Source organism: Coturnix japonica, chromosome 19, assembly GCF_054131305.1.
Source record: "Coturnix japonica strain WE chromosome 19, WE-NBRP24, whole genome shotgun sequence".
NCBI lineage: Eukaryota > Metazoa > Chordata > Aves > Galliformes > Phasianidae > Coturnix > Coturnix japonica.
The window spans coordinates 10,987,198-11,206,615 of NC_140681.1; the positions used below are offsets into that span (position 1 = coordinate 10,987,198).

At 55.6% G+C, this 219,418-nt stretch overlaps 22 protein-coding genes across 55 annotated transcripts; 7 read left to right on the forward strand and 15 right to left on the reverse strand.

Annotated features, from left to right (window-relative positions):
• Positions 1 to 2,860: 2,860 nt before the first annotated feature.
• On the reverse strand, positions 2,861 to 5,325 carry TCF15 (transcription factor 15). The gene is made up of 2 exons (XM_015882111.3): positions 4,743 to 5,325; positions 2,861 to 3,287 (listed from the first exon to the last, which is right to left on the reverse strand). Exons 1-2 carry the CDS (start codon positions 5,217 to 5,219, stop codon positions 3,213 to 3,215), a joined length of 552 nt encoding a protein of 183 aa, XP_015737597.1. The 5' UTR covers positions 5,220 to 5,325; the 3' UTR covers positions 2,861 to 3,212.
• Positions 5,326 to 9,055: 3,730 nt separating this feature from the next.
• SRXN1 (sulfiredoxin 1) lies at positions 9,056 to 10,535 on the reverse strand. The gene is made up of 2 exons (XM_015882001.3): positions 10,134 to 10,535; positions 9,056 to 9,858 (listed from the first exon to the last, which is right to left on the reverse strand). Exons 1-2 carry the CDS (start codon positions 10,395 to 10,397, stop codon positions 9,655 to 9,657), a joined length of 468 nt encoding a protein of 155 aa, XP_015737487.1. The 5' UTR covers positions 10,398 to 10,535; the 3' UTR covers positions 9,056 to 9,654.
• Positions 10,536 to 11,268: 733 nt separating this feature from the next.
• Positions 11,269 to 15,335, reverse strand: SCRT2 (scratch family transcriptional repressor 2). The gene is made up of 2 exons (XM_015881985.3): positions 15,025 to 15,335; positions 11,269 to 13,113 (listed from the first exon to the last, which is right to left on the reverse strand). The coding sequence occupies exons 1-2, from the start codon at positions 15,146 to 15,148 to the stop codon at positions 12,407 to 12,409; spliced, it is 831 nt and encodes a 276-aa protein (XP_015737471.2). The 5' UTR covers positions 15,149 to 15,335; the 3' UTR covers positions 11,269 to 12,406.
• Positions 15,336 to 18,776: 3,441 nt separating this feature from the next.
• On the reverse strand, positions 18,777 to 21,610 carry SLC52A3 (solute carrier family 52 member 3). Of its 3 annotated transcripts, none has more exons than XM_085520459.1 (5): positions 21,551 to 21,610; positions 21,087 to 21,238; positions 19,451 to 20,502; positions 19,113 to 19,236; positions 18,777 to 19,038 (listed from the first exon to the last, which is right to left on the reverse strand). In XM_085520459.1, exons 3-5 carry the CDS (start codon positions 20,476 to 20,478, stop codon positions 18,826 to 18,828), a joined length of 1,365 nt encoding a protein of 454 aa, XP_085376585.1. In that variant the 5' UTR covers positions 20,479 to 20,502; positions 21,087 to 21,238; positions 21,551 to 21,610; the 3' UTR covers positions 18,777 to 18,825. The 3 variants fall into 3 exon arrangements, with proteins under 3 accessions (XP_085376585.1, XP_085376586.1, XP_015737434.1); XM_085520460.1 differs by having other exon boundaries at positions 21,468 to 21,610; XM_015881948.2 differs by having other exon boundaries at positions 21,429 to 21,610.
• Positions 21,215 to 28,944, forward strand: FAM110A (family with sequence similarity 110 member A). Of its 5 annotated transcripts, none has more exons than XM_085520456.1 (2): positions 21,215 to 21,344; positions 27,231 to 28,944. In XM_085520456.1, the coding sequence occupies exon 2, from the start codon at positions 27,257 to 27,259 to the stop codon at positions 28,253 to 28,255; it is 999 nt and encodes a 332-aa protein (XP_085376582.1). In that variant the 5' UTR covers positions 21,215 to 21,344; positions 27,231 to 27,256; the 3' UTR covers positions 28,256 to 28,944. The 5 variants fall into 5 exon arrangements, with proteins under 5 accessions (XP_085376582.1, XP_032304451.2, XP_085376583.1 ...); XM_032448560.2 differs by lacking the exon at positions 21,215 to 21,344 and adding an exon at positions 25,284 to 25,528; XM_085520457.1 differs by lacking the exon at positions 21,215 to 21,344 and adding an exon at positions 25,409 to 25,550.
• Positions 28,945 to 30,527: 1,583 nt separating this feature from the next.
• On the reverse strand, positions 30,528 to 38,199 carry ANGPT4 (angiopoietin 4). Its single transcript, XM_015881940.3, has 9 exons — positions 37,601 to 38,199; positions 34,290 to 34,445; positions 33,986 to 34,107; positions 33,527 to 33,759; positions 33,286 to 33,401; positions 33,048 to 33,149; positions 32,810 to 32,976; positions 32,264 to 32,394; positions 30,528 to 32,189 (listed from the first exon to the last, which is right to left on the reverse strand). The coding sequence occupies exons 1-9, from the start codon at positions 37,892 to 37,894 to the stop codon at positions 32,029 to 32,031; spliced, it is 1,482 nt and encodes a 493-aa protein (XP_015737426.2). The 5' UTR covers positions 37,895 to 38,199; the 3' UTR covers positions 30,528 to 32,028.
• Positions 38,200 to 39,409: 1,210 nt separating this feature from the next.
• On the reverse strand, positions 39,410 to 45,310 carry RSPO4 (R-spondin 4). 2 transcript variants are annotated; one of them, XM_015881992.3, is made up of 5 exons: positions 44,861 to 45,310; positions 42,869 to 43,057; positions 42,503 to 42,646; positions 42,226 to 42,411; positions 39,410 to 40,006 (listed from the first exon to the last, which is right to left on the reverse strand). In XM_015881992.3, the coding sequence occupies exons 1-5, from the start codon at positions 44,937 to 44,939 to the stop codon at positions 39,933 to 39,935; spliced, it is 672 nt and encodes a 223-aa protein (XP_015737478.2). In that variant the 5' UTR covers positions 44,940 to 45,310; the 3' UTR covers positions 39,410 to 39,932. The 2 variants fall into 2 exon arrangements, with proteins under 2 accessions (XP_015737478.2, XP_015737479.1); XM_015881993.3 differs by lacking the exon at positions 42,226 to 42,411 and having other exon boundaries at positions 44,861 to 45,275.
• An 11,417-nt stretch (positions 45,311 to 56,727) lies between these two features.
• PSMF1 (proteasome inhibitor subunit 1) lies at positions 56,728 to 61,751 on the forward strand. 2 transcript variants are annotated; one of them, XM_015881986.3, is made up of 7 exons: positions 56,728 to 56,872; positions 57,352 to 57,504; positions 57,702 to 57,784; positions 58,044 to 58,229; positions 58,553 to 58,606; positions 60,241 to 60,399; positions 60,535 to 61,751. In XM_015881986.3, exons 1-7 carry the CDS (start codon positions 56,744 to 56,746, stop codon positions 60,584 to 60,586), a joined length of 816 nt encoding a protein of 271 aa, XP_015737472.1. In that variant the 5' UTR covers positions 56,728 to 56,743; the 3' UTR covers positions 60,587 to 61,751. The 2 variants fall into 2 exon arrangements, with proteins under 2 accessions (XP_015737472.1, XP_085376637.1); XM_085520511.1 differs by lacking the exons at positions 60,241 to 60,399; positions 60,535 to 61,751 and adding an exon at positions 58,993 to 59,215.
• Positions 61,752 to 63,599: 1,848 nt separating this feature from the next.
• TMEM74B (transmembrane protein 74B) lies at positions 63,600 to 65,920 on the reverse strand. Of its 2 annotated transcripts, none has more exons than XM_085520514.1 (2): positions 65,797 to 65,920; positions 63,600 to 65,305 (listed from the first exon to the last, which is right to left on the reverse strand). In XM_085520514.1, the coding sequence occupies exon 2, from the start codon at positions 65,291 to 65,293 to the stop codon at positions 64,805 to 64,807; it is 489 nt and encodes a 162-aa protein (XP_085376640.1). In that variant the 5' UTR covers positions 65,294 to 65,305; positions 65,797 to 65,920; the 3' UTR covers positions 63,600 to 64,804. The 2 variants fall into 2 exon arrangements, with proteins under 2 accessions (XP_085376640.1, XP_085376639.1); XM_085520513.1 differs by lacking the exon at positions 65,797 to 65,920 and adding an exon at positions 65,707 to 65,757.
• Positions 65,921 to 68,235: 2,315 nt separating this feature from the next.
• On the forward strand, positions 68,236 to 79,924 carry RAD21L1 (RAD21 cohesin complex component like 1). 6 transcript variants are annotated; one of them, XM_032448565.2, is made up of 13 exons: positions 68,236 to 68,520; positions 69,753 to 69,882; positions 71,082 to 71,181; positions 72,500 to 72,606; positions 72,975 to 73,160; positions 73,494 to 73,595; positions 74,204 to 74,317; positions 75,532 to 75,761; positions 76,632 to 76,734; positions 76,957 to 77,096; positions 77,400 to 77,489; positions 77,661 to 77,738; positions 78,908 to 79,924. In XM_032448565.2, exons 1-13 carry the CDS (start codon positions 68,377 to 68,379, stop codon positions 79,094 to 79,096), a joined length of 1,713 nt encoding a protein of 570 aa, XP_032304456.1. In that variant the 5' UTR covers positions 68,236 to 68,376; the 3' UTR covers positions 79,097 to 79,924. The 6 variants fall into 6 exon arrangements, 5 of the variants coding, with proteins under 5 accessions (XP_032304456.1, XP_085376616.1, XP_085376618.1 ...); XM_085520490.1 differs by having other exon boundaries at positions 77,403 to 77,489; XR_014936018.1 differs by lacking the exons at positions 76,957 to 77,096; positions 78,908 to 79,924 and having other exon boundaries at positions 77,661 to 77,679.
• An 807-nt stretch (positions 79,925 to 80,731) lies between these two features.
• Positions 80,732 to 92,065, forward strand: SNPH (syntaphilin). Of its 8 annotated transcripts, none has more exons than XM_085520499.1 (6): positions 80,732 to 80,894; positions 81,390 to 81,438; positions 86,644 to 86,721; positions 87,506 to 87,607; positions 88,635 to 88,784; positions 89,797 to 92,065. In XM_085520499.1, the coding sequence occupies exons 3-6, from the start codon at positions 86,678 to 86,680 to the stop codon at positions 90,899 to 90,901; spliced, it is 1,401 nt and encodes a 466-aa protein (XP_085376625.1). In that variant the 5' UTR covers positions 80,732 to 80,894; positions 81,390 to 81,438; positions 86,644 to 86,677; the 3' UTR covers positions 90,902 to 92,065. The 8 variants fall into 8 exon arrangements, with proteins under 8 accessions (XP_085376625.1, XP_085376626.1, XP_032304458.2 ...); XM_032448567.2 differs by having other exon boundaries at positions 80,806 to 80,894; positions 87,407 to 87,607; XM_015881935.3 differs by lacking the exon at positions 80,732 to 80,894 and adding an exon at positions 81,211 to 81,301 and having other exon boundaries at positions 87,407 to 87,607.
• On the reverse strand, positions 91,892 to 95,005 carry SDCBP2 (syndecan binding protein 2). The gene is made up of 9 exons (XM_015881981.3): positions 94,902 to 95,005; positions 94,240 to 94,301; positions 94,042 to 94,135; positions 93,768 to 93,880; positions 93,497 to 93,658; positions 93,062 to 93,237; positions 92,817 to 92,988; positions 92,520 to 92,611; positions 91,892 to 92,417 (listed from the first exon to the last, which is right to left on the reverse strand). Exons 2-9 carry the CDS (start codon positions 94,291 to 94,293, stop codon positions 92,363 to 92,365), a joined length of 918 nt encoding a protein of 305 aa, XP_015737467.2. The 5' UTR covers positions 94,294 to 94,301; positions 94,902 to 95,005; the 3' UTR covers positions 91,892 to 92,362.
• Positions 95,006 to 97,196: 2,191 nt separating this feature from the next.
• FKBP1A (FKBP prolyl isomerase 1A) lies at positions 97,197 to 105,055 on the reverse strand. Its single transcript, XM_015882002.2, has 5 exons — positions 104,957 to 105,055; positions 104,795 to 104,842; positions 99,403 to 99,515; positions 98,613 to 98,765; positions 97,197 to 98,231 (listed from the first exon to the last, which is right to left on the reverse strand). The coding sequence occupies exons 1-4, from the start codon at positions 104,991 to 104,993 to the stop codon at positions 98,637 to 98,639; spliced, it is 327 nt and encodes a 108-aa protein (XP_015737488.2). The 5' UTR covers positions 104,994 to 105,055; the 3' UTR covers positions 97,197 to 98,231; positions 98,613 to 98,636.
• A 6,530-nt stretch (positions 105,056 to 111,585) lies between these two features.
• NSFL1C (NSFL1 cofactor) lies at positions 111,586 to 117,353 on the reverse strand. Its single transcript, XM_015881962.3, has 9 exons — positions 117,239 to 117,353; positions 116,631 to 116,728; positions 116,009 to 116,083; positions 115,295 to 115,460; positions 114,851 to 114,943; positions 114,082 to 114,191; positions 113,684 to 113,821; positions 113,007 to 113,171; positions 111,586 to 112,015 (listed from the first exon to the last, which is right to left on the reverse strand). Exons 1-9 carry the CDS (start codon positions 117,338 to 117,340, stop codon positions 111,853 to 111,855), a joined length of 1,110 nt encoding a protein of 369 aa, XP_015737448.2. The 5' UTR covers positions 117,341 to 117,353; the 3' UTR covers positions 111,586 to 111,852.
• Positions 117,354 to 117,618: 265 nt separating this feature from the next.
• On the reverse strand, positions 117,619 to 120,149 carry LOC107323144 (tyrosine-protein phosphatase non-receptor type substrate 1-like). 2 transcript variants are annotated; one of them, XM_015881953.3, is made up of 6 exons: positions 120,011 to 120,149; positions 119,499 to 119,642; positions 118,813 to 119,163; positions 118,408 to 118,722; positions 117,996 to 118,325; positions 117,619 to 117,906 (listed from the first exon to the last, which is right to left on the reverse strand). In XM_015881953.3, exons 2-6 carry the CDS (start codon positions 119,563 to 119,565, stop codon positions 117,803 to 117,805), a joined length of 1,167 nt encoding a protein of 388 aa, XP_015737439.2. In that variant the 5' UTR covers positions 119,566 to 119,642; positions 120,011 to 120,149; the 3' UTR covers positions 117,619 to 117,802. The 2 variants fall into 2 exon arrangements, with proteins under 2 accessions (XP_015737439.2, XP_085376628.1); XM_085520502.1 differs by lacking the exons at positions 119,499 to 119,642; positions 120,011 to 120,149 and having other exon boundaries at positions 118,813 to 119,295.
• Positions 120,146 to 138,723, forward strand: LOC107323135 (tyrosine-protein phosphatase non-receptor type substrate 1-like). Of its 7 annotated transcripts, none has more exons than XM_085520486.1 (12): positions 120,146 to 120,257; positions 120,953 to 121,297; positions 121,427 to 121,622; positions 121,797 to 121,839; positions 131,000 to 131,078; positions 135,163 to 135,507; positions 135,598 to 135,912; positions 135,995 to 136,342; positions 136,547 to 136,642; positions 136,800 to 136,821; positions 136,920 to 136,962; positions 137,362 to 138,723. In XM_085520486.1, the coding sequence occupies exons 1-12, from the start codon at positions 120,182 to 120,184 to the stop codon at positions 137,638 to 137,640; spliced, it is 2,187 nt and encodes a 728-aa protein (XP_085376612.1). In that variant the 5' UTR covers positions 120,146 to 120,181; the 3' UTR covers positions 137,641 to 138,723. The 7 variants fall into 7 exon arrangements, with proteins under 7 accessions (XP_085376612.1, XP_085376613.1, XP_015737445.3 ...); XM_085520487.1 differs by having other exon boundaries at positions 121,800 to 121,839; XM_085520489.1 differs by lacking the exons at positions 120,146 to 120,257; positions 120,953 to 121,297; positions 121,427 to 121,622; positions 121,797 to 121,839 and adding an exon at positions 123,523 to 123,696.
• Positions 138,724 to 139,201: 478 nt separating this feature from the next.
• On the reverse strand, positions 139,202 to 143,009 carry PDYN (prodynorphin). The gene is made up of 3 exons (XM_015881991.3): positions 142,926 to 143,009; positions 140,640 to 140,781; positions 139,202 to 140,385 (listed from the first exon to the last, which is right to left on the reverse strand). Exons 2-3 carry the CDS (start codon positions 140,766 to 140,768, stop codon positions 139,819 to 139,821), a joined length of 696 nt encoding a protein of 231 aa, XP_015737477.2. The 5' UTR covers positions 140,769 to 140,781; positions 142,926 to 143,009; the 3' UTR covers positions 139,202 to 139,818.
• A 374-nt stretch (positions 143,010 to 143,383) lies between these two features.
• Positions 143,384 to 159,035, forward strand: STK35 (serine/threonine kinase 35). The gene is made up of 3 exons (XM_015881947.3): positions 143,384 to 146,303; positions 149,892 to 150,639; positions 156,149 to 159,035. The coding sequence occupies exons 1-2, from the start codon at positions 145,643 to 145,645 to the stop codon at positions 150,602 to 150,604; spliced, it is 1,374 nt and encodes a 457-aa protein (XP_015737433.2). The 5' UTR covers positions 143,384 to 145,642; the 3' UTR covers positions 150,605 to 150,639; positions 156,149 to 159,035.
• A 7,078-nt stretch (positions 159,036 to 166,113) lies between these two features.
• Positions 166,114 to 167,538, forward strand: FNDC11 (fibronectin type III domain containing 11). The gene is made up of 2 exons (XM_015881968.3): positions 166,114 to 166,208; positions 166,514 to 167,538. Exon 2 carries the CDS (start codon positions 166,528 to 166,530, stop codon positions 167,443 to 167,445), a length of 918 nt encoding a protein of 305 aa, XP_015737454.3. The 5' UTR covers positions 166,114 to 166,208; positions 166,514 to 166,527; the 3' UTR covers positions 167,446 to 167,538.
• Positions 167,539 to 167,819: 281 nt separating this feature from the next.
• Positions 167,820 to 189,055, reverse strand: HELZ2 (helicase with zinc finger 2). Of its 3 annotated transcripts, none has more exons than XM_015881893.3 (20): positions 188,919 to 189,055; positions 184,446 to 185,490; positions 184,186 to 184,369; positions 183,662 to 183,769; positions 182,774 to 183,297; positions 181,864 to 182,496; positions 180,176 to 180,959; positions 179,941 to 180,016; positions 175,297 to 178,807; positions 175,115 to 175,200; positions 174,596 to 174,727; positions 174,212 to 174,379; positions 173,949 to 174,090; positions 173,437 to 173,553; positions 172,813 to 173,005; positions 172,208 to 172,342; positions 171,757 to 171,975; positions 171,366 to 171,522; positions 170,845 to 171,012; positions 167,820 to 170,349 (listed from the first exon to the last, which is right to left on the reverse strand). In XM_015881893.3, exons 2-20 carry the CDS (start codon positions 185,435 to 185,437, stop codon positions 170,225 to 170,227), a joined length of 8,454 nt encoding a protein of 2,817 aa, XP_015737379.2. In that variant the 5' UTR covers positions 185,438 to 185,490; positions 188,919 to 189,055; the 3' UTR covers positions 167,820 to 170,224. The 3 variants fall into 3 exon arrangements, 2 of the variants coding, with proteins under 2 accessions (XP_015737379.2, XP_015737380.2); XM_015881894.3 differs by lacking the exon at positions 188,919 to 189,055 and adding an exon at positions 188,440 to 188,541; XR_014936009.1 differs by lacking the exons at positions 167,820 to 170,349; positions 170,845 to 171,012; positions 171,366 to 171,522 and having other exon boundaries at positions 171,897 to 171,975; positions 173,317 to 173,553.
• Positions 189,056 to 191,864: 2,809 nt separating this feature from the next.
• GMEB2 (glucocorticoid modulatory element binding protein 2) lies at positions 191,865 to 202,873 on the reverse strand. Of its 4 annotated transcripts, none has more exons than XM_015881928.3 (10): positions 202,735 to 202,873; positions 201,491 to 201,644; positions 200,117 to 200,214; positions 199,263 to 199,390; positions 198,201 to 198,304; positions 196,283 to 196,440; positions 194,970 to 195,041; positions 194,222 to 194,359; positions 193,592 to 193,714; positions 191,865 to 193,457 (listed from the first exon to the last, which is right to left on the reverse strand). In XM_015881928.3, the coding sequence occupies exons 2-10, from the start codon at positions 201,619 to 201,621 to the stop codon at positions 192,820 to 192,822; spliced, it is 1,590 nt and encodes a 529-aa protein (XP_015737414.1). In that variant the 5' UTR covers positions 201,622 to 201,644; positions 202,735 to 202,873; the 3' UTR covers positions 191,865 to 192,819. The 4 variants fall into 4 exon arrangements, with proteins under 4 accessions (XP_015737414.1, XP_085376623.1, XP_085376621.1 ...); XM_085520497.1 differs by having other exon boundaries at positions 199,263 to 199,385; positions 202,735 to 202,871; XM_085520495.1 differs by lacking the exon at positions 194,970 to 195,041.
• A 2,138-nt stretch (positions 202,874 to 205,011) lies between these two features.
• STMN3 (stathmin 3) lies at positions 205,012 to 216,734 on the reverse strand. The gene is made up of 5 exons (XM_015881997.3): positions 216,576 to 216,734; positions 210,036 to 210,131; positions 209,610 to 209,785; positions 208,970 to 209,161; positions 205,012 to 208,618 (listed from the first exon to the last, which is right to left on the reverse strand). Exons 1-5 carry the CDS (start codon positions 216,592 to 216,594, stop codon positions 208,559 to 208,561), a joined length of 543 nt encoding a protein of 180 aa, XP_015737483.1. The 5' UTR covers positions 216,595 to 216,734; the 3' UTR covers positions 205,012 to 208,558.
• Between the last annotated feature and the right edge of the window lie 2,684 nt (positions 216,735 to 219,418).

The window sequence follows — 219,418 nt, forward strand, 5'->3', positions numbered from 1 at the left end:
ATTGTTTGCAGAGGGAAGCTTCAGAGGGAGATTAACCTGGCGTTCACCCCACACACAGCTTCACACCCTGTCCCTGCTGGGGGGACCTGCACCCCAGGGAGCTCACGGTGCATGGAGGGTCATTGGACTAGTGGTTCCACAGGGGCTGCTGCATGAGGGCAAGGGAATTGGCTGCAGGAGCCCCGGGGTGTTGGATCAACACCTTTGACTCCTTCCTTCCCCAGGGAGCTGGCAGGGTGCTGGGGTCTGCAGAGGGGCAGAGGCTGCCCAGCACCCAGTCTAAGGCACAGAGTTGTGTGCATCTCATCTCATCTCATCCCACCCCATCCCAGTTTATATTGTGCCCATCTGTTCCTGCTCCTTCCCTGCTGTTCTGTACCCACCAACTCCTTGGGGCCGCTTCCCATTCGCCTCCATGTCCCATGGGTGCTGAGTCTTGGGCTGAGGTTGGTGCATCACACACGAGCAGTGACTGCAGTAACTGCAAAGGGATATTTACCATGGGCAGATGCCACTTAAGACACAGGAGCTTCACCTGGGCAGAGCCCAGGGAGCACCCACAGGTGCTGCCAAATTGCAGGGATGAGGAAAGCTGGATGATGGGTGCTGGGCCTGAACCCAGCTCTGCTTGCATGGCCACACACACACGGGCATCAGAGGTGGCTCAGTCCTGCTGCTCTATGCAAGCACTGCTCACCCACTGTGTGCTCTGCATTGGCCCCGGTGTGAGCCCCAAGCTGAGACCCCATGGACTGCAGCAGCTCTGTCCTGTCTGAGCCCCGCTGAGCTGTGGGTGCAGCCCCACTGCATTCCTACCCTTCTGGCCCAGCAAGGTTAAACTGCGGAGAGACTGAAATATTTGGGAGGGGAATGGAGAAGGAAAAAAAAAAAAAATAGATCTATAAAAAGAACGTTTAAAAACACAAGTTAGAGAAAAAAATACCAGGCGCGGAGTGCAGCTGCGGTTCTGGTTCCAGTTCCCAGGTGATGTCAGGCCTGGAGCGTCTCCAGCCCCGGCCCCTCGGAGACGGTCTTTGTGGGTTCAGCACTGAGTGTTTTTCCTTCCTGAGACTCGGGGACACCTTCCTGTCTCAGAGAAAGCAGCCAAAAGCCATTCCAAGGGTGTCCGCGCACAGGAAGGGGAGAGGATGGGAGGGGAGCTCGGGAGGCAGTGCGGCACGGCGCGGCACGGGGATGGCAGCATCCGCGGGTGACCGGCCATGGTGGTCCTATGGTGCACACCCTGCATGGAGCAGAGGGACGCCTGGATCCCAGCTCCTGTGCCTCTGAGTCAACATTTCCCCCTGGCAGTGTTGGGAGGGTTTGGAATGCACTGAGACTTAAGGGCTTGGCACTGGGACCCATAGGTTTTGGCACTGGGATAAGCTGGGACCCATGACCCTAGAAGTGGGACATGCTGAGATCTGCAGCTAAGCAGTGGGACATGGTGAGATGCCCATCTTCTGTACTGGGACATGCTTGGACCCATGGCCCCAGCATTAGGACACACTGGAGTGCACAGTTCCTGCATTGAGAGATACTGTGACACACTGGGACCCATGTTCCTGGCATTGGGACAGGTTGGGACCCATGGTCTCAGCACTAGGATGTACTAAGATGCACAGCTCCTGCACTGGGGCACACTGGGACCAATGATCCCAGCAGTGGAATGTGAGGGGACACATTGAGACTCGTTTCTCTGGCACTGGGACATGCTATGCTGCCCAGGTCCAGCACTGTGACCCACTGGGACTCCAAACTCAGTGTGGGGATGTGGGGGATGCTGCAGGACTGTGTCCCATCACCAGGACCACCAGCACTGCTGGGGCTGGGGCTGCACAGGGGTTTCCCAGCGGCTGCAGGAGGACAGTCCCTTTCATCTGCGGGTCAAGCTGTTTGTAGAGCAAAGCCCCCACCCCCAGCCCCTGCCCCCCGATAAACCCAGGGGCAGGGATTCTGTGTCTGGGGATGTTTGGAGAATCTCACGGCTGTTTATTGGGGTCTGGGACACATTAGACACGCTGAGAACAAACCTCTCCCACCCACCCCGGTCCCTGCCTGGGACTCGCTCTCACAGCTGCGCTGTGCTGTCAGCTCCATAAATCAAACCCGAGGGAAAGGGGGGCTGGGGGCCAGCATGGCCTGGCCACACGGGGGGCCAAGGGGTCCCACCATTGCCTCATCCCCAGGGTGGGTGAGAGGATGGCACCAGGACCTCGTGCTCCCCTCCTGCAATGGGCTCTCGCCCTGCAGAACCCCTGCAGGTTCAGCCCAGGGCCCTGAGGGGGGGCACACCAACAACCCCAGGCTGCTGCATCCACAGCTGTTTCAGCTCCATGGGATGCAGGAGCCCCTGGGAGCTGCGCGCCCCCAAGCCCGGCACCTTTCCCAGGCTCAGCTCCCTGCAGTAAGCAGGGGGGCCGGGCTGGGAACCCCCACGTCCCCGCCTGACCCTGCATCTTAAGTCCTATAAAGCATGGCCATGCATAGCGACAGTGGCAGCTGTGGTGGCAACAGTGGGAGTCACAGTGGTCACAGCATCCCAGGCCATGAAAAAGATGCAGAAACAGAGATGAACCCCAATGCACTGCATGAGCACCCAAATGTGTCCCATATGTCCCATACATCCCGTGTGTCCTATTGCATAGCTTGAAGCTCTCCTTAGCCCAGATTGTCTTGGGAGCACAGCTGCCTGCTTAGGGACACGGGGACATGTGTGCATGGGGTCTCACGCTCTTAGGGAGAGCAGGCAGTGTCGTGGTTGGGACCTGAGCATGGCACAGAGGCACAGGGACATTGGGACACGGCATGTTGAGGATCCCATGCCACGTGGTGGGAGCAGCAGGCAGGCACCCACCCATCAGAAAAATAAGGTTTATTTTCCAAGTGGCTGCACGTGCACCAACAGCGCCTGCGGGGCTGCGTCGCCATCCCCCCCCCGAGCTCATCGACGCCGGCCATGTGCGGGCTGCTCATCCCAGCCCACCCCACTGGACCATCCCAGGGGTGCGGGACCCCTCCTCCCAGCCCCAGTAGCGTCCTCTCGCCGCGGTGCTGGTGCCGGTGCTGGTGTCGGTGCGGTGCCAGCCCACGGCCCTGCTGTGCCCCATCGCCTGCGGCTGGCGGGCAGCTCCCTCCCTCCCGCTGCGGTCTCTGGGGCTGGCTGTGACAGGCTCTGCTGCTGTTCTCCTGCAGAAGCTGGTGGCCCCGGTTCATCTCCGTGCCACCCGCAGTGGGGTCACCCCCCTCACCTTCAGGCAGTTGCCCCCGAGGTCCCTGCGGCCGCCCTGTGGAGAGAGGAGGGGAGAGCTGCGGGGTGCTGGGTGTCCCAGTGGGAATGGCCTTGGGGACACAGGAGTGTGTGGCACCATCAGGGTGAGTGTGGAGGAACTGCACTTGAATGGCCTTTGGGGTGCCAAAGTGGCAAGGATGGTTCAGTGCTGCCCAGGAGGGATCAATGCATGTATTCATACATGGTGCTGCTGGGTTGGTAGCCTGGGTCTTCATGTCCATGTTACAGGGACACAGCCCCAGCATAGCCCTGACTAGGGACAAGGGGCTTGGACACAGACAATGCTCGGTGCAACCAGCCCAGCCCAACCCAGTATAACCCAGTGCATCCCATCAGAGCCCAGCTTGGCCCAGCATAGCCCAGTACAGCCCATTTCCAGCCAAGCCTAGTTCCTGCCCAGCCCATTTCCAGCCCATTTCCAGCCCAACCCAGCCCAGTACATTCAATTTCCAGCCCATTTCCAGCCCAGGACAGCCCACTTCCAGCTCAGCCCCAGAGCCAGAAGGTGCAGAGGGGCCCCAGCCCAGCTCTTATCCTTGCCCCCAAGGTCCCAGTGCCATGAGGGCTCCTGGCCATTGCAGGTCTCAGCTGGGATAGCTCTGTCAAGGACTGGGGCAGGGGGACACTCAGGAGGGGCTGGGAAGGGGTGCAGAGTTTGGCCAGTCAGCAGTGGGGTGGGGACAGAAGTGGGAAGAGCAATTAAAAATGGGGCAGCAGAAACCCAAAGAGACACTGAGGGCTGAAAAATGCTCCGCAGCCTCTGCTTGGATGGTGACAGTGATGGGTCTCAAAGGGATTGGGACAGGTCTGGCAGCCCCAGGGCTTGGCAACAGTAGGTGGTCACTGTTCCTATATCCTGATACAGGGGCACATCAGCATGGCTGGTGGGATGGGCCCAGCATGGAGACTGTGCCCCTCACCCACTCTAGGGTCACTCTGCAGCCTCCAGCCCTGTGCTACCACCAGTCCCCATCTGGCACCATGCTGCATGGGGCCATCCTCCTGCTGCTGCAACTGTGGGAGGCTCATGGGGCGTGGGAACGGGGTCATGGGGATGGGATGGCGATGGGATGGGGACAAGGGATGGGGACAAGGGATGGGGACAAGGGATGGGGACAAGGGATGGGGACAAGGGATGGGGACAAGGGATGGGATGGGGATGGGGCCAGCCTGCTTGCTCCGCGCTCCCTCTTGGCACAGCCACGTGCCCCAGCCCTGGGGTGACTGTAACCCCCCGAGACACCCAGCCTGGATGGACGTGGGGGAGCAGCCCGGCCCTCTGACGCCAGCAGGACTGTGGGCGTGCAGCTCCGAGCAGCATTTGGCCGGGAGCTGCCAAAGCCTCCAGCGGGGGCCAGAGCTGGAGCCCGTGTGGAGCAGCTCACAGGGACGAGCCGATCCTCCCCAACTCCCGATCCCAGGGATGTGCCGACCCTGCCCCCCAACTCACCCCTTTCCGCTGGTTGCTGAGGCAGAAGGTGCAGATGCTGCGAGGCTGTTTGCTGTCCAGATCGCCCTTGGCCCCGTAGATGGCACTGAAGCAGGGCTGCCCGTCCTCGCAGCCCTCGCCCAGCAGCAGCACGTTGGCCAGGTGCGAGATGTAGCTGGAGGCCAGGCGCAGCGTTTCGATCTTGGACAGCTTCCGATCCACGGGTTCGGTGGGGATGAGGGTCCGCAGGGCCGTGAAGGCGGTGTTGACGCTCTGGGTCCGATCCCTCTCTCTCGCATTGGCCGCCTGCCGCTGCTTCACCATCACCATGGGCCCCGTTTTCCTGGGCACCTTGCGCCGTGCCTCCGCTCCCTCGCAGCAGCCGTACGACTGGTCCGACGTGTCGCTCTCGCTGCGGTTCTCCTCGTCCTCCGACAGCATGCCGATGTCGGGGTAGAGCACGCGGGCAGCCATGGGACGTAGCATGGTGAAAGCCATGGCCGGAGCCCCCCGCCCCGCTGCGGGCAGCCCTCGGGCTGCGGGCAGCCTTTCCCCGCTAACACGCCGCTGCCGCTCCGCTCCTGCGTCCGAGCGGGGCTGGGACGGACGGCTGCGGGGGGAATCGTGATTTATACGGCCGGGGAGGGGCTGGTGTTGGAGCCCACCCCCAGCCGGCCCCCAGCTCGGGGCCAGGCAGGCGGCCAGCGGCCAGCCCCAGCCCGGCCGTGTAAATCACGATTCCCCCCGCAGCTGGCTGCTGGCCTGGCTGCGCTCCGATGCGTGGCCCCAAGCAAAGGGTGCCTTGTGGGTGCATGGTGACACGACCCGGTTGTGCCGCCTGTTGTACCAAACCGTGGCATGGACTGATGACCAGGCCATAGGGAGTGCCACAGCCCCCAGAGAGCTGCCACACGCAGTGTCCCCAGTATGTCCTCAGCCCTGTGTGGCTTCAGCCACCAGTAGGTCGCACTGAGTGGCATGAGGGGCGCAGGGAATGGGATGGGGCAGGGAGAGGGGTGGCACTTGGAGGGCTGGCACCACATTTATGCCATGGAGGGGAGAGCAGCGCTTGGCCGGGGGATGTGCTGCCTTGCTGGGGCAGGGGTGGACAGACTGAGCCCTGAAGCCCCTTGTGCACAGGGCTGGCACCCTGCGTGCTGCCACGGGGCAGGATGAGGATGTAAACATTGGTCCTGACACCACAACAAGGCGCTGCCAGGCTGCCAGCAGCGCTTCCTCTGCTGGAGGGAGGTGTGTGCCAGCAGTGGAAAATCCAAGTCCCTTCCTGCAGAGCTGAGCCCTGGAGCTGCAGAGCTGCAGTGTCCTGAGGGCTGCTGTCCCTGAGCAGTAGTGGTTGCCTCCCCGACCCTGTGCTCAGGGAGAACACAGGGGCAATGAGTACACAGTGCAATGGGGGCAAAAAGGGGATGTGCTGGGGGCTTGGAATGGTGTCTGTGGGCACAACGCACACACTGCACAACCCAGGGCAGGGCAGCTGGCTGGGCCCTGGGGCACAGATACATGGGATGGCACGTCACCATGTCCCTCCTGGGGCCATCCTCATGTGTAACAGGACCATGAGTCCCTCCAGGAGCAAAAGGCCCCCCTGCCCCTTGCTGCGGGGCCCTGACCCTGTTTGCCTTCACCATTTGTCCTCCTGTGCAGAGCCTGTAAATCACACTGCAGGGGGGTGAGGGCCGCGTCAGGGAACTGTGGGGTTGGAAGTGTGCAGCCTGTGGGGCTGGGGGCTGCTTTGGGCTTCTGAATATACACAAATACATTTCCCTTGTCAGCTCCATGTCCACAGCCCTTCACTGAACTGCGGACTGTGAGTCCCCCCAACCCCCAACTCTTTGGGACACAGACCAGAATTCATCTTCTGCAAATGGTCCCCTGAACAGCACAGCTGGAGACAGGCAGACCCTGGGCATGAGGTGCAAGGAGCAGGCAGGTGCCTGCAGCCAATGGAGCAGTGGATGGTCCTCAGGGGGACACGGCTTCCTGCAAAGGGGGCTGCTGCAGGGGGCTGCTGCAGGGGGGCAGGGGGAAGGCAGCCCCTGTGCACCCCGCTGGGTGCAAGCTGGGGCCCCCAGCCCCAGCACTGACAGGCAGCAAGACGGATGGCGAGGGCTGTGTACTCAGGTGCAGCCGCCACACATGGCCACCAGCTGACGGGGACAAGCGGGGGGAGCCCTGGGCTCCCAACACTGCTGGGCTGCATGGGGGTGCATGGTATGCCTGGGGGTACTGCCATACATGGGGTGCTGGTGTGCCTGCATGTGCATGTGTGTGTGCACATGTGCAGTGGGGGGCTGCGGGGAGCAGCGGATGCTGCTGAAGCACGGGGATGTGAAGCAGCTGCCTGGCTTTCCTGTGCTGCCCAGCCAGTGTGCAGGACAGAACGTGTACCCTCCATGCATGGCATGCTGTGTGCCACAGCTGAGAGCAGCCCAAAGAAGGTCTACAATGGGGGACTGGCAGCCCCCAGGGCTGGGTTTTCCCCCCGTGCGCTGGGAAATGCCCCCTGCCCTCCCACTCTGGAGAGCATTTATCTGAGAGGTGATACTTAAGTGTAAGAAAATAAACAGAGAGCAGATGGCACAGGGGGCCGGATCTGCTCCCTGCCACTCTGTGCTGCTACAGTCCTGCTGGGAAAACACCTCTTCTTGCGAGGCAAATGGATTCCAGATCCCATGGCTGTGCAGAGCATGTGGCTGCCAGGACAAAGAGCTGACCCTGCCTGGGGCTGGGCAAAGCAGTGCTAGCCTGACCTGACTCATCCTGTACCACCTCATGCCATTCCATGCCACATCGGCCTATCCCATTTCACTCCATCCCATCCCACTCCTCCTGCAAGCCAAGGGGATGCTGACTCTACTTGGGGAGACTTGTGCTATCATCAGCTGCCTCTGGTCTGTACCTGAGTGACTGGGGTGGGGACAGTGGGATGGGGATGCTGGGATGGGGCTGATGGCAGCAGTTCTGGCAGGTCCCTGTGCCGGTGGCTGTGCCCGGGGCATTGCGGGGTTCTCGGGCCCCTTACAGGGGCTATACCTGTGGGCCGGTCTGGAAGGCATTACACGGCTGTCGTGCGGGGAAGTCTGTCCCAGTTCCGGAGCTGAGACCCTCCCAGCCAGCCGAGACAGAGCGGGAGGGAGCCCACAAAGCGCCTTTGTTCCTGGCCTGGAACGAATGGATTGGAGGCAGCTGAGATCGGCTGTCAGCCGACGACACCGGAGACCCTGCAGGTCAGGCAGAGGGAAGGGAGACAGGTGGAGGGATGGATGGACGGATGGATGGACAGACTCAGGGATGGCTGGCTTTGGCAAGGCTCATCCCCATGCCAGTCGGGAGCTGGGAGCACTCCTGGCATGGCACTGACCTAATACTGAGTGTGTCCCCCCCCCCCATGAACACAGGGCGTGCAGAGCCCTGGAGAGATCCCCACGCTGGAGCTGAGCAAAACCCCCTCCCTGCTCCAGGGTCCCATTTCTATGTGCGGTGTGATCCGTGTTGCAGAAGGAGCTGCCACCTCCTCCCTCCCCCCGCACTCAATGGAGAGGAAACTTTTTAGCACGCCACAATTCTTCGCAGCAATTTACGGCCCATGAGGGAGCCGTGCAGCAGGGCTGCTCTCTCTGTGCACGCTTGCAGGGTTTCCTCTCGGCGGAGGCAGCTTTGATGCGACGCATGCAGCCCAGCAGTGCACACCCCCAGCCCCTGCCCGGGCAGCCCCCAGCCCAGCCAGCCCTTCCTGCGGAAACACAGTAGAGGCCAAGTGTGCCCCGAGCAGCCGGCAGCACCGTGCTGTGCAATGGGATGGCTGCAAACCCCTACGGAGCTGCCCGTGCCCTCCTCCCAGCTCCCAGCCCTGGCCCATTCCTGCCCTTGAAGGACAGGATCCAGCTGGCATGGATTGTGGCCAGCAGGCAGAGTGTCCGGACACGGTTCCTGTCCCAGTCCTGCTGCTGACTCACGATGCAATGGGGTGAGTCAGTGGCCTTTCCCCTCCCCGGTTCCTGCCTCTGAGGGATGCCGGATAGCTGTGGGATGCTCAGTGTGGTTTTTCCAGCTTGCACATGGGGTGAAGACGTGGCGTTTGCAGAGCTGACAGCATCGCAGCATGATGCAACTGCACTCAGAAGCAGAGTAGAAACAACCCCACAGCAGCATGGACTGACCCCACACTTGTCTCCATCTGAGCATCCAACTCCCAGCACAGTGCCTGTCTGCTGGCACAGCACTGGGTACCAGCACAGCATCCATCCCCATCCCACACGTCTCTGTGTCCATCTCACTGCTTCTCCCACACCCAGCACCAGCACACGGACCAGGGGGTTTGGTCACCTTTATTCCCAGAGCAGCAGTGGGTGTCCCCTGGAGACAACCCTATTGAGAAGGGGCTGTGGGATGCACCTGAGGATGGAGCAGGCAGCTCTGGGGCAGGCACAGCTCGGGGTGAGCCTGGAGTGGTTGGGGGAAGGTTGGGGTTGGTGTTTGCCTCGGTACAGGATCGTCCTGGTTTGTGTGTGTCCCAGTTCGGCGGTGCCCTGGTTCGGTGGTGCCTGGGTTTGGCTTTGTCTTGTCCCAGTTCCACATGCCCCAGCTCGACCCAATCCCTCCTGATTCTGAGATGCTCCGGCTCAGCTGTGCCCGGTTCGGTGCTGCACCGGTTCGCAGACGTCCCACTTTGGAGATATCCTGGTTCACAGTGTCCTGGTTCGAGATGTCCCGGTTCGGGCAGTTCCCGGTTCTCGGTTCGCGATGTCCCGGTCCGGTCCCTCCCCGCCCCGTTCCCGCGGCACACGGTCGCCACCTCCCGGCCGCGAGTGACACCCACCGGCACCGGGACCCCCCCCCAGCGACCCAACCCAACCGCAGCGCCGGGGACGAGCGAGGTGCCCAGGTCAGCCCTGGGCCGGGGGGGTCCGTCTCAGCGCAGTTCGGGCGTGGAGGAGCCCAGGTAGGTGCGGAGGTCGCTGATCGTGGACGGGATGATCTTGGCGGGGATGGTGTCCCGGTTCAGCTCCCGGTGCGCCGCGTAGCGGTGACACCCCCCGAAGGAGTAGAAGTAGTCCCCGCCCTGACTGCCCTTGATCCATAGCACGTCGATGGGGGGGACACGCTCGGGGTCCTCCTGGAGGGAGAGGGGGCGAAGGAGAGAAGGATGGAGAGAGACACGGTGCTGCGCGCTTCCTCGGCAGGGCCCCGGCACCCCCGAACCGGGGCGGCCCGACCCCCCGAACCTCCCGGTACCCCGGGTCCCTTCGGCACCCCCGAACCCTCCGCGCCTCATAGAACCCGGCATCCCCGACCCCACGCACTGCCGGCACCTGTGACCCCCCCGGCACCCCGGACCCCCCGATACATCCGTCTCCACACCCTCCCCCCCCTCCCTGCCCCCTCACCCACCTGCAGGGTCCGCACCAAACTCCGCACTTTTTCCGGCTCCAGCACGGAGGGGATGGGCCGGATGAGGACGCTGATGGGCACGTTGTGTACGGCGGCAATGTGCTGCGTGTGGATACTCCCGGTGTCACCGTTCCCCTCTTGCTCGGCCATGGCCACCTCCGCCACCTCCGGTCTCCTCTCCGCCGCTCCGCGCCCCGCACCGCCTCCCCCCGCCCCGCACAGCGCCGCTCCCCGCAGCGCCGCCCGCCCTCCGCCCGCCGCCATCGCCGCTCTTTGCAGCGTCACGGTGAAACCGCGGAAGGGGTTGGATCCGCGCCCCGGGGGCGGCGGTGCCGTCGGGGTTGGGGCGCTGAGCAGCCCGGGGTCTGTGCGCTGAGGGTCAGAGGGGGGTCATCGCATGGGGCTGCGTGGAATCGACACGGATAGAGCGGAGGGTGGGGGGGGGACACGCATGGGAGGAGGGAGAAGGAGGAGCCGGGGGGGGCTTTAGTCGTGGGTCTGTCTTCGTGGAGCTGTGGGATATCCCGGATGAGAAGGAACAGAGGTCACCGGGTCCGGCTCCCGGCTGGGGTGGATGTTCTGGGATATTTCTGGGTTATTTCTTGGAATCATTGTCCCCAGTGGTGGAGAGGTTCTGGGGAAGAGTTTGGGTCCCCCCCAACCCTAACCCTGTTCCGAGTCCCCCACACCCCGGCCCTGACTCCTGTACACCCCCAGCTGCACGGTTCTCTATCCCCAGTGCTGACCCTGGGTCGCGACCCACGCAGCGCTGGGTGACCCCTCCGCCCTTCACTGGTGACGGTGAGGATGAGGAAGGACAGCACAGCCCCATTGGTGGATTCGGGATACAACACCCAGTGATCCCAAATGGGAAAACCCCAGTATCCCCACCCCACTGCTGGGACTCTTTGCTTTGCTTTCAGCTCTGCTGCTGCTGCTCCCCCTGGTGCTTCTTGCAAGCGGGGTAAGGCTCTGCAAGTGGGATGCAGGGCCATTCCTGGGGTGCAGTGCTGCTATTGGGGTGCAGTGCTGCTATTGGGGTTTGTTTGCTGCCACTGCTGCCCTTTGAGGATGCACACTGAGCACCTGCTGCCCACCCATCACCATGTGCACAAACAGCCCGAGACACACCTGGTAGTGGCAGAAGTCCCTTTTATATCCCTGAATTGCATTACAAGTAATACTGCGGGCGGTCGGTTCTCCTCTTACCGCGGCCTGTCCAATACAAAACCTGGCAGAAAAAGAAAAGCGATCATGCACGGAAAAAATTATTGCTGTGGTTATCCTCTATGTACAGTATAACACACGGGGCAGCCCCGAGGCGCTGCAGCTCGGGTTGCCCACGGGGCTCAAAGCGACCCTGGGAGCCACGGGCACGACGGGAGGAAGACTGCGGTGGGAGGAAGACGGAGCAGGAAGACTGCAAAGAGAGAGCCGGGCTGAGCCCCTGCGTGCCGAGGCCCGAGGTAGGAGCGGCTCGCTGCGGGACGGGGGTTGCATAGAATCGCTGCTTCGTCCCAGTGCAGGGAGCAGAGCGGGACCTGGCGGTGTGGGGTTGTGTCTCTTGGGGGCTGTGTCCCCATCTGTGTCCCCGTGGCTGTGTCCCCGGCACGGCGATCCGCCTCCGATCTTGGCAAATAAATAGTGAAAAGCAGAAGGAATAAATAATATAAATAAGAGCATCAATTCAATAGACTCACCCGGGATCTGCAGCACCACTGACCCCCTTCCCGGGGTGTGCGAGGGGGGAGGGCAGAGGGGCCTGGGGTTGGGCCAGGGGGGAGAGGGGATGGGAGCAGCCCAATAGGGGCTGAGGGCTCGGGTCTGGGTTCTGCCCCAGGGGCTGTGCCCATGTGGGAGGGGGCAGCGGGGAGGGAGGGGTCCGTCAGTCCTGCCTGGCTCTTCGCCCCGTGGTGCTGTCCTTGTTACGGACCGGGTGAGTGTCTTTTCTCCCCGGCGGTTCCTGGGAGGAGAAGCAGCAGCTCTAAATAAATAATAGGAATAAATTAAATAAATAAGGGTGAGCATCAAGAGCTGGGGAAGGTCTGACCCGGGTGCAGGCGATGCTCCCGGGGCAGTCCCTGCAGAGAGACCTGCCTGGCTGCGGGGACTGCGTCCAGCCCTTCCTAGGGGCCGGGGGCTCCTTTGTATTTAGGGGTGTGGGAGATGTGGGAAGCATCCTCCAGCCCCATAGCGGCAGCTGGCATCAGGATGGGGAGGGGTGGAGGTGGTGGGGGGCTGCGGTGGGGGCAGGGGGAAGGGGGGCACGGGGACTAGTTCCCTATTGCACAGCTGTGTTCGGAGCCCTTGAAGCAGGCGGACTCGTAGTGCTTGTTGAGGTACGACTTGAGGGCGAAGGTCTTCTCGCACTGCTTGCACTTGTAGTGCTTGAAGGCGGAGTGGGTCTGCATGTGGGCGCGCAGGTTGGAGCGGTCGGCGAAGGCCTTCCCACAGTGAGAGCAGCCAAAGGGCTTCTCCCCGGTGTGCGAACGCATGTGGCCCTGCAGCAGCCAGGGCCGGCTGAAGGCTTTGCCGCAGACGTCGCACTTGTGCTTGAGGTTGTGGGTGAGGACGTGCATGGCCAAGGCGGGCATGGAGACGTACGCCTTGCCACAGGTCGGGCATTTCCTGGCCATCTTGCTGTCCAGGCTGCGGTGGGTCTGCTTGTGGCGGCTGAGGTTGGAGGAGGTGGCGTAGGTCTTGCCGCACTCAGGGCAGGAGTGGCGATGGCTGCCGCGGCGTTGGCTCTCCCCGCGTCGACGTGAGCGCCCGTCGGTGATGAAGAAGGCGTCCATGGAGTAGCTGTCCGTCACCGCCGCCTCCCCATTGAAGTAGCGGGCGGAGAAGGTGGACTGGGGGCTCTCGGGATCGCTGTACTCCTCTTGGCTGGGAGCGTAGGCCGGGTCTGGTGGTGCCGGCGGCAGCCCCTGCTTCTTGTCGGGGTTGTAGCCGGCGGGAGCCAGGCAGTGCTGCAGGTACCCTGTAGGGACGACACGTGGGTCATCCTCCTCTGGGTTGGGCTCTGCCCAGCACTGAGCTGAAAATACCCAGAGGTCACTGTCCTTGCACAAGGGATGAGCCTGCCCTGCGTTGTGGCCCAATGGGATGCAGAGGTGGTGGGCTCTGCTCCTATCCCTGCCTCCCTGTTTCTAGGAATGGGGTGAGAGGGCAGAGGTGAGCACAAAAGGGCTCGGAGAGGTGACCCCATCTCCCCCAGGATCGTGGCACTGGTGGCACTGGGGGCATTGGGCTCACACTGAGGACAGGGACCCATAGGCCCCAGTAGCGGAGTGGGCTCAGGGCCATGCTGGCAGCATCACTCTACGTGACACTGATGCAGATCTGCTCATGGCTTTGGGTAATTGACTCTTGACCTGCTCCAGAGCAATGCCATAAGTGTCTCCATCTCTCTGCTGCCAGCACACGATGGTCACTGCACTGCATGCTCCCAGCGCCTCCCAGCTGGGCCAGCAGCTCGGGGCACACAGTGGGACACGTGGCCGCCCAGGCTGCCCTACGCTGGTCCTGGCAGTCACCTGCTTTGTGCACAATGGCCCTTGCCAGCTGCTCCAGAAGACTCATCCCCGCTGCTGGTGGCGATGGTGAGGGCTGTTGGGGGGCTCATCACACTGCCACGCTCACTGACACTGATGCATGGCTGTGGGGCAGTACGCACACCGCACCCCACAAACAACCCCTAAATGCAGCCCCTCTCCCACCTTTGGGATCCCCTTATCTGGGCCACCTGGAGCGAGCTGCAGCTGTGGGGCCCCTACGCTTTGTTCCATCGAGGCTGGGGGGGTCCCTGCGTTGCTGTGGGGAGGGGTCTGTGAGGCTGGGGCATGGTGCAGCCCCCCCCGCTGCCCGCGCTGTGCTGACAGTGCGGTCGCACGGGCTGTGCAGAAAGCGCTCTGCTCAGCAATTTCTCACGCTGCCTCCAAGCATGCAGCAAGGTTATTTCCAGGAGAGCAGCGTCGGCAGCTTCTGCCCAGCTGCAGTGCATCCCTCCCCCATCAGCTGCTGCTCCCTGTGGGGTGGGGAGGAGAAAGGGACCCCCGGGTTTGCTTGGGCATTGCCCCCTGCCCGTGTGTTGTGCGGCAGAAATGAGGACACGCAGAGCAGCGTTGGCTGCATGGGGCTGGATCGGGCCCATCTCTGCACCCAGCACAACCTACGGCTCCAGGAGCAGCCGAACCGTGACCTGCGAAAAACGACCCCATCGCCGTCCCCTTCCATGGCACACACCCCCCCGCTCTCCCCGTCGGGGGTCTCTGCTGAGCACAGGTGACCCGCACAGAGCCCGGCCCGGTGTCACCCCGAAGCTCGGTGACCTGGGGGCCCCGCCACCCCCCTGCCCACCCTTCGTACCTCTCCCAGTGCCAGGGAGGGGGCTGCCCCCACCCCCCTCATTGTGCCCAGGGAGGTGACAGCAGCGCGCGGAGCTGTCGGAGGGGAGCGGGGCTGCGAACAATGAAAGCCGCAGGCACAGCGAGCAGCCCGGCCCCCCCACCCCCCCTCCCCGCTCCCGGCTGCTTCTTGCCCCCCAAAACTTGAGCTGGAAGGAGCCCTCCTCGCTGCCCCCAACCGCGGGGAGAGCGGGGTCCGCCGTGATTCCATCCCCTGCGCTACCGCTGTCACCGCGTCCCCAAGGACCAACTTCGCAGGGGTTGGCGGCGCTGGGGAGGGGGATGGGGGGGGGGGACCCACAAAGGCGAACAAGGACGGGACCCGCGGGACGCAGCGTTGGGAACCCCTCGTCGCCCTCTTCCTGCCCTCCCCGATCCCCCCGGCCTCGCTCCCGCAGTACCCCCGTACCCCCCGGCTGCCCCGTCGGGCGCACACAATGGGGTGTGGGGGGGGCTTTCCCCGGAGCCCCCCGCCCCGCACTCACCATCTCCGGCAGCGGGGCCGGGCAGCGCGTAGGGGGGCTCCAGGGGGGCGTAGGGGGGCGCGGGGGCCCCGGCGAGAGGGAACGCGTCCGCCTTCAGCTTCTTCACCAGGAAGGAGCGGGGCATGGCGGGGCCGGGCCGGAGCCTTCAGCACTGGACAGCTCCGGCACCGGCACCGCCACCGGCCCCGGTACCGGCACTGGCCCGGCCCGGGGCGGCCCCCGGCCCCGCGCTGCGCTCCGGGCCGGTGTTGCGGGCTGCGAGGAGCGGGGAGCGGAGTGCGAGGGGCGGGCGGCGGGGAGGAGGAGGAGAGGAGGCTGAGGAGGAGGAGGAGGAGAGGAGAAGGGGGAGGAGGAGGAGGAGGGGGAGGAAGGCAGGCGGCGAGGGGGAGGGGGTCGCTCCGCCCGGCCGCGCCCCGAGCCCCCCCTCCCCGAGCCCCCGGAGCCCCCCGGAGCGTCGTGGCAGTGTTGGGTCCTCGCTCCCTGCTTCCCTCTGTCCCACCCCCCAACCGCGGACAATGGGGACATGCGGGGACATGGGGCGGGGGGGGGGACGGGGGGGCTGGGGGTTGTGCTGCCTCCTGCTGCCTTTGTCTCCCTGCCGCCAGCCCCCGGGGCTGAGAATGACGGGGCGGGGGTCCAGGCGCTGTCGCTGTTCCTATTCTCTGTCCCGGTTCTCATCCCTTATCTCCATCCCTGTTTTTTCTTCCTAACCCCGTTCCATGTCCCTCTCCGTTGTCTTTATCTCTGTCTCCTGTCCCTTTCGGATGACCCCTTTATTTTTCTCTTGTTCCTTCCCTTGTTCTCCATCCCCATTCCTGCTCCCCGTTCCCAGCCCCTCTTCCCTGTCCCATCTGGCCCTTCCCCAGTCCCTTCCCGCTGCCCCTTTCCTCTGTCATCATCCCTCTTCCCTTGTCCCTTTCCCCACCTTCTGCCCTTTTCCCATGTCCCTATCCCTATCCCTGTCCCGGGGGAAGTCCCATGACCTTCGCAGCCCACAACAATAGCTGGGCTCGTGGCGGTGCATTGTTCCCTCCCGGAGCCCCCACTCCCCCTCCTCCCTTTCCTGCACTGAGCACGCGGCACAGCCGCTCATGCTGCTCCCCCCAGGCCCCCCCCCGGAACAAGATGAGGCCCTTCTTGCAGGCAGGCCGTGGTCCCAAGCTGGCTGTCCTTGCAGCTGGCAGGTGACAGTGGGGACCTGGCTGGAGTGTTTCTGCTGCCCATCACTGCTCCCACTGCACAGCCAGTGCCCTGCAAAATGAGCTGGGAGCTGCAGCAGGGAGCTCTGGAGCAAGCCCCTGTGCCAGCTGGAGGTGACAAAGGGCTTGTAGGGCACGGTGAGATGTGGGACCCAGCACAAAGAACCTGCTTCCTATGAGCCCCTGCCCTGCTACCAGCTTGAGAATCTCAGCCAGCCTTGCCTTGCTCTGCAGTGCCCTGGAAGCTGGTGCTCCCTCTGTTACACCGTGAGCATCCCACTCATCTGTGAGCAGCTTGGGAAAGGCCATGCTGTCCCTGAGCCCTGTGCTGCACTGAGGGCACTGCAGCACTCAGCCCTGAGCAACCCAAGGTCCACCACTGGTGTTCATTGTAGGGTCCTGATGGTGCCCTTTGGCTGGGCACACAGTGTCACACGCAGGGGACAAGAGCAGCACCCCATGGTGTCACCCTGATCCTATTGCTGCCTGTGGCACATGTGCTCCTTTATCTGTGCTGGGAGCATCTCTGCTCTGCGTTTGTGTGGGGCCAGCGAGCATACACTCACTGCTTTGTGTGGCATCCCATAACCAAGGGTATCCCATGTTCCACAGCACCCCACAGCCCAGGACATCCCCTAACCTGAGTTACCCCATGTTCTATAGCATCCCATAACCCAGGACACCCTATAGACTGGAGTACCCACAGCATCCTGTAGTCTAGGACACCCCATAGCCCCAGGCACCCCATGTCCCATCGCATCCCACAGCCCAGCTCATTCTATAGCCCTGGGTACCCATAGCCCACAGCATCCCATAGCTCTCATCCCAGGGGCACCCTACAGCCCACCCTACTCCTGTTCCCAGACTGGGGCTCTCCCCACAGCACTGGGGCTCACTCCCCCCGGCAGCACTCACTGGAGCCACGGCACAAACCCCATCTGGCCCTGCACCGCAGCCCTGACGTCAGTCCAAGTCCAAGGTCACCTCTCCCCAAGGTGCAGCCTTAGGGTCGGCCCCAGCATCTCCTCCATCCCTGGGCCTCCGGCTCCCAGCCCCGCGCTCCTTTATTTATTTATCTGTGTGTGTGTGATCACTTTTCTTGAAGGCACGTTTGCAGAACGGGCGATTACTTACGCCCTAGTTGGGCCGAGCTTGCCTGCCTGCCCGCTGCCCTGTGATTTTTTCTCTCTCCAGGCTGTGGTGTAATAAGGGAGGTAATTAAGTGTAAAAGACAGGGGGAGGGAGGGCTGGGAGAGGGGGAATAGGAACTGGCTCCTTTCAGAGGCAGGGGACTGAGATAATGTATGTTAATAACCTGCAATCAGTCCTGCGGAGCTGTGCTAATATTGCTGACTGCAGCACGGCTGGCCCCCCCCAAACCTGCCCCCACCACGGCGGGGAGGGGGAGAGCCAGAAGAAAGGCCCGGGCGTTCTCCCGGAGCGCAGTTGGGTGATGGCTGCATCCCCATCCCTGCCTTCCCGAGCAGCTGTATGGAAATAATTCCTGCTCGCTCGCAGGGCTCACAGCCGATTGTTCCCCAGTGCCGTGCTGGAGAGGGAGGGGTCGGTGGGGGCGTGCAATGCGAGGGTCTTTGGGGACCTGTGTGTCTGGGATGGGCAGGAGCATCCCTATGTGGGGTGTGGGGGATGGAGGGCTGCATCCCTTTGGCTCACAGTCTCATTGCATGGAACGTGGGATGCATCCTGCTCTTGGGATGGGACAGGCCCCCACGGTGCCCCCATATCCACCGCTGCCCCTCAGCGCCCAGCTCTGCCCCTCTCCCCACACTCCCCCTGCACACGGGGGATGCGTGGTGCTGAGCCCAGGCCGTGGGACCCGTGCGGGGCGGTGGGCGATTAGCAATTCCAGCCGCGTCCTTCCCGCAGGCGGCCGGGGCGCAGCCGGGGCCGGGGGCTGCTCGGCTCCGCGTCGTTAAGGCACAGCAGAGCGGGTCTGTCGCTGCTGCTCCCGAGGGGAGCAGATTGCCAGACAAAGAGCCGGGGACAAAGGCCCGGCTGCCTCGTGCCCCGGGGAAGGGGCGCAGGCGCGTGCAGCAACCAAGTGCTGCTCAGCCTGGGGGCTGACGCTTCCCCCCAGACCCCCCCGGACCCCCTGTTGGCACAGCCAAGGTGCAGCCGGGTACCAGGTGGCACAGTTCTGCCACCCCATGCCGTGTGACAGCCTTGTGCTGCTGTGCACGGGAGGGCTGTGGGCATGAGGCTGTGCTGCAGCTCTGTGCCCCCAACCACTCCCAGTACAGCCAGACTGAGTGGGGTGCAAGGCAGAAAACATTGTCAGAGCCCCATGTAGGGCTCCCTGGGAAGGTTACCCTCATCCCACTGGGCCTGCATACCCTTCTGCTGCTGGTTTTCCAGGGGGGACCTTTGTCTCCACACTCTGAAGATGGCTGCAGCCCCCCTTGTTCCTGGGCAGCCGTTGCTCTCCACTATGGCATGAGCACAGGAATGAGAACAGCAACGAGAGCATGAACCAGGGATGCTGTGGTGCAGCGGGACGAGGTGGAAAGCAGCAGGTCTGGGCACAGGCCAAAGTGCTGAGCAAACTCCTTCTATTTGTTTGAACGCAAGAGGAACACTGTGCTCATAGCGGGCACTGCAAGCTGCAGTAGTCGGCAGATTGGAAGAAGCCATAAATGTTGACGAGAGGGAACATGAGCAGGGCGCCCAGCAGGGATCCCAGCTGCTCCAGTGCCCCATACCACACCAGTGCACTGTGACTGCGGCTCCGCAGGATGACCCCGGCCATCACCTTCACGTAGGAGAGCGTTCCGGTGAAGAGCACCCAAGAGAGGATCTGGTGGCACAGGAGAGAGCGGTCAGTGGGGACCTTGAGACCCTTCCCGAGGGTTGAGGGACCCAAAGACTTACGATGATGGCGTCACCCCACTGGGAATGCTGTAGGAGGGGACATGGGCTCATCACTGCTATGGCCATGTTGTAGGCGCCGAAGCCTGTGCCTGCAAGGCTGAGGGCACCCAGTAGGGCCAGGGACCTGCAAGGGACAGGAAGGTGATACCAGGCAGCGCTGTCACCCCAGCACAGAGTGAGACACAGCCCCATGGTGTGGGCTGCCCAGTGAGCAGGCTCCACACTGGCCCCATTGCCCTTCCTGGGTGTCTCTGCTGCTAGAGCCTGAGGACACCCAGCTGCCTGGGACTCTCACCCAGCACCCCAAAATAGGGCTGTTTTAGGTCCCCCATACCTACCTGCTGGGCAGGACCATGGCCACGATGCAGGCGAGAGGGTTGGCCATGGAGCTGAGCGTGGCCGAGAGGTGATATGCGGTGTTGCCATACGGCAGGCAAGAGTAGGACTGCACAGATGGCAGGACCCCATTTGTCAGAGAGCTCACCCATGTGATAAGGAGGTAGATGAAGGCAAGCTTGGCCACAGAATAGGAGACCTTCTCCGGGTGGGTCTCCATGGGCCCCTTGGTGCTCTTTGGGCATGAGTAGCCTTCGCCTCGTGCCGTGCCACCGCCATCCTCAAGGATCTGGTCAAAGGAGTTCAGTATGATGGTGCTGGGACACAACTGCTGCTGTGAGAGCTCCCAGACCTTGGGCTGCCTGGTCAGGAAGAAGAAAGCCACCAAGCAGGCCACCATCATGGCAGCCATGAGGAGGAAGAAGATGAAGGTAGAGAAGCGTGCTGGGAGGTAGCGGGTCTCCATCTGGAAGACAGTGCCCTCCATGGTCTCGTTGTCGGAGGTGATGTTGACCACCTGGCTGACATTGGCACAGCTGGAGATGCCGGAGCCCTGGCCCAGGGCAATGAGAGCAGGGATCAACCCGCTGAGTCCTTCACCTATGAAGAAGGTGGTGAGGTATTGGGCCTGCAGCTGCATCATGAAGGGCAGGAAGGTGACAGAGGAAGTGCAGTCAACCAAGGACAAGAAGAAGGTGAGGATCAGGAATGCAGTGCTGTGAGTGGTCCCTGCGATGGGGGATGTGTAGTCCCAGAGGAAGGCCAGCAGCAAGCAGGCCACGATGCCCACAGACACAACCACATAGATCACGACCACCTCCTTCAACGAGCCAGGCCAGAAGCGGTGCATGAGGGTGACGAAGAGCGGCCCAATGTTGGCCATCTGGATGATGATGGTGATGTAGGAGGGCAGGTCCCACTGCTCCGGCAGCACACTCACCAGCAGTGGCAGCTCGACCCACAGCCCGTTGATGGCCACCCAGGAGCCCGTGCCAAAGACACAGGCGAGAAGGTGAGTGAGCAGCGCCATGGCTCAGGGCTGGCTGCCGCCGTGCTGTGGGGAGAAGCTTCATTCAGAGGTGGAGCTCTGTACCCCAAGCCCCCACAAATGCTGCTTATATCCCCTCTCCTACAGGCAGCCCCAGCTGCTTCTCCTGCAGCACCCAGGATGGGCAGAGTGGCATAGCCTAGCAAGCAGCATGAGGCCTTATGCCACCACAGGGACCCCTCAGTGCCCCACAGGGTGCCCTGCTCTGCCTGAGGCACCCACCCTGCTTGGGCACAGAGACTGGAACGGAGCAGTGTGCTAGAGCTGAGCAAGCTTAGCACGGCACTGCCTGTATGGCCTAACACAGCCATAGCATGGACTAGTACAGCCTGGCAGGACATGAAAAGGCCTAGCATAGCCTGGTACAGCATGGCATGGCTTAGTATGGTCTAGCATGGTCCAGCACAGCACAGCATAGCACAGCAGGGCACAGCACAGCAGGGCAAAGCATGGCCCAGTACAGCACAGCAGGGCACAGAATAGCTCAGCATGGCCCAGCATGGCTCGGCACAGCACAGCATGGCACAGCATGGCCCAGCCCAGCTCAGCATGGCCCAGCATGGCTTGGCACAGCCACTGTTGCCTCTCACCTGTGGGCTGTGATTCCTATGCAGCCTCTCTCCCGGTACCCTTGGTCTCTCCCTTCCCTCCGCATCCGCAGGCAGCTCCCAGCCGCTGTTGTCCTCCCGCTGACTGCAGCCCAGCTCCGGGCCGGTGGGGCAGGAAGGTCCCGCGGCTCCACCTGCGAACAAAGCCCGGCTCATACCTGCGGGCTGACTCAGCCCCGCACCGCCACTGCCCGCCCCGAGCACAGAGCAGGGGGGACCCGCACGGCCCCGCGGATGGGGGTAAGGGATAAACGGGGACGGGCTGCGGGGTGGGTGACCCGAGGAAGGCAGCGCTTATGGGGCCGGAGCCGGCCTTTATATGACCTCATGGCGGAGGGAGGTGTGCGGAGTGGTTGTTATTACGGAGCGGAAAGGGAGGAGGGAGGAAACAGGAACCGGGTCGGAGCCGGGCTGAGCGGCGGGGCAGCTCCCGGTCCGGAACTCACTGCGCTGAGCGGGGCGGACACGCGGTACCGCCGGACCGGGATACCGGGCCGTGACGTCACACGGACACGTGACCGCCCCCCCAAAAAACACCGGGGCGGGGGGAACCGGGAGGGGTCACGTGACCTCGTGCCGTGCCGCTGGGGGGTCCCGGCAGGTCCTTGTTGGGGGGTGGGGGGTATTTGTGTTATATGGAGCTGTTGGAGTGGGGTGGGATGAGATAGAGTCATAATGACAATAACAATGAACGGGCTGTGGGTTTTGGAGGGGGGGGGTTGGGGGGGGGTCTTCTTCCTAAGGGAATTCCCATATCATTGTGCATGGCTGGGGGGCAGAGTGACTGCAGCCATCCCATTGTGATCCCATTCCATAAGGAACAGCTGGAGGGGCTCGGGAACCCACCCCCCTCCCACCCCATTCCTGCCTCCCCTCCCCAACACACCCAGGAGCAGAGATACAGGGTCCTATAGTCCCCCCCACACCCCCCACCTCAGCCCCAGGTGCTGGCTGAGGGGCCTCAACACCCCAAACTCAGCCCTAGTGCACAAAGTCCCCCCCTCAACCCCCAGCCCAGCCCAGCCCAGCCCCTCCTGTCCCCACGTACCAGCAGGGTCAGCCCCAGCCTGCTGCTGCCTGGCTGCAATGCCAGGTGCTCTGTGCAGTGCTGTTGCTAAACCTGCACACCCTGTCTTGGCCGAGTGCCGGCATTTATTCCTGGCTGTGACACACGGACTTTGCCCTTGTCCTCAAAAGATCCGTGTGCCACCTATATCAGGCTGCACCTTGAGGGTGCAAATGTCAGCGTGCAGTGCTGTGTGGGATGGATGGCTGCAGGGCTGTGTGCCTTGGGAGCACTGAATGTGGCTGAGATGTGGCTGTTCCTGCAGGTGTGCATCGTGCACATACACTCCTCCAGCCCTGCTCAGCCAGCACAGGGTGCACGGTGAGATGTGACCAAGCACCCAACTGTGCCTTGAGCTGGTAGGTGTGATGCTGGGAGGGGCTGCAGGGGGCAGATCCAGCTGGGCCTTGTTGCAGCACAGCCTGGCGTGGTCTCATCCCAGCACCCAGTTTCCCCATCAGCAGCTCTTCCCCCAGCACCCACTGGGTGTCGCTGGGAGAGCGGGCTGCGATGTGCTGCCTCGTGCAATGCCCTGCCTGTCCCTTATTGCCCTGCCTGTGCCCTGCAGCCAGCCCATGCACCAGGAGCGGTGGTGTTTCTGCATCTGAGTGCCCTGTGTTGCTAGGAGGCACCGGGGGCTGATACAGCTGAGCCTCTTGCTCCCCATGGGGATGGGGGCAGCAAGGGGACAGCGGCTGTGCCTTGTTCATCCTGCAGCACAAAGGAGCCCGAATCCAGGACTAATTGGCTGTGGCACAGGGGCCGGGGGGCACAAAGGGTTGATGGGCACAGGACTGAGTGCTGCTGCACGCTTCTTGCCCCAGCCCAGCTGACACGTGCTGCCTGCCGTGCAGGGGGGGCTGCCCCCCACCCCGTGCTGCACCGCACGGCAGCTGAGCCCCGGCCCCTCTGCACCCCGGCAGATGCGAGCAAAGGCCCCAAGGCAGATGGCAACATTTGGTCAACGAGCGGTCCCGGGCCATGGGACTGTGCTGGGATCAGGCAGGAGAATGGCCCACCAGGAACCAGCCCCTCCCGTGTCCCCAAATGCAAGGCCATGTCCAGCATGGGTGAGGATGCAGCAGGGCCTCTTGGGTGGGGAGATGCAGGTGATGAGAGCGGGGCTCCATCCCTCATTCCGCAGGCCCTTCTCATGATGAGGATCACCAGTAAGGAGCACAACCCACCAGTGGGACCCCAGCTGTCCCACTGGAGGGGGCCCTGTTATGCAGGCTGGGGAGCCCAGCCAGAAAGTGGGGACCAACAGCGGGTCGCTGCCCATGGCCCCTTCCTCCCCTTCCATTCTCCTCCTCCTCACAGCTCCCCATCACCATTTGCATCCCATTTCCATGTGAATGGAGCAGGTCAAGTTGAAAGTTGAAAGCTGGCGAGGGGCGCCTGGGGAAGGGGCCTCTGCCAGAGGTGAGAGCCCAACAAAAGGGGCCGCATCCCCAGGGCACTGCGCTCGCATGGCTGCGGCCACGGCCCTGGCCCCAGCACAGCCGCCCTTCCACCATCTGCGGGTCCGAGTGCAGCCGCTGCTGCTCAGACAAAGCCCTCACACCCGGCACGTCCCCATCTGTTGGATCCCCTGCACCCGGGATCAGTGCAGCTCTGGCCCTGAGCAAGGCTGCTGTGTGCAAGGATGCGCATGGAGGGATATACATGGAGGGATGGGCATGGGCAGCATCCAAACAGTGGGCATGAGCTGAGGCTGTGCCCGTGAGAGCACCCCTCAATCATCCTTGTGGTCTCTAAGGAGCTCCCTGTGCCCCACAACAGCCATTCAGCATCAGGGAAACTGAGTCAGAGAGTGGGCAGTGGCTCTCCTGGGTCAGGGCAGAGGCATTTCCCAGCTCCAAATCTATCTGCAGCATTGTCTGGGTGAGTGGTGGTGACTGAAGCCTGGAATTAGTGCCCACCAAAACCAGCATGGTGGCAGGAGGAAGGTCTTATGGAAGCTGCCAGCACTGGGGAGGGCTGAGGTGAGCCAACACCTCTGGGCTGGACCTTGTGCCATAGAGCTGCAGCCCTGTGGTGCGATGCCAGGCACCCCCAGCCCTCCCCACCCAATACTTACAGGGAGCATTTGGCCTCCAAGCTGTTTTTCCTTTACACTTCCCTAGCTTCATTTCACTCCTGGGGGGTCCTGGAAGCTGCACGTGCAGGGATCCAGCCCTGAGCACCCGTGGGAGGTGAGCACAGAGCCAGCCCCAGAGCCCATCCACCCCGGGGTGCTGAACCGGGTGCTCAGGGCGTGCTCCTGCATTGGGCTGCCCTCCCCAAAACCATCCCTGGGTGCTCCCGGGGAGGGTGAGGCTGCAACGCCCTGATGAGCACAAGCAGTTGACGTGCCTGGGCAGCTCCAGCTGCACCCTGCACCGATCCCCTGCCATGGGGGTACACAGCCTGGCCACCCTCAGCGGGCAGATGCCCCGTGGTTCTGCATCACCGGGCAGTGTTTTTCCAGCTGTAGCCATCGTGTAGGTCCACCTCGTGCTGGAAGCATCGCCCAAGTGCAGGATGGCTCTGAGCTGGGGCTGTTTGTGTTCACCCAGCCCTGCTCCCCCACCAGCTCCTTGTCTCACTTCCAAGAACAGTTTGAAAAACGCGCTGTTATCCCTGAGCTCTGATTGTGTGGATTGTGTGTGCTGTATTTGCTCCTGCCCCAGGAGCTGGGCTGTGTGCGGGCTGCAGCCTCACTCAGTGACCTTGTTCTGCTCTGTCACCTCACCCTGTGCCATTGCTTGGGCTGCTTTATTTCAAGCACAGGAGCATTTTGGACTTTGGGACTGCAGGAACACTGAGGGCTGGCGGGTGTGCAATGGACCTGTCCCCTTGGGAAGGCTTTGAGAAGGCTCTGCTCCTTGTCCCAGTGAGGGCAGGGGATGGCCAAGGTTGATCTGGCACCCACAGTATGTGGTGCTCCAGCTGTACCACCACAGCTGTGCTTTTCCATCCCCACTGACAGAGCTGTGGGTACATCCACGCTGCCCGACCGGAGCTGCCGGCTGAGCTCAGACCCACAGCAGGACGTCACCGGCCACGGCCACGCATGGTGACGCAGCCACAATTAAAGTGCAGCCTGGTGTGGGGAAAAGCCCTGTGCCTGTGCACACACGTTGGCAAGGAGAGGTGTTTTCAATCCCATCTGAGTGCTGGGCTGCCTCGGAGGGCGTCTTCAACCAGCAATGACTCAGATGGAGCCGTGAGCCGCCCTGCTGTGCACAGACCTGCTCCAGCACCCTGAAACCAGCTGCACTGCAGGGAGCAGGGGAGGCAGAGGGCACGGGACGACCAGGACACTGTGGGACGAGCACAGGGAGCAGCGACGCAGCAGCTGAGCCAGGCCAGGGAGGTTCCTACAGCACAGGGCAGAGGTGGGTAGGTGGTGGAGGTGGGTGCTGGGTCACTGTGGCTGGGCATGGCATGTTGAGTGCCAGCTGCGGAGCCTGGGCTGCTGTGCTCCACTCGGGTCAGCTGATAATGCCACTTTGCTTTTGGGGCTGTGGGAGGACAGCTCAGAGTGGGTTGGGGCAGCCATGCCAGGCTGGCAGCTCTCCATCCATAGGAATGCAGAGCAGCAGGTTGTGCTGTCCTTGCTGACAGGGACAGGAGCCCCCCCCGAGCACTGCTGGCTACTAGGGGGCTCTGCACCCCGCATCCCTGTGCTCAGCAGATGCTCTCTATGGAAGCCTCCCCATGCATGGCAGTGGCTGCTGGCAGAGTGCTGAGCTCAGGTGCTGCACAACACTGGTAGATGCCCCCACACCACTGGAAAGCACCGATAACTGAGTGAGTCAGGCCCTCGTGTCCCCTCTCCATCAGGGCTGGGTGACGCAGGGCCTTGGGAGGCTGACGGTGATTTCCCACACTGGAGGCTGCAGCATTGCTCGCCCTTGAGCACCTTCCCTCCATGCTTCATTGCCCCTGAGCACAGGGCACAGATGATGTGATGGGGCCCTGCCTACCCCGTCCTTGCCTGGCGGGGACACCGGTGCCCTGCACTGCCCCGTTCCCAGCTCAGCGCCTGCAGCCGATGCCGTGTTGTGGGCTGTACCCAGGAAGTTGAGCAAGGAGGTGGGTGAATGGCCGCAGGTGGCGGCAGCTCACCGGGAGAGAGGAAGCGGGGCCGTGCCGTGCCCACCGGTGGGCTCCCTTGTGCCCTAAGCTGGGCACTGAGGGGCTGGGGGGGCTGCGCTGGGCAGCTGCTGTGATTCCAGTGCTGGAGCACCGCCTGGTCGGGTGAGTGGTACAGCCCCAAACTGGGGGAGACGGGGACCATGGGGGCTTCTCAGAGCAGCTCAGGAGGGGGTTGTTGGGTGGCAGCCCCCGGCTGCTGCTGGCAGTGGGGTCGGGGCCGCTTTGAGCCTCTCTGTGGGCGGGCTGCTGCCGTTGTGCGACCGTTGGGGCGGGCGGGTGCTTGCTGTGCTTGGCAGAGCCCCAAAGGAGCCGGGGTTCCTGGCTGCTGGAGAACGAGGGCTGAGGAAACACGGCTGGGATCCCCCAGGTGCTTTACGGTGGCCCACAGTGGGAGAGGGGTGTGCAGGAGTAATAGCGGCACCTCAAATGGCAGGGGACCATCGGGGCAGGCAGGCCAGCTGGATTCTCCTTTTTGCTCTGCGAAGGAAGAGGATGGGGGTGCACTGCAGGCGGGAGAGCACCATGGGGGCTGCAGGGAGCAGGGCCTGACATCCCAACGCATAGAGCTGGTGGGTGAGTGGGTCAGGCAGAGTGGGTCGGGCATCGCTGTGGGGCTGCAGCCCTTGGTGGGGCTCCCCTCACCCCAGTGTCGGGGTGCCGTCCCCGCGGCCCCATTGGCCGTGCTGCCGTTTGAAGCGGGCTTGCACCGCGGATTGGCCGCGTTTCGTTTCGGAGCCGCAGCCGGAGGCGTGGTCCCTGCCTTGAAATAGGAAGCCCGGAGCAGCCAGCTCAGACAGCGCGGCGCTGCACGCCCCGCTCGGCCCTTTGTCCGCCCGTCTGCGGGGACGGGGTGCGGGCAGGGGGTTGTCACCGCCGTCCCCTGCCACCGCCCCTCATTGCGGTCCCCTCCCCCGCAGCGCGTGGCCCCGCTGCCGCCCGCACGATGCCGGTCGAGGCGCTGCACGCCGGCGATGCCATGAAAGGGATGGCGGTGAGGACCCCGTTCACCTCGGCCATGCCCATCCGCATCCTCAACAAGGGACCCGAGTATTTCCGACGGCGAGCTGAACCGGCTGCCCGAAAACCCAGCGCCGTGGAGAGGTTGGAGGCCGACAAGGCCAAGTACGTGAAGAGCCAGCAGGTCGCCAGCACCAGGCAGGAGCCGGTGAAGCCTCCCCTGCTCAAGCAGCCGCTCTTCGTGCCGGGCGTGCGCCGCTCCATGCTCACCCCCAGCCGCAAGACGACGCCGGGACCGCGCTCAGCAGCGGGCAGGGCCAAGACATCGCTCAACCTGGAGATCCTCAACCACCTCATCAGCGGCTGCGACAGCCCCAAAGCAGAGAGTCCGCGGGGCGGGGAGCGGCACGGAGCAGCGGAGGTGCTGAGCTCCGGCAGTGTCGGCAAGGCGCCGGGGGGCTCCTCCGCACCCAGACCCCCCGGCACTGTGGCGGTGCGCAGGGTGGACGTGCGGCCCTGCGGGGCTCTGCCTCCCGCCGTGCCGGGAATACGGGTGTTGTCATCACCCTCCCCATGCACGACACCCGCAGCGCCAGCTCTGAGCTCACCCAACCGCCCCGAGAGCGCCCGTCGGCAAACCCTGCTGCACCGCTCCAAGTCCGACCTGAGCGACCGCTTCTCCAGGGCCACCGCCGACCTGGAGCGATTCTTCAACTACTGCGGGCTCGACCCCGAGGAGCTGCAGGACATGGGGGCCGAGCGTTTTGCCCGTGCCAGCTCTGACATCGTGTCCATCAAGTTTCACAGCGTCAGCACGGCCAGCTCGGAGGGCGGCCGCTCCCCCCGCAGCACGGCCACGCCGGAGGGTCGCCCTGCGGAGCGTATGCCCTACGGCATCTCGGTGGTGGAGCGCAACGCCCGTGTCATCAAGTGGCTGTATGGGCTGCGCCAGGCCCGAGAGACCCAGCAGGTCTCCAACGTGTAGCCAGACTGCTCGGCTGCGTGCGGTGCTGATGCCGGGTGGGGTGGAAGCACCATCCCGTGCCCCCCAGGAGGGCAGTGGGGCCATCCCGGGTCCCTGAACTGAGCCCGCTGTGCCTCACACCCCTTCCCCCCCTGCTGCAGCTGCAGAGCATGGATGCTGTGTGTCCTCCTGGCGAGCTCCTCGCTTCCTGATGGACTCAGCTCTGCAGGACCCCCACCAGCATCTCAGTACCCCTGAGCCCATAGGGGATGCAGTTCCACCTGGCAGCGTGCTGCTGGCCGGGCTGCAGGTGCATGGTACCTCCTTTGGGGTCCCAGCTCGGGGGTTTGCATTAGCACTGGGGTCTCCTCTCAGTGGCCAGGAGCTGAGGCTCTGTGTCCCTGCAGCTTGAGCAGAAGGGGACAATCCTGGTGGTCCCCATCAGAGTGCTGAGCATCTAAAGGGTTTGGGTGCTCTGCAGGGAGGATAAACCCGAGATCTCCTTGGAGAAGCTCAAGCCTGTGTCTGTGTGTGCGTGTGTTTGTATCCCCCTTTTTGTATGCCAGTGAGAAAACCCCGGGCACAACGTGCCCTCTTATTTATGAAGAAGGTTCTATCCATATCTTCCTACTGTTTTTCCTCATGTTTCAACTGTAAAAAACAAAAGCGACGGTAATGCAGTCAGTTTTATTAAATTTCAGTGCTTTGGATGCTCTGTGTGGTGTTGTCTTCGGATGTGGTGGGGAATGAGCCGGGGCAGGCCCCCAAGAACCTCTTCTCTGCCAAACTCAACAACATGATGAGCATTGCATCCCAATGGGTGTTGAAGAGCATAGGTGCTGTGCCATGTGGTTCCATGTGGTTCCATGCTGTGCCAGCGTGAGGCCTGGTAGATGCAGCAGGAAGAGAGTTTGCTCCTGGCAGGTCCCGGCAGGATTCCCCTCTGTACCTCCCCAGCACTGTGCCAAGCACGCTGCTGGGCTCTGCTCTGCGCCTGCTCCAGCAAAGCACCCCAAAGCTTGGCCGCATCCCGGGGCTGTGAGATGAGGAGGAGATAGCAGAGACCTCCCAGGCACTGGGGAGGTTTGAGGATGAAAGATAATGCAGGGAGTGCTTTGAAGATGAAAGCGCCGTGTGCTGCACTATCACAGCTGGGTGTTGGCTCCTGCAGCCCCCTGGTCCTTGCAAGGGGAAAAGCAAAGCACTCCATGATGCTGCTGCAAACTGTGATCACCTGGGCTGCTGGGGAAGGTGGCACCCAGGCTACTAATGCCTGCACCCAGTGCTCCCCCCATGGGGCACAGATCTGCTGTTTGCACCCCATCCCTGTTGTGCAGGACCCATTGGGCTTCAAGAAAGGAGCCAGGCAGGTCTGGGAGCCCCCACCCAAGGTTGGTGCAGGATGTGGTGGGGAGGATACAGGACAGCACCTGACGGTGAGTCAAGGAGGAAGCACACGCCCAGAGGATCCTGCAGTGACGGCACACAGGGAGCTGGTGACTCCCCAGGGAGCTGGACATGGGGCTCAGCCCTCAATGGTGTCCTGCATAGGGCTGCACAGCTGGGATGCGTGGTGGTTGCACACAGCATGCACAGCCAGCCAAGTCCTGCGTGCTCACATGGTGCACATTTGCTCAGGGGCACACGTATGCATACATGTTGGTGTGATGTGTGTGTGCAAGGACAGGAAGGACCACAATCTCAAAGCATTCATCCATCCCTGCACAAACCCCCAGCCCAGACATATTGAGAAGCCTTGTCCCCCCCCCCCAAGGGATGCCCCCATGTCTCTGTATCCCTGTTGGGGATAGGAAGGCAGCCCTGTCCCTGTGTTCCCTATCGCTTTCCCTGGCAGCTGCATCCCTGCCAGCTCCAGTTTCAGCACGGAACCACAGCTGAGCCCGCAGTTATTTATAGAGAGGAGGAATGACCACGGGAAGGTTTCCATTGCCTTTGTCCTGCATACTCCCATATCCCTCCTTCCATGTTTCTACGTGGCTCATCACAGCGCTGACCCTTAAAAGGTCATTTTCTCCCCCAGTCACTCATGAAAAGGGCCTGGGGAATCACATCCCACCACTTCACCCCCAGCCCTCCTCAATTACTGCATGGAGAAAGCAGGGAAATGACAGCCCCAGGGCCTGGGGGGCAGTGGGTGGGTGGGTGAGTGGGGGATGCAAAGGTTCAGAGCAGCACCAGGATGGCCATAACCACAGCACCTTGCAGGTGATCCCACCTTTAATGCTGTTCCCATTTTTCAGTTATTAAACACAGCCTGATGAGCACCTCGGAGGAAGTTGCCAGCTGCATCACATGTTTTAATCAGTGTTAATTAGCAAATGCCTTATGAATGGGGGGGAGGGGAAGGAGCAGGCCTGCAGGGTGTCTGAGGGATGGGTGCTGGGGCGGGGGGGGTGGCAGCTCATGGCCTGTGGTAGAGCTGCTGGGGATCCACTAGGGCACAATGTCATTCCTGTCCCCCATGGATGGGGATGCTGTGCGATGTCACCAGGCTGTGGAGGACCTCTAGTGGCAATAGGGTCAAGGGGGACAGGGATGGCCCACGATAAGATGGGAAGTGCTGTGGAGCTGGGTGTCACTGAGCCCTCATCCGTGCTCTGAGCTCAGTCGGGGCTCAGCGGGTCAGGATGGGGCTGCACCCCCTTAATGATGCAGATGTAACAAGGAGACTGATGAAAGGTCCTTTATGTGGAGATCATACATAGTGTGAACGTGGGGCTGAGGCAGCGCTGCTGCTTCCCCTGTAGTGAGCTCATAGCCACAGCTCCCATCCCCACCTCTGCCAGAGCACTTGGCAAAGGTGGGAGCTGTGCATGGGGTGACTCTCCTGTCGCTGTCCTGTAAGCAGAGACCCCCTGGTGTTCACTCTGCTTCTGTCCCAGCTGCTGCAATGTGAGGCCAGCAAGGGTCTGGGGGCATCATGCTGCTGTCAGGGCAGGGCTGGGTGCTGCCTGGTGCAGCTCTTGGCCAATAAATATCTCTTAGTACAAAAATAAGAGTTCTCATGCTGAGATCTGTGGGTGGGTGGTGGATATGGATGGGTGAGGGGGAATTCTGCCCCACCTTCTCCAGGCTGTCACCAAACGTGCCTCCAAGTCTGGATTCTCCAAGCCAATAAAACAAGTGGGCTGTCAGCCCTACCAGCACCTGCATCCCCAGCTCCAAGCTCCCTCCATCATCCTTGTGCCCCACCTCAGCCCACAGCCCCATAACCATGTACTGCCCCCATCTCCACCACCCCTGTGTGCTGCCACCCAACCCCAGAGCTATTGGCCATTGCACAGGGGCCAGGTGCCCCATGCCCCTGGTGGCACCTCTGTCCCCTCACGCTGTCCCTGTCCCATTGGGATGTGCACAACCAGTGGTCCCCTTGCATGGGGAGAGTGCATGCAGGAGGGGACAGCTGTGTCCCCCTTCATGGCCATGCAGGGAGGAGGGATGCCTTCTGCTCATCCTGCAGGAAAAGCAAAGCAATGGGGAATTTAGGGCAACTCTCTAAAATATATACAAAATGCAAAGTGTGGTCTGTCTGCCCCCGTGTGACTCGTGCAGGAGGTCTGGTGGTCCCAGATGCACAGCATGGAGCCCGGAGCCCTGCAGATGTGAGGGAAATAAGGAGAAACCAGGAGGGAATGGGATCCATGTGCTGCAGCTTGCAGGGATGGGGCTGGCTCAGAGTCAGTGCTGAGATCTGAGAGAAACAAGAGTGAGAATAAAACCATGGGGGAAAGCTCTGCAGGGGCTCCATCCTCCTGCTGCACCGCTCAGACTGGCTAAAAGCCTGCAGGCCGTATCAGCATGCGGGTGCCCTTCAGTGAGTAGCTGGGCCCTTGGAAGTAGTGCCAGCGGATGCCGTTCAGCTTGCGGACGTTGTGCCGTGCCGGGTAGTAGATGCCATTCAGGTTGGAGAGCCCGCAGGCGTCAAACCACCACCCTAAGGGAGGGAACAGGAGGGTGGCACCGGGGTGGGCACTGAGCAGGGATCCCAGCTCAAAGTTCGCTGCTCACCTCCTGACAGCATCTGGGCACACTTGCAGAGGCAGTTGTCATTGTCGGCGTCACGGGTGCTGAAGTTGGTGCCCTGCATGGCCAAGCTGCTCTGCTGCCCGGCTGTGCCGCTGTAGTCCTGCAGTGAGAGCCTGCAGCCACACGTGCCATCACTTCCCTTCTCATCGAGTGGGACTGCAGAGCCCAGTGCCCCCATCCTCCCACCCACAGCCTGGCTGACATCCCTGTGTGTGCACTGTCCCCACTGCATCTCCATGAGGACATTCCTGGGGACAAACTCAGTCACACGAGCACTGCGATGCAGCCCCGCGCCTCGCTGGGATGGGAAATCCTTCAGCCTTATTGCAGTTTCATGCATCTATTTGGGGAAGAGCCCAGGGAGGGGGGGAGCAGGCAGTGGAGCAACGACCCCATGGAGGAAATCTGGCAAGATCCCAGTGAAACACCCTTGGGAACTCTGCAGCTCCTCAGGCAGACAGCGGTGCCAGCCAACCTGGGGGCTCAGGGGCAGCAGTGCCCAGGGGCAGCTCAATGCTGCTCACTCACCTGTAGAGCTGCCTCTCACTGTCCAGCTGAAACCTCCCATAGTGGGCATAGACCTGGCTGCCCTCCCAGTCCCGCAGCTCCACGCGCAGCACGTAGGGTTCCCGGCTCGTCAGGAGGTGCACGGCTTCATTGCCCAGCCAGTGCTCCCCCGCCGCATCCCCAAAGCCCTGGGGGAGCCGAGGGAGGGTGGGTGTGGGTGGTGGGGGCAGGAACGCCCCATCCCCATCCCCATGCAGACCTGCTTGTACTCCCTCCAGCCCCGCTGGAAGCTGACGCTGCCGTTGGTGCGGAGCTGGATGACCGTCCAGCCACCACCATCTGTCTCCATGTCACAGAATGCCTGCAGTGGGGAACCCAGCAGCTCTGAGTGGGGTGACAAATCCCACCGACAGTGGGGTTGGATAAGGGGTGGCTGGGGACACCCCACTGCCGGGCCCAATGGTGCTACATGGGAGCCCTCTGTGGGCTGAGCTCACCTTCCTGGGCTCGCTCAGGTTGGTGATGTGCAGGGTGTACACCCCGCTGGCACGGCTGCCAGCCCGGAGCACCTCGGTGCAGTCCTGGAAGCGCTGCTCCTCACCGGGTAGCACGGCTGGGCAGAAGGGAGAGCAGCTGGAGGGTGCTCCAGTGACCCTGCATGTCCCCCAGCCCTGGGGATTTGCTGCGTCTCAGGGCACAGGGCTGAGTATCTCTTGGGATACAATGCTTTTAGCTCACCTCTCCCCTCTGCCACGAGGCGCACCAGGCTCTGCACCGACTCCAGGAGCTGCAGCTGCTGTCTCTGCAGCAGGCTGGCGTTGGCGTTGGCTGCCAGCAGAGATTTCTCCAGCTCCTCGATGGTGCCGCTCTGCCGGCTCACCAGGTGCTGCAGCCTCTCCTTCTCTGAACGGATCCCTGCCAGCTCCGCCTGGTGCTTTGCTTCCATATCCAGCACCCGCACCTCCAGGATGCTGCAAGGGGATGCACGGTGGGGATGGGCAGCCCCGGCCTGGCTGTAGTTCCCCATCGCCGCTGTGAGCTGCCCCTGTCTCCTACAGGTGGCACTTATGTGATGTGAGCGATTTGTGGGCACATTTCCCCACCCAAAGGGCTGTAACGAGATCTTGTCACCCACAGAGACCCCTGCTGAGCCCTGGAGGGGCTCCAGCTCTCCTGTAGAGCGGCCCCAGCCCCTACTTGTTCCTGCTCTGCAGCCGGTGGATCTCGTTTGTCTGCACCAGCAGCTGCTTCTCCAGCTTAGTGGTGGACAGGGAGTTCTCCAGCAGCTGCATCTCGATGCGGGACGTCTGGTTCAGCACCTGCGTGGGAACATTGGGAGCGTGGGGACACGCAGCAGGGCCCCTCCGTGTCCCCAGTGTCCCCATGAACCTGACTACATGAAACCAGGGAACCACCCCGCATCGTGCAGCACAGGAACTTCCCCACGCTGCAGTTGTGGTGGCAGTGGGGACACGGGGACACGCGTGCCATCCCTGCCCACCTGTGCCTCCACGTCGGTGAGTTTGCGGCTCTGCTCGGCGCTGCGGTTCAGCAGGGAGCTGCCGATCTCCAGCATGGTGGCCGTGTGGTTCTGCACCGCCGTCTGCCGCAGCCGCGCCACCTCCGGCTTCGTGCTGCTCTGGATGGAGCTCTCCAGCTGCAGACGGCAGCGAGGATGGGGTGGGATGGCTCAGCCAAGGAACTCATCCCATTCCCAGCCTCACTGCTGCCTCTTAGGCACCCTGAAGCTTATAGGGAGGACGAGACGTGCTGCCTGTGGCTGCAGTGCTGCGGGGGAGCCCCGGGCATCACCGCCAACATTCCTCATCCCACGTCCTCACTCTGCTCCACTCCCACATGTCTGGGCCAGGAGAACGGCTCACCCTGCTCCAAAGCAGCAAGGTGACACAATGGGAGCAGCCCGGGGCAGCATCTCTGGGTGTATGGAGGGGACACTGCTGCGGGGTGCACCGGGGTGGTTGCAAATTCGGGGTGTGGCATAGTGGCAAATCAGATCTGAATGGGTTGGGTGGGATTTATAGCCACGGGGATGCCTACAGTCCCCAAATAGGACTTTTCTCTTGCTGGGACCTGGCACAGGTGTGTTTGTTCATGGATCTATTGTTGAGCTGTGATTACTGACCAACCAGGGAGGCATTTGCATCAGCACCAGTACAGCTCAGCTGCTGGCCATGTTCCCAAGGCCACCAGCATCCCCCCACTGCTGCCCCATCCCGGCTTTCCCGGTGCTGGCTGCTGCCCTGCTGCAGGGAAGTAAGGAAGCAAGGAAGGGCTGGGAAGCAGCTGGCTGTGTGTATGGCTCCAAAGAGTCTTCCGCTTTCCCAGCCCGCGGGGAACAGGCACTTCCCAGTGGGTTTCTATTTCTGGCAGCTGCCATGAGGTTCCCATTCATCCCCTCTCTGGGGTGACAGCCTCAACGAGGGCTGTGGCCCTGGGGCCACTGTGCAGGGACTGCGGGGAGCGGAAGGGATGTGCTGCAGCCCACGCTGGGAACACAGCCCCATGGATCCCTCTGCCCCATGGATCCTGCTGCGCCCTCTCCAAGTGGATCTCGTGCTCTGCAAACCAAACTCCACCTCATAGTGCCATGTCTGGGAAGCACTTCTCCAGCTGAGCGATTGCTGGAGAGTTTCCTTTTAACCACGTCATTAATCTTGCTGCTTCTCAGGGCTCCGGAGGCCGTTTCTCCCTCCTGATTTTGCCTTTTTTTCTTCAAAATAAACATATCTCTGGGCGAAGGGCAGCACATACCCATGGAAAAGGTCGGGCTGGCACAGGCAGGGCTGAGCGTGGCCCCGGCTGCTCTCTGTGAGTGATGCTGGGGCCTCCTCTGGAGGTCCCTGCCCTTCCTGGGGGGAGCGTGAAAGCCTCCAGGCCCCGACCATGGCTCTGCTGAAGGCATCGATCTGGGAAGCAGCTGGGGCTGTGGGGAGCTACAGCATCCCTGGATAGTAGAGATCCATGTGGGGACTGCACAGCAGCAGAGAGCAATGAGGGGACCCTCCCCAAGAGGTTCACCTCCAGAGTCTTCCCAGAGCCTGCAGCCATGGGGCCATCCCCACAAGGAAGGGGCTGGGGGAGCAGGGCAGGGATGGGGCCACCAAAGCCAGGAAGGCGGCAGGTTCCCCATTGCTGGTCCCATCCCTCTTGCAGTGTTACACTGGGGGGATGCCGCTCCAGCAGCTCTCTGACCTCAGCTGAGCCCGGCTCTGGCCCTGCGTTGTTTCCTGGGCCAACAGTGAGAGCTGCCAACATTTGCAGCCTCCACAAGAATTTCTGCTCAGCAGCAAAACCCGGCAGTTGAGAGGCCCCTGGCCAGCAGCACAGCACAGCCCCCCCAATGTGCCCATGCTGGAGACCCATTGCAAACAGTCGGGAGGTCCCATTGCACCAGGCACTGGGGTCTCGATCCTTCCTGCACACAGGTTTTGTGCCCCACACCTTGTCACCCCCCAAAGTGGGGGCCAGAATGGTGACACTGAGAGGTGCTCAGTGCCCATATGCAGCACCACCATGCAGCCTCCCTTGGGCAAAGCCCCATTGTGTCACTGCCTGTCCCTCCTGGTGACAGCATGCCTGGCAATGTGGGGAGGGTGACCAGGCCCCCAGAGTTCTGCAAGCTGGAGGACAAGGGTCCCAAAGGGGCTGTGACATTCTCCTGGCCCTGGGCACAGCCAAAATCCTCTGCTCTATGGACAGACAGGGATTTGGGGTTGTTTACAACTCATCCTCAGGCCCGGTGCCTCCTTCGAGCCTAGTTTGTTTGTTCAGGCCTGGATCCCAACCAAAACAATCCTCCTTGTGCAGTTTCAGTTAAATTAGGAAAGCAAAGAAACTGGACACACACACAAAAAAAATAAAGACCCGACTGCGAGCTGCCTGCAGCAGTGGGGCCATGCTGTGGGGTGGGACGAACACCAGTCGTGCCCCTGCTTATGCTGTGCAGCCCCTCTGTGTGCAGCTGCCCAGATGGGCACACACAGCCAAGCTTTGCTCAGTGTATCCCTGGGGCTCAGCATCCTCCCAGCTTTTGAGGAATTTGTGCTGTGAGTCAGCTGAGGAGAGGACAAGGGGCAGCCCCTGTGCGGCCCTCATGTGCCCACTGCTGTCTCCATGCGGTGCTTGCAGTGCCACTCAGTTCAATGGGGTGACAGCTGGGGACAAGCTGTGGGGGCTGAGGTCCCTCTGTAGGGATGTGGCCCCTAAGGAGCTTTTCCCTGATGCACAGATGTGAGGTCAGGAGGTGTCGGGTGAGACCTCAGAAAAGGAAAGGCCGCTTCCTGCTTTGCCTTAGGGCTGGGAATGGGGGAGCGCAGCAAGGGATCCTCAGGGTGGGGACGCACAGGGTGCCCTCCTCCCTGCTTAGGTCTGAGGCTTAGGTCTGCCCCTATGGGGCTGGCAGACCATGAGCTGTGTTTCCCATACAGAGTCTCACCCAGTTCCAGGAACATAAGTGGGAACACAATGAACCCTGCCCTTCGGTCCCTCACCCCTGCTGCATGCAAAAGTCTTCCCAGCAGCTTCCCAGCAGCGCCTCATCCTGCCCTGCACAGGGAGAGCTGAGCACTGTAAGATGCCCATGACCACAGCACGGGCACAGGGACAAGGAGGGGACTGCTGTGGGGATGCAAAGGGACACGGCACAGTGAGCAGCAGCACCCACAGCGCCCACCCATCCCCACTGGGTGAAAGCAGCACCGGCTCATGCCCTGGAGGTGAGATTTGGGCAGCCTGGAGCACCAAACCCCCGCACTGAGCGCTTACAGGCATCACCCCCTCCCCATCTCCTACCTTCAGCAACCACTGAGTGCTGTTCTCCAGGATCCTCTCCAGGTGCTGCAGGCGCTGAGCAGCCCCTCGGGCAGCGTGTCCGCTACCGGACGGTGAATCCCGCTGCAGCGCGTTGACGGGACCGGGGGCGGCCAGAGGACACGGCGACGGCTCGGCCTCGGGCAGCACGAAGGTGTAGCTGCAGTGCCCGTGCTGCACGCGGTGCCAACGCCGACGGCTGCCCACGTCCATTGCCCGACGTTGGGATGCGGCCGTGCACAGCGCTGCCAACGCCACGAGCCTGAGCGCACTCATGGCGCGGGCACGGGGCGCACGCAGCCCCCCCCCGACCCCCGGTGCGCTCCCGGAGCGCTCAGAGCTGCGGGATCATCATCGCCTCCCGTCGCTCTCTGAGCCGCCTCCGGCCGCCCCGCAGCCTTTTATCGCCAGGCTGAGTCCCGCGGCAGCGCTGGAGAGGGAAGAAAAAAAACAACAAAAAACACACAGACCAAAAAAAGCAGAAAAAAAATCTGTTTAAAAACAATACTTTTATCAACCCTCCCCTCTGAACCCACCGCGGGGAGATCAAGTTTCACGCGTCATCTTTGCGTATCACACACACACAGCCCGGATACCCCCCATCCCTGCGCACCCCCAGCCCCATTGTACCCCCCGAGCCTCCCAGCAGCCCCAGATCCCACCCCCGGGGCCGCGCTCCCCCCGCCCACAGCTATTAATAACGATGGGGGAAGCGGAACGTTGCGTTTAACTGCCCGGCCGTGGGATGGGCCCGTGGGGACCGCGGGGACGCAGTGGAGCAGAGCGGGACCCGGCTGAGCCCCATATTGGGTTTGGGGAAGTGCCGCTGTGGGGTCGCTGGGGATGACCGGGGTTCACTCAGTGTTTCCCTGAGCTCAGTCCCGCATTAAGGATCTGTTGTGGTGGCTGAGCTGCGTGGAATGGTGACCTGTGGGCAGTGTGGGGTCCTGGTGGTTGGCACTGAGCCTTTGGAGCCAGGCTGCGTGATGGGCTGCTTGTAGGATGTCCACGACAGGGCTGGCAGCGGGGATAGTGTAGCATGGTGACAGGGCTGGCCATGGAGATCAGAATGATCATGGGGCAGGATAGCCATAGGAACAGGAATGGCCATGGGAACAGAGTGACTGTAGGGACAGGGCTGGCCTTGGGGACAGGGTGGTCATGGCAGAGTGGTGTTCCCCAGGCACAGAGATGCCCAAGAACCTCCTTGGGTTTTCTGCCAGGTTTCTTGGATCCTAATCCTAACAAAGATCCTGCATGCACCCCCTGGCTGCTGTCCCCACATCCCTGCAGTAGTACCTGGGGAAGGGACAGGCTCCCATTGGTGCAGTTGGCTGCTCTCTGCTCACTGCTCGCTCCTACTGCTGCCTCAAAAGAAATGGCAAAACCCACTGCTGTGAGCTGCAGGGACCGAAACTTAGAGTGACCCCAGCACCCCCTGACCCACGATTTCTATAGCAGTGCTTCACAGAAACTGCTTCCACAGTGCAGGAAAACAGAAAGGCTGTGGATGCCAGAGGCTTTAATAGTTTATTTGTCCATAAGCAAACAGAGGAACGATGCTCCCAGCCGGCTCGATGCTGACACCCAGTGCTCTCCTCCTGGAAGGGCCCCACAACCCCCATCTGTGCTGGGAGGAGGAGTGGGGTGGCCAAACTTCAAACAGTTGCAGAGATTCCCACGGCGAGAGCAGCAGTTGGAGCAAAGTGCATTGAAGTGCATTGCAAGAGGTGCTGCTGTGCTTCTCCACGTGTATCCCACATCCCTTGGATGGGGACAGGGATGGTGTTTCCCTGCTCATGTCTGGAGGGGGCTGTGGGGCTGCTCTCCAGGTGCAGGGGGCTGCTGTGATGTGGGGTGCACTGGCAAAGCCCCCCCCCACACACACACATTGCTGTGCTCACATAGGGCAGCTGTGAACCCACACATGTGCCATTGGTGCTGAGTCCTGCAAGACCCCCAACACAGACAGGATCCCGTAGGGATGGGGCATCTCTGTGCCATGGGGATGGGATGGGGCACCCATGGCCTGCAGCACGGTCAGACCCACACCAGCCCTATCCCACCCAGCTGCAGAGAGGGGGAGAGAGAAGAACAGCAAACTAAGTGAGCCACCCCCTGCCCGAGCCCCTGGGCATTGCTTTGGACACTGCAAATTAGATTTTCTGAAAAGGAAATGTTTTACAGGCCATAAATCGTCTCAAAAGAAAGGGGGAGGTTGGGAGTAGGGGGGTGGGGGGGGGGGAGAACATTGTGCAATTTTCTGCAGCTGGAAAGCTGGGGCAGCACGGGGGTAGGGGGGGATGTCGCTGTGTTAGGTGCCCGCGTCCTGCTCTGTCCTCTGCTTCTTCTGCCGCTTTTTGCCTTTGGTTTTGGGTTTGGTTTTCTCTGGAAGAGAAAAGAAAAACAAAGGAGAAAAAGAAGGGTCACTCAATAGGGATGGGCAGCGGGGCTCCTCCTGTAGGTGGGTGAGAGCTGCCACCTGGATCCATCCTGAGTCCCTTCTGTGGGATGGAGGGATGCAGGGCTGCCCCTGGAGCAGTGCTGGGTATGTGGGCATGGGAACCCATTGCCAGACCCTAAATCCTTAATGTTCCCAAAGCCTCCAGGTGTGTATGATGGGTTCGAAGCAGCGAGCCTTGCCTCTGTGCAAGGAATGAGGAGGTGGGAGCAGGTTGGTGGGACATAAATGGGGCATAGGTGGGACATGGGTATATCCATGCCTCCCCCAAGCATCCTTCCAGCTCCCGAGTCTGCAGGTTGGTGGGGACGGTGCTGAGACCCCAAAACAAAGGGGGATGCGGAATGGGACCTGCAGGATCCAATGGGGCAGGGAACTGCTGGGAGCTGCCCAAAATCCAGGTGCCATATGGGCACACAGAACGCAGGCAGCACGGCGGTGTGTCCCAGTGCTGGTGATGCTGCTTCTTTCTGAGGGCTCCATCTCTTTTTCCTTCTCAACTCTGTTTTTCTGCTCTGATCTCCCAGACAATTGCCACCCACAAAGGAAAGGGCACAGCACGGATGCCAAGCGTCTGGAACGGAGCGCGGCGGGGACACAAGGCAGATTTACAGCAGCGTGGATGGTTTTGTGCCTGGGCCAAGCGCCGATGCTGCTGGTTTCCAGGGGCTGGCTCAGAAGTGGTAGCACAGATCTCTCATCGCGCAGCGCGGCGCTGGGATGAGGCAGTGCCTTCCTCCGGCTCTCGGCGCGTCGAGCGAACCCGCCGTCCCAAAACATCTGGATCCCATAAGGCAGCACTCGGCTGGTTGGGACAGGAGCCTGGGAGCGAGGGTGGGCGCATGGGGATGGGGAGCAGAGGGGCTTCTCCTGCTGCTGGGGCTGCATGCAGCTGCATTGGGGGCTTTCTTCTATTGCAGGGAGAGACCTGGTTCCACAGCTGATCCCCATCATCACGCGGCTGTGCCCCGGAGCCCATCCCCACAGCCTTGGGGATGTGGTGTACCCAAATCTATAGTCACCACAGAGGGATGGTGTGGGGGCACCGAGCTGTGCACACACACCTCCAGCACCTGCATGGCACTGTGCTCCAGAGCAGAACATCCCACTGCCACCAGCTTTGAGGAGCCGTGGGCAGTGCAGCCATATTTTCTCACATCATCACCACTTGGCACCCCAAAGCTGCCTTAGCAGGGCAGTATATCAGCTCCTCCACGCTGTCAGCATGAAGCATTATTTATGAGTGATGGGGCTCTGATGAAGTCCTGCTCTTGGCTCTGCAGCCCCCACACACCTGGCTGCAGCTATTCCCATCTTCCTCCAGCCCTTCCCTCCTGCTGCCACCATGCACAGCCAACCTGCAGCTCCAATATCTGCAATGCCAGGGCCGGCGGCTCAGATCTCCTTCCAAGGCTCACAGACCGGTATCTCATGCTATCTGCCTTTCTGCCAGTTATTAAGCAGAGATTTATTAGAGCAGCTTTCAGTCCAGCTGGTTGCATCCAAAAGTGACATCAGCCGCTGCCTGGTTCCCGTTGCCATCCCAGTGCCACTGGGCTGGGTGCTGGGAGAGATGGCAAGGAGCCCCTGCACTGCAGCCCTGAGTTGCAGAGCCCCAAATCACAGAGCTGGGGAACAGCAGAGGGAGGGAGACCAGGGAAGGGGGCTGGATAAAACCAGGGAGACCACTGGGCAGGGCAGGACGATGCCTTATCCCAAGGATGCAATATGAGGACTTGGCTGTCACATCTCCCCCAGGTGACGCCCTCCGGCTGTCTCTGCATTCCCGATATTTTGCAGATGGTTGCAGTTTTTTGCAGACTTTTGCAGGTAATTCCCCCCTCCCCAGCAGCTCAACCCTCCCCGTTCGCAATCGCAAAGCAGAAAGCCTCAGCGCTGCCTCTCCCTCGCAGGCAGGGCAGGACGGGGCCGGTGCCAGGGGCTGCTCAGCACATGTGCTTGGGAAGGCGGCTTTCTCCAGAACTGCACGGTAATAACAGCCACCACCGACCTCCAAATGCTTGGGAGATGAGATCCTGGCTCGCCGCTCCCCGCTCCGCCGGACCCCATAGAGCTTCTCGCTTTTAGGGGCCGGGGGGCAGCGAGGAGCCAGGGGGTTGCGGGGGGCACCCGGGGCTGCGCTCACCTCCCGGGCAGTGCTTCCTCAGGCGGCACTTTCGACTCTCCAGCAGCGCGGGGCACGCAGCCCCCTCCTCCCTTGGGATGCCCGGCACTTCGCGCACCCTCGTCTCCAGACCCCATTTGCAGCCGCAGGTCCGGCCCTCGTGAGTGCAGGCGCTCCACTCGCTCCAGGGCCCCGGTTCGCATGTTTCTGTGGGATGGGGGCGCGAGGAGGGGACGGTGACCGTGCCGCGTTGGGACGGTGCGTGGGGTGCGGGGTGCGGGGTGCGGGTACCGCTTACCTTGGCACTCGCGGGTGTCGGGCCGCGCCGCGGTGCTGGGGGGACACTGCCGGAAGCATTGGCCTTTGTGCAGGTAGAACTTGTCCTTGCATTTCATGCAGAAGTCTTTGCTGAAGCAGCTCTCGCAGCTGGGCGACCTGCACTCTGCCGGGGAAGGGGCTGTGAGAGGAAGGGCGAGGACGAGGCCCAAAACCCTCGGGGACCCATTGCAAACCCATTGGGCAAGGGAGACGGGGAAAGCCCTGCATCCCAGCCACCTCATTTCCAGCCAGTGCCCGGGGTTGGACGGCCTGGGGATGCTCCGGGGAGCAGGGGGACCCCGGGGTGCCCGGCAGGCACGGCAGCGCTGCTGGGTGCACCACGTACTTGTGCATCTGTTGACCTCCAGACCCCGCACGCCGAAGTAGCCGGGGGGGCAGGTGTGGACGCACACCCCGTACTGGCGGATGCCGTCCCTCCAGATGAGCAGGAAGAGCCGGTGGTGGCAGGTGATGCAGCCGTTCTCCTCCGAGCACAGGACGCAGCCCGTGCAGTTCTCCAAGAGCCCGGCGCTCACTGCGGGGACAAGGACAGGGGCTGTCGGGGATGGGGAGGGGGAGGGACGGCAACGGCATCTCCATCACATCCCAATGGGAGTGAAACTGCGAGCGGTCAGCAGGTAGAAATGCATTCTGAGCCACTTCAATTAGCTGCTGCCTGATGTGTGTCAAGGGAACAAAGAGCGTTTTGGAAACATCTGAGTGGAGCTGCAATAAGGATCTTTCCGCTGGCTCCAGAGCTGCCACCGCTTTCCTTTGCCCCACTGCACTGATTTACACAAAGACAGCAGCCCCAGGGGGCTCCGCTCCCAGGGACGAGGACATGGACACGTGGATGGGGCACATCCCATAACAGCAGGACATCTCCATACTGGGCCCTTCCCAGCTTCTTTGTGCACAGTGAGTTGCCTCTGCAGCACCCGGTGGTGTTGGGAAGCATTCTCTTCTGGCTTGGAGCTCACCCTTCGTGTCTCTGAGCAGAAGTGAATGCTGAGCAGTGGCAGCAGTGCCAGGAACACAGCACAGCGCCCAGGTCCATCCGCTCACAGCAGGTCTGACAGCGTGGAGAGGGGATTCTCCACATAGCAAAGCCCTGAGGAGGAGTTAACCCTGGGCACATGGAGTGAGGCCAGATCTCCATATGGGCTAATAGGAGCACTTGGGTAGTGGCACAGGTGGCAGCGCTATCGTAATTGTGATCCCAGAGCCCTTCTGGGAAGCAAGAGAGGGAGCACAGGGCTGGGGGAGCAGTGGGGAGATGGAGGCAGAGGGTGCCCTGCAGCCCTACAGACCCACAGCACTAGTCCTACAGCCCTGCAGCCCTACAGCCCAAGGGTAAGGGATGCACTATGTTGGTGCCACACAGCTGTCCCTGAGCTGTCCCCTCCTGCTCCTCGTGCCAGGGCACAGGGACTCAGACAGCAGCACTTTGCAGCCAGGAGGCTGCGTGTGCTGGGAGCCCGCTAACGAAGCACCTTGGATCCATTAAGTTGTTATGGTCTCTGTTACATATTTACCAAACGCTGACAACATTTGTGTTCCTGGCTGCAGCCACAGCGGCTTCCCAGGAGACATGGGGATTTACGAGTGTCTTTCCCTTCCCCAGTTCTTTGGGATGATTTGCTTTGCTGCCCTCCCTCCATCTCCTGGCTGGGCACGGAAGGCGGGGAGCCGATACCAGGACAGGAGGGGATGTGTTGAGCCAATATCATGATGCCCACCTCTAAAAACAGCTCCATCTGCACATCGGGATGGGGTTCCATAGCACTGGGAATGGGGAAATCAGGGACAGCTCCTGGTTACCCCTCCCCAGGTGTGGTGGTGGCAGATGCAGATGGGCACAGGGGTTGCACAGCGGGAGGACTCCACCATGGATTCATGGAGCCATGATCAGACCCATGGATGCTCCCCATAGTGCTGGCTCACACCACCAGCCTTTAGGGCTGCTCCCACACAGGGTACATCAGCAGCAGCCTTGCCACCCCCATGGACACATCTTACAACCATGTACAATGAACGCAGGGAAAACTGCCCGTTCTGCAGCCCAAGGCCTCCAGAAAGCTTTGCTCTCACAATATCCCATCCTCAACCCTGCACCGGCCGGTCGCAAACTGAGCATCTCATGTCACAGCCCAGCAGAGGGGACACATCTCAGGGCACCCTGCTCTGGGTCTCTCTGCTCAGGGGAGGGATGGAGCAGGGGATGGTGGTGCCTCTGAGCATCCTTCGGGATGTTTTGCTCCTCGTGCACTTCTTGCATCGAGCTGGGAACAGAAACATTGGCAAACCCGATCCCCTGCACGCACCGCACCATCCCTACCTTGCTTCTTCCATCGGTTCTGCGAGAGCATTTCCATGGAGCTGATGAATAACAGCAACATGAATATTATCCACTGCATCTGGGCAGGAGGAGTGAAGGGCAGGGAGGAACTCAGACCATCCGAGCGGAGCTCACAGCATCGCCCCGGGCACGGCACAGAGCTATGGGGGCATGGGGCGGTCAGCGCAGGGCAGCGCCGGTGGGCTCTGCCTTTAGGACCACTGGCAGCTCCTCGATTTTCCCCTCCGGAGAAATAAAGAGAAGGGAAAATATCCCCCCGAGGCACCGGCAGGAGCGGGGACGGACGCGCTGCGGAACCACGGCCCGGATCGGAGCGTCCCGCTGTCCTGCTGTCCCGCCGCCCTCCGTCTGTCCCGCTGCCATCCCGGCCCGGCGGGGGCACGGAGAAGCCCCCGGCTCTGCGGGGCGGGGACAACCGGGTGGCTCCGCCCCGGGACGGCCCCGCTCCAGCCCCGGTCGGGGGCGAGGGGCGCGGGGTCCTGCAGCTGGATCGGGTGAGCCGTGCCGTGCCGAGCCGTGCTGAGCCATACTATGCCAAGCCGAGCCATGCCATGCATTGCCAAGCCATGCCGAGCTGTGCCATGCCGAGCCAAGCAGTGCAACGCTTTGCCAAGCCAAGTCGAGCCGAGCTGAGCTGGACCGATCTGAGCCGAGTGGAGCCATGCTGAGTTGAGCTGAACTGAACTGAACTGTGCTGAGATTTTCTGAGCTGAGCCAAGCTGAAGAGAGTCGTGTTGAGCTGAGCTGGTCGCAGATGAGTGGAACTGGGTCTTGCTAAGCAAAGCTGTGCTGAGCTGAAGTGAGCTGAGCCAACCTTTGTTGAGCTGAGCAGAATTGGGTCAAACCAAGCCGATCTAGCTGAGCCAAGCCGAGCTGCAGCTCCCAGCACCTGGCTCCTAAGCAGCTGCCTGCACCCCTCACCCCATGCACAACCCGGGGGTCTCAGCACACTTAGAGGGAGCCCTGTGCCCACATTGGGCATTGGCAAGGGCAAAGCTTGCATGTGGGATGCTCTGATCTATGTGTGGGATGCTCGGCAGCAGTTTCCCACTGCAGGTACGAGCCCTCCAGGTCAGAACCCTGAGTGCAGGTCACCCCTTACCCAAAGCAGGGACTGGGATGTGCTGGGCCTGCATTATTTGGGAGGGCACAGCTCAGGCTGTGGTGGTCACTGAGCACCAGCAGACTCACTGCAGCTCAGGGTTTCTGCCCTTGTTGCCTCCATTTCCCACCTGGATTTCTCCCTCCTTCTCCCCCAGCCCTCCCCACACATCTCTCCCTACCTCTCCCATCCCACACATGAGCGTTTCATTCCCAAGGAGTTACGATTCAGACAACAAAGAAACCACTTCAGACCCCTTTGGCCTTGCCCATAGGAAACCAGGAGTAATCACGGTTGGGATCGCGTTTGGTTTTTTTCTCAAGCCATTGTGAAATAAATTGAAAAATGATCCATAAAATACAGGTTTTCAGCATCTGGCACAGCACTGCTTTCCATAAACAACCGTGCCTGCAGGAACGTGCCCCTGTCGTGGGGTTGGTGGGGCCCTGTGTGTGCATGGCACTGTGTGGCAGAGCAGTGTGGGATCGGGAGGGTCTGTGTTTGTCTGTTTCACATGCATTTGATGTATTAAAGTCCCTCAGCAGCAGCCAGCCTCTACCTCACTCTCTCCAGCCCTTTGTCCCTTGTAAATGGAGCTGCTGCTGCCCCAGGAGGTGTGGATGCTGCTGGCTGCAACTTTGCCACCCCGCTCCAGTTATTGCTGCCCTGATCCCAGCATTGCCGCCCTGCTCCTGGCACCACGCTGCATCCAAAGCCAACCCCCGTGCCAACACGTGCTAATTGGGTGGCTCTTGTTAGCACTGTGTCCCTGGGGCCAGCACACAGCAGGTCCCTCAGCTCATCCCTCAGGCAGTACAATGCCCACGGAGGCTTTGCCAATGACAGCGATGACACCATTCCCGGGCTGTGCCATTTGCTGCTAACGAGCCCGATGGGTGATGAGTGCTTGCGCAGGAGCAGATCAATCCCGTTCATTTCCCTTAACGTGGTCGTTTATGACTACTCCTCCTAAAATTGCAGTGGGAAGGGATGATTTGCTGTTCGCTCATTAATCAAACGCCTGTTACCTCTTTGTTCTCGGCGGCGTTTTGGGGCGAGGTGCCCGGCTGGGGCCACGGCCAGGGGCTGTGCTGACTCATGGTCAGCACCAGAGCGCACAGAGTGGAGCCCGCGGGCGCCCTGGCAGCTCCCCGTTCCCTCCCACAGCTCCACGCCGTGCCAGCATTGGGGGAATGCAATGTTCCTCCTCTGTCTTCCAAAGCACCGGAGAGAAAACGTCCAGAGAGATAATTCAGAAAGTTTGTTTGACACTTGAGCGTGCTTTCATCTCTGGGAAACATTGGGGGCCTTCCAAGGCTGCGCCGCCCAGGGGCACCACGCTGAGATGAGTGAGTTGGGGATGCCAGGGGGTCCAGAGGGGGCCTGATGGGATGGAGGGATGAGGTGAGATGGAGGGAGCCCAATGGGATGGAAGGGGCCCAGTGCTCCCTGTGGGTGAGGCATTGATTCCTCCCAGGTCTGAGCCCTGCGTGCCGTGCTGGCGGGGAGGGGCGGCTTTCCGAAAGCATCGTGCATCCAAAGCGATGAATATGGGTTTGATCAGGGGAGGATTTCGACGGATGGTAGTGGATAAGGAAGAAAAATATTTGGCATTCTTCTCCCATCATAACAAGCCCAGATGCTTGGACGGTGGCAGCCCACTTCCCACAGGAATGGAAATTCACAGCTGCTCCCCACGCCAGCTCGGCAGAGGCCCTTTCTTTGGCGTTTACAAAGTGATGGCCCCACCTCATACTATGCAGGACATCCCGCAACCTCCATCCACATCCCCTGCATTGCTGGTCTAATCCCATAGCACAGCCCCATCCCCTGGCACAGCCATGTCCTGTACTCTACTGGGTTCATCCCATGGCATAGCGACATCCTGTGCTCTGCCAGCCTCATCCTGGTCTCCTCCTGGCCTCTCCCATGTGTCCTGTAGCCCTGTGATGGGGAGGCTGAGCTCTGTGCCCCGTAGGCAATGCACTGGAAGCAGTGAACAGCAGGTTAATCATCCTTGCACCAGCTGAGAGCATGGAACATCCCACAGCATCCTTATGGCAAATGTTCTCCTCCTCCTGTCATGTGCCAGCTCCCCTTTGTGCATCCTAAGGGTTGCTTTGAGGATACGGAGCTGCTGAGTGTGGAGCACGGGGTCAGCTGGGCAGAGGGAGGGTTGGCTTCACCTCATCCCCAGCCCTGCCAGCACTGCAGCTCTTCTATCCCTGTCCTGGCTGCTGCGGCAGCTGTGCAGTGGTGGAGCCAAAACAGAAGCACACACAGAGATGGAATCGGTCTGGAGAAGTGATGAAGGCAGAGGGACAGTGGGAGAAGGGGAACAGAGAAGGAAAGGGAAGGAGAGTGAAGAGGTGAGAGGGGAAGTTTGGTGTTGGAACCAAATTTCTCACCCACGCCAGCAGAGCAGATTTCCAAGTGTTTATTTTATCTCCTTTAGCTTAGCCCCTTAGAGGCAGAATATATTGAATGGCTTGACTTTATATAATGGAAATAATTGAAACAAGACTCCTGGTTCCTCGCCGTAGTTTATCGTGACGTGAGCCAAGCGTTACAGCCTCGAGGTGTTGGGGACAGCCACCCTCAGCTCTTGCTGGCTGGTGATAGCTGACACATGTCAGTGTTGCTCCCAGTTTCTCTACAGCTGTCAGTAATGGGAACAATGTGATGGCAGCTGGAATGGGCTGGGCCGGGGCTGGGCATCACCTGCAGCAGTGGGGTTCTGAGGGGAGAGGGCCCATGCCAAGGGTCTTTCCATGTGTGCTACCCAAGACCTGCTCCCTCTGCTCAAGAAGCCAGAAAGCTGCAGAGCTGTTTGGACCAAATAGGAGCGAATGCAATGTTGAGAAGTGCCCCGTGTCCAACTCTACCACATTCCATGTTGGCTGCATATTTGTAGGAAAGAGTGGGACAGAGCTTAAAGCAAAAGTGAAAGCCAGGAGAGTGCTTCGGGGAACTGCAGCACTGTGCAGGAACTGGTCAGAGAACTCTCCTGCCTTCAGGGCATTCCCCCAGCTGTGCTGTGCTTTGGGAAAGAGTCCCCTGAGATAAAGCAGGAAAATGGGCTGCAGGGTGATAGATGGATTTGCAGAGCTGGGGGCAGCTCCCACAGCTGGGTCTGGCTGTGGGGAAACCTGGGGACACAGTGTAGGGCTGTGCCAGGCACCAAGGCATCACTGCAGGTGGTTTTACTGCTGTAGTTCCCCCAAAGTGAGGCATCCACAATCTCTCTGCTGCTGAGCCGCACCATGGAGCATCCCTTACCTGTTGGGCATGGTTATGGGCAGCCCCTGGCTCGCTCTGCAGTGCAAATGTTATATGTGTTAATGGAAGGGAGCAAGGCAGTATGTTAGCAGCTGGCCCTCTTCTGTTCGCCTAAGAATCATTTATGCCAAATTCCAATTGAATTTCTCTTAATATTTCTGCTATTTAAGGAAAGTATTGGGAAAGACAGATGGAAGCATCAGTCAGATGCATGCTCCTGGCTCCGTGTGATTCAGAGCTCAGAAGTCCTCTCCTTTTTCAAACTACGTCGCTCCCTCTCACCCGTCATTCCCATGAGGGTCAACCCTCTGACTGCAGCCGATGACTCTCACTGGGAGGAATTCAGCAGAAGACAAAGGCTTTGGGCAGGAGCTCCTGGGTGGCGGCATCCCCCTGGCAGCCACAGTGCCCAGAGGGATGTGGCTGCAGCTGCAGCACTCGTGGTGTCCCCGTGCCACCATTCACCCTCGTTGTCCCGGTCATGTGCTGGTGGCCAATGGCTTGGCACAGTGCTGGGGATGGTGGCTCTGCTTCTTGGGTGGCCAAGGGGAAAGCAAACCCCAGTGGGGCTGAAAGCACGATGCCGGATTTGGCATTACCTGGGTGCCACCCTGCCCATGCACAGCCCCAGTGGATGTCACACAGCTCTGTTAGCTGCAAACTCTTCTTGCTTGCAGCCTGCCTGGGGATAGGATCCAATTTGTACAGTGACCAAATCGCATGGCTCCCTGCTTCCCCTCCTCCTCCCCGCCCTGGCCGGTGCTGAAAGGATTTGCTCATGATTTTGGGCAGCAAGTTAGAAGGAAATAGCGTGTCTTGAGGGCTCTTTGGGCGTCAGCCCTTTGCTTGGATGTGCAGCACATGGCTGAGTGCCCCCAGGCACAGACACGCAGCACTGTAGGGGCTGTGCACTGCGGGGTCAGTGCCACTGGATCCTCCCCTCCTGCTCTGGGTCAGGCTCAGTGTCACACAGCTGAGTGAAGAAACAGCCACACACCTGCTCCTTGGCCATCTCGAAGTGCTGTCTGTCCTTGTCCTCTCTCCTTGCTCCATGGGCCAAGTGCCACCGAACCACCCTGCAGGGCCCCAAGCAATGGGAGCCCCCAGCTCCATCCATGGGAATGAGGGCTGTGGGCTTCCATAGGGATGTGGGAGCTCCTCTTTCCCTCATTCCCTGGGCACAGTCACATCCTGGGGTCACTCCTGGCCCCACTCCCCATCACCCCAAGTGTTGGAGATATGAGCGTGTCACCCCTGAGGGGCCTGGCAGTGCGGCGCAGCCGTGAGTCACAGTGACCCATCAAGTCTTCTCTCAGAATTAACAGCAGCAGGGACACAAGCTTTAATATTTCAGAAGTGAAAATAGAGTGATAATTATATTTTGTCGATGTTCAGGAAAATTGCTACCACCTGGCAGGCGGCAGCCGGCCCCGCTCGGGGCTGACGTCAGGGCTGCCATCAAGCAGCAGGAATTTGGGGTGGAAAGAGGGAAAGAAAAGAAACCAACTCAAAAAGAAAAAGAAAAGGAAAGTGCAGAAGGGAAAAGTTTTGTTCTATGGAAACCTGGAGCTGTGGGAGCAGCCTCGTAGCATCGTGTGGAGACAAAGGATTCAGCCAAGCTTCCCCAGGTGCTGGAGAGCATCTTGGTGACTTGGAGGGGAAAAGATAATCCACTACTTGTCATTGTCCCTGAGAAGGAGTCAGCCCTGCACTGGCACTGGGGCATCCCATTCCCCCTGCAAATGTGGGGGACAAGAAAGGCAGCGGGAGAGCAGCGTCTGTTTGCCATTAGGAAGGAGGTTTTAATAAGGCACAGAATGCCAGCAATGTGGTCCTCACCGGTCGCCTCCTTCATCACAAGGAGAGCCATGGAGAAAAACACTTCTCACTCTTTTTTTCCCCCCTCTTTATATCCTGTTTATGCCGCTAACAAATTCAATTTTCAGGAGCTGGAATCACAACAAAGCCGGCGTTAACACAGCTGAGCTGCTCCAAGCACTGGTCTTTGTGGGCAGCTCCTCTCCCAGAGCTCACAGAGGACACTCGGCTCCTTCGTCATCCTCTGAAACGCTGAAATGTGGGAGGAAAGGGCTGGGGAGCTGTGAGTGCTGAAGTGGATGGTGGTGGCACTGGGACGTGGCTGTCCCTGCATCTGCTGCATGTGTTGCAGGAGGGATGCGGTGGCCTGGCCCTGTTGCCCACAGCCATGGTGGGAGCAGAGCTGCTCCACAAGCTCCAGCTTATGGAAAGAATTCTCCACGTGGGAATGTGAGCAAGAAAGATTAAAGGAAAGAAAAATAGATGCCAGAAAAAAAGTGTGTTTCCAAATCTCCCCACTCCGCTCCCTGCCACACACTCATTCTGGGCGCTCCTGGGGTGCCATCTGTCCTACCCACAGCAGTTCAGGCACTTAATGCTCCCTATCCATGGGGACAGACCCACCCCAGCTCCATGGGCACGGTGGCACAGAGGGACAGTGCCACCCAGTGCTCTCACTTCTGCCTGGCTCTCAGCAGGGTCTGTCCAACACCACAGTACTGCGGAGTGGGAGAGTGATGCGTGGCATGGCCTCCTTGGTGCAAAACGCTCCTCTCATAGAGAATAGGGATAATTTGAGGTTATTGATGCTTTCTGCTCTTCTACATTGCTGCTTTGCTCATCCGAGCCTCATTGGAAGCCACATCCAGACAGGGGCAGGATGGAGCTCAATCCCAACATCACTGGGATCTGGATGGCATTGGTGCTCAGCCAAGGCATTGAGAATGAATAGAAGAGCTCTTGGCGTGTCTTCTCTTTTCCTAGAACAGATCAAGAGCTGAATTCTGCTCTTCCCTGCAGTTCTCTCTTTTCCTTTTGCCAAGCTTTCCAGCAGTGCTGGGAGAGTGGAGCAGAAAAGGGCTGAGAGGGATGCAGCACCTGGTGGAGTTGGAGGGGTCTGCATGGTGAGGGATCCAGGTGCTGCTTCCCTGCATCATCACATCCCTACATCCCTGCATCCTTCCCTTCCCTTCCCTTCCCTTCCCTTCCCTTCCCTTCCCTTCCCTTCCCTTCCCTTCCCTTCCCTTCCCTTCCCTTCCCTTCCCTTCCCTTCCCTTCCCTTCCCTTCCCTTCCCTTCCCTTCCCTTCCCTTCCCTTCCCTTCCCTTCCCTTCCCTTCCCCTCCCCTCCCCTCCCTTCCCTCTGGCACTGCCTTGCTGCTGCCATGGCTCTGGGTGTAGATGTCCCCAGAGAACTGGTGGCAGAAGGATGGTGCCATCCCTGTCCCCATCCCGGCGCATCCCGGGGGCGAGGGCGGCAGCCGGCTGGAGCGGAGCAGCAGCAGCGTCAGTGGACAGCCAGTCCCCAATTCACACCAGCCCGAAACAATGACGATGACAGTGGTAGAATATAAAGAGATGAAAAATGTGTCTGCGATTTTAACGAGCGGGAAACACCCAGCGTGGGGGACACGGGGGGCAGGAGGACGGCGTGCAGAAACCATTGGTGGGAGACGTGGGTCCCATTTGTTCCTTAAGCCTCAATGCAGGGCTGCCCCACTAGCAGCTACCCAGCTCCGATCACACCCGCACACCTTTCAGTGCCCTCCTCCTTCCTTCTCTGCTCTCCCATCCTACTTTGATCATTACTTTTTAACTTCTCTTTCTTTCATTTTCTCCTCACCGCCCTTTAAACCCCGTAAATATTTAATACAAAGGAAACTAAAAAAAAAACAACAAAAAACCAACACAAAACCCAACCCCCAGCGGAACCGTTCTCAAAATAATTTCACAATCCTCACATCTCCCCTCGGCAAATTCAATTTGTAGGAAATAAAGAACAAAACGCGGCCATAAAAGGCTTCTCAACAAATCCTAATGCTTTACATATGTAAGCACAAAACTGCGTGCAGGAGGTGGGCGGAGGTGGGCACAGGGCACCGTGGGGCTGTGTGGGAGGAATGGGGGCTCTTTGCAGCCCTTAGAGTGGATGCAGGGAGCCCATCCCATAAGGGATGCTCTATGTCCTTCTCCCTTGCAGGGATGCTCGGCAGCTGGGGTCTGGGCTGTGAGCTGGGGTCCCTGCAGGTCCCCACTGTATCTCTGCTGTGTCCATTCCCAGCTCACAGCCCTGTTTCCCCTCTGCTACTTCCCCCCCCTTCCTTTAATGTACCTGGCACCTCGGGGAGAATGTTCCCTTTAAGCCTTCCCGTTTTAATAACTTTGATTCTATGTCTTAATTAGTGACCTGGAAAAGACATCCATTGTTATACGCCATATGGAGCCGCTACCTCGGGCTGCAGGGGGAGGAGGATTGGTTCCAGCATGGAGTCCCTGTGACCCCGGTGCAGAGCTGGGGGCACAGTACGGTCAGCCCTTGCTCCGTCTCTTGCTGGGAGTCATGGGCAGAGCGGCTCCATCCCTTTGCTAATGGGGATATTTGGGGTTTTGCACCCAAACTGTCCCCTCCCTGCCGTCCACAGCCCCGCTGTCCCCACACCACGCCATCTCCACCCGGGGGCCATGTGCCGCCGGCTCTCTGCAGCATGGGTTGGCCACACGCTGCTGGCGGGCAGGGTGCTACCCTCTGCGGCTGCTTTGATGCGGGGTTCCCTCTGTGCACAGACGGAGCCGGCCCTACCCGCGGGCCGTGGCTGCATGAAGCAAGGCTGATTGATGGCCTTGTTTTGTTCCTGCAAAGCCTGGCCCAGGCCGTGCTCATCCACAGTCCCCCAGGAGCTGGGGAGGGATGGCGGCGGCTGCCTGGGCTGTGGGGTGTGGGCTGGGGGTGTCGGGGGGTGCTGCCCCCCAGCTGCTGGGGTGGTGCTGGGAGAACTCTGTGCCTCAGTTTCCCCATCAACTGATGGTTGAAACCATCCTGATCCTCTTGAGTACGCAGCACATCCCTGGAGCTAAGGCAGACACAGGGAGCACAGGAGCCCCATTTGGGATAATGCTCATTAGGAGTCCAGCAAGATGACCTCCAAAAAATGGAGCTGAGCTCCAGCTGATGAGTCACGGCCATGCCTGCATGATGCGCTCCTTGCAAGAGAGGTTTGCACCACGGAGCTAACAGGCTTTTCTGGGAAGCACTGGGGCTTTGCACTTCCTAATTATGTTCAAAGGCTGCTGGCAGCACGGCTCAGACGGGGATTATGCCTGCTAGAAGCACAGCACTCGGCCTTGTTCAGAGGCCTGAAAGTGCTAATTGACTTTAGTTCTCACGTCGCTGTTGAGAGCCAGCTCCATGCAGCCCAGTCCCTCCTCCTGCTCCTGCTCTGAACCCGCTGCATGTGGTTTGAATTTCTTCTGCAGAGAAAAACCTCCTTTCTCCTGCCCTGGTGTCATCTTACCCTGGAATTTGGGGGGAAATAGAGAGGAGCTTAAATGCTCACAGAGGAACTGCCTCCCCTCTCTGGGAAACAAAGAAAGAGAGGGGTGGAAGTCATCTCGTGGGCACCCTTCGCTGATGCCCTGTCCCATCCAATGTCCCTTGGCACAGGGATGTTGGCACCTTCAAGTGGCTCTGTCCATGCCAGCAGGCACTGGGTGGATGAGCAGAGCACGCAGAGAAGGATGCTGGCTGTGCAGCACCACTGGCTCAGCCACAGGGATCCCCCCCTTCAGGATGGCAGCAGCCTGCGATGCTGCAGGGAATTGCCCGTGGTTCCTTTCTGCCTTCTCTCTCTGGATCCTAAGCAAAAGGTGGTGTACGTGACACGGCACAGCACCGTGAGCCAGCTACCCTGGCTGCCATTCCCAGCATGGAGGGCTCATGGGCTGCGGACGATTGGGAAATCAGTTTCCTCTTCTCCCCGTTACGACATTGCAGTGGGCGCATCCATCGGGAGCTGTGAGGCAGCAGGAAAGTATGAAGGTCAGGGAGGCTGAGGTTTGTGTGACGGAGGTGAGCCCTGCCCCAGGCACCCCTCCACCTGCCCATGTACCACTGCCCCATGCACCCCACTCCTGGGTGCTCCTCATTCCCAGTGCCACATGCAGGATGGCTGCTGCCACAGATCCAGGCAGACACATCCTATGAATGCTCCCGACATGGTAACTTACCCCATTCCTACTCCTGTCTTCTGTTTTAAAGGCTGCAGGACTTTCTGGAAGCTGATCATCTCCGTTGCTCCAACACCAGCACTGTTGTGACGCGCTTGCCTTGCAGCACTAATGAGCCGGCCCTGCAACCCTCGTCACCTCGTTAAGGATGTGGCTGCCAGTCCCAGCTGTGCTGCCCGCTGCCTCCCACTTTGTTTGCAGGCTGCAGGACTGGTGTGAGGGGAACTACTTGCATTTGGCCAGCGGTTTTCAGCACCAAAGAGCCACAGAGCAAGCCAGATGCTGGGACAGGAACTGAGTGGACCAGGCAGTGGCAGTGGGGCAACACAGTCTCTGCAAATGCAGCTTCAGTTTAATAGCAATGAGGCATGGGCACAGCTGTGGTGGGAACGTGGCCTCTGGGCAGGAAGATGTAGATGGGAAGACCCATCAGCTCTTGCTGGTGCCTGCACGGAGCTGGAAGCACTTTTGATATGAGGAAGGGAAAATAAATGAAGTTGCAGTGCAGATGTCAGGTCTCGTGCAGACCCTGACTGCAGAAGGAGACCCCAGGTTGATGCAAGGCTGGGATCAGCACTGCATTTAACCTCATCCTGGTTAAATCTGTCCAACAAAATGGAGCCAGAAAGTCAGTGCAGGCTCACCCTGCATGGCTCTGTCATACCATCTCATACCACAAAGGTCTTCCATGGAGCTGGGACTCCATTCGCAAGAGGTGCAACGTTTCCACAGCCACCAGGGAGATGATTCACGGGATTCAGTGCTGAGCAGCAGGACGGGCTGCGGTCAGTTGTTCAGCTTCAGTGACTTCTTGAGGGGGAAATGGAAAGAGTGGACAGTGCAAGTTAATTAATAGACGCACGGTGAAGTCAATATGAATCAGAGCATCCCCAAGGAGCTGGAGATGAGATTGGGAAAGCAGCAGATGATGCCTTTCCTTGGCACAGGGCTCCTTTATCCAGACAGTGGCTCATTGCCGTGCAGGTAACAAGGGAAGCGCTCAGTACAGGGGTGCATGTGAGCACAGATGCAGGTTTTTTAGACTTTTACTAACTGGGGCAGTAAATGTTCAGGTCGTAATGCTATAGGTGAGAAAGAGCCTGGGTTTAGCGAGCAGAAGCAGGGCAGGAACCAGCCCATGGACAGCAGCGAGCCCTGCCACATCCAACACGCCGCCTGCAAGGGGAGCAGCGGGGCAGCCCAGCAATACAAACACCTCCTCTCCCCACCTCCCCCCGCCCCCGGCGGCCATTTCAATTCACCACCCCATCCCCGCGGCCTCCTCCGGTCGCTGCGCAGCAGACGGGAGCCCCCTAGTGAGGGCCGGCCCGGCTCAGCCCGGGGACGCGGCTCCGGCCCGGCCTGGCTCGGCGTTAAGGGGAGGGCCCGGCCCGGCCCGGCCTAGTCTGGCCGCGCCTGCTCGGTGCGGAGCGGAGCGGCCATGGCGGGGCTGGAGCTGCTGTATTGCTCGGCTCAAGCCGGCATCTCCTGCCCGCAGGATGCGTTGGTTTGCGGCATCCATTGGGAGCTGATCCAGCACGGCTACCGCTGCCTCGGCGCCGGAGAGCAGGTACGGGGCGGGCAGCACCGCTTCTGGGCCCCGCTAGGCCGCGCCGATCCTCGGCCTTTCCTAGCGACTCACGCCGCCACCGCGCGGCCCAACCCGGCAGCTGCTGCCGGAGGGAAGGACTTGTGGGCCCTGTGGATGGGCCCTATGGATTGTCCCGGTACCGGCCAACGATGCGGCTGCGATGTGTTGTTGGGGTTTGGTGCTTTGGGGAGGCTGTTGTTACAGGGGTACCAGAGCTCAGATAGGGGGTGGGGAGCCTGGGGTGGTGCTGGGGGGTTGTATTGGGCTGCACTGCACTGTTTTGGCAGTAAAGTCTCCCAGACAGCCCCCCAATGCTTGGGAGCTATGGGTGTGATGAGTGATAGAGAGCACCGTCTCCTGCTTGGGGTCTTTGTTGCCTTCAGCTCAGCAAGGTGTGGTTGTGTGCCCTCCTGTTCTAGCTGCTAGCAGGTCTTACTGCCCTGTTTGTCTTCCTGTAGCCAGGTCCTGATGAAAGGAAGTCAGAGCTGCTGCCTGCTGGCTGGGAAACCAATAAGGAGGTGTATACACTGCGCTACAAGTCCACAGATGATGCCCGGGAACTGCTGCTGAAGGCCGTTGTGGTGGATGACAGCATGATCCTCAATGTCATGGTGAGCACCCAAACTGATTGCTGCAGGAATTAGAGTCCTTTCAGATGCAGTGTCTGCTACTGTCCAACATGCGAAGAACAGTAGAGCCAGTTTCTTAAATGTTTTGCTGCTACTTGTTCTGCCTTCCTGCATCATTTGTCCCATAGGGATGGCCCTCTGCCTGGCTGCTAACATCATGCTTCTCCTGTCTTTACTAGGATCGTGCTTCGCAGAAGGTGGCAGACGTGACCTTGGCGGTGGCTGACTACATCAACCCAGAGCACCTGAATGATTTCCACAAGTAATCTCAGTTCTCTGACATCTCCTGCAGGAGAAAAAGTCTCAGCAGCATGGGGAGGGGGACAGATGGGGTCAGAGATAAGGTTAAGAGGAACCTGGAGGACTCTTCTCTCCAGCACAAATTTAGGGTGCCAGCTGGGTACATGTTTTGTGCCAGGGATGCCAAAAGAATGTCTGTCCTCTCACCACCCCTGTCCAGCACCTTTGCACCTGAGTGCCATGGCCTTCCTGTCCCACCACACTGCTTCTCCTCCCTGCAGGGTGTACAAGAACATGGAAGAGTTGAGGACAAGGATTGTTTCAAGTATCATCTCTCCCCTTGGGGTTCCCACAGAGAAGGCCAAGAAGGATTCACAGGCAGAGAAGAAGGATCCTGTCTCACCCCAGGATTTTAACCCCCTCAGGATCCCTCCCCGGCACCCTGCAGGCGTGAGAGCACCATCCTGGTGAGTGAGCAGCGGGTTTCCACTGAAGGTCCTGGCACAAACTTTACCTCTGTATTGGTTGAGGGACCATCGGGGTTTGGGGGCTGGTGGAGCAGGGACAGCAGGGGAAAAGGCAGCGCTGTGGTATATGGCAGACAGGTTCTCCCCTCTGTTCCCCTGCAAGCCTTTGGCTGGAAGTCAGAGACACCGTGGTGGCTGTCTGCTTGAGCTTAGGGTGCAAGATACTCCTTCTAAAAGTGCAAGGACTGTCATTGTGTTGCTGGCTGGAGGCTGCACGAAGTCAGCCCTTCACTGAAAGTCTTATTCACTGTGTGCTGTTTCAGGCCTTCTCCTTTGAATCCCTTTGCTGTTGGTGGGCAGGACCTGGACCCTTTGGGGTGAGTATGGCTGGGGGAGGTGGTGCTTTGCATGTCCTGGGAGTGTCACCCAGCTCTGCCCTTTACTGAGGGACCTTCCCTGAAACAGCTGCAGTCGGTCTGGCTCAGGCATTGAGCAAAGTGTGTCTGAGTGCGGGTGGCAGCGGAACAGTTCCTCATTACAAATTGCAAAGGAGCAATTGACAGTTGCTAAACCTCAGTATGGTTCTAATATTGTAATAAGATCCCGTCGCTTGCTTAGATGATAGGTTGCAATCTGCGTCTGTTTAATAATCAGCCTGTATTCATTTAACATGAGCTAATTCCTTCAGTAAATCAAAGCTGAATACATCGTTAAGTGAATGTAAGTCTCTAATTTAAAATGGTACCAGCTGCTGCATTTACAGCCCAGCAGGCTTAAAGTTGAGTCCACAGATGCCCGAGTCCTGATTGTGAGCCTCCTGGCTTTTTGGGGCACTCAAGAGCAGGGAAGCTGGAGAAAGCCTGAGTGGAAGCCGGGCTGTTTGGAGGATTGATCTTCCCAGATGCATCTTTGGGTCTTTGGTTTGGTTGGGCAAGAAGAACCTGTCATCTGCCATTCCAGATAAAAGCACATCTTCAGACAAAAAACAGTCCTTGGAGTTGTTGCAAAGCGCCTTGCGGCCCAAGGGAGTCCTCCTTAGAACAGCTCTCCAGTGGGGATCACATTTTTTCCCTCTTGCAAGACTTGATTCTCTGTGGGTTTGGCTAGAAAAGGGCCGGCTAGAAACATCCTGCCCTACTGGAAGGAGAAGCTGGGGGTGACTGGAAGGAAACCTGATAGCATGAGGAAAAGGGGTTCAGTTGTGGGGGGACGACCCTGTTTTTCCCACTGCCTCCAGCTCTTCATTGACAGTTTCTCTGTAAGTGACAAAGGAATTATTGTAAGTGGAAGCAGATTTGTGTGCTGACACCTGTCAGCGCTGGGGCCAGAGACCCAGACTCCCAGGCTTATGCTCCTGGGGCCTGGCTGTCCTGGGGCGCTCTGGGCAGCCAGCCTGGCGTAATGGAACTCATTAGCGCTGTTGTTAATGACTTGTATGATGGCAGTGCTATCCAGAGACTCCAGCCGAGTTTGCATAAAGCCGACGATGAGGAATGGCACTCACAGCATGGGGCAGCTCTGAGGAGCCGCCGTGGTCAGCAAATGACTTCCAGGCAGTGCTTTGGAAAGGTTCGCAGGGTCTGCAGGCTCTTGCAACACTGTGCTCCCCTAGGGGAGCAGGGATGGGACTACAAGTGGCAGTGAGGGCCGGCAGCTCCGATGCATGGTCAGCAGCCCACTGGGGACTTAGCAGCCATGGCTTGTGTTCTGCATGGGCTCATTGCAGGAACTTGAGGGAAGAGGGAAGCTGCTGCTGTTGCTTCCTTCTGCGTGTCTCCAGCTAGAATGAAAGTTTGCCAGTATGGTGGTGCCTTGGATCTGGATATTTGCTCGTGCCCTGGGTTAGGTGTGTGTGCTGCAGCCATAGGGCTCCCATCTCAGTGTAGTGTTAAGCTACAGTTAACACCCTGCGCTGAGCATGTGTTGTGGTGCAGCGTTGGGAAGGGTGCAGGAGGAGTACATTGCTCTTCTGTGCCAATCTCATCTCATTTGCTGCCTTTCCTCTTCCCAGAGGTCGGAGTGGTGGGATGATCGTTGATCCTCTCCGGTCTGGGTTCCCGCAGCCTGGCATTGACCCATCAGCAGGTCTCCCCGGCCGCCTTCCCCCAGGAGCAGTTCCACCTGGAGCCAGATTCGACCCCTTTGGCCCCTTAGGGGCTGGTAGGGCCGGGTAGGTGTATGGCTATGCCTGAGCTGCCACTGCAGCCAAGTACCACAGCATGCTCCCAGTCTGCCCCTGCTCTGCTGCTCCTTCCAGGGTTGTGCTCTTGCTCCTGGTTTGACTTTGTTCTAAATTCCTTTCTAGGCCAGATCCCGACCACCTCCCACCTCCAGGCTATGATGACATGTTCATGTGAGGAGTCACTGAGTGGTTTCTCAGCTAGCTGCAGCCGGAGCAGTCTCCTGGAGCGAGGAGCACTTTCCCCTCTTCATTCCCGTCTTTGGTGGACTTTGATCTTTTCAGCAGCGATTTTCTCTCCCTGCTCAGGGCCATGCTCCTGTGCTTCAGACTGGCTATAAAGGTTTCCATATGCACAGAACAAAAGAGGAGGCAGTAGGTCCATTTCTTTCTCTACTCCTCCAAGAGTAGCCAGCCATGGGTACACAGCAGACACGGGCCTGCGCTGAGCCAGGGCAGTGTTGGGAGCAGTGTGGCGTGCTGAGAGCAGCCCTGGGCTTTGAGGTTTCCTCCTCTTCTTCTCCAGGGTGGCATAGCTTTTGCTGCTGGGATTACGCATGCAGTCAGTGGTAAGGAGGGAGCTGGCTTCTTGCCACTCCCATGCTGGGGAGCTGCAATAGTCTCACTGAAAGCTTCAGCTGGAGAAGGCTTCCAGTGCAGAGATGGTTTCTCTCTTGCTCTTTATCCCAACAGAGTGCTGATCAGCACAGAGGGCTTAAAGCCCATCTCATAGGGTCTGTGTGGGCAGACCCCCAATAGTGGCTCAGGTGGGCTTCTGCATGGATATGCACACTGGATGTGAAGGGCTCCAACAGCAAAGCCTTTGATGTGCATGAAAAGAGACGTACAGTGAATTCCTGGCATTACTTGGCCCCCTGTAGTCCTTCATTCCTGGGGATGTGTGCCAAACCCACAGGCGGTGTGGAGGGCTGCCTATCGGGCACTGTGTTGGGTTGGGGTGGAACAGAGGGGGCTTGGGCGCCTACCTGAACTCTGGGTCCAGCACAGTCTCTCTGTGCCTGGTGGAGCTGAAGGATTTAGAGCTTTGCTTTGCAGCAGGTTTATAGGAACATGTTTTGCTGCTGTCAGTCCTGTGGCATGAGACTTTTGTGGCTCTGCCCAGCTGGACTCTGTGCTGCCACCAGCAAACAGCTTGTGGAGGAAGAACAAGACCTGCATGGGACATAGGATTCTCAGCTCTTTCTGGGACCCCCTCCCTTTCCTGCAGCTCCCCATGAGAGATAATTCTGGGGCTGGAACCCACTGAGGGGTTGAATATTTTCTAATCGTGGTTTGATTTCTTGGAAGGATGTTCATGAGTTTGAAATAAACATCTGACAACAGTGTTGTGTTGGCAGTTGTTGGGGGTGATTCCCCCTGCCCCACTTGGCCACCTCATCTCCCCCACACAAGAAGAGGAGCCCCAAAGCTGCACTTAGGAGCTCCGTTCTGTCTGTGCTTGCCCTACCTGGGGTGGTGGGTTTGAGCTGGAAGCCAGCTTTGTTCTTTCCCTTCAGCAGCATTGCTTTTCTGAGATGATGAGACTCTTATTAAGAAAATTAAGCAGAGAACGGCCCAGCCCTTGTTTGGTGGTAATTGGCTCTCCAGGGCACTGAACACCGCTGTTACACTGCGTGCAGCTGCATAGGCATAAATAAAAAGGGGAAGTGCCCCCCTCTCTCCCTTTTCCCTTAAGGCTTTTCCTTTTAACCCCCTTTCGCCTACAAACACAGCTGATAACAGCTGAGTTGCAGTGTATGCAACCCCAGACTGTGTGCATGTGGGGGCTGGCCATAGAGATTTGGCAGTGGGTGAACTGGAGCAGGGTGAGGCTCCTGTTGTGTCCCCACTGTTCTCCCAGCTCTTGGGCAGCCCCGACCTTGCTGTGTGTGGTTGGGATGTGCAGTGCTGTGGGGAGAGGAAGTGGTTCTGCCTTATCACAGAGGCTCTCTGCGGGAGACAGCTGCTTTCTGCTGCCTGCATTAATCATGTGCTGCAACCTTTCAGGAGGGAGAAACACAGCCTGCTTTGATGGGGCTAATTAAAACGATCCAGCGCCAGGAGAGGATGTGTCGGGTTCTGATAAACAATCTTTTGTCTGCAGCTCTTAACCCCAGTGGGTTCGCAGTGCCTTGCAGCTTTGGGGAGCAGGTGGGAGAGGAGGGGGTTGGAAAGAGGATGAGTACACCCGGAGCTGGGGTAGTTGGAGGCTTGTGGCTGAGCCTTGGGGCTGCTGTGGTCTCTGCTGCCTGTGCTCCACAGAGCAGAGGTGTGGGGAGATGTGGACCCTGCACCAAGCATGGCCATCAACACCAGCACTAATGTGAGTGACTGAAGCTGTTAGCATGTAAGGGAGCACAGTGAGTGGTGCATCTTGAGCTGATTTCATGGGGGTTTGTAAAGAGTGGTTGGGGCTGGAGTGTGCGATCCTGGCACAGGCACGGCCCTCACTCCTCCCGCAGTGCCAAGGAGGTGCTTCCACATCACAGTTAGAGAAAGGCACTGGATTATTATTGGCAATGGCTCGACGTCCCTGGAGAGTCCTTCAGGCCATCTGCCAGCCTGCCCAGCCAACAGCACCTGCCTCTCGTGCTCCCAATGGCAGAGCCCTCGTTCTGCTAATTACCCTGCAGATGATGCTCTGAGCCAGGATCCTGCATGCCCCATAGACGGTGCGAGGGAAGAACCGGTGGATATTGCACAGATGGGGAAACAAAGCAGCCTCTGTTGTAGAGGAGTGAGGGAGATGTATGGGGCTGTTCCCTCCTGCACAGAGACACTCCAGGACCCTGACGATGGGTGCTCAAGAGCTCTGTGCTGAGCCAGCTTCTCCATTGGAAGCTGGAGGTGTGCAGAAATGCCGTGCAGCAGCAAGGTGCTCCCCAATGGGATGGGTTTCACTGTGCCTCCAGTGGCACGAGGACTTTACTAGGGGCATCCCAAAGCTGCCCCAACCCACCCATTAACAGCTGCACAGCCCCAGGGTGTGACAGTGGGGCCGAGGCCTCATCCTGCCCACACTGCCCTGCTCCAGCCCACCTCACTGGGGCAGATTTGTCTCACCACCTGGGAATATTTTGGGTTGCTTCCTAAAGAAATCATCACTTTGGTTCAGTATTTCCATCCTGCTGCACTGCTCACCTCTGGTCCCGCTGCTGCCCCTGTGCAAAATCATTCTCCAGTCCTACAGGTCTCAGTGGGGAACCTCTTTAATGTCATTCCTTCCTCAACGCACTTCATTCACCTTAAATATTTATATTTCAATCCGGAGGGTTTTCCCCCAGACCTCCAGGCCCTCCTTAAGGAACAGCACAGCAATGTGCTGGCACAGCAAAGACAGCCTCGTTCCATTAACACCCCTCCGACAGCCCCACGTTCTTAACACAAAGGAGAATGTCTTTTGCCCATATAATGCAGGTGTTCAGCAGATGCAGCCTGCGTGAGGCCAGCTGAGGATTCCAGGACCCAATACTAAACACAGAGCAGGGGTGGGTGACATAGGGATGTGCAGAGGGACGTGTGGTCCTTCACAGCACTGAGAGGAATGGACACTGTTGTGCAGGATGGGGATGGTGGCTCATGGTGGGCTGCAGAATGTCCCCAGCCGTGGGAGGGGTGGGAACACCAAAGGATTCTATGGGAGCCTTAGAACAAGATCTGACCCCAGCAATTGTACCCACCACTGTGGGGCTGTTTTTTCCTAAGGGACAATCCCTTGCCTTTCTCAGCATCCTGCCCAGGCTGTTTTTTTCTCTCCACAGAACCTTGTGCTTTAACGATAACTTCATGTTTAATTCCCGAGATGCAGTGTTACCTTCGAGCTGCAGACAATGGCTCTTGTGAGCAGCACAAAGGCACCCCAGTGGGGCAGAGCTGCTTATCTAAAACAGGTGAAGAAGGACCACAGGGCGAGTTATCCTCTCTCCTCCAGACAGAGCACCCTGGTTTCTGTGGCCGCTGTGGGGCCGCTGGTGGGACGCTGGGCACGGGGGGAAGGGTCCCAGCCTTCATCCTGCTCTCGTGGGATTTGAAGGCTGCAGGTCCGGAGGAGGTGGCCCCGTGGATGGCGGTCACGTTGAGGTCCCCTTCTCTTCTGCCCAGAGCGGTGCAAACGCCAGCTCTACGCCACAGAGTTTTACAAGAAACTATTGCTACGAAAGGTTGCTGATGGCAGAAAATCAGATGCTACATCCCAAAAAGGAGCTCGGCCTCGACTCCAGCCCGGCTCAGGGCATGGGCGTCTCACAGTGCCGTCACCCCGCTGCTGGTGGAAGGCGGTCCCGGTGCTGCGGGACAGGACCCCGTCCCGGGAGGGGCAAGGAAGGTGTCCGATGGCGAAGCCTCCCCGATGGCATCGATGTTGCGGTGCGGCGAGGGGGGGTGCCGGTGTGCGGGGCTACGATCCGGACCCCTCGGGGTGCTGCTGGGGCGGGGGGCTCAGCTGGCTCTCCAGCAGCGCCTGAGCCCCCTCAGCCGACACCCGCCGCAGCCGCAGCCGCACGGAGCCGTAGGTGCTCCCGGCCCGGCGGGCGGCACGGGCCCGGCGGCGGGCGGCGGCGGCGGCCAGCAGGAGAGCGGCGAGCAGCAGCCCCCCCAGGGCCAGCAGAGCCAGCCCGGCCACCGTGCAGCGGTCGAGTCGGGCTCGGAGCCGCGCCGCCCTCTCTTCCAGCCGCTCCATCTGCCGTGCCGGTACGGTCGGGTCGGGACGCGCCGCCCGCGGCACAGCCCCCGCCAGCACCACCAGCGCTGCCCCGCTCAGCGCGCAGCCCAGCGCCAGCGCCAGCCCCGGGCCCGGAGCCGGACCGAGCCCCCCCGGGCCGCCCCCGTCCGCCGCCGCCGCCGCTTCTCCCGGGCTCCGCAGCTCCGCCGCCCGCGGGGACGCCATGGAGCCGCCGCCCTGCGAGGAGAGAGGTGAGCGGAGGGGCGGGCTGCATCCCCCGTACCGCCTGCCCCGGCCGGGATGAGCCCCCACCCTTCACCCCCAAACCCGGCCTCCGGAGCGAGCCGATCCCGCCCGAGCCCCCGAGCCCCCAAGGACCCGCGTCCCCGAACCGGGCTGATCCCTCCCTCGCCCCATCGGCCCGAACCTCCCCAGCCCCCGGGACCCACCTCCCGAACCGGGCTTCATCCCACCGCCTTGTCCCCTCCTCCCTCCCCATCCCGGGAGCCCGTGACACCCCCGGGCCGTCTATCCCCTATTCGGGCTGTGCACCCCGCTCCACGTCCCGGACCTGCCGTCCCCTCCGCTCCCCCGGTTCCCTCCCCGCACCGAGCCGCCTCTCCCCCAGCTCCCCGCACCGAGCTGCGCTCCCTCTTCCTCGGTCCCAGCCGCCTCCCCGGTCCCGCCCCGCCGCTGCCCGCACCGAGCTGCCCCCCCCGGCCTCCTACCCCCGCCGGGTCCCCGGTGCCGGTGCAGCAACGGCGGAGGGAGGGGATGGCGGTGGGACCCCGCGGTGCAACCGGCGTTGCACGCACACACGTGCAAACGTAGCGGCGGCTGCCCCAGGGGTACACACGTGCACACACGTGTGCACACACACACACACACGCACGGTTGCACACCGGCACCGCCCGTGCAATGCATCACCTGCAGCGGAGGGATCGTGGGGTGGGGGGTTTGCAGAAGGAGGGGGTGAAGCAGCACTGCAACACGGATTGTGCCCTATAGGGTGCCGGCCATGCAGCCCCCAGCCCCAATGGGGCCACAGAACAGCACCAGGCTGCAGCCTCCCAGCACACGGAGCTGTTATTTATTCCCTTTTCCCACCGCCACCGTCTGCACATGACCTGAAACTGGACCCAGGCCCGAGCCCCAGCAGTGACCTGCTGGCAGGAGCGAGCCTTGAGCCTTGTCATTAATGAGCCGTGTGCTATTCCTGCCTTTGGAGCCGTGCCTGGAGATGGTGAGGATGTAAATCCCGACTGATAGCGGGTGGGCTGCTGAAAGCTGCCGGGAAGATCTGTCGGTCACATTGCCATTCCCTTCAGCACATTCACATGCCTTGAGCACCTTCAGAAGCTCATATATGACAGCATGAGGTGATGCTCAGATGCTGCTGGCAGCACCAGGTGGGCTCACACACCCACTCCCTGCACCCCAAGCCCCCCAACATTCCCACTCCCCCATGGAACAGATCCCATAGCAACTCTCAGCTCCATCCAACCCACAGCACTGGAGCAATGTCCTTCACAGTGACATCAAACAGCAGCAAATCAACAGGGACTTTCTGTGAAGTCTCTGTTTTTCAGCCTAAACCAAAGAGGTTCTAAGAGGGTGCAGGAAGGTGCAGATACAAAGGGGTGCATATGGATTTCCATGCAGCTGAAGGCTGTGCACATGCAGGTGCTGCTGAGGGCTGCTTGGCTCCGGCCCTGCTGCTCAGTGGGGCAGTGACGTGTGACAGCTTCATCCTTCCCTCACCACCTTCTGCATTAAACAAAAGGCGATGTTCAAATTAACCTCTGGATCCTTTTATGTTTAGCCTTTTTTTTCCTTCCATTTTTAGCTTTAGTTTTCCTCCATGGGAATGCTTTCTGCTTTTGATTATGGCTGATGCTGACCTGCTCCTCCCATAGTGGGTCTGGGGGGGTTCACCCACCTCTATTGCTGCCCTATGGATGCCCTATGGATGCCTATGTGCTGCCCTATGTGCTGCCCTATGGATGCCTATTTGCCTATGGATGCCCTATGGATGCCTATTTGCCTATGGATGCCCTATGGATGCCTATGTGCCTATGGATGCCCTATGGATGCCTATTTGCCTATAGATGCCCTATGGATGCCTATGTTTTATTTGCAGGGAAGGATGTGAGTGCTGTGTGGCTCTGACCTCCCTCCTGCTCTGTATCTAAAGGCAGAGTCATCCCATCACAGCATCCCTGGGGATGCATCCAGAACCAGGCTGAGAAAAGAAAGGAATTAAAAATAAATGTAAGCGCATCCTGACACGTTAACCACATTTAGAGAGGCTTCAGTGCCAACCCAACCCGGCTCTATGAGACAAGTAGGTCACAGGACACAGATTGTCCCGAATCAGCATTAAAGGATGGATGTGGAGCAGGCAGGAGGGAGAAGGGGATGGGAGGAGAGCTCTGCTGCCTGTATGTTCTTGAGAGGAGCAGAAATAATGATGGGACACACGGATCCCATAGTGCTGAGGCACTGGAAAGAAGAGGGAAGGGAGGAGGCCGGGGTGGGACGGAAGGATGGAGGAAGGACGAGGGGACCACGGTGTGGGATGAGACGGGAGGGCTGTGGCGGCGGGGCCGGGGTTGATGTGAGGGCGGGAGAGCGGGACGGGCCGCCACCACAGCGCCCCACAGCGCCATCAGCCCCACAGCGCAGCGCCGCTCCTCAGGGCCAGCCCGGGTATCCCAGCACCACGGTGGTGTCCAGCAGCCCCTCACTGCCTGCTTAAGATCCCCCTTAGGGTTATGTCAAGACCCCAGCCCCTCATGGCACGGCTGGGCAACGCCGTCCCCTCAGGGCCCTGTGATGACCCCATCCTGTCAGGGCTGACAAGGACCCCCATCCCCTCAGGGCCCCACGAAGCCCCTATCCCCTCATAGAGTCATAGAATCCATAGAATTTGGATGTTGTGTTGATGAATATGATTTAGCTGGGAAGTATTGGTAATGGTTGGACTAGATTATCTTCTAGTTCTTTTCCAACCTTGATAATTCTGTGATTCTGTGAATCATGCCCCCACCTCCCATAGCACTCACACTATCCCACCCCATGCACCCCCCTGATCTCCCCCTTTGTAATCCCCAATCCACCTCTGTTCCCCATCCCCATGACGTCTCTCCATGTGCCCACAGGTGCTGTCAGCTCCAACCCACAGCTCCAGCTCTCTCTGAAGCCCCAGCAGACATTCTCTTTGGGACCTTCACACCCTCAAGCAACCCAAAGGAGGAAGGCAAAGCTCAGGTAGAGGCACTGCAGGAGACCCAGCAGACCCACACACCATGTCCTACATGCATTTGCTGGTGAGCAGGCGTGGGCCTCTGGCCAAGATCTGGCTGGCTGCTCACTGGGAGAAGAAGCTGACCAAGGCTCATATCTTCGAGTGCAACTTAGAGACTACCATTAAAAAGATCGCCTCGCCAAAGGTATGTTATAAAGCGGGAGAGCATCTCCTGGTGAGCCCTGAGGTGTGAGTGATGTAGTAAGAAGCATTTGTGGCTGCTTCAAAACCAGCGTGAGGCAAATCCCGACTCTGATTTTATTCAGTTCTGACTCAGATAAAGTCTCGGTCCCATTATATGGTAATAATAGAGGTATCTTGCTTGTTATTTTACTCTCGGAGGTCTGTGGAATGTACTCGTTTACAGAATGAGAGCGTTTTTACTGTAGCGTTCAAATTGGGGCCATGAAGATGATCAGAGGGATGGAGCACCTCTGCTATGAGGGAGCTGGGGGTTATCAGCCAGGAGAAGAGAAGGCTCTGAGGAGATTTCATTGCAGCCTTCCATTGAGCTGCTGGCACAGCTGCCCAGAGAAGCAATGGGAGCCCCATTGCTCTGGGCTCTCCAAAGACATTTTAAGCTGCAGATACTGCAGATACACAATATAACCTGGGAACTTGCAGTATCTGAGGAAACTGTCCCAAAAAACAAGAGAAGTCAGTCACTACACCAAAATCAAGGGAGTAAGAAAGCTCCTGTAATGTTGCATGCAGACATTTGAGAACCATTTTTTGCTGATGTTGTAGTAAGTAGCTTCTGACATATAATAACTATCCTTGTGCTTTCAGTGGACTCCTTCCTGGCCCTCTGTTATAAGCGGATAAGTATATAAATAAGCATAATTAGAGACTCTTATGAGAGATTCTGCATGAATCCTTTGTGTATCACGGAGAAGTTGTGACTCAAACAAGCGCAGATGCAGGCAGTATCCATGACTCAGTCCTTGGCCTCTCAGTTGCAATTGCAGTTGCCTCCAAGGGAACAGTGAGAACATTCTGCACTGTCACTAATCGATGGTGAAAGAGATCCAAGGCTTTCTGCTGGCGCAAGCAGGATTTTTTCCCCATGAAAATACCTGTTTGATAGTGTAAATTTCATCGTCTGTCTTCCGTGGGTTGTGATTAATTGAACATAATTGGTTTGGGACTTGGGCTTCAGCACAGCAATACTTTGGGGCAGAAGCAATTAGAAACTCCTAGCTCTGTATATTGCTTTGTCTCTGATCCTCTGTAGCAGGACAAAGCTCTCTCCAGGCGTGTCTTACCAGAACTGGGTTAGTACTGTGCAATACTTCCATTTTAAATGGTATTGGTTGTTTTTTTTTTTAATGCCAAACCTATTAACTCCTGAACAACTTCTTTAAATCACCTTTAAAGTTTACCATAGCTCTGCGCACCTCTGGGCACTTACTCCTGGGAGTGGTGCGAATCTACCACAGGAAAACAAAATACCTCCTGGCAGACTGCAGTGAAGCTCTGACAAAAATGAAGACAGCCTTTCGCCCAGGTATGTGCTGAATTCTGCATCTTCCCATCTGCATTGCTTTCTGCTTTCATTAACTCTGGTTGATTCAGTTACGCACACGTCACTGATCACAATGGACATTGACATCAACAATATCTTAAATGGTCCTACAAGAAGCAGCTTGAATTCAGCTTCCATTGCTAGATAATTAATTGTCACCACTGATGACTCTCAACATGTCTAAGAACATGTTCGTGCCAGATCTGACTGTGTTTTGAGCTCTAGCCACAAAGCTAGCAAGAAGGGAACTGAGATGATGGAATCCTTTCCAAGGAGTCTGTGTGCTTGTCATGTTAAGGTGACAAATGGGGAGGCACTGTTGTCTAAAAAAAGACTTAAAATACCAACATCTATTGCCAGCCTTAATGTGCTCTGTGACCTAGATTGGTTGCAGAATATTAAATACCCACTCTATGTGATTTTCAAGGATATGATTACAATCAGTTAATATTTGTCAAGGTGGAAATCACTAGACGAATCGCTTGCAATAAGTATGTAGTACTGTTTATAGTGGGTGCTGTAGCAGCTTGTAAGGGACTGCATAGCACAAGGACAGAAGGCAGCGGTCACAGCTGCAGCAAGGGAAACTCCAACTAGCTGCAGGAGGGGAACAATTCACACTGGGAGTAGTAAAATGCTGTAACAGGCTGTGCAGGGATGCTGCAGAATCTCCATCATCAAAAATAGTCAAAAGTGATCTAGCTTAAGAATTAATTCTGGTTTGAGCCAAAGGTTGGATTAAGTGACCTTCAGAAATCCCTTCTAACCTGAGTTGTTCCAGCATTCCCTGACTGCTAGGTATTTGCAGCCAGTCTTTATGATTATTTGATGCTGGAAATTACACAGACCATGGATAGAAAATCAAAGTATAATCACCTACCTGAAGTTGTAGTGACTTTATGTGGCTGTGCATATGCACAGTGTATTTACAGCTCTTCAAGAGCTGTACCAGTGTCCAACAGCAGCATCCTCTCCTCTGCCTGTAAAATATGGTTCCTAATGTATATGCAAATTAAGTGTTTTAATTCCACTTTGGAGTCTTGTTGATGAATTGCCCAAGCTTTTTGTTCTTTATAATGACAACAGACGTTTCGGACAGGTTTATAGACTTACTATATCTACGTGGGAGATACTTTTCGTGTTATTGATAGCTATGTCATTTTGTTTTCTGTTTCTTTTAGGACTTGTTGACCTTCCAGAAGAGAGCTGTGAGGCTGCTTATCAGTCCATTACATTACCTGAAGAATTTCATGACTTTGAAACAGCGCTACCTGAATTAAAGTAAATTCTTCCCTCCCTTTTGTTCATTATTTCACTGTTTTCAGAAGTAAGAGACATCCTTACAGTTATCTGATCAAGTCTTGCATGGAATTGTTTCTATTTGACAACTTGATCTCTCCTAAATTCAGAGGTGAACTTCACAAGGCAGCAGTCACAACATTGCGTGCTGTTGTAGGGCTCCTCCAAGTCCATTTAATCAACAAACTTTAACAATAAAATAATACCTTGAGCCCATACTTCCAGATTTTCTCATTTACAATTGTCTGAGTGAACCCTGCAAAGAAATTCCTGTCCTTGAGAGGAGATGTGAAAGTCAGCCTGAACACTGTTGTAATACCATGGAGCCTGTGGTTCCCAGCCTCACAATGTCATACTGTTCTGCTGTGTAAATGCTTTTCGTTTCTGGTCCCTTGCTCTTTAGGCCCTGGGTGTTTTATCAGCTCTAGGAAGCTTTGCTCCCAATGAAAAGCCAATGTGTTTCTTTGGATTTTTGGAATGAACCAGCACTAATGTAGAAAAAATGATAAAAGCAGAAGGCTAAGATGTGCTTCCATGCCCCAATAGAGCCAGGATAGTGGACATCAACAGAGAATTTCTCTGCACCTCACCATAAATGCAGCTTGAGGGCATCTGTAAACCTTTAGTGTTTTGTAAGCACATCTGGGATGTAATACTGGTTATTCCATTTATTCACATACTCCAATGTGCCATATCTTTATGCCTTTTCTGCCTACACAAATAATCCCTATGGTTTGATGTAAAGATGGCAGTGGGGCATTAATTTGATGCCTTCTATGTGACAAGTGCCTGGTTGTCAGTAGGGCCTGAGTGTGACCAAACTCACACAAGCCCAAATATTCTAGCAGAAGAATAGAGAACTAGGAAATACAGAGAGGTACCATTTATGTTACAACCATTCCAGATTCAGTCTTCACTGTACAGCGTACATTGGAGACTGCATAGGGGGCCTGGCTAGCAAAGAAAGCAGCTGCCTACTTGCTTAGAGGTAGCCCTCATAACCAACAGACAGCATCTGTTTTCCACATGCTCATTTTGAGCTTTTAAAGGAAATTCAAAGCAGTGGTTTTTATGAATCAAATCTTAAATAGCTTGAATGCTAATGGCTTTGGGAGACAGTTGTTCCATCTCCAAAGAAATGAGGATCAGGTGGGGGTACTTTCAATGCCATAGGAAACAGGAGTTATCCTTTGGGGGGTTTTTGAGCAGAATATCAGGTTTGCAGACTGGTTAGCAACAAGTTTTCACAGCGAGTGAATTTCAGTTCATCCTGTGTTTTGTATAATGTTTCTTTCATCAGTGCCATTGATGTTGCTGAGCATTTTACCTTGAATCAGAGCAAAGCTGAAGACATCACACTTAAAGAGGATTATGAAAGCAATGTACTCCTCTGTGATAGGAACTTTGGTGAGAGAAGTTGAGAAATTAGAAATATTCCACGAGGAAAAGTATGTTTTATGCAAAATGTTGTACAGTGAGTAATTTCTCTATGTGAAAAAACTATCACTAGAAGAGTATTTGTTCATGTTTGTGCTGACTGGCCCATCATGTGGGCTCATGCTTAAATTTCCCTGTAAGTACCTTGCCTAAGTAATAGAATAGAGAATCGAACCCAACGTTTGGCATTAGATGAAATTGACTTTTGTCCATTCTATTTGAAGCATGGGATGTCCTACAACCTTTTGAAAGCTATTTGAACAACTCAGGAGATGGAGAAATACACGTTTCCCATAGATCTGTACAGATAGAGCCTAAGACTTTCTGTATTTGTCCAGATGAGGAATCAGATGCACTGAGAAAACAGAGCTACTTCGATGTGAGCTTTCTGATGAGCAGCTGCAACCTCGTGGCTGATCACAGCTCTGCAAGCATGAATGGAGACAAGCCTGCTGCACATGAGGGCTCGTATTGCTTGGAGCTGGACTGCTTCGGAGATGAGGAGGCTGGTGCAGACATGATTGGTAGAGAAACAGAATTGTTTTCTTTCAAAACATTTTGATTATTGCAGGAAAACAAATGAAACCGCATGAAAGTCTTTGTTTCCAAACAGAAATTCATTCTTCTCCTGTTTTTATACTGCATTTTTTGCAACTTGACACTGTGTCTGTGATCATTTAGGTGTCACTAAGTAAAAATTAAAGATTTTAATTTTCTTTTAGAGTTAAACGCATTTGATTTATACTTATTATTGAATAATTTGATTTATATTTATTCTAAGTTACATTGGGCTACATCAGGCTACTGCATGATGACTAAGGTCTCAGAATGATTCAACTGTGTGTCTTCTATTTAAGAAATCCTATTGAGGGACGAACAAAATGGCCTAACTAATGGCATTCTTGATATGGAGGAAGAACTTCCTTTGTCACAAGGCCTACGAGAGAGCAGCACAGCAGGTGAGTTGGCAGCACCTCCTCCTCCTGCCTCATGTGAACTCTGCTCCTGCATCAACGCCTCAGTTACTCCCATTCAGCTTTGTGTGCACAGATTAATATCCCAAGCCTTTTTCCTTTGTTAGTTTCCTTTTTTTCAGATATGTGTCATTCACCTTTTTAATTGGACCTAGGACTTGCAGCTATGTAACTTGACGGTGCTTACATACACTTCTGCATGATACCCTGTGAGATCCATGCTGCAGCTTAAGCAGTAATATCTCTTTTGAAGGGGAAACAGAATGAAGTCACTTTGAATGTTACCTCCCAGTATGTCTGAATTTGTATCTCAGCTACAGATGACTTCTAGTAATTCGTCCAGGTGTTCTTAGTCTTGTTTTGATTTGGTATCAGTCTGCTGATATTCAGTTTGTTTCAATACCTGCCCCAACAGGGTCTTGTGTCAGCAGAATGTAAGCAGCAGCAATGCAGGTGTTGTGAGATTACACACTAAACCAGAGTTTGCAAATTCAAAGCTTCCTTTTGTCTGCTGTCTTGAATGTTGTGGGAAGGAGAATTTATTCCATCCCGTCAACTTTTTGATCTGGATTATTTGCTGTGTTTTCTGATAGCCGAGTTCAACCATTCAGACTCTGCAGTGAAGACAGAAAGTCATCTCATGAATGAAACAATGCTTTTGCTTAAAGAAGAAGAAGGATTTGTGCTTGAGCCAGTTGATGCTACAGGTCAGAACTCCATCAGTTTCTTGCAGACTGTTTGCATTGCTGTGTTTGGTTTTCTCCTTGTTAGTGTAAATATTTGCAAAACATTGTTTTCACTTTTGTTTGCTCCTGCTGTCAGAGCTCTGTTCTATGATCATTCTTATACAAAACCAGCATCAGGTTGATCAGTATTATCTGATCTGCCCAGTTCTTTGCTTACAGCTCCTTCCCCACACCAAACCAAGTGCTGCTGTTCTGCAGTTCTGCTGGCAGTGCAGCCTGCTCAGCAGTGTTACCAGAAATTCAGCTGAGCTTTTATTGCCAGTGATACCTCCGTGACTTCTCGTGTGTAAAACAACCACCTCATACTTTGAGGCTTTGGGACCTCTTGACTTTATTAAGATTAAAAAAGAGAAATGCCTCTTTTTATCTGTGTGTAAATCTAGACCTCAGCTATTCTGATGGTGGCTATTAGCAAATGAAATGAGTTGATATTGATGATATTTAGGATACTGGCATTTTCCAGACTGCCAAGGCAAGATTCAGGAAGCAATGGCTGTACAACCAATCAGCATCTCTATTTTGTGTTTACAATCTACACCTCAGTATAATTGCCAAACTATTCAACTGACAAACCCAGATATTAATTATGAGATAATGAAACCTGTGGAGTACATCGGGAGTTCTTGGAACAATTAATTCCTCCTGGTAGATTAAAGATAGCTTACTCAGACCTGTTCATGTATCATGTGTTCTCATTAAGTCATTGTGTTCCCGATTCCTCAGTACAGTATTCATGCCTTCTGTAATTAAACACGTGTGGGTTTCCTGTATAAGAATACAGAGAGTAAACTTTACAAATACTTTTGGGGGAACGGGCCATCCCCTTCAACTGTGTGAATTCAGGAGGTCTCCAGCTCCATTTACTCTCAGTGGTTCTCTTCACACTTAAGTTTTCTGTGGATGGGACTTTATTTGTGTGCCTTGATCAGAAACAGGAGGGTTGAACAACTCCTTGTCAGCTTTGAATACTGTAATTCCAAACAGTGAATGTGTGGCTGAAGGGGACAATTAGCTGAGGGCCTTCAGCTGTCCCCATCTCTGATAGCACCCCAGGTAGGTGTGTCTGTGACAGAGGCCAAGGATCACAGACTGTTAACGATGGGAGGGACCTCTTGTGACCATGTTGTGCACTGAGGTCAATGCTGTTTTATTTTTTGAATACTTGATCTCTTTAGATTTCAACCAGAGGAAAAACAATAAAAGGAAGAGGAAGTTGCTTGTAGATGTAGAGAAGGAGCTCAGCTGCAATGCTATATACCAGCAGCTTAACAACAGCACGGACACCCTTGTTACATTAGACCTTGCCCCTCCAACTAAACAAACAATGATGTGGAAAGAATCAGGAGGAGCGGAAACACTCCTGTCCCAGCCTGCACAGCATTTGTTTCATGCTGAACTACAAATGGTAAAGATTTCTTCCTTGTTGGTATGTATGCTGCTGTGTAGGTGGTGGGACTGTTACACATCTGAGGAACTGTCTGGGGTCTGCACACTTGTTTTTTTGTGAACCCCAAGGCAACTGCAGGTGCATAGCATTGCTGGAAGTCTTGTGTCACAGCACTGTTCCATTGGATACCTGATGGTAATTTGCATACTCGTCACTAATTGCTTCAGCAGAAAGGCCATCAGTACAGCTCCTGGTTTCAATCTCCAGTGAGTTAAAAATGATAAGGAGAGCTTGCCTTTCAGCTGCTCCAGAGGTTCTGATCGCTGTGTCCTATGGGTGAGGAGGGCAGGTCAGAACACCCCTTCCATGCTCATAGACCTTACTGCTCTTCTTGTGCAAGGGAAATGTTTGCTTCATGGAAATATGATCTGTCAAATCCTTCCATGCCACTGTGTATGATCTGACAAATCTTTCAAAGAAGTTGTGAGTTTAGGGGTGATGATAAAACAAGGAAAGATCAACTCATATGCAAGGAGGTGGAGAAAGGTGCAGTGCTAACTCTGCACAGCAGCCTCGTGTTAATTACACTGCGTTCCCTCTGTTGGGTCAGCAGTCAAACAGCTCAGCAGGCTCCATGGAGCAGAACAGCTTCACCTCTTAGAGTCGAGAATTTCAGCTTGTTCTGTAGCTGTTCCTAAGACATTTCTTCATAGAGTTTGCTGCCAAAGGGCTGTTCCTTTTTAAAAGATGCAGATTTGAAATGACCTGATGCAAAGCTCTGGGGTGAGGTAATTAACATGCGACTCGTCTTCGTAGCTTTGCTTTGATGCTTGCGAATAATCTGACACTGTATTCTGACAGTCAACAAACAATAATAATTGCTTCCAGCTCTTTGCAAAATGCTTCAGGAGAGTTAGATTTGAAATGGGAAGAAATGTAACACAGATGGAGTCTGAAATGGACAAAACAAGGAAGAAGAAAGATGCTGCAGGTAAAGCTTTGATTCTGTTGTGGCAGAATTAGCTGTTAACAAACACCTTGTTTTATGTGATGTTCCAGACATGCACAGTTTGCAATTATCTACAAATCAAAAGTCAAAATATTTCAACCATCACCAAAACTGGCTGTATTAATGATCAAAATGTTTGTTATTTTTTGAAGGGCAGATGAGCAGTCAGTTCACCTTAAACCTTGTGTTTATTTGTTGATGCAGAGGTGCTGATAACAGACGAATCGAGTTACCTGCAGGGGTTGGACTGCTCAGAGCCTGAGAGAAAAACTGACAATGATTTGTTGGCACTGACAGAACGGAATAACAGCAGTGAAACTGTGAATGGCTTTGGTGAAACCCTAGTGAGCAGTTTCCTTATGTTTTGCAGACCCAAATGTACTCCCTGGTTTCATTTTGTTGTTGGGGTTATCAAACCGGTTAAGAAATTGTTAACATTATGTTTGAAAAGCCTTTCACTTCAGGGAAGTTACTTTAGAAGCATTTTAGTGGACTCTCACAATGAGAAAAGGCATGGTAGAAACAGCAGCTATTGAATTGTTTTGGAAAACATTTACAACAGTCAATTATTTGAGCAAAATTGTTATCATACAGCACAATAAGGCACACACTGCAATAGTGACTGATCCACCTTCCTGTTCTGACAGCAGGGTGAAGCTGCTTTCTTTGAGAGCTCCATGCTGGTGAATAATTCAATGGGCCGAGAAACTCCAGTGCAGCAAGCTGAGACAACACACGTATGTATAACTTAAAGCTGCCAGTTCTCACACTGCAGAACAGAACTGCATTATATCATGGAAATACCTAAAAAACAACAGTTGTAATTCCACAAATTGACATTGGGTTTTGCTGTGCCACCAATTTCTGACACGTTTGCCCTCTAACTTCCTGTTGTGTTTCCCATCAAGGAGCTGGAATTGGAAAGCAAAGATAGTGAAGAAATGAAGTGGAACAGAAGAACTCTTCAGTTATTAAAAACCTTACAGGTAAAGGTGATGGATTTTGTGATTAGAAGCCCAAACCAGGTATTGATCTCCAGTGGACCTCCTGCTTCCACTGTGTAGCATCACATGTGCACAGTTTAACTGCATTTTGTTGAGTGGAGGTGGAGGAAACCAGGATTCTGAGTGCCTGACATCACATCCACTCTCCCACAGCTGCCGGAACTGTTAGCATGTTCTGCACTTCTGCTTGCAGTGCTTGCTGTAGCACTAACACTTTGTTCTCTTCAGCATCCCTACAAAGCCCAGTTCCTACTGCCTGCAGGTCTGCAGGATCTTTGCTGTGCGTTGCAGGGTACCTTCATTTGGCTGTTCATCTGCTTGAGCTCTTCCTGAGATGAAGGCTATAGAAAAGAGTGGTGGCTGTGCTACAGATGGTAACCCCTTCTATAAAGGGTTTTAATGCCCCAGAGCTTTCAAGATGCTTCAAAATGAGCGGGGCAGGCTTTGCATCAGAAAGGTTTATCCTGCCTTTCTTGCAGAAATAACTCCAGGGCTGCTGAAGCTGTGTGATAACCACATGCTTTATCAGCAGGAACATGGCAGGCACCCTGGGAGGAAGCACAGGCTGTCCCAACACCCAACGTCCCAACCCTCATTGGGTCACCTCATTGCTGAGCTTCTGCCAAAGCAAAGCACACCAAACCCTGCTCCCAAGCCTGGCTTTTGTCCGCAGTTTGAGTTTGGCTCTGCAGCCTTCTTGGTTGTTTAATTCTGTGCACATCTTTAAAAGGTTTTGTGCGACACCCGTAAATAACTGCGTATGTATATGCGCAGCCATTAAAAAAACAAGCAATAATAATGATGAGTTAGCTGGAATTGCTGGTGTTCTGTATCCCAAGAACAGGGCATGCAATGGTTTTTATTGGTTTGCATCATGAAAGCCATTACAGATAGGCTTCCTTGTATGCTTCAGTGCTCTTTCACTGAGTTCAGTGGAGCTGTGGGCATGTGTAGATGTGAGGAACATATGTAGGTGCAAGCAGTATTACAGCAATCAAATGTTAAGAGTCACTGTGTGAGGGTAAATGCCTGTTAAGATCCTATTCAAGGCCTTCAAGCAGGAAATAGTGGCTCCGAGCAGCACTGTTCAGTTCGGACTTGATCAGCTCTGGTTTTCCATGACCCAACTGCTTCTCTATTCCCTCCTGCAGCACCTGAACAAATCTGGAGTGAATTCCTTCAGCTTACAGGAGCTCTGTCAGAAGAGCAACAGGAAAGAAGCTGCAGTGAAGTTTTACATCTTCCTTGTTCTGAAGAAGCAGATGGTCATCGAGTTGGTTCAGCACGCTCCGTTTGCAGACATCACAGCCACAGCCGGACAAATGTTCAGTGCTCACTGAAACCATGCAGCAGTCAGATAAGCTCATTGAAACACCATTCTGTTGTTTCAGTTTTGTTTTTCACCAGAAAATACTCTTCTTTTCCTGCAAAAAGAAAGGAACTCTCATCAAACCACGGTGAACTGAGCGGAGTTCTTTCATTCCTGTGCCCTCTTGGAACCACACAGTAATGAATCGGTGCCGCTGTGTGGCTGCAGTGTTGGTTAGCAAGGTGTTCACTGTGTGTTCAGCTTCATGATATATATGTTTATAAACATATATATACACATTATATATATGTTACTTGCTCTGTTGATAGTAGGTAGCTAAAATCCATGCTGCCCCTCAGACATTTACAGCGTGAGGGGCTTGATGAGAGATCTTTAAAGCCTTTCTTAGAGTCCAGCATTGGAAATTAGGTTATTTTCAGTCCTTGTGTGTTAATTAGGTACCATGGTCAGTAAGAGAAGGGAAGTCCCTTGAGTCACCTTCGAGTCTATTCCAATTTATTTATGTCAAAGAACGTTCAGTATTTGATGTGTTAAGGCCTTACAAGTGACTGCAGCTCTGCCATCATGTGCTGAGATGGAGATTTCTGCTGTCCTTGAGGTCGGGAGGGAATTGTACTTCCAAGAACCCCTGTGATGTTCCATTTTGTGGGGTGCGTTTACCCAAAGACTGACAGCTTTCCTTCAGCACAGGCCAATATAAGAAGTGAAATGTCAGTGATCCTTTGTACTTCTATCTAATCTATTTATGGTAATTCTCACGTGATGCAGCACTGAGTGGCTGTGCTCTGGGTATGCTGACACCTCTTGATATGGAAGCAATAAAAGTCCAACCAAGGTGTTTCCTGTGCTCCCTGGATCAAAACTGGTGCCACCTCGCTGTCGTTTGGGCTCACCTTGTGTTTGCTGTGATCTTCACGTGTCACAGGGTGGATGATGTTTCATCCTGACTCTCCAGGCCTTGGTGTTGGTTACAGCCCTGTGTGCCCAGCCTTGCTAATGGTGGTGCTCAACTCCATAAGGAGTCAGGAGGGAAACAATACAAAGAACAGGCCAGGGAGAGGAGGAGAAACTATTCCTTTCTCTTGAAGGCACTTGAAATGAACGTACACTGCAGCAGAGCTGCTGCCTGCATCGCGTCTGCCATTGCCATACCAGGGAGAGAAGCTCTGGTGGCAGCCAACGTGAGAACTCATTAACCTGCTGTTTCAGAGAGTGAGGCTTTGCACTGGATTCACCAGGAGCTGCAGAAACAAAAGGAGGCTGGAGGAGAGCAGAAGGCGAGCAGGAGTAAACCAGAGGCAGGTTGGCAGGATATACACGCACTGAAAGCAGCCTGTGTGGCAGAATAAATGAGGCGCAAACCTTGCTGCAAATAGCAGAGGAAGAAAGACGAGCGTATTTACAAAACAGGTTTGTCAGAACTCCAAAATAACCAGCCGGGGAGTCACACATGGAGCCTGCGCAGGCAGAGGGAGCTCGGTGTGTTGGCGCTGCTCTTAGTGTGCATGGGCTAAACAAGGGCTTGGTTTTTCTTCTTGGTCAGGTGTGCTCCGAGGCTGGGCTGTGACTTGGATCCAGGTTCACGTCCCGCTCTAACCTTGCCAGCTCAAGAACCGTTTCCTTCCTTAAATCCATAGACCTCGCCGGGCTGAGCAGCACGGAGCTGCAGCACCGGGCTGTCCCCGCTGGGCTGCGGCGATTGATGCTCCGTGCTGGGAGGCAGAGCGCAGCCTCCCGCCCCAGGTGCAGCTCCGTCCATCGTTAGAGAAGGTTCATCTGGCTCTGGATGGCATCGTGCGGGTAACACCGTGAGTAACCACGGAACAAATTCACGTTTCCCATTGCACTGAGTGCACCTGCCCGCACCCCAGCCCGGCTCGCCCCGCAGCCGCAGCCCCGCTCTGCTCCAGCTGCCATGAATCGAAGCTTTTTGGCTTTACTGCCGTGCGCCGTTAGCGGGGCTGGGCGGGTGCGGAGGGGTCTGGAAACCCGGCTTTTTATTTTTCCTGCTTTTTTTTTGGGGGGGGAGTTACTATAGAAACCAGGGAAACCCCGCGGGGGGGCACCCGGGCTGCCGTCGCTTTAAGAGCGCAGAGCAGAGAGAGGCAAATTACGCAGCTGCGACGCTCATCCCTCCCTCCCTCCTGCCTCCATCCCTCCCTGCCGGCTCCATCCCTCCCTCCCTTCGCCGCCGCACCCATGGAGGCCGGCGCAGGTGATGGAGGCCGCGGGATGGTGTGGGTGGGGGTCCCGGTCTCTCTCCCCCCCCCCGCTTATCACCCGCTCTCTCCTTTCCCCTTCAGGTCTCTGAGCCCGGCGCTGCCGCCCCCTGGAGCCGCGGGCCCCGCGCAGGTGAGCAGGGAGGGGGCACCGGGGGTCTGCTCAGGGGGCTTGGGGATGGGGGGAGCTGTGTGTGCTGGGGGGGTTTGAAAGGCAGAGGGTGCTCGGGGAGGGCAGTGCACCAGGCCTGCAGCACAGCCCATGGCACACACCGGACACACGTCATGTGTGCTCCAGCCCTGCTCTGCATGCAGCAGCCCCGCACTGCACACACCTGCACTGAGCCCACAGAGCAGCCATGCAGGCACTGGAGCCCTACTGCATGCACCGGGCCCCTGCAGTGGGAATGGCACGTATTGTGGTGGCTGGCCCGGCAGTGCACCCCCACCCCATGTACCAGACCCACCCTTGATGCATCGTACCCATATGACATGCGTCATACCCATATGGCATGCACCAGAACCCCACTTATGCACCAAACCCACTCTCCATGCACCAGAACCCCACTGGGCACATCAGCCCCATCCTCCATGCACCAGTCCCACACCATATGCACCAGACACACCCTACATGCACGCACCAGACCCTCCTTGCATGCCCCAGACCTACACCTGCTCCACGCAGAGCCTATTTGTGCCTCCCAGCACTATGGGGCACTGCAGGAGCTGGAGCTGCTGTGCAATTGAGATTCGATTACTTAATGGCTTAAAGCTCCGTCTCCAAAGGGATGGAAAGCACACGAGCAGATTGATGAGCTGTGCTCTCCTTTCCTCTTCTCCCTGCAAGGTCAGTGCTGCCTGCTTGTCACACACAAACCCACTGCTGTGCATTGGATGTGCCTGTAAAACAGCAGTGCTCCCACCTTGCTCTGGGTAATGCATAGGCTGTGTTGTGACCTTGTGCAGGGAAGCAAAGATAACGTCTGCAGGGCTTTGGGGTCTCTGCTTGGGTTCAGGGAGGGCAGTGCCTGCAGATGTGTGCACGCAGCGGGGGGTGCTGCATCAAGATGGGACAGGAGATGGGACACAGCACTAAATGGGATGGTGCAGAGTCATGGGGACCCTATTTGGGGTGGGTGGGGGTGAGGGCAGCCCCACCACTGCCATGATGCGGCTGTGTGTGCTGGGAGGGAGAGTTGTCTGTTGTGCTGGAGGATGAACCCATCGTCTGTTTCTCTGCCCTCCTGCCCTGAAGGAGGGTTTTCCTCTCCCTCCTGTGTGGTTGCATGGGGTGGTGGGAGCACTGTGCACCCACAGCCATGACCATCAGGTCTGGGTCGCAATGCTGCTCTCACTGTGGCTGCTGCAGGGTTTGTCACGATGCTCTCCTCATGGGAGGGATAAGCTGCAGAGCGTGGCATCCAATGGCCTCTATTTTCCTGCAAACTCCGGGTGTCAGCTCAGCGTTTTGTAACAAAACAAGGGAGAATGAAAGGAGAAAAAACCCCTGTGAGGGGCCGGCTCATAGCAGGATTGATTTTTCTGGTGGTGCTGAGTAAATGCTCCACACGTTGTGTCTCTGCTCGTGCCCTGAGTGCTCTGCTCTGATGTGACCTCAAGCTGCATCCATCTGTCTGCAGGCTGAGGCTGTATGTCCATCCACCTCTATGTTGGCCCCACATCCACACAGCTCCATCCCAGTCTGTTCCATCCCTGCCCTGATCCTGGCACTGCTGCTGTTTGCCAGGCCGTGGCCTTCCATCCCAAATCGAGTCTGTGGCTGTTTGCTGTTGTTTAGCACTTCCTTTATTTTTAGCATGAAGGGAAAGCAAAGTCAGCACAGAATAGGCAGTGAGGGCTCCTCCGGAGGCGGGTTTGTTCCTTGTGGAAATGGAGCTGTGATCTGCCACCCCTTTTTGTTCTCTGCATTCATTGGGGATGTCTGGGGGGGGCTGACGTGGCCCTGGGGGTCACACTGGGACAGTGCTGGGGCTGCTCGGGGTCACCGTGGCACAGCATTCCCATGCAGAACATGGCAAGGGAAATGAGGAGGTTGGGGGATTTAGGTGGCATCAAATGGGGCCTGGTGAGGTGTGCCAGCCCCAGAGTGTCCCAGTGCTGTGCTGAGGGATTGGTGCTGCTTATGGGATGGGCCCATATGAGGCCACATCTGCAGCTGTTTGGGGCTCTGTGTGACACATAGCAGAGGCACTGCATGGAGGTACAGCTGGTGGCTGTCCCAGATAACCAGGAGCAGTGATGGGAATGGGATGGACCCACCTGGCAGGTGGGCTGGGTGCTTCCCAGAGCATCCCATGGGGTTTGGCAATGAGCAGCCATGGGAACCCCAACAAAAGAAGCAGCAGATGGGGAAATCTGAGTGGATGGGGAAGGCACCACAGGGGCAGGAGGCTGTTGCAGCAGCCAGGTTAGTGTGGAGCCTGCTTGTCTCTGTGTGCTCCATGTGAGGGCAGGATGAGCTGGTGGGACAGGGCATGGCCGGTCTTATGGGAATGGGGGAAGTGGGGTATCTGAGCAATGTGCAGAAGCAAAACCCCTGGAGGAAGGAGCTGAGGGTCTTCAGAAGCAATGGTCCTGCTGCATGCAGGAAGCCTAAAGAGCAGTGACAGTCCAGCCACAACAGCATCCATCCCTGTTCCATCCTGATGTGTTTCCCTGTGAGGCACCGACCCCAAAACCAAGGCTGAGCGCTCACCTTGATGGGGTGAACCCTCCCCCGCAGCACGGGGCTGAGCTGTGAGTGCTCTGCCCGCCATCCTCACTTCACTCCGTTCCATTGCATGGTCTCTGGGGGGGGCTGTGCCTGGCACTGCTGCCCGTGCACCGTCAGCATGGAGCGGAGCACTGCCCGCTGCTGAGCACAGCAGATACGGAGTGCTACCAAAGCAATGATGGCTGAAAGCACCCGGTGTGAGGATGGGGGGAGTGTTGGTGGGAGTCGTGGGGTGCTGTGTATTGGGAGCAGGGTCGTGCTGGGAGCTCAGTGGGGGATTTTGCTGTTGGTTGGTTCCAGCAGGAACCCCCCGGGTGCTCCAGATCTGATTCCCCTCCTGCTGCCCCAGCTCCTGACGTTCATTTTTAAGGTTCTTGGTGTTTTGCTGCTGTTCCATACCCAGCTTGGATTGCTTTGCACCCCAATATTTTTAGGCTTTTCTTCTTCCTGCCCATCCTTGCAGCTTTGCTTTGACCCCTTCCAGGAGCCGCATTTATTGGGTATTTCCCCCCATTACAGCGACCTGCTCCTGATTCCTCCTTGCCTCTCCCCTGCCATTGTCTTCTTGGCTGGAGAGCTCACAGCGCGCTCTGGGACCCTCTCATTTATCTTTGAATGCTTTCCATTTCCTCTCTGTGTGTTTTTCCTAATGCCTAATGGATGAGCAGCCAGAGCTGCTGCTGTGGGCTGTCTGCCATGCTGGGAAGCTCCCACCCAGGCTGCAGCTCAGCATTTCAGCTCAGGCCAGGACGTGGGTCCTACCAGCAGAGTGGCAGCTCCATCCCTTTGCTGTTTTCCTCCCGAATCCCTGTTGCTCTCTGCAGCAGAGCTGCCAGCAGGCACTAAGCATGCAGAAAGCAGAGAGCTGTGCTGCGTTTCCCTCTGTTGTGCTTCAGATGTGATCAGATCACCTCGCCTTTCCCGTTCCTTGGCGGTGAGGTTTCTGTAGCTGCTCATCCGGGTTCACACGGCTGCGCTAATTGCGAGTGCAAATAAGCAATTACCTCCGCCCTCAGAGGCAAAGCGTAGCAGTGTAGGTGGGAAGGATGTGCAGGTCTGTCTGTCTGTCTGCCAGACCTGCCCGTCCTGGCAGCCCGTGGGCACGGTGTGGCTTTTGAGGAGATGGAAAAGCAGCCTATGGATTTCCTGAGAACAAAGAGAGCGCTGCTTTATCACCAGCAATGGGAACCAAGGCGGTGCGGTGCAGGAGGGCACCCAGCAGCCTGAGCAGGGGGAACGTGCATTGGGTTTACGTGCACCCAAGGGCTCCCTCCTGAGCTGAGCTTTGCTGTGCGCTAACGGGGAATGGGAAAGGCAGGAGTGGGAATGGGAGCCGGCAATGGGAAGAGCAGGAGCCGGCCTGGCGCTGTGGGGCAGGCACGGATCGGCACGCAGCGCTCGGGGCAGTGAAAGAGCGAGGAGTTCACCTTTGTGACTGCAAATCCCGCAAAGCTCGGCCCGAAGGCAGCACTGTGTTGATGCATGGGGCCAGGCTGTGCTGCAGCACGCGCTGCCGGGGGCCGGGCTCTGCTGGATGCTGATTCATGCTGCTGCATTTGCAAAGCCCCGCAGCCGCACGCTGCTGATCCGGGAGCTCTGATCCTGCAGCACAAAGCGCTGCTGCCCCTTCCCAGGGCTTCCTCCCATCGCTGTGACCCCCCCGAGCCCAGAGATTGGGACCCCTTTGTAGGGCTGCTCTGGCTCACTGAGCTCATTGGTGCCCTATGCTGGGATACAGGCAGGTACGAACCCAGGGGAAAGGAGAGCACTGTGAGCATGGACAGAAGTTATCCTTGGGGAGACGATCTGAGATTTCTAACACAAAAGGCTCCATCAGGGCTGGCAGAGCTCCCTCCTCCCCTCTCACCCCACTTCTCTCCCTGCCCTGGCCCAGAGCCCGAGCAGCACTTAATGGTCCCAACCACCCATCGATTATCAGGGGGCCTATTGCTGGAGCTGCTGAGATCTGGGACAAATGGAGCTGGAATGTGCAGGATGGGGGGGTGCCCATGCAGTGCCCAGCTGTTCCCAGCACGCTGTCAGTGCCATAGGGCAGCAGCACAGCTTGGTGCCATGGATGTGCAGAGCTGATGCTGTCCATAGCAGTCCTCCTCTGCAGCAGTTCCCATCCATCCCCACGTGGGCCCAGAGCTGCTGGAGCTGCAGACCTCGGGATCTGCCCTATTTATTTTCAGGCAGATGAGATCTGTGCTTCTCATGGGATTAGCAGCTGCTGCCGCATCAAGCAGGGATCTGTGCTTCCTCACCTGATGCCAATGATGAATGGGCAATTCAGGATTAATTAATGAGAGAGAGAGCAGCAGGTGGCCCATAGCAGGGGCAGCAGAGAGGGGTAGGATGCAGCGATGGGCAGGAATGGGTGTTTCTGCCTAAGGAATGTATGTGCAGGTGGTTGGTTGTGCTTTGCCTTATGAAGGGAGTAAAGCTTCAACCCTGAGCACATCACTGTGATGCAGCTGGGCCATGGGATCATGGCACAGTCCCATAGAGGTGACCCAAGGAGTGCATCAATGCCTCACACAGCAGCTGGTGGGCTCTGATTTCCCCATTTGATCTCCTCTCTCTATTGCTTTTCCCCTGCAGTTCCCCTGTGCCCAGGACCCGCGGCACCACGGCCATGTCTCTGCCGGGGAGCAGACGCTCATCCACCGGATCACGAAGGTGAATACGCACAGGGAGCAGCAGCGGTGCCCATCCAGGGCCACAGCAGGGCAGGAAGCAGCCTGGGGATGCAGCTTTGAGGATTCGGGGCATTGCATGTCGCTGGATGCTGCCCACAGCTCCCCGACCCCGCATGGAGCACCCCCAGCACAGCACCCGTCCGTCTCTGTATGTGTCTGCCGCAGTCGGCACCAATCTTGCAGTCCTGGGATCCATTTCTTTGCCCCAGGATCCACTCTTGGTCCCGTCCTCCTAAGGCAGTGTTGATGGATGCCCCCTCCCCACGCAGCCCTGGGACTGGGCAGCAATGCCCATTGGCCCTTGGAAAGACTCTCATTGAGCCGTAGCAATAGCAGACAATAGGGAAAAAGAGAGGGAGGAAGGATTTATTCCCCTCTGAGTGTTTCTATACCCTGGGCTGCACTTCTTTAGTTCCTGACAGTAGAGAGGGGGCAGATGTGCCCACGTGTGGGTGCTGCCCACCCCATCCCACTCTCAGGACTCTCTCCTGGGGGCTCCCAGTCCCTGGGTATGGGGATGCCATGCAGGTGCCCGTGTATTGGAGCGGGTGGGTTTGGGTCCCCCTACCCCCACCCTCACACCCGTCACCGTCTCCGTGCCATTTTGATCCCCGCTGTTTGTTCTGTCCTTTTGTCTTGTGTGTTCTCGGTGCGGTGGTTGGCAGTCGCGGGCTTTATGGACGGAGTGGTTTTGCCTCCTTCTTTAAGTCGTCAGCGCCCTCAGCCACTCGGCCTGAGACACAGCCTCTTCTCCCTGCCTCCAGGCGCCCCTCGCCCCCCGGGAGGGACACCTACGGCACCTCCTCGCTGAGCAGCAGCAGCAATTCTGGCTCCTACAAGGGCAGCGACAGCAGCCCCACCCCAAGGTAACCCCTCGCCCGCAGCCCCGTGGGCACTGTCCCCCTGGGGGTACCCCGGGCAGGGGGAGCAGCGCTGGCCCTGGTGCCTACACACCATGGGGTAGGAGTACAAGGGCTGCAGGATGAGGCCGTGCTGCTGTGCTCGGAGCTGCCGGAGGGGCTGCTGAGCCCCCATGACTCCTCTATTGCTGTCATTATGTCTTCTCCCCGTTGTCACCTTCCTGCCAGCTCCGTGCCCATCCTTTCTGTCCTGCCCTGGCCGTGACTTGTGCGCTGCATGCGTTCCTGCCTCTGCTCATTGCTCCCGTGGAACGCTGCCTCTGCGGCTTTTGGGGCTGCCCACGTGTTGCTCCAGGCAGTGAGGCTCATCCCTGGGCTGGGACTGACCCCACCAACTGTGTTCCAGCTGTGTTGGAAGGAAATGGTGGGGTCAGACAGCAAACAGAGCACTGCCAGACCACCATCCTACCTGGCTGCTCCCGACACATTGCTTCTCTCTGCTCAGCACTGCAGGGCTGCCTGCATGATGCCTGGCAGCTTTGGGCTGTGCCATGGCAGTGCATGGGGGCTTTGCTCTGCTGCAATGCAGAGGGTTGGGACCACCCTGCTGTGCTGGGGCTCGGTGCAGCCTGCTGCAAGGCATGAGCATCTGGAGCCGTGCACAGCTCTGTGCCTGCTCCCTAGCCAAGCATGCAGCCATGGAGCAGCAGCCTCTCTCCTCCCCTCCCTCTCCACCCCATGCTTGTTGAGCTGCCCTGGGCTGATGCCCAAAGACATCCATCAACCTCAGCTGTGCTGGTGGCAACACAGAGAGGTTCCAGAGCTGCAGCAGCAGCCTGGGATGCATGGGAAGCTCAGACCTGCTTCACCATAGCCCACCCCACTGCCCACCTCTGGTGGGACTGACCCCAGTTTGGGGTCTCTGTGCTCATGGTCCATCCCCCAAGGGGTTGCTCTGGGCAATGTGTGTGTGGCATCTCCATGGGGAGCACAGCCCCGTGCCAGCAGCTGGGTGACAGCCGTGTCCCCGCAGGCGTTCTGCCAAATACAACCTGTGCAGTGACAACCATGGCATCAAACCACCGACACCGGAGCAGTACCTGACCCCACTGCAGCAGAAGGAGGTGTGCATCCGACACCTGAAGGCCCGCCTGAAGGACACTCAGGAGCGGCTGCAGGACAGGTAGGTGTGGGCTGGCAGGGCTCCTGTGGGCACACGGCTCTTCCTTTTTAATGTTCTTCAAATCTGAATTCACTGCCACAGCGCGGAGCAGCTGGTGGGGCTGCAGAGCCTGGCGTGCTCACCGGAGCTGACTGCGCTCCTCCCTTCATGGCTGGTTTTTCTCTCCCACGGTTTCTCTGAATGTCAGCGTCACGCAGTGGCTGAGCTCCATCTGCTCCTCTGAGGGTTTAGGCACGTCCTCACCGCCCTGCCAGCTGCCAGCCAGCCACCGTGGGCACCCAGTGTCCCCACACAGCCCTTAGAATCACAGAGATTGAGCTTAGAAAAGAGCTCCAAGATCCCCAAGCCCAACCTCACTGTGCCCACTGACCACAGTGCCACATCTCCATGAATCTGGAGCACCATCTGGTGAGCCCACCATCCTCCTGGGCAGCCTCTGCCGCTGCATCACCACTCCTTTGGAGAAGAAATTTCTCCTAACACCCAACCTGGCCATCCCTCACAATATGAGGCCACCACCTCCCCCTCCCACCCAGGTAATCTCTGTTACCTGGGAGCAGAGGCTGACCCCTCCTTGCTCCAACCTCCTTTCAGGAGCTGTAGGGAGCAGTGGGTTCTCCTTGAGCCTCCTCTTCTTCCTCGTGATCGTAGAGCCATCAGAGTTGAAAAAGAACTCTAAGATCATCAGCCCCAACCAGCAGCCCATCTCCACCATGCCCACATGGAGTCATTGAGATTGGAAAAGACCTCTGAGGTCACTGGATCCAACCATCAACCCATCCCCACCGTGTCCACAGAAACATGTCCCTATAGGCCACATCTGCCCTTGGGAGCTGGTTGGGCATCACTGCTGGCATCCCTGGGCACAGCCCTATGTCCTAAAAGTGGATTTTCCCAGGTGGTTTTACCCTAAATCACTGCTCTGAACCACCGTGGGGACTGCAGGGCCTCCTGCTCCTGGTGCAGCAGGGCCCACGGTGATGCCAATGTGCCTGCCCCCATCTCATTGCAGGGATGCTGAGATCGAGGACCTGAAGACGCAGCTGTCGCGGATGCAGGAGGACTGGATCGAGGAGGAGTGCCACCGCGTGGAGGCCCAGCTGGCTCTGAAGGAAGCCCGCAAGGAAATCAAGCAGCTGAAGCAGGTGATCGACACGGTGAAGAACAACCTGCTGGAGAAGGACAAGGGGCTGCAGAAATACTTCGTCGACATCAACATCCAGAACAAGAAGCTGGAGACGCTGCTGCACAGCATGGAGGTGGCACAGAACGGAGCGGGGCTGAAGGAGGAGGGGGCTGCGGAGTCGGCGGGGGGGTCCCCGGCGCGATCCCTCACCCGCAGCTCCACATACACCAAGCTGAGCGACCAGGCGGCCGGGGAGCGCACGGCGGGCGGATCGCAGACCATCTCGGTGGACGAAGGGGCCGACAGCGGCTTTGCAGGGGGGGACGAAGCCCCCGGCCGCCCGGACTTGTTGGAAGGGGGGGAGCCCTGCGGGCGGCTGCCCCCCAGCTCTACCTACGAGAAGCTGCTGGGGCTGCGGGGCGGAGTGGAGGCGGGCGTGCAGGCCAGCTGCATGCAGGAGCGAGCCATCCAGACGGACTTTGCGCACTGCCAGCCCGACCTGGACACCCTCCTGGAGAAGGTGATGAAATCCCAAGCGTGCAGTTTGGGCAGCCCCACCTCCGTCTGGGTGTCCGAGATGGAAGACGTGGCGCCGGGCTGCGAGATGCCGAACCCCGCCGGGGGAATGGACCTGGAGCCCGAGGACGGGGAGGTGCCGCACAACCCCGCCGTGCAGCAGCCCCCCAGCGCCGGCCCCTCGGTGTCCATCGCCTGCGCGCCCGAGGAGGATGCGACAGCGGAGCAGGGCTGCGACGGAACCCCGTCCAAGAGCTACTGGAGCCGCCACTTCATCGTGGATCTGCTGGCCGTGGTGGTGCCGGCCGTGCCCACGGTGGCGTGGCTGTGCCGCTCGCAGCGCCGCCAGGGCCAACCCATCTACAACATCAGCTCGCTGCTGCGCGGCTGCTGCACCGTGGCCCTGCACTCCATCCGCAGGATGGGCTGCCGCGCCGTCAGCAGCCACAACCCCGGGGGCGGAGCGCAGCCCTGACCCCCACCCCCCCACCTTCGCCCTGCGCCCCGTGCCGCCCCCCAGCCCACCCCATGGAGCCGACGGCTGATTGTAGAGCCCCGCGCCGGGGGACGTGGCGCTCCGTCCGCTCTGCTCTTCGTGCAGCCCCCTGGGGTGGAGTCAAAAGGGGCGCAGGGTGGGCGCGCTGCCCCGAGCCTTTGTCCCCACGGATGCCGAGGGCTGGGCACTTCGCTTTCCTTTCCGTTGTCCGCACACGGACCCGGGGACGTGGCTGCAGCGGGTGATGGCGAGGAGGCGCCCAGCACCGGGATGGGGGCTGCGATGGGTGCAGCCCGGCCCCCTCCCCAGGCACACTCCTTGCTCTGGGTGCAGCATTGCACAACGGGACGTGCAGGAGGACCAGGAGGGAACACCCCGGACACCGAGGGTGGAAATGGGATGGAACTGGATATACCTCACACCCGAGCAAGGCTGAGCCGCCCGCAGCGCCGTCCGATCCGTTCATTCATTTGCTTTGCACTATATTCACTTTCATTTCCTTTTGGTACAGCTGGGGCTGTGGGACGGGGCACCTCTTGGTTTGGGTGCATCCTTGTCCACCCCTCCCAGCCCAAACCCTATTTTCTTAGGGGTACGGGCAAGGAGGGGGAACGGGACACACAGACTACTGCAAAATGCCTTTTTGGGGGGGAGGGTGGGTTGTTTTATTTGTTTTAATTGATTGGAAAAGCAAAGACAGCAAAGATTGGGCACAGCAGGGGCTGCCCCCGGGTGTACCGAGGGGTCCCAGCCCCCACCGCGAATGTCTGCAGCTTCCTTGTGACTTGAAGCAATGGTGTCCCCCCCCACCTCCCCCACAGCCCCCCATATCCATGGGGTGGGGGCTGGCACTGCATGCAGTGTTTGGGGGAGCAGCAGTGGGAGCAGCCCTGGGCTCTAACCTCTCGTGCAATGTATTTGTGGATCCGTGTACGCGTCTGTCCGACTATCCAAAGCTTAGCCAAGAAATAAATGTAACGTTATATTTGAAAGACAAAGCTATATTATATATTTTTTAAATACAGAAGTGGAAAAAAAGAAAAAACCCAACAGAGATGTAAACCTCCTCCCCTTCCTAAGCCCCTTCTCTCATTTCCGCTGTCCTGTACTGCAGTGGATGTAATAAACGTCGCTGGGTCTGTGTCTGCTTCGCTGGAGACGGCCTTGGGCATCTGCCCTGGGGTGGATATGGAGGGTATGGGGGGGACATGGGGACAAGGAGTGGCACTGGGGGCAGGGGCACGTTCCCCAACCCTGGTCCATGTGCTGAGAGCTGGGTGACATGGGATGGTGTTGCACCAGTAGCTCCCGTGGGTTCTTTTTGGGGGGCTGAAGGGGAACCTCCAGCATTTCCTTTGAGTCCCCTCCCCTCTTCCAGGCTCGGCCATGGGGGGGCTGCACCAACATGTGCCCCTGGGTGCTGGAACAGCAGTGAGGACATCAGAGGTCGGGGATGGAGTGGTCCATGGACGACTTCATCTGTCCTGGTGACAACCTGCACGTGGGGAAAGGGGTCAGGGGGAGCCCCAGGGTCCCCTGGGGGCACTATGGGGGGTTGTTGATAGGAGACAGGGAATAGGGGGAGCACGGATCTCACCGTTTCACCATGTGCTCATAGATGACAGCGGGGATGATGGTCAGAGTGATGACGTTCCCTGCTCCCGCCAGCACCTCCATCAGCTGCTTATCCTGTGGAAGGAGGAGTAAACATGAAACGCTGTGACACAGCCCCACTTTGCATCCAGGGCGACTTGGGGTTCCCCGCACCTCCCAAAGCAGCCGTACCCACATGGCTCCAAGTCCACAGTCTGCACCCAAAAACCCTGTGCCAGCTGCAGGGCTGCCCTCAGTTGTGCCACGGGGACAGGAGCAGGTGACACAACTGTGCCCATACCTTCATGCCGATGACATTCTGACCATTGACCTCACAGATGTAGTGGTGTGTCAGGAGCCCATTGCGGGCAGCAGAGCTGTCCTTGGCCAGAGACACGATCTTCCCCTTCTTCACCACGACACCCACGTGCCCAGTGCTGTCCTTATGCACAGTGACAGTGCGCTGGAACGGCCTATGGGGACAGCAGGGTCAGAGCCAGCCCCACACACAGCAGCACTGCACAGCACCCACCCAGCACCGCTCACCTGTCCCTCACCACCATGACGATCTTCTCTGGGGACGCCTTCTTCAGTGCCCGCTGTGCCTTGTCACTGCTCCAGCCTGCACAATTCTTGCCATCAATCTGCAGGATCTGGTCACCAAAGCGCAGCCCCACCAGCGCCGCCGGAGAGTTGGCCTTCACCAGCTGCACGAAGATCCCCTGGGGACACAGCGAGGCTGAGCTTTGTGCCATGCACTATGTGCCATGCACTATGGGCCATGCACTATGGGCCATGCACTATGGGCCATGCAATATGTGCCATGCAATATGTGCCATGCACTATGTGGCATGCAATATGTGCCATGCAATATGGGCCATGCACTATGTGCCATGCACTATGTGCCATGCAATATGGGCCATGCACTATGGGCCATGCAGTGGCACACCTCGCCCTGCCTCCCGCCAGCCCAGCCCTCACCTGGTCGACATTCTTCAGCTGCAGCCCCGTCTTTCCCCGCTCATCCTTGCAGAGGTGGATCTCCCGCACACCTGGTTTGATCTCTGCCCGCCGCAGCCCCGCACTGTTCCCACTCAGTGGGGCGACCAGCTGCCCCGGCTGGGGTCCGATGGGGGTCAGCGCCTGTAATGGAGCCGGGGATCAGCAGGGACACATCAGCCCTCAAGGGACAATGAGTCCCTTCCCCAGGCAGGATGCGGTTATGGGAGGGGGCCCCCAGCCCTCAACCTACAGTGCTGCTCTCTGGGAAGAGGTTTTTCTGGATCTCTTCGCTGGAGAGCGCCAGCCCCATGTAATCCTCCAGCTCAGCCAGGTTGGGGTACAGCGCAGGTGGTGCTGAGGGCACTACAGATACAGAGAGAGACCCATGGGATGAGCCAAGAAACCCCCACACCCCACCCCGTACCCATGCACTGAGCTGCTGGGGGCCTCAGCTGAGCCCCCACCATGTGGACACCCCCACATCCCCACCCCAAACAGCCCCTCGGCACCACACCCCACATTACCGGTGCTGGAGGTGACCTTTGGCTTCTCCGGGAGCTTCGGCTTCTCGGTGAGCACCGTGGTGGCAGGGGTGCTGATCCCAGCAGCCGCCTGAGCCTGGGGGAGATGGGGTTTGTTTGAGGTACAGCCCCTGCCCTGGGGTCACTATGGGCACCCAATGGGTCTGATCACCCCCATAGCGCTGATGAGCAGACACTGACCTGCAGGACCTGGTGGCCCTTCATGTCTTCCAGCGAAGGGTAGAGCGTTGCCATCGCTGTTGCTGAGGGATGGGATGAAGATGGGATGAGGGCAGGGTCAGGGCTTTTTAAGGCTGGATGCTGTGCCCCAAACACCCCTCAGGAACCCACAGGGCTGGGCTTGCTGTAATCCTGGCTCTGTGTCCCAGGCATCACCTGCAGCCTGGGACGTGACTCAGGGCTGTGTCACCGAGGCCACCACCTCTATCACTTCCCAGGAGCTGGGGCACGTGCTGGGCACGAGCATAAGCACGAGCATCCCAGCAGCTGCCCTGCTCCAGGTGTGATGTGATGGCTACCTCAGGCACCCATGGAGGCTCTTCTAGCTTCCCCAAACTCAGCTGGGGGATGTCCCCATGGGTGATGGGCAAACGTCCCCATAGGCAAAACCTCTCTGTCGCTGCTTCCTGCTGCCCTTAGCCCCCCACCAGCCCCCTCCACCCCATACCTGCATGGCTCTGTGCCCCAACAAGCATCACTCAAACATCAATGCCCACCTCCAGCCTCTGCTCCAAGCACCACTAGAGCCAGGAAGGATCCTGCCTGGTAGCAGCATCCTGAGGTGGGGGGGATGATCCCACAAACCCAGTCTCACCCCCCAGCCCAACTCCCTCCAGACTCACCTGCAGAGATTTCCAGCTCCTATGTGCTGCCCTTCACTTGGCCCGGTGCTTTTATAGCAGCGCCCATCCCCAGGGAGGGGCCCAGTGGCCTCAGCTGACAATCACCTCCCTGTGCCAGGTGGAGCATGGGGGAGGAAGAGGAAGGTGAAGGCAAAGCAGCTGGGCTGGCCCCGGGGAGGAGCACACAGCAGTGGGGATGGGGGCATGGCTGGGGTCACTAATAGAGGTAGGGACATGGATGGGAACACAAACAGGGATAGGGACTGCTTTCCATGGCTCTGAGCATCCTGTGAGCCACAGGGATGAGGCCATGGATCTCCAGGGTGGCCTCCACCCTTCCCATCCACACAACCCCCAGGTGCCACCATCACAGTGCTCAGTGTCACTGCAGCCCCAACCAGGGGCCACCACAGCCCCCTGCCCAGCGCAGCGGGTGCCCTCAGCCCCATGTGGGTGTCTGTCCTCCGTGACACCTCTCTGCGTGGGGCTGACGTTGCCACATCCCACATCCATTCGTGATGGCCCCGTGGGAAAACTGAGTCAGGGCTGCAGGTGAAGGGTGTCAGCCCAGCACTGAGCCACACATCCCAACCTGTGTGATGCCATCAGACCCTGTGTCCCCACACATGCTGGTTCTGTGGGTGCATGTGGCACAAGGCCAGCCCTGATGCAGGGCATGGCTCAGCCCTGCGTGCCAGCAGGAAGCAATCTATTTTACCAGTGTTATTTTTAGCCTGCAGTGCCCAGCTGCCCTGGAATGCAATGGGAGCAGCAGACAGATGATAAGCACAGCTGAGAGTGAGCACCTGGTCTGCCCTGGAAGGATGGCACCCATGGCAGCAGGGCTGCACCAGCCTCATGGGTAAGGAGTTGGGTGGGCTCAGGCACAGAAAGAACACAGACAGCACTGGGACTTTGCTGCCCACTGCAAACAGCACGTGCAGCCATGCACACACACACACTGCATGCCCTACACCTGCACACAGATGCTGCCATGAGCACACAGACCCTGCTCACGCACACGTGTGTGCATGCAAATACACAAACACTCAGCGACCATTTGCAGTGCAGTGCCATCCTTCAAAGAAGCTGCTGCAGAGCCCTGCGGACAGACAGACATGAAGGCAGGAATGGGATGCTGGGTTGTCTGCCCCCAGAGCAGGAGATGCAGCCCCAGGTCTCCCCAGTCTTTATCTCTGGCCTCAAAGCCATGGCACAGCCTGGCACTGGTTAATAATTAAAGCGAAAGGCTCTGCAGGAAGAGAAACCCGAGCTCACAGGGAGGTTCTGCCTAGGAGCAGTTGCAGCAAAGGGCAGGGCAGCTCCCTGCCTTCCTCCTCATGCTGCCAAGCTGAGGGTCCTGCAACAAAGCCTTGAGCCTGGGGGGGCCCACAGCACTGCCCAGCCCAGGATCACCTCACTTCCAACCCACAGCAGCACAGCAGCACACACACAACATTCCCAACCCAGGTGCTGCAGGTCCAGCCTCAGGAGCACAGGGTGGGGAGCGCAGCTCACAGCTCTGCACCCTCCCAAAGGCACCAGCCCCATCCAGCCTCATAATGTTCCCCTTTAAAACACAGACTTTGAACCCGCTGCAGCGCAGGGCTTTGCTGCAGACATGTTATTGATCTCGGCCAATGAAGCAAACGTTGTTTGCAAAGAAACCAGGTGTTGGCACAGGGATCTGAGCAGCACGGCTGGGGACCTTCAGCCTTTAATGCTGCTGTAGAACCCACACCCTATAGCTGGGTGCTGAACCGGGCTTTCCAACACAGCCAGAAGAGCAGCACCCACAGCAGCAGCCCCACACATCCCCCCTCACCATCCGCTGTGCAAACGCCAGCAGGAGAGACCCAAAGTCCCAGCTGTGAGCTCTGACATCCAGGTGAGAAACCACAACGCAGCCACGGGCAGCCCTGGGGAGGAAGGGCTGCAAAGGAGCAAAGGCGCTGCTGAACAGAGGAGGCACCAGCATCAGATCACTAAGGCACCAAGAAATAACCAGATGTAGGACAGCCTTATGGTCCCACTGAGCCGATCCGTGCACACAGCCCCGCTGGATGGGCACTTTCCAGCCTCCAAAAGGGGGTAAAACTAATCTGGTCCCACTGGAGTGGGAGGGATGCACAGGCTGAGCCACGGGGAGGCTGAGGGCAGCACTTAATGGGTTTGCGGTAAGGCAATTAGAGCAGTTCGGGCAGGTCGATGTCCCACATCCCTCCATACCCAGCACTGAGCAGCACGACGCTGCCAGCCCACCCCACCCAGGGAAGAACCTCCAACAGACGGGGCTGAGAAAAGCCAGCAAAAAGCGTTTTTTATTGCAATCATAAAACTCGATACCTTAACGCGGTGGAGAAGGAAGTGAACGGCGGCGATTTCTCTTACCACGTCACAAGGCAGCGCTGGGGGCGGCTGGGACAGCGGCGGGGGAAGCGATGCATGGCGTGAGAGCAGCCAAGCGGCGATGACCAGCATCAGGGGCAGGAGAACGGGAGGCTGTGCTGAGCCTGGGGGCAGCCAGGGGCTGATGTTTCCTTCCCAGGGTGGGCAGAGGGGATGGGGGTGTTTTCTTGCAAGCTCCCCCCCTTTCCCCCTCTACCACCTCCCTGGTAGCACCTCCCATCCGTCTGCTGTTTTGTTTTAAAGCAAAAAAAACTTCAACATAAGAGACTGAATTTCCAGGGGGCGGGTGAGGCTCCGACAGCCCAACCACCCCCACAAAGCCAAAGGTGAGACGGCAAAGGGAGGAGGTGGGAGGGGATGAGGGCTGAGCACCCCCCATCCCAGAGCAGCCCCGCAATGCTGCGCTTCCCCCAGAGCACAGGGAGGAGAATGCTGCTTCCCCAGCACCCCAATTCCAGGTAACTACACACATCCTAACACTACATAGCTCTCCACATCCATTCAGCCCCGACAGCCTCACTCTGCTATGGCTTTTGCAGCAGCAGCAATTTCTGGTTTTCAAACACCGTAGAGATCTGCACCAAAACAAGTAACTAACTAACAGGTTTCCTTTTGTTCCAACGACTCCTATCTAAGCTCAGCCCGTCCGCGTGCTACTGACAGAATGCAGTCTACACCTGGAACAAAAATAAGATTAAGAACGTGACCCAAAAAAGAGTTGAGGTTTACGGCGTATAGTTTAAAAAGACATAAAAACACGATACAAGGAGGAAGAGTCAGACGCAAAGCTTAGTGACCAAAGGCATTCAATCAAGGTGTAAGGTTATACAATGAGTGTAGTGGACTATCAGGAAAAGCTCCGTACAAAGTCATGTGCACTCTTCTTGAAGCTGAGATTCTGGATTCCTCCATGTGCCAAACCTGTTTGGGGAGAGGAGAGGCACCGTGACACAGGCAGCCAAAGGGACCGGTGCAGGAAGGAACATGGTCATAAAGGGGTTATCCCACCCCTTTGCTCAAAGCAGAAGTCAAATTCTGCTGATGTGGGGAGCAAGGCACCATCCTGCCCATCACAGAACCCATACAGTAAGAGCAGCGTGGAGGACTGAGGCACATCCAACCAGCACTGTGCCATCTCTGTGGCAAGCTCTGCTTCTATCCCACAGCAACCCCCAAGCCTCCAAAACCAGCCCACAGCCAGAAAGCTGCTCTCCATGCCGCTAACACCTCCATCCCACCTCCCCCCAAGGCAGACTGCAGGAGCTTGAGCCTCCCCCACCCCCTATAACTCCCCCTCCTTACCCGAGGTCAGGGCGTTGGGGTGGGTCATTCCAATTTCATGAGCTCCACGTCAAAGATTAGAGTGGCATTTGGTGGGATGATCCCTGGGTGGCCAGTGGAGCCATAGGCATAATCTGGGGAGATGGTCATCTTCGCCCTCTGACCAACGCTCATCTGGGAGGAGGAAGGAAGGTGAGGATGTGAGATGCACGCAAACACCTGGTGAGTGACAGCAGGAGAAACGCAGAGCTGTCCCTACTCGTTTCCCAATGATGGAATGGAGCGGAGACCAATGCTGGGCACAAGCAGAGGGGACTGATGAGAGGGAAAGACAGGCAGCAGAGGCTGGAAAAAGGAGCAGGGATGCTGCAGAGGGAGCAGAGCTGACGATGTCCTTCATGCAACCATTTCCAAAGTGCACCAGGCTGCTCACTGCAGACAGCAGCATCCCTGTGCTGCAGCGTGGGTGCAGACTCCCAGCAGCACAAAGCCCACTGCAGTCACACATCCCCCCACCCTCCTCCCCTTGGGCCCACAGCCACCTCCAGCAGGAGCAGGGGGCCTGAGCTCCCCACGGCGCTCACTCAGAGGTGACTCAGTAGAGAAATGTCAGCTCTGAGTCACCAACGTGCTGTAGGTGTTGCACGGCCCGGCCCTGCTCCGTTCCTGCCATCTGGCAGGTGGTAATGCAGAAGGTGATATTCACACCCACGCCTCCCATGATGGAGGGGGTGGAAAGCTGAAGGGCTGCACGCCGTGATTTCTGCCCACATCCCCACAGATCCCCATAAGCGAGAAGGATGCCGGGCACCTGAGCGACTCCTTCCTCCCAGCCGCGGATCACCTCCTGTTTGCCCATCACAAACTTGAAGGGTTTGTTCCTGTCGCGGGAGGAATCAAACTTCTTGCCATCCTCCAGCATACCTGGGGAACAGAAAGGGGAAGGAGGAGTGAGGCTCGTGTCATGGGATCAGGTTGTTACCCAGCAGGTGTGACGGTCACCGTGGGAAGCTCACATGGCCCTGAGTCAGTAGGATTTCCCAGCTACTTTGGGGAAACACCGGCACAGTGGGGGAGCTTCCCCTCCAGCACCTCCTGCTGCAGAGAGCAGGGCAGGAGCAGCCCTTGGGTGGGCAGCATTGCTCCTCCCAGCTGCAGGAATCACCGCATCCCTGCTCTGTGCTGTTTGCATGCAAAGAAACCCTCCTGAAGGCAATGGCAGAGGACAGCCAGCAGACAGGGGACACCTCTCCTATCCCAGAGCACCAGCATTCTGCATGGCAGCGTATGAGCCAGGGCTGGTTTCTGTCCTCGAGCACAAAATGCAGTCAGTGCTGCTGGCTTCCAGCCTGCCCATACCCAGCCATGAGCCAAAGTGCCCCGGAGTGATGGTGCCAAGTAGGGGCCACACCTGCCCAGGGCAGCCCCCATCCCACAGCACACACCACGTAGCGCAGGCACAGCGGCATCGATACCCACAGGGCTAAATATAACCCTCCAGCACGAGCGAGGAGGAATTTCCTCCCTTCTCCATGGTCCCTCCCTTGCTCCCTGCGTGACCTTCTTGGGGAATCTCACTGCTGGAGCTGCCTTATAGGAGCAGCGACGTTACTGGGAGCACAGCCCTGCTGGGAGCTGTGCTGTACCTGGGGATTTGCCCACCCAATGCACAAAGCCTGACAACAGGCACAGGCAGCAGAGTGGCCGTGGTTAATGAACAGCACCAGAGGGTTTGTAATTTCAGAGCAACTGCTGCACACAGTTCTCCTTTCTCCACTTCCCCCAAAAGCCCAAGAACTTGTTTTTCTGGTTGGAAAACTCTCTGGTCTGGAAAAAACAAACCCGTTGCCCCGTCCAGCAGCACATGGGCAGCGGTGGTTTTCCCTGAGCAGGGTGCAGCATCACTGCCCAGGGGCAAGGGAAAACACAGAGCACGGGATGCAGCAGCCAGGCTCGTGCTGCGGTGAGCAAGGTGCATGGACAGCAGCAGGCGTGGTGAGATGATGAATGGGAGGTGTGGGAAACACACAATCTCCATGAGAGCAACAAGTACCAGAGCACTGAGCAGTGCCCATGCAGTCACCATCACCCCATGGGCCCAGCATTGCACCACGGAAGGCTCAGATCACACCACAAAGCACAGCAGTGCTGCCAGCAATAGCACGGGGCAGCCAGACTTGCTTGCACATAGAACGGGGCCACTGTCCCATTTCTTTTGGGGAGCAGAACAAAGCTTTTAATCTCACAGAAAGCAAAAATCTCCCCTGCAGGGCCCCCAGCACCGAACATCAGCACCAGCTCAGCTGGTCACCCTGCAGCTCTGGACTTTGGAACAGCAAATCTGGGGTTTTCCTCATTTCCCCCTTCCAGGATAAAGCTCTTGGTGCTGGGCCTGCTCCCAGCCCTGCCTGGCACCAGGACAGCAGCAGCAGGGATGTAGGCAAGGGAAGGACAGTGGATGCAGGCAGCCCCACAAGCAGGGCTGCAATAAAGCAAGGCAGTGCAGCAGAGGTCTGCCCCACCAAGGGCAGAGGTTGTGGCCATGGTTTCTGCAATTTGACTTAGATGAAAACAAACCATGGTGTGCTGCTGCTACCACAGTGTGCGGGGAAAACAGAGGCCACCCCCTCCCCAAACCCCTTCCACACTCTGGCAGCTCACCCAGCATGCAGCCATGGGATGCCGTGCAGCTCAGCAATGCAACAGAGAAATAAAAAGCTCTGAGGCTTTTGAGATGGCATCTTCATCTCTGCAACTTCCTCTGCCAGAGAGGCTCCCAGGAGACTTCTCCAGCCTTGGACAAGTAGAAGCAACCATTTCCTCCTCCCTGCCATCCCCAAGCAAGGAGATAACAAGACCTTAAAGCTATTAGTCAGGCAAAGCATCCTCTGGCTAGAGGCAGAGCTCCAGACACTGCAAACAGCCGGAGGCCAGGAGCAGCCGCCAGCCCAGGGCACATCCCAGCTTGTCTGAGCTCCGTGCAGGGCAGCATGGAAATGGGAGACCCTGCAGCACAGCCACCCCACTGCCAGCAGCTCCTGGCACTCAGAAATACAGACATCAGGGTGTCTTGGAAAAAAACAAAGTGAGGGGAGTGGCAGGGCCTTGTCATTCCATGGCAGCACGATACAGGAGATGAGGGGCTCTAGAGAGCATCCCCAGCTCCATTTGGGGCTGGCAGCAGGGCTATGCCAGGTCTCTGCCACACTTGGCAGGCAGTGGCTGGGAGATGTCGGCTGCAATGCACGACTTGGCGGCGATCCCCTTCCTGGGCAGGGACAGCAGAAAGCAGGGACACGGGGGCAGCCCCACAGCCAATCTCCTTCCATCCAGCCCTCGAGATGCAGGCACAGAGCAGGCAGACCCCTCTGCTGCAGACGGAGGAAGGGATGGGATTCAAAACCCTTCCCACTGAGGGTTCTGCTGAGCACCACAGGACACGAGTGCATGCACAGCATGGGGTTGGGTGCTAGGGGAGCTGGTGCTGAGCTCTCACCCAACTGCTCAGCCGTTGCACAGTCGGTAGGAGAGGAAACATCTTGCAACCACATACGAGCGTGGCAGCATCTAGAGAGCAATGCAAGGTGCTGCACAGACAGCAGGAAGAGTCTGTGCTGTGCCTAGCCATGGCTGAGGCTGTGCTCAGCTGCACAGCGACGTGCAGGTGCTGGGGGAAGAGTCCTGCCTGTCACTGCACTCATTCTGCCAAAGGAAGTCAGAGTTCTCCAGCATCTCTCCTTGCACTGCGTCACATCAGACCTGCTCCAGTCCTGGTCACTGCTACTGGTCACACAAGGAGCAACTCTGCATGGTTCCCCACAGCCCACCCACCCGCTGCTCCCACCATTAAGGAGGATGTGGTCTCAGTCCTGGCTGTGATGGGGGGTGAACAAGAACAAACCCCCTGCTCCAAGCTGGCTACGCAGCCCCAGGAGCCCGACGTACACAGCATCAGGGCTGCTATCCACAATCAATGCACTTCTGCACTCCGAAGCCATCCTCGCATCGCTCTGAGCATTGCTGAATACGTAAGAGGACTTTACCCTTGATTTAGTTTCCTTAAGAGCCTTTTCCATCAGACCTCACATCAAAGCCTTTTCCCAACGCCCCACTGCGCCAGCTCTCCAGCAGAGCTCCTCCATCCCCCTGCGGGCTCAGATCCTGCTGGGAGCACGGCACACCCAAAGCACTGCCAAGGATTCTCTCCCTGCCTGACCTGGGAGCAAAGGAGAAGATTGCCCCCAAATCCCCCCTACGTGTCTCTGTTGCCACTGGGAAAATCCCAGCGTGAGCGATCGATGGCTCCCAAGCAGCAGCCTGGAGGATGCTGTGCTCTCTACCATCTTCCCCAAGCATTGCCCTCTTGTGCTCCCATAACAGGGCTGTCTGCCCATCCATCCCTCTGTCTGTCCACCCCTTGCAGTGCTGGGCTGACACGGCTGCTCTCACTAATGTTGGGTAGCACTGCAGTGGGGCAGATGAGCTGCACGGGGGTAGGACATGTGGGCTGTGGGGCAAGGGGAGAGCAATCCAGCACCTGCTCTATGCCTGTTGTAACAAGGCAAGCAGACATGGAGCACCTGAGGAGGAAAGGATCCTCAGGGCGAGATAAGCAAAATGGATTTTGATCAAGTGACTGCAAATCTATAGCTCGCTGAGAGCTGAGCTGCTGTGTGCCCATGAGAGCTCACAAACTGGGGCTGGATTTCTCCAGCACTGGGTTTCGGCACAGAGCAAACTGCAGCCAGGGGGCTGAATGGCACATGGGGTTCACGATGGAGCCCCTGAGCCCAGCACTGTTACTGCTGTCACTGCACTGCGTTCAATGAACAAGCCTCGGGGCTGGGGGAAATTAATGCTTTCTTGTATTTTTTTTTTTTGCTAGAGCAAAACTCCCCTCTCTGCTCCCAGCAAAAGCAGGGGAGCTGGGCCCATGGGCATTAGGTGTGAACTGCTGGGGGGGGCTTTGATTTCAACTGCCTGATAACACAGAGTAGATGAGGGCTGTGGGCAGGGGGAGGTGGGGGGGGAGACACTAAAGGCCAAAAGGAGACAATAACAACAACAAACAATATCAAAATAAATCAGAGAACCACTCCCAAGCCCAGCTTGTTACTCGCTGCTGCCAGGAAGGGTCTGGCAGGAGGCAGGTCCTGCACTGCCCTTCACCCTCCCACTCCAAAAGCAAATTGGGGGGGGGCAGGAAATCAGCCCCAGCGACCCCCCCCAACAGCTGCAATGGGGCAAGGAGCGGCTGTGCCCCTGTGCTGGGGGGGGAGCAGGGCTGGAGCTGCAGGGCTGGCAGCAGCAGGGCTGGCCCACTGAGAGCCACTTGACTGCCTGCCAGCATCCCTTTGTTCTTCCCCCAGCAGAGGAAACGGGGCTGCCGGCAGAGGAGGTGGCCGGGAGAGAGTGAGCAGCTTCCTCTCCTCCAGAGCAGGGAATTAAAAGGGATAGGGATGGGGAAGGGAAGAAGGGAAGGAAAGGGGGGGGTTGGGAGGGAGGAGAAGCAGATGGGCTGGAGGGAGAGCTCAGACAGCGCTGCGGGAGAGGGGCTTTGGGGGCTCCTGAACAGGCTGCCAGCTCAGCCCGTGCTGCTGGTAATGGGGACAGGCAGGTCAGTGCTGGGTCCTGGTGGGCTGAGCTGGAGGGGGGGCTGGTGTGTGTGTGTGTGTGTGTGTATGTGTATGTGTGTGTGTGTGTGTATGTGTGTGAGCCCCTCGCGGAGCCCTGCGGGCATTTTTCACGCTCAGAGCACACAACGTGCCGAACTAACGTCACCCACCTGGCTGCTGCGGGCGGCTCGGAGCACGTCGGGGTAGGGCTGCGGGGTGGGGAGCCCCGCAATGGCAGCCTCAGCAGCAGCCACCGAGCGGGGGGCACGGGGCTGGGGGGCTTCTCTGCCGCCCCCTCCTCAATGGGGCTATAGGAGGGTCCCAGCGGGGCTCTCTCAGCCCGGCTCCTCCCGCTGAGGGTCGGACACGGGGGGTGGGGGGGGTTCAGCCCGCTGGTCCAGGCCGAGCCGCGGGACCCCCACCCCAACGCGGGGAGGCGCTGGCCCCGCACCGACCCTCGGTATCGCCCCGGGGTTAAGCAAGGCCCGGCCCTACACCCCCCGCCCGTGTCCCCGCAGGCCGCACCGCTGCGTTGGGGCAGATCCCGCCCCGCCTCCCGGTACCGGCCCGGCCCCGCCCCGCACTCACCCGTGTAATGAACCACGCACGTCTGGCCGCGTTTGGGGAACGTCCGCCCTGCGGGAAGATGCGAATCATCAGCGGAACGGAACCGAGAGCAGCACCGGGGGGAGGAGGGGATGGGGTAAGAGGGGGGGGATAAAGAGAGAAGGGGCTTGGGGCGCGGCTCACCGTCTCCGGGGGCGATGGTCTCCACGTGCACGCCCATGTCGCCGGTGCCGCCGGTGCCGGTCCGTGCGCGGCCGCAGCGCCCGCAACCCGACGGAGGAGGAGGAGGAGGAGGATGGAGGATGGAGGAGGGGCCACGTGTGCGCAGCCTCCGCCGCCATCGAGCCCGCCCCGCCCCACAACGCCATCTTGCCCCGCTCCCCCCTCCCGCACCGCCATAAAAGCTCGGCTGGTCTGCGTTAAAATGGGATGCTGAAAAGGGCGGATAATGGGCTGAAGCGGACCTTAATTGCTTCTGCTCCTTGCCTGTATGCTTTATACTGAAGTGAACCGTGCATCATGTGGGGTTTTGTTTCCTGCTCTGGGATATATCGTTATTTCTTGCGTTATTCTGCGGTGCTTTGTGTGGTCTGGTTCCATCAATAGAGGAAGTGCACGAGGCCTGGGGTGGGAGGAAATGAAGGGAGAGGAGATGGGCCCTGCAGGCATCATGGAGTCATAGGGCAGCCCCAGCTGGAAGGGCCCTATAAGGATCACTGCATCCAATACATGGCATTGCTGCCCCTCACATCCACCACGGCTGGATCAAGGCTCAAGGTTTGCATTAATTCAGTGCACAACCAGAGGCTGATTTGCTCAGATCCTGCCAGTGTGCACCAGGCTGCAGAGCTGCAAGGTCAAGCAGCGGTCATGCACTGCTCCAGCCCTAAAAATAACCAGCTTCATCGAGGCCGAGCACAGCGATGCTGCCTGCAGCAATGGACAGTCCCTCCTCTCCTCCCCTCGCTGTTGCCAGGAGAGATGTGAGGGTGCTGAGATCCAGCTTGTACTGATGTGTGGTTGTTCCTCCCCAGCTGTAAGACCTTATTGAACCTCATCAGGTTCCTCTCTGCTCAGCTCTCATCCTACCCAGCCCTCACTGAATGGCAGCACAACCTTCTGCTGAGTCAAACTGCAATATCCAGCATCCAGGGCATCCCTATGGACCAGCTGGGACAATACAAGGAACATTTCAGTGCACCGATGGCAAAACCTCTATTTGACTTGGCTGCAATTGGCTTTAGCAAACACTGTACCAAGCCTCAAGCATCTGGCAAACAACCAAAAGCGACCTCCATGCAGGGGCCCAGCTCCTTCCTGCACACACACACACACAGGGAGCAGTGCTGGTGTGCCCTGCTCGTCCTGCCCTGTCCCTGCCCTGCAGAGCTCCATCCCCATCGTGCAGCATTAACCTTGCACCGCTGGTGGAGCACATTGGAGTATTGTTTGTTCCATTTCTAAAATTACCAAAGCTTTTCTCTGGGTTTGGTGGCGGCTTTTGTTCCCTGGATGCTCGCAGCAGGTACAGCAGAGTTCAGCACATCTCTGCCCCTTCCATTGGAAAGTCGGCAACAGCAGCACAATGCAGAGCCGTGCTGTGTGTTCTGAGCCTGAGTCACACACCGTTACACACCCCCACAGTCCTGCTGAGAGCTGTGTGGGTGCAGGGCTGAGCGAGCACGTGGAGAACACGTTGCTGTGAGGATGCAGCACCCTGGGATGCAGACCTTACCCTGCTGTACCCTGCAGCACGGCTCCCCTGTGCAGTGCAGCACCTTTGTGCCCACCTGGAAGCACGGCTGTGTTGTTTGGGTGTTCCTTGCCCCAAGCGCTGAGCAGAGCAGGAGGAGGTTTGACAAGGGAAGGTGCAACGAGGTTGGAAAGCAGGGTGCATGCAGTGGTGCAGGACAACAGCTTGTGGGCTTTCTGCAGCTGCATGGAGAAACGCAGTATGCTGCAAACATCAGGACCAGGTCCAGTGCTTCATCCCTGACCGCAGGCTGCTGTCACATTGATATCTTCAGGGTATTGGTCAGCCAAGCTCCAAACCACCCCACCAACCATATGGAGCCAAATGTGGGCATGGAGGGCAGCTGGAGCCACCAGGGAGCAAGGCAAGGTGGGGGTTCTGCTCAGTGTAGCTGCTCCTCATCCCCAGAGGCTGCAGGAAGAACAGGAGCCCCACTCTGGCTTCTTACCGGGGGCTGTGGAATCCTTGTCCCCTGCTTTGCCCTCTCCTTAATGGGTGCAAGGCACGGTACTGCCCATACCCAGTCACAGAGCAGGAGGTGTGGGATGCATTTCCCACTTTCTCTATTAAGCAAGATCCGTAATTATAAACCTCTTTCAGTTGGTGAGACCTCCCATCGCAGCGCAGACCCCACGCAGTGTGTTTGAGCCCAGTCACGAGTCATTTGCCATTCTGAGCCCCCTTCCACAGCCCGCGGAGCCCAGCAGTCTCCACGGCACAGCCACAAATTGCTCTTCCATTAGGAGCAGCAGGAGCCCAGCCGCTGCGTGGGAGCAGTTCCCAAGGCAGCAATGCTCCCACCACGCAGCTCCCAGCAAGCAAAGGCACAAAGCAGCTGGAGGAGGCACATGGCAATGGGCTGACACTGAGGGGCACACGTGGTCTCATCGCTTTGCTCCTTAATAAAGGGCCTTTAGGTTGGAATCCATCACTGCATGTCAGAGCACCGCACCATCCCGGATTACCTGGGAGCATTCAACCTGTGCTGCATCCCAGCGCTGTTTAAAGTGCGTCATGTCCTGCTCAACATCCCCTCGGCCATTGGGGGTTAATGAAGAAATCCTGCATTTCACAGGCTGAGTCAGAACGCGGTTCAGGAGCCGCAGCACGACTGAGTCAGCAGCAGCATCTCTTTGCACTGCGATTTTACTGACATCTCCCATCACAAATATCGGTCACACTGGACCGCAGCCAGCTCAGTGGGAACCAAATCCTTGTTGTCTCCCACCAGCGTATCTAAGCACGTATCTCCATAAAGAAGCAAAATACATCTCTCTGCACCCAAGACGAAAGGGGAAGCTCAGAAGGAAACATAAAACCTTGGGTTTCAGTTTTTTTCTGGGTCATTTTGTACCCACTCAGCACGCTGTGCTGCACTTGGCCAGGCACGAAGCACCTTTTGAGACTGCACTCAGCATTCAGCCCTCCGGCTCTTTGGCACTCATTTACTCTCCAGGTACAAATAGCTGCATTTTCTGTGGATGCACTAGAAAATCAACAGCTGACCAACAGCCACTTCCCAAAGCAGCTGTATCTATTGCTCCACGGCTGACTCAGAGCACGATTCTCTCCAGCGCAGGAAAAGCTTTTATTTGTTCTCTGCTCACCTCCTCCTCAAACCCTTTTATTTTGCACTGCCTCGTTCAAGCAGCCAACGTTCCCCATGAGGTCTAGACAGGATGTCCCGATGGCTGCAGCAGCGCGGGGAGCGCGCATCCTGCTCTGTGTGAGCTCAGCCTGCTGCCAGGGGGACGGCTGGCAGCCAACTGCTAAAGCAGGATGGCAACGAGCTTTCTAAGAACGCTGCACAAGATCTAACCAAAGCAGCACATTGAGGAGCAAGAGGACGATGCTTCTTCTGTCTCTATGCTGATCTTATGCTAACGGTTGCTTAGGAATAGGTAGGAAGAGAACGCAGCAGTGCTGTGCCTATCCCCATTATTCTGTTTTGTGAATGCTCTTTGCAAAAGGCTCAGAGAAACCAAAGCTCTGCAAGCTAAGAAACAATGTCACGTTGGAAATTACCACAAAGGAAAGTTCCTTTCCTGAGAACCCCATTCCCCACTGCAGAAACACAAGGTCTTATCTCTCAAAGCAGCCCAAGGCCCAGGAATGCTTCAAGCAGCTCCAGTGCGAGCCATCAGCTTCCTGCAGGGCACTATGGCCAACAGAGGAAGGCAGCCCTACTGAAATAACATGCAAAGCCTGCAGTTGGGAATTCTTTGGCAGGGAAGTCAATGGCAGCAGTTGGATGCGTTCCACTGACAAGTGCTCTGTGTGTGTCATCCCCCCCCACAGCTGCTCACCCCATTGCACAGCTGCTCTTCTGGGGGGTACAGAGCTGCAGCCATCACCACGTGACACCGGACAGGAGAAGGGCTGCTGCCTCTGTAAGCCAGCAGACGTTAATGTCATGAAGGATAATGAAAGATACCTGAATAAATAAGAATATGGAATCTATTGAGGTTGGAAATGGCCTCTCAGATCCCCTCTCTCTGTGCCCACTGTCCCTCAGTGCCACATCTCCACAGTTCTGGAGCTCACCTGGATGGTGCCATGTGTTTGAGGTACAAGCACCAGTGTGAGCACCCAGGTTGATAGGAAAAGTAACCTTGCTGTGCTATGAAATCTGCCCTTTGAAATCCCTGAACTCCAGCAGTAAGCATTCTGGCTCACCAACAGACAGGAGACCATTTGCAGGCAGTATAGGATTGCACCATCTCTCTTTCCAAACTCAGCAATGAGACACAGGCCTGCTGCTGCCCCAAGGCAGGTATCACAGCCTTCCCCCATGGCAGTGGGCTTTAAAGAAAGCCCTTTACATCACCCTTTATGTGACTGCAGCACCAATCCCCTAAGCCTGTTCTCCACGGTAACTACATTCAAGAAACATCAGCTCAAGGTCCTTGTTCTTGATAACAAAGGATGGAAAGCAGCGCTGCTTTCAAAGGAAAGCACGTCCCAATTGAACATCTGAAATCAACCCAGGAGCACCTGACATCCTTTTAATCACAGCTCCAAATAAACGCAGCTGTGAATGGTTCAACCACACAAGGCAGGAACACAGCAGTACCTGCACCTAGATATGGGTATGCCTACAGCAGAGCAATCCCTGAGCACAACCTCTGGGTCTGCTCCACATTTCCTGCCAGGAAACACCCGAGAGTGAACTCAGTGTTGCTGTAGGCAGGCAGAGTTCCTAGGAAGTTGTACAAAAGGGCTTCGGAGGGGAAATGCAATCAGAAGGCATTAATGTGGGACTTGGCAACGCAGACACGTGTAAAGGAAGAGGAGGAAACAACAAACTACGTAGGATGGGGAAGAACAAAACAGAAGGAAGTGCTACCGATAGCGGTGTGGGGAAGGGAAAGTTGCTGAAACACACTGAGTTCTGCAGAAAACTCAGTTACAGAGAAGCTACAGTCAGAGCACAGTCATAAAGCTGAGCTGTGACTTACATGGCAATTGAAAAGAAGCACATTTTCATGTGAAATGCACAGCTCTGCCTCAACAGCAGCACTGCCACCATCTGGCCCCGGGGGAAAAGGCTCCGCTGGGCCGGGAGCCCTCTGGGGAGCTGCACGTTGGATGTTCGGAACGGTTTCTTCTCCAAAAAGAACACAGAACAACCCCAAGGCTTGTAATCTCATGTAGCTGAAGGCATCTCCGCACTGGGAAGGCTGCTAGATGGGAAACCCAAAGCTGTAAGAGTAGATGGCAGCACACACGTCACCCAAAACAAGAACAGATGGTAGCCATCGTTAGAAAGGGTCAGATGCTGTTTTCCTGTTTTCTGGGCCTTTAATGGTTGTTTTCATAATAGTTTACAAATATGCTGTTACTCACACTATGTGTCCACTTAGTAATGAAAAATCTACGTTAATTCAACTTGTATAGAAAAGCCCTTGCTGAGCTCTGCTGCCTGCAGTTCTGCATTAGTACACCCAGCCAAGCGAGTTCCTCGTGCTCAACCTGCCCAACCTGCCAGCCCTCCTGCTGCAATGCACCCAGAGCTCACTCTGCTCACAGCAACGTGAGGACAGCAACCACACAGCTCCCAGCTGAGAGGCAGGGGATGAACAGGACCGCACCACAGCTGCAATCCTTTTCCAAAGGATAATGCAGATCCCAGCTAGCTGTTATCTAAATGCTTACAGCCTTCTAATGTTCTGCTCCAAAGCACAGGGCTGGGATAGAAAGCGTGTTACAGAGCAGCGAGAAGTGCCACGGCACAACACTAGATGGCAACTTGCACACGCAATGCTGTACCAGCACTACCAGACCCTTGTCCACGAGCAGTGAATTGACCCACAGCATTCTGTCCAAAGGAAAGAAATGGAGACCTGAGTCCAAAAGAGTGGACAGACTGAAGCTGAAGCATTCCAGGCATTCAGCTACATGATCCTCAGCAAAGGGAATAAATCAAGGGGTACTACAGCTGAGAGTTTTTCACCTGAACTCAATAACTCATCTTAAAATCAAATCTGCTTTCCAGTAAAATACTGTTTGCCTTGTAGTTTCAGCCATTTCAAGCTGATTCAGCTTCGTGCCTTCCTTAGAACAAAAAATCAGCAGGAAGTTGGGTTTCTCAAACAAACGCGATACAGCACATTAAAACTGCAGTCAGTCAGTCTGGACTGAAGGAGAAAGTGCTGGCAGAGCAGGTGGGAACTGTAACAAACACCGTAAGTGTTGCGCTGAAGGAACAGAGTCAGGACTTTCCCTCCAGCAGTGCAAACCTTTGCACCTGCACACACACTGATCAGTTTCCCACACGCTGAGCAGCAACTGTTTCACAACCATTTCCCTCACAGCACTTTTATAGCAGCGTTAACCATTATCCTGACAAGCAACATCATCCGTTCTTGTACATTTATATTTGATGTGCAAAAAAAAAAGAGAGGGGAGAGTAACAGACTGCAAAGAGCATCTGAATGGCACAGAGGGAAAATGGGAACTCCCTCCTTACCTTCTTCCCCTCTAAAGAGCACAGAAACACATTCCACAAAGGTAACTGAACTCTCCTGGGAGAATCTGTGGCTCAATAGGTTGCATCTCCTTTGAAAACAGGTTCGTTTCCTTTATTTATTTTAAAGTCCACTGATCATCACCAAAAAAAAAAAAAACCCAAAAAACCAAAAAAACCAACCAAAACAACAACAACAAAAAAAAACCCCATTGGAAATGCAACTAAAGAGTCCAACCAAGATCTAAGAACCCAGAGCTACAAGTAGATGTGAGCCTGTGTTCGCACAATGCAGGTGCACGCATGGCTGAGAAGATGCGTGCGCACTGCGAGCAGGCACGTAGCGAGACACGGGTTCCTTTATGTTAACCTCTGAACAATGACAGCATTGAGCAGGTTGGCTTCCTTCAGGGTCTGGTTCTCATCAGTCAGCTCTTTATTTGGGAAGGTGGTCATGAGGACGAAACTGGTTGCTGCCATCGCTGGCCGGGCATCTACTATGAAGAGCCGGATGTCACGGATCCTGTCCAAAGGGATGAAACACACAAAGGTTATTCTGTTACTGAACAGCTGGTAGAAGTGAACAACAAAAAGCTTAAATTCATCCTTTGCAGAGTCTGCAACCTGCACCCACTGCACTTGTTTTCCAGGTAACAATGTCAACTGCAGCCAGACAAGCCTATGGTTTAAGATGCTTTTCCACAGACAAATAAGTTCAGCAAAATAAGCTACTTTCTAGGTTAAAGAATTTCACCTAAACATTCTTTTACATTGCTCAAGTTCTGTGGTGTAAGCGACTATTTGAGCCTGGAAGGATTCTGAGCCCTTTGAGATGAACACATTAATAAACTGTTCAAATACTACCTGCTATAAGCACCTGTGCTCATCACACAGCGTAAACCAGATGATCTCAGCTCCCAAGGGCAGCCACAACAGTGACACCAGATCTACCTCCTGCACCTGATCCCAAAGGATTGTTCTTGTAACCTTTTGGAACACACTTCATCTTTCACAGAAAGTGGAGGAACAAAGATGGACAGACAGGCACTCTCTCCAAGATCAGGGAAGCGAGGAGAACAGAACTCTAAGGAAGCAGCAGGGTATGTAGGCCAGCTTTGTTTGTTTGAGGGAACTGAATTGTTCATGAGCACCCCTCAGTGCTACATTCAGTAGAAAGGGAATAGCCCAGCTGAAAAGTCTGAATTGAGAGAATAACTGCACCAATTCCTGAATACCTGATAGCTTCAAAGGGTTTTTTAATAGATGTTAAAGATCTGAAACGCAGTATCACCAGATACTATCCACTGCTATTTGGAAAGAAACCCTGTCCATCCAACAGGAAACACCTGCCTTAAAACCCCACAGACTTAATGATATTCATCTATACAGAAGGATCCCCAAGGCTCCCTTTAGTAGGCTAGCCAGGATTTCACCACCTGCTCCATCTGAGCACAATTTGCATTGTCATTCAGGCCTTCCCAGTTAGTAACCCACATTTCCTGCTGCCTTTGTACCTGTGATTGTGATTAAATTTCTGGACCAGTCGCCCCCCATCAGCGAGCCGGATCTGGATGTTGGTGACAGGCTCCGACTCATCAATAGCAATGGCAGAACTGGCTTTGGCTTCATTTGCTGCCTGCTGGGCTGGGGAGCTGCTGCTCAGCACCTGAGGGGCAGTGCTGAGAACAGAAGACACAAAAAAGCTGTTAGAAACCAAACTGCTCCCCTGACAGCAGAGCGCTAGGAGTCAGACTGTGAGCGCATCACCTGCTGGGCCCAGCTAATGAGGTTTCCAATCAAGAGACGCCAATCCAAGTTAGAAATGGGAATTTAGGAATCAGTTAGCAAGGTGACAAGGCAGTGGGCACTCATCTGTAGCTTCACTCTTACCTTCACCTCAAAAAGCACCACATCTTGCTTCTTCAAAACCCCACAGGAACAGCAGTAATACAATCAAGAGACACTGCTTCTATGTGACACATCACAATGATTCCAAACTGGAGACCTGCCCCTTTCCACTAAGAGCCCACAGTACGCAGCACTGAGCCTCATTTCCTCCTATACCAACACCTCACATACCACAGGCACTGAGTACCTTCTCTTTAGCAAGATGAATCAATAAGCTCCCCCACAAACCTCTTAATTGACTCTCAGTCACACACACAGCAAAGCAGCGCTTCTGCTTTCTCACCTGCCCAGCTTCTGTCCTTCTCCAGTAAAAGCTTTGAAGACACTCTTAGGTTTCACATACTCCTCATCACGGTGATCCTCCATATCCAGGTTCACTTGCCCACCTCGTGCTAACCTGCGCAGCTCTGCTGGGACTTCCCTGCAAAGAGAGTGTCTGAAGGAATCTGCCTGAAGAAGCAAGTAAGAAGAGTACAAAGAAAGTGGCAGCCACAGTATCTGGTGCAACCAAAAACCTTCGGAATTTCATGCACTCTCGTTTAACTAACAAGGCAGGTGTGCATCTCCCCACTGACAGGCACAAGTCCTTATAAGTAAGCTTGGATAAAATGTGACATAGATTTACAATCCTGAAGACCATAAACACCTGTGTTTCAGAAAACAACCCCTCTTGCTACATACCCTCGACGGATATCATCAAGAAACTGGGCATTGGATGGATCCTGGTAGCTTCTCAGTTCTCCACTGTCCAGACTGAATCCACTCTTCCAGAGCTTCAGTACAACATGCACCTACAGCAGAACCCAGACAATGATCAGCCTCACTGAAACACCCCAATAAGAGCAACTGGATGTAAAATGAAAAGCTGCTGAATGGCAGAGGAATTTCAAGCAGCAGAAAACATCCCAGCCATGTTCCGCTGGGTTGATACAGTCAGTGGTGAGAAGAAATAGCACTGGTTATGCTCATTCCTCATCAGATGATGACAACACAGACCCCTTTCTGATAAAGGCTGCTGAAAAGCCAAGTGTTAGACAAGGAACCTAAATCAAAGCTCTCACCAAGGCCCAGATGGATATTTGCTCACAAAGCAGAAGGGGTCCTTAAAATGATGCTGTTAAGTTCTGCATCTCTTCCAACAGATAAAGCTTTACTGCACAGTGCTCTTTGCACTCTGTTTTTTACAATCAGCATATTCATACTACAGAGGCTGAGAAAAGATCCCTGTACTTCTAAAGAATGCTCAGATAATTAATGTTCATTGGAAAAACTACTGCATAAGACCCAAACATGTACGTTCTTTTTCCTCCAATCAGAAATCCCACCAGCAGAATTTATCATATCCTCCTGAATTTCCACCAAGCCCTGTAATTCTCTGACTCATAAGCTTTGTAGTTAGAGCAGAGAAGCCCCTCAGCTGATCGCTACAAAACAACAGGAAGACACTCACATCCTGAACAGAGCTTTGTCTCCTCTCTCCTGCCACATAGGCAGACTCTTCCTCTGGAGTAGCTCCAAGGCGATATCCTCCCCCTGCAAAAGGCTGTAGAAGATGCAGGCAAAGAGGTTACACGATGACACATAGCCAGGACAGCACAATTCCCTTTCCCCAACATTGTTCTGAGGGAAAGCAAAGGGCTTCAAAGTATCAGCAACATTTGCTGTCCCTCAGGCACAGTGACCAGACTAGTTAATAAATATGACACAAAGCAGCATTTCTTTCCACTGTAACAAGTAAACTAGAGCTGCACTAACACAGGAGTCCAGACTCAGATGTTCCTTTAAGATAGTTTTAGTACTCCACAGGTCCAAACAGCTGTCACAGTGGGAGCCACATACAGATAAACTCCAACAGAGAAAGAGGGAAATGAAGGAAGAATTCATCACTCCTCACTTTAGGCTTGCTACTCTCGCCACTGCTTTTGGCTGACCGATCAACTGCCACTGCACCGTGCTCCTTTGCTCCTTTGAACAGATCCTCCACCAGCTCATTGGGACTCTTCTTCCTTGGAGGACCAACAATCTGTTGTCCGCTTCTCTCTGAGCCACCAGCATAAAACCTAGAAAGAAACCACACCACTTCTGTGTAAGACCAGACCACAGCTCCTACAGGGCATGTGTGAGACAGGATCCAGCACATTTATAGCAGGATTTAGCAACAGGTTGTAACTTACTGAGGAAATAACTGGCATTTTGAGGAAAAGCAAACATTAATTCTGCACTGACAGATCACCACATGCAACAGGACTCAGTGGGAAGCAATGAACACACAGTCAATGAAGTGCAATTAAGCACTTGCGGAAGACTGGGTTTATTAACTTCCAGCTGGCCTGTAACACATCCAAGAGCAAGCTCACATCTGACTGCAGAGGACCAGGTGGCCCACCTACACTGAGCAACCTTAAGTTGCATCAGTTCCACTCAATTTACCTTGCTTGTAAACCTGAAGAGTATTTAACTACTTACAGTTGAGCTAAGATCTTTCAGTACAGTAATAGCAGATCTACTTAAATCTGCTTAAAAAAACATAGATATGTACACGAGCAGCAAGCTACCACAAAACAGCAGGGATAAAACACACAGGTTTGAAGTCGAAGTGCAAACTCACCGCTGTCCCTCTTCTTCTTCATCATCATCCTCCTGTGCGTGAACAAGGTCTCTAAATGATGTTACTCGATGGTCACTGCCAAAGTTGATCACAGCACATCAGCCTCATGACACAGAAGTTCCTGAGCTTGCGTGTCAGGTTGACTCTGTTCTACTTTTAGGGTCTGACTCAATGCTCTACAAAATCACAGGTCAGCAGTGGTGGAACTGAGCAGTGAATAATGTTCTTGAAGCTCCGTGCAAATCACATCAACACAAAACAACTGACTGCAGGCCCAGCAGAAGAGTTCACTCTTCAGCCACCTTCCTTGTCACTGAGCACGTGATTCCCTTCCAACCTCACAACACTAATCCAGTTTTTCCTGAGCAATGAAACAAGTCATTCAACTGATCTTTGGATCAGTTGTGCAATAAGGCCCGCGCTTGTGATATGGTTGTTTTCACAACTTCTAGAGAGCCGTATGAGCTGAAATAGTTCTAAAAGCACAACTATTCTGAATACTAACAAACACTGATGCTTTAAATAGAGTACAGGGGTTTTCTTTTAAACATAACTTGCTTCCACAATGAGCCTTACAACCCCTTGTTAAACAAACCAGGCTGAACTGAAGCTCCCTCCTCACCTGGCTGCGGTGCCTCTGGATACAGAGCTGGGTGTCGGCTGGGGGAGGGTCAGAATGTCCTCATCACCCCCGTCCTCATAGAAACTGGCGAGTGCAATCTGAAATGGAACAGGGCAGGAGTGTGTCAGGATGACAGCAAACATTCCAGAGCAACAGATCCAACGCACACATACACTAATAACACATTCTGACCACAGACATTTGATGGGCTTTTCCCCTTTGGATGTCGTCGTAAATTCAGGACGCTGCCAGCTGTGCTGTGTGTGTTCACTATGTGAGACCATTAACACTATATACATTTCCTACAGACCCGAGGCCCTCATTTCTAAGGGGTAACGCTACCAGAACAGCCCCCAGAGCACTGGGGGTCACCGCGAACACCAACAAATCCCTCTCCCTCCACTAATATATTGACTATACACGTGTTAATGAAATAACAGGATACAAATCGAGGTCAAAACAGCACGACAAGGCCTGGGAGCCGCTGAGGGCCGAAGGGGCGGCGGGCCGAGGCCTGAGCCCGCAGGAGGCCGATGTGAACCCCGCACCGCCCCGAACAGCACGGCCCCAGCTCTGCCCCGCCCACAGCCGGCTTGGAACGGCGCTACCTGCAGATCCCAACCGGCGGACTCGAGGAAGAACCGCGCTCGTTCCTCCTCAACGCCCGTCACGGCCACGAACTCCCTCAACGCCTCCTCCCTGTCCGCCATCTTGCCGCGGTGCAACGCGCAAAACTCTCCGGGTCCCACAGCCCGCCCCGCCCCACAGCGGTGCGCACCGGAAAGAGCTCCGGGTGGGAAACGCGTTCCCTGCCCGCTATGCCCCACACAACAGCGACCCCCCGCGGCTCTGCGGGTTCGGCCCGGCGGGTTCGGCCCTGAGGGTTGGACCGTGTGGGTTCGGCCCTGAGGGTTCGGCCCTGCGGGGTGTCGCCCCGCTCGATGGTTCCCCCTCGCCCCAACACCCCGTAGGAAAGCACGGCGAGGAGTTGGGCAGTATGTTGTATTGAGTTGGGCACGAGGTTGTGTGCTCTTCGCATCGATTTCGTGTTCAAAAGTCAGGTAGAGATGCAGCAGGGTCGGGAGGGCGCAGGCCGGGCCCATCCCAGTGCTATGGGGCTGTGAAGGGCTGTGTGAAGATGATCCTTGTCCTGGAGCTCAGCCCAGCAATGCTCAGGGCAGGATGCGCCTGAAGAGGAAGAAGAGGACGATGGCCAGGAGCGCCTTGTCCAGCAACAGGCCGAGCCATAAGCCAGGGTAGGACAGGAGAGAGGAACCTGTGTGGGTACAGACACGAGTGTGAGGCCGCAGGCTGCACCCAGCTCACCCCGCAGCTCTCACGCACTGTTGTGTTTGGTGGATCTACCTCTGGGTTCCCACTGGGTTGGGACAGAGACCCGCAGGGTGTACGTGCTGGAGATGGGCTCCTGGTTCTCGTGCACCACCCGGCAGGTGAACCTGGAGCCGCTCTTCTCCTCCCCCGCCTGCACCATCAACGTGCTGATCTGCTCAAACAAGCCCTGGGAGGTCTCTGTTGGCTGCGCGCTGCTCCCCGCGTTCATCTCCGTCCCGTTCTCCAGCCAGGTGATGCTCACAGCTCCCGGGTAGAAGCCCTGCACGCGGCAGGTGAAGTTCACCGTCTCATTCACCTGCACGGCTCCTGGTGGTGCAGCGACCACAGACACGCTGGGGGGAACTGGGAAGAGAAGCAGCACTTGGAGCTGGGGTCCCTCAGCCCACGGCTCAGCCCTGCCCCAACCCGGGGCTGTGAGCCTCACCTCGCAGGACCCGGCCCAGCACATATGTCTTGTTCAGCGGGGCTGGCAGCGTGCTGTGCTGCACCTCACAGGTGAGCTCCGAGCGGACATCGCCCTTGCTCAGCTTCACCTGCACGGTGCTGGACACGCTGTACAAGGAGTCTGGCAGCTCTGCGGTGATGGGGGGCGGCACAGCCCGAACTGGAGTGTTGTTCTTGAGCCATTTCACCTGGATCTCACGGGGGAAGAACCCTCTGGTGCTGCAGGTGAAGGGCACCGACTGCCCCGGCACCGCTCGGTCACTCGGCTCTGACATGACCAGCTCGGAGGGTCTGGCTGTGGGAGAAGCATCGGCCCATCAGGGAGCGTCCTGCCCCTTGCCGCCCCACGGGAGAGCCCACCAGGACAGGCTGGGACCCCACTCACCGTGCACCAACACCTCCGTGCCCCCACCGCTCGTAACGAACTCTTCACCAAAGGTGACTTTGACAAACTTCACACAGTAATAGGTGCCAGTGTCCTCCAGACGGACATCCCTGATGCGGATGGAGAAGTTTTCGTTGGACTCAGCATCTACTCTCATCACACGTGAGCTGGTGCCTTTCTTATCATAAATGGTCTGATTGCTGCTGCCCTGGTCCTTCAGCCACTTCGTAGGGCCAATAGGACCAATTCCAACTGTAGTGCATTTCAGGGTCAGCACCTCCCCTTTGATCACCACCACTGGGCCCCGGGGCTGCTGCAGCTTGAAGTATGGATATGGCTGGGCACCCAAACCTGGGGACAGTGGTAGGAAAGTTTGGGGCTGGCAAGAGGCTCTAGAGCCAGGATGCAGCACCTGAACATCTCTAGACCTCAAAGCAGGAGGCAGAGAGATGTTCCCATCCATCACTCCGCATGGCAGCTGGCACTGTGACACTGCACTGTGGGACAAAGACTACAGGTAGTTGGACATGGTCAAATAAAGAAGGCTGCTTGGCTGGGGACAAAAGCAAGCTGGAAGATGGGAGAGAATAGCCCCAAATATCTTTAGGTTCAAAGAAGGGCTGCCCTGCCAGCAGCAATGGGGAGTGCATCCGGGAGAAGGCTGCAGCTGTGCAGGACACACTCACCTGAGGCATTGTGGAGCAGGAGCAGCACCAGGCAGGTGAGAGGCATCGCCTGAAGTGCCAGAGTCATGGTGAGTGCTATGTTCTGCTACCTGCTGCTGTGGTTCAGTGTGGCTCAGAGTGGTGGGGCCCCAGGCTTTCTTCCTGCTGAAATGGGAAGGAAGGGTTTTGGGTTTTTCCACTGACCACGCTCCTCTCTGCAGCCCTGTGCAATCCCAGAGGGTGCTAATGGTGTTTGTGCCATCTTGTTTTGATGAGTGTTTCTTGTCATTGATTCTGGTCCTGCTCCGTCCATGAGTAAGTGCCACAACCAACATGGGGCAGCTGGAGAGACTGGCTCCAAACTGGCGTGCATCTCAAGCATGGGAGGCTGCTGTGCCACTTGTGCAGGGCTTCCACAGAGCCCCCCTGCTGCCGTCTTGCTGAGACCAAGGTCAGAGCTGCTCTCCTGCCCTGCAGCCACTGCATCCCCTATGCTCTGTGCGGGGTTTAGGGTGAGCTCAGGGTGCACCAACCTGGGATGCACTTTGAGGTTTAACCCGGCTGAGCTCCCTGCTGGTTCAGTGTCCTACCAGCTGTCCCAAGCAGGCACCAAAAGCGTTAACAGCATGCGCCGCTCGCCTCCATTTCCTGTGCAGCTTCTCATTTTCCTTCTGGAGTCAGAGCCCAAACTTTCAGCAGCGCCGATGGCTGAGCTCCACACTGCGCTGCTGGCTCAGCTCCTGGTCGGGCAGCTCAGCCTCTTCCTGGCATGGGTGTGGGGTGAGTACGGGGCAGCACAGCAGCAGAAGCTGTGGTCAGCTCTCCTAGTACCTGTTCCTGCTGCCTGACACAGCCACTGAGTTGGGAGGGGTTGACGCAGCCACGATTGGGTCTGTGCTGTCTGCTCCCCTGCAAAAATAAACCCTGGGTGGGAGCTTTTCGGACATTCAGGGTTTGTGTGGGGCTGTTTGGGGTGAGGGACAACCCACCTCCCATCCATGCACTCCTTGGCCATTTCCCCCAGTGCTGGGATGTGGCACTTGGCCTCGGGTGTGTGCCCAGCGTGAGGGATATGTGGGGTCTGGTGCACTGCGTTTCATTGCCACATCCAAAAGCTTTGGGCAGGAGGGGCTGGGAGCAGGAGCTGGGATCCTGTTGAAGGCATTTAGCAGCGCTGAGGGAAGGCCATGCTGGAGGGAATGAAGGGCTTTTTGTGCCTGGATTCTCTCCCCCCAGTGGCACTAGTGCCAGGCATAAGGAGCACAACAGGAGTTGAAATCTCTCCCCGTGCCCATTTTGAAGCTGGCTTCCACCACTCCCATTAAGTGCCATTTTCTCCCCCCACACCCAGCTTTATTTCTCAGCTGAGGTGCTGAGCGAGCTGTGGGTGCTCTGCCTGTGCTGGGCAGGAGGAACAAAGCAAGCTGTCCCCTCCTTGCTGAGCTCAGACCCTGCTCTGTTGTTCTCACATGCAGGTGCCCAGGTGGGATGGAGTTTTGAGGTGAAGCAGCCCGATAAATGGATGTGGGTGACTGTGGGGCAGACGCTGACCCTGAACTGCACAGTGACTGCATCGGGTCCCATCGGCCCTGTGAAGTGGGTGAAGGGCTGGGGCAGCAGCAGTCAGACTGTGTATGATCGGAAAAGCTCCTCACGCCGTGTGACGAGGGCATTGAACGAGTCCAACACAGACTTCACCATCCACATTGTGGACATCCATCCCGAGGACGCCGGCACTTATTACTGTGTGAAGTTTGAAAAGAAGATCGTGGATAATGAGATGTTGAGTCGTGGTCAGGGCACAAAGGTGTCAGTGTATGGTGAGTGGGCTTCCATCCTGGTGTGACCCCATCGTGGCTGTCCCAGCTCAGCCCCAGCCCTTCCCACAGCCAGACCCACACTGCGCTATGCCCACCACCTTCTCCCTACTTTACTTTGTGTCCCCACAGAGACCTCTCCATTCCCCAGCATAGAGGTTGCAGCTGCTGTGCTCTGCTTCATCCTCCTCATCTTCATCCTCGCCTTCTGCTTGTACCGCAGGAAGCAGAGGGGAGGGGAGCAGAGCCAACACATGGCTGAGGTGACCATGGGCAGCTGCTCACCCTTCCCTGTTCCATGCTGTGCAGGGAGCCCTGGGACCCCCAGGTTGGTACCCCTGCCTTTTCCCTCTGCACTGCGAGGTGAGCAAGCTGCCTCACTTGGCTGCAATTTAGGGAAAATAGCATTGTGTTTTGCTCTGGGCCTGGGTGATGTTTGCTGTGGGTGTGGTGGGGTGCTCAGCTGCCTTGTTCTTGCTCTAACAACTGTCCTTTCCTCCAGCAGTGAAGTCCAGGATGTAGAGAACCCAAAGCTGATGCACCAGGTATGAGCAGGGTGTGGATATGGGGCAGGGTGTGGATATGGGGCAGAGTGAAGCCCTGATGCAGGTGTGCTGCCTTGCACTGCCACCGCCAGGGTGGTGGTGGTGGCTGAGCACCCAGCTGTCCATGCACTCTGCGTGGAAGCTGCCATGCAGGGCTGATTTTGGCAAGGTTTTCTACATTTTTTTGATAGCAAAGCAGTGAGGTGGACAAGGACATCCACTATGCCGACCTACAGCCCCTGCCTGCAGCACGGTGGCCCAGCAGGAGACATGGTGCTGAACACTCCGAGTACGCCAGCATCAGGGCAGCTGCTAAGTGAGCTGGTCCTGCCACAGCACTGAGGCAGGAAGCAGAGACTTTCTGTGGGGCAGCAGAAAGAAGAAGTGGAGCTGCTTGGAGCCGGCCAAGCTTGGCACGAGGATCTCAGAGCTCTTCTTCCTGTCTTGGTGGCCATGCCAGGGAGGGGCAGGCCCAGCTCAGGCTCATCAGAGCCTCTTCAGGAGCCAGCAGCTCCCCAGGGTGCAGAATCAGGGCAGTGAGCTGAGCACTTCTGCCTTGTGCAAGCTGTGTGGTTCATGAATGTCTCCGCCAGCACAGGCAACCAGAGCTTTCCCAGCTCAAGAGATCCGTCATTTGTATCATCCCATCACCACACCGAGCTCATCCTCATTAAAGCCAGCAAACAGCCCTGCCACCTGCTCCTGCTGTGTTCAGAGTCAGAACGATGCCGCAGTTGCTGCGGGGCCCTGGAGATGTGTGGCCAGCACAGCCTTGTTGCCGGCTTCGTGCTGAGACCCCAGCAGCTCCCACCAAACAGGGCTGGGATTAAACAGAGCAGAACCAACTCTGCCTTGACCCACCTGAATGGTTGGTGAGGGGCAGGCTGTGCTCCCTGCTCCTGCAGCCCTGGCTCTTGCCACACTCATCCCCAGCCCACTCCTTCCTTCTCTCAGTCCTTTGTAACCCACATCCTGTGGCCACACGCCGGGAGGAGGACGGAGCGAGGTGGAGGCAGGGAGCTGTGTCATAGGCACTTTTCCTGCAGAGAAATCATTGCAGCTGCCTCTGACCTTGAAAGCTGTAAGCACTTATCAGCTTTCAACTATTTTATCTGCTTTTCTGTGAAATATGAAAAGAGAAGTGAAAGAGGACAGCATGAGATATCTGCATGTGTGCACGCAGGGGAACTGTATGGGGACACAGAGATGGTTATCAAGGGGCGAATTGTTGCAAGGGGAGGGAAGGCACTTGTGAAATTCATTTGCATGGCTGAAGCAGCATCCACTGCACCAGGGGACGGGTCATGGGGGTGGTTTTGGGGTTGTTCTCCTTGGGGAACAGCTCAGGGGCATGCGGCACCCAGTGCCCTGCACATGGCATTGGGTGTTTGTAAGGATCCCAGTGCTGTCCCCCTCTGCCCGATGCCAGGGGGCACACAGGGGCTGTAGCACTGGTAGCTGGGATGGAGCTCTGGAGCAGTGCGCTCTGCACCTGGACAGAGCTGATGGTGAAACAGGGGCTGCCATAAGCAGAGCAAAGGGTGCCCAGCCCCATACTTGGGGGGACTGGAACCAGGGACAGACCTCGCATAGGAGGGGAAATGAGATTGGAGGGCATTCAGCACTTTTGACTCTCTGGGCTGGGCCAGGAGTGGGGAAATCCAGTTTGATGCAAGCATATGCAAAGCAGCAAGGAGCAAGGCACGGCGGAACACTGTGCACCTAGGAAAGGCCCAGGTCTGCGGCTTACGGCCCAGGAAAGGGATTTGGTGGTTATTAAAGGAAAATCCTTTAAGCCATCAGCCCGGGGTGTGCCGGCAGTGAAAGCACAAACAAGAGCCCGAGCGTGGACACAAGGTAGGAGTGCAGCGGGCAGCACCTCGGGGTGCATTGGGGGTCCGTGCACTGAGAATGGGGGTGGTGGTGGGATCCAAGCCATGTCCCCATGGATATCTGCTCCACTGCTGGCCCCGAGAGCTGGGAAATGGTTCTGGGGCTGCAGGGGCTGGGCCAGGAGCTGGTGTGGGAAGAGTGGCTGTGGGGAAAGCAGAGGGGAGCATGAGGCTCCAGCAGAACACACGTAGCTACAGTAAGAGGTCAGCCCAGGGGGTGTGAGTGATGGATGAGGCCGGTGTGGGGGAGGAGTGAGGAAGAATGTGGTCTCGGCAAGCAAACGGGGATGGCGGGATGGGGGTATGACTGGGTCACTCCTGCTTTGGCTCCATGGTGTCCACGCTGGGTGCCAGGGCAAGGAGAGGCTCTACTCATCCCTGGGGGCCAGGGGGGCTGGCAGTGCTTGCAAGGAAGCAGGACAAAGCTGAGCCTGTGCTGGAGCCAGGGCTGAGCAGGGGGGAAGGGAAAGGGACAGGGATAAATGTGTGAAAAGCAGAGTCCAGTGCTGGCTGTGCCTGCTGCAGGGATGGGCAGTGCCTTGGGGCTGCCTCTGTCCGAGATGCTCCTGCTCTGACCCCATCCCTGTTCTTGCCACCAAGAGTCTGCAGTGACCACAAAGCCTGTGGGAAAATGGCCATGGGACAAAGAGCATCCAAAGCCACAGGGAACCCCACGGGGACATCACAGTGCCATTGGGTCCTGATGATGCCCCACTATGCTGTGGGGACCTGGCAACACCATGGGGATGCTACAATGCCATGGAGACCCTGCGATGCCATTTGGGCCCCCAGTGCCTTGGGGGCCAGATGATGCCATGGGGATGCCATGCCAGGACACCAATGGGGAGCAGCCCTAGGAGCTCATGTGATGGCAGTGCCTGTCCCCAGGCTCCTGCTGGGCTCTGTGCTGCCGTCTCAACAACACAAAACCCAACAGCCCTCAATTTATCAGGCCAGCATTCTATTCGGAAAGCAAGGAAAGAAGCAGAAGCAAAGCAGTGACACGTTTTGTGCTGTCCCTGATTTATTTTGTGCCTTTCTTATTGAACCTTATTCCTCGGTCTCATGCTTATTGTGGATTTTTATTAAAGGGGATAAATAGGGCTGGGATTTGGGGTTGTCATAGGAACTGCTTCAGTGCTGTGGCCTCACTGCCAGCTTTGTTATTCCCCCCAGTTTCCCTATGAGGAGAGGCCTCGGCTCTCTCCAGGTGTTCTTCCAGCCCTGTAAGCTCAGCCTGGACATAGTGCATTATGAAGCACACATAGGAATGGGGGCTGTACTGGGGCACGGTGGGACCTTCTGTATCCCTGACTATGGGGACAGGGGGCCCTGCTGCGTGCACGGGGTCCTCAGGTCTGTGTCACGCCTGGGGACATCCATGGGACCCCCAAGCTGAGCTCTGAGCTGAGGAGCAAAGCAGCTCTGGAGGATGCTGCTCACACAGATGGTGCCTGAGAAGCTGTGCTGGGAACCACCCTGCCCTGCCTGGTCCCATTTCTGTGGCATCATTGGAGCTGTTGGGCAGATTGGAGCCGGCCCTTCTGGCCATTCCCCATCCTCCCTGCCACGGGCGTTAGGGGACAGAGAGCGAAAACGAAAGCCATCAAACACATTTCAAAGGAAATCCTTTACACCCAGCACTCATTTAGCCTTGGCGGTGCTCCGTTGGGGGGATGTCATTGAGGCCACATTGCTGGCAAGGATTACAGATGGATTTCCAGGGTTGTGGGACGAACAGGAACATTCAGAGCTGAAGAAAGACTTACTTTGTGCTCTTGGTGTTTGATGGGACATTGCCTGGGGACGGCGGCCATCAGAGCCAGCATTGCTGCCCTGCCCGGGATCAGCACCCATGGGGGCAGTGGGGCAGGCAGGGAGGGGTGTCCTGGTGACCTGGACTATGGGGTCAGCTGCAGGTGGCACAGCTCCCCACGTGCATCCTGCCTTAAAGAGCTGCGTGCACAAGGATGTGTTGCTGCAAAGGGGTTTTACGTAGGAAATGAGCTGCTGGAGGTTGGGGGGGGGGATGCTGTGTGCTTGGGCATGATGCTACGGGAACCCCATCTCCAACAGCACGGAACGACCTTAAAAGCTCAGCTGCACTTGGCTGCAACCCCAGTGCTGGCAGCGCCCTGAGCCCGGCACAAGTGCCCCTCTTAGGACAAGTGTAAAGGAAAGGAGAAAATATTTAGAGAGGCAGCAGAGCGCGGCAAGCAGGAGCAGCCTGGCTGTGCTGGATGTGCTGAGGTGCTGCCAGCACACAGGGGCCATGTTGTGCCAGCGGTGAGCCCTGGGGTGCCCCCCATAGAGCAGAATGGGGCCCCATAGGGGGGCTCAGCCCGTGGGGTGGGCGGCACAGCAGGGAAACAGAGCGGTCTGTAAATAATTGCATCTGACAGCTCCATTGCTTCCACAAGGTTCAGCCTTAATTTCCTAACGGTAGCATTCACCATGGCAACGTGTAAAAATAACGTATCCCTGAGCGAGGCGAATTCCCCATAAACATCTCCTGCTTCCAGGAGCGAGGGGAGCCCCGGCCATGGGGTGTGAGCAGGAGAGCCCCACTGCTCTGCCCATGGCAGCACCCCAAACCCCACTGTGTGCCAGCACCCCACTGCTGGGACAGGTGGGGTGTTTGGGTTGGGAGCAGCTGGGTGTTTAATTAGCGGCGTTAAGCGCTTACACCCCGCGATGATGATTTTATTTGTTAATCCTTCGGGCGATGTGGAGCGCACAGCAGCTAATTGGGTGGATATCATTAATGCCGGCGGTCAGAGCTGCTGCTAAAGGGCCGCTGTGCAGTGATTGCTGGAGCGTTTCATCTGTGCTATACACAATTGAGTTTTGCTCCCCATGAATGAACTTCATGCCCTGCACATCACAGGGCAAGAGCTCTGCCCTGGGCTCCAGCAGTGCCCTCGGTGTCCCACAGCACTGCATTGCTCTCTGAGAGGTGTGGGCTTAGTGGCACCGGGCACAGCTGGGACCCTGCATCCACAGCCCTGTGCCATGCAGGTGCAATGCAGGTGCAATACACACACAGTGCACACACACAACAGGCTCCCCACAGACTCCCACTGGCGCTCACTCTGACTTCATTGGGCAGCATTGAGGTACAGCCACCATGGCCCAGGGAGCACAGCGAGCGTTATCTGCTGCTGCAGCCACGGATGCACTTCTGTGATAACAATTTGCCATCAATAAAGAACTCGGAGAGAATACGGAAACAAACAACAGAAAGCTGAAGAAAATCAAGGTGCTGTCACTGCTGAGCTGAGCACACAGGACTGCAGACAGCATCACCACCCACAGCATCCCTGAGCTCTGCAGCCACGAGGTGCAGGATTGGCCCCTCTGCTGCTTTGTGACCCAGTCCCAATGCATCCCTTGGCACTGTGGGACCTCAGCACCCACAATGGGACAGCAAAGCCTCCTCCAGAGCCAGATACAGGACCCTGCTCACCAGCTGACACCGACCCAGTGCTCACATCAGTGTGTCCCCACCAGCTCCTGTCCCTGCAGCTGGCTTTTCTCACCATGGCAGCAGTTCAGCCCAAACCCAGCATCCCTCTGCTCCTAGGGCAGGCTGCCAGGCCAGGGCAGGATGTAGAACACCTTTCCTGCTGTGACACAGCCTGGTAGGAATTCCCCCTTGGAAATGTGTAGGGTTGTGTTAAGGAAGCCTGGTGGAGTTACCCCAGTGCCAGCACCTCTCGGCTGGAGCATCCCACGTGCACTGCAGGGACATGGATAAATAAACCCTGTAACTGCACCCAGTGCATCATTAGCAGCACCAACATCCTCCCTTCTTCCTCCACACATCGAGCAATCAGAGCTAAACTGCTCCATAAATGCCTCTTTATGGACTTCAAGAGCACCGCCTGGCCCTGGCAGAGCACTCCAGTAGTGCCAGGATGGAGAGGGCTGTGATTAGGAATTTGGCTCCTGCCCTGTCTGTCCTGCTGTGATTGGGAGCAGTGAGCACAACTCATCACTGTGAGGTCTCAGGGAAGGACCTGCAACATCCCAGCATAGTTCTAAACCATCCCATAAAGGCATAAACAAAGCAAAGCAGTTCTTACAAGCAACTCCCCCCACCCCAAGCTCTGTTTTAGGTGAAGGTTTTTGGCTCCATAGGAGGAAACCAGCAGCCCCCATCCTGCTTTACTATGGATATCACAGCTGCACTGGGGTCATAATGAAGCACCTGCAGTTCATTAATGTGGCATAAAGGGGTTCCCAGGTGCCACACTATTTCTTTTTCCAGCTGGGTGCTGCAGGGAGGACACACAGTGAGTGGGTATGATGCACTTTGCTCTCATCAGTGGGTATTTGTTGTGCTGTGCTGCTCTTCTATCGGTGTCTGTTGCTTTTAGGGTCTAGCTTGGGTGCATCTGCATTCTGCTTTGTGCACACGGGCTGAAGGTTGCTGCTTCCCATCCCCATGTTGGCATATTGCTTGTTAGAAGTTAACATCAGATAAACTAATTTAAGCTCTTTCTGTACTGGATGTCTTGGGCTAAGTTGGCATGGTACCTAATGAAGCTGAAGCTCCATTTGTTGTGCTGGAAGCCCTAAATATCAGCGGTGTAATTGGAAATCCCTCCTTAAGGAGATGTTTGCGTGCTTTTCTCTCAGCTGAGGGCCCTGCAAAGGCTGAACCCACAGCCTGGGGGTGATGGGGGAAGCAGTGGGGGGTTCTACAGGATGTGTGCCCCCAATGTGGGGCTGTGGGTCAGGATACAACTCTGTGGCTCTGAGCTTCTGTGGATCCCTGCAAACCTGAGTGCTACGTGTGTGCTGTTGGTGGTTGCTGGCTGCATGGGGATAGCTGTGATGCTGATGTTGGGCTCAGATATGGAGATTTGCTTGCAATCCTCCCTTCAAGGTGATGCTGCTGCTCCAGCTGTGGCTCACCCTGACCACAGAGGAAGCTGTTGCTTCAAAGCAATGGAGAATGATCCCAAACCCTTCCTTAGCCCCAACAGCAGCTCCCAGGGGCTGGGATATGGCAGTGTGAGCCTGGAGAAGGGGTTGTGCTCTGGAGCATGGGGTTGCCACGGGTGCAACAACACAACAGTGCTGCAGAGCCTCCTGCTCACATGCACAGGGAACCACTTGTGATGGTGTCACATCTCCAAAGCACCACGCTCCCGTTTCTCTGCCTCCATCACAAGGGCTGCTCCCCAGACCGGCTTCTCCAAATCCCGCATTCCAGCTCAGGGCTGCAGGCAGCAGGGAGGCAGCTCATACTGCCCATATGCTCCATAACATTAGAGCAGGAGCTGCTCTTCCCGGGAAGCTCGCGCCTCACCATCTGCTGTGCCGCGGTACCTCCTCTTGCAGAGCTTTTTTAAGCTCCAACTTTCCTTCCCAAGCGCTGTGATTGCGCACAGGGCTGTCTGTGCTCCGTGATCATGGGTTTGTCTGTACCTTCAGTGCTGAGTAGAACAGCCCAGACAGGCTGTAGGCAGCCGGGCCCTCAGGAGCTGTGCTGCTGCTTCAAAAGAACCAGGGTTGGAGGCAGGGCTGTGTCCCACCACCGCCTTGCCTTGCTCTGCTGGTGCAACTCCCAAACATGGGATCCAAGGTGCTGCAGAGCAAACCATAGCTGATCCCGTTTCCTTTTCCCCATGCAAAGAGCTGATTTATCACCACGTTGCCTGTGCGAGAGGCCGAAAGCCAAACCTTGCTTCTGGCTCATGTGCTTGCCAGATGTGGGAAGGGGAAATGAGGCAACAGCTGTGCTGGGCTCTTGGGAGCTCCCTGGGAACAGCGATGGTTGGAGCTGCTCTGAGGTTCCAGGGGTGCAGCACAGCTGTCCCAAGTCCAGAGCAAGTGAGGTCACTTAAAGCTGGTTGTAATACGTGGGTGTATGTCATGCCCCTGTACCAGCAGGGCCGAGGGGGAGGCTTGCAGCACTAATGAGAATGCAGAGAACACACCCGGGCTGAGCAGCGTGCAGACTGATGGTGCCAAGACACTTCAGCTATCTTTGCTGTTTGTTTATGTGAAGCTCTAAATAAAGCCAACAGCCCCAGCGGCTGCTGGAGAGTGAGTTGGAGCTGATGCCTGTGGTGGTCCCAGCGTGGCTATGGCTGCTGCCCTTGGGTTGTGTCCTGTGCTGGGTGCTGCTCAGCTCCTGCCTGCAGGGCAGTTTGCCATCCCTGAGTGAGTAGAGCACTGGGAGCTGCCAGTGATGCCTGGGTGTAGGGAGTGTGGCTGAGTGTAGTGCTGGGCATCAGGATGGTTCCTGGCCTTGAAGTGCCATGGGGAGGAACTGCAGCAGGAGCTGATAGTGGAGGATGTGTCTCCCCTGGGAGAGCCTGTATTGGAGCAGCAGGGATGTGCATCCCATGGGTGCTTTCTCCCTCAGCTCCATTTCTCATGGTGGTCACCTTGTCCTCAGGCTCTCACCTCTCTGGGCTGTGGGCTCCCATCCTCTATGGTGGATGCTCCTGCTAAGCCTGTTGGGTGAGGGGACACACCAGGGATGTCTGTCTCATGAACTGGTGCAGGGATGGGATATGAGGACTTCTCCAACCTGCTCTGGTGTCCTCTCTTTGCTCAGTCTGACCCTGATAGACATGGAGTCTCCAAATCAGCCACTCATGCTTCTGCCACGACCCCTCCTGGCTTGGCTGCCGGCACTGTGAGCTCTCTCGGATGGCACTAAACACCCACTGCATTTAGGAGCACCGTGTATCCCCTCCACCTCCGTGCTTTCCCCGGTAACCCCACCGTAACAGCACCGGGCTTTGTGCCACGCTGTGAGCTGCCCGTGGCCATCGGAGCAGCTCCAGCCACCGCATCCCACCCCGTGCGGGCGCTGCAGCAGCTGCCCCATCCTCACCCGCATCCTTCCGTGGGGGGGGGGGGCTCCCTCCGGCCCACCTTAAGAAGGCAGCTGCCGGTGTCCCGGGGGGGAGCTCCCACCCACGACTTTGCCAGGAGCCAGGCGGTGCCGGGCTGCGGGGAGCCCCGCCGCTACCGGGGCCGCTCTCGGTGTCAGGGCAACGGAGGCGGCGCTGCGGAGGGGCGGTGCGGAGCGGAACGGCCCCGGGGCCGCTCGGGGCCCGGCCAGGTCCGTGCGATCCGGTACCGCGCTGCGGCGAAGCGGGGGGTGGGGGTTGGGGGGGGTATGGCCGTCCTTCCTCATTTGGAGGCTGAGAAGTGCCGTTTCCTTCTCCATCAGCAATTCTGCCTGGCTGGTCGGTTGGGTTTTGTTGTTGTTTTTCTCTCTCTGAAGCCGTTCTGTTCTCCAGGAGGAGTCGGAGATGGAGCCCCGTCCCCCCGCCTGGCCGCTGCTCTGCCTGCTGCTGCTCTGCCCGCCCTTCTGCCCAGGTGAGCCCCGAGCTCTCCGGTTTTGCTGTGTTTTTCCCTCTGTTCCCGTCCTTTCTGCCGCTCCTCTCCCCGCTCCCAACCCCGCACCGGGCACGATGCGGTGCCGCCGCTCTTTGCTGTGACCTTTCCAGGCGATGACCTCCAGCGAGGGGCCCGGCTGCGTTACTCTCAGCACGGAGCCGCTCATCCATCCCCCTCCGCAGCCACATGCGGGAATTAGGGACGTGAAGAGGCACGTTGCTTCCAGCCCTTTGCCCAGCATCCCGACGGCTCCGGGAGCGGCGCATCGCCTCCGGCATCGCTGCGGATGGGAGGAGGGCAGCTCAGTGGGGAGCTCTCGTTAAAACCCAAACCTGGTTTTTATGGCTGCCCTTCCTCCTCCCCCCCCCACCCCAATCCTGGCCTTGCTGCTCAACTGTTGAGCTCAGCAGAGTGGGGCTGCTCCCTGTGCTCTCACTTAAGGCTAATTCTGGGTCCCCTCGGGTCCCCTGTGGCTCTTTCTGCCCTCCTCTTGGCTCGTGGTCCCATAAGAGAGCGTTGTGTGAATGGACGGTCGGTGCTCTCCCCGGTGTTTCCCTTCCCCTATGGGAGCAGGAAGTTTCTTGGCCCACCAGGAACAGAGCCCTGCTGTGGGTGCTGCTTTCAAGGATGTTTCATTTCTAGAGTGTTTCAGTGTCGTTAATCTTGAGTGATAGCGCAGAGGAGCTGGGCTCCTTCTGGCCTGCTGTTGTCTGTGGCTTTTTGGGGGACGGAGCAAACTTTGTAGGGCAAAAGCAGTGCACGTCCCCAATGGGCATTGTGCCTGTTTGGCTCTGTCCGGACCCCACGTCTCCCCTGCAGTGAGCTGCATGCCCTGGGCAGAGCTGAACCCTCCAGGCCCGTTGGAGACCTTTCCCCTCGCAGCTCTCCTTTGGTGCAGAGCTGAGTGTGAACTCCAACAGAAAGCAAATGCTTTCGACACAGCACTGTTTGCTTTCCTAATTGCCTGCCCTCAGCTGGGGAGCATTGGCCCTGAGCTTTGTGCTCTGAGCTGCACAAAACCAAAGGAGGTTTTGGCTGTGAGCTCTGCCCCAGTGAAGCCACTGTGATTTCCTGCCATGATAATGGCTGAAGCGGAGCTGTTGAGCTTCACAAAGTGTGGCCCCAAAGGGACAACACCATTTTTTTTTTTTCTATTCGGACAAAAAGATCCATTTTGGCCTCTGAAAGGACACAGGGCTCTGGGTTTCCAGTTGTTTGGAGAGCTGCTTTGTATGGGTGATGGTGCAGGTGTGCAAACCTTGTTTCTCACGTGTGTTTCTAATGGGACCGTTCTGCCCCGTGATCCAGCTGTGCTGCAAAGGAGCATGCAGGAAACAAAGGGGGAAAGGGGAGATCCTGCAGGATGTCTCCCTGTAGGGCAAAGAGCCCTCTGTGAAATCTCGGCTGCTTACAGCCCTTCTGTGTAAGCTTATGAAGGGCTTCGGTTTCCTGCAGCCCCCCCCAGTCAGAAACCTGCTTGGCCACACAGCTGAGTTTCTGCTTCTGCTATAGGAAGGCAGCCCTCAAATGATGGCTGTGCATGATCCGAGGCATCCTCTGATGTCACCAATGTCAAATATAGCCCCTGCTATCGCCCTGCCCGGGTAACCATCCTGGGGTCTCTTATCCTCCAAATTGCTGCTTCCAGGCTCTTTTTATAGCCAGCACCTGTTAGTTTCCCCACAGCTTCTCCGTGCAGGTGAAATTCCATTGGGATTATTTTGGGGTGCTGCACAGTGCCCGCATGCCGGCGACCAGCTGCACGGCCCCGCTCCATCCCAGAGCTCCTTCCTTGGTGCCTTCAGAAGGAAAGCTATTTTTACCGGCCCGAAGCATTGCAGGCACCTTCTCCTGAATGAAAACCCGGCCTCTTGCAATCTGTTCAGTATCAGATACTTCAAAAGGTGGAAATAGAGCGAAGAAAAATGTGTCACCGAGATGGAAAACTCGCGGCGCGTGGGGATGGTGCGTGATGGGAGCTGGGTGAGAACGAGGAAGGAGAGAGGTCTGCGTGGTGTAAGGGGAAGCTGGCTGCAGGGCAAGGGCAGGGGGAGGAGATTGAGTGGAAACTTTGCATTTCTTGGGTTGCGAGGGGTTTTAGTGCGACTTCCCCTTTGTGCTTTCCCATTACTGGGGGGGATGGGAGCGGGTTGTGCACCAGGATGGGTGTCAGGGTGTTCCTGTGCAGGGATGGCCATGTGGTTGTTATCCAGGAGGTGCAGTGGGGCAGGTTAAGGCAGCGAGGTGCCAGTACTGCATTCTGTGGCTGAAATTGGTGTATAACAGATTTCCTGCAAATCCTGAATGTAGCAATCTGCAGAGTGCTGGGCAAGCAGATCTGTGGGAAAATCTCTAAATTAGCACATGAAAGAAGAAAAAGAAATAGCCAAAAGCTGCGTTTCACTCTGAGCTGAGAGACTGTTTGGAGCCGTGTGATGACGGAGCCTCAGAGCTGCCAGCACAGAGATGCCTGAGCTGGGGGCCAGTGGGATCCCTGGCAGCCCCAACCAGGGTTGTGCTTTCTGGCTGAGCATTGCCCACACCCCAGCCCCGCTCTGGTGCCCATGTGTGCTCTGAAGCCCCCAGACCCTAAAGCTGGAGTCCTTCCTCCCCTCCAGGCACAGCGCGTGCCTCACCGGAGCGCAACAGATGGAGAGAGGGAGGATGCAGAGGGAACGCGTGGATTGGGGCAGGCTGTGCTCAGTGGGGCTGCACCAGGCTCCTGCGGTGTGATGGGTGCTGTGGGTGTCCGAGGGGATGGGGTGCAGGTGCACATTGCTCTGCTGCAAAGCCACTTCTCTGCAGGATTGTAGCTGGGAGCAGGGAGAGAAGCACTTGTCGTGTGGTGTGTGCGGAGAGGTCAGCAAAGCACCCTTGGAGCAATGCAGCTGCCCTGGGCGCATAAAGGAGCTGGGGGTCTGTCCTGGAGGCAGCCAATCTCCATGCCCAGAGTAGCTTTGTCCCATGTGGGTGCAGCGTGGGGCAAGTGATGCTTTATGACTTCCTCTCTGCGTTGCTCAACTGCTCTTGCAAAAAGCCCGTGGGCAGTGGAGGAGCTCGGGAGGGGCTCACCAGCTGAGCCGGCTGAGCTGTGTGCTGCCTGTGCCCAGGGCTCTGCTTTAGGGCTGCTCCCCAAACTTGGGTGTTAGTTGCACTTGCAGAAGCCCACACGGTCACTGCTGGGATGGAAAACAGCAGCTCAGCCTGTTGCTCAGCTGGGACAGTTGGCATTTCCACCTTTTATCTTTTGGCACAGGTTTGGTTCGGTGCCACGTGTTGGCTTTGTGGCTCCAAAGGGAAGTGCCAAGGTCCAAAGCTTGTGTCTGTACTGGGGTACAGCTGCACCAATCTGCTCTGGGACCTCAGCTGTGGTTCTCTATGCCAAGGGCCCGTGAGCAGGCTGTGGGGCTGCAGCTGCACCATGGTGCATGCATGGCCCTACCTCAATGTGTGTGCATGCTCCCAGTGCTGGCAGCTGCAGCAGGAGCTCCCTGATCAAATGCAATAGTCTTTGCACAGCTGTGGCAGCGCTCTCATGTCCTGCTCACCATCTCCAGAGTCATAGTATGGTCATGTTAGATCAGCAGGGGACTTTAGGCTCTGGGAAGTTCAGGAAAGGTGCAGTGCTCCCATTGGGGCACGAGGCGGAGGCACAGCACTGCAGCTGCAGCCACGGTGCATCCAGGGCGCAGCTTTCCTCTGCTGGCTGCAGAAGGAACAGCATCGGCTACAGCTGAGAGCTGAGCATTGCTGGCACGGGTAGGGGCTGGAGCTGGGGAGATTCAGTGCAGAAAAAGTGGTGTTATGTCTGTGTCTGAGAGGAGAGCTTGGTTTTCAACGTGGTGCAGCGTGAGCCCTTGTTTCCTCGTGACATTCCTTGTTTTCCTCCCTGCGGTGGGATGTGCTGGGGGCAGTGGGCTTGGATTGGTGTTTTGGCTGCTCAGAGCGTGGCACACAGGGATGCTCTGTACTGAGGGCACTGGGCTCACAGCTCTGCCCCTGTGTTGGGCTCAGGGCCCCCCTGTTGTCAGGAGGGACATAAGGGAGTCTGCTTGATCCACAGGTTTGGGTGCCCAGACGGACTTCAAGCTGCAGCAGCCCCGGGGCCCAGTGGTGGTGATCAAAGGGGAGGTGCTGACCCTGAACTGCACAGCATTTGGAACGGGTCCTATTGGCCCTGTGAGGTGGCTGAAGGACCAGGGCAGCAGCAATCAGACCATTTATGATAAGAAAGGCTCCTCCCCACGTGTGACGAAAGTAAACACTGAGTCCAACGAAGACGTCTCCATCCGCATCAGCGATGTCCGTCTGGAGGACACTGGCACCTATTACTGTGTGAAGTTTGTCAAAGGCACCTTTGGTGATGAGTTCGTTACGAGCGGTGGGGGCACGGAGGTGTTGGTGCACGGTGAGTGGGGTCCCAGCCTGTCCTGGTGGGCTCTCCTGTGGGGCTGCAAGGGGCAGGACGCTCCCTGATGGGCCGATGCTTCTCCCACAGCCAGACCCTCCGAGCTGGCCATGTCAGAGCCCAGTGACCGAGTGGTGCCGGGGCAGTCGGTGCCCTTCACCTGCAGCACCAGAGGGTTCTTCCCCCGTGAGATCCAGGTGAAATGGCTCAAGAACAGCACTCCAGTTCGGGCTGTGCCGCCCCCCATCACCGCAGAACTGCCGGACTCCTTGTACAGCGTGTCCAGCACCGTACAGGTGAAGCTGAGCAAGGGCGACGTCCGCTCGGAGCTCACCTGTGAGGTGCAGCACAGCACGCTGCCAGCCCCGCTGAACAAGACATATGTGCTGGGCCGGGTCCTGCGAGGTGAGGCTCACAGCCCCGGGTTGGGGCAGGGCTGAGCCGTGGGCTGAGGGACCCCAGCTCCAGGCGCTGCTTCTCTTCCCAGTTCCCCCCAGCGTGTCTGTGGTCGCTGCACCGCCGGGCGCCGTGGATGTGAATGAGACGGTGAACTTCACCTGCCGCGTGCAGGGCTTCTACCCGGGAGCTGTGAGCATCACCTGGCTGGAGAACGGGACGGAGATGAACACGGGGAGCAGCGCGCAGCCAACAGAGACCTCCCAGGGCTTGTTTGAGCAGATCAGCACGTTGATGGTGCAGGCGGGGGAGGAGAAGAGCGGCTCCAGGTTCACCTGCCAGGTGGTGCATGAGAACCAGGAGCCCATCTCCAGCACGTACACCCTGCGGGTCATTGTCCCAACCTCAGGGGAAACCGAGAGCTTCATTGGAGACAGCAGTGCGTGAGAGCTGCGGGGTGTATGTGGGGTGGGGTGGGAGGTCACCCCCCAGGGCAAGCTCAGAGTCCCACCAGAACGTGGGTTAAGATCTTTGTCCTGGGGGATGCTGCTGGATGTCCTGCTCAGTGCATGCAGTCTCATCACACTGAGCCTGGGGCTTTAAGGTCCGCAGTGACATTTCTCACATGTGGTTCCCATTGTAGGAAGTCTCATCTACGTGGCTGTGGGAGTGGTGTGCACTGTGCTGGCGCTGCTGGTGATTGCCATTCTCTACCTCATCCGGACAAAGCAGAGCAAGGGTGAGGATAAGGAAACCACGTGCGTGGCATGGGGGGCAGCTGCTGAAATCAAGTCCAAGTTCTGAGCAATGCAGTGTGTGGGTTGGTGTGCCTGGGGAAGTGGGGGTTCTGGGTTTGATAAACTGTTTCCTTCCTAAACTATTTCTCCCCCCTGCAGATAAGAGCTCTCCGTCTGCCAGGTAAGTGCACATCTCTGCTTTGCATCTGACCCCACCACCTCAATCTGCTCCATCACATGAGATGTGTGTTGCACCTGACCCCTCGTTTCCCCTTATAGGTTACACGAGCCAGAGAAGAGCAGCATGACCACCACCACCCAGGTGTGTCACCTACCTCGGGGTCCGGGGTGGGGAGCAGCCCCCAAGTGTGGGAGAGGAGGGTGGAGGCTGGGCATGAAGCGTCTCAGTGTCTCCACACTGTGGCCAAGGGGAGGAGGAGCTGCGGTGATTCCCAGCATCATTTCTGCCTTTGCCTTCTTTCCCCCTCCTCCCGGGAAGGTCTGGCTTTAGGACTGGAAGAAGCTGCACCATAAGCACGAGGCAGTTTGTGGGGTGGTTTTGTATCTGGTGATGTGGTTGTGTGTGGTGTGGGATGGACACAGTGCTGCTGCATGGGCAGTGTGGGGCGCGGGTGGTGTTGGTGCTTCGGAGCATTTTGATACGGGTGGGAAGGGGACTCTCTGTGCAGTTTCCAAAAGAAAACATTTGGGGTCTCACCAGGAGTCTGACCCCAACAACCTGACCTACGCCGACCTGAACTTCGCCAAAGAGAAGAAGAAAAGCATCCGCCGCATCATTGAGCTGAGCCAGCAGTCAGAGTACGCCTGCATCCAGGGCAGCAATAGCAGCAGCAGCAGCAGCCAGCAGGCTGCCAACAACGACAACCTGACCTATGCCGACCTGGACATGGTGCATCTCAGCAAGGCACCCCGGCGGCCCCCCCCATGCCCTGAGGAGAGCAGCTCTGAGTACGCCAGTGTCCAGATCCAGCGGCAGTGAGCGGGGCTGGGGCTCACAGGGGTCCCGGTCCCCCCCCATCACCCTACAGAGGGACTTTCTCAGCAGCACTGATGGCCACGGTACCCGTGTTCTGGGGATGGGAGTGCAGCCTTTGGCACTGTGCCTACTCCTGGGGGTTGATGTCTGTTTGCAGACTTTTGGGATGGCTTTGAGGGCTCCTTGCCTTTGGGACTCCCCCCAGCCCTTGGCCATGGGGGGACCCCTGAGTTGTGCACTGGGTTTGCTCACAGATCCTGAGGATGCGTCGCTGGAGAGCACTGCAGTGCAGCAGGGTTTGGGATGGTGCCTCTGGGCCAAGGGGCTCCCACCTGCCTTTGGGGGCTCTGCTGTGTGGAAAACAAACTCTGGCTTTAAAGGAGTGATGTCAGTGTCCACCTCTCATCCCAAGTGTTTCTTCCATGGGCTCTTGCACTGATGCCAATAGGACTGGGGGGCTGCAGGAGGCGAGCCACAGCCACGTTGGCTTTGCCCCATTACCAAACATCCTCCTCCTCCACACAGCCCAGAGATCTGGGCTTATACAAAGCACGCAGCCCCCTCCAGCCATGCAGCTCTGTGTGTTTGGGGCCACGGTGAGCCCCTAATTGCCAGGCACAGCCCCCCCCACCCCTTGATAACGTTTAACATGTTCTAAATGTTTGCCATGTAACTCTTAATTTCTAGAGCTCTCAACCCAGTGTTTCACGTGTTGTACGTGGGTGTACTGCTGTGTCCGTCGCACTAGGGTAAGATGTGCAGAATGAAGAATGGGGCCTCCATAAATACCCCAGAAACCCCATTGAGCTTCTGTCTGACATGCCCCCCACCCCCGCTTGGATGTGGGCTGGGGGCACCAACAGCTCCCTGCAGCCAGGACCGGAGGGAGGGAGGCACGCATCTTCAATGTGTCCCCTGCCCCAGGACCCCTCTCCAGAACCCATGGGACCAGTGTGGGGTGGGGGAGAAGCCCTGGCCTTGCTTTGGGATTTGTGTGACTGCCTGTACTGACCGTGATTTTTTTCTTCTTTTTTGTTTTCATTTTGCTTGCAAGATATTTTTATAATAAAAGTGGAAAGTCCTGTGCTTCGGTGGCTCTTGTGGCTGTCACTGTGTCGCCTGCCTGTGCGGTGGGGGGCCAGCAGCTTGTGTTGTGTTTTTGAAGGGGATTCATCCAGCGCAGCCTCAATGCTGCAGTAAAGGGAAAAGGAGGAGGAAGAACAGCCTAGAGGTGAGGCTGGGGTGGTCAGTTCTGGGGCCCTGAGTGTGCATCCCCCAACAGCTTAGGGTGCCTGCAGCCCTGGGCAGTGAGGCTATGGAGGAGTTCTGTGTGGGTTGGGCTTTGCTGGCACAGAGCTGCTGCTGTTGGTCATGCTGTAATCAAAGCACGTGTGGGAATGGGGTGGTTTGGTCACTGTGCCTGGGTTCACAACCACAGCATGGCCTTAGGGCAGCAGCAGTAGGATTTGTGGGCACTCCTCAGGCACAGCTTGGGGTGTGTGATCCTCTCGTGCTGAGGGCTGGATCCACCCGGAGGAAGATGATGCTCAGCACCCACCATGGCTTGGTTGGCATCTGCCTTTTATTGGCTGGGGGAGGGGAGCAGGGGGCCCAGATGGGGTGAACCAGAGAGTGTTCTTGTATCAGGGAAGGCAGTGGGACCAGGTGGGTGCTAGGATGAGCAGGATGCAATGAGTGGTCTGGGGAAAGGATGGGGATGCTCAGCCCCCTGCAGCCCTGCCACCCCTCCCTATGGCCACTGTACAGCCCCATAGCCCTGCTGTCTGCATCCCAGCCTTGCTCGGGCTCATCCTTCCTGGGGCTTGAAAGCTGTTGCCTCATCCATCAGCTGTGATGTTTTCCAGCCCCTGCTGTGCGTCTGCAGCTGTGGCAGGGCTGGGGATGCATCCCCACTGGATGTGCTGCCAGCAGCTGGGGTGAGATACCATCTCCTGGGTGCACACAGGGTCCCTAAAGGGTGTGCAGGTGAACCAGAGTGAGACAACAGGGGGCAGAACTGAGTCATTTGCAGGGCTGGGGTGGGGGTGGCAGAGCCCATGGCTCTTCGAGGAGGATGAGGCGAGGATGGTGGCAGCCGCTTGGAGCAGGGGACAAAGGGATGAGGATGGGGTGACAACACCGGTCAGGTTGGTGGCACAGGGACCTGTCCCATGCCAGGCTCTATAGGTCTAAGACCTCCCCTGAGTAGGCACTGGGATCCTCATCCGAGCGCGTGGTCACCTTGAACTGCCGCCGCAGGAAGCCCCCGTAGCGCTTCTGATTGTCCCACTTGAGCTTGGGCCGGATGCGGCGCATGAAGCCCCCGTAGCGTTTGTGCAGCTCCGCCAGCTCCTGCCCCTCAGCCCCCGCACCCTCAGGCTCCTCACCCTCCCCCAGCCCTGGGTAGTTCTCAGGGGCTGCCCGCTCCCCTGGGTTGTGGCTGAAGCTCCCTGACTTCTTGCTGAGGCTGCCCTTGCTGTGGGTGTTGTCACGCAGCAGGGACAGCAGCCTCCCCTTGGCCAGCTTCTTCATGAAGCCTCCGTAGCGTTTGGCTGGTGCCAGTGGCAGCTCTTCAGGGTTGGGATCCTGCTCTGGCTCTGCCTCATCCTCCACCTCTGCTGGGGATGGGTCTGTTCCTTCTGTCCCCTCAGCCAGGGCCACCAACGGGGCCAGGAGTGCCAGCGCCTTCCTGCAGCTCTCCCACTCAGCACCGGGCGGAGAGGAGCCCTGGCACTGCCACAGGCACATCTGCAAGACAGCAGCCATGGCACCACCAGCATCACCCAGCAATCAGGTACCACCACCCCATCTGTCGCCATCCCATCCCCTGGATTCATGCTGCCAAGCTCACAAGGAGCCAAACTTTGTGCCTTCCTACAATCGCTGGGTACCAGTGACCGCAACCCACAGACCATGCACTACCACCCTGTGTCATCCCCGAGCTGTTCCCGCTGTTGTACCTCAGTGCTGAATGCTGGGGGCTGCTCGGGGCCAACACTCACCAGGGGCTGGATGCTGCTCTCGGTGCCACGTGCCTGGTTGGTACAGAGGGAGCACTGGGTTGCACAGTCGGCGGAAGCTGTTGCAGCCAGGGAGAGGCAGAGAACCAGCGCCAGCACCTGCTGTGCCATCGTGCCCCACTGCCTGGGGAGGGTGAGAGTACAGACAGCATCACCCATCTGAACACAGAGCTGGGAGACAACACCTGCCCATGCCCAGAGCCCATCGGTGGGCAGCAGGTACCTACCTCCTCTGCCTGCTCCTGGGGAGCTGTGCCTGCACCCACCTGACTTACCTCTGGGATTTGGGAGCGACCCAAGGGATGCTGCAGGACACTGACCCCGTGTGGGTTCACGCACAAGGACCAAAGCCCCATCCCAGCCCTCCCACCACCCAGCACGTACCATTTGCAGGCAGTCTCTCATTCTTTCCAGCATCACATCTCTCTGCAATATTGCGATCGCACGTTTGCGTGGCACGGAGGGGATGAATCAGCCCTCCCCTTGGCCTTGGGAAAGAATAGTGCTAAGACATAGAGCTGCTAGCAGAAGGAGACAGGATGCAGGGTAGCACTGAAGCAACAGGTCACCCACCTCCAGCACAGCCTCGCCCCATGGAGTCCCCTGCATCCCTCATCCCACCTGCTGCATCTGCATGGGGAGGGGGAGAACGCTGATCCCAGGCTTATTCCTACCTGCTGGCTGCAACCACCATCCTCCAGGCTCCGAGAGCCCTGCACGAGGCCAGGAGGGCTGCATGCACTGTGCAGGGGGATGGAGTGGGGCACCAGACCCTGAGCAGCACCTGCAGAACCCAAGGGCCGCAGTGCCACCAATCCCAGGAGCAAGAGCCGACCCAACAGCATCCCACTGCCTCTGCGCCTACTTCAATCCAAGGTGGGAAGGCATGACCCAGAGGGATCAGTTACACGTTAATGACGCATATTAGAGACTATTGTATTCTTCAGCGCTGTCTGCTAATGTACTCTAATTGGAGCTGATGAAGAATTGTTAATGCCACAGTATTAATTCGTGCTAAATTAAATTTGAATTTGAATTATCTGCACCATAGTGTGTCGAGAAATCTGCATTCTTCAGCTGCACCACATAACCCGAGTGCATCACCTTGGGATGGGCACAGACATGGGCACAGCAGCACTGACAGCCCCTGCTCATCTCAATGGCTCCGAGCGAGGAGAGAGGACTCACCTGCTGCTAAGGTAAATGCTGGCTGTGCTATTGTGCCTGGAAGCTGCAGCCCTGCAGTGCTCCATGCACCCAATGTGAACGTACCTCAGTACAGATGGAGAGAGCAGGGCAGGGAAAGGAGAGGTAAAGCAGGGCTTGGAGGAAAGTGAAAAGAGATGCTCAAAAAGGGGACAGACAAAGGGAAGAGGAAGAATAATGGGGTTGGAGTGTGGGACTGTGAGACCTGGAGCACCCTGATGTGAGCTCTGCCCAGAATATCCATCCTGGGGAATGAGTCTGCATGGTCACAGCAGAGCTGCAAGGGACCAGGGCAGCTCTGGATTCCTACCTGCGTCCTGTGTTTGCTGTGTGGCCGCTCCTTCTCTGCCCCTTTTTCTGTTCAGGTTTTTGGTGCCAACACACAGGACAGACCCAGGTGTGTCTGTGCACCACAGCTCTGGGTTCCAACCCCGGCTGCACCAGCACAGAGGGATGGAGAACAGCCCCGGGTGCGCAGCAGGTGACAGAGCACAGCACGGCCATGGAGGGCTTTGCTCCCAGCCATCACCCGCTGCATCTCTGAGCATTTCTACACTGAGATGTCACCTCGCAGTGCAGACACCCAAGCTGCAGGTGTTTCTCCCAGGCAGTTTGAGACACACACACACTTGTGGAGGAGCAGAGCCCGCTCCCAGCAGCTCTCTCCACTCCTTACAATGACCTTTCGACCACCATCACGGCACACCCAGCGCTGTGCCATCACCCACCCCATTCCCCCTGCCCTCCCCTTGAGCTCAGCTTTGCTCTGGGGCTGCGCTGTCTCCATATGAGCACACAGCCATGGCACCAGCATCACCCCGAGCCCCAGCAAAGCGATGCTGCGAAACCACCAGGGGATGAGTGGGGCACCTGCAGCGAACGTGTGAGTCTTGAAATAAAGCAATAAAGCAACGAGTAAAGTGTGAGACGCTCCCAGCACGGCAGCTCGGGGACGCTTAGAAACAAACTGAGTCACAGTCCCTCGAGCAGCAGTGATGCCCAGCATCAAGGTGCGTGCGGGTAAAGGGAAGAGAACCCCAAATCCATGCACCCCGACCCTACCTGCTGTGCGCCCCGTCCCGCTGTGCTTCGCTCTCAGGTCAGGCTGAGCTGGGCATGGGCCACGCTGGGTGCGCACCGTAACTCACCGCCCGCCGCCCGCCCGCCAGCTTTTATGGCCACCGAGTCTCCTCCTGCGGCGGGGCCCCACACCGCTCAGCGCTGCGGAGCCAATCGGGGCGAGGAAAGCTGTGAATAATCAGCCCCGCAGCATCCCCGACACAGCCCTGGTGGGCTCCGTCGCTGCAGCCCCAGGGATCGGGTGTGAGCGCTCCAGGTTGCCCCCTGGTTGCTGCTACCCCGTTGGGGTTCTCGGCACGGGCAGTGGGTGGGGGTCTCTCTTAGCTGCTGGGTGCTGAATGCGAGCCCTGCCCGAGGTGGGGGAGATGAGGAGCCCCCAGCCTCATGCTCCCAGCTTGGGAGAAGCCCCAGCCCTGTGGTGAAGCTGGGGAGAGGAGGGAGGCCACCCAAAGGGCAAGGGGCAAACCCAAACTCCTCCTGGGGACAAACTCAAAGAAGTGAACCCAAAAGGGCTGGGGGAGAGTGGTGGTGGGAGGCAGGGAGCTCCTACACCCTCTGCTTAGCCCCGTACCCTGGGCACATATCTCTAAGCCCAATTTGGGGATGGACAGTGCTGGGGAACCCCCAACCCATGCACCACAGAGCCCCATCAGCACTGCATCCTGACAGCCCCAGTGCCTACACACCAGACCAAGGCACTCTGCCCCCATTCCATCCCCATCCCCATCCCATCCCCACTGCCCCACTGGCTGCAGCGCAGCCTGCCCTCTCGCCTTGAAGACGGAGCTATTTTTATCGGGTGCTCAAGAGGGATGTTTCCCAGCAACCTGCCTCTCTCCCCGGCTCGAGCACCAGCTGCCGGACGTGGTGCTTGCGCTCAGCCTTCCCCATGCACAGGGGAATGGGCACGGCTGGGAGCTGGTTGCCTGCACTGCTGCCACCACCTTTGGGGTGCCACATATGGACGGCACGTGGCACTTCGTGGGTTTGGGTTCACTCAGGCACTAAAGGAGAGGGCATGGAGAGGTGAAGCAAGGGCCGAGCATCTCCCAGGGCTGATGGAGGGGATGTCACCTGCTGGGAGGTGGCAGTGCTGCAGGGATGCTCAGTCCCCATGGAGGCACAGGCAGAGGACAGCTGTGTTAGCTGTGTTTTCACCCTCAGCTGAAGGTTTGTAGGTGCAGAACAAAGCCGAGAACAAAAAGCAGCCACAAACCACAGCGGCATCCTCGGTGCTATGTGGGCAGCCCCAGGAGGTTTCACCCTCACTACTGAACACCACGGGGTTCCACAGAGGGTTCTCATGCTGAAAGTAGAAGCAGTTCCTGTCTCACCCTGCACGTCCCCCAAACCCAACCTCCTGCTGGTGCACTGTTAGTTCCCATCCTGCTACAGCTACCCTGGGAGCCCCGTCTCCAGGTGATCATGCCCAGGGATCATGGTGTGGAGCATCCCAAAAGCAGCCCGGCTGGCAGCAGCACCAGCTCCCAGCACACATCTGGAGTATCCCCATCCCCATGTGATTGCTCCATAGGCAGTGGGGCTCCTGGAGGCTGAACTAACCCCAAGAGCACGGGATGGAGCAGGTGCCTCCACCTCTCTTGCTGCAGGAAGAGATCCGGGTTCTCCCATCCCCAAGGCACCGCAGCCCCCATTGTTTTCTATGTGCGCAGATCCGGCCGCATTCAGCTCCCTGCGGTCCGGGTGGGTGTGGGGGTGACACGGCCTTTTTGGGAAAGGCGCTGCCACCGAACCCACCCACCTGCGAGCGTTAATTAATATTCATCCGTCTCTTCCTAATGGGAACCTGCCTGTGAGTCACGCTGACATTTCCCTGGGACAATGGTAATTAAACACCTGGCTAAGAGAAATGTGCGGTAATAGAAAAGTTAAGTTTTGCTTTAAGTGCATCAGTTCGGAGAGGAAAAGGGGGGGGGGGGACGAAAAGTGCGTGTTACAGCGGGTGGGAGGCAGCGGCACAGCGGCACACAGCGTCAGCGGCACGGGGCTGGAGCCGGCCCCGCATGATGCAAGGAGGGATACGGGGATGGGGGAGGATACAGGGAGGGGAATAGGGGCGATGAGAGCAGCAGGGACGGACGGAGGGCAGCCCCGCACCGCCTGCAGGGAGGGGAAGGGGCTTCGATTTAGAATGGAGCTACCCCTGTTGGGTCATTGCAGCCCGTAGAGACACCGCAGGGTGCGCCCATCCCCACTGTGTTCTGTAATGGGGGGATAATGGGGTGTGAGGATAACAGGGTGTGGGGATAACAGGGTGGGGGGTGGGCGGCCCCTGCTCCCCACGGCCTTACAGGGGGTCGGGCATTAGGATTAACTCCCCCCTCGGGATGAGCGGTGTTGGACACCGACAACCCGAGGGGTGGATGATGGGGGTGGTGTCACCATCCCTGCCCACGTTCCAGAACTCGGAGCTCCGTTACCTGCGGACCAGGCGGGGCTGTGCCGCCCCCCGTTACATAACAACACAAACCCCACCGGCCGCACCGGGCGTTGCGCTCCCCACGGCCGCAGTGTTTACAGCCGCTCGGCGCACACCATTCCGCAGGGGGAGCGGCCGGCCGTGCCCTCACTGCTCTCATCCCCCCCGCACCGAGCAGCCCGGCGGGCAGCACTAGCGGCCTCACTACCCTTATCACCCCTCCATCCCCGGTTCTCCTCCTCCGTTCCCTCCCGGTACGATGCTCACGTCCCGTCTCCGTCACTCCATCCCCCCCCGTAATGTTGATGGTACGATCCGACGCCCCGCGATTGGCCGAGCGCTTAAAGGGGCCGGCAGGGCGCGCTTTTCCGCCCTGTGTCGCTCGGTGCCGCTCCCCCCGTCCCGCTCGGCGCTGCCCGGCCCGGCTCCACGCGGGGACCGGCGGACGGGGGGGGGCTGGGAGCGGGGCTGCCCCCACCGCGCTGCTATGGAGACGGCGGACGGAGGCCGCAAACGGACACAAAGGGCGGCGAGGAGGCGGCGCGGCCCCATGGCGGAGGAAGAGGAGGAGGAGGCTGCGGCGGTGGTGGTGGGCCCGGGGTCGGGCGGTAGCGGTGCGGGGGTCCCTCGGTACCGGCTGTTGGCAGAGATAGGCCGCGGGGCCTATGGTGTGGTGTACGAGGCGGTGTCGAGCCGCAGCGGAGCTCGGTTGGCGGTGAAGAGGATCCGTTGCGACGCCCCCGAGAACGTGGAGCTGGCGCTGGCCGAGTTCTGGGCGCTGACCAGCCTGAGGAGGCAGCACCCCAACGTGGTGCGGTTCGAGGAGTGTGTGCTGCAGCGGCACGGCCTGGGGCAGCGCATGAGCCACGGCAACAAGCGCAGCCAGCTCTACCTGCGGCTGGTGGAGACCTCCCTCAAAGGTACCGGCACACAACAACCCCCGGCCCCTCCTGCCGTGGGGTTCCCATCCCCAGGTCCGTCCCTGTATCCCTTATCTTAAGGGCTCCTTCCTACCCCAGCTCCTGGGTGCCCTCCCTTGGCCTTCCAGCTCTGGAGATCCCCATATGGGTGCTCCCGTTGTGCCCCCGGCCCCTCCTGCCATGGGGTTCCCATCTCCAGATCTGTCCCTATAACCCTTATCTTAAGAGCTCCTTCCTACCCCAGCTTCTATGAGCTGCTGGGTGCTCTCCCTTGGCCTTCCAGCTCTGGAGATCCCCACATGGGTGCTCCCATTGTGCCCCTTTTTTCCTCTCTCCCCCCACATTGCTTAAATTCCTCCTTGGCATCCTCTGCCCTCAAGGAGCCCTTCTCTTCCAATCCCCCTTTCCCCAGGCTGCCCCCATCTTCTTTAACTCTCCTCTATCTCTTTTATTTTACCACTTTTTCCCCCACTCAGCCCAGCATTGCCTGCACTGTGCTGTGTTTTCCCACCCCCCTCCTTCTGCTTTTCCCCTCTGCAGCCCTCCAACCTTGTGATCCCATTATCACCTCCATGCTCAGGCACGTCCCCCTGTTCCTCCATCATACCCCCATTTCTGCTGCTCTGCCCTGTGGATGCCCTCAGTCCTTCCCCTTCTCAGCCCCATCTCTGAGTACCCTGAGGCTGTGACCCCACTTCCATGGCGCCCTCTGTGTTCCCATGGGCTCTGACAGTTTTGGGGCTGTTCTCTGTACTCTCCCATCCCTATTTCTCCACCACTCTGCCCTATAGGGATGGCTGCCACCTTCCCTTGGGTCCCCTCGGCAGCATCACGCAGCTGCTGGGGTCACCTCCTGCCACCACCAATGACTGTGATGGTGACATCTCCAAAGTGCTCCCTCCCTCTGCTCCTTTGGCTGCTGTCAGGCCCAGCTCTGCCAACGTGCAGCAAAGAAGTGGAAAAATACTGGAGCCCCATCTCCTGGGTGCCCCCAGTGTCTCTCCAGCTGCCTGTGCCCCTTGGCTTGGTGTCCCCTGCTGTGGACATTGTGGAAGGCTGCAGAGCTGCCCTCTGAGCAGATCTACAGCTCCCACACCCTTGGGATCATGTCTGGACCTCTGTATGTCCTCACATGGCCCTGAACCTGGCTTCTTTTCACTCCTCATGCACACATCCAAGGCAGTGTCCCCAAGAAGGGCTCTATCCTATTCTCTGTGCAGCCCTGTGGGGTGGCTGCCTGCCCTCCACACGGAGAGCTCCCTGTGCTTGGGGTCTCTTGCTCCCCATGCTGACAGGCAGCATCCCTCAGAGAAGGCTTCTGGGGGAGCTGTCGGTGCTCCCCACCCATCTGCAGGCAGGTGCCTTCTGTTCCTTGCACAATCACCTCCCTGCTGCTGGGAGAGCTTTGCCTGTCCTGATCCCTCTTCATCTTCTCCCTCCCCGTGCCTGCCCTCTGAGCTGTGTTATCTGCTGGCCCCAGGCAGGGACAGAAGCTGTGCTCACCACCTTCCCCACCTTTGGCTTTGATACCGTACCGATAAATATTGTTAGCAGCAGAGCCAGGAGAGCCCCTGAGCTGCATATATTCCCTTCCTGCCCGCAGCTCTCCTGGCTGAGGCTGCAGTGGGCACGTGGCCGGGCAGCCGTGCCATTCTGCACGACTGCAGCGTGGCTATTTACAGGCTGCACAGATGCTGTGCCAAGGCGCCCGGCTCAGGGTGAGGGGGGGGGATTAATCTGAGGCTCTTTCTGCATCAGGAGCATAACTGTCGGGATAGCAGGCTATGCAGGTCGTAGCTACAGCGCTCAGCCATCGTCTCCATCGTGTTTAATTGATTACACCACGTCTCATTTGGGGCAGGATGCAAAAAGGCAGCGCTGAGCCTCCAGGAGAGGTGTGGAGTTGAGCAATGTGCTCTCAGTGCCATGATGCGTGCACACCTCTGGGTCTTGTGTGTGACTGTGTGCGCTGTTAGCTGCACCCGACCCACAGCAGCGATGGGCAGAGCTGCTTTGTTCAGTGAGCAGAGCTGGGGCTGTGCTCCATGGCACATTGCCCATGGGTCCAGGTCCCTGGCTTTGTACTGCCTGGCTCCCTTCTCTCCAGCACAGCGTCTTTGCACAGGGGGAGTTGAGGTTCCATGCAGCGCTGAGGAGTGGGAGGCTGGTTCTTCTGGCATTAGGTTGTTCCCACTGATGCAAAGCAAATTAGCAAGCTGTTAATGAGCTCCCAGGACAGGCTGCAGGGGGGTGGCTGTGGGGATGGAGGGTCGCCCGCTTGGTGTTGGAGCTCTGGGCTCTTGTTTGTGTCCCTTCATCTCTTTGCAGCTTGTCTTGCTAAGTTCATCTTTAAGTGGCTTGCCGGCTCGTTATGTTTGGAGCTGTTTGTTTTGAAGGCAGGAAGGTGATTTAACAACTCAAACGCTTTCACATTATAGAAAGAAAATGAGGAAATATTACTCTTGGCTTCGACATCTCCCAGCAGAACCCCACCCAAAGTGAAGTGCACGGTGCTCACGGCTACTGCTGGGTCAGCCGTGTCCTCCCTGTGCCTGCAGACACGTGTGGGGCCTCGTCTTGAATCTGAGCCTTTGTTATGCTGAGCCCAAACCTCAGTGTGACAGAGCCAGCGGGTCTTTGCTGCTTCCCCCTGGGATGGGACCGCTGGGAAATGCTGTCTCGTCCCACCTGCATGCTATGGTGTGATGCTCCCAGCTCTGTGCACATGGCACTGCTATGGTTCCTCATGGTGCTGGCTGACAGGAGCTCCCTGACCCCTTGTGCTGGGCTCAGCACTTTGCAGACCCCAGGTGGGAGATGTTGAACCCCCCCCCCACACACCCCAGCCCTGCTTCTCATGCTCTGCTGAGGGCAGGGAGGTGCAGCCAAACCCTTGTGTTGTGCAGGATTTCATTTCCATAGCAGTAGCCATGGATACAGACTGTTTGTGCAAATAACCAGTATTCCCACCCACACCAATCGCTGACCACTGTGGATGCCAGAGAGCCTGGGGCTCGGTGGTGCTGGTAGTGCTTGGCTCTACCTGCTGCTGGGAGTTTGCTTTCCCAGATGGTCTGCAGGCCTTTGCTAAATGAAAACAAAACAACCTTGGTAAAGTAGGTGGAGTTCTTTAAGTAGTGTCCAAACACTCGGACTTGCCTGTGCTTTGCTGACTGTTGTAGAGGCAGCTGGATCCATCAGCATGGCTGAGGTTGCACTTAAACATAGTGCTACCTCACTATGTTGACTGCTTGAGCTTCCAGTTTGGTCTCTCTGAAGACCTGTTGGTGCTTAACTAGAGTTGTAGGGAAGTGGCAGAGCTCTCTTAGCACAAACACAGTGCTTAAACAGCTCACATCTGGCCTGAGAGCAGCTGGTGTGCTGCAAGACTCTGGCCCTGGCAGTGTTGGGTGTGTGGGTGACTCCATTGCTTCCCTGGGCAACCTGTCCCAGTGCAGCCAGTTCCTCAAACTTTTACTGTCTGTGTAAATCACCCTCGTGTCTTTCCCTTGTTCTGAGTTAGTGTGGACACCTTCCAACGTGCCTGTCAGAACTCACTCTTTGTTTTTCTTGCTCCATTTTGGTAAGGTGAGAGGATCCTGGGCTACGCGGAGGAGCCCTGCTACCTCTGGTTCGTCATGGAGTTCTGTGAAGGGGGGGACCTCAACCAGTACGTGCTGTCACGACGACCTGACCCTGCGACCAACAGAAGCTTCATGCTGCAGCTCACCAGCGCCATCGCCTTCCTGCACAAGAACCACATCGTCCATCGGGACCTGAAGCCAGACAACATCTTGATCACCGAGAAGTCGGGCACCCCAGTTCTCAAGGTGGCTGACTTTGGGCTCAGCAAAGTCTGTGCTGGTCTGACGGCTCGAGGAAAAAAGGGTGGCCATGAGAACAGAAATGTGAATGTGAACAAGTACTGGCTGTCTTCGGCTTGTGGCTCTGACTTCTATATGGCCCCCGAGGTCTGGGAGGGGCACTACACTGCCAAGGCTGACATCTTCGCCCTCGGTATCATCATCTGGGCCATGATTGAGAGGCTCACCTTCATTGATGCTGAAACCAAGAGGGAGCTGCTGGGGACCTACATCAAGCAAGGGTCTGAGATTGTGCCTGTTGGGGAAGCGCTGCTAGAAAACCCAAAGATGGAGCTGCACATCCCTCAGAGGCGCAGGACTTCCATGTCTGAGGGGATCAAGCAGCTCCTGAAAGACATGTTGGCTGCTAACCCACAGGATCGACCTGATGCCTTTGAGCTCGAAACCAGAATGGACCAGGTTACATGTGCTGCTTAAATTCAGGGCAGGGCACTGCTGTGCTTTGCAGCTGGGTAAGTGATCGGTGGTTTTTATATTATTCTGTCTGCTGTCCAGCCTGTTAATGCACTTTGTAGTGACACAATGGAGTCCTTTATGTTCCCAGAGCTATTTCTATAGTGACTCATCAGAACTCTGTTTGAGTGGTGTTTTTTTCCCCACCTATTCTATTGCAGCAATACAGTAGAGGTGAAGAGCAGATGAGCAGCCGCATGTCCTGGTGCTGCCCAAAGCCCAGACACGGCTCTGCTCTGTGGACCTGGGCTGGGGAGGCACATTGAACATCCTGACATCAGCTTTGGGTGTGTTGGTCCCTTCCAGAGGCAGGGAAGGAGCTGCCTTTTCTTCTGTCTCCTCCACGTGCTGTGATTTCAGCAAAGCTATGAGAGTTCCTATCTCTCAAACATGGTGCTCCTTCCCCACTGGTATTAGGGAAGGGCAGCTTGGGTCATGGCTGGCCTGCTGGGGAGGCACTGAGCTGAGCGGCAGGTGGGTTCTGGCACAGACAAGGCTGTTTTCCTTGCTTTCACTTGCAAAGCATGTGCATCCATCTCATTTCATTTCCTTGCTGAAGGCAGGACTTCAGTGCCAAGCACAGTTGCATAAACCAGTGGGATGCTTTGGTGTTTAACATCTGAGCTGAGACCTGAGTCTGCTCAGGAAGGAAGCTTACAGAACATCTGTGTTCAGATGGAGCTCGGTTCGTGCACAGTCCCTCCCTTCTTCCCCAGGCTCAGGGCCTAAATAGTCCTGAACTTGGCTTCTGCTGCATCCTGGTCCTTAGTGGAGGTTGGGAAGGACACCCACAGAAGTGGGATAGAGCTGGCTGTGTCACTCAGCAGTGACATCAAGGGAATGAGCAGTAGTGATCATTGGTAAAGCTGTCTGTAAACAAGAGCTGTTACTATGGGGCTCTCCTGGCCAAACACTTCAATGAAACCGAAAAATGACAGATTACAGGGTGAGGCAGTTATCTTTCCAGCCCTGGTATTTCACAGGCTGCTTCAGAGCTGGACAGTGCTGCTTCCTGGTCCTTACTCACCAGAAACCCAACAGATCCTTCTGGATCAAAGTGAACCGCAGATACAAGAGGGCAATGAAAGCCAGAACTGCTGCTTTTACTGGCAAACACCCAGCTGTCAGCCTTGCGGTCAGTGTCTGTGTGTGTGCCAGGTAGGTTCTGTGCTGCCTCCAGCATCTCTTGGTGGTCCTCCACCTGGGTCTGCTGCACTCCAGCAGCCAGTGTGGGACATACCTTTAGGGGATGGGCTTCTGGGGCTTATCCAGCTCTTGGCACCTTTACCTTCTGTAGGAAGTGCTTGATGCGTCCCTCAAAATGAACCCCAGAGAAACAGGGATAGAGAAATGGAAAGCCCCTTGGGTAGGTGTCATCCCTGCTGGTTTGTCCAGATTGGTCCGTGAACCACCTCCTTTGCTCTCCTGCCACACAGTGCACTGACTCCCTCAAAATTTCCACTGTAAGTGATTGATGTGATGTGACTGAGTCTGCCGGGGGCTGGGGTTTGGTGCTGGTCCTGGTGTGAACATGGGGTGGGGATCAGAGCAGGGCTGTGACCTGTAGGAATGTGAGTGCTTCAGGCATGCAAAAGTCCTGGGTGCTGAGCAGGGCACCCCGCCTTGCACCCTGGGGTAAGGGAGGAGGCTTCTAGCAGGGCAGGGATGTGCCTGCTCTGAGCTGTGGCTGTGCAGTGGGGGTCAGGCTTTGTTGCTGCCATCTGGGATCACTCTCCTGCTGACATGATGCTGCTATGTTATGCAACCAGCCCGTGCCCTCTGGGGAAAATTCATCCCGCGCATATCTGCAGAATGGTACATGCAGGGATAACAAACATGGAGGGGACAGTCCTACCCTGGGGCTGTTTGCATAAAACTCAGCTGCCTTCTAAGCCCCCCCTCCCCTCTCTGTCCCTCCTCCATGAGCTGCCACTGATTGTCTGGGGGTGACGCAGCTGCAGTGGAGATGCTGTGCTTACATAAGGCAGCGTGGCCCAGATAGGAGCCTGGCACTGGCCGTGTGCTCCCTGCAAACCCACAGCCATGCGCTGTGCAGTGGGAGCATTCCTTTGGTGTGCTTTTGTAGGGCAGTGGGATGGTTGGTGTGCTTTCCTATAGGGCTTCTTAATGCGTTGTCTATGCGGATGTTCAAACCAGCCTACCTCTGGCCTACTGTGGGGCTTTCATTTAATGCAAAGCTTAAATCGGAAGCTTGAGAAGCTTAAAATGGGATTTAGGGCAGGGCCTGAATTCTGTTCTCAGGTAATTTAAGTTGACCGGGAAACCGAAGTAACCTCTCCCTGCTTAGTTTGGGCTTGGTGTGCAGTGCAGGGCTGTGCAGTGAGGTTCCCTTCCCAACAGTCTCAGCCCCTGTGCAGACCTGGCCCACATCATGACCTGGAAAACTGTAACCCTGATCCTGCAAATCAGATTTTCCCTTGTTCTTCACTTCTTCTGATCATGCTTTGCATCCCAGCAGCTCTGCCTTCAGTCCTGCTGCTCACCATGCCTCTTATGCTGTTATCCTGCAAAACAGAGGGATTTGGTGTCTGCTCCCAGCCAGCACGGTGCTTCTGGCCTTGCTTTCAGCTGAGCCTGGGGTTAGATGAGCTTATCACTGCCTGCACCCCAAGGCAGCAGCGTGTCCTGTGGAGATGGGCAGCATTCCCTGGGGATAACCCTCTCTTTTCTGAGCATTGCTTCCCCATCTCTTGCAGTTCAGGTTTATCCAAAGCCTGAGTTTGCTGTTCCCTTGTGGGCGTCACTGTTTCTGTCCATCATTCTCCTCGCTGCCTTCCCAGGCACTGTTTGTGCAGAATGCATTGGGCGCTCATTAGCAAAGCTCACAGAACCATAGATGCGTAGAATGTCTTGAATTGGAGGAGAGCCATGAAGATCATGCAGCACACCCAAGAAGCTGTTGAGGTGTGTTGCAATGAGAGTCTGTGTGCTGCTCACTGATCTTGTCCACAGAAAGAAGGGGATTACAAAGGGAACAAGAGGCAGCATCGCCCACCTCCGCAATTTAACGTGCAAGGAAATGTGTGCTTATAATTCCTGTAAGGTGTCAAACTGCAGTGATTTTGTTCAGTGTGGAAGGCAGCTCGTTCTGTAAATCATACTCTGTGAGCAAAATAGGTGTGATTCTTTTCAGGACAGAAGGCAGGAATCTGAATGCAGAGTGATTTGGGCTGGGTATAGGTGCTGCCCTCAGCTGCTTTGCCCCACGTTCTGACACATTCTGGTGTCAGCTGAAAGTAACTGCTGGCGTTTGCCTTGTTCTGTTTGCATCTGCAAAATCACAGAATCAGTGCAGCAGGACTGATACTGAACAAGCTCAGTGGCACCTCTCTGTGATGAGCATATCTGCACGGACACCTGAGTGCTGTCAGTAAACAGCTGCCCTGTAGGAATCCACCTCTGGGGGGCAGGGATCAGTGCATATCAGAAATGGGTCTGGCTGTGAGCTGCCTGTGTGAAGGCAGCTGTGCTGGGGTAGGATGTGTCTGTTAGGGAGACAGTAAAAGTGCCCTGATGCTGCTGGAAGGGACTTTGTCGGCATGGTTTGTCAGTCCTGGCATGAACAGAGCAAACCATGGGGTGAGAACAGCACGGTCAGTTCCTCTTGGCCATGGCAGCAGCTGCAGCACCTCTGGGCCACCCTGCAGGGCACTGACATCCTTCAGGCAGTGTCACATCCAACTGGAGAGGAGCAGAGCCCTGGGCAGGGCTGGATGGCTGCACCTCTGGCATTGAGTGGTAGTGCTTTGCTGTTGTTAACCCCACATCCCTTTAGGGAATGCTCTGGGTTGGATGGAAGGGAGCAACCAAGGAGCCCCACATATGTGTTTGAGAAGGACATGGGGGTACAGTGGGCTCTCAGCCCCCTCCCTTGCACCCTGCATCCCCGCAGAGGGCTGGATGATGTGAGCACCAGCAGCTGCCAGGTTACGTCTTCCTTGGTGAGACCCACTTCTACCCCGAGGGCCATGTTTTCATCTCCATCTTCCTTAAGCTGCACGTTAGCGTCATCCCCATCAGCGCTGCGTGAGGGCTGTGGGCTGCTGGTTCGTGTTCAGCTGATGCTGAGCGAACATTCGAGCTGATTAAAACTGGAAGTGGCGTCAGCAGGGGTATTAAAAGCTCTTGAACAAGCCCAGAAACAACGTGCGTCAGTGCAGTGAGCTTGGGAGCAGTCAGACCAGGATCTTCCTTGAACTGCTCCTGCTCCAGGGAGGCACAAGTAGCAGCAGCACTGCCCTACTTGCTGATGGAGCTGCACCGCAGGAGGAATCTTCCAAGCAGTTCTTCACTCCCTTGCCCCTGCCCTGGTGTCCCAGTGCCTCCCACGGGACACAGAACAGCTTCTTTCTATCCCAGCTGAGTACAAGCGACCTCGGCCTCTTCCTTTAAAAGTGGATTCTGCAGGCGTGGATTTCTTTAACGAGATTTCCTGGGACTAAGGGATTGGAGTCGTTTGCTGGTTAGTGGCTGTGGCACAATTTGTCTGTAGAGCTGGAGGGGACACGGCTGTGTCTTCAGCACTGTGAAGGGGAAACTAAATTCCCTGTTTGCTCCATGTTACTTTGCTCAGAGCTGAAGTTTGGGGGATAATTCAACTGCTGTTAATTGTGGGGAAAATTGTTGTGAAGCAAAGCGCTGCACTTGGTTTGAAGGGTCGTGTGTTGTTTAACCAGGAGAAAAAGGCTTCTGTGCAGAGCTGAGCTCTGCCTTCCCTAAGTGCTGTGCAGAGTTGCCCTTCCTGCCCCAAAACTCAGGCTCTGAGCATCCTCAGGGGCTGCACAAGGTGCTGCATTGCTCTTGGTTGCATCCAAATGGTTTTAGCAGCCTCTTGCAGAGCACTCAAGAGCCCGAGCTGCTGCTGACGCACAGGACAAGAGGTTCAGTGTGACCCCAAAGTCACGGTGTGTTCTGTCTCTCCACTGTGCTCAGCTGCATGGAGGTCCTTGAGGACAGTGCCATCATGGGCAGCGCTGGGGCTTTACCTTGCAGCCCGTTCCTTTAGTTAAAATTTGCTTAAGAAATCAGAATATTCTGAGTTGGAAGGGAGCCACGAGGGTCATAGAATGGGTTGAGTTGGAGTTGACACTTAAAGGCCATCAGGCCCAACCCACTGCAGTGCGCAGGGACACCCACAGCTCCATCAGTGCTCAGAGCCCCCCAGCCTGACCCTGAGTGCCTGCAGGGATGGGGCACCCACCTCATCTCTGAGCAGCCTGTGCCACTGCCTCACTGCCCATATCATAAAGAACAACTTCCTAATAGTGAACCTAAATCTCACTGCTACATGAGCAGAATTCCCTGACTCCCAGTTCAGTGACTGTTTGTATCTCCTCCCAGTGTACAGCATCTCCTAACTGGAGAACTAATATCTGACAAACAGTATAATTAAATTAATTAATTAAAGAAAGCTAAGGGGAGCAAAGTCTCACTGCAGTAACATGCACATGTCTGATCTCTGTTTCTCCTTTCTTGTTTTTCCTGCAGGTTTATTTACCAGGGACCCATCATCTCCATTACGTGCAACGAGGGGCTGTGAAGATAAGGGATGGTGACAATATAAAAGATCCTTGGTCTTCAGGATCTCTGGCAATGTGAAATGTTTGGGTGTTAACTTTGTTCTGTTGGTGAGTGGTGTTCTGGGGGCGCAGGGGGGCTGCAGGGGCACAAGCTGGGCACTTATCACACTCACCAGACTATTGAATGCGATCCAGAGCACAGAGCTGCCCTGCCCAGCCCTCCCCATGTCCCCCCTGCTCTGCAGTTGGTCTTTATAGGAGTTAATAGACAGCTGTGGTCTGCTGTCAGACAGGATTGCTGAGCCCAGCTGGGCACTGGTTGGGGGTTTATTGCTTCCACCAAGGAAATGGGTTTGCAGTTGGAATGCATTGCTTTAGAGGTGAGTCTTATGGACCGTGTGTTGCAAGCAGTAGAATGTTTTCATAGCCAGGCAGCTTCTGGATAGGTGCGTGCTGCCTGGACTAGAAACTGCTGTTAGGTATAGAGTAACATAAGCTGGAAAGGCACTGGGGAGTCAGCACTGCCCTGCGAGGGGCAGACCCTTGTCTCCCTAAGCTGGGTGTCACTAATGGTGTTTGTAGGGACACAGAGCTAATGGGGAGTACGTAGGTACATTTTGTCTGCATACAAGAGAAACTGAAAACAATCCACTACTCTGAGCCATTTGATGCCAAGCTTCATTTGTGAGGAGCGGTGCTTGGGAGGAGGTTTGGCCTCAGTGGCTCTTGGGCTGGATTCTGGCCTGCTGTAAAACACTTCTTCCTGCTAGAAAACTGTCTCAGTAAAGCAAAAGGCTGGTTGTGGTCACTTGGTTGCAGTCAGTACAGCTCAGGTGAGGAGGCTGGAACCTCAGGCCGATCAGTTAACACTCAGTCTCCTTGCCTATATTGTAGCAACACTTAACACTCTGGGGCTATGCTGCTTGTCCTTAGACTTTGCTCGCTGTAAATGCAGAATACAGCACCACCTCTTTTCCAACCTCTGGGGCCTGGACAAGCTAAAATGCTCCCTGCTGAGCTGACACTGTCAGAACCAGTCTGAGGAGCAGCATCACTGCCACTACTCAGCCCCACAGCACCAGGGCTCAGGCAGAAGTGGGTTCCTGGGGTCTAATTGCCCCCCAGCTGTTGGCACTGCCCCTTTCCTGGGCAGGGTTGGATGGCCCCACTCATGCCCAGTATTGCCCCAAGGGCCATAGTGAGCTGAGAACTGATCTCTTGTTCACAGTACAGTGTTAGTGCCCTATTCCATTCCTCCACCCAATAGAGCTTTTGTTGCTTGTTGACTGTTACAACCCATCCCTGGCATGAACTGGTGCATGCAGAAGGCTGTACCCTCCCATCCCACTCATGGGTTACGCTTCTGGAAGGGCCCCTTGCTGGAAGAAATGAGCTTCCCAGCAGGAGGTCTGCATGCAGGGCATGGAGGTGGCAGGTGAGCACTGGGGAAGTCCCCCCCCCCCCACCCTCCTGGCCCATGTCAGGTTTGGGCCATTCTCAAACCACACGTCTTCACCTCAGCTTTTGCATTTCAGATGTGTTTGTAAAGCAGCTTGATGTTAGCAAGCTAGACCGTAGTGCCTTACTTAGGAGTTAGCAAACACTTCCGAGGATGAGCCCTAGGCTGCTAAACTTTGGCCAACGTGGATGTTTCCCTGTTAATTTGCCCTTTTCAAAACATTTCTCCCTGATGATTTTGCTGCTGTTTGCGCTCAATTTCCTGGACTGTAGATGAAGCTGCCTTGTGTTTACAGCTCCTAGCACCTCTCCTCCAATTGCTTTAGCCCAGACCAAACTTGTTCTATAGAACGAGGTGGCAGCATCAGGTGTCTCTCCCCACCTGCATCTGTTGAGCATCTCCTGCAGGCTGAACCCTGCAGGGGGAGTTTTTGGCATTGGGCTGCATCGCTGGGAACGTTCAAGCTTAGGACAGCAACTCCAAGGCATCCAGGTATGGAGGGAGATGCTGTTGTAGGGGGGGACCATGTGCCCTCCTGCTGCCCTTTGGGTGTCCAGGCTGAGCCCAGCACTGGGGGTGATTGTATGAAACTGTTTACTTCTGACTGCTGTTTACAAGAGGGAGGTGGGGTGGGGGGGGTACAAGCCAAGCCTCAGGAGGATTGGGAAACACATTATCTGCACCAGCCTGCAGCAGGGCCGGCTGTCAGCACCGTGTGGGTGTGCTGGACTCTGCAGGCAGCGTGGGTCTATGGAGAGGAGGGCAGAGGGGTTAGGTGAGCTCCCCCGTGCTGCTGTGTTTGAGGCTCAACGGTGCTAGTGACAGATAAGAATTACCCCCACGGTCTTCCTTTACTCCTCAGGACCCAGCTCCTTCACATATCAGAGGCTCCCAGAGCCTTCCTGGAGCAATAAGATTTAAAACAAGCATTTACCATCGTTGTGGAAATCCTCCGTTGTGTGCGTCGTATGTCTCCTCTGTATGCAGTACCGAGGCTGGGTTTAAGCCTGCTGAATGCCATGGGAGGAACACGACAATGTGACAATGCCACGTCCCAGCTATGGGACATGGGGACACCTGCTTCCCATTGAGGGCAGAAGGCTCAAACCCAGACTCCGAAGTTAATGGTATTAGTAAATGGATCTGTATTACTTCCTTTTTGTTTTGTTGGTTGGTTTTCTTTTTGCACAGAAGCTGGTGATTTAGGACCTACGTGTGAACAACTTTATATGAATTTTTTTTGTACTTGGTTTACTCGGGTTGGTATGAGACGTTCTATTTAAGTTGTGAACGCTGTGGATGCCCTGATGTGTATGAGTGGCAGAGGCTTTGTAAATTAAGAGACGTTTGTGTGAATAAAGCTGTTTGATGGGGTTGAAAAGTCACACCATATGAACGGTGAGTTGTGTGTGCTCGTTCCATTCTGACTTTGTCTTTGCAGCACCTTTATAGCACCTGGAGTCCCTTTGCCACCATTGGCATCCACAATAGGAAAATCTCAGTGAGGATGAGCTGTGACAACAACCCTCCTTCATGCAGGGAAAGGGAAAGGCAGCCAGTGATGTCCTGAGTGCCAAGGACATGAGGCCACCCCTGAGCAGGCAAAGGGACACAGTGTCCTGGCACATGGGGCCATGCTGTGCCCCTGTGTGACAGCTCCCCTTGGCCAGCCATCACTGTGCTGTGTAATTGCTGCTAACAGGCACCCAAAATGGATGGATGCTTCCAGCCCCATGGGGGTGATCTGCCTTCCTTCCAGGGGCACCAGGCAGGGAACCCTCAGGCTGAAGGACGTAAACTGGGTGACACACACAGTGAGGGCAGCTCTGGTGTTCAGAGCCCCTGGTCCCCATTCCAGAGCATCCTTCCTGCAGGGGGGGAAGAGGCTAAAGGAGCTGCAGGAGCTCTGGGCTGCCTGCAGGTAGTGGTTAACATCTACATCACAAGTGGATCATCTGCTTACGTGAAAGCATGTACACAGCAAAGCCTGGCTCTGCTGTACCAGGAACACAAGTCCTTCCAGGGGCACAGCCACAGCAGCTGCTTTGCAGAGTGCAGCCCTCAACAAGTCCTGCTTTCTTATATTTCCTAGAATAGTTTGTCACAAGCAGGAACCTACCTGTGTAACAAAGCAGTCACCAGTGCAGCTGCCCCCTCGCACAGGAAGGTCTCAGCCCATTTCCCACTAGCAGAGCACACGTATCCTCTAGTCCCTTGGTGCTCCCCAGTCACCTTGGAGCAGCACAAGGATTTGAAACAGAAGACTCTCTTGCTGCTGGGATTTCCCCATGTTCTAAGCTAGGCTAGTGGAAGGGAGCATTTGGGCAGCCCCCAGTTAGGGGCTGATGGCAAAACACACTTTGCATCTGGAGAGGTAGCAGCCCCCATGGCAAGCTGTGCTCCCATGGCCCTCAATAATCCAGTGTTGTTAGTTTGGTCCCTGTAAATGTAGTGATGGAGCTCAGGGGTGGAAGCCAGGTCAGCTGGCACGTGTGCCACCACGCTGCACAGTGAAGGTGTAGGAGCAGGTGACCATGCAGCCGACAGCCAAAAAGCTTTTAAACATCACTAGTGTCAGTCACAAGGAGAAACATTTCACTCTAGATTTGATCTCTGGAGACCTATTTTATATGCAAAAAAGGGCTGTTAAACTCCACAAAGACACTTCAGTTACTTGAGAGCTGAAAAATAAAGTACCCCAATGATTCCTGGCCCTTCAGCAGCCGGGCAGGTGCATCTGCAAGAGCTGCACATGGCAAAGCTGCAAGCAGAGGAAGGCAGCAGGGACAGGACAGGCTCCAAAGAAACAACCAATGGCCACCGTGGCCACAACAGCCCCAAGGCCACCGGAAAGACTGAACATCAGCAGCCGTGAGATGCTGCCGTCACCATTGCACTCTCTGGAGCTGCTGTGACACACGTGGAGGAAACATTTTCAAGAGCCTGCACTTCACAGAGGCTCCAGCACTTGTAGAGGAGCCGGAGCGTGAAGTCACTCGGTGCAAAGCACAAGTCCATATTTCTCTCAAGATCTCTTGAGCTTTCCAGGCAGCGAGCACTTGAACCATCCATACTGGACCACTCCGGTCCCGCGGGTGGGAGGAGAGCGAGGCTCGTGCTGCAGCACAGGACATCCATCTCGCCTCATCCCCGCGCTGATGAATAGCTGTTCTACCCGGTGTCAGGCTGCAGCAAGCAGAGGATGAACAGCCTAACGCTGCACAAGCCCACACAATCCATTTAGCCAGGGGATGACTCAGATGAGGCTCTTCGTGCTGGAAGAGGTGATGATGACACGAGGGCACGCTGGTGAGTGTGGGCTCTGCTGCCCATGCCATTTTGCTGCAGGAGGACAACAATGGGTCCTGGCTACAAGGATGGGGCAGCTCTGGTGCTCTGCCATTCATTAAATAACTCCCACCCCATTGCTCACAGCACTGTAACACTTGTCCAGCACAGCCACTCCATCCTTTCTCCTGCAGAAAGCCCTCTCAGCAGCTCTAGGGATGCACCATGGCACGGAGGCAGGCAGGAAGCATCCCCCAAAACACCCCCAAAATGAAACCACAACCTCAGAAAAGAAGGGTAACCAAGGCAGAAAAAACACATGTATTTTTACCTGGCATCCACCCAAACTCACACTGGTGGGGCTGCACAGGGTGTCTGCCCACTGCTTTACACACAATCAATGCAGGTGGGTCTCAGCTCCTATAACAAATGATCCTCCTCATCCCCAGCTTGTTTCCTGGCAGAACTAATGGCCGTTGCTCCTCTGGGGAACAAGGACTCGCAAAGAGATGCGTTGGGAGGCAGCAGCAAGGGAACGAATTAAGGCGTTATTTCCTCTGCCAGAGATGAGATCTTTAAACAAGTCTTTCAGCCAAGAACTTTAGTACTTTTTTTTTTTTCCTTAAGGTTTTGCATGGGAATTTTGTTCTCTAGAATTGCATCCGCCTCCAGCCCCACTTAGAGCTGCCAAAGCCCGCGCTTCCCTGGGGACCAGCCTGCGAGCAGCAGAGATGGATGAGTTGACTTCACCTCTGCCATCCTGCCACCCAAGCCAGGGCTCTGCAGCCCTCCCCAGCCCTATGGGTGAGCCTTGGGGACACGGCTGTGCTCTGAGCAGTACCACCTCCACACGCTTCTTCATCCCTGTGCCCAGCACAGGTTGACGTGCCAGCCCTGGGCAGGCGATAACAAGCAGGACACAGGCTGCAGCTCTGTCTGCTGGTGCTGAAGGTGCTGTGCTCTGTGCCAGTCCTCTTCTCCCTGTTCTGCATCTGAGCATGCGTGACCTCTTCAGGAGGTTTTCATGGAAAAAGGGGGCACGCACGCTTCTCTGCTTGCATAAGCCTGCCAGTAACAGCCAGCTTGTGGGATCTGGGACACGACAGCCTGCCTTCAGCTTGTGCTCAAGGACATCTGTTTCACAAGGCGCAGCACGCACAAGGATACCCGAATGGGCTGTTGATGAGCTTCCAGTCAGATCACTTGAGCTCTCACAACCCCACTCCATCTTCCTGAGATGCATCATCTGCAAACCCACCTCCACTGCAGCCTGTAGTCAGAGGGTCTCTCACTCCCAGCAAAGCATCTGAGATCATACATCAATGTCACCACTGTGGAGAGGAGGGTCTGTGGCCCCGGGACTCCCCTTAGTGCCAAGAGCTGCCCAGCCACCAATTGGTGCAAGTGAGGAAACCAGAGCTGGCAGACAAAGGCTTCCTTACCTGATGCAGTGCCAGGCACTCAGCTCTGCCCATTGCAGACCTCCTGGTTGAGCACTAAGACAGGGCCTGGGCTGGACCATGGAAGATCTTTGTCCCCAGAGCAGCCTCCAACTTCACACACATCTCAGCAAGCAGCTCTCCCAGCTCAGCTCAGCCCATAGCTGGTAACCTCCTCCCAGAGCATCATTAGTAGGTGCAATGAGTTAGAGATAATTGCTGCTTAATTGCAATTAACTCCTTCCTGGCCTTATCCAGCTGGAGGCTCTTGCATCTCAGAAAAGCCATTCTCCCACTGGGTCCCTTAGAAAACTTACCTCCCTCTTCCTCCTCCAAGTCAGCCTTCTGAATCACATCCTGATGAGCAAATTGAGTTCACTGGTGCGTGGCTTAGATTTGGGGATATAATCTATCTGGAATGTGTAATTTATTTCAGGTGTATGAGGCACTAGTGAAACTGGGAGCAGGCAGGGAGTAAATCAATCACATCCTGAGATCTGGGGAACTGAAGAAGCTCAGTGCAGACAGGCAGCTCTGATGGGGTCAACCAGATATGAGTATGGTCAGGGGATATGGGGACATAGCCAGGAGTCCTGGAGGAGGTGGTGACACTGGGGATCCTTCCAACAGTACCTTCCAATGGATGCAGGAAAATGGCAGAGCAGGAGCAGATCTCTGTCCCCAGGGTCACGCTGCAGCTGGTGCTGCCCAAAGAGCTGCTCCAAACCTGTGTCTGCTGCCAACACCCCTTGGCCCCCACCTTCACCCAGCAGACCTGACCACCCCTGTGCAAAGCAGACAGGAAGAACCATGCACTTATCAGTGACAAAGTCCATCACCCTCCCTGCTCCTCTTTGCAGCAGATCACTATTTCATAATGCAATAGATGTGAAATATGAAGACAGAAATTGTCAGCGACTTTTAATTTGGATTCTGCCAATTTCTCTGTTCCAGATATTGATTTTCCATAAAGATGAATTCCAGCTTCCAGGTCTCTCTGACAGGCACTATCTGGGTGTTTTGTTTGCTCTGAAGGTGGAAATACATGTTTTATTAAGTGTCAGAACTCGCTAATGAGAAGAGGGAGGAAAAAATCAATTGTCTGCTTATATCTTGATCTTAAAGACTAACAAGTTCTCTATTTTGATGCTGTGGGCAGGAGGACAGGGCAGAATGACAAATGGTAGACAGCAGCTGTCAGCTTCTCAGCAGCGTTAGCTCAGCTGATGAGAGGGGAGGGAGAGGAGTATATGAAGCTTGATGGCTTCAAACACGTTTTCTATTAATTCAAAGAAACTCAGGGAACTGTAAAAAAATCCTACAGTTGAATCGATCCCTGATGTAAAGATACTGAAAATACTGAAGACTACAAGCAAGTTTATGCTCATGATCCTAAAATCAAGGCAGAAAGTTGGCCAGCTGTTTAGGATATGGGTAACCAAAGGAATTCCATTTCTCCATTCTAATTTGGGATGAAGATTCTCACTTATGACGGTGAGAATCACAGGCAAGCTCAGCTCAGAAGTCTCTACATAACTTCAGCAACAAATTCACTTTCAATCTCACATCAAACTGTGCTCATGGAAAGTGTTCAGATGGCATCCTACCCTCACCAGAATGAAGAGTAACACTGGCTAAGCCAAGGACTGCACCTTTACTGTTTTAAAAGCCCAAAACACAAGGACACCTCCAGCTTCCAGCACACTTTGCCTAAGTGACAGGTTCGTATCATAGATCCCAAACATCTCAGCACATTAATTTCTTGCAGGAGCTTGGCATGCTTATTACCAAATGGTGATCTCTGTTAACCTCCTTCAAGCAAGGACGTCAACCTTCTTTCACTTGTCTTTGTTATCTTCCTCGTCTGTTACAGAATCACACCTGACAATTGTATAGTTAATCTCTTGGCAGCTGTGAAATGAAACAGTAAAGCTCAGGCTGCCACCAGAAGATGCATTGATTTCTTAAAATGACAGATCACCTCCTTGCTCGATGCTCAAGCTGGAGCTCAGGGACAGTGCTATGGATCTTGGCTATCATTCAATTAAAAAAGCTTAGCAAAGATGCACCAGCTAAGCAACCAAGACAGCATTAAGGCTAAGCCCTGACCCAAAGACTTAATCACAGGGAGTATGAAAGCACCTTCAGATCCAGGATGTCTGTCCAGCTCGCTGATGGCAGCTCTGGTCGTGTTGCAGAGCTTAGTGCTGTGAACCAGACGAGCCTGCCTCTCCTCTGCAATATAACAGAGCAGACTGGCCAGGCAGGTCCCTCAGCACAACAGAACAGGAAAATCCCTTCCTACCCAAATGGAAACTTGCTTCACTTAATGGAGCACTCACTACCAGGGTACAGAGAGACAGCTCAGGGCTCTGCAAGATGGAGACAGCTTTTCTGGCCTGCATTGAGGCGGCTCTGTTGGGCTCTTTAGACTTGCAGATAGGGATGGTAAAGCACCAAAGCCGCTGCCTGGCTCCAAGCAGCACAGGTGATGCATGCTGGAGGAGCAATGAGAATGCCTTACACAGGGAACCAAAACTTTGCAAATTGTTTTTTGGATATTGCAATAACCACAAACCTTGGGCTCCTCCAAGCACAGCCTTTTCATCAGCTCAGTGCTCCCATAGCTCACAACAAGGAAACAAAATGGGAGGTAAAACAAAGCAGGCTTGTTTTGGAGGAGGAGGGAGATACCTTCACACTCCTGCTCATCCCTTCAGTGCTCTGAAGGAAAGGCAGCCCAGGGCTCCTTGGCACAACCCATTGAGGACAGATGCTGCTTGTGAAGCAAGCAAAACCCAGTCCTTCAGCCCCAGCACAGCCAGCACCCATAAAGGCAATGTGAGCCAGCAAGCACTATCAGCATGCATGCACATATACCTGGTTGATCAGGGAGAGACAAAAAGCCCCAACCACAGACCTGCCCCAGACCTCAGCCCTCATACACCACAATGCACTGCCATGGCAACGGCTGAGGCCTGCAGATTGCAGCCAGCCAGGCCAGGCTGGGAGCACCAGGGGGTGCAGAAGTGGGACGGGGCTCCCCGGCTGGCCAGGGGGAAGGAGGGCTCCCCAAGGTTGGGCAAGGTGGGTCAGGGTGATCCAGCTCCCTCTGGTTCCCATTTCCTACCCCCAGCCATGCAGCACCAGGTTCTGCTATTCCCAACCTAGCAGTGCTGCTATTCCCAACCTAGCAGTGCTGCTGAAAAACAGACGTTTCTGGCAAGGAAAAAAAAAAGGGATGTAAAAACAGAAAGGAAAACAACCACAACCACATCTCTGTCTGTGGGCAAACAAACCACTCTAGGCAGCCAAATTGCTCTGAAAGCACTGGTATAACCTGTTGCGTGTGCTGTCCCTGTTCCACTTCATTCCGGGCTGCCAAGAACCGTCACTGTTTTGGTTTTAGGGTATTTTTCTGGAGAGAAAAAGTGAAAAGGAAATTTGGTTTGTTTCTTAAGTTGACAGCTTTCTTGGAAAAGAAGATGTAGTGTGAATGAATGAAACAGTGTAAATTGCAGGGAGGCCAGACTTCTGGCAGGTTTACTGGCTCCCAGTGCTCCAAGAAGGAAGTAATATGACTTCCATTATCTACATAGGGAAAGCCAGGCCAAGAGAAACCCCTGTCAACTGGATAACACCACCTAGCATCAAGACTTTAAAACATCACAGTCAGGTACTATGACCAGAAAGCTGCATGGAACGAGTAAAGAGGCCTGGCAGATTACAAGAGAGAGAAACAGACGCCTCCAGAGGTTTAGAGGAATGGAGAGAAATTGTGTACAGGAGCACAGAGGTGTCTGATTGGAATGAAAGAGCAAATAAGATAGGGGGAAATGCTGGTAGAGTATATCAGAGAATAATTCTGGCAGTGTATCTGTTAGAGTATGGCCAGTCCAGGGGGAGGGCTAACAGGAGACCTGCTGGTTGAAATATATGACAGCAGGCTGTACAAGATATTAGAAATCATACAGCTAGAAAGGAAAATTCCTGTTAAAATACATCTAGTTTTGCAGTTCTTTCTCATCTATAAATCTGTGAACTAAGCTTTAATGGAGAGAGAAGAGTCACAGCCATGATTCCTTTTGCAGCTGCTTTTTCTTTGGTTCTTAATGTCATTACTACTACTATTTATTTATTTAAACAGCAAGTTTTGGAATCATGAACGTGAATCTGGATGAATTTGAAACCAATTTGGAGAATACAGTACACAGCACAGAGGAACAAGACAATGAAATCTGGAGGACGTACACCGAGAGAAGCAACCTCGTACGGCAGTACCTGCAATCCAATCTGAGCCTCCACGTCCTTGAGATGCATGAGAAGAAAGTGGAGCTTCTGAAGAAGTGTTGCTATTACCTCGAGGTTCTGCCCACGTTTTTGATCCTGAGAGATCAGAATCTCTTGGCGCTTCCTACCAGCATCTTCCAAGTAATCGACCCCTGGAAATTCCAGAGGGTGAAGAAAATGGCAAAATCCCAGACTGAAGTCCATCTGCAGCTTTTAACCCACCTGTTAGAAGAGCTGCAACAAGGTCGGGAGGAGCTGGTCTGCTACGTAGAGACCTGTGATATGGTAACCTTCCTCTCCAAGTGGGACTTAATTAAGCAGAGAATGTCAGACCTCTCCAACATAATGAGCAAATTCATTTCCATTCAAGTGTCAAGAAGACTCTACACCAAGCACCGACTGGTGTCATGTGCAGATATTAGAGGGAACAAAATACCAGACATCAGGCTTTTTCTCTGTGCAAAGATGCCAGTTATGTTCGATCGAAAGGAATCATTTGCACACAGGAACTGGGCCCATCTCAAGTGGTCTACCGAAAATCAAGAGACACCCCACGAACAATATGAACTGCATTTTAAGTTACTGAAGTGTGGAACTCAGGCAGAATTTGGACACTGTGGGCTGATGACACGTACTACCAACAACTGTGTAGTCCAGGGCCTGCTGCCTGACCGATCATACGAGTTCATGATCAGAAGAGCAGAAACATACACGCTTGTCTATGAACTATGGCATGACACCATCACACTGACGACAAAAGCTAACGTAGCTGAAGACAAAAGCACCTGAGGACCAAAGGATGAGGTGGCTGACAAGAATGTTTTCTCATATTTTCCATATGAACAAAGTGAATGAGAAGAAGAATAAAGAAAAAATATTTAAGCATTTTGTTAAGCTATGTTTGTTTTCCCCCTCCCCGAAGTCACAATTAAGGTGACTACAAGGTATGGGGTCACCAGAGATCTCAATTTCATTCTCACCCCTTCCAGTGCAAGGAGATTAAAGATAACCACTCAGAACAGGGTAATATAGTGTAATATAGCCACAGAAGACCAACACTGAGCATGCCACGCTCGGTGCTACTTTTCCTTTCCACTATTTGGTTCATTCAAAGCATAGCCACCCCCACGCAGCTTCTGATTGAACCACCATGAAATGAGAACTTTTAGTAAGAAAATTTATTACTTAAATAAGAATCACTTTCACAATTATGGCTTAAATATAGAAAAAAAAAAAAAAAAAAGGAAAAAAAAACCGGAATGTCGAGGTTCATTTATACAAACGTTAGAAGCAGGTAAAAATGTTTGTATCCAAAGAGTCAGTCGAAGTCTGTTGCAAGTCACAGAGATAGAAATTTAACACATTTAACCTTCCTTAACTTACGCTTTATGACACATTTCATTTCTATTAAAAAATAAAAAGCCAAAATGACGATTTATTGCAGTAAATTTACTGTCCTACACACATCAGGCCGAGCCCTCAAACACAGCCCAGTGGGCTTTCAAAAGTAAATTAAAAACTCTATGTGCAAATAAAATCTGATCATTTTGAGCTTGTTTTTGGTATTAAATTCTATGATTCTCTCTGTTCACGAGTACAAGGATGAGAACGTGAGATTCGGCTGGCACTAACAGTCTAAAAAAGGTTTGGTTAATTGCACTTTCTGCTAGCCCTGACTATCGCAGCTACACAACCCACTCCAGAGATAACCTGACCACAGCAAGAGCACCCAGCAGCCTGGCATGGCTGTTAGTGCTGCACCTTCTGCAGCTCTCCAACCTGCAGTCATCGCTGAGATAGATGGCTGCATTTCAGTCACCTACAAGGTTATTCCTATACAAAACTATTCCTACACAAGCTCATTTTGGAATTGCAGTAATATTTGCAAAAGCAGCTGGCATGGAATGGTTCAGATCCAGGGTGGAATGGCTTTGAGGTGCAACAAAGGACACCAGTTTTTCCCACTCTTAGAACCAGCAGTACTTCCCAAAGGCTGCTGTCCCATGGAGAACTGCAACCATCTGTCAGTTCTTACAAGACCGTGGATGTACAGATCAAACCCATCAAATGCAGAAGCGCAGGAGGGTAGCTTAAAACAAAGAACAGAACTGCTCCATAAGTTCTCAAGTCTAATGGAGTCAGAACGCAGTAACACAGCATTTAAGGGCTTTGTCAGACACAATGCTTTCTTATTGCACATTCCTTCACACTGGGAAGAGCTGCAATCAGTCACAGGACAAAACTCATCTCTGCCATAGTGCTGTGAAGTTCTTTGATGCCAGGGATGACTTGTGTCCCAACACAATACATATATATGTATGTAGTGCAAAAACACTGTGACTGCATCTTGGCCCCATCCTATGTGACCATCCAGGATCAGCCACGTGGTGTCATGGAGAGCTGAAGCAGGCACTTCATGTATTCCCAACTGAAACAAAGCGAAGAAATTCTCCTTCAAAACTATCGTGCTTCTAAAAGCAGCTCCACAATTCAGTAGAGAGCACCACTTCACCACAGTGCATCCCTCTCAGCCTCTGGCTTCCCGGTGCGAAGCATCCTTCCCCTGCAAATCACAGCTTCCAGTACTCAGCAGTTCGGCTGCTTTAAATAAAAACATACATTATAGACACGTGGGATGAGCTCACCAGGTTTCCATCACCACTCTTAAAAACTTCAGGCCACGGACTGTGAAATAAATTCATAGATTTAAACATTAATAAATTAGAAGCAGCTTTAAAAAGATATGGGGCAAAGAGGGAGTGGGGGGAATCTTACAGGAGGAGATTTCAATTAAAACTCAGAACAGTTTAAAATATCTTTACAAACTCCAACATTTCCTCGTAGGAGCAGTCCTCAGTTTCCACTAACTGTATGCTGGTGAGGACAGCCTCCTTTGTACAGAGGGTAAAAATCTATTTACAAAAGCAGCTTAGCCTTGGCTCAGTGATATTTACAAGCACAAGAACAGCACTTTGACTAGACAGCATGGAACGTGGTTCTCTGCTTGCTTTCTTCCTTCTCTCGAGAACAAAACCAAACCAACAAGAGATTATTTTCCAGCTTTGAGAAATAAGAAGCCTTAAAAAAAATCCCTGGCCTTGATTTTAAAATGAGTGGTACAACTCAGAAGGTTTGGTCCCATAGGGCAAATCACAGCTTGCCGTGTGGATCTGCCACGTGCAGTCATTCCACCTCTGACAAATGGAATATGTATTTGGTCCCCAAAGCACAGCTGCACTAACAGGATGGTGGCTGCACCGAGCATCTTCTAGTTAAAAAAAGAATGGCCATCAGTAAAGTCACGCATGCCCATCCGCCCACTTCCAATGCTTTTTGGTTTGCTTGAGGTGAAAGTTCCTATACAAGGTTGCAGGGATATAAAAAACAAGTCCACAAAGCACACGTTGAGGCTGAGCTGTCAACATGCAGGGAGAGCTCCTGACTTTCCCAGTGCATTTGACTCATGTGGTGGTTCACGTTCGAATAAAGGAAAGATTGCGTCCTTCCCAAGGCACACGTAGCACAGTTCGGGTGAAGAGGGACGAGCTCATCAAGGCAGAACTCATCTTCATCGGTGGAAGCTTAAAGTCCTCTTGACACAAATCCCTTGGCCTGTTGTATAGCAGTTATGATCTATGTAGTGCTGGAGCAGCCTCCTCCACAAAGGGTTGCACTCTAGGAGGTACCGGTTCCCTGTTGGCACAGGGAAGGGAGGCAGTGGTCAAGAGAGGATCACACAGTACAACCACAGACACTTCTGCTTAACATTGCTAGCCTAGCAGTGCTGGGTAACTCTGGGGATATTCCTGTCTGCCAGAGCTCTATGAAACCACAGTGCCCTTCTCAGTTCTGCCACATTTGCAAGGAGTTTCCTTACACATCACAGCCTCCATCTGCACAATTACTGGGAAACTAAGGAGTAAATTCTGTTAGAAGAGAGGACTAGGATGCAAGTGATGCAAACAACACTGTCCAAAATAAAGAGAAATTAACTCTACATGCTGCACATGAGCCACACACAAACTCTGCTTTGCCCAAGTTGCCCATATAGCCCAGTTTCAAAATCACAGAGAGCCTAAAGGGCAGAATAACAAAGCAAGACAACCAAATCTTACTAATGTGGACCTCCATCCCTTTCTGCAAATTGAGCTGCTCCCTGCAGGCTGTGCACACTCCCAGCTCACCCACCTATAATGCAGAGTCCTTCCTGAGCACGGGTGATGCCGACGTTGACCTGGTTTGGGTCAGTGACAAAACCCAGGTACTTCTTCTGCCAGCTCTTTGTTGGCCTCCTGTCGATCTCGTGTCGAGGGCAGGAGCGTACGGTTGACAGGATCACATATCTCCATTCACTTCCTAGAAAGCACAAATGAACCACGTATTTGAGGTGGAAGTGTCTGGCCACCCATATGACACAAGACCCACAACCTGCAAGCACCAATTGGGTTTCTCCAGCTCTGGAGGCCATCCAACTCCTGCTCATTGATCTCTGCAGAGCACTTCCAATAGCAGATCTTTTTAATAACCCCTTCAGATGTCCTCTCCATTGAGCCTCCCACTCCCATCAGCCTCATTCCACTTGGGCACTGTAATTTATCACTATCACAAAACCCCCAGAAACTGGGTCCATGCATGGCTGCAAATACTCTGCTGTAGGATTTGTCTCAGTCAGAAGCTGCTCCAGCCCTTCCCGTTCCCTCCAGCCCCACCTTGGCTCTTCATGATGGTGCAGACGGTGATGCCGGAGATGCCTTCTTTCAGCAGGCGCTTGTTGATCTCGGACACCTGGGCGTTGTAAGGGCTGAGGATGGCGATGCTCTCCTGCCGGATGGTGCCATCTAGTGTCAGCTGCTTCGCAATCCTCACCTGGAGAGACCACGATTCTACTCACCTGGGAACCTCCAGCAGAACTCCAGCATGTCCCCAGGGCAGCGATGGTGACCAACTGTGCTTCTCACCTCTGGGTCTCACTTCCCTACCTCTGACTCTGGCCAGGAGCAGCACAGCAAGCTGCAGTCACAAGCAGGACCTGCACCCACCCCATTGATCCCCATCCATCTCACAGCTCACTCCCATTCACAACCCCAGGGCCCCGCTCACCGCTTGCTCCACTTCTTCTGGGTTAGCTTTGGAGTTCTCATTTCCTTCCTCGGTGGAAATCACGAGGCTCTGCTCCTTCCCCTCCACATGCCCAAAGATGATGGGGCAGCAGCGGTTATTCTTGTGGTACAGGACGCTGGGTTTGCGAAGAAGCTGGGGACACGTTTTCAGGCGATGCTCATAGAACTCCTGGGATGGGAACTCACAGATGTTTTTGTGCTGGTAGGAAAAATAAATACATAAATAAAATTATACAATGATATAATAATAATAAAAATATTCCTAACTGGCAGCATTTTTGGAGCAGGTTTCACCTGCAGTGCCACTCTGCTTTACTGGGCAAGGGCATTATTCATTGCCTGGCAAGGGAAATGGAGAATATCTATCTTCCAATGGTCTCAGCCAAACCCTGCTGATAACGTTTTCTGCTGCAGCTTGAGGACAGCCTCACCATGCGATACTGCGTGTCCAGCATCCATGCCTGCCCCTGGTAGCGCTCAAAAAGAGACGTCTCCATGCCAAGGCTCTTGCAGAAGTCATTGTTGACCACAGGCTTCAGCTGTTTGTGATCCCCAAGCAAAACGACCTGCAACAAATGGTGGATGCTTCAGCTATGAGAACACTGGCAATGGTGAAGGTCATCAGCTCTTTGAAAGACTGTTTATATTCAGATATTTGTTGCTATTTATTTATGTTACCTTTACAGCAACCTCAGACAAGGACCATGCTGTGTATTATATAAAAACCCTGACCCAGATAATGCAGAGCCTTATTCCCATCTGACAGGAGAATGACATCATATAGGAAGTCTGTGGAGATTTGCCCTCTGCTTCCTGCCATGCTGATAATTCATACATGGTTCAGGACATATTTTGGTGGCAGAGATGCTCACCTTGCAATAAAGCACCAAAACCACATCCACACAACTTGTTTTCCCTACAGAAAGCCAAATGCAAGATCAAATCCCTCCTTGGAAGAGCATGGTAAGAAGTGGGAGGTGCGTAGAAACTCAAGAGCTCTAAGCAGCCACCCTAAAGACAGCTGGAAAGGACTGACCTTCTCAGCATATGGATGGCTGACCAAAGGGATGAGAGTCTCAGGTTCTGTGGACATGGCACACTCATCAACGAGTATCTGCTTGACATTGAGCTTCTCCAGGGAGTTGGCAGATGCAGAGGAGCACGTACACAAGATGACATCGTGGCGCTCCAGTTCATAGGCACGAGCTTTCATCAAGGTACGTTTGTGCCTGGTGATGGATGCAGAAGACACCAGGTTACGTACAGCAGAAACATCTCTGGGTTCCTTATGCAGGAACCTGGCAGAGGCTGTAAATGATTATGGCTCTGTTAACCACCCCAGAACAAGCTGGTGGTCCTGGAAAAGGGCTTGAGGCACACACAGAAGGAAATGCATTTTGTTCTGAACTCAAGAGGGCAGAGAGTCAGGATGGGGGATGAGCACACATACTTGAGACTTTGGGACCAGAAGAACAATAGCATTGAGCAGACAAGCTGCTGAGGCACTAACTGTAGCACTAACCCTCAGCTAATTGCTTACCATCACTCTAAATGTAGAGCTAGTCTTTTTCAACTTTTTCACCTGGTCCCTTGGTTTGCATGAGCCAGGACAAACCTGCCGACTTTCAGATCTCTCTCACCACGGTCTCTTTCTACTCACTTCTTTATTTCATCTTCTGTAATCTCCTCTCCTGCCTTCACTCGACTGTCAAACTGACGGATCTGGTGACATTTGGGGTTTTCCGGCTGTCGGATCCGATGGTGCAGAATTATTTTGCTGAATAAAGAGACAATAATATAAATATTTTCCTTGTGGAGACCCCAGCTTCAACAGTGAAGCACACCACACCTGCCTATGTGAAGAAATCATGTTAGCTGAAGAAGTCACAACCAGAGTTGTACAGGTTTATAGACCTAACTCTCACTTTGCCCTTTGGGGACACAAAATACAGCAACCACCCTGTGACAGTCACAAGCAGGAATGAAGTCAGAGACTTTCAGAACTATTCAAAAAAGAAGTGAGGAAATCTAGGATATTTTCAACCACCTGAGTTTCCTGACCAGATAATTGATTTCAACCTTCAGTTGAAAGAAAGGGAAAAGCAGGTTAATAGTGCTGTTCTGCACTGGAAACCATGGCTGCTCTGGGCTGTTCAGCTGCACGGCTCCTACCTGAGCGCACGATTTGGCTTTGCATCTCGCAAGGCTTTACGGGAGAGGTGCCGGTTGCTCCCTGGGTATGGGAACTCCAGAGTCTCTATGGCCTCCCCATAAACTCTCAGTGGTTTCAGGTCCTTCATCTTCATCAGTATCTCTGGAGGAGGAGAAAAAGCCTGCTCAGATGGCACTGGATCAGCTTCTCTTGCTTCCCAGACTCCCATTCATCTCCCTCCCACCAGTACTATCTACTGCAGGGGCACAGGATGTGTGATTACCAGCAACGACGTCAACAGATTTGTTGGATGGGCCACAATACAGGATGCACCTTTTCCCTTGGGGCTCATCCTCATCAAGACACAGCAGTGACTCCTTCATGGTGGCCTCCTCGTTCAGCTTATGGAACCAGTAAACAATGTGAGTTCCAACAACAGTTTTCCCTGTGCCTAGAAAAGCAAGAATGCTGCTGAGAATGCTTTAAGCACAGTACTCTTGCTCTAGATCACTAGAGCCACAAATAAAATCCCAGAACCAACAGGACTGCCCTGAACAGCCTGAGGTGATGCCAACCTGCATTACCTTTTCCTGTACCACGGAAAGCAACAGCCAAGTTCTCACCTGCCTTTAAGGACTAAATACTCAAGGGCTGTCCCCTGCCTTACCTGGTGGGCCTTGGATGAGCGCGAAGGGTGTTTTTAAAGCATTTAGCACAGCCTGGTTTTGACTCTGGTTGAGCTTCCTTTGGCTGCCGGGGAGATCAAAGGATTTTTGCTGCAGGATTTTGGACTTGGTGACTGTTAGAGCAAAGAGACACAGAAACCAGTTTAAAGAAGGTTACTGATGTCAGCACGCATGCAATTCAACAGGAGGATGTGCCAGGCTGCAAACAATTGCAGCCCCATTACAAGACCATCCAAAAGTAATTCCCATCCCATGACAAGATGATCTACCCAGGAGACTTCTTTGCATGCCCCAGGGATAAAACCCAACCTGCACCTGCTCCAGTAGGAGCCTGCACCTCTGCCACCTGCACTCTATTGGGCCAGCAGCTGCCCCAACCCTTTTAAGGGAAACCTCCTGGCCTGAGAGCAGAACCCCAATGCCAAAGGCCCAGAGAAGCTCCAGGTCACCTGCCTGGCCAGCAAGGACCACAGTAGGAGAATGGAGAACATCTTCTCTACCTTTTGATGGAGGTTCATGACCAAGGGCAATGCTTTTAGCAAGTTTGGAGGCATTCTGGAGCTTCCAAATTGCATTTTCTTTCCGTCTGTAAGGGAAAAATAAGAATTATTGAAGTGTAGCATAACATAGAGAAAATTCTGCCCTACTGGGCTAACCAGAGCAGGAGTGTAAGCACACTTACACATCTGGCAGCATCTTTGGGATGAGCTCCACAGTGAACCTGGCAGAGTCCTGTGAGATTTCCGCAGGGATATTGTCCATAGACATGTAGTTGATGTAAAAATTCAGCGTCTGCTCATTACTCCTGTCTGACTTCTGATCATCACTGAACTCCTCAGTGAGCCCATGAGCCACCCAGGTATATGTATCCGGATCCACAGCAAGTTTGTTTTTGGATCTTTCCTTGTGACCCAAGGTCAGCTTCTGGAGGCTGTGACTAAGGCACTCCTCATCGCTTTGAAGGCTCTGGAGCTTCAGCCCACCCAGGCGAATGCACAAGTAGCACTGGTTGAAGTCCACCTCAATGGAACACTCATCCAGAAAGCTTTTCTTAAGGCAGAAAGTCCCTTGCAGCTGCCCTTTCCTTGTCCTTTGTTTTGCCCAGGATATTTTGACGTCATGGATGACGATAGAGTCATTTTCAGCCACCGCACACGACGCAGACTCCATGGCGCTCATTGGCATCCACACCTTGCTGTACTCTGCAGCACTCTTGTACTTGTCCTTGGATGGCAGCGTGGCGTATGCAGAGAAGCAATCAATTGGTTTTTCTGTGTGCTGTAGGCAGACATCAAAACCTGGTGTGACACACCACAGCTGCACAAAGGGCACCAGGAAGCCCCGGAATACATCAGTGGCGAGCTGGAACTGCAGAGTGTCACCAGCATTCAGCTCCACCATGATTTCCACATAGTGTGAGCAATCGCTCTTCCTCACCCAGCCCACGCGCCGCTTGTAGAGCTCCTTGTTCTTCTGAAGGAGAGAGGGCATGACATCAAATTTCTCCTCTCTGATGGCCATGAGCACATCTTGCCATGTCTTGGCCTGGAAGAGGGTGACACTGTGATCATGGAGAAGGCAGGGCTTCAGGATGTGGTCCTTCATTGTCTCCACTGAATACATCCTCCTCTTCCACATCAGCTTAACACTGCTGTGGTCCGGCAGGAACACAGGCTGCTCTATCAGCTGAAGAGCCCTGTAGTTGATTGCATGGGGATCAGGAAGGCTTTCTTTATTCAGTGGGAACAGAGCTTTAAAGTACCTGTCCGTTCCTTCGATATCTACTACAAAGGCGATCTTCTGCATGGCCTGGCCCTTCAGCTGGGTGGCCATCTGCATGCAGCGGGCTCTCTTCTCATACATCATTGCCTTGGAGTTCTTCTTGTTGAAGTCATGACAGAGGAAGTCTATGTCATCTGAAGAACAGGTGATGGGCTTCTTGCGGAGCACAGAATGGAGGTGACGCTGAACCACAATGTCCATATATCGGCGGATGGGAGAGGAAGCCCAGGTGTACGAGTCAACCTTCAGGGAGTAATGGCCCACTTTGGACTGGGCAGTGGGGTTGGAGCGACAGAAATAGGAGCGCCCAAGCAGCCTCCTGAACTCCAGGGCCACAGGAGCTAATTTCGGGTGGATGTCATCAGTAACAATAAGGTCTAGCATCTTCTGGAGGTCAGAGATATGTGCAGCAGACTGCAGGTGCTCCCAGATGGAGTCCAGGAGGCAGAACTCTACTTTTTTTGGGGGGTGTTGGTCTGAAGGCTCATCTCCCAGGCAGTGTGAGAGGTGGAGGGACAGAGGAATGATATGGCTGTACTTGTTTTTCAAGAGTGAAAGCTGTTGAGGGTTTGGCTTACCCTGACACCGGAGAGGAGTGACATTTTTGGTGACCTCTTTGTTGGTGAGGAACTCAGCCACAAAGCTATTGAACATGATCATGAGCTCTTCTATCATCTGGTGGGACCCCCTGCTGCCCGGGGAGCTTTCCTCATCCAGCTGGTCATAGAAGCAGTCTTCCTTCAACCGAGACTTCCTGTGGATCCTGGAGAAGTGATAAGCCACAGCAAGACAGCCCTCCAGGGTATCAAAACGAAGCGCATCTGCACCTCCTTGGTAGTGGTCCTGAATGCAGAGCTCTGCCTCTTCATAGGACAGCTGCCAGTCCGAGCGGATCACAGAGAGGGCAAAGCTTCCATCAGTTACCTTGTCAGTCTTTTTTTCTACAATGACAAACAGGGAGATCACACGACGGTCCTTCTGTGGCAGGAGGCTGCAGATGTCATCACTAACACGGGGTGGGAGCATGTGCACCGGCTCTTGCTCAGGAGCGTAGTAGCTGACACCTCGCCTCTTTGCTTCCAGGTCCACAGCACTGCCCTTGGGGATGATGCTGGCCACATCAGCAATGTGGATCCCAATCTCATAGTGTTGTCCAAGATCCCTGACACTGATAGCGTCATCCAGATCCCTCGCACCTTGAGGATCGACAGTGAAGGTCAGGTAACTCCGACAGTCCCTCAGGTTTTCCTTGCTGGGGTTCGGTTTGCTGGAGGTGTTGTATTTGGCTAACTCCTTGGTAACGACAGCTGAGTATTTCCTCTCCAAGCCATACTCTAAGTTGAGAATCCTTAAGCCTTCTTCTGAAGTCAGAGCCACATGCAAAATCTCAGTTACTATCCCCAAAGGGTAGTAGAAACCCTCCCGCCAGGCAATGATCTGGACAGAGAAGATCTGGCATCTCCTCGTGTCCTGGTTGATCTTCTTGCAGCTGACCACTTGGCACTTCCCATTGACAAGCTTGCGGACGGGAATAACATTAGGCTTTTCTTTCAGCCCTGGCACAAATATTTTGGTGACAGTGGGATCGATGGGTATCATCACACGGGGATCGAACTCGTCCATCGTGCAGATGAAGTTGCGCTCCCTCTCGGCACGCTTCAGGATGCCCACCACCTTCCCCTGGGGCCGCAGGCTGCTGTCAGCTGTGCTGTTCTGCAGGATTTCCACAAGCACTTCATCACCAGTGAAGGCTGTCCCGCAGTGCACTCTGCCTTTGATCTGAATGGTAACAGCTGGAGAATCATCAAGGGGGAAGGCTGAAGCCTTGTCAAACCCTTCTTTGACCAGCTCACACCTCTTGTACATTTTGGGGTGCATGTGCAGATATTTTTGCATCACCTGAGATGAGAAGCTGACGTATTCCTGCCTGTCTTCCCAGTGGTTTGAAGTGTCAGACTTCACACTGAGCAGCCCTTCTTCGGACACTGTCACCAGCACGTTCTTGCTCTCATCTAACAGCTCCTGAAGGATGGGATCGTCAGGATTCATGCTGTCAGTATCAGAGCTCCAGGAATCTGTGTCACTGTCCTCATCATTGTCCTCTGGGCTCCTCCTGGACCAGCTCTCCTTGTCGCACGCTGCCTGTTTGATCTGGGCCATGGTCAGGTTCGCTGGGGAGACGCTCCCCTTCTCAATGCACTCCTGGATGAAGCGCTTCCACACCTTGCTGCACTGACCATGGGAGCACAAGGCCACCGCATCCCCCACCGCAATGACCTGTGACTGAGCCCTCGTCATGATGGTGTTGAGCACCCTGGCCTCATTGAAGAACTCAAGGTTGTGGGAGGCCGAGACACGCAGGCTGTCGCTGGTATGGACTGTGCTGATGATGATGACCCGGAACTCACGGCCTGCACCAAAGGAGACAAGGGAGAAATCACTCAGCATAGGAAAGATCTTCAGGATTGCAACATCTGTGAACTAGGATGGATGCCACCAAGTGAGGGGTTGGAATGAGATGATCTTTGAGGTTCCTTCCAGCTCAAGCTATTCTATGATGCTAAGTCACCACCACCCATGCACTGTGAAGTCAGGGGAAAGGCCGGGCACTGAAGCAGTGGCGGGGACAGGGTAGTGCCCCTTTCACTAGTGCCCCTCTACCCTCAAGGACAGTGCTGCCAGCACAGCAAATAGCAAACAGCAGGAGGCACCCTGTGTGATTTCTGAGCTAAGAGATGGTAAGGAAAGGGTGTAGAGATCAGGAACACACCCCAAGGGGTCAGTTATTCTCACCACCAGGAGTCCTGGCTGTACAACAAAAGACAGTAATAATAAAAACATGGATGAGAAACAAAGAGTCACCTAGAGGACAAAACCAGCCCTATCCCTCCCTCACCATCAACAGAACAACAGACAACTCCTTCAGAAACTGTTCTGCATTTTTACTGTGATTGGTACCCACAGAGAATGCTGGTTTCAGTTCCCTTCCATTGGTGTCCCTGGGGATTCATGATTCACGCATGCTGGTGGCTCAGGGATTGAACTCACAGGGTTCCCACCCTCCTTCCCAGCAACACCCATAAGTTTGGAAGGAGTTGATGGCTGAGTACAGATTTAATTCAGTGTAAAATCTTATTGACTAAGGCAAGAATGAAATAAAGGAGTTACCAACCAGACAGGAATGGAAATCAGCCAAAGGATTTCTAGTTGCTCTCTCCTCATCAGCACTATGTGGGTTGCAGCACTGGGGAGCTGTGGGGAAGGGCAGCCCCACATCACTCTGCCCAAGAGGCATTTTGCCATGAGAGCAGCTGGGGTGTTTGCAGGGAAATGTACAGATGGGCACTCACCATACGAGCATTTCAGTAAGGACAACATTAAGATGCTCTGCTAACCACCCAGTGTCCCTTCTTCCTGCCCATTACACAGTTACTGCAGCTGTGATACTCTCCTGCCTGCAAACTTGACTAGGAAAGTCTTCAGTGGCAAGCAGGAGACCTCAAAATGAAACCAGACTTTATTGGCTACAGCACAGGACACAAACCTGGCAAGTTTTCATAGTTTTCTACCACCACATCCAGTAGTTGTTTCTTCCTCAGCTCCTGTCTTATAGCAGAAACCTGGTAAGAAAGAAAGAGGCACAGCTGAACACATCTTCAGCACAGGAATGCCAACCCCTGAGCTACAAGGTCCCTCATCTGTCAGTAAGGTTACAGGACAGCAGTCAGTCAGTGGTGCATACATTCCCCTCCAGCAAAGGAAAGCATTCCCATACGTACCTGAGTCCCATGGGAGACCACACAGATCCTTTTCAGATCTTGAGCGCCCCACTCATACGGCCACTTCTGATATATCTCCTCCACTTTCTCAACCACTTGTGTTATCTCAGAAGCATTGTGCCAAGACATCATGGACATATCCCTTTCGGCCACACCAGGAACGTGGCAGAACATGAGTGGGTAGATTTCGGGGTGGGCTGGAATGTTCCCACTGGCATGGATAGCATTGCCTTTGCCAATGTAAAAGTGCTTGGAGACAAACTCAATGATGCCTGCAGTGGAACGATAATTCTCATTGAAGATGATCCTGCTCTTCATGGCCACTTCATGCTTCTCTTTCTGGTAAAACTGAAAGAGTCTGTTTAACAGGGTGTGATCCGCAGACTGCCCATCCCCAACACAGAACAGCTTTGGAGTTATCTGCATGTGGTCCCCAGCGAGGACAATCCGGGTCTCAAAAGTGGCATAGGAGAGTGGAATCAGAGCTTCACATTCCAGCATCTGAGCAGCCTCATCAATCATGATGTGGGTGAAGTACCCCGGGGCAACCTTCAGGTTCTTGGATAGCATGGAGGTAGTAATAATGATTTGGTGCCGGTCAATCTCCTCTTGTGTGGGGTAGCGGAAGAAGCGCTGGTCTTTAGTGAGGCAGCAGTACATCTGGGTGGTGGGGTCAGTCAGGCCGATGGGGCGGTCAGAGGATATAATCCTTAAGGGAACAGCCCAGGGATGCCCATTGATCACGTACTTGTGGAAGTACTCCCGGATGTAGATGTCAGCAGCACTGGAGAGGAATAAAAGGGGAAACTATCAAAGGATTGTAGGTGGTTTCCCTGACGTTCTGACCATGAAGACCATTATATTCTTTGATCACTCATCACCAAGCAGCCAAAATCTCCCCCAGCTTTGGCTGACCACGCACTCTTCCCAAGAAACATTCACAGATGTGCAAGGAAGCCACTAAATCCAACCATTATGTGAGAGCGTGGTTTAAAATATGAGTTAGTACTTGAGACTTGAGCATCACTCAGTGCTCACATGGAGAAGTCATTTAAAAAGCAACATGGCCAGTGAAATCTGTGGCCCTGCTTCTCTAGGTCCAGATGTGGCCCAATCCCCCTCCTCTGCTGACCTCTCGGCACCCCCAGCCCAGGCAGATTAGGAGTCACCTGTTCATTATACAAAGCAGTAGCCGCCTGCATGATGGGAAGTAGGCACTCAGCATAGTATAACTGCTCTAATTTTAACAACCTTGCATTCTCTCAAGGCAGACTCAACAGCAATCAGATCTGCAATTCCCTTTCCCTATAATCTTCCTGGAAAAGTCAAAACATTGACATGTGCACAGAGCACTTGCAGGCTCCCTTCCATTTCTTTCAGTACACACTAAAGGCTAGAAAGAAATATGGTCTCACCAGCCCCACTGTATAACAAAGCAGGAATAAGCTATCTCTTCTGCAAACACTTCCATCCATGCCAGGCTTCCTCCTAGCAGGAGTGCCAAAGCAGTTTAAGACATATTAATATATTTATTTAAACAAGTAATTGAAAAGCAAACTGGAAAAAGGCCAGCTCAGCTCAGCTCCCTCCCTCACACTCTGGCTCCCTCTCATCACACTGGACAATCAATACCCAGAGCAGGAACCCAGCCATAACTCCAGCTGCCTCTTCCCTCGCCCCCTGCTAACCTGTTGGTGTGAGTGCAGATCAGCACCCGTGTGTTGGGCTGCCTGATGACCTCCAGGGTGGCCATGGCCAACGTGAATGTCTTGCCTGTGCCGAATGGCCCGTAGATAAGAAGCGGTGGGACCTGCCGCTTGCTGGTTGCCTGGCCAGTGATGAAGGAGATGGCCAACTTCTGTTTGCTGTTCCCTGTCTGCGGCTGTCGGAGGCAGCAGGGGATAGAGCAACTGGCAACATCAGGTAGGACCAGTTTCTCATCCAACAGGCGGTCAACAGCCTGGTGCCACTGCCGGAACAGCAGCTGGTCGATTTGGAACTGGATCTCCACATTTTGGGAGGTGTTTGGCTTCAAGTTCAGCTCTGAGCAACATCTCTTTGGTATCTGTAGCCAGATTGTCTTCTCCGTGGTGGCTTTATTCTCCACGCTAACCTCATAAACTCGATTGTCTTCAGGGGGGTCAAGTGCCAGGAGGGCTGTGGGCACAGACCTATTCAGCAGATATCCCTCATCTGTGTCTGGTGAGAGGTTATAAGGGGTAGGCACTTCAGCAAACAGCTCGCCAGCCTGGGCGACCTTCATCCCCATGGAGAGGTTTTGCATCATGGAGGTCAGCGAGATGAGGACCCGCAGGTTGAGTCTGGAAGAAAGGAACAACCAAATTAACAGCAAATAACTGGACAATCAGAGACTGCAGAGGGGAGATCACCACCTGCCTCTAGCTAATCCACAGCCCTGGGATGAAACAGCCCTTCCCCTCCTACCACTCCAATACAAGCTACTTGTTGGCAGCTTTCCATCCATACGGGAAGGTCTTACAGACCCAACCCAGAAGAGATGGCAGCTTCACCACCAGCATGGCCCCAAGGGCAGGGATAGCAATGGGTCCATGGCTCGGATCCACACTTGGCACTTACTTGGCAATTAGAGCCTGCTCCGCTTCTTCCTCGCGGAAGAGGAAGCTGTGCATCCTCTCGCGGTAGTTGAGGCGGGTGATGACAGCACACGCACCGCCCTCATGCTGGGAGTCCAGGGAGAGAGCAGCAGGTTTGTACTTGGCCAGCAGATCCATGTCCTCGCTGGTCCTCACCACGCTGGGAATGATGATGCGATTGCCTCGATTCCACCGCACAAAGTTGACGGTGCGGCCGCTCCTCCTGCCAGTGGGGATGTGCTGGGGGGCATCCCGCCGGCCCACCCTCACCTTCAGCTTCTTCATGAGGACGGGGCGGCTGCCAAAATCGAACACCACCCACTGCTCAAAGATGCCCAACGTGCAGCACTCCAAGGAGATCTCCACCTGCGCCACGGGTGGGTCGGACGGCAGCTTGGCCACGTGCACACCCCGGAGGTACTGCAGGCCCTTCGGCAGCCCATTTCCCAACAGGAAGAAGTTGGCTCCAGGTTCTCGCTTCAGCAGCGCCACGTGCTGCAGGGGCTTCTGCCAGAGAAGACGGGGAGCCGTGAAATCCTCCAGCAGCCATTCCTCACAAAAGCTGCTGCAGGAACCAGCGCGTAGCGTTCATGACCTTCACCTCATGCAACCCCACTGGAAAGTCCTTTCAGCTTTTAGGAAGCTCACGTTTCAGTTTTACAGCAGTTAAAAAAGTCTGCCATAAACTGGAGATCTCTTTAGTTGTAAGAAGACAACTAGACCCATCCTTTTGCTCCTGACACCCACTAGACCCTGAGAAGGAGCATGGATGGATCTTCTTATTTTTGACATTACACAGAGGTGCTGAGAGCACTACCAACATGTTCTCATTCTGATCTCCCAGAAACCCATTGCACAGGGCTGGGCTTACCTGCGAGTAAACCTTGAACCTCCACTGGTACTTCAGCTTCCTGTTCTCCGAGTGCACATCCAGGGGCTCCTCACACACCACCTTAACGCCCTCAACATCCTCAGACATCTGTGGGAGAGGCACGAGAAGAGAAGGATGGGGGGAAAAAAAAAACATGTGGATCACACCATGGCAACATTTCCACCTGTTTTCTACTCAACCCCCAAGCAGGACCATCCATATATGCTCCTGCTCATCATTCCCAGCCTTGGGAAATGAAAGGCTTCAGGGTAGAGCAGCGTGTTCTGGCATTCAGAGCAGACTGTTGGTGCTTGGCTGCCATCTGGATGGGGTGAAGATGTAGGGATGATGCCTCTCTTTCTGCATCTCACTCAATTACAGTTGTGAGGCCATTGGGAAGCACGAACTCCCAACTCTGGCAATGAAGCCAACGCAGACCACAGGTTCCCTTCCCACATCAGATGCTTCTCACACCACAGGAGATGTGTGAGGCTACAGCTCCCACCCTGTTGCCCACAACTTACAATCAGCACCTCATTGGAGCACTTCTGGTATTCGGCAATGAGCCGGTCCTGGTAGGACACCAGCCCTTCTTTAATGGCCTGCTTCTTCTTCTTGTCAGCAACCTTCACCCTCTGGATCCACTCCTGCAGCTCCTCGTTGGAGTGAGCCTTGGTGCAGCCGTCCCCCATCTCGCACACCTCCGCTCTGTTGGGAGAGAGCCGTCCCAGCTGCCACCTGCACCTGGAAACCGCGCCGCCCGTGCTGCTGCCCGCTCCCTTACCTGCTGCACAGCTTGAAGCTGCTGAGCCCAAGTGGTGGAGCACGATGTACCCACTGCACAGAGGTGTCAACAGACAGCATCTGTGCGTGCTCCACGGAGGAGCAGTGGTTCTCAAAGCTCTCCTGCGAGCTGAAGGTCACCATGCACAGCCGGCAGTAGAAGTGCACCGGGGCGGGCGCTGCGGGCTTGCCGTTCTCCACGCACAGCCCCGGTGCTGGCAGCAGGTCAGAGCGTACCAGGCCGTGCTCCTTCTCAGCCTCCCACACCGCCATCTCCACATCGCTGTGCGCGTACTGGCAGCGCTTCTCACCGTGCCGGCACGGCTGCCCCTTGGAGACGTAGCGGCAGTAGCTGAAGTTGAGCATGAACTCGGGGCAGGGTCGGATGGCCGTGTACTGCTTCTTGCGCCGGCTGTCGGCCACCACGTGCACCAATAGTGGGTCCCAGACGCGGTGTGACTCGCACAGCCGCCCGTGGCCGCCCGCAGAGATGCGCTGAGGGCAACTGAAGAAGCAAAGCCTGCAGATCTCCTGGAACTGCCCCCCGAACTCACTCAGGATCTCGCTGCAGGCGCTGAGGGGTTCGGTGCTGGACTTGTCCCCCAGCTGTGCCAGCAGCACCGCCGCCTTCAGCCAACGCCGCTCCAGCTTGTGCTCCCGCTCGAAGTTCCACACAATGGCCTCCTCTGGGCTCCAGGCAAAGGTGCATTGGTTGCCATGCTTGCTGCAGCCCAAGCCTGGTCTGTAATACCTGCAGACAGCGTAGCGTGCTGGGTTTGGGAAGCCTGGCCGCCGGGATACCTTCCTCCAAGCAACACCATGGCGGCTGTGGCAGCGGGCCAGCAGGGTCTCATACAAACACTTGTGCTCCACGGGACGCAGGTGGTAGGTTATCTCATCCTCCCTCACGCTGCACTTGGAGCAGACCAGCAGCAGCTCCAGCTGGCTCTGCAGGCTGCCCAGCAGCACCTTGGGGCCTTTGGTATTCGGCATGGTGGTGCTAGCTGGCTATGTACCCACTGGCCATTGGTGCGAGCCCACAAAGCCTGACAAAGAAACAAGCAACAAGTGGCTTAGCAGGAAGCTAAGTTGGGCTATTTGCTGTGCTGGGACATTGCAGTCATGCTTCCCAGCTGTCAGCCAGAGCCGAACTCACCCACAGCACCTGAGCAGTTGGGGGCTGCTCCCAAAGCACTGAGTGCCCGTGGGTCTCAGAACCACATACGAGCTGCTCTGATCACTGTCGAGGCTGAGCGCAGCCCTCAGCACATCGCAGGCCTTGGACCTTTCCTGCACGCACCGAGGACCAGCCGGCAGCACTGCACGGCGTGATTAGGAACCGCAGTAACCACGACATCCTCCCGCAGCAGACCACGACAATCCCGCTTCCTCTTCCCTCTCCCAGCGCCTCCTCCAGCTCTGCACACTCTCAACAGTTTTCCCTTTCTTTTTCCTGCTCTGTTCCCCTCCCCGGATCGTGCTGGGGCACCACCAGGCCGAGCACAACAACCCCAGCCCGAGCCCCCAGCCCTCCTCCTCGTGTCTTGCGAGATTAATTAGGATTAATCCGCACGAACCGCCCTCCTTCCTCGCCGGCCGCAGCAGCCGAGGGCAGGAGCCGGGCACGCTCGGCCAGTAAACATCCGGCTGCAGACATTGCGGCTTCAGATGTGGGGACGGTGACTCAGTGCTCCGTGCCACTGGCGAGAGCATCCGCGAACAGTTTCCTGGGCAACCAGGGGAAGGGAGCATCCCCAGAAAGGATGCTGGGGGGCTTTCGGGGTGCAACACGGGACACGATGCTCGGGCAGATTGGGGCAGGACGTGCCACCAAGCAGAGCCACCGGTTCCGTGCTCAGCATCCACCTTGGGTTCCCAACCTGCAGCCCTCAGCCAGACGGGAAGAACAGCAGTTAACAGCTGTGGTCCTACAAACAGCAAAGCAAGGAGCCCAACTTTGTGCTGCTTTGCCCACCGCTGGGGTGCTGAGGCAGCGGGCAGTGATGGCAGCAGGACACAGGGCTGCACAAGTGGTCCAAACCTACACAATCCGCAGGGACCACACTGGATGTGCTCATACAGCACCACCCTCTTGCCGTGTCCTGCATGTGCCCAGTCCCAAAATCCCTCTGAGCTGCTGGATGTGCCTCTTGCTCAAGTGTTAAGGGCATCCCTGAGGGGAACATGGAGCCAGGGCTGCCCCATCCTCATCCCCAGGGCTCTCCATGGCCCCACAGCAGTGCCAAACTCCCAGGCAAAGTCAGAGAGCTTCAGCTCCTGGAGGTGGGAACCTTTGGGGTCAGGGACAGAGCTGGAATCCATGCCAAAGGTGGGATGTTTTAGCTTAAAAAAGCTGTGGGGGAACACTCTGGCTTTAAATGGTCAATTTTGCCGTTGTTTATTGGCTTCAGAAAGCATTTGGTTTTCAGCACGTTCGCTGTTTGGGTCTGTGAGTAGGAGGGAAAAGGAAAGGGAAGTACATGCCCCTGTTAAGGTCTTTGTGCATTAAAGCTGAGCTCCAGGGTTTTGTTTTTTTATCCCTTACAGAACAGAGAGGAAAAAAGGAAAAAAGGGGGAAAAGAAAGAAAGAAGCTGCAGAAGCTTTTGAAATCCAAACAGAGTGGCAGAGAGATGCAGAGCATGAGGGAGCTGAGGGAGGCTGTCCCATAGAGCAGCTCTCCTTGCAATGATAAGGCTTTGATGTCAACGGGACAAAATCCACGTGGCCCAGGGACAGTGGCAGCTGGTCAAGAGGCACATACGTATCCCTGCAACCTGCAGGTTGGATTTGGTACGTTTTCCAAGCAGCCCCTCCTCATACAAGCCTTCAAAACCACGGGCTGGCTTTAAAACCACTCATTCCACTGATGGGAGCAACGAGCAGCTCACATCACTGGGCGTATCGTGTCCCTGCTGCACTCCCAGCCCCAACTACACGAGCACCCTCCTCAGTCCCAACTCCTCACCAACGCGGATATGTGCACCCAGCCTGAAACCAGACCGAGCCAAGCCAGCACCTCACTGACAGCATCTGCCCATTTCAGGAGGCCACGCCGTGGGGCAGGGCTGTGTCTCGCTGCCACAGCATCGTCCTCCGTGGGGACCGTTCCCAATGGGACAACCCCATTTCCCCAGTAATGATGAGCAGATGAACGCACCGACGTGGCCGCGCACCCCCTCTGCCCTCCCCGCCCTGCCACGCTGGAGAGCAGCTGGGGGAGGAGGGCGGATTTTTGTCAGACCTTGCCTTCGTTAATTATTGACGGGAGATTAAGCAACGCGCCTCGCTGCCTCAAGCCAAGCGGCGTGGGGCAGGGTGCCGGGGCTGCACCTCCCCGCAGCAATGAGGGCACCCCGGGGATCCACACCCCGATTTCGGTCCCTGCTGTGTGACAGCCCAGGGCTCGGGGAGCCAGCACGGCTCTCCCACCCCCGTGCTTCAAAGTGCCGATGGGGAGCTCAAACTCCGCGTCGCGCACGGCCTCGGTGCACGGTGGCAGCCGCAGCTCTTTACTTTTGCTTTCTCCGAGTTGGAAAAGTTCAGACCGTGCCCCCAAAGCCCAGAAGTGCAGTCGGGAGAGCAGAGGGGCCGGGGGCTGCTCGTCTGAGCTGGCACTCAGCGCCCCGCCGGCTGGGAGCTCCACACCGTGCAGCCCAGCACTCTGCACCCCATAGCGGTTCCCTTCAGCCTCATCCCCCCCACTCCCCCTCCTCCGACCCCAGCGATCGATGCTGCGAGCTACAAGCTCTGAGCTGTGCGCCGTGCATCACCCCGGAGCGCCCGGTGTCACGCAGGACCCCATAGCGCCCCACCCCACGGGCACCCCGGGCCGGGCAGCCCCCGCAATGTGCCGTGGGTCGCGCTGCATTCCGGGGAGCCCCGTGCCCTGCAGCACTCGGTAAACCCGGTGAGCCCCGGGTCTCGACGCGCCGCAGCGCCCCGCGCACCTCACCCCGCATCACACCCGGCGTCCCCGGGCCCGCACCGCTCTCACCGCAGTTACTCCCGGGATCGGCCCTTTGCCACCGTCTGTGGTTTCTTTTTTTTGGGGCCTCCCCGCATTCAAACCGGGACCAGATTTCGCGGAAATTGCATCACGGCGGCCCCGCCCCGCCCCGCTCCTCCCGCCGGCACCGACAGCGGCACCGGAGTGCGGGGAACCGGGAGGTTGGGGGGGAGAAGATGCGCGGGGACCGGGAGGCACTGGGGGGGGAAATGAGCGGTACGGGGTTGGAGCGGCACCGAGGACGGGCGGACCGGCACCGGGAGGGGTCGCACCTGGGGTGATGAGCGGGAGCGGTGGGTCCGACAGGCGCCGCCCGCCCCGGGCACCGAGCAGGACGGCGGCTCTACCCCCATTCCCGGTTGAGAGTTCCCAGTCCCATTCTCGCTCCCGAGGGTCGGGGTACGCGGTCCCAGCTCACGGCCCCTCTCCCCATCCCCGCACCGTCGGGGCCGATTCCCGCTGCTCACCGCTCCGCTGTCCGCCGCCTCCGACCGAGACCGAAACGAACGGCGAAGAGCCTCGAGGATCCCAGCTCGGCACAGGGCACGAGAAGAGCCGGCGGTCTGGGCTTTAAAAGGGCTTCCGGGAGGGGCAGGGTTTACTCTGTTTCCTTTCTGTTTATCATCAGTTTCGTTTTCCATTCCTTTCCCTGCCTGAAGAGGTGCAGCCAGAAATGCAAAATTCAACCTCGAGCCGGAAAAAAACAATGTGTGTATATTAACCCACCCCAGAAGGGAGGGCACAGAGTCAAGAGCAGACATGGCACCATGCATCACCTCCAGGACTCAGCAGCAGCAGTTTGGGGGCTCCTCGGCCTCCAGCCGTGCCCCTCCCTTATCTGTCCCAGTGTTATCCCTCCCCTGTTTGCTTTGCCCCTTCTCAACTCACCTGCAGACCCCATGAGCCCCCACCCCAAGCAGCAGCCCATTAGAGTGGGATGCACAGACAGCCTGACCTGCTGGCACCGCAGCCTGACCCCAAAAAGGCACAAACCCATTGGAAGGCCAATGGAGTCCCCCAGGAGGATTCCCCACACTGTGGCAGCCCCCATTGAGCTGCAGGGCTGCAGCTGTGCACTGTGTCACCGCCCAGGCAAAGGGGCAGCACTGGGATGGGCTCTGAGCTCAGAGCTCTGCAGCCCCAGCTTTCCCTCCTTGTAAAGTTATCTCCATGCCAACATCCAGCTCGTTCTGGAAAGAGATTGGGCAGCACTAAGGCTCCTCCAGATGTGAGCAGCTGGGAAAGGGCCAGGGGACAGGAGGGAGAGGCTCAATGCTGGCAGTGGGGTTCTGAGTCCTGCTGCAAAGATGCATCGTGGGTGAGCGGAAAGACGGCTCAGCTGCAGGACAAGCAGCTGCAGGAAGCACAGAGGAGCCGGCAGCAGCTCACAGGCAGAGCGAGCAGATGGGGAAGGAGGGGCACAGAGCGGCTCCTGGTGTTTGTCAACAAGGATGGGCAGGCAGGGTACGATGCTCGCTGCCTCCCGGCCCCACAGCGCTGAGCTGGACCTGACCCAACCCAAGCAGTGGGTCGATGGGCAGCTCAGGTCTATGCACTGAAAACCCCACTCCCTGCCAACCCCATGGGGTGATGGCAGTGGGGCCACAGCCGTGGGGCTATGCACTGTGCTGTGCTTTATTAGCAAAGGGCAGGCGGCCCAGGACATGACCCTGCTGTCACCCTGGGCTGAGACTGAGCCTGGCGGCCTCTTCCTCATTGGGAGCATTGCTGGTTTGGGGCAGCGCTGGGTCACCCTTGGGGGGGGGAGGAACCGATTCTTTTTCCCCATGAAAATGCAACGGAAAGGCTGAGGAAGGCATCATCCGAGCACAGAGCAGGCACAGATGCTGCGATGCTGAGCTGCAGTGCTGCCCGTGGGCACGGATCCCCCCCAGTCAGTGCTGGGCTGGCCATTATCACTCAGAAATAAAGCACCACAACCACAAAACCCAAACAAACCCTCCCCTGCACGACGCAGGCAGAGCCGGGCTCACACAGAGCACCGAGGGCTCACCCTTATTTTACGGGTGGGATATCTCCCATAACGCTGCAGCTCTGTGAGTCGGGGCAGGGGAAGACATCGGCTTTCCACAATGCAAAGTGCAGGGCGTGCTCACAGCGCGGGGGGGTGAGGAGCAGGAGTGGAGCTGAGTGAGGAGGGCGAAGCTGCATCACCGTCACGGCAGCAGCGGTTGGGGGTGTGCCGAAACCCGGCTCATTTCAGACAGACGAACCCAGCCGTAAGAGCCCAGTTTCGGTTTCCATTCCTCCTGCAGGAGGAAGCGGGAGGAGGGGGGCTGGGGGGGGGAGCCCTGCGCTCGCTCAGTGCTCATCGCCTGGCACTCACTGCCCACGGGGGGTCCCTATGGGGCTGGAGCATCTCTGTACCTGCAGCACCAGCAGACAGCGGCAGCAGCGGGGCTGGGGCAGGCTGAGCTCCGTTAGAGCTGGGAGAACTGAAAGCTGCTGCGTCCAGGTGCTCCCCACCCACATGGGCTGCAGGTGAGAGCAGGGAGGGCTGCAGCACAGCCTGGAGTCACCGAGCAAAGGGCAGAAGCCTCTCCCCGAGGCACACACCCACGAGTGGTGGTTTACCATTGCTGCATACGGGGCTGAAGAACCAGCCAGAATAGAAACCAAGAGCAGCAGCACGGGACCTTTACCTTGGGTGTATTGCTCACATCTTAATGGGTGAATCCTTGGTGCTTTCAGCCCGAAGCCAGCAAGCCTCGTGTTGATGTTTCTGCTTATACACTTGTGTATATCGTTATACACAACTCAGCCATTTTTCTCCTCGTGGAGTCCCAAACCCATCCCTGTTGTGGGCTCCATTCCAAGCGTTATCTGCACACAGCAGCAGTGGGGAAACACCGCAGGGCTGCCAAGTGGCTCCGCTGCATGGGCTGCTTCTGCAGCGCTGCCCTCCTGCCCCAGAGCAGAGCGTGCAACAGGGCTGAGGCTGCACCCTGCGCCTGCTGGGCATGGAGAACATCCCCAGCCCAAGTCCTGCACAGCTTCTATTGCTTTACACCCAGGGAGGGACACCAGGCTTGGAGAGCTTTGCTGGTAAGGATGGGATGGTGCACAGCTGGTGCTGCTGCTCACACTGATCTATTGATGTTGTCCCAAGTACAGAGATAGCAAAGAAGAAAATCACAGTGTTATCTTTCTTAATGGATGGCAGCCCTGCAAAGAGAGCCTCAGCCTCCACATGGGGCTTTGGCCCTGGGTCAGGGCAGGGAAAGCAAGCACAGTTCATAGCTGGAGGGAGGAACCACTCCTCCTCCCAGCTCTGATGGGTGGATGGTAACAAGTACAGCACACATATATATATGGATGTCATTACTTATAAGTACTTGCATTTTCACTTTAAGCATCATGACAAGACACAGAAAAGCAACACGCCAGCAAAACTCTGTCAAAAACCCCATTTATTAGCTGATAGAAGCAACCTGCCATTGCCTGACTGAGCTCATAGAAAACCCCACAGCTGAGGCACCCAGCCCCTCCCAGCACCCAAACACCGGGACACACTTAAGGGCAGTGCCCCATTCCTTCAGAGCATCCTCTTGCAGCAGGCAATGATGGATGCCAGCACAGTGTGTTGATGCTGGGCATGGGGCTGCTGCTGCTCAGCTCCTCACTCTGCACCCAGCACCCCGTGCTGCCTCACTGCAGTAAACGTGCTCACAGCCTTCCATTAAAAACAAAAAAAACAAAAAACAAACCCTAAAAACTGGGTTTCTTTTGTTGCTTTTGAGAAAAAAATAGAAAAAGAGACCCAAAAAACCCCAGAAGTGGCAGCTCTTCCCGGCCCTCTGGGTTCCTCTGGGGAATCACAACCTGGGATCCTCCTCGCTCTGACCTGGGCCACCCACTCACAGTGCCTGCACCCAAGGGTCAGCCCCAGGGCTCTGCGTCCCCCCAGTGCTGCAGGACAGGGACGGTGAGCAGCCCCACACTCCTCCCACTGTTGCCTGTGGGCTCCCAGCAGCCGGCTCGGTGCCAGCTCAGCGCTCCACGCTCCTGAAGCTCATGCTACACCCCAACCTGCTCCTCAGACACAGCGTGGAGGAAGTGCCCCAAGAGAGCAGGGAGGAAAGCTTTATGAACACTTCACCTTCATTTGTTTGCTTTTTTGTTTGTTTTCTTCCTCCAGACCTCCTCCCATCAGGGCAGAACACGTTGCTGCCCTCATCTCCTCCAGGCATCCTTCCCTCCCTTCGCTGCCTGCCCCACACACCTCCTTGCTCCCAGCTCCGGTTGCCCTGAGCCTCCTTAACCCACGCCCCTCATTGCACCACGCAGACCCAAGGCCGATCCCCCGAGCGCCGTGTCGAATGTCCCCTCCAGGCAGGGCCCTCTCCTTCACTTCTGCTCTGCTTCATCGGCCACAGCAGTCACCTCGATGGCAGCGGTGTGCTCAGCTGTGGGACCCTCGGAGGGCACGCTGAGCACTGCACCACCACCACCCACATGTGTCACGTTCTGGATGGCAGCACCGAGCCCTGGCAGCGCCAACAGCTGGAAAGGGCTGAGCACCTTCACCACTGTGCTGCTGTCCTGAGCAGTGGCTGCCGCCGTGCTCAGCACCGTCACGTTGGGAGTGTCTGGGTGGATTTCCACTGCACCAGGAAAGGCGTTGCCAGCAGAGGCCAGTACGGTGTAGCCACCCAGCAGTGGGGAGGCTGGAGAGCTGGCAGCAGGAGGTTGGGATGGGGTTTTACCCAGCACTGAGGATGGGAGAGTTGAAACCACTTTGCCCAGAGGCAGGCTGGTGAGCTGGGACATCGGCACGGCCGGGGTGACGGCGATCTGCGCTGGCTGGGACAGCACCTGGGAGGTGATGGCAGCTGGTCCGGAGGTGGCCCGGGTGAGCCGGGGCCGTTTTAAAGGCGTGGGGACAGAGACAGGAGTCAGAGTCATCAGCACGTTGTTGAGATGCTGCGATTTGTGCTTCAGCTCCTTGGCACGCTTGCGGTGCTCATCACACTGCTGCTCCAGAGCTGCAAGAAGAGTGGAATCAGCACGCATCAAGTATCCCCACAGCTCCAGCATGGGTCCCACAAGCACCAGTTTAACACCAAACCTGCTGCCTTACACAAAAATAACCCACACTGTTGGATACGTGGGAGCATACCTGCCAGATCCCGCGTGTACTGCTCCCTGGAGCGATCCATCTGGCACTTGTGGCTGGCCAGGACTTTCTTGACCAGGTCCAGCATCCTGAAGTTCTGCACCACGTTGTTGAGTAGAACAGCGTCTTAAAGGAAGAGAAGACACAGAGGAACACAAATAGTTTGGTAACAAGATATCTGAATGCAAAGGTGTTCAGCTGAGACAGCCAAAGCCTGTGTGAGGGCAACACAAGGAACTGGGCAGAAGTGGTGAGAAAGTACAGGAGGTCACTCCTGGATAAACAGCACTCTCCTACTTAGCAGGGATTGATAAGAAGGTTCCTGGCACAGCAGCTGCTTGCAATGGCCTAAATTCCTTCCAGCTCTAGAGCCAAATGCTTGCCCAGTGTCCTGAAAGCAGCAGGGGAAACCCAGGGCCCAGAGAACCTGAAGGAATTGTGACCACCTCCAGCTCCCACTCAGAGCTGCCCTCCTGCACCAGCACCAAGGAGAACAGGGCTGTCTGCATACACTTATGATGATAAAGTGCAGAAACAAGTTTCCTTTCTATTTCATTTCTGATTGTAACAAGTCTGAGTCATGACAGCTCCCAAGGGACACCCTTAGCCCAGTGCCTGCTGTCAGCTGCTCACCTCCCAGCTGCAGGGGGGGGTCCTGTGCACGCTGCTGCAAACCCCGCATGGTGTCCAACAGCTCCTGGTGGAACTCCTGGATGACATCGTCCAGGAGACCTGCATCCCTCAGGCCTCGCCAGAACGCAAAGGTGTCATCTGGGGGAAGAGAAAGGGAGCTTTTTCAGAACCCTCAGAGGTGGAAGTGGGGTTTTCATGGCTCTTAGGGGAAAAAAAGGAGTTGCACATTAACCGGCTTCCAAGTGATTGTGATGTGCCTTCTGTCCCATATAAGGGTGAGGTCTCCCAGTACCCAAAGGGCAGAGAGAAGGACAAATCCCATCCTGCTGCAGCACACAGAGGAGCCAGGACATTGTGCCAGGAGAGCCCACTCCTCCAGCTCAGGACTCAGCACACAGGTGCAAGGCTGTGACCACAGCACAGTTCTGCCAAGAACCCCCAAGAACGCCCTCAGCCCCACATCTATTTCTCCAGCTCCAATTACTCCAGAGGACCACAGAAGACAATTCATGGCTCTCCAATTAATTTCTTCCCCCCCCCCCCCGGAGAGCCACACCACACTTAAGACACTCCAGTGCTTAGAAACAATTCCATCCCAAGCCGATGCAGCAGTTAAACAGATGGGCTGACACCAGGAGGTCTGAGCAGGGCAGCTCCAGCAATGGGCCCTGCTCCTCGTCCCTGACCCGTCCCCACCACCCCCACTTCTCCTACATCACCCTCAGCCTCCGCCCAGACGCAGCCCTACCTCCAATGCTGGTGGTCCAATCGCCTGCATCCTCGCATGTTTCTATGGTAATTGTAGCTGGGGATCCATTCACTGCAACCAATAGCAGAAAAGGAAAAGGGAAAAAAAAAAAGAAAACCAAGTCCTGATTTTTTCCTGTTTTTCACAGGCTGTTTCCAAGGGATGCTCTCCTTGCTACACTGCTGGAACTGCCCCTTTTGGTTGGGTGGGGCCACTTTCACAGGAGCCATGCAGCTGCGCTGTGCGGCCACAGCTGATTTTTCCACACTGGAGTGCAATACCAAAGGGATTATTTATGCAACCCTTTCACAAGACCAAGAGCGCTCTCCTCCCATCCCCCTCTGCATACACCCTTATTTCTCAAAGCAGTGCTCCAAACCTGATATCCTGGAGTCCCTTCTGGCCAGTTTGCCATCTGCCAGACCCACAAACCATAGGGGTCCCAAAGCTTTGCAGGGGGTGGTTCCTTCCCCACCAAACCTCAGTGGCTTTGTGCTTATTGCAGCATCCCTCAGTAATGAGCTAATAGCCAGGGCCATCATTAACTCATGTTGGCAGCTCACTGCCCCACAGATGTGTTCTGGAGTTCTCAGGGGTGTTTCTTAACTCTCAAAAGCAAACTGAGTTAAGAAGAAGTACTCAGAAATAGCTTCCAATATAATAGTTGCCTGTAATTATAGGACAAATTAAATTCAGGGCTCAAGCTACAGAGCTGCAACGTCATTTGAATCCAGTTTTATAAACTACATGCACGAGAGCAGATACAGAAGCCATTGTATTCCCCTGTTCTCTTTAATCTTCCACCAGACAAAACCCAATAAATAATTCAGCCAGGGAGCCTTCAGCGAGAGCCCATTCATTATTCAAGCTGAAGTCAGCTCCCCAGGAGGGCTCTGACCCTGCACTGCTGGGGACCACACCAGCCCTGGGGGCTGTGACCACTGTGAGACACAACAGCTGGGACACAGCCCCCATCACATCCCCACTGCTGTTTGCTCACTGATCAATTGCTTCAGATTCACAGGACACGGTGCCAGAAGGGCAGCTCCCTTCGGTCATGCAGCATTACAGAGCAATGGGGAGAGGGGACTGCCTCCCTGCACTGAGAGCAATGCCTAGTTCTGCTATGAGAAATCCTGCAACAACGCAAGGGGAAAAGGAGGAATAAAAGCAAACTGCTAAGCAAAATATAGTAGAGAGGCAATCGTAAGGGACGTTGGGTATGCGGCACCAGTTCTGCTTTAATTCTGCAAAGCTTTTGCTGCAAAGGTGCCAGGAATTGCTGCACAGGTGCCAGGAATTGCTGCACGTACCATCTGTGGAAGCAGGAGTGAGAGGGATGTACTCTGTGGAGGTCTGGCTGCTCAGGGACACCCTGGCACCGGTCAGGTCGATCTTGGTGCTCCTGCACGTGTTGGAGCAGACCTTGGTGTGCTGGTAGAAATCCAGCTCCCCAGAGTCCATGATCTTCCTGCAAGAGAGGGAGCAAACACAGGGACATGCTCACGTGCTCAGCTGGAGGAGCAGCTCCTACTCAGGCAGCACATGGAGCTGCAGTGGTAGAGACAAAGGTCTGAGCATCCCTTGCCAAGTTCTTCCCTCCTTACAAGCACCATTCGCTAAGAGTATCTTAAAACAGCAACCACAGCCTGCTCAATGCTGGCCACTTATTGAAAAGACTTATTGAAATGTCCACTTTCTGACAGCAGGGAAACCTTCAGGGTAGAACATAGTGGATAATTCATTCATTCCCTAAGCAAAGTGACCTGCAGCCGTTGCTGTTAGCAAACACTGGGGTTGGGTGGGAGGCCTGGTATGCTAACTCCAAAAACAACACAGCGTGGAGTGGGATGGATGTCCTGCGGCCAAATTTCCTGTAGGGATGGAGACTTGATGGTACCACTGAAACTGATAAACTACCTTGATTTTCTAAGCTAGCAGAAGTTTTAGAGTAAACTTTACAAAACAAAGGTACGTTTGACTAATGCTACCCAAGCTCCACTTGAAAGAAAGAAAACAGAGTAAAATGACTTAAAAGAGAAGGAATTCAGGGAAAGATGCCATCATAGATAAGTCAGGAGGACATCGCTGGCTCCTAGGACCAGCCAATGGGCTGAGTCTCTCTCACCCCCAGGAGGGAGGCATATAGGGTGAGATTCACATAGTTTGCTTCTGACCACTGCTCTGCACATCCCAGAGCCCCCAGCCCTGCCACGCTGTGCCAGGAGCAAGATGAGGGATGGCCAAGGATGCTCTGAATAGGTTCAGCAAAACGCAGCCATGTGGGAACAGAAGGAAGAAGGGAGAGCATTTGCCTACAGCGGGCTGATGGCTTTCAAGGGAAATTTTCCTCAACAGCTAAAATGAGGAGGAAGGACTAAAAAAAGAAAAGAAAAAAAATAACCAATTCTCATGGAAGGATCTCACCCAGCCTTCCTCTTTTTCACAGCTGCACACACAGACTCATGTGCGAAAGAAGAAGTTGGGAAGACCAAAGCCAAGTGAACCCTTGGCATCCTCCCGCAGCCTGCAAGCTCCCCATCACACATCCCTCACACGCCTTATTTCCCCAAGGGCCCGCCCTGCCCAGCACAAGCTTATTACGCAGAACCTACATGGAACAAAAGCTATTAGGAGTAACAAGACTCATGCATCAAAGCAGAAGGACACCGACAGATGCAGTGTCACCCTGTGAAAGGATGAGGAAAGCATGGCAGTCCCCAGGGAACGAGGTGCTGCCTACAGGCAGGGATGTGGGTGTTACTGAACCTGTCTCAGGCTGGTGTTCAAGAACATAGAAGAATTTAATTGCCACAGTTGAGGCCAAAGGAGGTAAATGCTTCCATAAATAAGCTTTGAATAAGCCCTTGGGAAAATATGAAAACCAACAAACTGATCTAAAGCAGCCATAATGCAACAAGAGTGTTAACTCACGAGCAGACCATGCTTTGCGGCCCAAACAGAACTGCACACAATACAGCCTGACCCCTGGGCACTGCAGTGCTCACTTAGGACCTCATGGGAATGCAAAGGGGTTCAAGTGCTAATACTCCTGGCGTTTTGCTGCCCCAAATGATTCCCTGTCCACAAGGATATGCAAAGCCATCAGGTGACAATATCTGGGGTCAGCATTCAGCAGCACATCAGTGCCCTCTGCAACACAACAACCATGTAGAAGGCTCTGTTCCAACCCAGCAAGAAGAAATCCCATCTGCTGCCGTGCAGACTGACCGAAGCATGATCCCATTCATCCGGATCGCCCGCTTCCAGTCCTTCAGAGTGGACTTTCCTGCCAGGTGCACAAACTCCTTGGGGCTGATGAGGTGTCCGTCGAACTGCAGGAGGAGAAACACAGCGTCAGTGAGGTGAGCAATGAGTAACGTTGCTCCTGGTGATGACACCAGGCAAACCTGGGCAGCTCATGCCAGGACTCAACATGTTTAAATAAAGTATCAGCATTGGAGATGGCTGGCAGGCATCCCCCACCTTTGAGAAAACTGTTTTTGGAGCACCACCAGCTCAGAGCTGAAGACATGCAGCTGGCAGCTGCTTGGCAAAGCCTGGGGTACAAGCAGCACACAGCAGTTTGCTGAATGCCCAACCTGCTTGCTTGCCCTGAACAGCAAAACACCTGGGGCTGATGCAGGCGATCTCAAGCAGCAGTGCACAGCTCACTGCCCCAGCTTCTGCAGTGCTGCATGGGGCTGTATGGCCTCCATGGGCTGCCCAGCACAGCCCTGTGAACACAGCCCTGCGTAAGCGAGGAAGGAGAAGCCTGTTCAGCCTCTGACCTCCTGCTACCGAGCACAGCCACTGCTATCAGTGAAACCTCTGACCCCTCTTGGAGCACACCTGCTTGCACGGAAAACCAGCTGCAGGGAGTTGGTGCTGCTGTACCAGGAGCATGTTCTGCCCCTTTGTTTACTGCCCTACACACCCAGCCGGATCTGAAACCATGAGCTGAGCTAAAAGCAACCTCCAGATTCAGGCAAACCCCAAAGTAGTGTTTAATGGGCTAAATGAATAGACAGCAGAAGAGCCCAAACTCCTCAGACTCCAGAAAGAAGCTGTTAAATGGGGAAAGCATCTTTCCAGCCAGGTCTGCTCAGATGGAGCAAGACAAGTATCAGGCACTACACCCAAAACTCTTTCCCTCTCCTAACATGATGTGGTTCTGACTCAAAAAAGCCCACTGAGTCACCAACCCGAGCATAGCACACAGGATGATGTGGGCACAAAGGAGCTCAGGTCCTTCCCAGCCAGGAGCAGAAGCAGGGACAGCCCCACACCCACCTGCACACACTTCACATTGATCCCCGGGCACACAAACTTCCTCCAGATGAGGTTGGCTTTGCTGTCCCCACAGGTGATGGGGTACACGATCTCTGCTTCCAAGCTGTCCTCGTCTTCAGCCATCTTCACTTCTCACAGGGAACAGAGCAAGGGATGGAGCAGAGAGAAATGTGAGCTGCAGCATCCAACACATTGCTGAAGGTCGGGATCAGCACAAGTAGATAACACACAAGGGCCATGGGTGGGAATGCGGTTTTGTGGTCACAATTCACTTGCATGTTGCCATCCAGCCATCCAAATTGCTCAGGTGAAACAGCGCAAAAACATCCATATAAATTATAAATCCTCCCATAGCTGAATGCATGAAATCTGAGAAATCAGCAGCCAGGGCTGCAAATCCAATTCTTGATAACCACGTAAGGAATGGTGGCATAAGGATGACCATAAATTCTCAAATATGGGTGAATGCAACTTTTTAAGGCTCTCCCAGCCCCAGCTGGGTTACAGCCTTTGCTCTCAGAATCCACTATTGTCTGAAACCAAAGCTGATGGAAAGCCAACATCACATCTGTCTGTGGCAAAAAGCCAAGAGCTGGCAAGATCACACGGACACATCTCACACCAGGAGAGGGCAGCAGCGCTCCAGTGAGCAGCAGCAGCACCCAGCCCTCCCCAAGCCCTGGAGAACATCCCTGACACAGAGCAGCATCCCCCATGCTGGGCACCCCACAGAGCACTCCTGATGGCAGAGAGGGATGTGGGAGCACCCCCAGCCCTGCCAGGCAGCAGCAGGTCTCCCCAGCTCTCAGCAGCCTCCAAGGAGCCCAGCCCCATCAGCTGCAGCTCAGACCTACCTAGCACTGCTTCCTTCAGGTGTGTGGATGCTGTGAAGGCGGCAGCGGCCGCAGCAGCTGCATTTTCTGTCTCCAGAGTGTCCTCATTTATGTCACCACTGGCAAGAGAGAAACACAAAATGAAGCTGCGTGGAATTGCTGTCTCTGGTGTGATGCTTAGAGGAGACTGCTTCAGAAGTTATTCCCACAAAATCTGACTCTTCTCCCTGCAGCCGTGGTTGGTACAGAGGCAGGGGATGCAGAGATTCTGCCAGCACAGCTGGGCTATGGGTCAGATTCTCCCTTAGGAGCCTTTGTCAAATTCCCCTAAGGAATTTCTTGGAAACAACACACAGTGCACCTGGTACACAAAGGCTGCTTCCTGCTCAGGGGACCTCAGCATGGCACAAGCAGTGTGCTGCAGATCAACAGATCTGGGAACAGAAAACACAACACAAGCTACAGACTCCCCTGTTTCCCCCTCTTACAGCCCTGCATACATATAGCACTAATATAACACCCCACTTTCATCTTCCCTAACCCAGCGCCCTCAGACCTCTCCAGGAGCTTTGCTGATGGGGTCAATCAAGCAGCATGGAGTTTGCTACAGAGATGTAGGGGAACACACACAAAAAAGGGCTGGTTTTGGTCTTCTCCCATTCCATTCTGGAAGGACTGCAGCAGGAGGAGATGAAGTGTCCCCACCAGTTGCCATGACAATGCTGGGATGCAGCTGCTCATGTCTCTGGGAGGACACACAGGTGGGAGAAGGGAGGGTGAGTGCTGGAGAAGCACTGCACATGGAGCAGAGCCTGCTCAGATCTGACTCTGGTTGCAGCACAGCCACTGCGTGGTGCTCTAAAAGCTGAAACACGATGCCCCTCCCCAGAGCACAGAAATAGCAGGAGCAGGACTCAAATATTTTGAAGAGCAACGAGCAGCTGCTTGCTGCCTGCTCTGTGGGAGCACGAGAACACCTGAGGTGGGTAAAGCTACCCAAAGGCAGCGCCAGATGTGAGCTGGGGGCTTCTGCCTGCCAAAATGGGCTTGGAGCACTAATGCTTACTGGTCATAGAGCAGAAAAGATGGAGGAGAAGAGAAGCCAACAGCCCACGTGTCCCAGAGCTCACTGCAACAGGTGGGACAGGAATTGGGTGCAGAGTACTACCCACGTCACCCAGGCTGGCTCTGCTTTTGGATCAGTGCTGCCCCATCCAGCACTTTATTGATAAGCCCAACCCCAAAGCACAAGCCCTGCTGCACTGTGCCCAGCAGCTGTGCAATAATATCCACTGCCTGGAGCTTAGTGGATCACTGTGAAAGAAACAGGGATAAAACACTGATATAGTTACCGGTGTGTCCACATCCATCCCACCAGGTCCCCTCTGCTCTTACCCATGCTGGGACAGATTGGTGGTGACCAGCACCGTCTTCACCTCCTCCACCCCGCTGCCATCCACTGCCGTGTCTGGTGTCGTCACCACCACCACCTCCTCCATGTGCACACTGACGTCCGGCGTGGCCATGGCGGGGCCGTGGGAGCAGTGCTCTGCAGGGACACAGCACAGAGAGTGACTGCTCTGCCACCAGCAGCGCCAAAGGAAGGGAGAAAACAGGACAGGGGTGAGTTAAAACAGCCTTAGGGGGATGTTTACAGCAGGCCTTGGTATGGGTATATCTCCATAGAGCCACTGACCCCTCCAGATGCTGTCAGCCCCATTGTGCCCCATGGGCAGGGACCTCATAGTGAGCAACCCCAGCCAAGTGCAGGTAGGAAAAGCCGTGTCCTTGCACACTGCCATTGCACAGCACTCCTGGTGCCCAGCTCTGAGACACTCAAAGCAATAGGAGAGATTCAGCCACCATCCAAAGGCACCACTGTGCTTTCAGGGCTATAAGCCTGGTGCAATACAAGCAGCACTGTAAGCACAACTGTTCCACCCCCATACCCCTCTTTAAGCCTCTTCTCATTAACATCTTGCTCTTACAACGTTTTCATTTCAATAAACAAGGAGAAAGAAACCCAATGAATTATTACAGCAACAAGGCACCACGCTGAGCGGACAGCAGGCAGCAAGAAAAGCCAAACCTTTGCTCCATCCCCTCCTTGCAAGGACACAGCACAGCTCTGCAGCTGCTGACTAGGACAGGCTTTTAGCCAGCCTTATCACTGCCCCCTATGATCCATTTTGGGGTGAATCCCCACACTCTGGGGGCATCACTACAGTCACAGAGCTCCTACAAACAGTGACCCCATGCAGGGCTGGGGAAGGGTGGGGGGGGAAAGAATAGCATTGCACCACTGGGAAGCTTTGGGGGTGGGGGGTGCAGAGGCAGCACATGGGGCATGCATGGAGGAGGAAAGGAGATATAGTATGGGGGGTGCATATAAAGGGGGGTTGGGGGTGCAGGGCTGTATGGAGGTGAGAGCGTGGGGTGGCACAGAGGGGGGCTCTGGTCCCGCTGTAGGCCGGGGATGAGGCGCAGTAGCAGTATTAGTGCTGGGGGTGCTGTGTGGGGGCCGGCCGGGCGCTGCCGCCGTCTCCCGCCGTAACGTCCTGACGCTCCGCAGGGACCCGGCCGGACGCGGCGTGCAGGCGCGAGGCCCCGCGGTACGTAGGCCCGAGCCCGGCGCTTACCTCAGGCCGAGGCCCCGCGGCTCCGCTCGCTGCGGCTCCGGGGGCTGCGGCGGGGGCCGAGCCGAGCCGGGCTCGGGGGCGGCGGGTTCGGGGCGCTGTGACGGGCCGGGGGCTGCGGGATCCGCCGGGCGAGCGGCTCTCGGGGCCCCCCCCGGGCTGACGGCGCGCAGGCGCACAGGCCTCGGCTCCGCTCTCGGGACTTATTTAGCGCAGCGACTAGGCCCGAGCCGCCTGCGAAATAAGTGGCGGAGTTGCGGTGTACGCATGCGCGGCTGGGGGTGCTCGGGGGCAGCTGGGGGCACAGCGGTGCTGCACGCTTTGCATGCTGTGCACGCTTTGTTGCAATGGTTTTGCAGCTGTGCACGCTTTGTTGCAATGGTTTTGCAGCTGTGCACGCTTTGTTGCAATGCTTTTGCAGCTGTGCATGCTTGTCCCTGCTCCTTACACAGCCCTGCACGTCCCCCCCGCCCTGCCCTGTGTTCCCCCCTCCTTCTCCGTGCTTTTCCTTCCTCCCCCTGTATGTATATGCATGCTTTTCATGCCTTCTGCATGCCCCCAAGCCGTGCATGAGCCCTGGGAGCTGTGCATGTGTACCCAGCATCCTGCATGCACGCACTGCGTGCTGCCATTGCTTGCAAATGCAGCCAGCATCGTGCATAACCCCCAGCACAGGGCATGGTGTGCATGGGGAGTGTATGCACCTGAGCCAAATGCAATGTGGTGCTGGGCATGTCTATCTTCACACACCCCCCTCCCACCCCACTGATGCATGTGAATGCCCGTCCATGCATTCATTCCGTTTAGAAATGCAGAGCAGTGCTTGCACATGGATTTTGCACCCAAAGCAGCACAGCCAGCAGTGCAGGGAGGTGGTCCTGCCCCTCTGCTCTGTGCTGTGGGATCTCACCTTCAGCACTGCATCCATCTGCAGCACATTGGAGACGTGGGTCTGTTGGGATGCATCCAGAGAAGGGCCACAAAAAGGCTCCAAGGGATGGAACGCCTCCACACGAGGACAGGTTGAGAGCTGAGGCTGTGCAGTGTGGAGGGTGCAGGGCCATAGGGAGACCTGAAAGTGTCCCTTCCAGATCCAAAGGGGCTGTAAGGGAGGGGGCAGACTCCTCCATGCAGGACATGCAGTGCTTCAAGGGAGACCCCAGGATGCCACCAATGAGCTCCCAGTGCCAGGGCTGTGCCCACTCCCCCAGTGTTCACAGCCCTGCAAGAGCTGTGCCACAGTGCTCTGCCACCGACCCTGAGGTCTGAAGAGCTACGTTCTCTGATGGCTGTTCCTCTGTCTTTATCAGCAATGCATTATCAAACTGGAGATAGAAATGTGTGCTTTGCACCTGGAGAAGACAGAGACTGTGTCTGTGGGGGTGTTTTGTGCAGCTCAGGACACCTCTCCTATGGGTGTCACCTCCTCAGTGGGTGTCAGAGTCTCACAGACCCATAGCTTGGCTTGGCACCATCATGTTCCAATGCTGTGGGCAGGGCTGCCACCCTTCAGATTTATTTTGCTTCTCCTCAAATACCACCAGATCACCCAGCAGTGGTAACTCAACCACCAGACAACATAAAGCTGCTTTCCAACATAAACCTCCCTCCCATCCCCAATGGCAGTGGTGCAATACAGAGAGTGGGCCTGTGGTCTGTGATCTCCTGGGAAGCAAAATCTCCCTTTTGCTGCAAGCTCAGCTAGTGCCGAGGGATAGGATTTTTACATAGGATCACCACGTTGTTACAGGCCCCCATGCCTGGAGCTGCAGATAGAGAACCTCCGAGCACTGAGCTGCACTGCGTTCCCAGTTGGGTTCTTATCTTCCAAACTGCCAAGGTCACACTGCAAAAATAGAAGTGCTGTTTGTGGGGATGGTGGCATCCTGTGCACATGGGATGAGCTGTGGTGCATCAGCCCCAGCATTGCTCCTGCAGGGATATGGACAGGGCCCCAAAACACAGGGATGCTGCTTTGGGAATGTTCCTTTGGAGCCAGAGGGGCTGGGAGTGGTGGGCTCTGCCTATTCTGATGGAGGCTCACTAAGGCAGCAGTGCAGATTCCTCAGGGCAGCACCTGAGGGAATCCCAAAGGGGCACCCATCTGAATGCTGCAGCACTGGGGATGCTTTAGGAGTGTCTCACTCTGGGGTTCTGTTGGGATGCTGCCCCAGGGTGGGGGTAGGAGGGGGGGCTATGTTGCCTTTAGGAAATATTACACAGGAGGTGGAGGGTGTGGGGAGAGGGGAGAGAGTGTTGGAAAGAAAAGCAGCTCACACATTTTCCAGAACTGGATTTATTGTATTTGCAATCATCTCATAACGTTTTGCTCATCCTCTGTTACTGCTGCATGCCCTCACCTCTAAGTGCAGGGCTCGGGGTGGTACCTGCATTTGAGCATTACTTTTCCTCTGAGAATGGTGAGAAAGGATGGGTTCAGTTTCTGCATCTTTTGTACAGGTGCAAAGTACTCGTTGAACATACAGAGGCTTGGATTCTGTTTTGTAAAACCTTCAGGTTCAGGTTCTGTTTAATGCCTTTTATTGGTATTCCCACAATACACACAGGAGCCTTAGAACTCAAACAACCAACTCACGGAGAGAGATGGGCACACGTGGGGGTCACACTCAGTTTCTTTTTCCTTCCTTGTTTTCCATCATCTCTTCTCTCACACAACAACCACCTCCAGCTCAGAATGGTTCCACGGTGGGCTCTGCTAATGGGACCCCCAACCCCTGCTTTGGGGTATGAGAAACCTCCAGCACCATGAGCAGCCATTCCCTGCCTCACTCCCAGTGGCACAACAGTGTGAGTGCAAACCCCATCCCCATGGGTGCAGTTCTGCACACACAGAGTCCTGCAGCGGGGCAGAGCCCACACCAGGGATGCTCACCCCCAGCTAACAGGGCAGCAATAGCAGCTGGCCGCAGTGTAGGGTTCACATGATCATGAATTGTCCACAGAAGGGTTGACTCAAAGGTAACCCCACGTCTGGGTTATGGCACAGCAGTTGTGTGGCTCAGGGCTGATGAGACAAAGAAAGGCTCAGCCTAGCAGTGGTGTGAGGGGCAAACCACCTTGGGAGCACCCACCCATGGCACGGCAGGGCAGCACCTGGCCACACACGTGTGCCAGTCCCTGCTGTCACCAATGCATGGCTCAGCCTGCAGCAGTGCATCCTTCAGACACATCTTAACCCTCGTGGCACGGCTCCCCAGGTTCACCCCTGAGTGAGCCCCTTCCTTGCACAGCTTCATCCCGCTGAGCCCACAGCACCTCACTCTCACCCCTCAGCTCAGGGCGCAGCCCTCACACACTCACTGATGCCAAATCACAGATGGGAGCACAAACACCTTGTGCCATCCTTGGGCGGGTGCTGCAGCCCCGCTCCATAGGGAAGGTGCTCATCTCTCTCCTTTAGGACTCCTGCTCATGAGTACAACATTTCGGAGAATAATCATCATCATAGTAATAATCATAGTACTAAAAACAGTATTTACAACAAGCTCCAGGTCAGAAGTACACACCAAGCAAACACTCAGCACCACAGAGAGCAGGACGGGGTTAACATCTCGCGGATACTTCCTCAGGTCCCACCAGCGTGGGACACAGACATGGGACAATTTCAACCCTTTCTTACACACAAATATTTTGCTTAAATTACTTTTAAAATTAGGTTTTGTTTTTATGTTTTTAAACATTTTTCTTTTTTTCTCTCTTTAATTTCTTGTCACTATATGGATGAGGTGATGCCGGCGGCGACGCCGCGCTCTACAATGATGAGTATCTAAGACAGCTGCTACTATAAACAGATCATTGGCTACTGCTAAGAAAGTCAACCCTCGGTTCTGCTCCGGTTCCCTCTCTGCCCCCAGCACTCCGCAGTACCCCAGCACCGGGGGGAGCCCTTCCTGCAGGAGCAAAGATCCCCCCAAATGCTCTATGGCTGCTGAGGGGTCGCTCCCGGATCCTTGGGGACTTGTGGGGAGATCAGCAAAGAGCTCAGGGTTGGACCCCCAGCAGTGCTGCCCTTTGGCTTTTTGGTGGGTTTTCTTTTTGGTTTGGGGTTTTTTTTTTTTGGTCATAACCGTTTGTTTTGTGTGTGTAATTAAAGCACACCTTAGACAGAAAACATCAGGTCCTAACCGAGCCAGCATTGCTTTTCTGGAGAGATGGAGAGGGAAGCGCACAGCCTGTGGTGCAGATGGTGTTACTGTAGAATGGCTTGGGTTGGAGGGGACCTTAAAGATCATCCCCCTGCTGTGGGCTGGTTGCCCCCACCAGATCAGGCTGCTCAGGAATCCATCCCATCTCCAGGGATGGGGTATCCCCTCCTGCTTCACGCACAGCACAGGGGACCCCAGCAGCCCACCCCCTGCATGCTGCCCTACCCAAAGCACAACACCAATGCACAACACGGGGGTACCCTCATCACCTCCTGCCCCAAATCCCACCACAGACTGGGATGGCTGCTCAGCACTGCATCCCATGCACAGCTGGACCCAATTCAATGCAATGTTTTGGATGCAATATTTCCTCTCAGCTTTTCAAGGCAGAAGCAGAGTGGGTGCAAGGTCCCATGGGCACAGCCCTGCAGTTCTGGGACTTCAGCTGCCTCCCAAAACCATGGCTTTAGCAGTCAGGGACTGTCAGCCACCTGCCTGCATCACTCTGCTGTCACCTACCACTGTCACATTGCATATCCTGCACTCATCCCTACCTCCACCAAGAGACAACATTAGCTTAAAAATAGGCTTTGAAAAGCTAAAGATAGCCAAGAAATGAGCGTGGGAACACACCTCCTCACCCTTCCTGCAGAACTGCTCCTGCTCAGCTCCACCTCATCCAGTGCTGCTGGTAAGTCCTTGTCCCGAAGTGCTGCCCAGGAGCTCCCTGTTCTCAGCATCCACTGAGCCTCATCCATCCTTGGGAAGAGTGATGTCCTCCCTGCCAGCAGGCGGCCTCACCACCGTGTCCTGTCCCTACGTTCAGAGGGGGTCGTGGAGGGCTGGCAGGCTGCAGACTGAGGGCCCTCCTGGTGTTCTGCAGAGCTGAGGTGACAGAGCCCTTGGGGGGCAGGGGGCTCAGCCTGCAGCCACCAGGGATGGGGGACAGGGATAGGGATGGGGAAGGAGACATGGATGAGGACAGGGATGGGGCTGGGGAAAAGGATGGGATTGGGAACATTCTATGACGGCACCAAGCTCTGTGCTGAGAGCTTTACATTCCCATTTCCTATTTCCACACTGGCTACCAAAGATCCACCCAAGATAAGGCTTGCTGCCTACCCTGGCTGCAGGGATGGCTGGGAGCCACATGGCAGTGCCATGCAGCCAGCCTGGCTGTCTCCACTGACACTCTGCTCATTGCTCTGCTTACACACAGAAACGATCACTCCTTGTTATCCTGATACTTAGCTCAGAGCAAACACCAAGAGTAGTAAAAGGCCCCGGATAAGAATTCTGTATCTCTGTGACACTGCTGGTTGAATTTATTAATAGCTCAATTTTTACACGAGTTTAAGAAATAAGTTGTTTTTTGTTTTTAAGAAAAAAGGACAAACCCTCCAAAGAAGCTGCTTGATTGACTGATCTCTATTTCATGTGAACTAGCTGCTATTCTGCTGAGAGGTCCCTACGACCTGTGACTCCCCACAAGCACCAAACGATTAAGGATGCAGACAGAGAAGCGTGTTGCTGGGGGGACGAACACCAGGGGATGGGGGGGGGGAGGATGGAGAACCAAACGCTGCATCTAAACAAACAAAATAAAACGTGTCGGTTGGTTTGTTAACAGGAATCAGGTGCTGGATGTGTAGAAAAGCCCTTTATCCAGAGATCTCCTCCCGCTGTTCCTTGTTCCTGCGCACTTCAGCTGCATGCAGCTCCTGCAAAAACAAGAGAGAGGACACGAGGTGGTCAGTCCTCAGGGCAAGCTGAGGGTTGTGGGTGAGCAGTGAGAGAGGTACAGGCTAACAGTGTCTGCTCCTGCCTGCCCTATTTTCCTCCTGTCCTGCATGCATGGTTTGTACCAGTCAAAGAAAAGCTATGGGGGCAGTTTCACATCAACACACCCTGAGGACAGGGGCATTCACCTGCAAGAAGTGAAGCACTGCAGGGCAGGAGCACATCTCCACATGGGTCCCCTCCCACTCAGGATATTCTATGATCCTATGATCCTGTGACCTCCCCAGACCCCACAGCACCCACCCATGGGTGCCAGCACCCCTGATACTCACCTTCTCACGCAGCCTCTCCCGCAGGGCAGCCAGGTGCGCCTCGCGGATCTCCCGGCTCAGCTCCATCTTGTAGTTGAGCTTCTCCTCAGCCAGGCGGCTGAAATTGTTGTTCTCCTCCAGTGCCTTGTGCAGCACCTCCCGCTCGTGCTCCCGCTTCTCCGCCAGCTGCTTCAGCACCTGAGCCTCCTGGGTCTGGTGAGGCAATGGGACAGAACCCCTCAGCCTTGCTCTGGACCCCACAGAGCTTTGCTGACCACCTCCCTCCAGAAGGCATTCACAGTGATGTGGGAAATAGCACAGGCAGCTGTCATAACAGCAGGGCTTGAGGCTGATCTGGCTATATGACCAGCTGCTAAATCTCCTGCATCAGCTGCTAAGAACTCCCCATGACCTGGCCATGCAAGTGAGATCATACAGGGCTACATACAGCTGTGCAGTTTTAGGCACAGAGGACAATTATGGCCACCACATCCAACTTCCTGCCTAAACCAGGTTGCAGAACTGCATCCTCCCCATGTCTCACCTGACTATGACTGAATAATATGTGAGAACAACATCAGCAGTCATTTTAGATTGCTCCTGATCTGCCATTTTTAGAGTTTGGGGCAATGTCTATTGCTGCTTCAGGGCATCTCATTACCTTCCTCCTCTCCTCTGCAGCCTCCAGCCTCCTCTGCAGCTCCTCCAGGGACAGGTCCTTCTTCTTGGGGGGAGAGGAAAGGATGGGGCTCTCAGGAGACAAATCTGAAGGAGACTTCAGGATCACCTCAAAGCTCTGGCCCGATGCCCTCTTATCCAGCTGCTTCACCTCCATATCTAGGTGGGAAAAAAAAACACAAACAAGAGCTCACCCCAGTAGGAACTGGACAGCCTCTGGGATCAGTTCCTTTAGGGAAAATGTGAGTCATATCTACACAGAATAAACTGCAGAAGGAGGCTTGGCAGAAGAACCCTGGGCTGAGGTGGGGATTTCTGCCCCAGGATGAGAGTGCCCACACTGGTACCAAAGTGTCAGCCACAGCATGTGCCAACAGCTCTGCAGCTTCTGTGGGAGCAAGTTACGTACCTCCATACTGGTAGATGGTGTTGGGGTGCGGCTGGGTGTGGAAACAGGAGCAGATAAGGGAGAGCAGAGACAGCTCCTTCATTTTCTCCTTGTAGGCTGAAAAAGAAGAAATAGCAATGACAAGAGTCTGATGGCAATAGTAGCTCCTTTTCGTGGAGAAATGAAGCAAGTAGGCACAGGGAAAAGCATTTACAGCTACCAGCTTCTGTGGAAGACTTCCAGGCTGCTATGGGTTTTCCAAGTGTCCCCAAGGAGTACTAGAGCAAACTAAATTATCAGCCAGTGTAGCAAATGTCATAGGAAGACACACATTAGGATTCTACCATCTGCAGAGCTGTAAGTTGCTGTGGAAAATTTTCCCACTCAGGAGCAGACACGCTATTGCTCTTGTAGTGAATCAGAAAAGGACAACTGTCCAAACACATTCTCCATCATAGTTCCAGACTCAGAAGCCCACTAACACTTAGCAATATTTCTTAACCCTCAGCAACTTCCTGACATCAGGATCAAGAGGAAAGTTGCAGTCAGTTGTGAGGAGAACTTCCAACTTCCCAGTGTAAGTCCTTCACTGCAGGAGCAGGCAAGGGACAGCACAGGTGGGTTCATGTAGTCAGAGGTTGATATTGGACTGCAGTCACAGTAAACACTGTCCCCATGGCTTTCTGCAAAGGATAGGGAAATACATGGTCCCATCAAGCTCTGCCACTGTGACCCCTTAAGTTTGCTCAGCATTCCCACAGCTGGAGGATGCACCGCTGCACCCTCAGAGATAACAAGTGCATGCACTGCTGCCCTAACAACAGCAGGGCATGCAGCTTCTCCTCTGCTTTCCCTTTGCTATTCTGGTTGGGAAAAAAGTGAGTCTATTTGCATACTATATCTCAGCATTTATTTGCCCTCCCAACTACAAAACATCATCCTATTTAACACCCTCCTTTGGCTGACCAGCAGTCCCTTCAGCTCAGAACTGTATTGAACTTTTCCCAGTTCATGATGCATTCAATTTTAATGCCCTGTCCAGCTTTGCTATTAAATGCCAGATAGGAATAGTTTACATCAGCAATCCAAGCAGGACATCTTTGATTTTGTTCTTAATGGAAAAGACTTTGGAAAGCCTCAGAGAGTGCAGCATTGTACTAGAAGAGCAGCATGCATCAGTTAAACTACTATATCTCATAATGTGCTTCCAAGAACCCAGAGGAGGATCCCTGGACCCAATGAGAGACATTACCACTTAACAGAGAGCACCAAGGTCCTTGCTTTACCATTATGTGTGATTCTGGATGAAGCCAAGACATTAAGCAGATGTGCCACGTTGCTGACCCACCAGTTTAACTCCTAGCACTTATTATAAACCACAATGCTTTATATGTCATTACTTGAACTTCAGTAGCTCCCCAGTTCTGATTTTGTGGTTTTCTGTGTAGATGAGTGCCCGCTGCAGCCCTGCATTTCAGGAGGCCTATTGTAGTGATTTCACTTCTTAGCAGCTGCCTTCGTTCCACTGGGATCTTCCCTGTCCTGCTTCCCTTCTGTAGCACAAACTGACCGTCCCTCTCTGTCAATTAAAATGAAGAGGAGAGAGGAGGACAAAAGGACATCGCTCCACTGAGCTGCGGCAGTGCTTTAATGAGCCCTGGAAGTGCTCTGCGTCCTTCTCCCGGAGCTGGAGCCAGCAGCTGCACCCCGGCGCCAGCCGTCAGATGCAATTAACAGCATGTGGGCACATGGGCCGAAGGAGCAAGGCTGAGAGCTGACAGCCCCAGAGACCGGCGTGCTGAGGGGTAAAGAGCCAAAGAGCTCCACCAATAGGGCAGCCCTCTGTGCCATGGAAATCCATGGCAACTGCACAGCTTGGTCCGGGGGAAAGCAACGGGAAAGGGGCGAGAACCGCCCGGCCCAGCCGGAACACGGCAACGTGAGGAGCTGTCCCTTCAGCACCACCACCCCTCCATCCCCGCTATCAGCCGATGGAGCTGTCCATTCAGCACCACGCCTGAGGCCCCGGGCAGCGCCAAGGTTGGGAGTTTCTGCGTGAAAATAGGGAAAAACCGAACCTTGGGAAGAAACTGAGTCAAAGGAGATTAAATCCAAGGTCTCTTGAAGAAAGTCTTTCAATTTCGGTTGCATCAGAAAGAGAATGCTTAAAGCTCTCAGGGCAAAGACCACAACTGGAAACCTTGCACTCATCAATTTGCCTCAGGAGTGTCTACATTCATATTTACCAATAGATGTAAAGTTCTGAGGGCATATTTATGTCAGGATGAATAATCCCTGAAGCAAGAGAAGACAGATGGTTGGCCAGAGTATTACATGCAATCAGCTCCTGCCAGGAAAGATCATGTGCCTTCCAGTGCACAAATTTACATATTTCAATAACATTTAGACCAGAAAAGCTGGACTTTTTATTTAATCAGCCTGTAAGGTGGGGCAAACATTATTTTTGGTTTCATTGGACTTTGGGTAGTTACTAAACGACAATGTTATCTAAAAAGGTGCAGTACTTCCAAATATTTATGCCCAGTAACAAGCATGGTCTGATTCTGCTCTGTTTCAATTCCACTGCACACACCATTCAAGAATTAATCTTAATTAAAATGTTTCATCCAACTTTTCTCAGCATTTTCCATATTGCACGAACAAGATTACTTCCTCCCCTTTGCAAGGAGAACAAGGCAGATTACCAAAGCCTCTACCAGCCTGCTATGAAGTGAACATGCTCTCAGCTTCCTTCCTCTCCAGTGACCCATTTCCTGAGCTCCCTCTAGTGCTGCACAGTACATAATGCATCCTCTTATTCCTACTGCTTCCCGTGAGCTCTACACACAGCATTTGTCCATGTAATGTGTTTATCTTCAAGTTAAGCCCCAGGGACACCATCCAGTTGCTCCCTGAGTGGCTGTGAAGCAGGAAATGGAGAAGTGACTGGGGATGGGAGCAAGGTATGAGTAACATGAACCATCTCTCTCTGGTGATGTGCACGGACCACAGGGTTCTCCATATCCAGCCCAATATTGGTCAAAAATTCTGGTTCTTTGCTTCTGGACCAGATAGAAGGAAGCTGAAGGCTGTCTCATTAGATGTTAGATGTATAATGATGTCCAGCAAAATAGAACAGGGGTGGTAAGGCACAACACCAATACAGTGTAAATCATAATGAGCCAGAGGCACACTGAAAATCATTTGTATGAATTTGGAGAATTAAAATGGATGAGACCGAATGAGCTGTATTTGGTAGCAAGGTCAAAGGAAGGTTACTAGATAAATCACTCCCTCTCTAATGCTGGAGCAGGTGGAGTGTTTTGCAGGAAAATAATCAGGGAAACCTCCCCTTCTTCTGGCTGAGGAAGGGAGAAGGGTCCAAGCAGTGCAGCAAAGAGCCAGCAGCCTCAGCAGGTTAGTGAAGGGTCACCAGGAAGTAGAAGAGTATGGGCTGGGTTGCTTGCTAAAGCAGATGAAGAAGCCAAAATGGAGGCAGCTGTCCCAGAGTGTTTACAGGTTTGGGACAAATGCAGATTTGGATGGTCAGGGTTGGATAAGACAAACAGAAGCTGCTATCAAATAGCTTGGAATAGGACAAGCTGTTCAAAGGACAAAGTCAGGAGCTCAGTGCCACACTGAGCCACAGGCAGCCATTTGGTTTCTTTGGATTTTAGTTTCCTTTTCCTTATCCGAGGATTATTGTACTTGCACCTTAGACAGAGATACTATTTGCATAAACACGTTCAGAGAACACAAGATTCTGTGGTATGGCACTAAACATGTAGAGGAACCTCAGAAGAATAAAAGAGCTGTTAGAAAATATCCTGGTGAAAAAATATCCTTCACCACTTGGGATGTGCCAAAGTGCTACAGCACATTCACATGGTCTTTGGTTGCTCTCTAACTCTTCTGTATTTCTAAATCATAACTGAAGATATAAGCAGCAGTTTAGCTCCCTTCTGCATAGGAGAATTTTGAGATGTCTGAGGGTCAACCCAATACCAACATGGTGCCACCAATGAAGATATGGCTTATATTTTAGAAAGAAAATATATTATCTAAAGATTTAGATCCGTTGCTTGAGACACAGCTGAACAATTAAATTAAAAAGAAATGCCTGCAAGGGGTTCTCTTGGCCTGCAAAACTGATGTCCCACTAAAAGTACCATAATATCTAAGACAGACCATGTGCACTCCATCAACAATGGAGAGAGAAAATAAATAGTGATTTGTTGAGAACACTGCGATGGAGAAGAGCAGCACAAAGAGCCCTGACTGTCTCCAGCAGTAGAAATGAAAGTATGAAGCAATGCTGCTTGATGTCCATCAACACCATTCAGAAAAGGGAGTAAGAGGGCAACCCATGCCCATGTCAGGCCACAGAGCTCTGACGTTTCAGTGCAGGAGGGAAAACTCCAGGATCCATGAATGCCAAGCAGCAGCTCCTCTCAGCTCCTCCTTCTCAGACACCAGCATCCGAGAAAAGCCCATGGGGCTCCTACCTTACTGCATCATTTCATAATCTCTATGGAGGAAGCTGGTGCTCCTGGCTTCTGCTCAACCCAGACAACTACACACAACGGGGAAAGCTCCAGCCCTATAGAGCCCCACAGGATCCCATTAGGTGCTGCAGGAAGCATGAAGCTTTGTCCAGCTGCTGCAGGAGGGTGTGTGGGGCTCCGGCCCTGCAGCACTGCAGCTGAACCTGCACTGAGCATGTGCTGCTGCTCCCTCCGCTTCTGCACTAGCAGGCACAACCCTGGCCAGCAAAAAACGAAGGTGGAAGCCAGTGCCAGCTGCTGGGCTGAGGGAAGTGAGCCCTGTTTCTTACCATCCCGGCAATTTGTTTGAATAAACCCAAGAAAATCTTCCCAAGGGGGAATCAACCCCTGGGCACCAGCTGCAGACAATTGTAGCTGCTTTCCCTGCAGCGTGGATTAGTTTTGGCTGGGGATAATGAAAAGAGAAAACAGGATCTTTTTTTCCCTTGTTTTAAGGAGCAGCTTGCCTTTTTTCTCTTGCTTTTCCAGTCTGTTCCTGCTATGGAGACAGCAGCTGGTGGGAAGCTGCTTGCTGCAATGCTGGGCGAGGCTCAGCCTTGCTCTCCTCCTGCCACAGCCCTGCCTTCCAACCCCCTGACATCGCTTCTCTGCTTGCAGAGAGCCACAGAAAGCAAGGTTTTGTGAAGCACACACTCCTGCATGATCTGAAGTCTACCCTGGCAGTAAAACTGCATCTTCCAGCAGGTGAAATGTGCTACAGGCATGGGGCTGGGAAAGCAAGAATGCACCAAATGGGGGATGCATTCAGAACCTTGCCCACGCTGGGTTAGCTGCACCCTTGGTGTGATGGCCGATCAGTCTGCTGTGTCCCCACGAGTGGATCCATGCCCCCTCCCCAGCTGCAAACACCCCCAGCCCCATCACAGGGTGGGAGCAGCTGGGGGAACCTCCCAGAACACCCCGGCTTGGAGACACTTGCACAAATGCATATAATGGCTGAAGATTTCCTACCACTCAGACACCTTTTGATGTTCTGCTTCCCCACCTACATCTGCACACATAGCCCACCACACCTCACCCGCCCCACAACACCTCCCATCTTCCCATCCCTTTTAAAAGGAGAAAAGAACAGAGAACACCCAGAAGGACCCAGCAAAGGGCAGGGGAAGAGGCAGGTACGTCTGCTGCCTTCTGCCTGCTTCTCTGCCACGGAGGGGGCACAAAAGCACTCCCCACATTTCCCTTTTGTCTTCCCTTCCTATTCAGCCCCACACCCCAGCCCGGCATGGTTCAGCTTCACCCACCCAAGCCCCTCTTTATGTATGTAAATGTTTTCTCCAGAAACTTCTATTTATTCTTTAAGGAAAAGATAAAGACCCCCTGAACACACCCACTGTCTGTTGTATCAATGCAGGATTTTCCCCTCTGCCTCATCTCCAGCCATTTCAATCCTTGCTCTCCAGACCAAAAGGACAAGGACCACTTTTAGGGGAGCAGAGCCCACTCAGAGCCCCAGTGTTGCTGCAGGAGGAGGGAGGGAGAGAGAGAGAGGGAGGGCGGCTGCCCTGCAGCACTGCTTCACCAGCGCCATCAGAGGACCGCTCCCCTGGAGCATCTCCTGATGAAAGAAGCACAGGGTGGGGAGCTGGGAGAAGGCACAGCAGTGCGCCCAGGTTGGGATTAGGCATTTTTTTTAAAGGGATGTTGTAAGGAAATGCCATTTTGCATTTCTCTGCATCCAACTACACCCCATGCACGTTTTTTAAGGGGAATAAATAGAAAGCTGCATCACACTGCGGAAATAACCATTAATTGGCAGGCAGCATCGTCGGATGGTGCAAAGTAGCAGCAGCCATCGTATAAATAGACACATTTATCATGGGTGGATCGCTATTAAAATCAAAAGAGCACCCACTGCCTCGCACCAGGGGGTGTGTGCTGGGCGGTGGGGAACAATGCATCAAAACCAGCACAGCCCAAAGAGAACAAATAAAACAAGAAACCTCCAAATATATATATATATATATAAGAGAACAAGGGTAACTATCAGCCCTACCTGAGACGGTGCTGGCCATGCTGATGGGTACGGGGAGGTAAGGTCGGAGCGGAGCGCCCGCAGCGCGGGGATGGAGCGGAGGGACGGGAGGATCCGCGGCGGCGGCAATGAGCGACTCCGGCTCCTCCGGGCTGCTTTGACGGCGGTCCCTCCCCGTTCACCCGCTGCCAGAACTGCGGAGCCGGGAGGGGGGGATTAAGGAGGGGGGGGGGGAGCAGACACACCCAGCTCCGGCAAAAGATGGCCTTCCCCCGCGACTGCCTTTCTTGTCTGCTGCTCTCCTTCCCTTTTATCTATTGAAAGCAAAACCGAGCAGATTTGTTGCTGGTGGTGTTTTTGGTTTTTTTTTTATTCATTATCTTTGTTGTCTTTATTATTTACCTCTTTTCTTATTTCCTTTTATTTCATCTCATTCCATTCATTTCATTTTTTAACTGCCACCAAGGGCGGCTCTGAGCTCTGGTAATGAGGAGGATGGGGCTCACAGCCAGACCCCAAACACTGCTGCATTCTCAGCCAAACAGTGCAGGGAAGGACGGGGGGTTTTAGGCACAGTTTGTGCACCAGGGCACCAAAGGGGCAGCAGTTAGGGGTGAACATGCTGTAAAAGTAGATGCAGAAGAGCAGAAGAGAGCCTTCCAAATCCAGTGGAACTTTTCTGTCTCTACATGTGTATGTATTAATTATTATTATTTCTCAGGCATCAGGACATCTTTGTTTCTTCTCTGGCCTAGAGGCCAGCACACCTTTTGCAGCATGCCCCCCAGCCACGCTCAGGACCACAGAATCACCACTTTTTCCTTCAGATGAGCTTTGCACAGAGCCCTGCAGCCCCCCACACAGCCCCCGGTTGCAGCCCCCCCAGTGCACTGCAATGCAGGCGCTGCCGAGCCCCCCCAGCAGCTGCAGGGATCCATGGGCTGCTCACACTGCTGCAGGCAGAGAGGCTGCAACAGGGATGGGAGCTACATGCAGTGTCTGCTGAATGCCCTGAAAGACTCAGAGACCTTTCTTCCTCTCTTGTCTCCCAGTCTCCAAGTGCCCCATTCCCTCAGTGCTGTACATAAAATGAAAAGCTTTATCACAGAAAAAAAAAAGTCTTAAGTCTAATTCAGGATAATATTGGCATTATCCACAAATTTCCACTTCATGTTTGGTGCAGGATTCTTTTTAATCCCAAGCGGACAATTAACTGCTACCTGCATCTATTCAAGGCTTGTTTCTCAGCTGTAAATCCCCTGCTTTTTTCTTTGGCTGAATTTCTATGACTTTAGAGGTCTTCCTGAGGGCTGCAGGCTGAAGTTTCCTATGGTCCATGAATACATTTCCCCATCAGTGGGTAAAGACAGCAATCCCAGGCACACTAATACTGGAATTCTCCTGCTCCATTCAGTGTCAGCTCTGGCTTTGATTCACCCAGGAGGTCTGACAGGGTCTGCCTACCCCATGCAATGTTCTGAAGCATCCAGACATCAATTGCATGACTTTTATTTAGAAAAGGTACAGGACATTTGCAAGGCACGTGTCCCATTGGAGCACACTGCACAAGAAACAGTGAGCAAACTCCATGGAAGTGGCCATACCACACAGCATGTGCTTCAGCTCCAGCACTGATGACAGATGACCTGACACATAAATAACTTCAATATAGTTAATGCTGGATCCATCTCTTAAACTGGGTGATCTTTCTTCCTTATTTTCAATGTAACTGTCTTTACAAGTTCTATTTCTCTATGGTACTGCAATATAAGAGACTAACACACTGCCAGGCAATAGCATGAGACCTTTCTGCACTGTTTGCAGTCTCAAGCTGGGAGAAGCTGCCTTAGTTGGCATGAAATGATAAATGTTCCACACAGGGCAGCCATCAACCCCTTGAAATTGTTAACTAAAACAAGAAATCCATGACAATGCCAGCACTAAATCAAGAAAATGTTTCCCTGAAGGCAAGGAAACAACGGGGTTATTCTGGTGTTTCTTCTTCATAACCATTGTGCACTTGAGAAATGAGGCCAAGTTGTACAAAGGGACTGGGTCGGGGAGAAGAGTTGTGCTACTTCAGTCACGTAAAGGTGCAAAGCAAGCTGTGGATTCAGGTCACCCCTGGGTGTGGGTACAGAAGTGAGCAGCGCAATGCTGGAGGGCTGAGCAACTACAGATAACAAAGGGCAAATTTGGAGCAGGTGAAGATGCAGGCTCTGGTCCAGTGATGGCCACACAGCTTCCACCAAATCACTGATCCCATCTGCTTAGGCTTCTTCATCTGTTTTTACTCATAGTTACTCATTTTCCTAATGACTGTATGAAAGTCTGAGTGTCAAAGAGGAAAGCTGTTGTTTTGCTATTAGCCAACAGCAGGAAAAGACATCAAGACTCTGGATTACCTGGGTTCAAAAGAATCAAAGAATTATGTGGCCAAACAGAAGTTTCAGATGGTTACTGCAGGAACCATCACACATCCTCAGAAGGACGATGAATGGCAACCTAATCCTCTCCTATACCAAAGGAGACAAATATCCTTCCCATAAATAGCAGCAATTTCATGGTCAGTCAATGCTGCTCTTTGAAGCCTCCTCCCATTCCTCAAATGGGAAGAGAAATCCTGCATAGGTGGCCTCTGAACAAAACCAAAGATGGTGCACTTTGTACTTCTGCACTGCACAAACCTTCTGCTTGCAGGAGGCCCTGCAGCTCACTTCAGTCACTCACACCCCCCCTTCCCTACAGAGTTTGAGGATCGTCTTTTTCAAGGTCTTTCCTTTGTGTATTTCTCCCCTTGAAGGTTCTGCTTCAAATGAAAATGGTTCATTCAAAACCAACACGCACTAACCTGAACATGCAGT

What these genes read in the sequence shown, in the direction of transcription:
- LOC107323144 (XM_085520502.1), bottom strand. Translation starts at nt 119,275, where the DNA reads ATGGATGGGAACATCTCTCTGCCTCCTGCTTTGAGGTCTAGAGATGTT. An exon ending in GCTGGGCCGGGTCCTGCGAG is followed by an intron (nt 118,326 to 118,407) that starts GTGAGGCTCACA and finishes TTCTCTTCCCAG; the next exon opens with TTCCCCCCAGCGTGTCTGTG. An exon ending in AACCCAGTGGGAACCCAGAG is followed by an intron (nt 117,907 to 117,995) that starts GTAGATCCACCA and finishes GTACCCACACAG; the next exon opens with GTTCCTCTCTCCTGTCCTAC.
- SRXN1 (XM_015882001.3), bottom strand. Translation starts at nt 10,397, where the DNA reads ATGGCGGCGGGCGGAGGGCGGGCGGCGCTGCGGGGAGCGGCGCTGTGC. An exon ending in GTTTGGTGCGGACCCTGCAG is followed by an intron (nt 9,859 to 10,133) that starts GTGGGTGAGGGG and finishes CTCTCCCTCCAG; the next exon opens with GAGGACCCCGAGCGTGTCCC.
- SDCBP2 (XM_015881981.3), bottom strand. Translation starts at nt 94,293, where the DNA reads ATGGCAACGCTCTACCCTTCGCTGGAAGACATGAAGGGCCACCAGGTC. An exon ending in AAAGGTCACCTCCAGCACCG is followed by an intron (nt 93,881 to 94,041) that starts GTAATGTGGGGT and finishes CTGTATCTGTAG; the next exon opens with TGCCCTCAGCACCACCTGCG. An exon ending in GTCATGGTGGTGAGGGACAG is followed by an intron (nt 92,989 to 93,061) that starts GTGAGCGGTGCT and finishes CTGTCCCCATAG; the next exon opens with GCCGTTCCAGCGCACTGTCA.
- TCF15 (XM_015882111.3), bottom strand. Translation starts at nt 5,219, where the DNA reads ATGGCTTTCACCATGCTACGTCCCATGGCTGCCCGCGTGCTCTACCCC. An exon ending in TCAGCAACCAGCGGAAAGGG is followed by an intron (nt 3,288 to 4,742) that starts GTGAGTTGGGGG and finishes CTCTCTCCACAG; the next exon opens with GGCGGCCGCAGGGACCTCGG.
- NSFL1C (XM_015881962.3), bottom strand. Translation starts at nt 117,340, where the DNA reads ATGGCGGACAGGGAGGAGGCGTTGAGGGAGTTCGTGGCCGTGACGGGC. An exon ending in TCCAGAGGCACCGCAGCCAG is followed by an intron (nt 116,084 to 116,630) that starts GTGAGGAGGGAG and finishes CAACTTTGGCAG; the next exon opens with TGACCATCGAGTAACATCAT. An exon ending in GAAGGACAGAAGCTGGGCAG is followed by an intron (nt 113,172 to 113,683) that starts GTGAGAAAGCAG and finishes TTCTGTTCTCAG; the next exon opens with CACTGCCCCTCAGGTGCTGA.
- SLC52A3 (XM_085520459.1), bottom strand. Translation starts at nt 20,478, where the DNA reads ATGGCGCTGCTCACTCACCTTCTCGCCTGTGTCTTTGGCACGGGCTCC. An exon ending in GCCATGGTCCTGCCCAGCAG is followed by an intron (nt 19,237 to 19,450) that starts GTAGGTATGGGG and finishes TGTCCCTTGCAG; the next exon opens with GTCCCTGGCCCTACTGGGTG. An exon ending in AGTGGGGTGACGCCATCATC is followed by an intron (nt 19,039 to 19,112) that starts GTAAGTCTTTGG and finishes CTGTGCCACCAG; the next exon opens with ATCCTCTCTTGGGTGCTCTT.
- FAM110A (XM_085520456.1), top strand. Translation starts at nt 27,257, where the DNA reads ATGCCGGTCGAGGCGCTGCACGCCGGCGATGCCATGAAAGGGATGGCG.
- TMEM74B (XM_085520514.1), bottom strand. Translation starts at nt 65,293, where the DNA reads ATGGCGTCCCCGCGGGCGGCGGAGCTGCGGAGCCCGGGAGAAGCGGCG.
- STMN3 (XM_015881997.3), bottom strand. An exon ending in CTGCAGAGGAGAGGAGGAAG is followed by an intron (nt 209,162 to 209,609) that starts GTAATGAGATGC and finishes TTGCCTCACCAG; the next exon opens with ACCCAGGAGGCTCAGGTGCT. An exon ending in GGGAGAGGCTGCGTGAGAAG is followed by an intron (nt 208,619 to 208,969) that starts GTGAGTATCAGG and finishes TTGTTTTTGCAG; the next exon opens with GAGCTGCATGCAGCTGAAGT.
- GMEB2 (XM_015881928.3), bottom strand. Translation starts at nt 201,621, where the DNA reads ATGGCCACGCCGGACGTCAGTGTGCACATGGAGGAGGTGGTGGTGGTG. An exon ending in ACCAATCTGTCCCAGCATGG is followed by an intron (nt 200,215 to 201,490) that starts GTAAGAGCAGAG and finishes CTCTCTTGCCAG; the next exon opens with TGGTGACATAAATGAGGACA. An exon ending in TTGGACCACCAGCATTGGAG is followed by an intron (nt 194,360 to 194,969) that starts GTAGGGCTGCGT and finishes CTCTTCCCCCAG; the next exon opens with ATGACACCTTTGCGTTCTGG.
- STK35 (XM_015881947.3), top strand. Translation starts at nt 145,643, where the DNA reads ATGCTCACGTCCCGTCTCCGTCACTCCATCCCCCCCCGTAATGTTGAT. An exon ending in GGTGGAGACCTCCCTCAAAG is followed by an intron (nt 146,304 to 149,891) that starts GTACCGGCACAC and finishes CATTTTGGTAAG; the next exon opens with GTGAGAGGATCCTGGGCTAC.
- PSMF1 (XM_015881986.3), top strand. Translation starts at nt 56,744, where the DNA reads ATGGCGGGGCTGGAGCTGCTGTATTGCTCGGCTCAAGCCGGCATCTCC. An exon ending in GCCTCGGCGCCGGAGAGCAG is followed by an intron (nt 56,873 to 57,351) that starts GTACGGGGCGGG and finishes GTCTTCCTGTAG; the next exon opens with CCAGGTCCTGATGAAAGGAA. An exon ending in GGCGTGAGAGCACCATCCTG is followed by an intron (nt 58,230 to 58,552) that starts GTGAGTGAGCAG and finishes GTGCTGTTTCAG; the next exon opens with GCCTTCTCCTTTGAATCCCT.
- FKBP1A (XM_015882002.2), bottom strand. Translation starts at nt 104,993, where the DNA reads ATGGGCGTGCACGTGGAGACCATCGCCCCCGGAGACG. An exon ending in GTGCGTGGTTCATTACACGG is followed by an intron (nt 99,516 to 104,794) that starts GTGAGTGCGGGG and finishes TCTGTTCCCCAG; the next exon opens with GTATGCTGGAGGATGGCAAG. An exon ending in GGGAGGAAGGAGTCGCTCAG is followed by an intron (nt 98,766 to 99,402) that starts GTGCCCGGCATC and finishes TCCTCCTCCCAG; the next exon opens with ATGAGCGTTGGTCAGAGGGC.
- LOC107323135 (XM_085520486.1), top strand. Translation starts at nt 120,182, where the DNA reads ATGGCTGAGCTCCACACTGCGCTGCTGGCTCAGCTCCTGGTCGGGCAG. An exon ending in ACCCAAAGCTGATGCACCAG is followed by an intron (nt 121,840 to 130,999) that starts GTATGAGCAGGG and finishes TCTGTTCTCCAG; the next exon opens with GAGGAGTCGGAGATGGAGCC. An exon ending in GAGCTTCATTGGAGACAGCA is followed by an intron (nt 136,343 to 136,546) that starts GTGCGTGAGAGC and finishes TTCCCATTGTAG; the next exon opens with GAAGTCTCATCTACGTGGCT.
- RSPO4 (XM_015881992.3), bottom strand. Translation starts at nt 44,939, where the DNA reads ATGCAGTGGATAATATTCATGTTGCTGTTATTCATCAGCTCCATGGAA. An exon ending in GAACCGATGGAAGAAGCAAG is followed by an intron (nt 43,058 to 44,860) that starts GTAGGGATGGTG and finishes TTGTCCCCGCAG; the next exon opens with TGAGCGCCGGGCTCTTGGAG. An exon ending in GAGGAAGCACTGCCCGGGAG is followed by an intron (nt 40,007 to 42,225) that starts GTGAGCGCAGCC and finishes TTTCTCTTCCAG; the next exon opens with AGAAAACCAAACCCAAAACC.
- RAD21L1 (XM_032448565.2), top strand. Translation starts at nt 68,377, where the DNA reads ATGTCCTACATGCATTTGCTGGTGAGCAGGCGTGGGCCTCTGGCCAAG. An exon ending in GAAGACAGCCTTTCGCCCAG is followed by an intron (nt 69,883 to 71,081) that starts GTATGTGCTGAA and finishes TGTTTCTTTTAG; the next exon opens with GACTTGTTGACCTTCCAGAA. An exon ending in ATGGCTTTGGTGAAACCCTA is followed by an intron (nt 77,097 to 77,399) that starts GTGAGCAGTTTC and finishes CTGTTCTGACAG; the next exon opens with CAGGGTGAAGCTGCTTTCTT.
- SCRT2 (XM_015881985.3), bottom strand. Translation starts at nt 15,148, where the DNA reads ATGCCCCGCTCCTTCCTGGTGAAGAAGCTGAAGGCGGACGCGTTCCCT. An exon ending in CGGCCCCGCTGCCGGAGATG is followed by an intron (nt 13,114 to 15,024) that starts GTGAGTGCGGGG and finishes TCGTCCCTACAG; the next exon opens with GGTACCTGCAGCACTGCCTG.
- PDYN (XM_015881991.3), bottom strand. Translation starts at nt 140,768, where the DNA reads ATGGCACAGCAGGTGCTGGCGCTGGTTCTCTGCCTCTCCCTGGCTGCA. An exon ending in AGAGCAGCATCCAGCCCCTG is followed by an intron (nt 140,386 to 140,639) that starts GTGAGTGTTGGC and finishes GCTGTCTTGCAG; the next exon opens with ATGTGCCTGTGGCAGTGCCA.
- HELZ2 (XM_015881893.3), bottom strand. Translation starts at nt 185,437, where the DNA reads ATGCCGAATACCAAAGGCCCCAAGGTGCTGCTGGGCAGCCTGCAGAGC. An exon ending in CCAAAGATGCTGCCAGATGT is followed by an intron (nt 175,201 to 175,296) that starts GTAAGTGTGCTT and finishes TTTCCCTTACAG; the next exon opens with ACGGAAAGAAAATGCAATTT. An exon ending in ATCTGTTGACGTCGTTGCTG is followed by an intron (nt 174,091 to 174,211) that starts GTAATCACACAT and finishes CTCCTCCTCCAG; the next exon opens with AGATACTGATGAAGATGAAG.
- FNDC11 (XM_015881968.3), top strand. Translation starts at nt 166,528, where the DNA reads ATGAACGTGAATCTGGATGAATTTGAAACCAATTTGGAGAATACAGTA.
- ANGPT4 (XM_015881940.3), bottom strand. Translation starts at nt 37,894, where the DNA reads ATGAGTGCGCTCAGGCTCGTGGCGTTGGCAGCGCTGTGCACGGCCGCA. An exon ending in TCACCGACGTGGAGGCACAG is followed by an intron (nt 34,108 to 34,289) that starts GTGGGCAGGGAT and finishes GTTCCCACGCAG; the next exon opens with GTGCTGAACCAGACGTCCCG. An exon ending in ACCTGAGCGAGCCCAGGAAG is followed by an intron (nt 33,150 to 33,285) that starts GTGAGCTCAGCC and finishes TCCCCACTGCAG; the next exon opens with GCATTCTGTGACATGGAGAC.
- SNPH (XM_015881934.3), top strand. Translation starts at nt 86,828, where the DNA reads ATGCTGCCCACAGCTCCCCGACCCCGCATGGAGCACCCCCAGCACAGC. An exon ending in GACAGCAGCCCCACCCCAAG is followed by an intron (nt 87,608 to 88,634) that starts GTAACCCCTCGC and finishes GTGTCCCCGCAG; the next exon opens with GCGTTCTGCCAAATACAACC. An exon ending in CAGGAGCGGCTGCAGGACAG is followed by an intron (nt 88,785 to 89,796) that starts GTAGGTGTGGGC and finishes ATCTCATTGCAG; the next exon opens with GGATGCTGAGATCGAGGACC.